The sequence below is a fragment of the Aythya fuligula genome, chromosome 2 (genome assembly GCF_009819795.1).
Source record: "Aythya fuligula isolate bAytFul2 chromosome 2, bAytFul2.pri, whole genome shotgun sequence".
NCBI lineage: Eukaryota > Metazoa > Chordata > Aves > Anseriformes > Anatidae > Aythya > Aythya fuligula.
The window spans coordinates 146,268,111-146,556,468 of record NC_045560.1 but is presented as its reverse complement, the minus strand read 5'-3'; the positions used below and the strand labels follow the sequence as shown (position 1 = coordinate 146,556,468).

Here is a 288,358-nt window from a genome sequence, read left to right as displayed (position 1 = left end):
ATCCCATGCTTTTAACAGAATCATGTTCCAGTTGCTAGTTCCCAAATTCCAGGTCCTCCCATTTCTGCATTCCAGTCCAGTAGCTTCCCTCTGCCCTTTCTTCTACCTTTGCCTTTCTCCTACCTCTCTATCAGATTAAAAATTCCTACGCAAATGCTGATCAGAATAATGACAACTATTTAACATAATCACAGTTTTCTCCCATTTTGTTCTCCAAAACATTAACTTTTTTTTTTTTTTTTTTACTCAGTAAGGATATATATTTAAAAATAGCCTGATGATGACCCATTAAATCATATGATGATGACCCATTAAATCATATGTTTTAAGATTCACAACAAGTTTCACTTAGCCATGTTTTGAACCCGGTAACCTTTGCATCGTAAAATCCTGAGTTCCAGAAGAGCCTTGATTTAAGTTGAAAACATCACAAAAGCCTCCCTTATTTTTCTCATAAACTTATTTTGGTAGTTAAGCCCCAGCACTACTAAACTTGTGTGACTAATTTCACATTTTTCATTACTTTGACTTCAAGTTTTAGCCAAGAATTCCTGTTATGTCTTTTTCTGTTATTTTTAAATAACTTCTTTATAGACAGTACTTTCCCCCAGAAACAGTTCTTAATCAACTCTGATCAATTCACATCCTTCTCTTCTTTTTTTAGTGGTTAAAACCTATGAAGTACTGAAAGTTTTCATTGCAATTAAACTTCTCCAGTCCTCCAATACTGTTTTTTGTCTCCTTCCTCATCTTCTCCAGTTCTGTAGCACTCCTCTCACAATGAAAGAATCAGGTTTGTGTGCTATCTTAGTTTTACATGGGGGATTTCAAACAGCATGATCAAATTCTGGCAGATTAAGCCATAAAAACAGTAACCCATAATGAAAACTGCCAGATAATCTTAACTCTAAACAATACTTTGTCTTACCCAAAATGACCCACTTTCTAAAAGATCTTAAATAATGTATTCCAGAGATACAGTCCCAAACAAATGGAAGCCTTTTATTGTGAGTCTTTTTTAGTATAATGTTTAAAACTGGCTACATGGAAGAATTCTGATCCCTAAAACAGAAAAATCCTTGGCTTAGAGAAAAGTCACATGATATTTTAACAGCTTGGAGCAGTATTGACCAGACATAGCACAAGTGACTATGTGACTTTCTGACTCTTGGTTGGCTCAGAGACATACCCTGTTAATTATTTATTTTTTTGCTCTGCTTTTTCCTAGACCTCTTACTTTTTTTTTTTTTTTTTTTTTTTTTTTTTCTTTCCTGAGCTATGCTGTTTAATTCCCTGGCAAAATAAAATATCACTCATAAGAGGCTGAGTTCCAGAATCACATGCTCCCCTGACCAGGCAATGATTTTTCTACTTGATTTTAAATTTACTCTTGCATAGAACTATCCTACTCAAAATACTCTTAATCCTAAATATAATAAATAACAGTACATTATTTTATTCCTGGATTGAGCTTTGGCATTTCTTGATCTGCATGCATTTTGAACTGTAGCAACACACATCTTTCCGATCACATAATTTTTAAACATGTTTTATTTTACTGTGAGATGTGGTTAAAGGACTCTTGAATCATCTCACTGCTTTTTTCACAGAAAAAATCTGGACACCAGTACATGGGAATTAAAACCTTAATCCATACTTGATTCATAACCTACATTCAAATAGGAGAACAGAACAGAATATTTTTTTCCTTGTTCAAGATACACTTCTTCAATGAAATGTCTCCTGAGTTGCTTTTCAAGTTTTTGTACCCAGAGGTTGAAGAACAGTTCTTGCAAAAAGACTAACCTCTGAGTTGTTGCTAGGATAAGCATCTGCTGGGATCTAACATGTGAATATTTTATGTGCAAGTTAATTTTATTGTTGAACATGTATCTCATGTAATTTGAGTACTTTCAGAAACTTGTTTTCCTTCACATTCTTCACTGGCTCTTTACCTTCAAAACATACTCTTGTAGCATACAGAACACAGTAAGAGCAGAGAAACATAAAGTTCTAACTAGTTCACAAAATGGCCTTATGTCAACCTTGCCTAGCAAGCAGCCCTAAAATGGCAATCAGAGTTCTCAATCTATTTGTAAAAGAAAAAAACACATGACCATTCTACATATATTCTAGTTAGGAATCTCTTAAACTAAACCAGTAATACACCACTGTAAACGGAACCTACAACTTTTTTAAACTGCCAGGAATCAGCCTTGTGATGTGAGATCGAGTTATCTGACCTTTATCTGCCATATCTCAGTTGTCTGGTTCGATCCATTACCTGACACCTTCCAAAAGCCAACATAGAGAAAGGGAATTTATCCCCTAAGATACTACACTGAGATGGAAGAAAAAGTTAAACAACTGTTTTCTAGAGGAGACTGTCTAGTTCCACTTACTGGGTGACTGAAGTTTTTTTACAGCATATTACTTGACTTCTTTGCTATAAATGGAATGTCATTTTTATCCCTTTGCCAATGCTTGAAACCCTAACTCAATCTTATTAGTTATACAATGGCAGTATGTTCACATGTCTTGGATAAAGGTGGCCACTGCACAATTTGGTACAGTTGAGTAAAACCAGAAGAAAACCTTACCGGTGGTCCAGGAGGCCCAAGAGGACCCTTATTAGCTTCTGAACAGGAACAAGCATGAGGAAGGGCAGGGCAATTTTCCTCATCTCTCTAAGGAAAGATCAAGATAGGATGAGATTGATGTCCTTGATTCAGAAGTTAAGAATTTTATGAATCTAAGACATAATACTGCATGGGTGCCTTAAAAGCACCCACTTGATTTAGAAACATACATCACATTAACTACCAGTAGGACAAGTAATTCAAGTACACTTGGGCTTTTTTTTTGAAAACTCTTAACCATCTATTTCATTAAAATAATGTCTCAATAGAAGAAAAAAAGAAAAAAAAAAAAAAAGAGAGAAAAAAAGTAAATTCTACAGTTATTGAAAAAGGTTTCTTACCAAGCCAGGAAGCTCACAGCATTTGTCTCGATTGGCCCATGAGGTAGCACAAACAATGTCAAACATCTGTAACTGCAACTGTTTTAAAACAAGGAGGATTTAAAAGATGACTCTTAGTTTCAAGATCAGTGCAAAACAGAACCATCAGAAAGAAAAGCAACCTTCATTCAAGCACTCAGTCTAGGCAGAGGAAAGGCTACCAAACTTGTTCACAAGTTAGAGCAGCTAGCCACAAATACACTAACTTAAATGGTAAAAGCTTTGTGTTCTAACCAGCTTGTCCAAACTATCAGCCATGATGACGACCAAACTACTCAAGGTTAAATGTTATAGACATTTGTTTGATTAACTCTGCCTCCTTGACTCAATTCCTGGTTTCATCCAATGGTGCTTCTCGGTATTTTTTTTTTCAGCAAAAGAGGCACCAAGAAACAGGCTTAAGAGAGTTTAGCTTCTCAAAATTGAGTAATTTATCTTATCCCATTGGTCTGGTGCTCAGATTTTATCTGGGACAAGGTCTCCTCTAGCCTATTGCATACACTGGAGCTGAGCCACAAATAATATTTATCATCGTCTCCAGTTCTATTTTATTTTAGAATGTGCCCTCTCTTACCCATATTATCCCCAGGCAATAAATGTTTAAGCATGGTGAAAAGCTTTCTCAACACGACAACTTTGGTTAGAAAGAAAAATTCCTACCTCACGTCTGGGAACATGGTTTGGACAAGAATTTAATCTAGAGAACACACATTTGGTAAGAATAACAGCCATGAGGTACTCAGAAACAATATACTAAATAGAACTCAATGGCAAAACCAATTGTCTCCATTACAGCATTGAACTGAACAAAGGGGTCTAGAGAGATGAAGCTTTATGCAGTTTCTATTTCTATTCTTTTTCCATGCCTCATTTATGTGCATACTGAGTAGAGAAGGGAATGGAACAGAACACCCCATTAAATTAACCCCACATGTTAAAAATATTGTGGAATGGGTAGAGATAGAAGAATGATCTCTAGATCTAGAGATAGGAGTTTTGCTCCTATATTCATTTAAGCAATTGCAAATGATTATTTTAAGGGGTATTATGTTAATGCTAGAACAGAGGGAGGAAATTAAAGATTTTCTTAAAACTTCATTGCTTCTAGAGGTATTAAAATGAAATACAAATGTGCACCTTTGGTTTTGCTTCATTTTTTTTCTTACAGAAGTCAATGGTTTTGTTTTAAACAAAGGGATACTTTCATATACATAGATTTTCTCCTTATCTGACAGCTGTTTTGTAGACATACTATACTACAGATACAGACACATCTGAGCTGGCTCCATGTTCAACAACTTGGGCAGCTGAAGTGCAGCATGAAGGCAGCTTTTAGACATTTGGGTTGGCTCCACAAAGTCCTATCCCGAGTCAAATAAACCCGTTTCCCAACCTATGCCAAATACAAGCTGGCTCCATGTAGAGCTTCTTAGATGTCTTGCCACTACACATCTCTGGGCTAGTTCCAGGAGCACTCATTACTTGAGCAGGGTGTCACATGAGCATACTGCCCTGGGACGCAAAATGATGCTGGGCATTTGCATGGTACCACACTTGAGCAAGTAAGATATCCCCAACAAGGAATTTAGAAACACCTCAGCTGGTTGTACAGAAATCAGTTCAGGGTCAGACGTAATTAGTATTGCCATTTTTTCCATGACCCAGTCCATCCCAAGATGTTTTCTTATCCTGTATAATGGAAGGCTGACATTATTGGCTAATTTTATGCAGCCCTACATAGGCGTTTATATGCATTCATATACTGGATTTGACAATCTAGAGATCCATAGTAACAAAACATGTTGGTGTAAAATAAAGACCAAATAGACTTTCTCTGAATTGCTGTATTCACCATCCAAATGTTGAATGAGTCAGTATTCTTATTTTAAAATATTATGTGGGTTGCTCTGACTCAAGCTAAATAACTAAACAAAGCTTTCTTTGCTACTATTAGGCATTTATTCATAAGTCTGTGTATTCATAATGATTTTGCTTTCTAGATATCCAATATTGCAAGCAGAGCCAGTAATTCAGAAAAGTCTGCCCATCCTTATCTAATCAGGCATGGTTTTGCAAAACTTTTCCAACAGCCAACTACATCACATCTTACTTCTTTTGACAGTACACACATGGAGGTAAAAAAAAAAAAAAAAAGTTAAATTTCAATGAAAATTAAATATTAATAAAGACAAAGTTTGTGAATTGTATATAAACAATGTTTTAAACCTTGACTTTTCATTCAGTCTCACTGAAGGAATAAAGATCATTACTTGCTGCTTGTCAGGGACAAGTTTCCCTGCTCTAGCTGTCTGGACTTTCTAACCTGGAGATGCCCTCTTAATAAGGATTGTTAAAAGTGTTATGAACTTTTAGCTTAATCCTCTTTTTATTCTATCTATCTCAGATAAATTTGTGTCCATTCATTAAATTGTAGAACACTGTATGCATTGGTGGGAAAAAATATTGATTTGGGAGATACTCCCTCAAAATTGTTTTGTAAATCCTAGAATCATAAAATATCCTGACTTGGAAGGGACCCACGTGGATCATCGAGTCCAACTCCTGAATCCACACAGGACCACCCAAAAATTCAGACCATGTGTCTGAGAGCGTTGTCCAAACACTTCTTGAACTCCAGCCGGCTCAGTGCTGTGACCACTGCCCTGGGGAGCCTGTCCTAGTGCCCGACCACCTCTGGGTGCAGAACCTTTCCCTAACCCCCAGCCTGACTCTCCCCTGTCCCAGCTCCATGCCGTTCCCTCGGGTCCTGTCGCTGTCCCCAGAGAGCAGAGCTCAGCACCTGCCCCTCCGCTCCCCTCGTGAGGGAGCTGCAGGCCGCCATGAGGCCTCCCCTCAGTCTCCTCTTCTCCAGGCTGAACAATCCAAGTGACTTCAGCCACTCCTCATACACCTTGCCCTCTAGACCCTTCACCAACTTCATAGCCCACATTTGAACACGCTCTAATGGTTTTACTTCCTTCTTCTATTGTGGCACCCAAGACTGCACACAGCACTCTAGGTGAGGCCACATCAGCACACAGTGGAACAGTTACTTCTCGCAACGGGCAAGCTCCTGTGCTAACATACACGTAGTATGTATGTATGTATGTAGTAGTATGTATGTATTTAAGCTGTCTAACAGACAGCCACCTTATCTATATTAAAAGTAATCAATAGGAAGAGGTCAAGTAATTTCTGACTGAAATCTTAAGGGACCTAGCAGAAAGAAAAGACATAACACATTGCACAGGTATGTTATCTTCTAAACTCAGGAATATAACATATAGCATTATAACATTACATATTTCATCTAATGTGTAAGAAAGGACAGATATGCCCCAGAAAATAGTAATAATAATAATAATAATAATAATAATAATAATAATAATAATAATAATAATAACAACTACAACAACAACAAAATCACATGATCACATGTAATTATATATAAACAATTTTTTGAGGTTTATGTTGCATATGACAACTTATTTTGTACAGAATCTGGACTATTTTAATAATCACACCCACTTACCATGATTTTATAAAAGACTTTTTCTATATTTGTTTGGCTTTCTGTATGTCAGCAAAGCTTATGTTGTAGCTTGCAAGGTAGCTTTTATTTACAAAGGTTACCTTTGATAATTACAGAAGTCTGCAGGCCGCCATGAGGCCTCCCCTCAGCCTACTCTGCTCTGGGCTGAGCAAACCAAGGGATTTCAGTGCTCCTCACACATCTTGCCCTCTAGATCATTCACCATCTTTGCCTTCCTTTGGACATTCTCTAACAGTTTTATGTCCTTTTTATATTGTGGAACCCAAATGTGCACAGAGCACTCGATCTGAGGCCACCCCAGCACAGAGCAGAGTGGATCACCTCCCCTGACCAGTTAGGAGCGCTGTGCTTGATACAACCAGGATAGTGCTGGCCCTTGGGGCTGCCAGAGCACGCTGGTGAACTCATATTCAACCTAACAACAACCAGAACTTTTCCACAATGCTTTTCCATGGGGCTGCTCTCTAGCCTCCCATCCCCCAGTCGGGACATATAACCAGGGTTGTCCCATCCCAGGTGCAGAATCCACCACTTGTGCTTGTTAAACATCATGCAGCAGGTGATTGCCGAGCCCTCTAATTTGTCAGGATCTCTCTGCAAGGCTGCCCTATCCTTGAGAGTGTCAACAACTCCTCCCAATTTAGTGTTGTCTGCAAACTGATTTAGTATATGTTTGAGTCCTGTGTCCAGGTCATTTATGAAAACATTAAAGAGAACTGATCCTAAAATAGAGCCCAGGGGAACCCCACTAGCAACAGGACACCAGCCTGATATAACCACATTTACTATTAACCTTCAACCCAAACTTATCAGTCACTTATTCACCTATTGCATTATGGTTTTATCTAGCTCTATGCTGGACATTTTGTCCAGAAGGATACTGTGAGACAGTATCAAAAGCTTTGAAATTCAAGTGATTAAATTGTTTTATTTATTTAAAAACACACTGAAAGCCTTCTGACAATGTTAGACTTTTCCATGTAAGCATGGTCAGAAGCAAATGTCCACAATATTATTCCAAAGTAACATGTTGCCTGTACTTTAAGTAACAAACATCCCTAAAACTAAAATAAAAGCATTTCATGAAAACATAGCTCGTGAAAACGGAAAATTTCTGAGCAATCCAAGAGTTCCAATGGTCATGTAAATTCCCCATTTTCAACAATGGCACGACTGAAATCTAAGGAAGCACAAAGATACAAGTCATACTTCTTTCTCCCTTACAGTCTACTAGTGTTTCATGACATTCAGATCAGGGATTTCTTACCCCAGATTTCTTTCTCCACGGTTAGTAACACCAACTATTTCCTTTCCATTAATTTGTCAAGACATCCCTAGAATCTTACACACTTGCCTTCCACAAAATTATCATTACTCATTACTACCTGTTGTGTGAAGAACCACTATCCTGCCTCCTACCAGCTTTCCTTGATGACCTTTAACTTTTGTAAAATATCAGAAACCACCTCCTTTCATTCAAAACTTGTGACTATTCACACAAATTCTTCTCATTATGAATAAAACGTGCAAAATGGAGACATTAAGGCATGGTATTTGCATGCTTTCTTGACCTGCTTGTAATTTGGTATATGTGGTAAAATTTGATGGCAACTAAACAGTCATGTGGATTAAAGAAGTTATTTTTTCAGCTACACATTTGTTGTCTTATATAAGCTTTACAGTTCATTTGAACAAAACCAAATTTTTCAGTGAGTGGGTAATCTGATTTATCTCTTATAGATTCCTTGGTTCTAACAAAAGACACCATTTCTTTCCACTTCTCTTTACAAAGCCTCCTTTAATTTCAAGTTCTTCTACATTTGCCTTTTTCTGTTTCTATTGGAAAGTGACTACAAAGGTTTCTCTGTGTAATTGTCTTTACAGGCTTGGTATAATTATTATTCGTAAGTTTAAGCCCTAAAGGCTCATTTTTGTACACAGAGATATACTCTGAGGGCTTATTTTTGACTAAACAGAGTATCTCCATATAATAACAAGTAAATACATTTTTGAAACCTCATTCCTATTCAAATCAAGCCCTGAGTTCAAGGTTCACATTCTATGCTAACCTCTTTCTAGGGTCAAAAAAGTTCAGAGAAAACCAGCAAACAATACTGCAAAGCAAAGCCTTTCCAAGATCCTCACCAGACTGGCAAGTCTCCCGCAGCAACTAAATGTACCTTGAAAAACAGAAACAAATCTTCTTAAAGACATCTGAGGCAAAATGACCTACAGGCTGCCATGCAAATTGAATGATCAGTTACTGCTGCTAGGAGAATAATTTCAGAGGAATTAAAGAGTACCTATCTTGGGGAGGATCTTTCTCATTTTCAAATATCTTAATATTTAGATACTGAACTCATTAATGGTTCAATAAGAAAGAGATATACTAAAGCAGATTTTTTTGAGGGCAATCTGCATCAAATCAGTTAAATTATTTAATGAATGGACAGTGTGCATGGGGGCAAAGTGTAAGAAGGAATAGGAGACACGAGGAACAATTATCACTACAAACAAAATCATTCCAGGCAAGTGAGCTATACATTGTATTACTACACTGTGTAATACAGTTTTGAACACACTGTGTTTGTATATGTCTTTGAGAATAACATCTGAACAATGATTTAGTGTATTAAAATATTTTAAATAGATTTTGCTTAAGTTGAGAACTGTTGCAGGTTTTTGCAGAATTTCTGAAATGATGGAGCTTTTCTATTTCAAAGAAAGTTAATTTAAAAATAAACTGCAAAGATCCCAAATGCTTGTTTTTAGGATTTTCAAACTGTTTAAAAGTATTCTTGTTCTACTCACTGGCACAGAGTTGTCTCTTGGTCCTCTTGATCTGACCATTCTTCCCAGCACTTCTATGCCATCAGAACTAATATTCCCTGCTGCATTAATGGTCTTCTCACCCACTTCCTTGCAGTCAATAACTATTTTGGCCGTAGTCTTGCTGATAACAACATGCAACTAAGTAAAAGAAAAGATGCATTAACATACAAAAAAACACATAGGATATATTAATTTGTTGGGCATTTTTTGAAATCAGTTCCTAATTTCATGCTTGCTATCAAAACTGAGACTGATCCACAAAAAATAATGTTGATGGCCTCTAGAGGTCCCTTCCAACCTGAATTACTCTGTGATTCTAATCTGTTTAATCAATATGGCTTATTTCTCTACTTATGGAACATCTGCATAAAAAGTGGCAATTTTCATAATTTACTCAGGGAAAAAATAATTTATTCCTCAAAAAAAGGTCTACATAAGGTTCATATACCACACAGATCTCACAGAACCTTTGATTTGTGTGGTCAGTAATATTTCCTGGGCCTTGTACAATCCTGCTGCATAGCACTGGATTTCACCTTTATAGCTGCTTGTAAAGCCAAAACTAAGCAGCAAAAGTTATTCTGTAAATTATACATTACCACACAGGAAAACCCTTCACAATGAAGTTTTTACACTGAAAAAATATCAAATCACATCGAATGCAGCATAGAAAAGAAGAGTACAGCAACAAAGATTTTTCTTTCTGCCTTGAAATCACTCTGTTGTCCATTGCTGATGCAGCAGAGCCATTCCCAGCAGAAAGGCGTGTATCAACTATCATGATTTTTTTTGTTTGTTTGTTTGTTTGTTTTAAATATTATTTTTATTTTGCTAGGGACAGGCCAGATGAAGAACTGGTAGAAATGCATCATCTGCTCTATATCAGTATCCTGCATGGAGATCAGAGCCCAAGGTGTGTATAAGAAAAGGCCACGAAGAACTCCCGTAGCTGCTTTGTTCTGGGCTCAGCTGGAGTTTTGAATTTGATCTCTTGTGGCTAGGATCATCATTCAAAATGCAGAAAAACATTTAAAAGGAGAATTTGCTATGGCCTCACATGTTTTTCCAAAGCACAACTTAAAACAGTCAGTATTAAACTCCTGTTCTGACCTGCCTTCCCTTTCTTGCTCCTTCAACTAAAAAGGAAGTCTAGAGAAGTTAAGCTCTGTGAATATTATCCCTCAATTCACAGTCTCCTTTCTTCTTTATTTCTTTGTTTGTTTGTTTGTTTAGTTTTTAAGGACATAAATATCAGGAATAAAAGTGAACCAAAGCGCCTTCCACAACAAATATGTGCTACAATCTCAGCATTACCTCATCTGCTTTTGGAAAGAATGTTAAAGGATCTCTTATAGCCAAGATAAGTTCAACATGTCATACTCCTGTCATACTCCCTTAAAATGTGTTTAAAAATAACAACTCTGAAGGATAACTTCTTTGCAGGAGTTTTTCTATGCATTTTAGGTAACATTTCCAATGCAAACTTAAAAAGAAAAAGCCAATTTCATTCTAAATTACTTTTCAAGGCAGTATTTTTAATCAACTCTAAAATAGAGGCATAAAGCATGAGATGAAAATTGGTCACATCAGCTTCATCATGAAAACAAGTATTAGTTTAACGTTAATTCAATATTGCAAAGAGACTTAAGTTTAGTAGATGATTCTGAACATACAAAATATATTTCTTTTTGCAGTGTATGATCATATGAAAGAAGAATTCAAAACACAAAAAGCTCTCATTTAGACTGCCTTTTTTTTCCTATTACCATTACTAACCTTATGAAAACTCCCATAAAATATCTTCCTTATTTCAGGACCTTCAAAAGTCACAGTTTGAAAGTCTCCTTTGTAGTCATAGTTAAAGAAAGTCAGTGTTTTACCACCATCTGTGAGAAAATAAAAATAAGGGCTCTGCGTTAGAGGAAGAAAAGGCCTGATAAATTATTTGAAAAGGTCAAATTTATGTTTAACAAAGAAAACCAGAGTTGTCAGTTGTCGTTTCTAAGACAAGATATCAAAAAATAAAACATATGTTATAGAACTATTTAAGAAAAGGAATTCCGTTTTGCTTAACATTTTGAATTTTGATTATCTTATGAATGAATAAGAAAATCAAAATTTTGTGTGGAAAAATAATCATGTTAATAACAATGGGTTATGTTTTGGTTGAATTCACTATTTTAATTCAAATTTAGAGATAAACATAACCCAAAATGTCTTAATAGCACTTTAATAATTCAAACTCAAATGTCCCTAGCTTAAGAGAAAGGCCAGAAGTACAACTTTGTGGGCCAAGGACATTTACCTAAATTGTCATGTGTGCTAAGTGACTGCAAAAATATTTAATTATCTAGTTAAATCTAAGAGTTGGATTGTTTGCTGAATATAAACGTGTAACTATAAGCTGTTAGACTTGACAATTGATTGGTTCACGATCAATCAAATGTTAGTAAAACATGTTCTTAAGTGATATAGTGATTCAAAAGTAACGAGTTGTCAAAATGCTCTTTCCTGGTTTGACAGGAAGGATAGGTCAATATTTGGGAGTCTACCTCATATGTCTACCTGATCCTACGCTCCCACTAGCTCTCTGTAGGATTTGCACAAGAAACTGAGGCACAGATCCTCAACCTAGATAAATGCCTAATTCTCACCTATGTCAATACGACATAACCAAAAAATTCTAGGAAAGATGGAAGGATCAGTACTAATAAATCATGCTTTAAAGAAAAATTAGCAGCTATAAAGCACAGCTATCACAGTACCTGCATCTTTTCAAAAGTAAATATTGAATCATTCCAAATTATAAATTATATATAGCTGTTTATAGCCATGCAATTCCAATCAAGAAGAAATGAAGAGTCATCAGGAGTTCATTTCTCTAGCTCTAAACCTATTATCCACCAGATTATATTGCCTGTACATACACCCTGCCATCAGTACCACTGTTATATATCAAGACAGATTCTGTTAGAACCAGATTCGGAGCAGTGGAAACTTTAAAGCAAATGAGTAGGAATCAGATCTCATTTACATCCATTTTCAGTAGGTGCAACTCTATGGTTTTCAGTATCATTACTTACAATTTACAGCAGTGTACTCAAAATTTGACTTCAACTCCAAATTAAGCTCAGTTACATTCAACACAAAAAACATCCACCATGACCATGACCTTCAAAATTCAGGTAGTTGTTCTAACAGCAGATTAAAACATTGGCAGTAATAATTCTAGACACAGAATGAACCATTCATATAGTTAAAGAAAAAAATCACAGATAAGATGCTGTCTAAAATACATACTGTCTAAAATAACTCCAACCAGTGGTTCATATTGTTCATTTAAAATCTCCCAAAGAGCAAATGGTTCTTGAGGCGTATCAGGAAGTATGCGAAAGAGAAATGTAATGGTGTAATCAGAAGGGAGACCTTCAGGATGCAAATACCTGTAAAAGAAGCAATGTTTTTTAAACTGAAACAAGCATTAAATCTGGTGATTTAACTCATCAGATGTTCACTTAGTGCATTTTGTATCACTCTACATTTGTGTTTGGAAATCAAGAATGAGAAGCAATATGAGTGTTTGCAAAATCTAACCAACTAGATAACTATCAAAAGAATACTCAGGGAAAATGAGGAATTTATCTTTTCTTTATCTTGAAGTTTAAAAAGTTGCCCTGAACTTTTTTTTAGTAAATTTGGAGATCAAATCAGAGATCAGTTTGAAATAAAGTTGAAATTTATTATATTAAAGGCTTTTAAAACATAGTAGCCATGCGCAAGACCTTCACCATTTTTGGAATTAACAGACAATGAAAACAGAAGTTGCTTGGAAGACCTGTATCAATAGAAGTGTCCTTTGTCATTAAATAATGGATAGAAATTAGGAACAACAGACAATATTTCAGGATGCTTTATAAATTATAGGGAATGCAGTTTATACATTTCAAAACCAAAATATAACACTGTGCAGTCAAAACAGACCATAAATACCAATATACAACCCAGTCTCCTAGAATTATTGTGGAAGATATAGGAAGTTTATGATATAAAAGAAGCATGTTATTTCATTTCCTGAAGCTTGTTATTTAGTACTTCCAATTTAATTTTTCCTTTCATTGTCAAATCCCAAAGTGGGACTATGAAATGTCTGAAATGACTGTCTGTATATTGAAAATGTTCATTAGCCTAATTCCTTAAATCATGGTAAAGGGATTTGAAAGAAGCCTGAAAAGTTTATATAATCCGTATCTTTTCCCAAAATACAATCCTTTTCACATAAAGGTCTTCTGGCACTTTAATATGTAGAGATATGTGTCGTGCTGGAAAAAGAGTTAAATGTGATATGCGATCAATATATTCCACACAATGGTCTATAGATGAACAAAGGTAATATTGCACTGCACACTTTCCAGAGAGAAAAGAGAGAGAGAATTCAACAGGTGTTAAGAGCAACGCCTTAAAGTAAACCCATTCTAAAAAGACATAACGAAACTAAATTCAATAAGCAGGGTGGAGAAAGCATGATGATTGGGAATACAGCATAGGAAAATTAATGAATTAATAAAGAGCATTAATGGCATTGAGTGCACAGATGAGATGAGAAAGAAAAAAAAAAAAAAAAAGTGGTATTCTTCAGACGTACCTGTAGATTGTCAAGAAAAAGGTATTCTGAACCACGAAAGAGACTGAATGCCTAATGAAGCAGTATTGGGCTGAGGTGGCAGCTAGGTAAGAGTATATAAATGCAGCAGATCCGATCAGGAAGAAGCAGAAAAGGAAAAAGAGGTGAGAAATGCTAATCCCTAGAAATTCCACTCCATCTAGACTCAAAAGGAAACTAAACAGGTAGAATAAGACACAGCTCCAAGAAGCATGGCTGTAAATGTGACATAACAGGATAATCACACACAAAGACTAACATGCCTTCAAATACAAAATTAAAAAAACATTTCCCACTGTTGTTCTTTCTTATTTACCTCAGCTAAGAAATCCTTAATCCTGTTACCACTTCCCATGTTTAATCCAGTAGGGCCACTACTTTTCTCTGGTGCCACTTAACACAAACTGGGGAGACTGGACAAGGTGGAATCAAACATAACGTGCACACTGCTCAGAGAAGAAATGGAGATTTTCCCATCACTTCCTCTCTGAGGAACAAATGTACAAGTTCCCTAGGAGGTTTCCTCACTGCCTTCTCCACATCTCTGCCAGTACATAGTCCTTGATGCTGAACTACATCCTGGAAGGTACTGGGAAGTGTTCACACACACTCACTTTAGCATTAAGAGCATAACCTTCTTCTGTATTCAAGGATGGATATAGATTGATTCAGTTGGGGACCTAAAGCAGCTTCCTACTCCAACTCAGACTTCCATTCTTTCTCTTTCTCTCCCTTTCTACTCACTTCAGGTGAAGGTAAACCTTAATAGACTACCAACAGCTTCCAGGATAATTTATAGTGATACCCTTCCTAAAAATAGGCCATTCTGCACTCTGAGACGTCAACCCACTTTCCATAAGTTATGTCTTTCTTTTAAGTCTTTCACAAAGCACTACTGATATATGCATGTGTGGAATTGCTAGGTGCCAAACTTGCACATGCCTGAAATTGGCTCATAGAGGAAACTCCAAAGAGCTAGTGAGTTTACCTACTTTTACCCAAAACTGTTATTTTTGAAGAAAACTGGTTGAGGGCTTGGGACACCAAATGCTCTTTCTATTTATAAGGTAGATATGAACCATCCTCTCTGCTCTTCTAATGTGAAAATACCAACCCTTAAAATGAGTAATTGCCTGCAATGGACAAGCATCTTTGTGTATTTTACAAATATTTACATATAAAGACATACTTGGTAGGTTGGGACACCAGGGCATCCTTGTGCAGTCTGTAGCATGGGTAAACGTTAAATGTGCCAGGTTCCATTGAAACCCCTTCAACACCTGAAAACTCCTTTTCAACCAACCCAAACATTTCCATCATTTTAAATCCTGGAAGGCACCAAAATATACATTCTATTAATTTAAATTAAATTAATACCGCATTACAGGAAAGAAAAAAAAGGACAAAGTCGATTGCATCAGTTTCTTATCACCATCTGTGTAACAGCTGTTAACATAAAGGGAATTTTATTGCCTAATACTGAGAAAATAACGTAATAAAAAATCCATAAATCCAGAACAAAAACAAACACAAAAATAGTGTACCTGCAAAATTGTTGCCATCTTTAGTTACCAGTGGACAGGCTGAAAAAAAAAAAAAAAAAAAGGAGAGACATTTAAGGATATAAGAGATGTTCTATTAGGTCAAAACAATGGTCTACTCAGCTCAATACAATCCCCAACCGTGGCAAAAGGAGATGCTGCTAAGGAAATACATGCAAGTCTGGCCACTTTCCACTCCATTCAGTTTTGCTCCTCAGGATCCACAATGGTGGTATCAAAGTTGTCAAAGGGCATATCTCTGCATGTTCCATATAACATCCCTATCTGTTGTCCATGAATGTTTAATGATTCTACAAACCTGTCTTCAAAACCTCTTGTGGCAACAAATTCACTGCCCACTGTGTAAAAAAGTATTTCTTATATTAGGTTTTAACCAAATGCCCCCTGTTCTTTATCTGTGCATTTCAACCTAACTTCAGCTCCAGCTCAATTCCTTCAGCTGGAATCCTCTGTACTTTTTTGAACTCCTTCATGAGAGACAGACCAGTGGTGCACACAGTCCTTAAGATGTGTGCACTCATTTAGCTGTAAGTCTGGTTTTTATCTCTCTTCTCTTCTGGCAGGTAAGAAAGCACACTAATCTCTCCCAGGAAAGGCAGCTTGGGAAATCAATAAGCCTAGATGCAGGGTGTCAAATACGGCACCCTAGGGCACTTATCTTTGGAGATCACTTTTGGAATACAAGCTTAAAAGACAAATAAATGCTACCATTGAGTATTTGCAACATTCAAAGTTATCCCTACAATTGAAAGTAGAGACTATGGTCATAAACAAAGAATTGCTGGGATACAAGCAACAGTCTTGTGTTCACCGGCTCTGACAATTCCCAGTCCCATGCACAAGGACTCTGTACAATCACAAGTGATTAACATCAGCTATACACTGCCTGCTTCCTGGCTTACACATTTTGGGGGCACACAGCTAAAACCGTGTGAATTATTGACCTCTAACCATTAGGTGTTTTTCCAGAATGTCTTCCCCTTCCTTTTCATACAAAGTCTGAATTGTGGCATTTTCACAGATTTCAGAGTTTGGGCCTCTTCCACTCTTTTCCATAGGCCACAACTCTTCTAGTTTCCATGATAATATAAACATTAACTTTTGGGTCTCCAGTAATAAATTAACTTTGTGATAGGAATAAATATGAATGTAGCTAACTCTGCTCCTACAGATGGTTAAAGCACACAAAATACAAATGCAATTAACTTTTTATGACTAAATTCTGAACCATTAACAATGTTTTGAATGTGAAGAAACTTTCTTACAGCCAGTGGATCTATTCTAGATTTATGGCAAACAACCATTAATTATTTTGAAGTCATAACAATTTCATCTCATTAATCTTCTATGGAAATAGCATTAGAGTTACAATATCTGTATTAACTTATGCTCAAAAGATCTATCTTCAAGAATGCCTCTTAATAAGAAATAGTTACAAAACCCCCCACAGTATTTAGCATTTATTTTAGAAGCAAGTATAAATCAAATGGCTAACTTGCTGATGCAGTTTCACAAACAAAAGTGATCAGCTCATCTTCAATCTTTGTGAAGGCATCAAAGTCATCCACAAAGAAGACATGTCTTCCGCTGGGCTTGCTGCCAATATTAACTAGCTCTGAATAGTCAGCATCGGCTACTCCAATAGCAAAAAAGGTAAAGCCTGTAAAGCAAAAAAAGAACACTCTAGTGAGTCATTTGAGGAGTGGAAATAAAATATGAACACAACTGTATTTGCATTGGCTCTTTTCCTGATTAAATACAATGATGGAAATTTTATTATTACCCTATCACACAAGAAAATGCACGCATGCGATCAAAAAGAAAGGTAACATATTATCTGTGAGGTATTTCTTTTGGCTACTTGTGCTTAATCGGTTAATTAAAATTAATATTCAAGTGGTTTTTCTTGAAGACATATAAGATTACTCAGTTGTTTAAAGTTTCAGCATATGTTTAAATGCTTTTCTAATTTAATGTTGTGCTGTATTACAAGTAAAAATCTCCATGCATTGAGTATATCATAAATACAAAGCACAGACATTAATTTCCTGTAGGTTTTTCACAAATTCTGTTCTGTGCCATATATTAATCAGAATATTGAAGCTACTGCTGTCTCATGAGTGAACACTGAAATGCGTTCTCATTTCATCAACAATTTAACTGCACTGGTCAAATCTGTTCTATGTATTCGACATGAACATATTTTCAAATTTGAGCCTGACTTAAAAGACTTAAATGAATGAAATGAAAGGAAATGGGAATCATATCCTGTATGTTTGATGATCAGCAAACTAACCAAAAGTTTTTTCTACATTTTCCTTCCCATAAAACATAAAGAAAAACCCTGTCTGCCTTAGCCTGAATATTGTTAATGGACATGTATGGCCCAGACCCAAATTTACTAGAGTCAAAGAGTATTTTCTTTAAGTTCGAATGAGGCCCAGGGGCCTTTATTACCTTCTGCAGAGCTTTTAGCATAACAAAACTTTGATTTAATATACTATAACAACAACTTCATGTCTCATCCAACATCAGCATCTCTTCATGCTAGTCTCTATCACAGACACAAGTCAGTACCTGCTCCAACCTAGCTGCAGCCTGAGCGGGCAACATGCACAAAAGGAAATGGGAGGCAGAAAGTTATTTGTCTAGGGTAACTAGGATGACATGTCCCAGTCAGCAACTGAATCTCCATGATACGCCTTTTCCTCTCAAGGTCATTCCAAGTCTAACAGATCCTAAGACAACCGCAAAACTTACCTGACAGTTAAACATGTTTTCATGTTTATTTGTTTAGGGACAGATTCCAGTTTAATGACAAATGCAGAGGTTGTTTTCTTGATTGCTGTTTAAAACAAGTTTTCTATGCTCTACTATTTTGCAACATGTTATTTGCAAAGGCACTGAACTCAACCTCTAACAATGATACAAGCAGGCAATGAAGCTCAACAACTACATCGGATTTCAGTAATCAGTAATATGCCCTGGTACCTTCATAGCTGCCCACATCTAAAGGCAACTTAAAAAGCACAAATCTAATTTCTTCTTAGATCTCCTCCAAAAAGAATGATTGTGGCTTTTTTTTTCCCTGTCCTTAAGTTTCATTCTGTGTGGTGCACTGTGTCCTTAGGGTTTTGATACAAACCTTAGTATCAGTCATTTCTACTTAACCAACTTTACATAACCAATCAAATTCATATAAAAATAAAAAATAAAAAAATCCTACAGGCAATTATTGTAAGATGAGATCAGATTAGAACCAGCAAAAGAACATGCAGAAGAACTTCAAAGGACCTTTTGTATAGAAAACAAAACAGTTCAATTTGCTGGAACCATAAGACTACATTTCATAGACAACAGCACAGTTTCTTAGCATCATGCCCTCTAAATACTTCATTATGGGAACAATTCCATTAACTGCTATATGATTTTAGAACTGTTTCCAAAATGAAAAACAGTAATATTAATCACAAAAATATATCCAGAATCTAAGCATATCCTTATGATATTCTGAGAATCTCAACATTTGCTGTTTTATTTAAACTTGGAAATTATTTGGAAGCAAAAATTAGCCTTTTATTTTGTCTAAACTTATGTAGTTATGTGTAATGGGAAAAAAATGAAAATGAGAATAGTTCTTAAATCTACACATTTTACCATCTAGTTGCATTTCTCTGGAGACTTTGTTCACATCGTCCTGTGATCGCCCATCAGTAATGACAACCAAAACCTTTGGAATGCCCCTTCTCATGCCTGCCTCTCCAGTGAACAAGATTTCTCTCGCATGTTTAATGGCTTTGCCTGAAAAAGAAAAAAATGACAATGTACTTTCACTGTGACATCTATTTGATTTCTGTTGGCTTTTCATACGATGTCAGATATCAATAAAAGGAGAAATCTCCACATACTCTGTCTCAAAAATATCTACCCAGAAGTATGATTTAAGACCTGAAGTATTTATCATGGGACTGAAGAAAGCTGAGGACCTAGCTATAAATGGTTTTCATGAGGAGCTGTTGTGTCCTCAGCAATCTATAAGTTAGTGCATTCAGTGTGTGTCAGAGATTCAGAAGCTTAATTTTGACCTTAACCTTTGAAAATATAATGGCTTCAGCCATCAGTTTCTTTAATCCAGAAGATGAAGTTCAAGAACATGACACGGTTGGAAAAGGGTACTCTGCAGGTTAGAGACAACAAAATAGTCTCTTTCTGCATTGTAGGGCACGTCCAGGTAGCAACTGAAAGTGCCATCGTAGCATTTTCTTGAGAAAATCGAAAACATGTCATTTTGATACTACTGAGATTTGATGCAATGCAACAGCTGCTAGAAATTTCTGTGCAGCCTCAGAATAATAAAACATATGGTTTCCAACTCAGACTTTAACTCTTTCAGTTCTCATCTTTAATTTCCTCGCATCAGAGAGCTATCCTAAGAGATTAATTAAAATGTAACTACCTTCAGTTAACAGACCTCTTCACCCAGCCCAGTCTTAAACATACCACTGAGGTTTAACTGTCCTGGCATTTAACCAACAGACCCTCCACTCTGTCCACTATTTTCCTACACGCTCTGCAAGCTCCCTCCCACCTTCTCCCTCCTCTCACTTTTGCTCTTGCCAAGTTGATTTCAGATTACTCCCCATTTCAACTTCCACAATCCCCAAAGTCACTCACTTCTGCCTAACTCGCTCTCCCGTCCTCCCTCCCTCATTCTTGAACTCACTGTTGGTCAGAGGGGTGAGTGCCCAGCAGTAGGTGGGGAGGGATGTAAACCACAAATTCCAAAGACTTTCTAATGCCAAAGCACCACTTTTCATCTCCAGGCTGGAGATACGACATTCTCACCGTTTTTGCACTGATATCTTGAACTACTTCACAGATGGAATCAAAATGCTGTACAGAGAGCAGCAGGAAGAAAATCTGCATCATAACCATGACCTTTCTCACCTGTTTTTGTATTTCCTCCTTTGTAGGCTATTTTCTGAATCGCCTCAAGAAGAGTCTCTTTCGTTTTGTATGCATTCAATTTAAATTCTGTCCTGGGATCATCACTGAATTGAATTATTGCCACCTGTGCATACAGAAGATGTGTTCATTATTAGAGCACCACCCAGTGCATCAGCAAAAAGTAAGAGATCAGAGCGTTTAAAACAAGGATTTATCTCATAACTTTGCTTTATCCTTAAATTGAAGGCAGAACTTTTTTCTTTTTAAAAAGCTTTCACTAAATAAAATTTAGTTTTACTCTCTGCAGCTTTGGCAGTCACCTAATACTTTCCGGTTTCATTTTGCAGCAAGCAGGATGAGAAAAGTAATACCCACTTTGGCAAAAATACTCCCAATCCAGCCCAAAAGCAAAATCCTAGTTACAGTACACATGTACAGTTACTCACACACACAACTGCAGGGACTTTATTCAGTCTCCATGAATGAATAGCAACTTACAGTTAGGGAGCAACACTGAAGCAAATAATAGAAATATGCAAGAACATATTCTGAAATATTGCCTCTTCCAAACAAAGTGCTATTTGAGTCCAGACAGTGCCCTTCAATATTATATACTGAATCTCTAAAATGCACAAAATGTATTAAACTTCGTAGTCTGTAAGTGGTGTTCACAAGTTGAAAGGAGATACTCACATGCTTAAACTAAGCATGCATGATGCACATAAGCTTCTGAAGCACTGTGAGTGATAAATGAACTAAATTAACCTTTAGTTTTTGTTATCCATGCCATTTTTAGCTTATTTAGGCATAAACATGACCAATTCAGAGGTGACTAAAGTGATACTTAATCTTCATGCTAGCAAAATTCATGTCATGAATTTTACCATATGGAATGTATAAATAAGATACTAAATGAATACCATCATAAGGCAGTTTATATTTTCAAAAGAATTGTGAAATTATGTCAATAACTTTTTTCTGGTGCTAATGTAAACTGCCCTAATGTACATACTCTCCCTGTCCCTCTACATCGATTACCTGTGTTCCATCAGGGCCAATCTTATCCAAGGCTCCAACAGTGCTATACAGAAAGCTAATTATTTTATTGAAATTGTCATCTCCAATACTCCATGACCCATCCACCAGGAACGCGAGGTCAGCTTTGGCTGCTTTGCACACTGGGAAGGAAAAGCAAGTGTTCTAGAATTAGAGCAATACCTCAACTCCTCAGGAAATCTCATAAATTACTTAAGAAAATATTACGGTGATGAAAAGCCCTTTTTAAATGTTAGTTAATGATGCTTTAGCACACAGACCTGCTGGCACTGATTTCAGTGCAGGTGTAGAACCAGCTGAGCTCCACAAGGGGTGAATGATGTGCACTGACAGATCCTATCACAGAATACACTTTCAGGCCCTAACAGTTGTTTAAAATCTGGGTGACCATTTTTGTTTAGGTTGTTAAATAAACTCACACATGCACTTATACAGTCCCAGATTCTTTCCATGACACAGTAAGCAATAGGAGAGAATCTGTACTCCACTATAGAGGCTCCCTGTGGAAACTCCTCTGTAGGGCCTAGTGCTCACCCTTTTATAACTGCAATATTAAGGAGCCATGCAGGTATCCCCCATATAGTTTTATTCCAGCATGTTCTTGTGCAAAATAGTCTGCAGAGCTGTACACATGCCCACACAAGTTGCTCTCTCTTTCCTGGAAACTGGGAAACTCCAACACACTACAGAATCCAAGTCTATTGCTCAGGGTCAGAATCAAACAGTCTCAAAGCAGGGTTGGTTTTAAAACATATTTCATCTTGAAGAAAAACATTCATCTACATCCAGAGACTGGGACAGGAAGATACATACCTGCATTTCTAGTTTTCTGCTGATTACTACTTGGATTAAAAAAAAAAAAGAAAAATGATCCTATGCAGTTCTAAAACACACACACACAAGGTCTTTTTTTTTTCCTGTACTCAGGGATTAAATTCTCAAGTGCTGCAAGCCACTTCAGGCTGATGGATTTGGCCCTCAGTCTCCAACAATAATGCTTCCCTCACAGAAATATTTATGAGACTGTACAAAACACTACACGTTCAGTTGATAAATAAAAGGAAGTCTACATTTAAAGAGGAGAGCCTGAACACAGCCAACAATTTTGTCATTAACTAAAGTAGACGTATTTTTTAAAATCAAGCTGTTTTAGAAGTTTAATTACCCCTAGGATATCTGCTTCAGTTGCAAAACATGTATGGTTTAGGAGTTGTGTAAAAAGAAAATCCCACAGACATTAACCCTCTTTTCTGCAAATTTCAACAATACAATAACCATTGCAGACTTCTGGCTCATTAAGTTTAAGCCAGCTGCCTTAACAGTGCAGTCGCAGCAAATGCATTTTGAAAACTGATCCCCAAAGCTCTAAAAATAGTGTCAGAAGCAGCTAATATTGCATCAACACCTTAAAATTATTATAAACCCCCACAGGCAGCACTTACCCTCTTTTGCAGGAGGGATTGTAGGTGGTGGAGATGTTGTTGAAGGAGAAGTTGGTGGCTGAGTTGGAAATGGTACTTGAGAATAAAAGGAAGAAATATAAAAATGCTTCAAAGAAAATCCCAATATGTTTTATCTATATTGAAGACAGTATTTTCTACTCATCCCCACATTTTAAATTCATGATCTCTAACGAACTAGTTATGCAACTGGAGAAAAATGCAGATGAGTGCATGCATGCAATGTCTTCATCTAATGAGCACCTGAAAAAGGATGGTACTATTATAAAGCAACTAGTGGGTGCATTTCATTCTGAATGATACGATGTGTTGCTGAACTACTACAGGAATTGTCCATTTCTATGTTTCCCAGTGTAGCAGACCATGTGGCGGCACCATTCTTGACACGGTATTCTTAATTCATCTTATAAAAGGTCAGAATCCTTTTCCTTTCTGACCACAACCAATCCTTCATTACAGAAAGTAAGTCTCTACCCACACTGGGAGGAAGAAGAGATTAGTCCTGCAATCCAAAACTTGGAGAGATAGGGCAAGTGCAAGCCAGTGCCTGCAATCCAGAGCAAACCACAGCCTGTCCTGATTAAAATTTTCCTGAATTCTGTGAAAGTCATGTTATGTTTTGCTTATACATGTCTAGTTACGCTTCCAGCTAGAAATGCAGCTCCTAGCACAACTCCACAAGACTGTAGCTTCCTTGTTTGATGCAACTTTTACGAAGACTGCCATAGAGAGTTTCTGAAGAGTGGTTAATCTGTCTCTTCCTTCTCCTAAAAATAAGCTTTGGAATGACAACTCCCCAGAAACCTCATTGACTACATGACCACTGACTGACAGCTTTGCTGCATGCAAAAGTTCTGTTCAGTCTTTTTTAATTCAGCCTTGGCTGAATTCTCAGAGATAACATGCACACATGTTGACTTCCATGTCTATAGCTAAGGAAAAGTTTCCACTTTGGTTCAACAGCATTTTTTTCAAGTTTTGTCAATGCAATTGTCATAAGAAGCAACAGGTGACATAACTTCATTGCTTCTAGTACAACTACTTGGTGTTTGCTATATTTGTATATAAGTGTCCTGGTTTCAGTTAGAACAGAATTTTCTTCCTAGTAGCTGGTGGAATGCTGTGTTTTGGCTCAGGATGAGAAGAGTGCTGATAACACCCCGATGTTCTAATTGTTGCAGAGCAGTGCTTATACCAAGCCAAGGACATCTCAGCCTTTGCTCTGTCCTGCCAACAGGCAGGCTGGGGGTGCAGTAAGAGCTGGGAGGGGACAGACCCAGGACAGGTGACCCAAACTAGCCAAAGGGGTATTCCATACCATCTGACGTCATGCTAAACAATATATAGGGGTGGCTAGCCGGTGGGAGGGGGCCGGACTGCTCGGTTAGGCTGGGCATCGGTCAGTGGGTGGTGAGCAATTGCATTGTGCATCACTTGTTTGTACATATTATTATTAGTAGTACTATTATCACCATTGTATTATCGTTATTGTTATTGTTATTTTCCTGTCTTATTAAACTGTCTTTATCTCAACTCACGGGCTTCACTTTCCATTTCTCTCCCCCGTCCCAGAGAGGGAGGGGGAGGGTGAGCGAACGGCTGCGTGGTGTTTAGCTGCCAGCCGGGTTAAACCACGACAATAAGTCCTTATATAAGTCCTATAAGAAAACATTTATCACTTTACTCTCCAACTCTGTAAGTATGGAGAGGTGAAGTTGGAGAGTAAAGTGATAAATGTTTTCTACCCTGAGAGAAGGGTAACAGCACTGTGGTGCACAGTAATGAAGTATGAGAAGTGGATCACCTAGACTGAAAGCAGGCTTGACGATGATAACATTTGAGTATGTTTATTTCATTCAGTTCATCCCATATTTTCTTTTACAATATTCTGAACTCATGAGAGCAGGGTCCTGCCTTCATAAACAGCTGAAAGGGTTGTGTTTGGTTGGTTGGTTGGTTGGTTTTGTTTGGTTGTTTTTTTGCCTGTCTCATGGTACTGAGAATAATACTAAAAAGATTGCTTTTTCTTCTTTTGATATATATGAGTAGACTGGGTTTCAAAGTCCCATTTAACTGTGTGTTACTCAGACAACACACATGATTTTTTTTTCTAAATGACAAGAACTGCAGCATATAAAACAATCTCTACTTCTGTTTCTGTTTGCTTTGTTTTTCTGTATTTTTCTTTTTCTTTTTATAAAGTCACAGACTTTCTGAGTATCCCCCAGCAGGCCATTTTATGAAAGGATCTAATCCACTGTCCCTGTTTCATTCTCATTAAGAAGTGCAGTGCAGTTGCTGAATGTGACTTCACAAATAATACAAAGCAGCAGAGTAAGAATCCTCTGGAGAAAGCAGCCTTTTGTGCACTTCTGCAGAGGAGTCACATTGTAGCCAAAAAATTAAAATCTCAGCTAAACGAAACTGTGTAGGAACAGCACATTTGTAGGCAAGAAGCGAAAAAAAAAGCAGAAGCAATCAATCATCATTGTTGCTAGCTGAACTCTGATCTGCTTTACTCACATGTTGTCTCCATGATGCTTACAGCAGGGCCCTCTATCTCCTGAAGCTGTGTGTGGACACTGATTCTGTATTCAGTTCCAGGCATTAGCTCAAAGAAACAATGTCTAGGCGTCCCTCCACCAAGATTTACTTCTTGCTTTTTCCCATCTGGAATCAAAAAAGAAATCATTAAAACATAGTTTCCTTTGCTGTTTTATTGAATAGTGCAATGTAAGTCTGAAATTAGAAGGGAACATGACAGCAGATGAAGGACAAGTGGTTGACATAAATCTATAAACCACATGTTGCCTTATTTCTTGAAATTCATCTCTGTGCAGAGGTCCCTGTGACATTCCATCCTTCATATTAAGTAGGAGCTGAAGGATGTGTCAGATATCTGCAGGAAAAGAGATGAATTTCACCCCTTGCACTGAAGCTAATAAAAACACTAACGCTGTCATCAATGGCCTTTGGATCTGGTCCTAAATTATCAGACTCTAATGAGGAATTGTTCCATTATGCAATTCCACAGCATCTTTTGTCTATGCCTCTGGTTCTCAGAGTCTGTAATCTGCTTAGTAATTGCAAAAGAGACTGAACTACATATTGTACTCAAGTTTCCACTAGTAACCATTAAATATGTTGGTTAAGGAATAGGGTTTTATAGGGTTTTCAGATCAATTCCGTTACATTCTGAACTGGAAAACATTTTGACAATGGAAAATGCCTAGATGCTGGAAATAGCTTCAGGCATATTTTAATAATAATAAGAAAACCTTCAGCACAATTCATAATCTTGTAGCAGCAAGAAGTATTACAGTGAAATATACAAGCAACCACTCTCACTTTCTACAGAATATAAACACAAAATGCCAGTCATTCACTGCCAAGTGAAAAAAAAAAAACATCTGATGCTTATCAGGATGCATTAGATTAGTATAAAAATAAATGATCACTGCCTGGATGAGACACATACCCTATCTGACAATCAAAATTCTTCATGATAGATGTTATTAAGAGGCAATTGTTCACACTTCAGCTCATTTTGCTCATATTTAGGCTCTCTTGGCTCAGTTAAAACAATTCTGGCTCAGTTGAAACAGTTCTGGCAGTTATATAGATGAGGAATGAGGTACCAAGAAAACAGAATACTGTCTAGCTCCCAGCTGAGAAGAAAATCTGTGCTCTCTTGAGTCAGCAAAGACCTCTGCTTTCAGAACAGCTTGCCTGTATTTCAGGCCTTCAAATAAACCATATCACCACCTCTTTGCCATAGCACAGCAATGTCATTATTCTTTTGTAATCAAATTAGTAGTACTTTTCCTGATAACTTTGATAGATGCCATTAAATGTTATTAACTACACTTCTCTCAAGTTATCCAAGCTTCTGATTTGTCACCGTTCAAAAGATCATTCATGTCTACTGGGGCTAAGAAAATTACTCTGCACAAACAGTGACGTCTCCATAACTTCTTCTGGCTACACCTTAGAATCACAGTGAAACAGAAGAAAGTGTATTTCACTTTCCATATAGCCTTTGCTAAAAGCACCAAGACACCACGTGTTGCCACATAAAAAACATCTCGTGCTTATCCAGATGAGTAACATTACTGCAATCTGCAATTAACAATCAGCTGCAGGATAACAGACAACTGGACCCTCTTCTGTCTGTGATCATGGTCTGGATTTAATCAGAGCTTTCCCTTTCCTTCTGCCCTCCCCTAATCCTACAGAGTGATCCCTGATGGGCTTATTTACAATCTTAAATGCATTCACTTCAATTTTTATCCATCTTCTGTCCCTTACACCAGTGAAGAGCTCACATAAGCACCTATCTTCTACTGACAGATAAAACTCAAACCAATAAAAAGGTCAAGTTGACATCTATTTGATATAAAAGGACAGAGATGTCCTGAAACTTTCAATGTGTAGATAACTCTTCCTTCTGTCCATCATTTCCAGTCTTCCCAGAGCTAGTCTACAGGTCCAACCAAGTACAATTTCTTAACTCATGCAATTCAGTTCTCTGGGTTGGGCTGAAAATGTACATGAAACGATTTAGTAACTTACCCACAAGTGATTCTAAAACTACTCTGTATGCAGTAGCATGTCTGTGAAGTTGCCACTGAGCACAGAGACTAGTCATGCGGACTTGATATGCATCCAGATCTGTCACACCCAGGTACACTGAAAATTAAGTATTAAAAAAAATAGATTTATTCGTCTAATATGACACACAAGAAAAAGTGACAACAGAATTAGAAAAGTCATTTTTAACAAATAACTTTAATTAAAATAACTTTAAAATAACTTTAAAAAAAATAACTGCTTACAAAAAAGTCATCAATAAAACCAAAAAAGGGAGGAAAAAAAAAGGAGGAAAAAAAAAAGGGGGGGAAAATGTGAATTTTCAGATCTGAATTTTGGAACTTCAGTCAGTGTAGTTAAGACTAAATAACAAATGTTGCTAAAAAGTCAGTCACTACAAATCAGTATAAAAATATTATAAAAGCACTACTTCTGCACTATAAACCACTATAAATATTAGCAGAAATATATACCAATATATATACCAATATAAATATTGGTATAATTAATATAAATATTAATTATATTTTTATATATGGAGTTAGAGAATAAAAAAAAAGAGTGAACAGATTTTCCATTACAGAGGTTTGTATCTATTGTTAAGCAAATGTTCTTCTTTGCTCAGAGGGTGGTGAGGCCCTGGCACAGGCTGCCCAGAGAAGCTGTGGATGCCCCATCCCTGGAGGTGCTCAAGGCCAGGCTGGATGGGGCTTTGGGCAACCTGGGCTGGTGGGAGGTGTCCCTGCCCATGACAGGAGGGTTGGAACTGGATGATCTTCAAGGTCCCTTCCAACACGAGCCATTCTATGATTTTATGAAATGTTTGGCTGGTAAATAGTGTCATCTGGTTTATGATCCCTGTTTTGCTAATATCCAGTAGATTGTAAAGCATGACAAACTTTGATTAAAAAGAGACTTCCATTTCAGGAAAACAATTTGCACATAACTGAAAAACAATTCCATGTGAAATTTTATTCAGGGAGCTGCACAAAGCTACAGTTACAGTGAAAAGCAGCCTGTAGAGATCTGAACAGCATGAAATCATTCTTACAGGTTTTGGCTACGCCTGTTAGGGCATCACTGAAGCCTGTTGAGTATGAAGCAAATACTTTCACACTGTACTCTGTTCCACTGAAGAGATTTAGAATAAGAATGGTATTTATATCATCCCCTACAAAGGTCTCCAACGCAGGACCAGGGACTGCAAAAAATGAAATAAAAAATTAGAAAAGAATTTGCCCATCCACCAAATTAGCAGGAATAAAAATAAATCTTAAGACTTATCCAACATTACATTCAATCCTAAAGTTACTGCTTTTTCTTTTTTCTTTTTTCTTTTTTTTTTCTTTTTTCTTTTCTCTTTTTTCTTTTTAACATGCACAAAGACAGACACTCTGCTCAGAACAGTGTACAGTCCTTGTATGGACAGAAGACCCAAACCACTTGGGAAATTCAGCAGTGGGATTCATTAGGGCAGGGCTAGACACTGGCATCTGTTAAAACTCTTTTGTTCTGCTTCAGTGACTTACTACTGCCCTAAATAGGATGCCAAAGATCTCCTCAGTTTGATGGTGTGCCAGGACCAACAGGGGACAGCAGATGCCAGCCAGCAGAACAGTCCCTAAGGGGTTCTTATACAAAAACATCTTTTAACACTGTGCAAAAATGATAATGAAAATAGAAAAGCATAAGATTGTACCAAAACAGAAGTACAAACAGTTCCCTTCTCACCTCTCCTAGCTGTTCTGGATAGACTTAAGAAACAATAGCATTGTCTTTGGGTGGTATTTTGTCTAGCTGCAAGGTGCTGGTGAGTAGATGCAGCATAGACAAAATGGTCCATGAATAAAAAGGCAATTGTCTGTAAGGCAGGAGTAGGGCAGAAGTAAAAGTCAAGAAACAAAAGCTTTATTTGTGTTGTAAGGAGAAGGAACTCGAAGGAAAGGAGGACCACAGAAGAGAGGTACAGGAAAAGGAAAGGTGGCCTCTGAAATAAATAGGAGTCAGGGTAAAATGACATACAAGGACGGACTGAGAGAGTTGGGTTTGATCAGCCTTAGGAAGGGAAATCTTAGGGAGAATTTTACTGCTGCCTACAACTACGTAATGAGAGGGAGAAGAGAAAACAGAGCCAGACTCTGAGGCAAACAGGAAGATGACAAGAAGAAATAAGCAAAATTTGTAATGTGGGAAATTTTGATTAGATATTAGGAAAAAATTTTACAGTAAGGGCAGTCAAAAATGGAACAGATGCCTAGGGAGGTTTTGAAATCTCCATTTTTGGAGATGTTACAAACTTGATTGTCCAAGGTCCAGTGAAACCTGTTCCAAGCTAGCCCTGTTTTGATCTGGGAGCTGGAAAAGATGATCCCCAGAGATCCCTTCCAACCTGTATCATTCTCTAACTCTGCAAAACTCTCATATTCAAAAACTGAGACATCTAAGTTAATAGCACTTTCAAAGTTGTAACTGCAACTGTTAGATTTAAGTACATAACTCAGCAAAAGATGATGTTATAACATAAAACATTGTACAGTCAAAGACAAACAACATAAAATCAGTTTAAAAACTCACTGTTTATAGGTTTGTAGACAATTCTGTAACCCATTGTTGGTGATGGTGGGGCATCCCAACTAATACGTAATCTGTTGTACCATTCATCTGAGACACGTAAATTTCTGGGAGCAGACAAGGGTACTAAAAAGAAACCACAGTGAGCCTTTACAAGTGTAACACATACAAGCACATGCACAGAACTCAGATGTGTACATGAAAATCATGAGATACTCTCTAATTTATTGGCAAAATTACCAGGAAGAATCAAATCAACATTTGAATCAACCTTTGAATCAAATTTATCCTTGGAATTATGCCAGTGGATTAATGATGATGTATTTAAGAAAATTATATCAATTTACTCTAAGGGCTAATTTCAATCTTTGAAACAAATTCAACAAACAATGAATTTCCAGATTAGTTTCCAACTTTGTCCCTAGTTTTTTGTTTGGTTAGTTTTTGTTTGTTTTGTTGTTTGCTTTTTTTAATATCAGAGATAATTAATTTTCATTTATATAGTTTCTTTAAATCCAAGTGCTTGAAGTTTTTGAAGTATAAATGAACACTTACACTTTCAAATTGAATGATTTACAAGTGATTTACGTGTCTGCAGAAACATCATTTCAATTTAGGCATAAACTATGTAAATTAGGAGAATAATTCAATGAAATTATACTACCATGACTAGCAGTAAGCAATGAGATGTTTTTCTACCAATATACTTAGAGAGGCAACTTAAGTTAGAGCTGAGTAATCTTTTGGTTCTTGTTCAGAACTCTGGAGATAATGCAACTACTTTTATAAAAAGCTCAGCAGTATTTCTAATGACCTTTTGGTCACACAAAAGAACATCTAACAGTACAATGGCTGGCTTGATACTATCCCAGCAGGCACAATTTACATTATTTTCTGTATTAGCTGGGTTATCCTTGGTGGGTTATCTATAAAAGACTTACCAGTTTTATTACTCAATAAGTTTCTGCGTATTCACTGTATTTGAACATAAAATACAATCTGTCAATTAGAAGCAATCCATTGCTTATAAACCGATGAACTGAGGTTAATATAAAGCTCTTGTGTCACATATATCACGCAAAGTAAGCCCACATTTATATTAAAATATATCGTTGCAGTCAAAAATGAAAGGCCAAAAGAATAAGCCTTTCTTCATATGCATCCTGGCCAAAGATCAGCAGAAAGTTTGTACTTACATGTTTTGCCAGGAGCTGAGACACTGACTCCTTCTCCATCTGCATAGATGGGGGTAATTGTGACTTTATATTCTGTATCAGACAGCAGAGGCTGAAGTAGAAGAGTGTTTTGTCTCCCAGGCACCATTACCTGCATTGTCAGAATACCAGAAACAAACCAAGGTTAATGTTTAGGGCCAAAACCTTTTAATATCATACATGTGACACTATTTTTCACTGCTACAGCTGTGGAGCTTGCATTTTCAAATATTTCTGGCACTGTATGGTAAAATAAAACAATGAAATTGTCACCTCTTTTAGCAGATCTACTGATTATACCTGAGCAGAATAAAAAAGAATGTGCCTATGAAACACCCACCACAGCTTTGCATTAAAAGCTCCATAGACCACTGGTGTCATATTCATGATTAGTACTTAAACAATCGTACGGACAAAATAAAGCCTCTTATTTATTTCTTCTTGACATGAAAGTGATTGCCCAAAGCTAAAGCCATTAACAAAGGCTGATTGTTACTTTCTTCCTCTGGGGACAGAAAATCTTCCTTCCCTGTTCTAGAGCAAATTAAGCATTTTAACACAGTGCAAGGTTTCCTCAAAGCAGCTAATCCTGAAAACCTACAATGAATGACTGTATATTGACGGGAGCCACAACAACTAGAATAGTAGAAGTGCCCAAGAAAAGCCTGGAAATCTTTTAATTTGTCAGTAAAATTTTAATCTCAGTGAGCCTCAGAAACCTGAACGGGAGCTACCTGCCACAGGAAGAGGACAGAGTAAAAGGGAAAATACCAGCCTCTATTTCCTGCACCAAACCTGTTTTCTGAATTAGTATTATTGGAAGCAGCAGTCCCAAAGTTCAAACTCTTATTTTGGACCCTCCCTGTCCCATGTCCACCGTGTGAACCTATCACCTGAGCCAGGAACCTCATACATTTGGCAAGGAATTGAAAGACCTCTAATGAGCCATTTTAACTCAAGGGGGAAAAGCAGTCAGTGAGCCTCAAGGAGTTTTGGTGGTTAAAAGAGGATGCATGTGATGATGGCACAACAAAATTTTCTAGAAAAGAAGAAAGCTCTCACCAGATCTAATGCTCCAGGACACATTCAAACTACTTCTAAGTTTGTCAAGTGATGCACAGAAAGACATTAATCTAGTACACCCAGGTGTTGAGACTTGTCAAAGAAGTATTTCATTTGTTTTTCAAAAATGGAAATTATATTAGGACAGGATGATTAGCGCATGACAGATTCCTGTGCTAAACTCCTCTATACACATACTCAAAACACACGTTTCTGAAAACCACCAAGTGTTCAGGTTTTTAAAAGAGGGGATGCAACCATTAAGAAGTCTCTCTTTCCACATCTGCACATCAGTGGTCTTCCAAAGCACAATACGGTTTTCAACAATGAGAAACATTCTTGGCTTTAAGGAAGAAAAAAAAAAAGTGGTCCTTCCAGCATGTACAGCACACCCATTAAAGAACATGTAATTTAGGGCTTAACCCTTCTACAGTGAAAAGTATTCATTTTTTAGTCTTTGATTTTCAGCAAATTGTGTAAAGAATTAAAAAGCTTGTTAATACTTTTATGGAAAGGGAGGAGTAACTGAAATTTAAATGACAGAAACCTGAGCCAAAAAACCTACACATCTACTACACGCTACAGTATATTTAAGACCAAACTCCACAAAACTTTTGGGTTCTGTCTGAGAAATACAGTTAAACTTATGAACAGTACTTTTTTAACATCCGTGTTGCACCTCTCAGGTACTTGAAGCCAAATGACAAATTACCTTTCTTCAGTTTAAAATATTCTTACTTTTAAGCATGATCTTAAGTAGTTCCTTATTCCATACAGTATTTGTACACATGATAGATTTCAGAGATGAAACCCATGGTTAATCTGTTTGCTTGTGACCAAAGCTATCACTTGAGTGTGTACTTAAAATTAAATCATTTGCAGAATTAGAGCTAAGATACCTACCTAATCTTAAGATTTTATGATTTTCTTCAATGAGGTTTTGAGTCAATTCACAGTTTCAATAACCAGAATTTAAACTTCATTCTTGTGGTTTTAATTTCCTTTTAAAATCGTAGTAAGTGCATATTATGATTCTATGATTAAAACAGAGCTATTTATATAATGAATTTGATTTGGCTTTCCAAAGCTGAAATCGTATTTCTAGGATCTAAATTTCAGAAATTTTAGATGAACGGTGCAACTTTGCCACTGTATTATATACTAAGCATTTTTTCCAGTCCAAAAGGAAACTACTGCATTGAGTTCATTTTCAGATTATAGATGAAAGATTGCTAGAAGTATTTTTCTACCAAGTTCGCATAAAAGGTAAATGAAAGCAAATTGAAAAAAGACTGACACATTTTTCTAGAAAAAATAAAAAAGATATTCAATTCATTCATTCTTTCAATATTTTTGATTGATATAGTCTGATAGACTTCAAAAAGAATATCACATCTTTTCATTACAACTGTCCTACAAACAGAAGTGAGTCACACAACAGACACTACTGGAACTCTAATGAAGGAGGCTGATATAGGGAATAGTTTTGCATTCTGAGCTATTGACTTAGAAAGTAACCCTGAACTGTACAATTTAATCTGTTTAATACATCTACACACAGCTATCTCAAAATTCTATAACCTAGTGTTTGTGGAAGCCAAGAGCTGAAATATTAAGATTTCCCCAAGGGGAAAAAAAAAAAGCATATGGCCTCCCAGCATTCTGAGATTATCTCAACAAGTCTAAAATCCTAAAATAATACAGCTATAGCTTAGGGCTTCATTTTTTATTATTTGATATATGCACAAAAGAGTACATGTAATATTCTTCAATCTTTCAGATATTTTCCAAAATCTTGATCACCACAAACATTTTTTTCAGTAAGACAATGTTAATTTTGATCATCACATAGTATTAGAAAAGTAACAAATATTCTTAGGCACTTAGATTAAAAACTGCTGTTGCTGTTTTGGCATATTCAGAGTATGTAAGCAGTATGGAAGGTCTGTATTTGAACTTAAATTTCACTGATTTGGAATAAAATGAGAATGTTAAGAAAGGAACAAAATTGTTGAAGTCAAAAGAATTACTTAAGATTGTCCTGAGCTATAAGGATTGTTAAAACACAATCTGAGGATAGCAAAAAGGCCTAGGAGTTAAAAATACAAACAAAACAGTCAAAAACCTTACACAAATTTAAAAAATACAGGAAGAAGGGGCAGGCAGCAAGTCATTTAACTATGAGTCCTTCAAATGTACATGACTGGGCCTAGATCATGCCTTGGACTGCCTATGGCTGCTGTGCATCAGGTGCTGTTAGGACTGAAACTTTGAAGTTCTATCTTACAGTAATGCCAAACATGAATCATTTACTAGTTGCACCTGGAATGTCATGTAAGGAGAGACCAAGCCTTAGCAATTATTAAGCAATCATTAAACAAACTTTTCAAGCTTATGAAGTCAATTCATAAAAAGCCATACAGACCGTTCTTACAGCTTCCTCGGCACGGTCACCATCCGCAGTGAGATAGGTCACTCTGAACTGCTGAACATTGTAATCTGAAATGTCCCATACCACTCTCAGACTTGAGGTTGTTTCATCATCTATAACAAGGTTTCTGACTCCTGTACGAAAAACTGTTTGAAATAATAATAATAATAATTTAATTAATATTTTATCAATTCTAGTTTTAGATTTAAAATTGTCCTAGTTATCACCAAGTCCATCCTAGGGCAGACCCACTCAGTTCAGTCCTACTTCAGCTGAACCACATAAAAACTCTAACAATTTAATAAAATACCAGTTATCCTATACTGCCATCAATACATATGACCCCATTTGCTTTATTTATATTACTCTGCTTATGAAGCTTTCTAAGAATCAAAAGCTCACTGCAGACAGAATGTTACAGAAGAGAAATGTAGAACTTTTGATCCATAAAAATTAAGTTTTCTAAACTCCCAAGAAGACAAATATAATCTTCAAAGCTAAGCAAAATTCTAAAGAGCATTCATGCTCATATTTATGAGGGAACAGTGAAAAGAGAACTGGATTTTCCAAATTAGTCTCGGTCTCAGCATTGCAATGTAATATTTCTGGAAGCATTCAGAGTCCCTACACCATGTTGGCTCCTTACCCACATGTGGCAGATGCTGGAAGCTGGCTACACACAGCAGGGTGGTGGAGGAAAGCAACAGGGTGTACCTTTCCATGGTGATTTTCCTCACCTGGGGTCTATACCTCAACAAGATCTTCCACAGCAGTGTGCCAACCACACAAACCACAAGGAACTGGGGTTACCAGCCCCTCAGTATTATCACAGCTCTCTGCCCCTATATCTGGGTGTGCTAGGCTGCAGGAAGCCTCAGCTCTTTGCCTGCAGCATTTGAACTGTTGATATTTATTCCATTTACCTGCTATGGTGGGCTTAGGAGTCGTGGTACTGGGAGTAGTCACAGTGGTAGGTATTGTGGTAGTCCCTGCAACTGAAAAACAGTACTCAGCTCACAAACAATTCAACAAGATATGGAAGTCACAGTATTTATCTTGGATTTCTAACCATGACAACGAAAACTATGTGCTCACACCTACGAGCATCCCACACACTTCAGGCCTTTCAGAGATTACAAGGGAACTATTCATTTAACTTACTTTAGGCACATATATTTGCAGGATTAGCACATAGATCTGCAGATAAGGCATAATTATAAACTGTACCATTAAATAAGAATATACATAGTCTACATTTCTGGCTGAGCTTCCATGACTTCCACTTAGACCATTTGTTAAGGTTGTCATATTAACTGAAACAAGGACTTTGTGAGGATGCTACACTAGTGTCCAAGGAAAAACTGACAGTACACTCAGCACTATGCCAGCATCACTTGGATGTACAGTAAGTTCTCGTCTTAAGAGAATATTGAAAATTAAGCTTGTGATTTATAAGAATCAAATATACATGTATTTTTGAATTTACACCTTAAAAATAGATGTTAACTATCCACCAAAAGAGAATGTGCACATGAAATTTTGAAGAAACGTTTCTTCCTCATTGAAAAGGAAAACAGAAATGATCCATATGAGTTTACATCATGCCAACAAGTATCCTAACCTGCACTTCAACAGCAATTTACTGGTACTTTAATAGACTAGATAAGAAAAACAAACTTCTTTCCCCATTAAAGCTCCCTTTGTATGCCAGAAACTAAAAAAAAAAATAATTTTGAATTGGTGCTTTCACATAATCTTATAAAAAGCATTCTTTTACATACACACACAAAAAGATATCCTTCCAGTAAACTCCAAAAATTTAATTTTTTAGAGAAAAATAATGTCAGCAGCCAAGAGCAAGTTATCTTTCATGTCTGACAGTGCCTAATGTAAAGAGAAAAGACATTCTTCTTTTTTTATTAAGTTGAAAACATTTATGCATGAGCTTGATTAATGCTAATTTCCACAAATAGTACAGTACTCCAGAAATAGACTTGAAAAATTAATACACTTTTAGATTCAAGTTTTAGTTTTAGAGATGGGCATGGGAAGCATGAGTTACTTGACAGAGAATGAGAGAGACAAAAATCACATAACAGATTTATCAAATACAAATGATGCATCTATATGCCCATGTCATTCAGTGTGTCACAATAATATTACTGAGCAATCTAACTGAAACTGCTTGCCACTGTTTCAGTTATGACTACAAATTACACTGTATATGATTTACAAGTTTTATCTTTGTTATATTAATTTCACAGGCTACGTGTGTAAACTTTCTGGACCAATATTTTAGCCAAAAGTGAACACAACTCCTGTGAGTGAGTATAAATTACACAAATAAGAAAGAAAAAGACATACTGTAAATTGCAAACATCTTCAATGAAATTCCTGTAAAATAATTACTTTAAAACACTTATTGCCATCCTCCCGCCCACAGTCTAATATATCTTCTAATGGGGAACACTATTCTGAGACTAAATAATGAAATGAAGAATGTCTTTCCAGATCAATTGGTTATTAATACCACTGCTCAGAGAGGGAGCCAAACCATCATTTTGATTCAATGCCATCTACAACATAATATTAAATAAGAATAGCACAAAACACAGTCAGCAAAGCCCTGCTGCTAAACCACCACATTCTTCAGTATTAGAGCTATCCAAAGATGGACTATATTTTAAATATTAGATTTATACTTTAAATTTAAACCACTTAAACATCTCTAAAAATTGTAATCAAGACTTTGCCTTACATGTAGCTCCAAGAACAGCAACAACTTCGCTCTCACTTTCATCATCAAAAACTGCCAGCAAAGAAACTTCATATTCCATGTTGGGCAACAAACCTTCAATAACATAACTGTCTGCATCTCCATTTAAGACAACCTAAATAACAAAGCAAGAATAAAGACAATCAGTTCTACATTTGATTAATCTATATGAAGTGACTGCAGTCAAGGAAAGAAAATAGATTTTCCTTTAAAATAAAAGAAATCTACACTCAGATATGCGCAAATCATTTATTAGGTATGTGGAAATAAAAACACCGTTAAGAAAATTAAAAAAAATATTTTTTATTTCATGGCAGGTTTGATTATTCTAATGTGCAATCTTATACTTTCACCCAGAATTAATAAATTCCTAAAGCTGAACATAAGCATTACCTTTAAAAATCACTACAATTCAAAACATCAGTGAAGGCTATGTAACAGTGTAGATGAACTTCCATTCATATTTCTACCATCCAATAACACTGTTTCTATACTGTATTTATAATCTGAGTTATGATCACACACTTTTGAATGCAACGTGAGGTATACAGATAAATGCACTCTACAAACAATTGCAATAAATGTAAAAGGTTACTACTAACTCCACCAAGCCCTAGTTACCATAAGTTACTACACACCTTCTGCCACATCAGCTCATCTGGGGTAACCACTCATAAGAACAAACATGTTTACCTCTGAGAGTTCAAACAGAGGTTCTTTGCCATTTTTGCTAGGTCTGTTTCATTGTGATTGAACATGGTCAGGGAGCACTCATACAATCATTGTCACTGGCAGATTTGATGACTGTACGCATGAAATGCTGATCTGGGCAGGAAATTGGTGGCAAACAACTGGAAAGCATGATTTATCCTGCTAACAAAGCCGGATCCAGAAAGGGTGTCCACAGTCAAAGAAATCAAATAGATTGTATGCTGTAACAAAAAAACCATTTGCAGCAGACCTGGGGGTGGTAGAAGATGCCTCACTGAGAAGTTGGCTATATGTCATGGTGTTTTAAACAGTAATTTTCTTTATTTTCCTTCTTTCTATCTACAACAATAGCAGAAGATTCACAACATTGTAAATTAACTTTTACAATGTTAACTGTAAGCAGAAGGTATTACTTTGGATTTTTTTTTGTGTTTCATTGATTTTTATTGGAAGGGGTCAAAAGATGGGCAGGAGCCCGAGCAGTAATTTCAGTGAAATGGACAGACTGGTCTGGGGAATAGTTATTAGTTTATGCAGATCAATATTATCATAAAATAATCTGTCTTTGAAGTAACGCTGGCAAGTTTTTAAAGGTGGCCACTGTATAACTGGAATACAAATAAGACTTAAAATGGACATCAAATAATATACATTTGCAGCATAAAGTCTACTACAACAGCTATTAATAGTGAACCACACTTTATTCTTTTCATGGCCACAGATTTCCTGAGTTGACAGATAGGCACGGTCCAGGAAAAAAAAAAGAAAAAAAAAAAGAAAAAAAAAAAAAAGAATACCGTGGGGAAGAGGGACCCATCAAATAACCACAGACTTTTTGAATTCAGATAAAGAAAACAAAAGGAGAAAAATTAGTTGGGCCCATGTCCTCTACAATTATCGAATAATGAAATAGGCAGCCCACACTGTGTACTCTGGCACAGACTTTTTTGGGAAAAATTCAGAAATGAGCTTGAGAGAATCTAGCTTTACTCTAAGCAGGTACAATTAATATCCTCCTTTCCAATTCCCCATAGTCTCTAGTCATGTGTGCCATCATGAAATTTCTATAGTTACCATCCTACATGTAAATTTGGCAAACTTTCTGAAGCATAACTTCTACAACCCACCACCCCCTGCTAATTTGGCCCACAAAGAACAACACACACACAAAAACAACACAAAGCCCTGAACTTTCAAGTGGAGAGGAGAAATAAAAGAAGCAAAAATAGCAACAAACACAGGAGTATAACAGCATGCATTTCCTACTTCTGCCTACAAATAAAAGCTCACTCTTAAATTTATTCTGGCTCTTTCGTACTAACACCTCCCTGAACTCTCCTCGCACGTTAGTAGTGTGAGTGAAGTGAGCTGAGAGGTGTGTAATTCTCAACACCACTCTGTGACCCCACTCAGCTAATTGGCAAGTTGGGTCTTGGGAGAAAGAGAGGGAAAGCATGTTGTTTCTCTGCATGACTGATCACTTAGCTGGGAAAGAAGCTTAAAGAGGCAACAGCCTGGAGGTATTGTGCCATCCTAGGCCTGACCCCATTAGAGAGGTCATGCAAGGAGAACAAGAAAGCAGCTTGGGTATTTTTAATATTTCAACATACAGAAAATATTAGGGCCTCCAGCAGTTCTTAATGAAGGCAACAAACAAGAAGAACCTTAGAAGTTCAAATATTTCTTGATCACTAATTCTCACGCTCTAAGGACGCTGCGGATACCATCTCACAAAAATAAAAATCATATTGCTTAAAGGGGTTCAGTGACAGCTACTCACTGGAACTTAAAAGAGAAATGAAGCAGTTCACCTACTGCAGGAGAATGCTAGGGGATGACCTGTGCCCACTCACTCACCTGTCAGTTCCTTCTTTTCCTTGCTCATTCCTGTAATTTCTTCCAACAGTTTGAAGGACTACCTCTTGTCAGGTGAAAGAATCAACTAAATTTACAGAAAATGCCATATAACCTAATCTGAAAAGACTGCTTTCTGCCTTAATGGATGAAAAAAACAATGCACGAAATCTAGGCAGAGGTAGGAAAGGTCATCTTTCCCCATCATGTTTTCTACCCTGATCAACAGTTTGCAGACATGTCCTCTCTTTGCAATGCTGATACCAACTGAGCAAGATGTATGAAAAAGTATAAAAGACTGAGGAATACAAAAGAAGCAAAAACTGTGAGTGAATAAATAATGGAGGAGAGGAAATGAGAGACTATGAACAAGAAAGATTTGGGAAAGGAAGATAAAGTGTCTGTTGAGAAATACTTGGAAAAATTGGATAAAACAGAAAAAGCCCAATGGCAGCAAAAATAATTTGAAAATTTGAACTGATGAAAATGGCATTATGGAGAAGATGCACAAGGGATTAGAGAAAAAAAATAGAGCGTGGGGAAGAAAAAGAGAAAGAGCCATTATGAGGGAAAAAAGGGGGACAGTCTAATAAATTAACTATATGTAAACTTTTAACTTTCAAACATTTCATAACTAAGGATTCATGGGCAATTTTAATGAGGCCAGATTATTAGACAAATGTGGAGCCTTATGTGAGGATATCACAGCTCTGGCTCAGTTACCATCTTCAAAGCAAAATGAAGAATATGAACATTTGAAAACCAAAGTAGCATCAAACAGCAAAGCTAGTTCTATGCAGTTGGCACATTACAGACTAGACTGATTTTTCACAAAATATGTCTTCTGTTTTCACTTCCTCTTCAAAAAGAAACCAGAATATTGGTTTGATTAAGGTTTAGAGAGCTTTGCAGCAGGGCAGATCTTTCTCATAGTCAACTGGCCATAATTAATTGGCAAAAGTTGAAGCAAAGGTGACCTCAGAATAGAATTCCCTCTTCTATTTCACACCCTCAGAGAATCAAGGCAACTCACCTCTTCAGACTCTCCCCCATCCAAAGGAATCCATGCCAATCTGTAAAACGCAATATCTGAGGATGTGGGCTTCCAGCTGACCCTAAAACTATCTGTTGATGCTTCATCAACTTCCAAATGCTGGGGAGGTGGAACTTTTTCTGCAAAATATTATGCAAAAGAAATATGAAATTCAATTATTCTCTAAAACTTAGATGGCAACAGCAAGGAGACACCACTTTACCTGCAGCTTGTTATAAGGAGTATAACATGGAAGGTGGATAAAAAAGGCACATGAGATTCTTTGCACACGTATTTGGGAAAGTGTTTTTGTGATTGAGGAGGGACATACACACAGTACGAGCTATTTATCTACTCTAACTGTACAGGCCTTGTAATCCTCTCTCCACTGAAGGACCTCCATGCATCCACCGTCAGAAACAGTTTCTATCACTGGTCTTACTTTCCAGTGAAGTAAAAAAGTTTAGAAAGTCTTTCTTGGAAAGCCTTCAAAAGTTAAGACATACATACTTGTGGTAAAGCTGCCAGTAAGTGGTTCAGATTGTCCTTCATCATACAGGGAGAAAATAGCAACTGTATATTCCGTAAGGGATGTCAGACTTGTTAAGGTATGTGTTGAAACACGATCAACTTCCACCTAGAGAAAGCATAATTTGCAGGCGATATTGAACAAACACTATAAATAAAGAAGCAAAGTTGCTTTATATTTTCATGAAATTCTGAAAATTTTCTGGGTAATAATGACACAGAAAGAGAATGTCATATAATTAGTAAATAAATTATGTGGAACTATGAAGAATGATAATTTCAAGGCACCAAAGCTGACAAAATTAATTAAATATCCTAGCTTATGACAAACTAGAGGAAAGCAGAATTCAGCCATAGTAAACCCAACTCGGGAACACAGGAATACAGAACTGTAAGGAAATTTTGGGCTATTGAATCCAGTCTTTTAGTATTTTGGGTAATTTTTGCATAAACCAGCATGTACAACTTTTGTCATGAGAAAAGATGACAGTTTTATATGGTCTCTGTTGAGGAAGCAGTTAACGCGACTTTGCAGTGAATGGATCACTCAAAGCTGTATAAGCTGACAGTTTGTCAGTCCAACTATTCAGTGTCATGGTAGCTCAGCACCACAGGGGAAATGTTACCAGTGCGAAGCTAACAGAAAAAATGCCGCCTGCTCTTTGAACAGACACAAAGGAATAGTTAAGAGGTAGGTAAAAACCTACTGAACATTCACTCACATTATAAATTACATTACCACAAGCCTGAGATGTTCAAAACCATTCTCACAGAATCACAGAATATCCTGACTTGGAAAGGACCCACAAGGATCATCCAGTCTAGCTTCTGGATGCACACAGGACCACCCACAAAATCAAACCATATTTCTGAGACAGAGCATCGTCCAAACGTTTCTTAACTCTGGCAGACTCAGTGCCGTGACCACTGCCCTGGGGAGCCCATCCCAGTGCCCGACCATGTCTGGGTGCAGAACCTTTCCCTAACCCCCAGACTGACCCTCCCCTGTCCCAGCTCCATGCCGTTCCCTCCGGTCCTGTCACTGTCCCCAGAGAGCAGAGCTCAGCGCCTGCCCCTCCGCTCCCCTCGTGAGGGAGCTGCAGGCCGCCATGAGGCCTCCCCTTGGCCTGCTTTGCTCGGGGCTGAACAATCCAGGTGACTTCAGCCACTCCTCATACACCTTGCCCTCTAGACCCTTCACCAACTTCATAGCCCACATTTGAACACGCTCTAATGGTTTTACTTCCTTCTTCTATTGTGGCACCCAAGACTGCACACAGCACTCTAGGTGAGGCCACATCAGCACACAGTGGAACAGTCACTTCCCGCAACGGGCAAGCTCCTGTGCTGACATACATGTAGTGTCTAACAGACAGCCACCTTATCTATATTAAAAGCAATCAATAGGAAGAGGTCAAGTAATTTCTGACTGAAATCTTAAGGGACCTGGCAGAAGGAAAAGACACAACACATTGCACAGGAATGCTATCTTCTAAACTCAGGAATATAGATATTTCTTCTAATATGTTAAAAAGGACAGATATGCCTTAGAAAATAAATAATAATAATAGTAAAAGTAAAACAAAACAAAATCACATGATCACATATAATTATATATAAACTTTTTTTTTTTTTTTTTTTTTTTTTTTGAGGTTTATGTTGCATATGACAACTTATTTTGTATGGAATCTGGACTATTTTAATAATCACACCAACTTACCATGATTTTATAAAAGATTTTTTTCTATATTTGTTTGGATTTCTGTATGTCAGCAAAGCTTTTGTTGTAGCTTGCAAGGTAGATTTATTTACAAAGGTTACATTTGATAATTACAGAAGTCTGTGGAGGTCTGAGATTGGTTAAGGGAAAGAAGGAGCTAATGATTTACCTCATTGGTTTCCGTTCCATCTGTTTTAACATACATGATGCGATAGCCTTTCACATTTTTGGAAGCAGGATCCCATGTTAGTTTAGCACTATTGTGTCCTACATCTGAAAATCTCAAATTCGCTGGGGGACTCAGAGGCACTTGAAAAGGAAAGAGATACAATCATGGGTTTAGCTGTGAATCTTTTCATGCCTTGAAAATAAGCAGCGCATTTCCATTTAAAAACCCAAATGACTGATATTTATATTTAAAAAACCCTTCATCAACGGGGCTACACATGTACTTAAAGACGGGTAATAAGGTTTAGCTCCTTGCTGAAGCAGAACTTTCAGTCTTGGTCAGTGTGTCTCACCTAATACTGAAAAAGAAATAATGCTCCTGCTCATACTAGATATTATAGAAGGAGCTAACTTACACAATAGTTATAATAAATTATAAATTAGTGTTTGTATTTGTAAATTAATGTAATTCAACTAGATCTGTACCTCATACTTGTTTTTGATTTGTTTTTTTTCCATAAGTATTCTATCAAAAAGATTTCCTGACAGGAATACTTTGGCAAAACATTTTCTGAATATAAAAGTCCCTGACATAAGGGAAAGTTTGTCCAAAAGTATAACTATTTCAGAAGTTGAATTTTTTATTTTTACTGTTTTATCTCTGCTTAACCTTTCCCTTTTCTTACAGAAAGGAATTATTCTCTGTGTAAAGGCCACATTTGACTGAAGCTGCTTCCTAACAGCAACCCCAGTTAAAGACATATTTATATACTACACAATCCTTGACTGCCATGAGCTGGAGGAAAGTTAGGTCATGCAAAAGTTGCAGATTGCTTCCACTTTTCTATCACCCAAGAGGAAGCAATTTGTGCTATCTCTGTTACTCTGAGCAGTAGGTTCTGTGTTACCCCAACATCTGCTTATTTTCTCCAAGTTGTGAAACTTATCTCTCTCCATCTTGCCTTCATGCACACACTCCTCACCAATCCACATGGACAGAAAAATATCAACACTTCAGAAGTTGTTTCCCTCACACAAGAGCATATGGGAGGAAAAAAAAAAAAAAAGAAAGAAAGAAAGAAAGAAAGAAAGAAAGAAAGAAAGAAAGAAAGAAAGAAAGAAAGAAAGAAAGAAAGAAGAAAAAAAAAGATAAAAACGATATATGGGTTCTTTATTCAGATCATATAGTGACTCAGAATCTGCAAGCAAATGCCTAACCAGATTAGGAACAGTCAAGTCAATTTGGCTATGAGGAAAGAGAAGATGAGAACAGATTGGAATTATACTAAATGGCTTTGCCACACTTTCTGGCATGCGATATATTCCTCTGAGTCAAGTAAAGGGAGTATCACGTGCTGGCTTTCCTTTCTACTTTCCGTCAGTCGTGGAATTCACTTCATTTCACCAACCTGGCCATACCACAAAATGCTTCAGTCTCAGCTCTTTCCTTTTGGAACATAATCTCCTGACAACATTGCTCATGACCAGACAGGCAGCCTTGCTGCCAAAGTTATATGATATTTACAGTGAGACTTGGGTAAATCCTGCCCCCTCCTCCTCCCTCCCCCCCAAATGCTAACTCAGAATGGGCTCATTGATCATGTCACGTCGTGGTACAAGACAGGTTTCACTAGAGTGATTAAGATGACTGTGTGTGTAGCATAATTTTTAATAAATACAGACTATCTGATGCTACATGTAATGCTACTGCAAATTAGGCAGATCCCTCTCCAGGCAGATGCATGGTACAGGAAGAAATACTAGGCAGCCTGTTCTTTAGTTGAAAGATAGAAATAATCACATTGAAAGAAAAATAAAAATAATTTAAAAAAATTAAATCTGAATCCAGACAGGGAAGACATTACTGAACACTGACTGTGTGTGACGGGTATGCTCACCAAGAGCTTTCTCTCCTCCCAGACTGCCCCAATGCCTGATCAATCAAAGCCTCTTAGAAGAGGCTTATTTGAATAGCTGGATACAGAAGGTTAGAATTAATCCTCTTTCTTATTACAGTGCTAAAGACTAGTCAGAGTGAGTTGGCTGCACTGTCACTTTAAAAATAGATGAAGGTTGCAGGGTTAGTTTTCTTTTTATTATTCTGGTCTGGTAATAGCAATGATGCTGGTCTGACTAACATATGTTACTAGCTTCTGCAATCAAACACTGAGGTCATGATTCCTCAGCTTGTGCCAATGTATCTGGAATTTGCATGTGATCTTCCATCCAATGTGTTAGCAAGGTTTAGAGCTGTGCAACCTCCAAGATCATATGACATGAAGTGAATTCAGGCTGGCACAGTCATAAACTACATAAACTACTAGGAAAAATGAAAAACAGATATTGACCAAAAGGAGGGGGAAAAAAAATTAAAAAAGGAATGAGAGACACACAATAGGAGAGAGAATGACACAGAGAGAAAAGTCAAAGACTTGATTCTCCAAGTGTTAAGAATCTTCCACACTTTTAAAGTCCACAAACATTCCCAAGTTGCATTAATTGCCTGTCTGTGCTTGTCTGTCTTGAACTGTTCAATAGCACTTGTAGAACTTCTCCTACCAGTACTCACTTTACAGGTCATTGCTCTGGCCCTTCTATTTCTTAGCGCTCACATGCCTGAACTTTTCTCACCTATTAAATGTAAGCCACTTTCACACTGGCCCACTCAAGCCAGGAGCACAAAACAAGGGGAAGCATTCACTCCGCTGCTGGAAGCAGTAGAGGTATCACTGAATGCAGTGCCAGAAATATCCCTGCAGCACAATTGCTTATTTTCAATTCCTTTGTCTTCCAAATTGCTGAGGCTATTTAGAGAGCCGACATACAGTGCTGTGTACAGTTAGTAAAGGACAGAATTTAGCTGGCCAAACTCTTGCTGCTTATTAAAAACACATCATCTATCATGAATGCACAGGCGCTTTCCAACCCCTCGTTTACCAGATGTTAAGCAGTGGGGGTTGGACAGAAATCTTCCCTTGCTTCTTTTCCATCTGTCCTGACTCCTACTGAGCCAGAGGAATGAACTTCTCCATCTGAGCAGACTTTCCCCCACACACACCTGGTACGCTGGCTATAGGAGACTAAACAGCAGTCTCAGTTTAGTTCTACATTGTGACCTTCATTCACCTTCAGCACGTTCAAAAAACTACCACTAGTTCCACTGAAATCAACGGGGATACCCATAGTATTGCTACTGACAAGAGAAAAGAGTTCAAATCAGATTTTAAAAGGAGATGTCTTTTCTAATATGTGCAAAGACTGTTGTGAAGTTCTGTTAATACTGAAGTGAATATAGGTACATGCTACCCACGTGTAGTTTCTTGTCCTGTAAGGGGATCACTAGCTTCTTCTCCAAACATGGCATAAACTGTGACTGTATATTCTGTATTTGGCAATAGCCCATCCAGTTCAAGTTCTGTGGAAGCCTCCCCAATTTTTATCTAGAAACACCAAGAATAAAAAAGACACATTATTTCTCAATTAGCTCATGATGGGGAAGAATACTAATTACACACTTGGAATTAAACTTGTGATCAAATACTTTGCTGAGCATTTTTCTGATATTGTGCTTGATCTTGTCCCAAGATTTGGGGATTTTGCACAATTATGAAAAGAACAAAATTGTCAAAAGGCCAAAAGCCAGCTCGCAGGTAAGAAAACTTTGAAGGTAACTAGTCACATTAGCAATGACATAAGAGACCTCTCTAGAAGGTGCATCTCCTGTGCCCTTTCCATTCCCAGCTACATCTTCTTTCATCTTCAGTCTTTTACAGGAGAAATTCATTTCTATGCACAGCAAGGCTCAGTTTTTCTGCTTGCTAATTCAGGCGTGTATCACTTTTCATTTCCACCTCTTCAATGAGAACCACAGCAACAGGAACTGACTTATTTACTGGAAAAAAAAGTCCTTCTTCAGGGTTCAGCTCAGATCTACAGATTCAGCTAGGTTTCAGGGAGAGACTTATTTAGCAGAGAACACAAGTCTATGCGAGCTTTTGGTAGCTTCCTACACTCTTTCACACACAAGTATGCATGCCCTAGCATGCTTTTAAATGTTCTTGCTTGAACAGAGATGCTATACATAATCTGAATTATACATATAGAAACTTGAACTTAAAAACTTTTTAAATCCTGCCCCAAAAGTTTCACTGGAACCATGCTAGAAACTATTTTTAGTCTACTGCTTTTAGTATTTTACTTACAGTAGAAGACTGCAGTTTACCTAGTCCCATTTTTTTTTCTAAAGATATTTATTAAAAACACTTTTGATGGAAGGCATTATTTTTAAATTAAAAAAAAAAAAAAAGTAAAAGTTGAACAGAATTAGAACAGAATTAGAATATTTCCTAATTTGATTTACTTTCAAAGGTCCTGGGGAGTACAAAGGCTTAACTTAAAGTTCTTGTGATATCACACTTAGGAAGTAATTTAGATGTTTTGGGCTTTTTATGAGTGTTTGCTTTATATGATGACACAGTATCACCTCTTACCATTTCAAAAGAGTCACTTTAATTCAGCTGAAATTGTTGCATTTTTTGACAATGACATATAAAAATAATCAACTGGTACTTGCCCTCTGTTCTTAAAGTCTAACATGAAATACTTAAGACAGTCATGGAAAAAAAAAAAAGTATTTGTTGATAAAGTTGAATGTTAAAGGCCAACTACTATTTTATTCTTTAAATAATTATTTCTTTAATACTTGTTTTGCAAATGAAAGCTCAGTACATCACCTCCTTTTCATCTGCAGCCAATCCTTCTGTCAGAGGAGCGTACAGGATCATGTAACCTGTGGCACCCGCTACTCCATTCCACTTAGCTCTCATGCTGCTGTGCGACACATCGTACAACTGCAGATCTGATGCCATTGGCAAGGCAACTACAGTAGAAAAAAGAGAGAGGCACTTCAGTCGTCTCACATGAATAACCAGCTATTTTACAAGCCGTTTATTTTACTGCAGGAAACACAAAGGAAAATAGCTATCTCCAGGCATGGAAGTGCTGTTTGTGTGACACAACTATGAAGAGCTGGTTAATACACAAAAGACTGCAGAATTACAGAAACGAGGAAATTATGATCTAACCATGCCAGGTTATGCCAGGGCAAAGTTTGTCCCTACAAAGCATTGCAGCTCTTTGTCTTAATAGCTTTGAACTTTTCAGGTGGGAGGATTTCAGTTCTTTAAGCAGCAAATCGCTCTGTTCAATCCCACCCTCCCTTCTCCCTGATCTGCACAAAGATAACCACTTGCTATTGAAGAATGGGCAAGGTTGCTACATGGAACAAGTCCCCAGAGGTAGCTTTTTTACAGCAATAATTGCCAAGCCTGTGTGTGGGAAGGACAGCCTTGATGTAGGACATCATGGAGGAAACCCTGAATAAGTAGATTACACACAGCAAAATATTTTGACTACAAGCTGTTGTGTTTAGAACCTTGAGTGTCCAAACTGACTCCTGGGCCTCTGTCAGTGGGATTATGCAAATACAAGCAAGATCACCTATCGCAAATCACAGTGGATGCTAATGTGACTATATAAGCAAATGTGCCCTTCTTCATTGTGGTGGCAAATTTTAATCTGTCAGTATCTCACATAAAGGCAAGAATTTAAGCTACATTTTTCCATAGTTCTCCACTGGGATGGTAAAACAAACAAACAAACAAACAAAAACTTTTAAACTGCCCATATTTTATCATCTGGAGTGATTGATACTTGCACATGTCAGGCTGTCACTTCTAACACACAATCAGATCAGTACTCTGTGCTGCATGACCTTGGGGTGTGATCTGAGCAGATCTCACAAAGTCATCAGGGCTGGGCTCAGTCAGGACTTGACTAGGTGACTTCAAAGGAACACCAGGTGCAATAGGAAATGATCCCATTGGCGCAGTACGCGTCTCTCTTCTCTCTGCCTCAATAAATTAAACCATTCCCAGCACTGTGTCATGGGCTAAAACACAGCTGGAGATGACATTTTGGGAGACTAAGACAAAAATACAGGCTCAAATAATTTTATATGATCCTATTTTATTTTCGTATTGGAAAGATTAGCTTGACAGAGAATCAAAGAATTGTTGAGGATGGAAGGCACCTTGAGATCACCGAGTATTATTTTTGCTGTTCAGTTAGGATCAGCTACAGCAAGTTGATGAGGATCACGTCCAGTAGGGTTTTAGATACCTCTACAGATGCAGACTCCAGTCTCTTAGGACAACTCACTCCAGTGTTTGACCATGACAGTAAAAAAGTGCTTTCTTTTGTTTAGATTTTATTTTATTTTTAATTTGTGCCCATTTACTTTTGTCTTGTCAGTGGGCACTACTGAAAAGAGTCTGGCTTCCTCTTCTTCATTCCTTCCCATCAGGGATTTTAGCACATTTATAAGATCCACCGGAGCCTTCTATTCTCCAAGCTGAACAGCCATAGCTGTCTCTCCTCTTATGAAAGATGCTCCAATCACTAATTACCTTTGTGGTACTTCACTGGACTCCAGTAAATCCATGTCTCTCATGTACTGGGGAGTCCAGCAGTGGATGTAGCATTTCACATGTGGCCTCACCAGTGCTGAGCTGAGGGGAAGGATCACCTGGCTGGCAATGCTTTTCCTACTGTAGCTTCAGAGGTGGCTGACCTTCTTTGCTGTGAGGGTGTGTTGCTGGTTCATGTTCACATTGTTGTTTACCAAGGTCCTCAGGTCCTTCACTGCTGAGCTGTTTTCCAGGCAGCTGGCCACTAGCATGTACCAGTGGCTGGGTTTATGCTTCCCCAGGGGCAGGACTTTGCACTTCCTTTCTTGAACTTTCTGAGGTCAAAATTGAATCTCCTTTCATAATTCCATGCTGACTACTACCTTCCTGTCCTTCATGCATTTGAACAGGGTTTCAAGAATTAGTTACTCCATTATTTTCTCAGGCATTGAGATGAGGATGACCAGCCTGTAGTTCCATGGATCCCCTTCACAAAGAAATAACATTCACTTTCTTCCAGTCTTCAGGAACCTCTCCCAGTCACCATGACCTTTCAAAGATAATCAAGAGAGTCTTCACAATGACGTAAACCAGCTCCCTTAGCACTTACAGGTGCAACCCATCAGGTCTTGTGTCTAGTTTGCTTAAGTGCTACCTAATCCTGGTCCTCCTCTGGTGAGGGTAGGTATTCTTTGCTCCAGACTTTCTCACTGATCTCAAGAGCCTGGGACTCATGAAGGCCATTTTTACTGATAAAGACTGCATCAGAGAAGGTATCAAATGCCTTTGCTTTTACCATGTCGTTTGTCACCAGGTTCCCTGTCCCCTTCAGGAGTTAGATGATGTTTTCCTCAGTGTTTCTTTTGTTGTTCATGCACCTGCAGAGTCCTTTGCTGTTGCTCTTCACATCCTTTGCCAGATTAAGATCCAAATTGGCCTTGGCTTTCCTAAACCTATCCTACAAGATCAGACAGCAACTCTGTACTTTTCCTGGGTCACCTGCCCCTGCTTCTACCACTTCCTTTTTATGTCAGAGTTCAGTTAGGAGTTCCTTGCTTACCCATGCAGGTATCCTGCCACCTTTGTTTGATTTCCTACTTGTCAGGATGGACTGTTCTTGAGCTTGGAGGAGGTGATCCTTGAGTATCAAGCAGCTTTTCTAGACCCCTCTTCTCACCAGGGCCATAATATTTGGATTCTTCTCAGCAGATCTCTGAAGAAGTTGAACACTGCTCCTGAAATCCAGAGCAGTGACCCTGCTTTTTGCTCTCCCAACTCTTCTTAGAATCCTGAACTCCACCATTTCACAGTCACTGCAGCCAAGGCTGCCTGTGACTTTAATATCCCTGATCAGTTCTTCCTAGTTTGCAAATATCAGCTTCAACAGAACACCTTCTGTTGGCTCCTCAATCATCTGAGTCAGAAGGTCAATGCACTCTACAAATCTTTTAGATTGCTTGAGCCCTGCTGTTTTTCTGCCAACAGACGTCAGCTATTGATATATTTCATAGTGACTTTCTGGCTCCTAATTTTAACATCAGCCTTATTCTTTATTTCCCTTCCTAATATGTGTAATGTTTACTACAGAAAATAACTGTATTTTGTATACAAATATATAATTTCTATTCCTATGATCTATAACAGCACTTAGTTTGAGGTACTAACATGGTTTTCCTTACAGAACCCCAAACTGCAAATGCATTCATTCTAAAAATATCCCACGTCATCATCTGACAGGTAGAAAATCAACTGAATCATTGAAAAAGCAACTTACAGAAGTTACTTTGAAATACTTGGCACTGGTGGGAATCACATGCAGGTAATTTCTGGTCCCACCTAATACTCTACTTATTAGATCATCTTCAACCACAAACCTTATTTATAAAGCTTGGCTCTCCAGCCAAAACTGAGGAGTGTTCTAATTTAGCATTCAATACAACTGACTTCAAAGTTCAGCCCAGAGATAAATAAAACTTATCTCGGCATTTAAAAATCTGCAGAGCATTTGGGCTTAGGAATTTGGCCCAGAATTAATTCAAACAGGAATAATTTAAGACAAATGCATTAAAAGAAGCTGATGTTTAAACAGTGTGATTAAATGCAGAAAATAAATTTCCTAAGAAACATGGTTAGGATACTCACGTGTAGTTTCAGTTCCACGAAGGCCCTCGCTAGCAGCATTTGAGTATATAGCAAATACAGCTATCTGGTATTCAGTTAAAGACATCAGGTTTTTCAGAACTGTTGTCGACACAGTTCCATCCACCACAACCTGTTTAGAAGAAAGTTCAGCTAAATATGCATATGGCAAACTAACAATATTGATATCTAATCATTAAATCTCTCTTTCAAGTGGTTTTTAAACTAGAATCTAAGAATCAGTGTGCTAGATTTCAATTCTAGCACATTTGGATTTGCTTCTGCTACCTTTATGTAACAGTAAGGCAACTGGAAAAAAAAAAAAAAAAAAAAAAAAAAAAAAAGCAAGTATGTACATAATTCAAACGTTTAGCTGATATATAAGTAGCTATTCAGAATACAGGAACCATTCAAATAAAGTGCTTGCAATGCAGTTTAACTCTGTGTATTGGTCACTTTTTAATATTATTACTACACCCTCATAAGTATTCCTTTGGGACTATATATGTAAATACTGTACTACAAATTGACATTACTGCATATCCATGCTAAATGCAATGTTTCTAGTGCAAAAAGAAATAAAATATATCTTTAATAAAATCCTTTTGCTCTTTTGCATTTCCATTCACTTTCCATTCACCAGCCAAAGCCAAAAGCTTGTTCTACTGCATTTTTTGCACATCTCCAAAATGCCTGTAAGTCCTATGCAAATAAATACCTTGTCATTTTAAGCGATCAGTTGTAGACATCCCAAAATATACATCCATATTTTCTTCCTTTTATGTATCTCTCTTCTTAGAACCAAAAATTTGTTTTACCATCAGTTCCTACCTCTTCTGTTCTTGTAAACATAATGGCACAGGGGAAGTTGATAGATTTGTTTCAAGTAACCATATGTGTAAGCAAAAATGCAGGCACTTAACTGAAGGTACAACTCACACCATTCCCCAAAAGTACTCCCATGTTTATAGCACATTTACTTTAAATTGCACGACAGATAAGCAGCCTGGCCACTACCTAACATTCCACTGCATCTTATGTGTCCATATCTCTTTTTTACAGTGTGCTTCATGTTCACACAGGCTATTTTGTGGTAGATTTAAGTAAGACCAGGGATTTTCTGTCTGGTTAGTTCTTCCTGCTGTATTATAAACTTCTGGGAAGCTTGTACTCGTATTACCTCTTCTGGTTGCCCTCCTCGAGTGGGATAGTACACAACTCTGTATTTTTCCACTTTGCCTGGTGCATGGGTCCAGCTAACACGGAATCCTCTAGCTGTTACCTCAGATGTGACCAAATCCGTAGGAGCCCCAAGCGAAGCAACAATTGTTCCTAGGTTAGAAACAACATAGTTTATTTTTTTTTTATTCCTCTCTGCAAAATATATATTTTTTTGTTTTCTTGTATTTGTTGAAGCTCCAAAGATCTCTCCTCATCAGCAAATCTAATGCCAATCAGAAAATCTACTGCCCGTTCATATCATTAATTCTCAGTGGAAACAAAGAACTAACAATATGAATGAATACTGCACATAGAGTTTTCACTGGGACTAAGCCTCCCTGGTCTTGCATAAACCTTATATCAAAGAGACAAAAATACAAAACTAAACCTTCCTTCCCTTCCTCCCATCACTCTTTCAAGCCCATTCTCTTCCTTTTTTTTTTTTTTTTTTTTTTTTTAAGGTTGTCTTCTTGCCAGTCATGAAAAACATGCAAGTTTTAATCTCTTGTGTTCCTTTGCACCTTTGCAAGTTGGAAACTGATATGCTGCCTGTCAGCAGATTGAAGAGATGTACTAAATAGCCATCTTCTCTGGCAATCATTCCCTTCCACAAAGATGCCTCATCTCTGTATGTTTTTTCCATCCTTTCCCTCTCAATTTCCCCATTTAGTTTTTATTCTCCCCGCAAGACACTGTTAATATTTTGTATTTATTCCAGTTTTCAGGTAAATTAAAGAATGAAAAATGCAGTGAAACCTGACTAATATACATTTTTCACTGCACAGGTAGGAATATGTGTGAAAGACAACTTTCCTTACTGGTATATATTACAAGCATATTGAAAAGTCACTCAGCATTTCTGTGATATTACAGAATCACAAACGAAGCAATATGAACAAACTTCAGTGAAGCCATTCAGAAAGAATTTCCTCTGGTATGACTCTTTCTCTGACAAATTGCAGTATTTTATCAAAGATATTTCTTTAGTTCAGAAAAACAAAAGATTATTGTAGTCAGAGAAGTTCTTTTTTATATAAGAACAGTGTTCTCCACCACCAACTTTTCTTATGCTCTGAAATATATTTTAGAAATGTGTTAAAGAATAAAGAGGAAAAAATATATATCATCAGGAAGGGACAAAGCAATCTTAAAAGTTGAAAATTTTGAAAACTTATGAGACAATAAAAACAGTGAGTTAGGAGATGGAAAGCATAGCACAGACATAACAATTCCATGTGCAGCTGTTAAAGTAATTCATCCCCAAATCTGTGTGTTATGATTTTTTTCCCCTTACCCACTACTTGGAAATAGATATAGCAGAATGAACATGTGTAAATATATATATGTGTGTATATATATATTTGTATTACAAAAAATCATAATATTTACCACTATCAAAGACAAAGAGCAAAAGTTCAAAGCTATAAATGCCAGAAGCCAGCTTGGAACTGCAGGTATTCAGAATAGGATTTTGAGCTATAAATTCATACTAAATTATGTTAGCTTTCCTTTCTTATTCACCTTTGATTTCCTTTTCCTGTTCCTCTACTCGTGAGCACACTGTTCTAGTAAGACCTTCAACAATAGTGTGCATGAAGTTGAAGTCAGCAACGTTGTAGACATGTGTGCTGTCAGGTTCAGAGGCAATCTCTTTGAGTTCATTTATGTCTGCATTCTTCACACCTTTCATTAGAAAAAATAAAATAAAATATTTGCAACAATAACAACAACAGAAAAGCTCGCATGCACAGGCACTCATAAAAAGTGATTTTTTTTTTTCCAATTTCTTTAATGACCAACTATAAATACAGCTCTGTCATTAAGATATTACTTCAAGAAGTAAATTTCTGCCAGTGTACACTATTTTTTCAGCTGTCTCTTGATAATGTAGCATGCATGTATCATGCTAAATTCATGTTATAGTTTCATGTATTGGTAAACATATTAAAGGTTTAAAATAATGATTATACTTACGGCATGCAGATAAAAAAAAAAATAACAATTAATGCACCGGGTAACAGATACAAATATACCAGAGTTTAATGGGACACTATATGTGGATATGGCAGAATACCCACCAATAGCGAACAGCTCAATGCCAGCATCTCGTAGGTTTTTAGCAGGAGGGATAACATCATCCTGGGACTTCCCATCGGTGATCAATATGCCAATTTTAGATACACCAGGCCTCGCACCTGCTTCAGGCTTAAAGCTGTTTTCCAAAATGTAAGTTAATGCAAGACCTAAAAATGGAAACATTTTAAAAGGGAAAAACATCCATTATTTTTTTGGATATCACAGTGTTTATATTTCCACTCAATTTAAAAACCCTGAGAAACCTTTTAATAAAGAATGATTATGGAAAGAGAGCTTATTTAATAAAGAATATATTCCAACAAGCAAACTAAACAGCCGTGGTGACATTTCATTTTTAGCAGCCTTTTGATCAAGCAATGTATTTTAAATGGGCAATGGAAGCCTAAATTGACCTTCCAATGAATTTGTCATTTTTCCTTTTTGCATTCCTCCAATCATACGAGAGTCTCTCTATCCTTTGTCCCACTGCAATCACTTCTACCAAAATAAGGGCTGTTGAAGAAGAGAAGGATAATCTTTCAGATCCTTTCTCCCCTTTTCTTCCCTACCAAATAAAAAAGGCAAAAATTTACTTAAGGGCATGCTTGGGTATTTGAATATGTCATTCTCCTGGCAAGACAGCCAGTGTTACTAATAACTACTTTGATGATAGTGGAGTTGCACTGAGGCTGTATTTTTCCCAGGGTAACGGGTATCCTCCATTTATCTATCACTGAGTATCTTCTTGGGTTTTAATGCTCTAACTACCAAAAGGTCAATGGAAATCTAAAAGCCCCAGGTGATCATTTGAACAGTTACTATTGCCAGTTGTCAGATATTAGAACAGCATTCTTTCCTTCCCCAGAATAAAGCTTTGTGCAAGAACAATACGAATGGATTTTGCATGTTTTCCTAACAGGTTAAAGATTTTACTTCAAGCACAGAGTCCACGTACACTTTGCTTTATGATTAGACTGTCCTGACTAGAAAGATTCCCAGTGAAGCCGATGAGACAAACACTTCAGAAAGACTTCACAGACATCAGACAAAGCCATTAGCAAGCTGCAAAATAAACATGCCTTTTAGCCTTCACAAGAAGATACAAAACTTCTTAGTTTGTGCAGCAAGATGTGTTTTTTAACAGAAGGCTAAAATTTAAACATATACTGTGCTATACTGTACCTGTTAACGTATTCCCTCCTTTATATGGTAGATTGCGGACCGCATCCAACACCGCATCTTTTGTGCCGTAGGCATTCAAATGCCATTCAATGCGAGGATCACCACTGTACTGGGCAAGACCTAATATACCAGAAAATAAAGTACTCCATTAGACAACAAAGAATTTTTTTTCTGAGTGTCTGTACTTTACATACTTGGTTACTAACAGCTTCCTACTGTAACAGGAAAACTGTCCTGCTTGATGCCAAAAAACCTGCATTACGTTGTTCTTAGTGGCAGCTCCTCCATTTATTTTCAAAGCCTTCCTTTCAAGTGCTAAACTAAGTAAATGAGAAGGATCACGCAACGTTTTCAGAGGTTAGTAAGATTCCAGAAAAAAAATGTTTTTTTGAAAAAGAACATTTTTATTTAATATGTTTTAGAACAGACTAAAATGTAAGTAGCAGAACAGAAATGTAACATTTGAGCCAGTTAAAACCACCAGAAGTCATCCACTGGCACGTTCTTCCTTTCAAAATTAAACTGTAAGGATTTGATCTAATGCTGATTGAAGTCAGTATGGCTTTTTCCACTTTTTTTTTTTTTCCACTGACATCACATTAGAGTTTGCTTAAGCAGAGTACTACAGTAAACTGTGAAGAATACCTTCATTAAAGTTGGAAATATTCTAGCAGTATTACTCCTATTGATACAAGTGGGAGTTCTAGTTGTTTGCTATTAGTGAGAAAAATTAGGACGAATCTTGCACAAACAAGCAGCATTAAGCTGTTAATGATCTTGAAACCATAACATTTTTTACATTGCTGCAGAAGTACTAAGAAAAACCATGATACCTTACCTACTCTTGTTTTCTCAGATCCCACATTGAAAGCAGAAACCAGATTTTCCAGGAACAGTCGAACGAGTCTGAAATTGAATCGGCCGATACTCCAGGAACCATCTACTAGAATCACAATATCTGCAATAGCTGGAGTTTTGCATGTAAACAGGCTTCCTGTAAATCATTAAAATGAAAACATAATCTTTAATTCAACAATAAAATTGCAACTAAATAAATTTAAAACTTCTTCCTCCCAGTAAGCTTAATACCTAAAGCTTTCTTCCAAGGGCAAAGTGAAAAATAAACAAAATCCCTGAATATATTTGTCCCAAATCTGGTAATAGAACACTTTGGTCATTATCTACTTTGATTTTATTTTTTTTTTAGGTTATTCAAAATTACTTTTGGGAGACCCACAAAAAAAAATCTAAAAATATGATTCTTCAGAAAGAATAAGTTAACCATCATATAATGCAACCAAACCAGTAGTTCATTTTCACTATCAAGATGACTAATTCTATATATGGTATAAAATTCATGACCTTTAGGTGTAGACAACACAAAGAGTAAAACTGAAAGTCGATTAAGTATGCTGTATTAAACCTAAGTAGGATGCACTCAATAGAGCAAAGGTAAAATATAGAGATTCAAATTCACAATCTCTATGTTAACTAGCACCATATAAAGACTGAGTCAAGTGCCTCTCTTCTAAATGTATGAAAAAGAAGCAAACAAAAATAAACGAACAATAAGAAATTAACAGAAAAGATCTGATGAGAATCACCGGAGATGCTTCAGGGTTTAGCTTACTAATGAAGAAATCAGAGGAAATGGGTGCAGAGTTCAGACACAAATTGCAATATAAGCCAACAAGAAGGCTTTCAGGGAAACAAATTCCTAATACATTGAGAAGTCTAAGAAAATGTTCCATGTTCAGTTAGGGAAAATGACTGGAAGGCAGGGAAGTGGAAGGTATACCATGGAAGAGTGTAAGGAAAGGTTTCCATAACCTCAAATAGAATAGCCACCACCCAGAGGAGTGACTGTAACAGTAAGGTAGTGTATGGAGGGAAAATGAATGATGTTATGCAGGTACACCAAGCAAGAACCTGTGTTTGAACTCTAAAAATAGCAAACCACCTGCAAGACTGACTACAGAATAAGGATGGAAGCAGAAAAGTCAAAACAAAGCATGTTAGTGGAAAAGGTCTCATGCATGACAAACCATTTAGGCAGGAAAAACATGTCCCTGAACACAGAAAAAGAAACCAAGGCTGATTAGTGAGGTAAGCTGCATCTCAACTTCCATCATCAGTCTCTTCAGGGTCCACTACATAAATTAGCTGACTAAGGCTATTAACATCAAGGGTGATATACTGACAGCAATGACCAACAGAGTAAAGAATTCTTAGAAACAAACTGATCTTGAGCACAGATGCTCAACAAATAGATTTGTTGAGAATTATCAATAAGGTGTCCAGTTGTTTGCTCCTTTTGAGGGAATAAACCACATGGTTAGCAACTCAAAACTTTAACATCAAATTATAGTGACAATCTTATAATTAAAAATGAAATGATAATCTCACAGACAAAAACAATCTGATGTGCAGAAGGACTTAAAAATTATTAGATTCTTACTGTAGTGTAAATCCACTGACCAGGAAACCCAATCCATAAATTTACAGTTAATATCTTACACATGTGCTAAAAATGTCTTGAAAAGAGACAGGAACATTTCCTACGTGCAGTTAGCAGTGTAGAATGAGTTCTAAACACATGACAAAAATTCCACTTACAGAGATGCCAAAACAAATATTTTATTTTAGTTTTTACAGTACAAGACAACGCTATTTGAATTGGCAACACATTGTAAAATGTAAACACTGGGGAACATTTAGTAAGCATCACAAAAATCTTAAATTGGAGGATAAATCCAAAGGAGGTCCAAATCTTTCTATCATTGAACTTAATAGGAAAAAATCCATTGATTTCAACAGGAATGAGATCTGCCTTTTTGTGATTTAATAGGAACTTACTGGTCATGGCAAAATCCATGTTTTAATTATCTTTGCCAAATAAACTTCCTGCTAATCAGCCCTCATCACTTGCAGCATTTGTCTTCATTAAGCATAAAGTTCAATCATGCCATTCTCACACTGGCCATGACTAGCTTCTTAAGCTTCAAAATAGCTATTGGCAAAGTTAAGCGCTGCTCAACACCAGCAAGGATGACAGAACTGGACCCCTGATTCACATCCAAGCAGCTGCGCTGTAGCACAGATGTACCTTTTCAGTATGATCCTGGTAGTTTAATCATATAGCCCAATGAGGAAAACAGGATTTGCATGGCTGTATTTCCCTTCAAAACTAATAAAGTCTTAGGCTTACTACGAAACCCGGTTAGTACCCTAGGTCATACTCTTTTCATACCAACAGGTTTTGCCTATAGGGCTTCTTTAATGCTGTAGGTATATCTTTGTGAATAAACGTTTTTATTGGTTTTAGTAAACCCATTCAGTGCAGCAAAGGCCGAAGAATAAAGAAAACAGTAACAGCATTCCTTTCAATACTTTATTTCCATGTCATCAGATCAGTGCAAATAGCATCATTCAATTATTTTGGTTAAAATAGCGTGTGTGGTTTAATCCAAGACTGTACTGCAATGCCACAGAATGTGAGAATATGATTCTTTCTTCGTAGATAGCAGATACTTGTTGAATCTTTTCTGCATAAAACTTTTAGGTTTTGTTACTTCTGTACACCCACTATTTGCTTATGTTTTCTCCTTGTTGTACTTAATAGAATTGTAGAAAGGTCCCTAAAATGGAATAAACAACAGTGAGATATTAAATAGAATAACATGCTGTATAGAAATCTTTAAAACCTGCTAGGAACACAAACACCATATATCATCCTGGTTTATAAAGTTATTCTAAAAGGCACAGTGTGTAGCAGCTAATTTACACACCCCACTGAGAAGAGCCGGTTTCCATTAACAGCTCCAGCAAAAGTCTTTTTCAATAATCTCTTCAGACCACCATACAGAGTCACGGATTCCTATGGTGCTGGAGGATAATTATGAACTTTTCAAATATCTAAACAAAACTTTAATGGTTAGTTTTCTCAAAGACATTTCTTGGATGAGGATGACAACATATAATTTCATATGAAAATGCTTCCAGAACTTTAGCCCACTACAAACTTCAACACTGTGAGCAGGTTGTGCATATTTTCCTTTCACTCATTTATTAAGAAAATAGTGGCGAGAGAGAAGGCACCGCTTTCCTCTGATGTACAGAATACTCACCAGCTCCAAGAGTAGGGCAGCAGGGAGGTAACCTGTTGCCTGATTTTGTAAAATGTTTCCTATGATTCAGCATCATTCTACTTCTAATTCAAGTGCTGCATTCCACAACAAACAGTAACAGAGGCTGTGATTTTTGGATTACAGAAAATGACAGAAACACAAACATTGTAAAGTCAAGCAAGCTCCATATTTTACAGCAGCAACTGTCTTCACTGCATCTGCCTGCCATGGGTGGAGGAGTTTCTTGGGGAGAAAATAATAAATTCATGATCCTTCCATAACAAATTTACAGTCTTCCTAGTGTCACTTGGCAAAAGGAATTTGCCATTCTGTCAGGCAGTTCACTGAGGAGGAAGGAGCTCGGTCTGCTCATTTCCTCATGAATGAAGGGAAGACATTTAATGTACTTAGAATTTCTCCTCTGAAGACACCAATTATGAGGCTCACAGCAAAGTATTAGGAGAAGGTATTCACACAAAACCTGCTTCAGTAATGCCAACAGCCTTACCTTCATCAGAAAACATGGATCTTGCTGCCTTTATTTCAAGGAAATCTTTCAAAGAATAATTAGCAGTGAAGGAATTTTGCATCTACCAAATGAAGTTTCCTGCCTTTGATCTCTCCAGGCTCCAGACGTTAGAGATGATTCACTTGCCTGCATCTCCAACGTGCAAGTGCTTATTGAACTACCAAGACTCATGTCAGAATTTGGCTGCCAGCGAGGCCAATGATGGCAATGCTGAGAAAATGATCCAGCTTGATCCTCCTGAGATAGAGGGAGAGTTACTGGAGCATGCAAAATGTGACCCCTGAGACAACCCGTTGAAGGAAATGGAGAACAGAGTCAGGGCTGGGAGGGGCTCTGGCAGCAGTGAGGATGCAGGGAACAAAGCAGGGTCTGCAAGCTTCTGAAAACACTGGCACTACCTCTCTGAGGCTCCGTTTTCAACCTAATGTTATTCCCTTCTTCACACATGCACTCAGTGAGTGAGATAGCAATGTCAAAAAAAGAAGCCTAAATAAAAAATAATACAAGCCTTACTAAGAAACAGATAGAAAAAGTATGATTTTTAGACTGGAGTAGTGGCTCTTTGACTCTTAATACTACTAATCCTTGAAAGTTCTTTGAAAGGCAAAGGAAGAAGCAGCAAATACAGGCACTGCTACACAGGAGGACTCCATGCCTTAGAAGAACCTGTTCAGTTTGCATCCAGCTATGATACATTTTGCAGAAATACATTTGATATTTTTCCTCCCTTTGGTCCGAAACTCCGTTCGCATTTTCAAGAGCCAAAACACACACTTCGGCTAGGACAAGTGAAGACTATAATTCTTACTGAGTCTGCAATAAGTCGTTTCCTTTCTCGCTCCCTGTCACAGTGGAAAAGGCAAATAATGTTAAGGAAGATGGTTCAAGTGGAGGTCAGTAATAATACAAAATGAATGGGAGACTCCTTCACGGAGTAACAAAGCACAAAAGGCAAGACACTTGACAAAAGTGAATGGAAAATAGCTCAGTAGTGTCCGACAGCACCACAGCTGAGCAGCAGCACCACTGAGGACAAGGGCAATATAATTCCACAGCAGCAAAATGTTACTTCTATTTTTAAAAAGGGTTAAAAAATAGAGGGACGTGGAGCAGTGTTCAGCTCCAAAATGCAGCAACTCACCAGTTCACGCTTCTGACACTGATATTATTGCACTGTGCTGGTGATATCATCATTGCACTTAGACCTCAGTTTAACACATCCCATATGTCAGGCTAAGGACCAGACAAATGCATACAGCACAAATGCTTCTCTTTGAACTGGATCCAAACATAGCTTGAATCTGAAGAGCTCAAATGCTGGAACATCATTAGGTTGAAAGAGCAGCCCAATGAGGTCAGAAGCTCATCCCTGCTCCCTTAAAACTAAAATAAAAATCAACGCACAAAATAAAAAAAAAAAAGCAGCCAGCCCTTTCCCATGCACCTTGCTCTGTTCCAGAAAATGACTCTTGCCCAATTGGCAGCCCTACAAATTTCTTATTTTGGAGAGCTTGAATCTTAAGGTCTGTTGTGTCTAATCATGTTTGGAATATTTTCTTTTCATTTGACTCTTAATGCTGCAGTTCAATACCTGATTAACAGCAATTTGCTTCTTTCAAGAAGTATGCAGCCATAAATACATGTCATTATTTCAAGTATACCTTTTGAAAATAAAGTGACAAAAATAATTAGCAGTAGCTGATAAAAAAATAAAAATAAAAATTAATTTGTCTACATTAAATAGCAAAAAATCTCAACTGTGAGAAAAGGAAGCATAAAGCCCTTTTCTATGCACCTTTCCATGCCCACTGCATGACAGCTGGACGTCTGCAGCAGCAAGCCCTATCTTACAGAAATTACCAGAGCTTTCTCCCTACACAGCATTGTAGAACTTTCTTCCTATACCCCAATGTTTTAATTTACTTGAGAGGCAGAATAAATGTGGAGAGAGGCAGATAACTATGAAACAAAGTGCCACTTCTGACTGATAGCACTGACGTACCTATGTTTCCAGCAGCTTGCCAACCAAACTCTATTTGTGTGTCTTGATAGAAAAATGAGTTAAGAAATCACCCTGTCTTTTAACTGAGAGTGCAATACATTTGTATTTCTCTTCCAATAGGCAACATGACAACAGAGAACAAAACACAGTGCTGAAATCTTTCCTGAAACTGAAGGTAAACGTGGCAAGACATTATGACCATAAAGCCATAATGATTTACAATGGAGATGTTCCACAGGCCCTCCTATGAAGCACATGAAGCTAAAGACACTCGTCTGCAGATTACAGTGATAATTCCCCACTTCTCTTTGCTCTCAGTCCTGCATCTGTGAGCATTAATGTTTTAAATGAAACAGCTGTCTCAAAGTCTAAATGACTTTTCAAGGCAGAGAATTACATATTTTTATTACTGTGGTCATACTTATCCACTACTCCTGTGTCACAAATACTCCATCATTTGAGTTATTTTTCCCTTTGGTTTAGTGAAGGGTGAAATCCTTGAGACCATTTTCTCTGGCTATATCTGGAAGGCAGTGAATCAGGGGACTGCGGACAAAACCGGTGCTCAGAAATCCTGAAGGTTAATTAAGCTGTAAGTCCAAATCCCTCTAAACCATGATAAAGAGCTGGTCTGTATCTGAGCTTGTAACTAAGATACAGCTTTAACGTATCAGGTAAAATGACAGAAAAGAGCCTGCCTGAGAGAACAAACTGCAGCTCTACGAAGGTCATTAACCCAGAACTCACTTTACAGCCCAGCTCTGTAAAGCCAGGTGCACAGTGTGTTGTGGCCAGCTTGTTCCAGGAGAAAAAAAAAAAGGGATGGTGAAGTAGAGTTACAGTACAGAAGACTTTCAAATTCAAGTCCCTGTATTACCCTCAAGCATTTCTTGAAATGGTATTAACATAACCCATGTCTATGTTTGTATAAATAAATATGTGGGATCTTCAGAAGCGTCACTGCCCTGTCAAATGTAACAATTCCTCCTTTGCCTATTTTACAAAGTTGTCTGAGTGAACACCCTATGCACAGAAACCACAGGCACCCAGAACCACAGTGTGGGGAGGTGGGAAGGGATCTCCTGTGAGGTCAGATTTGGTGTCTCCAAAGATGGAGACCCCACAATCCCTCTTGAGCAACCAGAGTTTGACCACCATCACAGTATAAATGTGCTTTCTTAGATTTTAATTTAGAGTTATTTCAGTTTCTGTGCACTGTTTCTTGTCTTTCCAATGAGTATTTTTACACAATGAGTATTTTTACACATTTTTACATCCCCCTGAACTGCCTTCTCTCCAGCCTGAAAAGTCCCAGCTCTCAGCCTCTTCTCACCAGAAACATGCTCCAAGCACTTTTTAATTGTTTCAATTAAAAAATGAACTTTGGTTCTCTTTGCAGGATTCCCACCCATAAATCCATGCCTTTCTTGTCCATCTCAGCACTGGACCCAACAGTCTTACCCAGGGCAGGATTTTGTAGTGCCTTTTACTGAGCTGCATGAGGTTCCTGCTGGCTTATTTCTATGGCCTGAGGGCACTCAGGACGGAGCCCAACCATGCTGGTAGATCAAGTACTCCTCCCATTTTTCATCATCTACGAACTTGTGGAGGTACCCTGGGGTACATCACTAGTGACTGGCCTCCACCTGGCCATCATGCAGGCAGAGATCACAACTTGCAGGGCTTGGCAGTTCAGGCAGTTTTCCATCTACCACACACCTCCCTCACACCTCATCAGTTTGTCTGTGAAGATGGTATGGAAGGCAGACCTTGCTGAAGTCAAAGTAAACAGCATCCACTCCTCCCCTTCATTCACCAAATTAGTCACGTCATTGAAGAAGGCTATCAGCTTGGTAAGGCATGATTTCACCTTCATAAATCCATGCTGATTACTCTTAATCACCTTCTTGTCCTTTATACTTTGGAAATGGTGCCCAGGAGAATTTGCATCATCACTTTTCCATGAATCAGGGTGATGCTGCCTGGCCAGTAGTTCCCTTGCCCTTCTGGAGGACAGGAGTGACATTTACTCTCTTCCAGGTGTCAGAAACCTTCCCCCAGTTGCCACAACCCTTCAGAGATAATTGAAAGTGGACTTGCAATGAGATTGGCCAGCTCCTTTACTCCTGGGGGCATCTCATCATATCCCATGAACTTCTGTCTGTCAGTGTTGTTTAAATGTTCCCAAACTTGATTCTCCTCCACCAAAGATAAGTCGTTCTCACTCCAGACTCTAATGATTACATTGCATATGGTATTTTTTGAAAACATTGTCCAGAAACAACCTAAACCATCAAAATCTGTAAGACTGAATTTAAAATTTATGCTAAAAAAAAAAAAAAAAAAGAGACAATTATTTTAATTCATTCAGTCAAATCAGTGGTTGATACCCAAAGTATGCAACTGCTATGGGAGCTATCAAAACCAGAGTGTCTGAACCATCACAAGGTACAGATTATGCTTAGACATCTGGGTTTGTTTTCAGTTTGGCCATTAGCTTGTTAGTCATAATCAAAATGAAACTGCTGACCCTAACCTAAAACCATGTACTTAAGTACACACACACACACTTACATCACCCTGGTGCCTGAAGAGCAGGCTGAGGGCAACCATATAAAATGCATATTATTTATTAAAATAGTTCAGGGGAGCTCAATAGAGGATCTTTTCCAATGTTTCCAAGCAATAATTGTTCAATATTCAATAAATAATTGGTCAGTTGTTCTTGCTCATTTTTTTTTCTCAATAAATAATAATCATTGCATCACAGAGATATAATTACAAGCTATTAGGTCAGCTTTAGGGTTTCCCTCCCCCCATCTGTTTTCCATTCCCAGATTAATAAAACAGTAACAGTTGCAAGGCTGGCAAAGGACCTGTGATTTAGCTGAGACAAAACATGAGCTTCTGAGTGTCATTCTCCTTTTTTTTTTTTTAAGATATCGCCAAGCATAACTGCCCCACCAAAGTCATAAAAATATCTCAACCAACCTCTAACAGATACATCATTATTGCTTCCAAGTGATGTGTTATTACTACTTCTGAAGAGAACAAAGAAACACTAAACATTACGAAACTCAAGGCAGAAACATCTGCCACAGTTTGACACCACCTGCCTGCCCCCAAGGTATGGAGCTAAATTTCCATGCCGAGTGCGAAAGGTGTTGGGGGCAGGGAGAGAAGAGACGAGATACGGGTGATATTTCACAGGCCACAGCCAGACTTTCTGAAGGAGTTACCATCCCTGTGCTCACAACTTGCAGCTTTCCTCCCTTCATCATTCTTTTTAGATCAGTGCAAAAGACAAGCAAGTTTAACATGTATTTTCAGTGCTACATAAACAAACAAAAACCCTCCTGAGGCTAACATTTACACCTAAAACAGCTGTTTGCACCACTGTGTAGACCTGCTGACTTCTTGGATGCAAGGAAGCAGAATATGCTCAAGCACTGGTCCCTGGAGGACTCCAGGAGAGCAAGGTGAGAATACCATGGCTCAATTCACTGGGGAATAATGAGCCAAACACACACACAAAGCCCAGCAGCTGGATGAGGAAAAAGGACTCCCTCATTTTAGCAGGAAGACGAGTACAATCAGCACAGATAACCAGACAGGCGAGATGGGTGAGGAGAAAGGTCTCCTGCCTCTCGACATCTCCTCGTAAGGGGGTGTCGAGAGGCAGGAGACCTTTTCTCCATTAACACTAGTGACAGGACCCGCGGGAACGGGGTTAAGCTGAGGCAGGGGAAATTTAGGCTGGACGTCAGGAGGGGGTTCTTCACAGAGAGGGTGGTTGCACACTGGAACAGGCTCCCCAGGGAAGTGGTCACTGCACCGAGCCTGTCTGAATTTAAGAAGAGATTGGACTGTGCACTTAGGCACATGGTCTGAACTTTTGAGTAGACCTGTGCGGTGTCAAGAGTTGGACTTGATGATCCTTAAGGGTCCCTTCCAACTCAGGATATTCTATGATTCTATGATTCTATGATCTTTGAGGGGGAAAACAAGGACTAATAAATTCTGTTTCAGCTCCTAACCAGCACCTTTAAAACCAAGGGGCACGGCTCTGCTGTAACACCAAGGCTCACTGAGCACAGGGCACCAGGCAAAGGGTGCTGACACACAGACAGGCCAGAATCAGAGTCCTGCATCACCGGATCGAGAAGGAACACGGAGACCCTCTGATTACACAGTGAGGGTGGCAGTGACCCTGAACTCATCTCTCCTGCTTCACGTTGATCACCAGCGTTGGTATCAGATGAATGAGACAGGCTGTGAAACAAGACTCCCCTCTCAAAGTGGTAAGGAACAGCCTTGAAAGGGAACTTGTACAGCAAACAGCTCAAAAGAAAAAGACTTGGCACCTCCTTGTTGTATTCAAGACAAGGCCATTTCAAGGATCACAGTCCCTGAAAACAGATACCGAAATGTTATCCTTAATCTCCTGTCTTGTTGTCCAGAGCACAGAGCGATGCAGCTTGTTCGTTAGGGTACTCAATGCAACTGGAACGTAAATCCACGATACAGGAATCTGTTGGTGAATGTCTCAGTCCCTTAGGATTGCAGCTTTCTTACAAGTCTTCATCTTGCACTTCAGCACTTGTTAAAGAAGCAGAAGGTGCTGATGCAGTCTGCTACTGCCTCTCCAAACCTTTATTTTTATTTTTTTTGGCTCTCCCTTCCAAGATTGCCACACAACATTAAAAAAAAACATCCGGAGTTTCAACACGTTACTATGTAGCTTCAGTTTCAAAGACCAGGTAGTGTCTTTTATCAAAGACAATCATCACTCATGATATACAGAGATATTTACCTAGTATATACAGAGTCATGAGCAAGCCTACAGACTTCAAATTGTGGCATTATGAGAATTCATGCTGCCACAGGATGAACTGTTAAGGAGTGTCTCAGCTTAGTAGTAACACAAGTATTTCAGTAATGAAACATGTCAACACAGCCCCGAACCTGGCTGAAGGTAGCAGTCTCTTGCTGCCAGCACAATCCAACCGTGCCAGCACACTCTGTGGATTGGAGGGATGCTCAACAGCTAATGACCTGAAGAGATGAAAAGCAGCCTGAGAAGAGAAGGAAAGCCAAAGCTTCAATTATCAGTCACTCAAGCATGGGAATTGCAGTCTCCTGCTTCAGGTAAGAATTGATTGCACAAAGAAGCCAATGCCCTGAGGAAAGCTACCAAAGAAAGAAAGAGCCCAGATGGGAGGGTGTTCGGTTGGTAATGATTCAGACTTGCCTAGAAATATGTGATTTCCTGTGCTGAGATATGAGGATGCACGTCTTGTAATTCAAGGGTTATGAACCTGAACACCCTGATACTACGAACTAGATCATTTTACGACGAAAACAAAACTTACTTTAGGTCCAAGATAGGATGTGTCTCTTTTTCTACTCCGACAGAATGGAAAGAGAATTATAAGGTGTGTTGGTTTTTTGTTTATGACCGTGTATATGAACTTAATGCACTGACAGAAGAAGAGCAGCAAAGCTAAGACGAGGAGCCAGGAGGTAAGTGGGATCCCTGCATATGAATGGAGGCTGACCTTACCTGCTAACACCAAGCATTTACTTTACTGAACAATGCAAGAGTTTGCCTGACATACACAAATTAAGGAATATATCCAGCAATCTCTGTATTAATACACAATTTCAAAGCAGGCTAAGGTAAATAAATGAAATAATTCACAATTTTACAGATGTCGTGTAAATAGACAAAGCAGTTACAAAATATGAGAGACCCTGTTAAATCAACCCTCCCCCCCCCCACACACACACACATATTTCTCTTTCTCTCTGATCCTCTCTTTCCTTATCTCACTTCAATCAGGGATTCCTTCTGCCATGGTCAAAGTGCATTTCTCAGAGTGAACCCTTTCCCAGTTCCAGCCTTTACAGCTACTTTTGGGTCTTCACTTTCCATCTTTCTTTCCCTCAAGAACATAATTCTCTTATGCAGATGATTGCAACACATTTACAAGTAAACTAATGGCTATTTACCCCTCATAGAAATAAATGCTGCAAGGTGTCATCTCTCAAACTCATCTGCATATTTTTCCTCCTTGACACAACGAACAACAAAAACTGCCCTCTTCCATAACCTTGCTTCTCAAGTGGCCAGCAGAAGCCTACACTATAAGAAATATAATTCTTGCAGACATCTAAGATGCAGAAATAGCAGAGTTCACCTAGCTTGATTGAACCCAGTTCCAGCCCCCTGCCCTGGGCAGGGACACCTCCCACCAGCCCAGGTTGCCCAAAGCCCCATCCAGCCTGGCCTTGAACACCTCTAGGGATGGGGCATCCACAGCTTCTCTGGGCAGCCTGTGCCAGTGCCTCACCGCTCTCAGAGTAAAGAATTTCTTCCTAATATCTAATCTAAATCTACGCTCTTTCATTTAAAACTATTTCCCCTTGTCCTATCCCTACACTCCCTGACGAAGAGTCCCTCCCCAGCTTTCCTGTAGGCCCCCTTTAGGTACTGGAAGGCCGCTGTAAGGTCTCCCTGGAGCCTTCTCTTCTCCAGGCTGAACAATCCCAACTCCCTCAGCCTGTCTTCATAGGAGAGGTGCTCCAGCCCCTCGATCATCCTTGTGGCCCTCCTCTGGACTCAATCCAACATTCCCATGTCCTTCTTGTGCTGGGGGCTCCAGAGCTGAACACAGCACTCCAGGTGGGGTCTCAAGAGAGCAGAGCAAAGGAGGAGAAACCCCTCCCTCGCCCTGCTGGCAATGTTGTTTTTGATGCATCCCAGGATACAGTTGGATTTCTGAGCTGCAAGCGCACATTGCTGGCTCATGTTGAGCTTCTCATCAACCAACACCCCCAGGTCCTTCTCCTCAGGGCTGCTCTCAATGTCCATCTCAGTACTGATATTTCCTATCAGGTTTTCCAGTAGTGGGAGGCAGGAAGCAAGAGTCTGCTGAAGAATTGTGGCCAGGTCTATAAAAGCATTGCTATTGAAAAAGGAAATCCAAGTTGCAAGTAGTCAAAGGATAAAAAAGCTTAGCTATGTCCTCCAGAGATATTCATAGGACGAACTCTTGGAATAAACACTGATCATCCAAAGCACAGTGAGCTAAACTTTCCAGAAGGTAAAAGGGAGTTTATTCAAGAGTTTCCCTGCAAGAGAGTCCTTCTGGATGTCCTCCAGTGACTCAGAAGGAGTTCCAAGTGTACAAAGCTCTTCATGGTGGCTCATAGGTTTACAGACTATCATGGAAACTGAAAGGATGACTCTCATCAAATTCCACCTGGCTTGGATGGGATATCCTAAATTCAAAGGTCAAAGAAAGCAGCGTTATATTCTGGTAAGTCTTCAACTCCTGTTTTTAACCAGGTATTTGCATCATCAAGTTGAGGAAGAAGCCATCTCTTGCATAGTAGAAGTAGAACACAATCACTGTCTAAAGCAGCCACCATGCTTTGCCCACCTAGCAAGGATGGGGACTGCAGATAGAGCTGCTGGGCAGGTTCTAAGTGGAGTCTGGAGCAGAGATCTTTTAGCACTACTTCAGGATGGTGATCTGACCAGCAGTGAAGTCACTCACACACCAAGGTTCAAGCGAGAGTCTTATTGGCAAAGACCAGATGGGCAGGTGCTGTTTCCATTAGTAGGAGCTGAGATGAATGCATCATGGATCCTCCACTTGAGCTAAGGTTCAGTAGAAAAAAGCCTTAGATATTATCCAACTGTAAAAGTGAGAAAGATCAAAATGGGATTATAATATTGTTCCTGTGGCTGAGCAGTCTCAGAGTACTGAGAAGAGTGTGGTGAGGGAAGCACAATTAAAAATGCCTGTCAACGTTTTGTGGTGCTCCAAAATGTTCTAAGAGTATGGCAGCATGATCCAAGCACTTCCCAGTCTTCTCAAGGGATGCATGGGGATCTGAGGTCATCCCCCTAAAGGCACATGGATAATAGATTCATTTTTATGTTGATATTACCTTTAATTGAGCAGCAAATGTTACAAGCAGGTGTACACCACACACACAAAACCTATTCACAATCAGGTCAGCCAAGGGACTTCATCTTACTGCATGCAAGACGGTGCTGAAAAGTAATTTTTCTACTAAATTACTAAAATATTCCACTAGTTGCTAACCACAAAACTCAAAAGTAAACTGAAAAAAAAAAAAAAAAAAGAAAAAGAAAAAAAAAGAAAAAAGGCAGTCCTGAAGAAACTATAACAGCCTACACAAAACATGTGTACCCAGTTTGAAGGCAGCTAAATGGCAGCAAACACGCACCATGCTTCATACACAACAAGGTGATGCATCCACATTCCCCCTACAGATGCTGCAAAGGTGAAATGTTCAAGTCTCAGTATGATGTGTACACATCCTTTAGGGACGTGCAGGCTGTAGCCTTATATTTAGACAAATGCAATCACTAATTCTAAACTTTACTTTATTCTTCAATGCAAACTTTAATTTACACATGGCCAAAAATGAACCCTATCATGCTGAAGTACTACACAGCGTTTAAAGAACTTTTCATATATCCCACGTAGGAAATGCATCCATCTACATGTTGCAATATCTAAGAAACTAATGCTAAAGACTAACAGCCAGGGCCATATATACACTTTGTATTGGGGGATATAGCAGACATCGTTGAGCTAGCTAGTTCTGAGCAGGCTAGCACATATACCAGTGTTGTGGATGATACAACTGCACCGCTGTCAGCTTTGTTGTAAATTTGGCTGCATCTAGTTCAAGCAACCCTTCAATATTATACTGCACTCCACTGGAACAACAATAATAATAATAGTTAACTAGAAACTTTGATCAAAAACTCATGGCTTATGAAATACTAATCACAGAACTATGAAAAGCTACAAGATACCTCTCTGGCGATCTTGGGCTTTACCTACTGTGCAAGCTCAGGCCAAAGTAGTTCAGCATTTGCCTCTTGTACAATTCCAACACAGCCTCAGAAACTAAACATTAATTACAGGGGTATCTTGCTGGTACCTTCCATGATCAGCAACATATTTTTATAACTCGTGCTTATATCATAGCATGGTCTAGATATTGGAGTAGGCATTCAAAAACAGGAAAACATGGTCTCCCAGCATAGTTCTGGGTCTGCTAACACCTCTCACATAAAAAGGAGGTCACCACCCACATGGTATAGCTTAAAAAAAAACAACAAAAAAAACTCTAAAAAATCATATTTTTCTCTATTGCTCTGATTGCAGTTGGCCACATGTCTTAAAATTGGATGAATATATTTTGGGATATGGAAATAAAAACTGAAAATGAAACGGTAAATAGGTCAAAACAGGTTAAACTAGGATGAGAGGTTGTATTTTACATTTAAAGAAAATTCCATTAGAGCATTAATCCTGGAATCACAGAGAAAGGCAAACCTCTCACAGGCTGTAAGACTGCAGAGAATGAAAAAATAAAAAAAAAAAAAAAAAAAAAAAATAAAGAAAAAAAAAAAAAAACAACAAAGAGAAGCAAAGGGGCAGGAAAGAGAAGACAGAAAAGAAGTAATCCACATTAAAAACCACAGACAAGAAACAGCCCACGAACAATAGTTTTATTGTGCAATGAAGAAATGGAATTCCCTTTCTTCCATCTGCTGTGGTCATTTTGGAGTATTAATTTACCCTTATACAATAAATCCATATTTTTTGCCATCTTGGTTCAGGCTTCTCATCCAGTTCCAGGGAGAGAAATATAATGCATTCACGAAAACACAAGTGAACCTACAGTGTATTAGGTTATGTGCTTGCCTTCACACATGAAGGAGCGCAGACCTACAATGCCAGTTGGAAGAACCTGAATAACACCCTTACAGGGTTATTCCCACATCCATCACAGAAGAGCCATCAGCCCATGGTCCTGGGGTGAAACCCATAATGATGACCAAAGGAAAGGCTTTTCAGAGCACCCTTCAGACTGATGGGGTTACTGCCTAGGAGGTAATGAGACCTATGAGATGCAGGAAATAGTATTTGGGGATTGTCTAAGTCTTAGCATGATAGGTTTAGGGGAGGAACCAAAGAGAGGGAAAAAGAGGGATCAAGGTAATTTGGGAAGGAACTACCACGAGAAAATAAAAAGATAAAGTGATAAAAAGGGTCTCTTCCACATATGCAGGTAGCTGGTTAGTACACTTGCCTAGTCAAGCCCTGTGCCACAGGCTGTCCCATCTTCTCATTAAACTCCTTTTGTAATTAATTTTCTAGGTGAGGAGCGCTCTATTCTGTGTGCACGGCTGTAGGTGTAAATGCCAGCAACCAAAGTCAGGCACACGAAATTGGGTGACTTATGGTCTGTGATGCCAGCAAGTGGAACAAGTGAGATCTAGATGCCAACAAATGCAGCGGGCATGGCAGGCCACAAGCTCTCGTGCATCCATGGTGCCAGTAACAGAAGAAGCAAGGGTGCTTCTTCTAGCTGTCAGCAGGCTAAGAGGCTCAGAAGCCATGCACCAAAGCAGCCCTAAGCCTGGGCCAGATATCTGTGTGTCCGTATGAGACAACTGGAGGAGCTGGCTACCAGAGGGACTAGGAAGTCCAGGTCTAGAGAGATTTTGGCCTGGAGGTCAACTGAGACCCAGCTGCCTGGGCGTGTGTCTGTCTGCTGACGCAAATGGAGATCCAGGGGTCAGTTACCAGAGGGATCACATTTCCCACCAACAGGCTTTCATCCTGATCAGCCAGAGAGGTGAAGAAGCCACTGATGTTTTTGTCAGTGTGAACCCTGTCTGCTTTTGCTCATGCTGACCTGTGTGGCCGGACATGTATTTATGCATTTTACTGTACTTATCAGGACTACTTGCTCAGCTTTGCTGCTGGTTGGATGTGGGGACATGGAGCTACAGCAACCCTGCTTGGCTATATTGGGCTGCTGGATCCCATGAGCCCTAACAGGACACAAGAATATCTCACAATGAAAGTGGGAGAGAGAAGTACTTTCCAGTAAACCTTACTTTTAGCCTCAGATTGCAGAAGCAGACTAGCGTGCAAGACTGAGAAGCTGCTAAAGACTATATAAGAGGAACAGAACGGCACTGGGGAAATATACCCACACAAAACAGTTACGATCTCTTTCTTCTGGCTTGTCATAATGCAAAAGCTGAAGTGCCCTCTGGAAAGCTCAGGGAAACACTGTTAACATGGCCAATTAATTACAGGTTACACAAAGACAGTTAATGAGTTCTGTAACCTCAGAGTTCAGTAAGCAATAAAAAAAAATAGAAAAGTGTCATAACTAAACCCAACATTTGCAGCAACGCTAGCCAGGATGAAGTGAGTAAAACTTGGAAACAGCCAATGGAGCAGCGGAAGTTCAGAAGGTATTCATTCCTGTGGCTTCGTCAAATACCTCATGGCACTAATTTCACACTGTCTAGTAATACTTACTGAAGCATCCGACATTAACTAAGACAAGTTAATAAATTAGATGATGAGTCTTTTCTACCAAGAAGCATGTTAATATACTTCTCTGTGGACTTTTTCCAACACTCTTTAACACTCAATAGCTACAGAGTGAATGTCAAGGCTCACCTGCATCAGAGGTGATAGAGGTACTGGAAGAAGAAAGCAAATCAGAGTATTTTTCAAGTTTACTGCTCCTCTTATTTCTATCACTATCCAAAGACCAGCGTGACCCCACTGCAAAAGCTATTATAAGACAAACATCAGATACATATGCCGTGATATTTTGAGGAATGATATGCCTTTTGCATTGTCTGATAATGTGCACAGCAGTGGAAGAAGGAAAAAAAATATTATAGAGAAAACAGGGAAAGGGTTGAGGCAAGTGGTTGTTTTAATATTTGGGGTTGTGTTTCCCACTAAGTTTTTTACTATTATTATTTTGATTGGCAATAAATTAAGTAATTTTTTCACAAGTCAAGTGTATTTTGTCTGCAATAGTACTTGGTAAACAATCTCCCTGTCTTTATCTCAACCCATGAGCTTTTTCATTCCTGTTCTTCCTATTTTCTCCCCATCTTCGTGGAGAGGGGAGCGATCAGGCACGTAGGTTGGAGTTTGGCTGCTAGCCTAGGCTAACCCATGGCAACTCACAAATAACCCCCCCAAATGAAGTTTGCAAACAAAAAATAAAATTGGCCCTCACTGCTCTGTTGTTTTCAATGAAATGGTTGGCTAAAAACATTTCAGACACACTGAAACAATCTAAAAAGAAAGGATATAGTCGTAGACTTGCCACAGGGTATAGTCAAAACTCTGATTCTCCCTTCCCGAAAGGGATTTGATTAGAGAATCACTCGCAGAAGCTCTTTGAGAAACTGTAAAACATCTGAGAAGGCAAAGAATGTATTAACTCCTTTCACTGTACAGAAAGGAGCTTTGTACATGAGGGAATTGAGTACTTGAACCTTGGCACCTCTCCAAATATCAGTGCATGCTGAATGAAGCTGAGTCTGTGAACTTTATCTCAACAGAGAGAAAGAGAAAAGGCTTCTGACATGATTGAGTGTAGAGCAGTGATAAATCACCGTGCTGAAAACTGACAGGTTCTGAAAAATATAGAAAGAAGATTCAACACTTGAAAGTGGTTGTTCAGAAGAGCTAGAGGAGGTTTCTGGAAATCAAATATGAAGTTAACATTTGATGTATGAGTGCTAGACATTAAAGGTGAATTAATTTGGCACAATAACATTACTGAATATACACAGGAGGTTTATTTGAGATAAGAGCACAGTACTTAGAGCAGGAAAAAAAAGGAGTCAATCTTTTCAAACTACTTGAACGGGCAGTACACAACAGATGGAAAATTTAATCTGGGTTACTAAAGCTGCTGGAAAAATCAATAATGAGCCACACAAGACACTGACAATTTCATAAACTGAATACAAGCTCGTTTAGAAACGCACAAAAAAGGTAGATTTGGGAGGTTAGGAGAAGATGCCCACACCTCCCAGAGCTAAATAGAGCCTCAAGCAGTTGCTAATCAAATAGGGGACAGCACTGCAGAACCAGTCCTCCAAACCACAGAAGAAAAGAAGAATGAGAAACCATCTGGAATCATTAATACAGATATCCATCTTGCATTTTTGAGTGAAGAACTGGTTTCTGTGAGTAGAAGGCTTACGGTGAAATCTTTGTTCCACTGAAATTGAAAGTGAGATCTGTTTTATATTGTGTGATCATGAAGAGAGTTATTAGCTAAGTATTTCTAAATGACAAATTTCAATGATGATGTGCCTTTCATGCCTTTCAGGAAAATTAACAGGATATGTAGAGATCAGACAGTAAGAGCTATTGTAACGCATACCCTGGACCTGCCATTATTGGCAGCATCCACATGCTTTTTCCATATATTTTAACAAATTTATTACTGCACCTTAATAGTTGCAGTATTATTGACAGAGTCCACATGCTTTTTCCATAAATTTTAACAAGTTTATTACTGTGTCTTAATAGCTTTGCCCCAAAACATGCAGTTGAAATTATCTAGCCTACTAAAATGCCAAATTGGTCTAATATTCACACTGGAGAATTTGCCAGACAGTTCTCCACATGGAGAAGACAGACTGATGACCTTCGCCTTTGTAAGGCTTGCAAAGACACTCCAGCCTCTTATATAATGATCCCTCTGTAAGATTTGAGGCAGATGTTCACAGAAGACACCTTCTTACTTCAAAACTTGGCATAAATACTTGCAGAAATGGTTAAATAAGCTTTTGCCATCCGTTCAGTCAAGCAAAAATAGAAGCCATAGCCATTTCCTGACAATACCAGTCCAGACAATGATTGCTTTCAAATTTGTGGGTAAAGATTGCTCCATTTTCAGATAATATATTATACTACCCATTTATTTCATTGTGTATTAACTCCTAAAGTCTCACCAACTTGATCAAGGATATAGTACAGCCATAGAATGTATCAGAGTTGCTATTAAATCCATCAAATTTAGCCATAACACTAAATTGTTATGAAACCAATTAACTGCTGGCCTGAATTCATTTGGTCATACTCAGATCGTTTCCTGTCAAACATCTGCAGAGGATCAAGTTATTTTTCATGGTTTTACCATAAAATTTTGCTGTTATTTCTTTACTCCATTTATTTCACAGACTCTTCCTGATTAACTTTTTTCATTCATTGATCCAATTTCAGTTTGAGGTAAAACAGTCTTTACACATTAAACTAGTAAAGTTTTGATACCATTTCTCTTTATGTATCAATTTTGAATCCACTTCTATTCCAGCTATGCATTTTTTGCTGATGCTGTTATTTCTGCACAACTTTTTTTTTGCTTGGACTTTCACCCTACTCCCACTGAAGTCACTCAGTTGGAATCTCCATCACTTTGAATAATCATTATACTGTGCAAAGGGAAGAAATATGCAATAGCTAGACAGTAGGAAAAAAAAGAAGTCTAAGAAGTCTTATTACTTTACATTTCAGTATAGCTGGATTGGGAATGGGTTTAAACAAAAGCAAGAGTTCATACAAATTAGCATAGGCTTGGGGTTTTTCTTCGTCTATTTTGCTTAATGAGAAATTTTTAAATGTTGCATTTCTTTCAAACATATAGCCCATTTTTCTAGTAAAAGATGTTACAGTAAATATAAATTTTCACAAATGATAGATGAAAGTCTATTTTGCTCTGATACAATTAAAGAGGTTTAGATGAGTAAGAAGTTGGAGGGGGTGGAGGAGAGTTAAAGACTTTGCAAGTAAACAAGAATCCTGAAGAGGAAGAGGCTGCAGATCCAGTCTCCTCTTGCCAACTGCATTTTTGCCCCTACTGCATGAAAAAATCATAAATCCTCTCCCACAGTCTGGCAGACACTTTCCTCTGTCTGCATTTAATCAAGATTTTCCTATTACAGGCCCATTTTTCCCTCCTTCAACTTTTATCACTTGTCCTTCGGTAAGAAAACAAATCATATTTTCCTTCTTTGCTTCTCTCATTTCTTCCATCTCGATCTTGTTCTAGACAAGAAAAAAAGATCGCTACCCTATCATACACTTGCAGGTATAACTTTCTTCTTCTATACTAAATGCCAATTAACATTTTATCCAATGCGCCCAATGTCATAAACTTAAAGGTACTTTGGCTCGAAAAAATGCTGCATGGAAACAAACTTGTATATTGTAAATAAATTCAACATGGCACAAATACATGTGGTAAGAAGACAATAATCGCTCAAGTGAAAAAAAAATTGCATGGACTTCATGAAGTTTTGGATGAGGTCTCTGATACTTTGTTACCAGGACACAGAACAAAAAGGGACTGGAGAAATGGGAGCCTCAAAACCATCCAATCTATTCAGAGAGAATAAGGTCATATCAAGCTTTTCTCTGTGCTTGTTCTGTACATCATAAATAACTGCTGAAGGGAATAATTACTGTTGGGTTTACTTCATAAAGAAGATGCTATTTGAATTTTAGAGAAATGGGAAACAAACATATTAAGCTCAAAATACTATTGCCCATTTCAGATGAGCTTCTTCTGACAAGCAATATTGCATTTCACCAGAAGATTGGCTCCTTGCAACTGGACAAAGCAGACTCTTTTTTCCCTTTCAAAATATTCCAAATGCTTTCATCATATATAAAAACCCATATTAGGACAGAGGTATCAAGTTATCACAAGCGTAATTGTAAAACTATACCACTTTGACTTTAGGTGAGAGTTAATACTGCAAGTCTGTCTTGCAGGCAAGACAACATGAAATCATTTTTTTTTTCCTGTATACATCTGAATACATACATATATATATATATATATATATATATATATATATATATATATATAAATAACATGATTTATATAAGATTTTCATACATTATGATTATTTAACTGTATTTAAATATACACCCCCACACACAGAGATACATATAAATATGCATACACAGACTAGGATTTTTTTTTTTTTTTACTACTCAAAGTGCACCCAGTGGAGAACTACAGGCAGTACGGTGTTTTTTGCCTTTTTTTTTTTTTAATGCAGGTTCAAAACCTGCTTTTATGCTATTCATAGTGGTATTTAGTGCTTACTGTATAAAGTGATAAAACAGAACACAGAACTAAAAGCAACCCCTCTGTTGTAGCAACTCTCCAATATTCCTGAAAATACTGATTCTTCCCTTCTGTTTAACTTAATCCTGGGAAACAGATTTAAAGTAATCATTTAAATAAAATCTATACAGTGGCCAAGTTAAATAAAGAAACTGATATCTATCAGAATATCACACAAGTCCTATGTGGTATGATCTGACCTTCTGGAGCTGGTTTACTCGCGTTTGTTTTTTCTGGATCCTTCACCTTGGATTTACTTGTTTCTTTTCTTCTCTCTATATCTTTAACTAGAAAAGTAAGGGGAAAAATAAATCAGTCAAACCAGAAACAGTGCAGACAGAAGCGTGTAATTTTGCTCTTCCAGATAGAGAAGTTTCATGCATATCTTGCAATATGCTTAGGTGACAAGTGAGTGTTACTGGGTTTTCTTTCCCTCCCTTTGGGTTTATTATTTTTACAAGTCTGCCCCCATCCCCATCATCATTAAAGTTCTGAAAAGTGACTCTCCTCACTCAGGAGACTCCAACTACAGTGACATCAGCATCTAAACCCACAAAGACAAGAGCCAGTACTGGAAATACAGCCCAGAAAGCTGGCAAAGCTAGCTGGGGAAAGTCCAGTACTGCAGAGTTCCACTGCAAGTCGTCCAGCACAAAAGCACATAAGCCAGCTGTTACATTATCCTCTTTAAAGAACCCGCTTAAATCCCATGCCCAAATCTGTGCTCAGGGCACCAAATATTCCCATGAAAGCAAAGTTGCTCCAAAGCTCAGACTTCAACAGTTCCTTCTCCTGCAAGTGGGTGGAATGCCTCACTTATTATGTCCCAGGTTTCTCATAACAGCCTAGCAGAACCCAGCTTGATTAGCAATTCCTGATATTATAATAGTAGCCAGTATCTACTCCATCATGGTCTGAAAGATTCTGGCAGAACCACTGCTAAAGTCACATACTAGAAAAAAAAAATATCAGAATTTCTTTAGAATGGTAATTGGTTTCAACACCCCACCTATCTACAATGGCCAAGAAGAACTTGAAAAAATAATAATAAAATAATATATTTCACAGAAGATAGAATTATACTCCAATTAAAATCTTTAGTTTATGTAGCCCAGACTTGTGACCAACATTCTTTCAAGTAGACACTGAATCCTAGCCCAGATGAGAGTCTCTCCATGCTACATCCCTCACAAAACACTGTGAGAGGGTGAAAGGTTATCTGTCTCTTGAAACATACAACATCAAAAGGACAATACACATATTCTGTTTTGCATAAGTGAAACCAAAGCCAAATGAATTTCATTGATTTACCCTACTGTACATGGAGTATCTGGAACAGCATTCTCTCAAGTCCCAACCCAAAATATAATTACTTGACCATCTTAAGGTCTTATGAAGACAACAAACCATCACCAAACCTCTCCCTGTGGAAAGCCTCTTGCAGAATTTACAGCCTTCACACTCCAGGTATAGAAATAAGGATACTGGTGAAAAAAAGTAACTGAGGTTTTTACTCCTTTCCAAACTAACATACTGTGTGTAGCTGTACCTCACCTCTGTCTTTTGGGAATGGTTGTGAAACTGATTCAGAAGTAAGTTAAGTCTGCAAGCTTATTGAGGAATCAGCTTTTACCACAGCACATCTTGGATATCAGTTGTGCTACAGAAAAAGCCATGACGACATCAGGTCTTACTCAGAGGCCTGAGTTTAATCCTTACATAAACAAGTCTCCAACTAAAATAAAAAAAGAAGTAAATTTGGCAGAGTACTACTAGGCCAGAAAGGATGCCATTGCTTAGCAACTAAGAGCATTCCTTTGAATAAAGGCTAAGAGCAGCCACCACTAAGGAGATGCCAGTGGCCTCCTTTAATGCTAGTGCTGGGGAGGGACAAATCTCCAGAGAAATGGTTCAAAAGTTTGGAAATGCTCACAGGAGACAGGCCAGTCACATGCTGATAGAGAGTTTTGTTTTGGGGAAAGCCCTTTCTAATTGTCAAAATCCTAACCACATAAGAAAAACAAACAGGAAGACACCAGTTTTACCCACTCATTTACACAGTGAACTTAACTACATCTTCATGGCTGGATCCTAAAGGAAGAAATTCCCCAGTGCCCTTTGTTAATTATGTACTATATATAATAGCTTACAAGCAGTGACAGAATAAAAGAGAACCCCTGACTATATAAAAGGAATACTCTTTTAAAAATAAAATCTTATGGTAGACTTGAGAAGAATGCTTTGTGCGTCAATTACAACACAACAGCATTAAAAACACACTTCCAGTGCACTAGAACGCAGCATTTTCTCCAAGCTTTGGACTTGTTTGACCTTTTATCATCTCGACAATCAGTGACTACTTGTCAGAGAAAGGGGAGAGAAAACATGGAATAGAGGATCAGAGAAAGGAAGTCTTTGTACACATGTTGTACCTGGTTTTATTCATGCAAGGCATCAGATGGTCAAAGAAACTCCAGTCTCACTGAGTGCTACATGTTTTCTTTGGCAGCAAGGGAAGAGAGTACTGAGTAGAACACAACCCCCACGTTGTTAATTCAAGCTGCCAGCTCTGCTTTTCCTTTTTCTAGGAATAGAGCTAGTTTAAAAAGCAACCACACCTAATATTATAGAACTTGGTACAACTTTCTGTGGGCTGCTCTTTAATGCTAAAGTAATCTGCGGTTTTGTGGGTTTCCTAACTGGGATGGTACTTAAAATCGTCAACACACAGTTGCAGTGACAAAAAGCTGGGAAGACATCTGTCTTCATTGGCCAAGTTGACACCATACTTAACAGAGCTGTTTAAAATGCAAATCATGGAAACTCAAGTGTTTTACCTGTGAATTTCTTGTAATACCACCTTTTCACTATGATACACATACTAAAAATACATATAGGTCAGATGAGACTCTTAGGCATAATCTGTAAACATATTTGACAGCTGAAGACCAGTAAGGATTTGGCCTTTCATAGTATCATGGAACAAGCAACTAACAGCCACTTGGCACAGCTATAAGAATCTTTGAATAAAAACAGTTGAATGAAAGGAAGAAAACTTTTTAATGCATCAGAACATAGCACTTCCCTTCTTATTTTTGCTCACTGAAGTTTCTCTTCCATGAGATACTGGCAAATTTCATACAGGAATAGGAAAGACAGGAATCCCAAACAAATAAAAACAAAAATAGCCCAAAGTAAGAATCTCCTGTGCAATTGCAACTGGATTAATCGAGACTTCCAGCTGCATCAGGTAAAAATCTGTGACTCTGATCAGCCTTACATCACAGAAGAAACTGGTTTTCTATTATCTGCCTTTATATCAGAGCTTGCTACGGTTTCATAAGTTACACTGAATAGCTGATATACTCTGCACATCAGGTATAGAAGATACCTACTTCTGAACTGGCCTTGGGCTGGCTTACTCTCCTTGTCATCACTGAATGCAATGATCTGCAGGGCATAGCTTTGGTCTGGAATAAGACCTTGAATAATTGCTTTGGTAGCAGTGTTTTGAAGAATTAGTTGATTGGTTTTTCCACCTGTAACAGAAAAGACAAAAAAAAGACACATACATAATTTTGCTTTTATTGCAGTAAGGTAAATGGAATGACTTAGAACTACCTCGAGCTCTACAAAGACCCAAGTGTCTTCCATTACCACTTTTGGAAATATCCAGACAGCCAGGCCAGAGAACATCCCAGAAAAGCAAGAAGTCAGGCAGCCTGACCAAAGACAGAGGCCAGATTTTTTGATATAAACACTCTAAAATTAATCAATTTGACCTTGTACCTGGGTCCCACAGAATATCCAACATACCCAGCATAACTATTCAGACGGAAATCAATATTTATCAATAAGAGGAAACAGCTTATGGAAAGCACAAAACCAACTCATAAAGCAGAGAAATACTGCTTATAACAAAAAGTACAGACTAAAGATTAGTGATAAAATAACAAGCCACGTTGAAAGGAACCGCTCAATGTCTCTCAGAATCACCAAATGGTCAAGGTTGGAAGGGACCTCTGGGTGTTTTTTTATTCGACCCCCCTGCTCAAGCAGGACCACTTACAGCCACTTGCCAAGGACCATGTCCAGACAGCTTTTAAATGTCTAAAGAGATGAGGCTCCATAATCCTTATGGACAATTTGTGCCAGTGTTTGGTCACCCTCACAGAAAGTGTTTCCTAATGGAACACCTCCTGTGTTACAGTTTGTGCCTTTTGTCTCTTGTCTTGGCACTGGGCACCACTGAACAGAGCCTTGGCTTTGCCTTTTCCTCCCTCCCTGCAGGTATTTATACACATGGATAAGATCCTCCCTGAGCCTTCTATGCTAAACAGTCCCAGCTCTCTCAGCCTGTCCTCAGGCTCCAGTCCCTTCATCATCCTTGCAGCCCTTGGCTGACTCTCTCCAGCAGCTCTGTATCTCCAGTCTACCTTCCTGCTCAAAGCTGGCCTAGTTAGAACAGGTCACTCAAGACCATGTCCAAAAGAGTTCTGAATATCCCCAAGGGTGAAGATTCCCCAACTTTCACATGGTTGCCTGTCCTGATATCTGACAAGCCTCATGGTAGAGGAAACCACCAATGTTTCTCAATATGTGACTGGAATTCACATGCTCCAGTTTGTATCTATTGTCTGTCACTGTTGCTACCCACCTCTGAGAAGAGTATGTTGTCTTCTTTTCTATGTTGTCCCTTTAGACAGCGGTAGAACCTACCCTGAGATTTCTCTTCTTAAAACCTAAACAAACCCGATTCTCTTCGTATAACCGTGTGCTCCAAGCTTCTATCTTGGCAGTCCTCCACTGGCCTATTCTGGTACCTCAATGTCTTTCTGGTAACACAGAACCCAAATTAGGACATAGTACAAACAAGTGCCAGTCGAGCAGGCACCAAACACAGGGAATGAAAAACTCTGAATCAGGTGGCTATGTTTTTGTTGGTATAACTTGTTTTATCATTGTACTTCTTTACTGCATGAGCATCCTTGCCTGCTGGGACCCCAGATCCTTTCTACAGAAGATGGCTTACTACTCTGAGCAGAAACACGGTTATGCTTGCTCTGTTTCCAGCCCATGTTTCCCAGTGTAACAAAAGAACTTTATAACTCTTTTATTTACAAGAGAATATCTGATAGTGTTGATAGTTTTTCCTCCTGGCTTGAGCAACTCACAACATTGAGCAGGTGATCAACTACATGGATGAAGGAAAGAGAAAGCACGGCAACCACGCTGACAGAGCAGTTTAAGAAGCATCAGAAGACATCATTTAAGCAAGCAAGTCAGGAGATGGAGAACTCACTGTACAGTGGAATTATAGGCTTGTTACAAAAGAGACAGAAAGGCTGATCGGTCCCTTAAATGAAAGGCAGAATTAATTCAACAGGCAAAGGGAGCATAACACACAGACCTGAGAGCTTTTGATCTATGAGATGAAACAAGAAACATGAACTGAAACAGATTAAATATGGACACAGTATTTCATAATAGAGAGGAATGGAGTTTGGGGCAAGAAAAAAATCTTTAGACACCCAAACCGAAACCCAAAACTTTTCCAGGTAAGTAAACCATAAGTAGTGTTAGCCAACTTCCTTTACAGTATGCAATGTACCAAAGACATATATTGAAAACTAAGTCAATTGCACATTTGCCATACCCCATACATTTAATTATCTATATACAAGACAAGTGTATGGAAACTGTACGAGTGTATGGACTGCACAAGTGTAAGGTCTGAAGTAACAAGATGGATCCAAAGAGCTTCCAGCAGTATAAATGCCATGCAGCATTTCATTGCGTACCTCCTTGCACACCACTGCTACTCTAGGCCCCAGGAAAGTACTTAACCAGCTGTTGAAAAGCCCCATGCTTCAAATGACAAGGATTTACCTGAGCTTCATGTCATGAGCTGCCTGTTCCCACAGATCTACTTTCAAGCTCTTGAAACTGCTGAAAATACTTTTCTCTCCTGCCCACCCACGTTGCCTGCTGCTCAGCCCATTAGAAGTTAGTGCCAGCAGTCTGAGTACAAGGTGAGAGGTGCTGTGTTCCTGTTCCTTGTGGAAGCCCCCCCACCATGGGCAGACAAGTGCCCCAGAAGTCCCTCTCCTGTTCCCAGTTTCTCAGTCTGCTTCTTTTCACTTCTGAGGGCTGCCTTTTTGTAAAGCATCATCCCTCACATGCTCCTTGACACCCTGTGACTGGTTAGGAGGGCAAGCCACCCTTCTGGTTTGCCCAAAAGTACTGCAGGTACCTCCCACTAAACACACAGGGCCACTGTTCTGTTTTGACTGGCCTCTTAAGGCAGGGAGCTGTCAAGTGTGGTACATCATACCCCATGGACTTGCACACTGCTCTGTCGTTGGCTGCCAGTTCTGGCCTCATCATTCAAAATTGTTTGTTTTGTTTATTTATTTATTTATTTTCTGAAACCTTATTGATCTTTTCTGGAGAGCTCACTATGAGAGAAGACACAAGGAGATCCACCTCAAATCTTTGACTGGAACAGTGTTCCTGTGTTCTCCCTTGAATACTTTCCTAGGCTTCCTTACATCCCACTGGAAGAAAGGTCAAGACAGATGGTCAGTGACAATTCCCAAGGACGACGTATGAAGCTTATCCAATATCCACCTCCTTCTACTTTAAGCCCCATGCCTAGGACAATCCTGTGGCAAGTCCAATTTCTCTCTTTTGTTGACCAGTCAACACTCTTATCCACAGGCTGCTCACAATTCCTTGGTTCTGAAGGGTGACTTTAGCCTCAGGAAAGCTTCCTGGCCCCAGGTCTAGAAGACAACAGTCATTTCACCTTCCAAGAGAACATACAGGCTTTTGGTTTACCTGAACTTGGAGTGACAAGCAGCTTATATCCAGTGAATTGCCCTTTGGGGGCTTTCCAAGAGATCTGTACACTGTCAGGAGTGACTACATTATATCTTAGTCTTGTTGGTGGGGACACTGCAAGTGGGGAGAGAAAACAACATTTTAAACTCAAATAAAAGGCAATCATCAATTTTAAACAAACATTAAAATAAACATATAGGAAGACAACACACATTTTTAATGATAAAGGATGCAAGTTATTCAAAATGTCACATACATCAGTTTATTAGTTTGTAAAATGACAACCCCAGGTGCACTACTTCCCTCAGACATACCTTTTATCTCTTTACAAAAAGATACTAACAACCTAACAGCAGAGGACAAAGACAAACAGGGTTAGATGTTAAGATTCTAGTTTAGCAGGCAAAGCTGGAAATACAAATGCTCTTTGTTAATACAGGGGAATTAAAATTGCTCTCCTTGCTTATGCTGACAATGTGTGTTACCTAGCCTCCCTTACTTCTCATTACTGTGGGTGTTTCCCCACATTTAAAGTAACTTGGGGCCAAATTTTCAAAGCCTTGTGAAGATGCAGTAACCAAGAGGAAAAATAGACATGCACAGAGCAGAGGGAACATCAGCTGCCCAATTTGCAAACCTAGCCTCAGGGATGCCCACTTTCCCAGCTGCAAGCACTGCTTTGGTCTCATCAAGACCAGGACATGTGCACAGGCTGGGCAAGATTTAGGCAGGAGGCAATCTGGAGGCAGTCAGTAAGTTTGACCTCTACTTATCTTGTGCCATCAACTAGGTTTCAAACAGAAGCAGCAGGTGAGATGAATAAAAGCATGAAATGAAGAAAGATGTGACTTTTCAGGGAAGTAACACACAGAGGAACAAAAGGTAACAACCCTAGGTTGTTACTGCAAGCTCAGCAATGCTGTGCCCATGTACATTAACTGGCAAATTCCCCTAGACTATACCCTAGATGGCATTTTTCTTCTGCCCCAGGGAGCCACTTCCCCCTTCACAGCAAACAACTGAAGCACTGCTGCTGGTTGTGCAGCCTGTGGGATCCAAGACTGTCAAATAATGGGAATCTTTATATGTTTCAGTAGGTTTTGGCCCACACAGAACTAACTGACCTAGAGAGAAAGGCAGCCAAGGAAGTTATCCAGAGGCTGAGAAATAAAAAGAGTTAAAAGAAAAAAGCTTAGCACAGTACTCCATTGACCTTAAACCCTCCTTTTCCCACTACCTTCACAGCCCACTGAAATTCTTCCTTAATTTTTAAGTCCCTTGATGCCTCTGCCACTACCAGCCTTAAGGTTTCTCTTGGTATGTCCAAGAAAGAAGGGAAGTTATCTGAAGAGGGTGAGAGGAGTGGCAATTTCTTTGCTCCAGGGCCCAATGTAGTTGATTAGGCCCATGCCCATGTTTTCTTGGTCTACTACATATTATAAGTCAATAGCACTCATGGCATTTCTGAGATTTAAGGATTACAGCATATGGAGCATCTGAGCCTAGAGGCAGAACGTGCTATCCAGGAGTCTCTGGCCTCTCCATTTGCCCTGCTACAGTCAATGCAGCTCTGGCAACAGCAGCAGCCAAAGACCTGTCCTTGATTGATTACTTTTTCCTACTTGTTTCTTTTTCCGAGAGTTTGCTGAAGAAAGAAGCAAAGAGGCAAGCTGTATTTTTTTTTTTTTTGACATTTGAAGGTGTTTTTAATGCCATCTAACATTAAAAATATTTTGAGGCTTAGAAGTAAAGTTTAATAGAAGAGATTTATTCCCTGTATGCAGCCTATCAATCCCCAAGGGACAGAAAAAGAGAGGATACAAGCACCAAGAAAGCTTAGCAACACCTCTATGCTCTCAAAGACTTGAGAGAACAAGCTCAGGAGAGAGGCAAAGGGGTGAAGAGAGCAGGTGGCACACCAATTTCACATACTCAGCATGGTTCTGGTTTTCAGCACTGGGCACATATCCAAACAGTGCATCTCCCCGTTTGCTGGGCACAATCCTGTCAGATCGAGCCTTCACCCTGCCTGTCACCTCCCTCAAGTTCAGAAGATGAGAGGCTGTAAGTAAGAGCATGTGCAGGAATCGTTGCAAATCCAAGATCAGTTCTTTGAAAATTTGGCCCCTGTACTGCAAAAATATTTCCCTGGGCAGGCTTCTGCAAGAGCATTCAGCATGCTATAATTGTAATAAAATGACAGAGACTATGGCAAAAAGTTTTGAAAGCCAAGCAGACTGTAGTTATGGATTACAGCTTTTAATTCATTCTCAAGATTCAATCCGTCTTTGAGCTACACATAAATCATCATGACTTGGTGCTGAATGAACAAGAGTGACAAATCATACCTAGAGGTTTGCAAAATATGCACTTCCTATCGTTATTTATTTTGTCTAAGAATGAGCAAATAAGCTTTTTACGCTTGCATACTGTCATTGTTCAAAATGCTACACATTTCACTGGGATTAAGTGGTAAATTTGTACAGGGATTAAGAGGCAGAACTGAGAGCTATCGTAACCAAAAAAACATGGACTGACAAAAAAAAAAAAAAAAAAAAAATCACATCTTAAAATTTCAGAGTTTTTCTCTGCCATCTTCCTCCTTCCCCTGTCACTCCATCTGACTTCAAACTTAATTTATGAAAGCATTTTCTAACAAAGAAGCATAGTCCTGGCCTAATCACCATCACCAACTAGGTAAATTTCGGGAGCCCCTAAAAAACAATCACAGATCTTACAAGCAAAGAAGGACACAGTCACCAGAAGTTGTTCTGTTTACTACAGTTATAATGTGAAAAACTAGAAAAGTTGTGCCAGAATAGTCTTTACATAACTAGTCAATCTTCACTGGGTACTTTTTGCATCAAAAGTGACAGCACAGGGGAATGGACATTCCCACACAGCAATTAACCATAAGGAAAAACAGAATTTTTCATCAGACAGATACTCAACTGTGTCTTAGTTGTGCAAAGACTAATGCTCTGGCATAGAAAAGTACATATAATAACTAAGGAAGTTAAAAATCTAACACTTGAACAGACAAAGTATTGATGGGAATTACTACACATTCACCAACCTGAAGAGGGTATCTTTATTTCTTTGGACCTTTTTTGGCTGTGGAACAAAATCTCACTTCTTGCAGAAAGGGAAAAAAATTAATCCAAGCTGAGTCAGTTAACTGATAAAAATCAGTAGCTAAAGCTTGTTAAGTGGTTCTACAGGAATGCAAAAGTGAATGGCCATCAGCAACATTAGAGCAGTCACCCAAAAGAACAGTAAAGACAACTTCAAGGCTTCGGTTTGTGGAACCAGATAGATCAGCACTCCAAATACATTATTCTCACGGACAAATGGGGAAAGAGTGTTTCGAACTGTTTGGTGTTTTAATGGAAAGGAAAAATACTGATAAACTGTATACCTGCAGCTGTCTCAAAGGCATCCAATACTCTAAAATTGGATATTAACTAAACCTTGTGGCTTCCAATGTACTTTTGTCTTAAGAAAAGAACTGAACAAGTTAATATGCATTGCAATTACATTAGTAACACATGGAAAGTATTGCTACACGAGGACAAGTTTCCATCTTTAAATATAGAAGGAAAATACTTAAAAATAAGTCGCTTTATGAACAAATGGAAATTTCTACAGTAGTTTTCTTGCCCAGCACTTTTTTGTGTGCTATGTAGGAACTGAAGTAGATGAAAACCGGATTTTTTTTTTTTTGCTGTTGTTTAAGTGACATTATGTTGGATAAGGAATAAGCAGCAGTGAGGAAAGAATAACTGTTGTTGAGTAAAAACTGAATGGTGTTTTGGTCTATAAGACATTCGAGCAATAAACAAGATAAAACCACGTAGCTCGGCGCAGATAACTCCTCGGTTGAAAGAAATCAGTTGTAGCTTCAGGCATGTTCACTTCAGTCTCCCAAACATTTTCTCCTTTCCAAGAAGTCACATTGCACACCTTTAACTGAGCATCTTTGCCAAAGGAAGGAAACACAAGCTGGAACTAAATCCAGCTCTTCCTACACCTCGACAGAGTGTACAACTTCGTAAAACAGACAAACTTTGTTAGTGCTGTATAAAATTGTAGACAGTTGGCCAGCCGCATGAAGAGTTTACTGCAAGGGGTGGCAACCTTATGAAAGTATTTGAGAAGCATCTTACTAATTCAAGTGTAGCAAGAGATATTTTTATTCTGTGAAAAGAGATTAGACTTCACATCACCTCTTTCAGTAACAGCACAGTCACGTTAGGCCAAGGCAACAGTCCACTTAGCTTAGTATCTAGCTGCTGACAGCATGCAGTAGCTGATGCTTGCTGAAAGAGTGTAAGAACAAGGGAAGTATTGTTCTTTATTCAGCAAGTACACCAACTCTAGCTTGCTGCTGGTGTGTTGACTGTGGAAAAACTCTCTCTGACCTTCTTCTCATTGTATTAATAGTTTGAGAGTTTTCTCCCTTACAAATGACAGATTAAATCAAAGCTTAAAAAAAAAAAAAAAAGTAGGGGGGAAGAGTACACTTTTCCAAGTGCATGGAATTGCATACAACTGTGGATGAACCTCTCTCCCCAGTCCTGCTGTGCAAATCTTAACCATATGTAGTAGGACTGAACTGCACAGACAGGGGACTGACCATATGCTTTGCTTTATTGGCTCATTAAGTCACAAACATTCTGGCCCTCGTTTCTGACCAGAACTGATGTGTTGAACATTGGGAACACGTATTTCTTCGTTCACCTCACATCACCCACAGTAAGTATTGCTGCTAACTTGTGTCCCTAAGTTCTGGGAGAGCCTTGTGAAACACTTGCAGATGCCCAAACGTCCAAGCCAAGATGCTTCCCCAGCACTTGAGTGCCACGCGGACTGGACAGCACGGCTGCTCGCTTTTACAAGTCAGAAAGCCTCACGTTGACACCAGTCTGAATGTGCTCATGAATAATGCATTACACAAGAGCCTTTAGAAGAGCCCCAGGATCACATTCTGCTCCCAGTTATGCCTAGGCAACCTCATATCAAAGGGATTAAATAAACATAATGTTGAGAAAAATGTCCTTCTTCAGGAATCATAAAAACTTGCTGGCATTTTTCCTCCCTCCTTCCCCAAGCAGTATGATAAATTTCCTCGAGAATCATACCACTGTCCATCTGATCCAGCAAGTATGTAAGCTTAACAATCTCAGCAGGATTTTTTAATATCCACAAAGGAGATTAAAAGAAAAAAAAAACCTGCAGAAGTAGTCTGTGACATTTACCAGTACTGTGTAATACTGTATGATCTAAGTGTTACATGAGCTACTGTTCCAACAAAGAAAAAACAGTATATTCCATACAAGCTTAATACCAAGGCTGGTACTTCAAACTTCCTTGATTACATAGGGGGCAATCACAGCAATTTCTAATCAGTACTTTCAGGTAAATAAAAGTAAAAAATGTCCTGTAAAATTCATTTTGAGACACCTGAACTTGCAAAAAGAATGATTTATGCTATTTTAAATACATGGTTCAAAAAGCACACATGAGCATGTAGTTCTTCGCTCCCAGAAATCAACAACAAAACTGCATCATTTCAGTAATACTGGGTCAGCAACCTAGTATGAGGAAAGTAACAGTTGCATTTGGAATAAGTCTATTTCTGCACATCAGAGTGATCTAGTGAAAAACTCCATCTTCTTACTTAGCACGTACCTTGGCCCTGGGCGTCACTGATTGAGTAAGCTGCAACAGCTAAAAATGCCAAGAGGACGCAGCTCTGTACCTCATACCAACAAGGCATCTTTTTTCCCTTGATGAACAGAGTATCAGCGAGCCTGAAAACACACAGAACAGAAATATTTATTAAATTTGTAAATCTAAAGTAAACACTTTTCATTAAAGTGTGAGCAAAATCTGGATTCCATTGGAAAAAAAAAAAAAAAAAAAAACTACTAGGAGTTTGCCATGGACATCAGTGGAGCTAAGATTTCATCCTGGAAGCAGTTTATAAACAAACCATATTTTAGTTGAGAGGGACAAAGAAGCACGTTCAAGGCTCTGAACAGTTCTAGAAATTGGTCCCATGTAACCAGAAGAGTATTAATTATTGCATAGCATACATTAGCATTGGAAGTAGAGTTTGCTATGCATAACAAGGCAAAATGGGTATCTCTACAGAATCCAGCATTGCAAACACCTTACCAAGGCACCTGTGGTAGAGAATTCTGAATCTCTAGATAAAGTAGGACTTTAACTGCTATCTACTTTATATCTAGAAAGAATCCAAAAAGGGATATTAAGTCATTTATTTCATGACTCTGCAATTAAAATTAAATGAGAAGTGTCCTGTATGCCTACCATAAAACATCAAATATGCATACTTCATCTCCCCAGTGAACTCATTCACTGGTCAGTTCAACTGAGCAATTTTGCACATCAGCTGTCAAAAAAGGCAAAATTTGTTCTGAGGAAATGCAAGTCCTCCTCTCAACATCCTCTGTTTCCTATTTTTATCTTATTGAGCTTATTCTGAGCTCTCTGTTGTACTATCTGGCACAGTGACTGAAGCAAACAAGTCAAAGGCATACAGGGTATCAGCTAAGTACTAATTTTATCTGTGGGCAATTCCATGGTCAAAAACATCTAACTTAATCCATTAGAAGCATCAGAACTTCAGAGTGCAGCACTGTATGAACACTGAAGGCAGTTCTAGGTGAGCTGACAGGGTTACCAGAAGCAACTCAGGTGCCAAAGTTCAAGTTCCAGGTGGGGTAGTTTATCTGCCCAAGATACTAGGTTAAAAACAGTACAAAATTCTTTATCTGGACTTGGCTATTAATATTGGCCAGTAGAGTTACTCAACGTACATAGAAGCACCTCTCAAGACTCATCATCTTCATGACATCATGCTTTTAAATGTTTACCTATCACTCAACTTTACTGCACTAGTTTTGGTCAATTTTCTGGGCTAGGAAGAAGAATTTTTGCTGCCCTCTCCTGTTAGTATTTTACTGGAGAATTAATTTTGTTAAAGACAGCATTTGAAGGTTTACATATTTCTGCTTTGCAAGTCCCTCCCCTTTACCTTCCATGTCATTTTCTCTAATATCCACAGGATACCACCACTTAATTTACCTTTCCTGTTTTCAGTGTCTTCTGAGGAAGGCGTAATGCAAATGGTCCAGCCACTATCTAATAATACAAAAGGCAGACTGACGTACCTCATTGAACAGATGAGAGGATAACCCTACATCTCCTTCTCTCTTGTAAAAGGTATTTACAATTTGCCATAGTTATCCCAGTCCTTGGTGTTTCTAATGTCACAAACCCCAATCACGGATATTTAATATTCCACCTCAAAATATACAGGTGGCTTCATCATTTGAGGTTCTATCCCCACAGAAAGTTACCTAAGTTTCAGTTAAATTATCAACAAGTTTCACTCTACTCAGATACACATTTTGAATCCACCTCTTACAGCATGGATCTCTCAAGACAGAGAGAGATATCTAACAACAAAACCATGCATCCAAAACTGAGGTATAGCTATGCCCAGATCTTAGGGTGCATCCTCCAGATAGAATTCAAAAACCCAAGCCAAGTGCCCAGGCTTTCTAATACACAAACATAAGGAGTTGAGCACCCAAGGACTGGATCCAGATGAGCCAGCATCAGCAGGCAGTTGCCTAGTGACAGGCAACAGGGAAAACAAAGAAAGCTAAGTCCTGAACAGCATCCCTTGTGCAACTTCGTGTATCAAAGTTTCTCCTCACCTCAGGAATACAACCTGAAGCATTGTCCTCTTCAAAGGACAATACGCGACTCATTCTTCACTTCAGTCACCACTAGGTGTGAGTTTCTTTCCATATAATAACCCAGATATTAAAATAGCCACTCACAGTGGTCGCTCAGCTCCCCGTTTGCTAGTTTTGATATAAACCCTCCTCCCAGATAAGGGCTATAAATACTAACTGACACGCAATGCTGTGTAGGAACACTCTCACCCGCTCATTTTAGAGAACAGCAATCACACGAAGAAGGTATGATTTATTGACAGAAACATAACTGATACAGGATAAAACACAGCCTAGGCACAAGCTGACTTCTGCAAAGACCAGCACCTCAGGGTTTGCTCCAGGAGGAAAGGCACACAGAGGCAACCACGAGTCTGCAGCCACCTTGTGGCTGACACCATCAGGGAATCAGAAAAGCCACCCCATTCCCCCTGCTTTTTATGTATTTCTCCACTATTTGGTGGAACAGCTCTCCAACTGAATATCTCTGGCAGCAGAGACCCAGCTCCAGGCTCCCCTTCCACACCAAGAGCCCAGCCGATGAGCCGACCCCTGCTGCTCCACAGGCACTCGCTGCTGTGGTGGCCTCGTCTCCTGTCCCAGAAAGGGGAAGGTTTACACACTGTAGGCTGCCCGCAGCATCCACACAAGCCACCTTCTCCTGGGGGAAGGACCTGCCTTTGAGGCACCCCAAACTTGTTATATGGCCACCCTGCTCCAGGCAAGACTTGCCAGAGGAGCGCCGTGTTTCTGGGTGCCAGTTAAACTCAACCAAGGAGCAGAGCCCAAGAGGCTCAGCCGAGGAACAGATCTCGAGGACCAAGGAGCTCAGCCCTGAGGAAACCTACCCAAAGCTGCAGCGCCTTCACACACCTGGCCAGCTGTAACATCTCCCACTGCAGTGCTTAGAGCCACCCTGCCACAACGCAGCCTCAGTGAGGCACCAAAGGATTTATAACCCATATCGTGGTGGCTTATTAGGGTGCAGTGTGACCCAAGTTTCTCAGATCGACTTCCCACAGGGAGGAGTGGGAGCAGCCCCAGGGCAGCAGAGGGCTCTCGGGGGGCACCCCGCTTCTCACAGCACCCTCAGCAGTGCCCGTTTTAAGGCGACATTTCCCCTTTTCTGTTCAAAAAGGGGGGCAGTTGTCCCCACCGAGTTGGGGAGGGGGGACGGGACCCCCAGGGGACCCGGGCGAAGTCCCCTCAGCGCCCACCGGGACGGGGGAACCGGGGGGAAGAGACCTCCCTGGGGCCGCTGAGGGAGGATGTGCCCAGCCGGACCCTCAACTTTAAGTGCGTTTTCTTTTAATAAATTCTAATTATCCTTAAAATACGGCTTCTGCAGTTTTTAAGGAGCTTCCCCTCAGGCTCGACACTTCTGTCCCCTGCACCCAACAGCCTCGCCCGCTCCCTGCGGCTCCGCTCCGGTCCCCACCGCCCTTCCCCGGGGCTGTCCCCACAGGTGGCTGCGGGACACCCCCCACCCTGTGCCCGGTGAAGCTGTTCTGGGCTCAGAGCCCCCCGGGGCCTCGGAGCCAGCCCCTGCCCGCCTCTCCCCATCCCTCCCGGGGCAGCACCGACCTGGGCGGGCAGCGGCGGGCGGCCGGGGCTGGGGCTGGGGGTGCTGCTGCGCCGCGCCGCTCCCCTCCGGCTGCTCTTCCCCTCGCAGCGCCGCATCCGACGAGGAGGGAGGGCAGGGAGAGGAGGCGGGCAGTTACAGAGCTGAAGGTGGAAAGAAGGGGGGAAAAGAGGCGAGCACCGGGCCCGCCGGCCAGCCCCCGCCCCCGGGCCCCTGCGCTGCGGCGGGAGGGTGCGGCCAGGTGCGGGAGGGGCCGGGCTGCGCCTCGCCTCACGGCACCCCGCTTCTCCCCTCACAGCACCCCGGTTCTCTGGCGTACCCCACTTCTCCTGTCAGCATCATGACCCTCTAGTGCAGCCCACTTCTCCTGTTAGCACCCCGCTTCTCCTGTCAGCACCCCAGTTCTCCTGGTGCACCCTGCTTTTCTGGTGCACTTTGGTTCTCCTGGTGCACCCCAGTTCACCTACCAGCACCCCACTTCTCCTGTAAGCACCCCGCTTCTCTGGGGCACACCAGTTCTGTCAGCACCCCACTTCTTCTGTCATCACCCCGCTTCTCTGGAGCACCCCCCCGCTTCTCCTGTCAGCACCCCCTTTCTCCTGTCAGCACCCCACTTCTCTGCCGCACCCCCATTCTTCTGACAGCACCCTGGTGCACCCCACTTCTCTGGTGCACCCCCCTTCTCCTGGTCCTGCTCCCTCTTAACTCCCTCTCCTCCTCCCACAGTTGCTTGTTCGCTTCGTTATCAATGATTTAGAAGGTGCCTGCCCCACAGTGTGGCTAGGAATGCTATTCCCCCAGTGCTGGTTATTGCACTGATGGATGATTAATCAGGGAAATATTTATAATAAAGTGTTCCAGTGCTTGTCTGGCTTGGCATAAACCTTGATTAAAAGCGCTGTAGTACACGTGTGCATTTTTGCCATCTATGTAGACACAGCAATGGGGAAGAGGAACTGCAGAACCTGCATTCATACACAAATTTGGTTTACCTCACAGTATACCCTACTGAATTTACAATTAAGGCTACTACTCATGAAGTTTGTAAGTCCCTAGAATTTAAGAGGAGAATGAAAATACTCATTTCAATGTGCCTGATCATCTGTATAAAATTACAAATGAAATCACTGAAGGACTGCAGCTAAGAAACAAGAGGCAGAAGTGAAAAGAGAGATGTGCATTGCTTTGTTCACATAAGTAGGACTCCTTTTGAAGTAAGGGGAACACCGTAAGTCTCAGGGAGGCGACTGTGTCTAAACTCCATAAAGCAGGACCATCTGTGGCTGGGTAGGGTTCCCAGTCCTGCAGACTCTTGTCCAAAGTCACCTTGCACAGACATCTTTCTATGGAAACTACAGAAGTGTGTAAGCTTTAAAGATACTTTAAGTCCTGTTGTTTCGTATAGCAAATGTTAAAAAGCATTCCTAGATGTTGTTCTGCGATACTGCCAGGTGTGTGCAATGGCTAATGCTTTGTACCAGCCAAGAAGAGAGTAGCTTACAGGGCAATGATTCCTCTGAAGCCATAAAATGTTCAGCTCATTGATGCTAAATGTGACACATTTTATACCTTTTCAGTCCCTAATTTATGTACTTAGCTAAATAATAGTCATCAGAAGACAAGGACGTAGATGGATAAGTCTGTTTGCAATACCCTTGAAGACTTTGTAAAAGCAGGGAGATAAATCAGCCTAATCCATGACTGCGTGCTGGCTCGTGTATTTCAGGGCATGACAAGGAACAGCCTGCCAAAGGGAGAGTCTGGCTCCCTCTCTGTCTTTTTTTTTTTTTTTTTTTTTTTTCCTTCCATGTATTTGTACTGTAGTATGCAAAGTGCATGAGCACCATCCTGTGGCTCCATCTAGCCAGGGAGCTACACTGAAAAGTCCTAGATTTCACTGACCAGCAAGTAGATTCTGAACACACTGCAGCCTTCACATGAATTAATAATCTAATTTTGACTCAGCAATTTGCATCAGGAACTAAATTAATATTTTACATTTTTGCAAAGTATGTGCTTTCAAGGGTAACTCTGCTGATTTTTCTTGTATCAGTTTAATTTTCCTGATTTACAATATTATTTTTTACACCACTTGTTCACCTTGTAGAGTATATCCTGCTTGTTACCATTGAGCTTTACTCAGCTTGCTCTGGAAAGCACCATAGAACTCCTTGCACAATTATAAGGAAGAGCTCATGTTTTTCAAAAGTTAAAGCTAAACATTAAAGTATAATACTTCTTTGAAAGAGCTCATATATGCTGCACATCTGGAAATATATTAAGAAATACAGTAAGATCACAGTGGTGACTTTTGCGCAATATTAATGTGCAAATGATTTACCTATATTTCCTTCTTGTCTTCTTTTTGGAAAAAAAAAAAAAAAAAAAAAAAGTTTCAGAAGAAATTTACTACCCATGGCTCGGTGCCATGGATTTACTTTTCACTGTTTTGACTTGGCCAAGCCTTTGTGATTTCAAAAAGAGCAACAAGAATTAATAGCTGCTGTGTTTTAAAAGTATACAAACCAACAAGAGAATGACCATCCTTTGCTAGGCTAGTATAGATTCCACAAAATTTATATCAGTAGGATTACTTGGGAATTATATTGAAAACACAGCTGGAAACAATTCCACTAATCCAACTCAAGTGCAAAAAAGATCATAATTAACACAGACTGGTGAGCTCAGAGTGAACTGGACTGAGTAATTGTACAAGTGAACCAAGTAATGAATCACTGTCAGCAGAATTTGTGGGATCTAAACAGAAACCAATATAATAGATATCTTTGGTGGCTGCAGGGAAGAATTACTTTAATTAATGATCCTCTGTTTTTTATAATATATTCTGCCTTTTAGGATTTACTTAGAATGTTTCTCTGATTTTTTTTCCAGTATAGCAATGAATGCAATATTCATTGCAGTGCTTTCTTTTTTTCTTTCTTTTTTTTTTTTTTTCCACAAGACTTTCAGAAAATGAGAATGTCAAGTTTCAAGGACATTTTAAAATTGCAAATAATTGAAGCCTGATTAGGTCTTGTATTCTTTTATTACAATGACATTGTAAAAGGTGAGTAGTGTTTTTACCTCCTAAACTCATCTATCTTACAAAGAAATGTTCATTCTTAGATGTCCTCTCCCCTCCATTAACCAAAAACTCATCACACTCTGTGTTGACTATAGAACATGTATTTTTGTGACTAGAGCCATTCTCTAGGTCTAACAAAAATTCCTAGAGTTTTGTTTTTCTGTTAATAGGACGAAAGAACACAAAGACAGAGATAATACTGGAAGTAAAGCACAGTTGAATTTTCCTTTAAATTTTGGCAGTTCTAACTAAATAAGGTGGTACATACAATGCTCTTTGGAAGGTGCTTTTGCCAAGATCAGTCTGTCAACACTTGAAATAATTAAGTGATTTATGGAATCATATGCTGAGAGATCTGAAAAGGACTCAGGACTGTATTCTTCCCAAATTAAAAAAAAAAAAAAAAAAAAAGAAAAAAGAAAAAGTAATAAAAAATGTAATTGTGATACACTATCTTACCATATTAGCCATGCTTGCTTCCTCAAGTTTCTTGTCTTTAGTAGCTGAGACAATTTCATCACTATTTTGTGATATAAATATGCAGTGAAATGACTTCTGAAAAGGCTAGCTCTGTTTTGTGAAATATTTTTTCTATTGACTGTTTTTACACAACAGCTGTTTCTCTGCTATCAACCTCACAAATGTGGCATTTTACAGCTCTGTTTTCAGGCAGAAACTATCACAGAAGTCCAGCTTTCCTTCATTATTGGTTGGCACATCTGATGAGTCATTTTCATTTCCTTGATATTTTTTAGAAGATTTCAGTGCTGTCAGCACTTTGGTGAGCTTCTAGGTTTATTCATCTGAAGTTTATTACACATAATGAGGTAAGTGAAAGGGATATGTAGGAAGTCTGATGACATGGCCATTAAAGTGTAACTTTTCAAGTGTACGGTGGTCCTGTTCCTCCAAATCTGCAAGAAAGGGAGCAAAGCTGGGAAGAAATGAGTACAGAGGTACAGAAAAATAAAAATACTTTTCAGTCATACATTTTTCTGTCTGTCTCTCAGTATGAGGATTCCAGAAAGTAATGGGAAGCATGAAGAGTTTAGTGTTTGGTTATGTTAGTTTTTTATTCTGCATCAAATCAGATCTTTTTTGTTTTATACAGTGAGATTCATCTGTCCTGGGTTACACTTCAACATCTGAGCCAGGTTGCCTGGCCAGTGCTGAGGAACAGCCACATTACCTGTATTAGCCTGGAGATGCGGCCAGGAGCTAAGCTCCCTGAAAAGTGCAGCTTGTGCAGATCCATTCTGGAAAGGAGCTCAGCCACACATTACAGTCTCTGAGCAACAGAGGGGCTGAGTTCTGCCTGTTGAGAAACTAGAGTCCCACCTGCTAATTCCCGCACCCATAGCTTCCTCACAGCAACAGAGAACAGGAGAAGTGACATTATCCTCTCTGACGTACGTATGTGCTCACACAACGGCAGTCCGCTGTACCTCACTGAATAGGGAGGGTTCATGTGTGTTCGTTCTCCTTCAGAGCACAAGGAGAAGGATGTTTGAAGGAAGAGTTTCCCAGTGTCCTGCTGAGCAATGCTCTGGACCCGTGAACATTACACAGGATCACACAATCCTTGCAGCTGGAAGATCCTGAGATCATCTAGTCCAACCACGGTCAGCTAGAGCAGGTTGACCAGGGCTATATCAAGTTGAGTTTTGAGTACCTCTAAGAATGGAGACTTTATAGCATCTCTGAGCAACCTATTTCAGTGTTTAATCACTGACATAGGTTGTTTTTTGTTTTGTTTCTTTCTTTTTTTTTTTTTTTTTTTTTTTAAGTGTTTACTTGTGTTGAGGTAGAATTTGCTGGCTCATGGTCAGCTTGGTGCCTAACAGGACCCCTGGCAAAGCTACTTTCCACACACTTGACCACCAGCACAAGCTGGTGCCTGAGTTTATTCCTCCCCAGAGGCAGGACTTTGTGCCTCCCTTTGCTGAATTTCATGAAGTTCCTGTTTGGCCATTTCTCCAGCCTGTCAAGGTCCCTCTGAATGGCAACACAGCCCTCTGGTATACCAACTATTTCTCCCTGTTGTGTATCTTCTGCAAACTTCAAGATGCGCTCTCCACAGCAAACCAGTTCATTAATAAAGATTTTAAACAGATTAGCTCCAATACCAGCCCCTGGGGTACATCACTAGTGGCTGGCCTCCACCCAGACTTCATGCTGCTGTTCACAACCCTCTGAGCCCAGCAGTCCAGCCAGTTTCAATTCACATCCCTGTCCACATATCTAGCCCATACTTCATCAATGTGTCTACAAGGACATTACAGGAGATGTGTCAGAAGCACAGCTAAAGTAAAAGTAACCATCATTGCAGCCAAAATGCAAGATCCATAATCACTGCTCCCATCTGCTCCTGGGCTGCATGCTGAGACTTGATCATCAACCAGCCTGAGATGGGCAGATCCTGGGATGCTGCCAGCACTGAGGCAGGGGCATGCAGAGGGAAGAAGACAGAGCGGACTTTGTGGTCCTTGGATCTACCACCAGCTGGAAATAAAGCACAAGTATGGCTGGCAAAGGCAAGCATGGATTTCTTTCCACTGGGCAATGCTGCGGTGCAGATTAAGTTGCAGCCCACCAGCAGCACAATCTGGCACAGCAAGCGAGGGGTTCACCGTGTCTTAATGAATAAGCAGAAGACCTACAGATTCTGGCTGTCTGTGCCAAAAGTAATTTTCTTTGGAATGAAATCCAGGCTGGAATGGATATTTAAGCCCAGTAGGAGCTGGAAGCAATACCATTGTGGTCTCTGTAATATATACCTTGAGTTATGAATACAGGAGATGTCTGCAACAAGAATTCCTTTCCAAATGGCATGCATCATAAGCTATTACCTGAAAGAAGCAGAGCTTCTCGTCTATGCCCTGCTGAGCTCTTGCCTGAGTTCCTACCCAGTGTTCAGCCGAATGCTACAATTACACCTCTGCAGGCTGGTTCCGTCTGCTGTAAGCACTTCTCTGGTACACGCATCCACAAGAGTAAAATTCTTAACAAGAGCCAGATTTGTTAAATGCTGCTGATTTTGGTTTTCCATCTTGCTTATTAATTAATTTATTAACGATGATTAGTTGATATATTAGTATAATTGGTTATTATTAACATCAATAATTTTAATTCATTTGAAACTACGAGTTTTCTCTTTTTTTAATTTGCAATTTTTAGAAAAAACAAAAACAAAAACAAAAACCTCTGTTCATAAGACTCCAAAAAATAATTACTGAGTTGTCTCCTAGAATAATATCACGTGATAGCACACTGTTATGTTTTGCAGCTAAGCAAACACCCGAACAAAACTCTCCTTTAAGGCAGAAGTTTATGTTGCTCACAAATTTTATTCACCAAAAATTTTGTTCCATTGTAAACCATTGTCTCTGTTTTTTTCTGCTGCTTCTGTTTTGAGGGATTTAAAGTGTATGAAAAAAGAATCAGAATTGAGTGCTTTGTTCCTCTACACATATTTAAGAATTACAACTGGAATATTCAAGAACAAACTTGGTTTTCCCATATTTATTTAAGCGAATGCTAAACATAAAAAGTTAGCTTTCCACAAATAAAATATTGAATTGACCTTAACAGAAATTTTATGAAAGCACAGTGCTACTGTTCTGTAGTTGCTAAAGAAAAAGCCATTAGACTTTAAAAAAAAAAAAAATGTAGCCTGTGTTTCAGAGTAATTTTATGGAAAATGGAGGAAACCAAGAGAAATATTAATAGTTTAACTTGTTTAATAGTTTAACTTGTTGAAAACAGCTCAGTGAAATTGCCCCCACTCAAATACTCACTGAAGAGATTCAGTATGCCTTCCACTTTTATATGTCAGGGGCATTTAAGCAGCTGAAATAACTGTCGGTTAATTAGTCTAATAAATGTCAACACTCAATATCTGTATACTGGAAATCTCACTTTAGCAGGTATGAAGAGGTGACAGTTTCAACTTTTTTTTTTTTTTTTTTTTTTTTTCCAGTCATGAAGCAGTAACAGATGGGGGCAGTCTTGGACAAAAATCTCTTTTGTGCATTTACAAACCTCTATCTTGCTAGCTTCTGAGCATCCAAATTCAGGCACTGTGTCTGTTAAAAGAGACCACTTCAACAGCCTCCGTTTTTGATCTTAGTGGTGAAGACCTGTATCACTCAGCTTCAGAGCAAAAGGGCTCCACTCAGCCGAAGGCAATTCGTAGAATGCTTCCCCTCACAGGAAAAGGTTTCTATTTAAAAAAAAAAAAAAAAAAAAAAAAAAAAAAAAAAATTAAAATAAAACCATTGCACAACTTTTCAGGCCTAAGCATCATCTGATCACTGGAAATTTAGTCTTGCGTACACAGAGCCCTGTTTAACAGCAGCTGCTGAACCCAACCCTCAGCTCCCTCTGGAAGCAGCAGAGATTTCCACACTCTTGACAAGATCTAAGAAGGAAGATGCAGGACAGATTCCTCCCCGTCTGGAAGGTGGCACCACGCGACAGGCTCAGGGTTACTGCCAGCATCGCTGAGAGGTGCCTGCACCCTTCAGCTGCTGTCAGTGAGCTCTCCTAAGGCTGCCGTAACCATTTGTTGTCTCAAGATTTGTGGAGAATTGCTCGGATAAAGACAAGAATTAGGCACAGTTTGGGTTCTGCCCTGCACGTGCTAGCAGAACTAATTCTCTGTGTTGTGTGTGCACTCAGGAAGTGTTTGGACACTGCCCATTGAACACGATCTAAGGGCCTTAAATATGAAACCAAAAATAAGAGGAAACTACACAGGAGGAAAGCAAGCTTCTGTTACTTGCCTTAAACAAATAGCCAGGAGTAATTGTGCTCCAAAGCAATTGATCTGATGGCTTAAAGAATCACAGGGTATTGTGACAAAGATTGTGAAAGCTGAAAAAAAAAAAAAAAAAAAAAAAAAGGAGAGGCAGTAGTTTCCTACCACAAAAAAGCAGATAACATCTTGAAAGATTTGGGGTTAACCTTTTTTTTTTTTTTTTTTTTTTTTTTTTTTTTTTTTTTTTTCCCTCACTTTGAATGCTCAGAGGTCATATTTTGTGCACTCGTGCAAGTTTTGCAGCATCTGGATCTTTCACTAGATAAGCTGAACATCACCTCAGTCCACGTACTACACAAAAACAAGGTGTAAATAGGACATTCAGCCACACTCCACAAATCTTGCAACTTCATTTTTCACTACTCACTCATTTACTCATTTAACTGCAGTGACTGATGTTTCATGTCAGGCTTTTTGACAAAGTACTGTAATCAGCATGTGATCTTGGTGGTTTGTTTTTCTTTTTTCTTTTTTCTTTTTTCTTTCCTGTTTTCTTTAGATCATCCATTGGGGTCTGGTTGCAACCTTTAATTTACTGATGGCATCCTTCATAAATACTGGTTTAACCATTCTTGTAATATTGGCGCTGCTCACAGTAATATTCTTTATCTTAGAGTTCACAGAAAAAAAGCTTGTCCCTGTCCTGTTTAAATTAACACTGTGCTTAAGGTAAGACAGTTTGCAACAGGGCTAGCAGGAAAATAAAGCCTTGAAGAGCACAAGGTTTCTTAAAGTGTGATTGTCAGAGGCACTATTTGAATAGCAAAAGTTCTTCACAAGCACAAACAAAACCTCTGTCCCAAGGCTTGCAGACTTGGAACATTGGCCACTAATCAAGTATTTTCCCTCATTCAGGCAAAATTCAGTCCTTTCTACAACAGTCAAGCATTTTGTAGAAATTTATCATGTCTCAAGGTTGCAACATATTTCTGTGTATCACAGAAATATGAACAGAGAAAAAAACAGAGCTTTAACCTAGAGCAGATTTGCTTTTTAAAATAATTCTTTGCCTTCAAATCAGCCCAGGCCGTCTCCTACAGCTCTGGCAGGATCACAGATTTCTCCTTGCCCTGTTCCCACTGTACCCCATAACACACACACAGGATGCTCTGCAGGACTGCTGTGTGCAGTTTGGCTGCTGCTGTTCCATGCAACATGGTGCAAGATACAACACAGGGCGATGGTGCTGGAACAAGTCTCCAACTCATCTCTGCCACCCAACGCAGAAACAGGAGAAGAAAGAACAGGCTATGTTGTTCTGCTGTCTTTGAGGAAGAATTTTGGGGAAAAAAATGCTTCTTAATGTCCTAGCTGTTGTACCTGGAGCCTAAGCCCTGCTTCAGGCCACTGTGAACTTCAGAGTGTTGATGATGATAATAATAATAGTTCCGCACACATAAGGAGTTACTGCTGTTTGGAACATCTGCCGTGTTAAATATTTGAAAGGTTTGGCTCGGACAATCAGTTCTTAAATGTGCTCTGAATGTTTTGAGCATACAACGTCTGCAATGACAGCAAGCATTTCAGTCCTTGTAGTAACAAACCATGTGTTTGTATTGCTTCTGCACATGCTGGTTTGTTAGAGCTAATATTAGTGTGTGTAAGAGACTGAGGAGTCAGCAGCTTAATTAAATCAAGATTCATCACGATCTTACTCTATCCTGTTCAATTCTTTTTCCCGATGCCAGGCAGGTGAATAACTTCCCTCCTTGTCTCCCATCCCAGACAGGTAATGTTTAAAAATGACCGGTCCCAACCTCTGAGAGAGAGTCAGCCTGGTCTTTGACTGACATCAGTCTTTTGATAGTTCTCCCTCTCATCCTCACTGCCCTCCTCTACTGACAGCCTGGAAAGCCTGGCTGGGAAGCTCAACAGGAGGACAGTTTTGTGTCTTTCACCTCTGAGCCTTCCCCGGTGAAATAATTCTGCAGAGATCCACCTAAGCTCCGCAAACCATCAGAGCCTACAAATGGGACTTGAACCTGTGTAATGATAAAAGCAATTCAGTTAGAATTTGACAGTATTCTGCTAAATTCAAGAGCAAAACTCATTGGTAAGGAAGAGGGAGGATAGGATCAGATCATTTCAAAGGGAGCCATAAGCACCTTTGAAATTCAGTAAGCTTCAGGCTCGGCTCCTACAGACAGCAGCTCTCTCCAGCACTTCCCCACTGGTTCATACAGAGCTGTCTGCATGTCTGTCAATTTGCTGTTTCTGTACTGTGTTGGAAAAAGAGGCATTTTGTTACTGAAATCAACTGTGAATCATAAAGGTGCAATTCACAGAATCATGTTCTGCCCTTCCATGTGGTCTAAAGCTCATTTTCTTCGCATTTTTTTCATTGTATCTGATGATAGTTTAAAAACTTGGGTAGTTAGTACCTGCATCCCCCCCTTCAGAAGAGGACAAAAAAAAAAAAAAAAAAGTGAAGGACAGCTTGCTTTGTTTCTTTGTTTCTCCAGTGTCCCACATTTTTCCTATACTTTATCTTAAAAAAAAAAAAAAATCCACCTGTGGCCTTTTGCCATGTGCAGAAAGTATCACAACCATAAGGCAGGGCAGATAAATTCAGATTACCAAGTACATGCTGTTCTTTTTCAAAAGCTTTCCTCATAAAACTTATGAAATATTTCATGGTATATACAATTTTCTGAATTAAGGGGCAAATGAACACCACAAGTGTGCAGTGCAGTGCTTCATCTTTGGGTTCACAATATTAGGTCGTAGCCTCGTGTGCCACATTTAAGGTAATATTTGAAAATAAGGGTTTGAACGAGGATGGTGATTTAATGATGTTTTTGTGCATCAGTGGAACAGCAAAATTCTGTATTGGTAATAGGTGCAATGAGCACTAATTTTCTTTTTCGTCATCCTTTTTGCTAGAGTGATTTAGAGAACCACCGTAGTCAAACCTGTGCTTCCCACATTGAATAATATTTCTTAGTAAGTCTGCATTCAGTGGGCAAGTCCAGTTCAGATGTACAAAGCAATTTCCTAAGTATTTGCCTCTTATCTTTCTGCCAGTAACTGGTCAGATTATAATTTTGCTTCTGCTTTTATATTTGTGCCATTTTTGTACAGTTCATGCAATTCTCTCTGATTTTCAGCTGGGTAAATAAAGGAGAACCTCACCACAAATATTTATATTTGCTATTGTCATTTGCGTAACTGCATTCTCAAAGAGTTTTCAACGCTGTTTGTTAAACTGCCCCTGATTTTCTTCCAAGCAGGGCTCGGCTCTGCCACTTGCTCTAGAGGGAGCCTCTGGCTTGAGAAGATGGGAGGCAGGGGAGGGAGAGGAGCTCTGAGGGCTGCAAAGCTGCAGAGGCTGCAGGTTGATCCGCCTGACAGGTATCTGGCAAAGCGGGACCAGAGCCTGCCAAAACTGAACATATGGGCTTGCAAAGAACAACTTTATGGCTAGAGAAGATTCAAAACTCATAAAGAGTAATATTTTTCCACAGCCATGGGTTGCAGCTGATGGGGGGACCTGCTGTCCCTCTGCATGACAGGAGGCTTGAGGCCTTGCTCCTGCCTGGAGTCCGTGGGATAAAGGGTGCTCCAGTGGGCCAGGGGCTGGATGAGGACTTGGCAGAGCAAATTCCAGCTCTGCTCCTCTGCAGGCCTCCTGGCTTTTGGTATCCAGGCTGCCCACATGGGATTTAACCTTCCAGGGGTTTGGGAGCTCGCCCAGAGACACTCGGAGAGCGGCAGATGTGGGAGTGAGGGACCTGCGGGCCGGCTGCTGGTTGTAAAACCCACTGACCGTGAAGATCTCTGAGTGATCTAGTGGGACATATACAGGGCAATAGGTAGCTACAGGTGAAACCTTAAATGCTGGTGGCCCTCTTAACACCTATGTGGGTCATCAAGTAATTTTAATGGATTTATTTTTATTTTATTTATTTATTTTTTTAATGTCAGCACTTAAATTGTCCATAAATTTCACTTTGACTTCTTCATTTGTTTTTGGTCACTGTCTCTGTCCTCCTTGTGTTACAGAGGGGGAGCAGAAGCCCCCCATGTACCAAGGACTGAGGTGCCAAACCCTGAGATATTTGACTACTGGTGTCACATGGGACATGGCAGGGAGATCCATCACCGGCACATATGGGACAAGTATAAATGCTTCAGGACATGTGGGAGCCACAACACCTGCCATAATTGCAAGCAGTGGAACAAAACTCAGGTTTAACTGCTTGTATCCACCTGTGCTTCCTCTGCTCTCCTCTGCTGCAGCCGCAGTAGCTGCCACTTTCTTTGATAAGTCTCGGTTCCCTGATGGCAGTAGGTTGCCGCCCTGCTGGGACTCAGTGGGTGAAATGAGCACTTTTCAGGACAGATTAAAAACAGTACCACCCAAAAAGCAGGAAGAGTCTGCTGGAGCATGCAGAGAGTGATTATGTATGATCGTTTGTGTATACAGATTACAGCTCAGCTGACAAATGGCTCTGGTCTCCTTGATAGGCAATTCAGAGAGAAAACTGTTCTTGGGTGAGAGGCCACTTTGCAGCTTGACAAAAGGCATGAGGAGAGGAAAAGAAGGCCCATTACACGGGAGATTTAATAATAGTACATCATTACAGTCAGTTCTGTATGATACAGTTATGCAATGATTTCTCAGAGAACTGGCTAGATGGCCAGGAAGTCCTTTCCCATAAGCAACACTAATTGAATATGCAGCTGGATAACTCCAGCAAAATGACCAACAATAAGATGGTTGAATTAGCTGATATTATGAGGTGTTTTTTAGGGCTGTGATTCAGTTGTCCACACCTCGTTGTCTTGCACTGTATTTAAGTCATCCTTATGGACTTAATCTCCAGATGTGATTTGGAGGGGCATGGCTTTCCCCATAGGTCCTCTCTGCCCCATAAGAGCATCTTATATACCCGAAAGCATCTTCAGTGTCACTCAATATTTAAATGTATGCAACTGCACTGAGCCCCTAGATTCTAATTCCAATGAGATAAGCAGTAGATGCCATCACTCCACTGCAATGCTTTTTTTAGATTATCTGCAGATGGAGGGAAAGAGCCCTGCATTAAACCACATGCCAAAGGTCATCTTTGCAATTACAAGTCTATTGTTAGGAGTTAATCATGATAGCTGCTGGAAAAGAGGTATCATCAAGTAGCCTTTAAAATGTGGACAATTTGCCCCTAATTATATGATTTTTGTTCCTGTATTATGTTGCTTCCTGAAGCTCTGCACATTAAGACAACATTGCCTGTTTTTTTGGTTTATATACTTCATTGCTTGGTTTTGTGTGTGGCTTGTTTTTGTTTTTGTTTTCAAAAGAAATAGCAATCAGTGAGAGTTAAGATGTTTTCTGTGTCTTCATCTCCCAGATACAATTTTTGACTGAACCAGAAGAGAACAATTTTTTCTGTAACTATGAGGTCAAGAGGATTTGTATCTAAATGGTCTCTGGAAGGGAATACTGATGCTGCTATAGAAAGGCAAATCAATAACCCTTGGAAAATAACCTCTTAGGAGAATGAACAATAATACAATCATTCGGATACATGCACAGCAGGTAATGAAACATTTTTAGAAAGTGTAAGGCAGATTTCATAATCAAAATTGAATATTTAAGAGGGTAACTCAGTATGCTTTTCTAAAGGCTTCTTTTAAGTGTATTTTGCAGTGGCTGATTTGTCTGCTGGACTGTAATGGAAAATGAATTATTGAATTTTTTAAATATTCAAGAGGATCTTGTGGATTCTGGAAAAAACAAACAAAGCACACACACATCCCAGTCCCCAGTAACAAAAGTGTGTGTTAAGTTATCTTCAAAAAGCAGCTGAGCTAAAAATGCCTATAAAACAAAACAGGCAACAGGAAAATGTAACATCAAGATCTTAAATACTTTCATGTTTCTTCCTTTCCAAGTTAGCCCACAAAATCCAATAGGTTCCATGTGCAATATTTAAAAGAGTTTCAAGAAAATCTTATCTTGTTTCCAGAAATACTTTGCCGGTAAAGCAAGGATTTTGAGAACACAAGTTAAATGGATTCCTGATCCCGCAAACTGCCAAGCACTTCTTCCAATGGAATCACTTAATCTTTCCCAGGCTTTGCTCAACATCATGCTTAATTAAACTTTTGCTAATAAACATGAAGGGCTCAATTTAGCTCCATAGCTAGACTCCATTGACAGAGCCGTTGTTCAGTCAAGCCCACTTATCTGCTTGTGTATTTATTTTCAGTTGATATATGCAGTGTTTGCACATATATAACTATGTGTATGTATTTTTTAAAGAAATCTAAGCTTTAGGAAAATAAAAAAACTTTACTTACTTCACAGTATAAATGAAAATTGCTTTTATAAGGAGATATTTTGTCTCGGGTAGCTTTTTTTTTAGGCCTGAATGTTCTTAAATGCAAATGCATTAATTACAACTTTATTGAAAAAAAAAAATAGGGTTAAGAATGTAAATTGTAAATTTAGCCATAAAATACTGTATTTTTCTGCCCTGTGATGCTGTTAAGGTACATGACAGGGCAGTGGCACCACACCTGTCTGATGACTGCTCTTCTGAGTAAGATATTCCCTTCGCTTTTAATTTAAAACCAGCAACAATAATTTTAAAACACGCTAACTTGATGCTATGCAAAAGACACGGCTTATATGCACTACATATTTTCCAGCTACAATCTAGTAATGGGCACCATATTACAGCTTTTGCTCAGTTAAAATTTTCTGAGGTAGACTCAATAAAGGTTTCCCAACAACGTGTATGTAAGAACTATTATCCTATGAGTTATTCATGGGTACAATTGGGGAAGTCTCATTTCTGCTAATTGCAAATTCCACTGGAAAAGTAAGGAGGAAAAAGAAGCATTTACTAATTGGAAAAGCATGGAAAATATGGAGAAAAATGTATTTTACTGTTTAATGCAAGATACTGTGAAACCTGAATAGGAAAACGTAAGTTCTAACAATTAAATTCTTCAGTCATCCACTGTTTGCGATTAGGACAGGAGTTTATGTGGCTGGAAGCCCAGTTCTGGCTGTGAGGCCGTTCTCTAGCTGGGATGTGGTAACCACCCATAGCTCAGCTGCAAAGGAGCTTCTCAGAGGAAGGTAGCAAAGGGGCTGTGTTAGCTCGTCCAGGGGATGAGTAAGAGTGAGAAAGAAAGTAGGACCATCAGCACTATTAGCGCCAACAGCACCATCAAGAACCAACTTTTTAAGCTGGGACAGGAAGCAGCACCATTTGAACCATGTGGCAAAAGGACTGGAGGAAAAGGAAAGAAAATTAAACGCGTCCATCCAGCAGCGGTAGCAGCAAAGCAGCTGGGTGGACGCAGATTGTCCTTCACACCGCTGGCACGTTTGAATTTGAAGACGTGTAAATTCAGAAAAGAAGTGGCAATTGCTGTCTGACAAGGCAATTCAAAAGGCCAGAGGCAGCTCTGTAACTTCAGCAAGAGCTACAGTGGTGTGGGATGGGAGCCCTCGGTGTTCAGGACATCATTTCTCTGTAGGAGGCAATACAACAATTTGTTCTATCTCACGTTTGTCTGTTTCTAATAAATGCTCCTGAAGCCAAGTGTTTAATTCTGTAAGTCTGTGCTTAGGCAACTTGACTTCCAGCACTACTGAAAATGCACGGCCCCCATGGACGAGTGTACAGGTATCTAACTGCAAAGCAACATTCTTCTAGAGGACATTCAGTTTGACAGCTATAGCTATTCCCTTCTGAATGTTTTCAAATTTTACTAGGAATTATGAATATAAAGACTAAGTACACATGAAACCACATCTGTGTTAAGTTCATTGTATCGAGTCCTATGAACATTGGTGTTCATAGATAGTTTCTTGTGTTAATGGCTCAGTTGAAAGACATGTATGTAAATGTTTATTTCTGTACAACTTCCTAGAGAAATCTAATGGTTTAAAATCACTCAGCTTCCCTGTAACATCAATGATATTTTTATCTGCTCTGTGTGTACACAAAAGGAATTATTCCATTGACAGTTACTTTTTCACAAGTGACAAGTACAAAATACCACCTCACTCAGCAGATAAAGAAAGAAAGAAAGAAAGAAAGAAAGAAAGAAAGAAAGAAAGAAAGAAAGAAAGAAAGAAAGAAAGAAAGAAAGAAAGAAAGAAAAGAGGTGATTTATGTAAATCTTTAATGGCTGTTTTATAGTAAAAGGTTAGAAGTTCTCTCACTGTTCGAAGAGTGTTGTGGTCTAGCCTTACTTATTCATGTGACATACACATGTTTTTTCACTTACACAAGTGGTTTAGCTTTAATTATACACTGAGAAGAAAATAATTGTAATGGCAACAATTGATTTCTCACTCTGTCTTTGATTAGGCAAATATTTTGGCAAACCATATTACCTCAGTTTTCCCTCTCTCTAAATTTAGAAGAATACTAATTTAGCACAATTATCTTTAGAAATTAGTTTTATCTGAAATTACTAGAGCATTACCCCGTAAGCTGATCATCCTGTCTTCATCCACAGGGAAAAGGAAACCTCCATGCGCACGTCAGTGCAGCTGAAGAAAGCAGTCAGTCACTCATTCCTCTTTCCTAATCCTCCATTTACTCTCTCTGGCTACGTCTGTATCCATGAATCATAGAATCATAGAAAATCTTAGAATCATTTAGGTTGGAAAAGACCTTTAGGATCATCCAGTCCAACCTTTAACCTAGCACTGCCAAGTCCACCATTAAACCATGGAAGATTGGTACAGGGACCACCATCAGGTTGATACAGGGATCCTTCTCTGGTCCTAAGGCCAAAGGGCACAACACAGCCAGCCTCTATGCATGAATTCTGATCTGGAGCTCTGTTATTCTCTGCCTACACACCAGCAACTTTCTCAGAGGTGCTAACCATTAAATCAGTAGTTGTGGGACTGCCTTTGACACATCCCTAGCACTCTGCAGCTATTAGTGAGGATTTAACCACAAAAGGAAGAAAATACCAAGAGAAACACTCCTACTAGATGACTTCTTCCTCCCAAACCTTATGAATGTCATCTCACAAGAGACGGTAGAATGACAGATCCACTGGTATTGCAGATGCTGCTATGACACCACTATATTTTTTCAATGCTGACTATTTTATTTTCTGCTTCTCTCGAGACCTACACAGCAGACAATTGCAGTCAGGTACAGCTGAAGTGGGTTGATGCATGACTTCAGGAGTCCGATGCCTTCAAGGGCACTGGCAGTGGGATGTAGAGTTCAATAGTATACACATGGCATTTAATCTAGATAACCAAAATTATGCATCTTGTAGCAAATAAGACAGAAGAAAAATAGGAGAAATATGGCATTGAGTTAATGCTCCAATTAGTTTAAATGCTACTTGAACTTAATTAACTATTATATTGCTTGAAGATGTTCCATAAATGAATTGCAAATGTACATATGCAGAGGAGTGGCACTAATCTATGTTATTAAAAGATTTATGAAAGGATCTCACAAGACTTTCTGGTTTCTTGCTTCAGTCCACACTTGATATTCTTGATCATGCCTTGAAATTCCTTACTTTTGCGAACAGACTTACATTTCCCCTGGTCCCTCGCAGGGAGTCTGCTTCTCTATTATATTCAAAATCCTGTGCCCTCTGAAGTGCATGAGAGTTTGACACTGGCTCCTGGGGGATGTCTCACAGGGCGTGTAATCACTGTGTGCAGACAAATTGCAATTTAATTGGAAATGATACATTTCACAACTTGTTAAATTCGCATCCTTTTTTACAAAATACGAAATTTCATTGCACAGATCATTTGAACACCTTTGTCATATTGAAGGGGGAAAGAATTAATTAAATCCTGGATTGCCAATCAAGTTGAGAAGACAAGATGGAAATCCCCATAAAACAATAGGCAAGTAATGGTGCTCAAATTGTGATAGAGACTAATGGGTCTTGCAAATGAAAATGCCATATCCAATCTGTAATATAATGATGTGCACAGATTTCTCCCTGCCCCCATTCCCACTCTTTTTACTCAAGTCTAAAGTGCACTCTGTAATGCATTATTAAGCTAAATTCTGACCCAGTTTCTTAATTATCTGTAAGCTACAGGGAACTTGTAGCAGAATATTAACTAAGGCAAGAGATGTAAGACAGGAGAATCCACAATGGTATTAGAGAGAATCATTAACATTTTGGTAAGAAAATCCTTCACATTTTAATATTTAACCTAATCTAACACATAGAATTTATATTTTAAAGAATTTATACTGGCCAGGCCACCAAAACAACCCTGGCAAATAAGAAAAGAAAGCAGTAGTTGGGGAAGCATTCCTGGATCCACAAAACCAAAAACCTGTAGCATACTGACACATTTCTGGAACAGCAGGATTTCCCCCATCTATTCTTAGTGGGTACCCTCGACAGTTGTTACCATCTCATGTAACGTTATGTGCTGCACTATTTATTTTAGATGAACTGTATAAAATCATCTGATGAGGCTTATACAATGTGTGCAGTTTTGGGGGTACAACAAGGAAAAACAACTGTTGTACTACATGACAGCTTGAAACAATCTTCCAAACATGTTTGTGCCTAGAGGATGTTAGTATCGAGTTAGTGGTTTCAGTCTTATACCTTCCTGCAAGGGTACATATTAGAGGAATAGAAGTTTTCTTGGTTAAAAATCAACCATGGCTATACTGTATCAGAATGAATGAATACCTGGACTTCTACCTACAAATCTGCAGGCATATATAATTATGAATATTTATTGTATCTCTGACGAAATCTGTATAAGTGTTTAAGCGACTGAAAAACATACTGCAAGAGCAATATATTTAGTGAGAACAGCTTTTAATATAAAATATTTTTCAAAATTATTTGAGGGAAAAATATTTTCCCCCCCCCCAAAGACAAAGGATTTTTGGTATGCTCATAGAGAAGGTCAAGCTTTAATTGTAAAATTTAGACAGCAGAGAAAGACTGCAAGGTATACTTACAATTCTATGGACAGGGATGTATATATTCAGTTCAAAGATCAAAGAATGTCCATGAAGTCCAATCACCATAGGATTAAGAAGTTACCAGCTCAGAATAATATAGTATTTTATATATATATATATTTTTAAAGATTTGTTTCATAAATTCATCAACAAAGAAATCTTACCATTTGAAAAAGAGTAAGGAGTCAGTTAAATACATTTTTTTATTAGTAATAGTGTCAAATGCAACTTATGTGGCAAGTCTGTAGTTTGCAAAACATTTGATGATTTGAAAGTGCTAATGAGCTTAATGCACATTCGAGTACATTGCTTCAATTTGAAGTGTACTTCCTCTACTGGAGCGCTTGGATGTATCATTGCTAATGCTAACACTGCAAATTTCCCACCTCAACCCGCTAAATATTATTCTCCTTCTAGGAATAAAGGTGTCCAGAAATTCTTCAAAGTGACAAACAATGAGACCGAGACACCTTTCCTTCACACGTAAGAAAACAAAGAAAGAAAGAAAGAAATCAACACTTTATACTTCAGTACCTACATCTGTGCTTAGGCATTTAAACAAATTGCCTGATTTTCAAAGGGCAGATTGTTTTACTTTGTCAAAGTAGCACATGCTTTTTGCACTTGCACGGTTTTGTATTTTTCTTTTAGAATACTCATTGTGCTCTATCAGGCCTGAACATCCACGCCACGGTATCCTCTACAGAAAATGAACTTATTTGTTTCACAGAGATGCATTCACAGTTCCTTTGTGTCTGACTGCAATAAAGCCAGCGTCTAGTCCCCTTTCCCTGACTGGAGGATGTTTACCCACGTAAATAAGTCACGTAAACCGCCTGTGACATCCTGACCCCACAGTGTGTGTGATTCTTTCATCTCCTGAAGTGTTTTGATCCAGTGGTGGACTGCGAGGAAATCTGCACGGCTGCTTAGGTGGGAAACCGCTCTGACGGATGCAGCCGTGGCTGGAGAGATGACCTAAGGGCCTCTACCTCGTCTTCATCAAGCAAAGCGAAGTCCTCAGTGAAAATATGCTGGTATCTATTGCTCACTTCTCAGCATAATAACCAGTGCTATTATTGTTAAATGAAAGAGAACCCCCCTCCCCCAAAAGCAAAATCATTTCTTTCGACACAGCAAGTTTTGTCTCCTCGTGTCATGCTGCTTCTTGGTTGCCACTGTTTCTCTCACAGAAATGTCCAGGAAGAGATCTTTTCTTCTCAGGACTCTATTTCTTCCATCACTTCCATGACAATCGTTCGCGGGCCGGTCAGGATGAGATTGCTCACTGTCCTGTAATCCACGTGGAGAACGTTGAGGCCATTGACAGAAACGACGAATTGGCAAACCTGGGGAGAAAGACAAGCAGCAAAAGTTATGCATTAGACTTTTTGTGTCAGGTTACCTACAAAGACATCAACTCCCAGGCATGCAAAACCTCCAGAACTCTTCGTGCTGTCTCATTCAGTGCTCTTAAGAAAGATAAAGTCCTTAGAATTAACTTGGCAAGATAATTTTTCTTTTTCTTTTTTTTTTTTCTTTTTCTTTTTTTTTTTTTTTTTTAACTTTTAAATATCACTACAGCTTTGAAACCTGTGGCATTTTGAAGTTCTACATCAGTATTTTTTCTTACAACACCATATCATAGTGTGCCTTGCAAACACTATGGGACAAGACAGCTCTGGCCATTGCAAACAGGTCGTTATTCCATCTGAAATGGTTTAGACAGTTCTTGATAGCCACAGTAAAAATGTGCATCATGTTTCCAGGCAGAGCCTGGATGATGATCTCACTAGATTCAGTGCCAGAACCTCCACCAGTGCACAATGAACCCAAAGGATCCAAATTCTAGGAAATAATACCATGGAAAATAAAATGCCACTGTCATTTTCAGGAGATATTCCAACGTAAACTTAGCTCATTATACTTCTTCTATGTATGAATGTTTTTTGGTTTTCTTTGGAAAGTATGGATCATTAATTAATTTCAAATATGCTAATATTTTGTTTCTAAATATCATAAAAAATTCTAATGTTGAAAGTTTTGTATCATCAGAGGTTATTCTCTGTCCAAAAAGTCTTGATAGAAATATTTGGACCAACTCCATCGTTCATTTTAGTGGTGCCCAGTGCCGGGACAAGAGGCAATGGGCACAAACTGGCACACAGGAGGCTCCCCCTGAATACCAGAAGCATTTCTGTGCTGTGTGGGTGACAGAGCCCTGACACAGGTTGCCCAGAGAGGCTGTGGGGTCTCCTTCTAGGAGATCTTCAAAAGCCACCTGGACGTGGTCCTGGGCACCCTGCTCTGGGTGTCCCTGCTTGAGCTGGGGTGGGACCAGATGGTCTCAAGAAGGCCCTTCCTACCTCAACCATTCTGTGATTCAGCATCTTAAAAAAGTTAGGAAAAGTCAGAGCAAAATGTCACATCAGCATTGTAAAGACCTGACAAGGAAAAAAAGATATCAACATTTATTCCTCGAAAACATTAAGCCTTCTCTGGCTGTAATCATATTATAGTATTTGTTAAAAATGTCAGAAATGTGTTGTGTCTAGATCTGTTTTTAATGATAAAAATATGGAGCCTAAAGCAACAGTTTCAATGTGTTTCTGATGTTTCAATGAAAAGAATGCATTCCCTAGAAGGTTATCTTCCTCATAACTGATCTCGAGTCTGTATAAACGAAGCTCTGAAGAGCATACCACTATAGAAATTCTCTAACTTTATGTTTTTACCTTTTATCTTTATGCAGAAACACAACACAGAGATGTTTGCAGCAGAGGTGGGAAACAGCTCTGCTGCCTTACATTGCTGCCTCTAGATCGGGTTTTCTCACAAGCCCAACCATTCAACTTCTGTGCGTCAGCGACCTTCCCTCCCAAGTAAAAGAGGGATTCAGTGTGGTGAAACCCAACTCGTACTTGTGCAAAATGTACAGAATGCAGCTATCAATGTTCCATTTAAGGAAAATTACAGAGGAAGCAAAGCCAATCCAAAAATAAAACATTTCATCAGAAATGCTACTGATGTTTTTAATCTCTGCTCCTTTGGGCCTACGCACAGGAACAGCAGCAGCCCCTAAGGGGATGGCAAACTTCTCTTCTACCTTACCCCTTCAAGAACTGCTGTGCAGGGCTTGAGGTCCTGGAAGTCTGCCTTAGTGGTTGGTGGTCTCAAGTACGGCAATCAGCTCTTGGCCATGTCCATAGCAGCACAGCTCTATCTTTCCTGTGCCTTCATACGCTATTTCAACTGCACACAGCACCGTACAGCTTTTGCATGCAGACAAAGCTTCCTGAATGTTAAGGCTTTTGATGAAGAGGTAGCCCATCATCCTCTTCAGAGTGCCCCCATTAGCATTTAAGAGATATGTTTAGTTTAAAATGCAAATTTTTGCAGTATCTATAGGTCTCTCAACTCCCAGTGGTATTTCCTAATGCTTTCTAGGGCTTTCCAAGATTGTATCAAGTTTTACTGAATTATAGCTTTGGCTCCAGAAGAATATTTGAGTTGATTTAAAACAGACCTGCAGAAATAGCATTGTCTCTTCTGGCTTAATGCAATTTTTGGAAGTTGAATGGCTGACGTTTGTTTTGCTGCTGCCTGTTCTCAGACTTCTCGAGTTACTGGAATCCCGATGCATGGGACTCGTCTTTGGCCAGGGACAGGCACGCAGGCGTGTGATGGAGAAATCTGCATGCTGGATCGTGAGAGGGGCTCTCGGGGACCCCAAGGAATGTCCCTGGCAGAAGAACAGACCTTCCAGACTGGCCAGCCACTTGCACCAAGGGTACAACTGTATATGTGGATGGGCACCACAGCAGCCAACAGCAAGCCAGATGCCAAAGAGCAAGCATCTCATGCCAAAGACCAGAGCTGACACATCTGCATTCCCAAGGTGTTTGTTTCAGTGTATGCTCCTGACAGTAGAATGGCAGCAGTGTGTAGGGGCTGAGAACGGTCCTCTTCATACCATCCTCTGCACTGGATCCAACTGGCACTTTAGTTTCACCATTTTCAATGGATAGGATCAGATGAAAAAAACTCCACCCAAGCCAGGTGAGAAATGGAGAGAGGCAGCCAAGGCATAGAAGAAAGAACATCTGCTCTAAAACTACATGAAAAGAGCTGTAAGGAACAGGAGAGAGATGACAACAACACGCCAGCACTTCGGCTACCACGAATCCTGCCCCAAAGAAGCCAGCACAGTGCACTACTCTCTTGATGGTGCCACAAAAGGAGTGTGAGAGAGACAGAACCCACAAACCAGCCCAGCTGAGTATGTCAACCCTCTTATTATCTCAGGAATTTTCTTAAGGCAGCTGGTTTACAAAATGTCAATGATTTAATGCTGCATTTATAAAAACACATTTCAAAAAGCTCTAAGTGTTCGGCTTATAACTACAGCTGCTAAGGGCTTTGTAACTATAAACATGCACAATTTCTCTGTAGCTTTCCACACATCAGTAACTATAATAGATAATAAACCAAAGTTAAAAGAGTCTCGAAGAGCCTTTTATTGCTCATTTCCTCATAGCTCTCCAAGGAGCCTGACAGGAGATAACCATCCATTTTTATCCCTCAAACTTCAAGAAATGACAAAGCCCAGAAGAAATTCCAACCATTTTGTTGGGCAGGATGTAGTGATATAAAAAAACACGTAAACAGTAACAGTTAAATTAAGTAACTCTGAAATGAAAATACTTAAATACTTTTAAAAAATTATGTTAATAAACATTTATTGTTAACTATTTCTGCTTTACATTGTTGTTAACTATTTCTCCTTCCCACCCTGACAGACAACAGCCCACAGAAGTATGGATAGGAGGAAAGGTATGTGTGCCTCCATATTTCTGTGGGTTTTCACTGGCTTGTACAGAAGATTTAACCAAATCCAGGTGTTCCCAGGAAAAGAAAAACTTCAGCTTTGGACTTCAATTTGACCAGAAAGGATCTGGAAACCTTCTGCTTAAAGAAGTCAGCAAAGATGTGTCATGCCATTCCACATCAAACTGAAGGTGGTGAGAAGAGGAATTATAATTATTGTTACCACAGTGTTTCATGGCCAGAATGAGGAGTCTGCTCGACTGGGGGCTGCACAATCCTTCCCCCATGGATGGTTAGCTCCATGACAAGCCTGGGCGGCCAGCTCATGCTTGGTCTTGCCAAGGCAAGGTGAGAAGAACTGTGAGATGCTCCAGGGGGATATCGGAGACCTGACAGCACAGCTTGGACAATAGTAACAGGCATGAGCATGGAATTACACAAGTTAAGACAAATTATTTAATAAATAAATTATTAAATTAAAATATTTAATAAACAAATTTTGCAATAAAAACATCGCATAGCCGTCAGTAATTCTTACCTAGCTGCCTGCCTTAGGGTTAATATTTATTTAACAAATATTTAATTTTTAATTTATATTGAATTTATATTTATAAATGTTACTGGAATATTATGTTAGGATAGGCTGTTAGGCTAGATCCCAGATATTCAGAGGCTGTGGTATAGGCTTCAGTCCTTGTGGAGCCAGGCCTTGACTTCTGGGCCTTTTACAATTGAATACTTTTTAAAATCCTTACAGAAATGATTTACTGTTCGAGGTACCCTTTTTAGAGGGCACTGTGAAAGATAACCAGGAACTAGAAATTCCCACTGCTGTGTTTGGCTTAAGTGAAAATTGCAAAGTTCTTGTGAAAAGTCCTAAAAAGAACATTTAAATGTAGAGATGCAGTGAGTGTGACTGCAAATCACTGGTGGGGCTGCAGGCAGCAACCACACGAAGCCCACAGATAGCATATCTCACAGCAGTCAGATAAGACCGTGATTACACAGTCACATTAACTGGACATCAGTCTAAAAGGAAAGCACAGCACAAAGGGTTTGGCTCAGAGGATCCACACTCTTGGGTGCTGCCCCATGAACACCAGATTGTGCAGTGACGCCTTAAAGGTGGTGGCAAAGCTGCTGTTTTTCAGCAGCACTGGTATTTACCCCCTCATCCAAGCAGTGAGGGGACAATGCAGGGTCTAAGACTGCATTTTAGGAAAGCCCTTCAAGCACACGTGTTTCCCCATTTCCTTGGGAAGCAAGGGGCAATGTCTAAGGGCTGCCATACACCGACAGCTGCCCTGGCACCAGGCGGCCTGCTCATTTTCATCGCAGGTGTGACTGGGCCTGTACGTGTGGCAACCACACAAACAGAAACCTTCACACGGCCGAAACTCTTCATACAGAGAGAAGAGAGAAACCCGGCTCTGATCTCAGGCTCCAGAGCAGCCAGGATTTTGCCCTGGGCCCTGCCCAGGCCTGGCACAGACCCCTCGCAGATCCCTTCAGGACCAAGGTGCTCCAGAAGGGATCAGCGCCTTGCACAGAAACATGGAGCTCCTGGGCAAGCTGTGTGCTAGTCAGGGACAGACCTGGCCCTCTGCTCTGCTCACAAGCACATGGATTTCCATATCGGATAGCTTAGGACATGTTCACTTGATTTTTTTTTTATGATCCGAGGTGACACCAAAGCTACACAGATCATTTTTCCTTTGAGATGAACCATTCCCAAAACACATGGAAAATTGTTGGGTTTTTGTTATTGTTGTTGCTTGGTGTTATTTATATATATATATATATATTTATATGTATAAATAAATATTAATATATATATATTTATATATATAAATATATTTTTATATATATAATTTATTTTTGTATATATATATATTTTTTGAAACCTTACCAGCGTCAAATAGAAATTCTGAATTCAGGCAAAGATGGGAGTCATTTTCAAGCCTGCAAAATTCTCAAGCAATTTTCCTAAGAACTAAAATAAAAGCTTCTAAGTATAACTCCTTTCAGACCTGCCGAAAGAAAAGTGTATTTTGACAATTTTACAGAATAAAATTTACAATGTAACTATTAAAAAAAATATTCCAATGTAGGTGGTTTTGCTTTTCTTCTTGCTAAAGAAAATTAAAATCATATCCATTAAAGAAACAGCCAGCTTCAATTTCTTTTATAGAGATATCCTCAATAATTACAACTAAATGTTCTTTTTCATGTGCTGCTAATCCTACAGGGGCAAGGATCAGCTGGCTCGTTAGAGTAGCTCAAGCTTCTGATTGTTTCATGATGGTGTTCTGCAGCTCACTGTGATCTTCCAGAAGAAAAATTCTTCAGGTGTAATTTTGAAAACCATGCATTTCCTATGTGTAATCTGCAGGAGTGTGTTGGGTCTGTCTGAGCTGGAGTCACCTTTTCCCTACAGCAGCCTACACAGTGCTGTACTCTGCACTCGTAGCTGGAACAGCACTGATATCACTCCAGTGTTGTGTCTATTGCTGCATAGTGCTGGCACAGCATCAGGACTCCTTCCAAGCCCCCAAGAGCCAGCAGGCTGGGGGTGGGCAAGTGATGGGGAGGGGACATTGCTGGGGCAGCTGACCTAAACCAACCAAAGGGATATTCCATAACACCTGATGTCACACTCAGCAATAAAAGGGGGGGGCTCTCGTGGGGAAGGGGGCTGTTCCTCCTGAACAACCACTACGCGTTTGGGGCCCTGCTTCCCAGGACGTGGCCGAACACCGCTCACTGATGGGAAGTAGAGAATAATTTTTCCTCTCTCTGTGCTTCCGCGCGGACTGATTGCTTCTTTTGTCTCTGTTTTTTTCCTCCCATTCCCTTTCCCTTTAATTAAACCTTTCTTATCTCAAACCTCGAGTTCTCTGTGTTGTATTTTCTCCCCCTTCCTCTTTGAGGAGAGGGGGAGTGAGAGAGCGGTTGTGGTGGAGCTCGGCTGCCCACCTGAGTAAAACCACCACAAGGAGAGAGCTGCAAGATCCTCGCTTCATTTAAACCTCAGGCCATGCTGTCAGTATGTAGCCCTCATTACAGGCACCTGTGCAAACTGTGGCTGAAGCACAAAGGTTTTGCAATTAGCACTGACCTGAGTGCGGCAGGCCCACCAAGCCAGGCTCTTCACACTTGTCAACTGCTTTTAAAAGCTCTGGGCCCAATTCTAAGACAGAAACCTTCCTGGTTGATTCCTGTGGTATGTCCACAGCTACAGCCTGTGAATATTATTAATCTGCTGAAGCTAAGAAGGAAAAAGCAAAGCAAAAAAAATAAAAATATATATGTATATAAACATATATATATATATATATTCTTTCCCATCACTTGTTTAAAAAGGCAATGCATCTGCTTTGGCTTTTCTTGTTTTGCTGGCAGATTTCAGCGGAAGAGGACTTCAGCGCTACAAACATCTGAAATTCAGCTTTCCAGCCTTCAGCAAGGAGGAAGGGGACCTCCAGGCTTCCAACATTTTAAAGGAAGAGCTATGCTTGAAATGCGGTTTCCCTCCCTCACACTGCCCTTGCTCCTCCGGGACTCCAGGAACTTGTGCTCCCATCCCTGCCTCCTGCGCACGCCGGAGCTCCCGAGCAAACAGATGGAAAAGATGGAAATCGAGACGTGCTTTTCAAAATCAGATTTTAGTATGAAATATGAAGGAGTTGCGAAATGAGGGAAAGTAAACACTCCCATCTAAGGCCATAATTTTTTTTTGTCACAGAGGAACGAGAACTGTTCCACTTCTTACTGCAGTTGCCATTAAAAAAGCAGCTACTTACAAGCAGCAACCATGAAGGCTTGCCCTGTCGGTTGTTACACGGCCGAAATAACCCCCCTGAGCTAATTACCACATTATCACCTCCTGGCTCACATGCCAGGAGCCAGGGTTTAGTACACAAAACATTTGGTAACACTACCAGAGGAAAAGGTTTCCTTTCCTTAGGGATTAGAGACCTAATCTTACTTTTAGAAGAAACATGGGGGGGGGGAAAAGGGTTGTTTATTAGAGGCTGGACTGTCCAAAGACTCCACATCCCGATACACCAAACCTCCTCCAGAGCAAGGGGAGGAGGACACGGCGTGAAGCCTGTGCTCCCCAGGGCGCTCCCATCCCTGCTGCAGCCCATCCTTCGTGCTGCCTTGGGAGCACTGAGCCAAAACAAGGCACCGCTATGTTTTAAGCTGGTGCCAGCAAAAATAAATAAGCAAAAGGACTTGTCTCCAGGCAAAATAAGTTCCCTGATATGCCTGACACGGCTGGAGGAAGGAGGCAATAGATGCATATCTGGCTGGAGGCAGACGGAAGGAGGGGGGTGACACCAAGATGAAGACGGGATCCTCTGTGGGTGCACTTAGATCTGCATTTAGATCAAAGTGCACACTGCAGAGTGGGTTTCCAGATAGCTGAAAGTGCCAGTGAAATCAATGGCAAGATGGATATTGGGTCAGGAGGAACAGCCCCAGGCAAATCTGAGGGTGCAGAAGTGGAGGAGAAGGAGGAAAGTGGAGCAGAAGGTGGAGGAGATAGGGTGTGGGGATGAACTTTTCTTACAGCCTCACACGCACAGCCTGCGTTTGTGCTGCTACACGGGCTCTGCTTTTTGAATAAGCAACCCACAGCCACAAAGCCCAGGAATCGCCGTGCTCAGCAAACAGCCCAGGCCACAGAGATGCTGAACTTGCTGCCACAGAAGAGCCCGGGAATACGACTAACATCCTGAATAAAAGCAAACACAGGCGGCACTGAAGTATTTGCTCCCACTCGTGTGATCTTTCCACTGTCACAGTAGAATGAGGAAAAGAGATGGAAATCAGAGGTCCTAAATTTCTTTTCTTTTATTTTTTCTTTCTTTTTTTTTTTTTTTTTTTTTAACTGCATGGCACTGGAAGGTTAAAGAATCAGGCAGGGTCCTTTTCAGCAGAGCTGAGGTTACAGCACGGAACAGAATAAATTGCAGCTGCGTGTTCAGCTCTGTAAATATCTCTGGCGAATGTGTAATTGGCTGTGGAGTGGGGTGGGAGTAGGCAAGTCTCCAGGTCTTGCATAAACACAGGATTTTCTCTCCAGAGGGATGCATTTCTTGTTCAATCTTTACACCAGTGTTAAGCTGGCTTTCTGTCCCAGCACTGGGTGAGAAACCAGCTACTAGCAGAGTGTGGTATGGTGCATGGCAAAGAAAACCGACCACATTTATAGCTCTGCAAACATAACCATGTAATTTCATGTAATTCTGACTCTGCATCTTGATCTGTGGCTGCAGTCTGGTATGGATGGTTTGGGCAAAGCTTCACTACAGGCTACCTAAGTAGGAATTTCTCTAGTGAGAAGTTTACAGAAAGCACAACTTTTTAATATATTTTTTAAGGGTCTGCATTTTTTATAGTATTCCCAACTCACACGAAAAAATCAGAAATTAAACAACATTAATATAAAAACTAATTCAGACATATATTAATTAGTTTTTCATTGACATCATTAGATGTCAATGAGTCTCATCACTGGTTCAGGTGGCCTTTCCCTCCCTCCATCTCCACCGATGGAAACGAGAGGAATTTTAATCTTTTTTTTTTCACTGGGAATAGAATGAAACCACTGCTGGACAAATTTCTCAGATACAGCACAGAAAATAGAGGGTGAAAACAGCTCAGGAGAACAACTCTTGTTTGAGAGCAGGCAGCTTTTAATCTCCATGCAAGTCTCAGCCCCGCAGAGCCAAGTTTTGCTAGCTGAGGCAGTGTGTGCCCCAACAGGGCAAGGTCTCGCCAAGGGAATTGCCCACGCAGGTAAATTAAAGCTACCTGTAGATACCTGCAGGGCAATAAAAGGAAAGGCCTGACACCCTGAAAAGTAAATATTCCACAAATCAGGTACAAGGGAACAGGGAGATACAGGTCTCTACTTCTGGTGGCCCTACCTGGGCAGCGGTGTTATGTGACTGACCCCACCTGAGCCTGAGCAGGAGATGCCCATGGGTGAAGCCGAGCTGGCCTGAGCCACAGCAGCAAAACAGACCAGTGGCTGCATGCTTAACTTTACAAGTATTTTTATTATACGGTGTAAGCTGATACCTACCACGGAACAACCATAGAAATGTGAAATAACTCAGACTGCTGAAGGTGGCTCTGGGTGAAACGCTGCACTGGTAGCAGGATGGGAGGTCTTAACTGAGACATAGCTTCTTTTTATGCTTTGCTTGACCTTTCCGTGTCCTTTTTTTTTTTTTCACAATATCTCTACACCTATCCTAGAGGTATAGCAGAGGTGAACTATAGAGCTAGAAGACAAACACACATCATGAATTAAGAACTTTAAAATTTTGTCAATTTAGTTGCAAGGTCAGATGTAGTTAGGCTAAACTAGCTGCGTGTCATTAGTTCAGGTCCCTTAATTACTTAAACAGCAATAATCCCTATTCCAGCCTGGACCAGGGAGAGGTAAGGGCAGCCAGAGCTGTGCAGGGCTTCCTGAGCACCCTGCACTATCAGGAGCGCAAGGAGCACGAGCGGTCTGCGCCGCTGGAGACAAACAGCTGCTCTCTGTTTTCACAGACAACAGTGCGATTGTTTCGCCATGTGTTTGACTAGCTAAACAGAGCTCTGGCTTCAACGCAACATGTTTCCCCGATCAGTCGCTTGGAGCAGGAAAGGAAGCCAGCTTACGTCCCGAAGAGCAACAAGAAAGCGTGGCTAGGAGTGTGGGGAAGGCGCCCGCGTCCCCCAGAGCACTCAGGGCCATGGCCAAAGTGCTGTCATTGAAGCACCACCTGAGGACCCATTCAAGGCTTCAAGGGAAACGGGTATTGCCACTAAAGCTCATAAAACAAAGTGCGTTTTCATTTTCAGTCCATAGCAAGAGCACTTCAAAATTTGTGATTTTTTTTTCATATTTTAGCCGCTGCATAAATCCAGTAGTGGGTTAAGTTTTTCGGATGGGACTACCCTTCGGAGAGCTTTGGCTACCTAGGAGTGACCTGCAAGAGCCTAAGAAAGCTCGAGCAAGGGTAAGATCACAGCTGTTCTGGCTGGCACTAAGTCTCGCCATTAAAGAGGCTATAGACCCTGCTGGAATTTGGAAGCTGTATCAAAACACAAGCCCAGCACTGTTTCACAGTGCAGCTGAAACCAAGGCTGCTTTCTCTCCTTCTGAATGCGTACAGCTGTAAGACTTCAGAAACAATCGAGAAAGCCCTTTCGTAAGCACAGGGCATTCAGATATCTGGTTCATCCCGCCATAAAACCCTACTTACTCAAAAAGGGGTTTTCAACGTACTTTTTATTAAAATAATTTGGCTAATTTTAAAAAATCCACTGACCTCCAATTATGAACATGCAGGCTTTTTTTTTCTGCATTGTTTCTGCTGTTGATGAAAAGGAGCCAATGCACAAACACAAGTACAGTAGGCCACTTGTTGCCCAACAGCATTTTAAGTGGCCAACCTATAGACAAGGTCAATTCTCATGGTAATTCCACCCTTAGGAGGGCAGAAGGAAGAGCTCTGAGATATCACGAAACTTTCTACATTTGCATAAGATTTCAGCTGTTGGAAAGAAAAAGAATCGTATTTTATTGCCCAGTAAAACTCTCCCACTGTGTTAAAAGAGTCTTTAGAAAAAAAAAAAACACACAGAGTTACTGGAAATATAATACCATTTCACGACATCTGTAGGCCAAAATTCAGATCTAGGGTAAGCCAGTGCTAAAACTGTATTCTAAAAGTTTACAGAAAGAAAAGGTAATTCGCTGTTAAAGGTGAATTTTGTACTCAGAAAGCTAAACCAACTCCTTCTTTTGTATTTTACACAGGAATTCCCACCACCTTAATTCTTTCAGTAGACTAACAGTTTCTCCATAATGACTAACATGGTTCCTGTTCTTCAAAACCTTAAACAACTGCAGGGGGAAAGAAGCAAAGCAAACCAAGGAAATGAGCAGAAAAAATGGAGTTCCACCAAGACAAGTAGGAGTGCAGGTTGCAATTTTGACATGTCTGAAGACTGCAGGAGCTTTATCATGGCTTTAAAAGAACCTGAATGTTGTATCTGAAGTCTAATGATATATTAGCAGAAATCAAAGTAAAGCAGAGGAGAATTTTGGTAAAGACTATAAGAGGCTAGAATGCGGTAGCAGAGCAAAATGAAAGCCTTTAGCTAGCCCCAGAACAGTTATGACATGTGCAGCAATGGCAGGATTGTGTATCATAAAGAAAGTATTAATGCAAACACAAATTCATCACCAAAAGGAGGAGGATGGCTTAGAAAGAGAGCAATTGGAGGAACTGAATTTTGAAACTCATGGAGCTGTGCAGGTTCACCACTGCTGCACAGAAGTCTCCCTATCTTATCTGTAAATTTTGGCTCTGAGACTGGGAAACCTAGACCATACGCTCTTAATCACAGCCCCAGGGAACAAAAGGAGACTTTAACAGACCTGGAGGGTTTTTCATTTGTACTGGTACCATAATGGATCTAATAATCAGATTTTTCTACTGTTGCAGATTTGCTGGCATTGTCCATGTGTCTGATCCCATGTACAAGAATATCTCTGGATTCTGGCAGGAAGATGGTTGATGCAGTTGTACAGAGGATTTGTGACAGCATAAAGAAGAGAATCCAAACCCAGTTTGTCTTCAATGTGGCCACCATGGGGCAGGTTCAACCTGCAGGACAGTGTCAGGGTGTCTCTAAAATAGTCTCCTGCCTCTCTGAGAAGTATACAAGTTACACGGCTCCCACCACAGAAGAGGAATAAAACACCAAATAGCTGGTGCAGTGAAGGGGCAGAAGAGAGACTGATTAGCAGCTCACCAAATCCTGCACTGAGATTCCCAATGACAAGGGAAAAGGGGGATTGCTGAGAAAACCTCTCATGATTTCAATCAACCTAAAGACATTGCGCTAACGCAAAGGATGATCAGGGCCATAAGGACTCTGTTGTTGCACTTGTAGCATTCTGCAGTGAAAGCAAAGGAAAGATTTGCCAAACCCTGTCTCCTTTTGGCAACCAGACAAAGTTCTGGCAGTGACACACAGTGCAGCTCCCCAAATCACATTTTCCTTCATTAAGAGAAGCCCTGAGCTTGGTGAGAGGGCTGAATTCACAAAACTCTCAGACAGAAGGAGATGTGCGAGATACAGCCTGCTGCCCAGTACTCATTTTAAAAAAAGATTTTGCTGCTCCTGAAATGCTCTGTCCAGCATTTAACTGCAATTAATGGTACTCAAAGGCATTCACTTTGTGCAAATGAATCCCAAGATCCACGATGGCTCAATTAGACCTCTTGAGTCCCACGCCATTTCCATGAACACACACTGCAGTGCTCAGATGTACTCCTCAGGAAGAGAACTGTGTTACTATCATATTTTTTCAAGGTAATAATCATGGTATAGTTCAATTACCAAGGTTTTAGGGTACGTCCAACCTACTTAAAAGAGGTCATAAAAACCTCAGGAACTGCTCATTTAGGTTCATGAAACGCACCCACAGGAGATGGGAACTTTAGGACAACTACAGATGCATCACCTCAGCTAAGCAGCTAACTCCTTGAGCAAATAAATGATGACCGCAGACCAAAATGAGAAGGAAGGCACAGAGGAGGCAAATCCAAGCACAGATTCATGCTTTGATCAGGAAAGCATGCTGTTAAACAGTTGTCAAGGACAACCAGCCACCAACCCATTTTTCACATCAATGGCAGAGTTGAGTATTCAAATATTTGATCTCTTCCAACTTCTGTTGAATCATCACATTACTAACACAGCTGTCTCAATATACTTTTCTTTAGTCTTTTAGAATAGTTTTTTGCCAAAGACTAGGAGGAAAGAAAAGCACCTAAAATGTTGACTGTTATGTTCTTACCTTGTTCTTACCATGTCCCAACTAATGGGACAAACCACTCCTCTTGAGCATGACTCCTGAGATATACGAGGCTACTGGGTACCATCCTCTCTCCCTCTCTGTGTTCAATATTGGCATATAAAATCTGAGGTTTACAGCTGCATAAAGTGAACACCGAGACTACAGCCTGTTCAAATTTTCTTTGGTTTCACAAAACGGGAGTAGATTTTAAAGTAAAATATAAATCGGATTCTTTAAAATTAGATTTCTCTGGAGTCAAAGTTAGGTGCTTGAATACAACTACCACATTTCCATGGAGGAGAATGGACCTTTATTTTATAGTTTATAACTAAATACAATCAAAAATATAGGCACTCACTTAGGGAGACATGTTTGAAACATATATACATCTATTTTCAAGCACCACACTAGTGGCATTCATCACATGCACATTTAGCTCTGCTGCTTCTCTATTTATGGACAAGCTATGAAAGCAGTTTGTCAGCAACTTTTTTTGAGTGTTCACATTACTAAATACACTCATTCTGAATTCACTCTAATGTAATTATCAAATTCAGCAGCTAGCTGATAACATGGCTAAAGGAAAATACCAACCTGCCTCAGTGTTTTCATGCTGTAATTGAAAACAGATGGCAACTCATGTAATTTATGCTTTTCTACAATCAGTAACATGTTGGGATAAGATAAGAATTCTAAGACTGAATTGCATCTGCTTCAACAACACCATATGCTAGTGCACAGTATAAATATTTATCCAGGCCTACTTCATCTTCTCATTTAAAGCTCAGTCAGATGAGATAATAAAAGTACCCTTTCGATACCTTCAACTAGCACCGAAGCATCTGCCCAGTGCTTTAACGGGTTAGAGTCCCAGCACCAAACACCAAAGTATCTTCCCTTTCCTACACTTCATCAAGAGGTTTAAACGGCAGCATGTTCATTGCACCTTATTTGTATAAGTCCCTATCTTCAAGCTCCCACTAGGCTGCCATCAGGAATTATAATTTTCTCACTTGTGATGTCCACGATCCACTTTTCCCACTATTCTGTAGAACATTGGAGATTGGCCACAGCCATAAATTTTTTTTTTTTTTTTTTTTTTTTTTTTTTTTTCCCAGGGGGAATAAATGTTCTTTGAGGGTTTTCAGACTGGTTATCTTAAACAGCAATCACCAGGTTTGAGGTCAGATTGGCAAGGACCAGGGGTTTTGCATTTCTCTGCAGCATGGGGTACTACATTCAACCTCCCAAGAATTTCACAGTTCAAATTTCTTGCTATTGCAGGAATTGAAAACAGTGGCAATCCCTCTGATACCACATAGTTTTGACTCCCTCCTCCCTCCCCAAAGGCTGGCACCTTACTACATGCAGCTTTTAGTTCTTTACGTCACAGGCTTATAATATCTTGTGATTGTGGCTGTATTTGGACTCTGTGGACTGATCAGATAGTGCCTATCTGAGTGTGTACTGGAATTGATGGCCTCGACAGACCCTGACAACAATTATTTACCACGAAACAGTGGCTACTCAATAGTGGATGAGATTTGGCTCTTACCCTGCTAGTGAGTTCACTTGAATTCACTTCTGCAAAGGTTAGAGCTGGTCACTGGTTTCTCCAGCCAAAAGGAAGAACAGATAATCAGCAAAATTAGCTATTAATTTATCTCCTCCCTAGGCCTCACACCAAGCTTGGTCTGCGACATTTGTCACGCTCTGCTGCAGTGATGTCACACTATATAATAACGTGTAAGGTCTAACTAGTTTAAAGTCAAGTCGTGGAACTTTGCAAAAACACTTTTACCTTAAAAGCAGAAATCAATGTACAGAATAAAACACTGAAGAAGGGGGACAAGATCTTTCCTGACAACAACTGGCAGTATTTAGTGGTGCCATTTGCAGAGGCCTGAATTTTGCAGCCAGTCAGTCTGGAATATTAAAGCACCCTCAGAACTTCTAAACCCTGCTGTTCCTGTCTTCCCTTCTCAGTCTGCTGACGACAGCAGACAGCAAAACAGAGCTACAAATAACTTGGACGTACGCATCACAACACTGGCTCCTTTCATAGCCCTGTGTCGCCTCCAGCTTCTGCTTGTTAATGCGCTTACAGCCGTAACGATCCTCCAACGCTGCCACAGGCGACTGCGCTTCAGCGAACCAGGTCTAAAAATACTTTAATAAAGCTAATTGACAACATACTTATTAAATTATTTGTTCAGCTACAAACCTGGAACCCCAAGCTGTAAAGGGTAATCCCATTTACCAGGCCCAGAGGAGGAATCGAGACTTAAAACCACAAAGACAATACTCTCTTGCACCTCTTCAGCAGACTGAGCTAATAATTTTAATAGAATTAAATTGTCTTCAAATTACCCCAGAGGAAGATGTTACTGTAATGAGGTGGGGCGTGCTGCCATGCCAGAGGTGGGTATGCATTTTGGAGACCTGGGCATCCCAGTCACTCCACGCTGTGGTGACCACACAACCACTGAATGTGGTCAAGTGCTCCATGGCAAGCTCATTGAAGTTTCTCCTGAGGCTTTCCATTCACGGAGCTTTGAAGAAGGCCGGGAACCCAGCCAAGTTCAAACTGAAAACGAGACACCACAGAGTACTTCAGGTAGATTGATCCTGTAACATTTACTGCTTTATGTAATATACAGTGGGGTTTTAACTACACAAAGTGAGATCCTACAGTGAGACGGTAGGAAGCAGTCCTCTTGCAACATTTTGTCCAGCATAATGCAAAGACGGGAATATAATGCTCTCAAAGAGAGATAAGTGCAAAATCACAAGCTTTACAAATACAGACACTTCCAGAACTGATTACACTGGATACATCTCCTTGGGAGGAAAAACCCTGCTGATACTGCCAAGAACTTTTCTACAAACTGCAACGCCAAGCCTTGGCTCTTCTTCAAATTCTTGCCCTTTCATCATAGCCAACTTTCCTTGTTAGCGCTCTTTTGGTGTAGCACTCCGAGCAGCACTGGCAGACAAAAGCCTCCTACACCAGGCCACCAGAAGTTACCGCACCGCGGTCTATTTTCAAAATGCTCCACCTGCAGCTTCTACAGGGGGGAAGGCTTATTTTCAAGGAGCTGTCATGGCAAAGCCTGTCATACGATTCCTTGAAATCTGCCAGATTGAAGAGTGCTGTAAACAGATGGATTAAGTGACATAGATTTTTAAAAAATTCAAATACTGCACTAGAATTTACATACCTATTGCCATGGGAACACCTCAACACACACACAAAAAAACTTATTTTCAAAGGAAAGTGGCATATCTTCACCAGGGGCTAAACGTGCTCAGCATTTCTGAAAACGGGGCACCGATTTTGGTGTCAACACATCTTTGGTGTAACACATGGCCATAATGTTTCATGCACAATTCTGTTCTGAAAAGGGGTTTTGTGTAAGGATAGGACCTTTGCAAACAATCAAATCCATCCTTTGTGCAAATTCAGGGCAATATATCCCAGTTTTACTGGCTGAAATACCATTTACTCCCACTAGGACAAGGGAGTCTGACATTCTTATGTTGTGAGTGGATCAGATAAACGCGCGTAACCCCATCAGAGGACGTGAGTGTACCAAGAGCAGGAATGGAAGACACAAGGACACGGTTTGGTACACAAAACCAGTTTCAGAGGTGCAATACAAAAACAAAATAAACAGGCTTAACTCAAATGTCTTACTGCATAGTTGTCAACACAAAGGCAAAAGTAAAAACAAAACCAAAGCCCACTATATTCAGCTCTAAGCTTCGAAGTTCAGAAGTGAAAACTCTAAGATTATATATGACGCTACAGTGTTATTTTTACAAGTCAAGTTTCAGAATAGATCTACTCTACTGCTGGCTGCTAAATTCTGAGAGAAGAAGATAGTGCAAGGTACTAAACTCCCAGTTTCAGAATCTAGAATGTACACATGCATAAATTCACTATTTTTAAATTTCAGTCCTGTATATTTTAGGCAGGATTACTTTACAGAAACAATATTCTTCCTATAAAAATTATAAATGCATATTATATTATATTATATTGATGTATTGTATAAAACATAGAAAGAAATCCAGTTCCCTCTGGAATGGAGCTGTTTGCCAGCAGGATGTGTCAGGTGCTGCCTGTACCAACAGGCTCTGCAGCCTTCTAGGGCTTTGGCTGCCCTTCCTCAAGGGAAGTAAATGTTTCAAAGACAGAATGTTCTTGCTAGTTTCATAAAAAATCAGCAGCCACAGGGGAGAAACTCCTATTGTATATTCACTAAAGACGGAGCCATGGCATATCCACCAGCACCGTGCAATGGGCGGGACAGGTGGCATATGCTGGGTGGGTGAGAATCCATCGGTGAGCATACTGGGAATGGCAGACAGATTATAGAAAGCAGGATAAAATTAATAAATGAATGAATTAATATATTAATGGGAAACTGGGCTGCTCATGGAATACACCTGAAACCTTCACTTGTGTTGTTATGGTACAAGAAAACAGGACATAAGCTGCTCATTTGCATCTGGCTCAATCTGGACACTGGAATAGGTGCAGCAGCTAGTTTCCTTTTCTTGCTTTTATACGCTCTTAGCATAATGCTTTGCTTTTATTTTTCTTACTCTAAAAGAGAGTGACTAATTCACAGATATATACAGGACATGATCCAAAACAGCAGGTAAGTCAATGGGCCCTGCATTAGCAGTACAAGAGCCTTCAGGTGGAAATTGTATTTATTTATTTTTAAATCGTGTATGAAGGCATTTCAACTCTTTATGAAACATGAGTGTCACACATTCTTCTTTCCAAAACGTCTTGAATTTTAACTGCTTTACAGTGACCAATGGGTTACACTAATTTCATTGTGAATAGGTATGCCTGGCTTCATTTTCATATATAGGCAAAGTGCAGAACCTGCATACAGACCATTCTGCAATAAATTACAAATAAATTGCAGAATAAACTGAAGGTGGAAGGCTAGAATGTGTGCAGACTTGGAAAGAAGTGGAAATAACAATAACAAAATAATCATGAAAGTAACTTGGAAAGAAGAGCTTAGTTTTGCATGGGAAAGGGACTCGAAGACTTCCCATCCCTGGAATTGTTCAAGGCCAGGCTGGATGGGGCTTTGGGCAACCTGGTCCGGTGGGAGGTGTCCCTGCCCATGGCATAGGGTTGGAACTGGGTGATCTTTAAGGTCCCTTCCAACCCAAACCACTCTTTGATTCTATGGAGAACCTCTAGGACAGAAGACAAGAAACATAAAGAGGACAAAAGGCAACTGAAATCAGTGATTAGAAATGCCTGAAACTGAAAGACATTCAGCCCAGGAAAGAAGAGCACCTCTCACTACCCAACTACAGGCAGCCCAAGACCTTCAATTAGAAGCCCAGACATCCCAGTATAGCTTCCCAGTTTGACCACGCACCTTCATGCCAGCTGCAGCTGCTGGCCCACTGGGATCCACAGCCTGGATGTGGCAGGGCTTGCTGCCCCGTACCACGAAGCCCCAGCCAACCGCGTCACCGACGATCTTGAAGGAGAAAAGAAGGAGGTGAGCACTGGCACCAAGACACATCTAAATGGTTCAGGAAAACTATTTTTTTAATTTTAACACATAGTAATGAACTCTGTGTGATAATATTTTATCAAAGCCTGTGTACAGGCTGCTGTATCACATGTGGGAAAGGCGCTATGTATTTTGGTTTCAATTAATTTTTTGTTGAACTAGGAGGTTGCAAAAAAGCAAGGCTTTCAATGACTAGGTTCAAAACTCTTTTTAGAAAGGCTTCCTCTAATACTGAATCAAAATTTCTGTCCCATCATAGTCTAAGAAAAAGTATGCCTGAGTAGAAAACTTCAGTCTGGGTAGATAATCCATGCCTACAGCAAACACAGTACCAGGAGCACAAAGTTTAGATGAGCTTGTATAATAAAAATATTACTGGCTTTATGTAATTTCACACCCTATTTCAGTCAGCAGTACTACGCTGGCAGAAAGACAGGATAAACAAGTGCAGAATCAGACCTGAAATGTGTGGAAGTACTGATAACGGACTTCAGGATTTTAAAGTACAACCCTTAACAAATGCAAATAAGCTCTAATTATCCCTTCAGAAAATGTCTGTTTGGATTACCTTATGCATGCAACACATAGAAATAGAGAAAAATACCAGAGACATACCGTAAAAGTTTTTCTGACATATGGGGCTCCAGGCATCAAAAGCTCATCGGCAGTCACCGGTCTCTTTAATACTGTAGGGGTACATAAAGGAATATTCAATATAAGCATTCCTCTGGAGTTTTTCCTAATAAATGAGACAAAATGTTGGAATACGGTATCTTTTTGGTCCCAAATCCCATATAGTCTTTCAAGTCTTGTTTGAAAGTAGCAGAAGAGCCAAAGAAAAGACTGCAGAGTAACTCTGAGCACCAACGATGAGACCTTCAGAAAAATGGGGTGTTAAGCTAACAGACTTCAATGTCTGCAATTGGCATCCCCTAAACACTACCACGAACTTCAGAAATGGCTGTTCCTGTGTCCAATGCAAGTGGCCAACCTCCCTGGCAGGAAGCAGCTTTTCTTGCAGGTTCCCTCTGCACATTGTGTGCTTTCAGCTATTTCATCTGACTCAGTTTGGAATCCCAGAATTCAGTAAGAAGAAAATTCTGAAGAAAGGTTATATTACGTACAGGAAAGCTTGGTAACCTTTCCTCCATTTCCCAACCCAAGAAGTGAGTCTTTGTCATTTCTGAATCCCCACCTCTTCCACCATTTATTTTATTTTATTTTATTTTGCTTGGAGATGGGAGCTGATTTTCCCTGCAAGAAGGCAGGGAATGTTGGCGTAGTCATGCAACATTGCTGCTGTTTGGTTCAGGTATTATCCCAACAAAGAGGTTTCTGCAATTGTAAGCACAGATATCTAATGCCCTCATATCCAGAGGTTCCCTGCTACTTTTCTGTATTATGAATTAATTTTCCCCTGAACAAAGTAAATGCAATGTTCTGTCAAATCAGATTGATACCATTCTGCATACTGTGTTTTTCTGTCTGTCAATGCTTTACAATACAGAGGGCAATGTAAAGCTGTATGTTCTTCACTACTTTTACCTGCTTCACCTTTCAAATTATGACTGCTTTTCCTTTAGTGATAAATGATTTTCATGATGTCTGCCTTTTAAGTCACAGGTGGAATACAAAATTTCTCCCAGATGGTATTCTGAAACATTCATGAATTTCTTAATGACACTCCTGGGAGCGGAAAGAATTCTAGCACACAAACCAATAAGTATTTTTTTTCTTTCCCTTGGATTTTGACAAGCAGTCATTTAGCCAGAGTTACACTTTTCAGAGCATGCCCATTCAACTTAAAAAACCTGGATCATTATGCTCAGTCAACAAATGAGAATCAGATAAACCATGTACACAGGACTCCGTTGCATGCCACCGTTCATTATACCCTCAGAAATTTTGTTTGATGACTTTTTTCCTACATGACTGGTCAAGTCATGACCTGTTTGTTTTAAAAGTCCTTGCCTGTAACAGAACTCAGCTGACAAGATGCCTGTCTCCTGTTTATTACCACAAAATTCAGCAACGTGCTGTGGTTCTGGATAGCAGGAAACTATTGGTGAAAAAATCGCTTTATAGTCCAGCAGAGGTTTAAGAATTCCTCCATAACATTTACATCTGACAGCCTTATGTTAATCTCTGCAAGGTGGTGTGTGGATCTGTAGCTGTGCTACGGGAGAAATTACCCTAGGGGAAGTTGTGTTTAAAAAAAACAACAATAATTTATGGGAGGGCAACATCAGCCTATCCTTTTTCTTCCAGTGTTGTGTAATCAGCTGCATTAAAATAAACTTGTTCTCACTACTCATGGGTTGACACTTCATATATAATCAGAATCATAAATGAATGGAATACCTGGCATACTTCAGATAACGCACACATTTATGGACAGCACATGAATGCTGGTTTATCTGTCCCAGAAAATTTTCCAGGATGCAATTATGGTGTACTGGGGCCAGGGGCTCACCACACCAAACCTATCAGAGTGTCTCTAGGTAGTATACCTAAGACATATTTTGCCAAGATACGATGCTGTGGCACTTTTTATAGAGGGGCAAACACGGGAAGGTGACATTGAGCACCCAGCAGCAGCTTACTCTGAGTGTGCAATGACCAAGAGCACTGAGAGCACTCCCAAAAAATGAACAGCAGGTCCGGTGTATGGGGTTATGCTTCTGGTCATGCAACCACCCTCAGTCCTTCAGATGATTATAATTTAGACCCTCGTCCTCAGTTCCCAGCAGAGCCTAAAGAAAGGGAAGGAAATGTGCTAACAGCAGAAAGAGCATGTCCCTGTAACTACACCTGTGTTTCTGATGGCCACTCTGCACAACGGGGATGAAATGCACTTACTCATCTCCAGAGAGAATTGTCAGCGTTTTGAACAAGTCTCACATAGTGCTTGACGCACTCTCTAGCAGTCACTTGAAATGCCAGCATCCCTTTGAAGGAGAAGCTGACAGTCATCCACTGAAGCCTTCCGCAGATGTACAGTGCTGCCCACACCATCAGCAGGGACGCAGCAGCGAGCTCCTTGCAGTATGCTGATGTCTGTGCAAGATCACTGCTTTCCCACCTCCCTTTAGCAGGCTGGTGCAGGGCAAAGCAACCCCCTCGCATACCTTGCACAATGCTATAGGTTTCCCCTCCTCCAAACGAGCAAGAATCCCAAAAACGACCTCCTGCCCATCAGTTGTACACACCCCTCTACCCAGAGCAGAACTGGGAATTTGTACTAAATCCAAAATAATAAGGAGCACAAAGGGCAACATGGACTTTGAACTTCAGGGATTTTTCTGAGGGAAATAGAGAGGCTGAAACAACATCCATCCCAGTCTGTTTTCCCCTCCACAGATGTACAATAAGAAACAATTTTAACCAAGCTGTGGAAGAATGGGTGTGTTTAACCTTCCGGCATGGGATAGGAAATCCTTTCAAAAGGAAAATAAGCTTCACCACTGCTTTTACCTTCTCAAACAAACCAGTGCAAGACCTAAACAAACGAAAACATTGAAATGGTCTTTGAGAGGCTCAAACAATGCTTCCTCTGGTTTTGGATGCTGCTGTTTTCTGAGCTGTGCTATTTCACAGTGGCCACTGGACAGTTAAACCCTCCCATGACTTACGCTGAAGGAATGTCTCGAGGAGGAGGCTTGTATCGGCCCAGGGCTTGGCAGTGCAGAGGCGAAGCTGAGTCTCTGACTGCATGTCCTCCTCAGAGATAAATTGCAGCTCCAACCACAATTATAGGCTTGGTGCAGAGATTATGGGAGGCAGACGTCTGGCTTGCATTCAGCAGGACTTCAGGCTGGGTGATGCTAAAAGTTCCCCCCCGGCCTTAAAATACCACGGTGCTGTGAATTTTTAATCTATCCTTGAAAAGATAAACCTAGACGTGACGATAGGCATTCCTCATATCTCCTTGTCCCCAGACAAATGCCTGCTCCTGTCACCTGTGCATCAGAAGTGATGCTGGTGCTTACCAGATTTGGGGTTGCAGAGCACGGGGGGGCTGCTGCTGAGCGTTGGGCTGCTGCTGAAGTACCCGCTGCTGCCACAGCTGCTCATGCTGCTCCTCCGCACCGCCGACACGATCTTTATCTCCTTGGTGGGACTCACTGCACGCCCCGAGAAAACACAGGGAGAAAGGGAACCGGTGTCCATTATTAAATGCATTTCTCCAGGTTCTTTAAGACACGAAGCCATGCTTTCACCTTCCTAAGGGGTAAGCATGTTGTACACAAAAGGGTCACTGCGTGAGTATAACACCACAGCTAACACAACAGCTGAACTGCTCCCATAGCGGGATTTTCTAGGAGGCATTTCAGTACAGAGAAATAAGCTTTCCTACTTCCCATTTATTCTTTCATTTCCTGCTTGATAGCACTGTATAGCAAACACTGCAGGATCCCTTCCCCTCATTTTTCTCAAAACCAGCATAGAGTATATGGCAAATTACTCTGGGTTTAGGGGGATTTAAATCCATTCTGTTGGATCGTGGACACTAATTTTTGACCAGCAAGCGAGCTGTTATTTATACAGGAGCAAAAACTACCACAGAGAGCTAAAGATTTGGTAAACTGAGTGAAAGCACAATCCCTGTGAACAGGGATATGCAATACCCTGCTCTGTTTTTTTTCAGATAAACACTGAAATCCCTCTAACAAAAAGGATGCTAAGGATATTTAGCATCCCATGGAGTCACTCTACAGACAGCAGTAGAGTTGATGAGTCACCTGAGAGAAAACTGGTGTGTTTTCTGTTGTCATGGTTCTGCTTGCGCAGGCAAAAGGGGCTGTCGTGGCTTTCTGGCATCAGGCGAGACTTCTCAGTGAGCAGCTCCATCAGCCGCCGCCGCCGGCGGAAATTCATTCTGCACTGGTAGAGCAAGTTGCTGTCCATAAAATGGTGCTTGTTGGACACTGGAAAAAGAAACGGATAGATGTGATTGCTTGGTGGGACTGAAATCTGAGTGTACCTATCTGCCACATGTGCCCTCCCACCAGGAACACTCGCACCTCTTTCCTCCCAGATGCAGACTCAGAAATGGGGCAAGGTGGCTTCACACGGGTGGCTTCAACATGAATGCTTTTATAGGGTCGGTAACACAGGAGGAACCTCAGCAGCCACAGCTGCAAGGCATCTTTCAGAGCACCTTGATTAATGGCAAGCACTCCTTTTTGTCGAGTGGAAGTGGAAGCACTCCAACACTCTGTGACAGGCCGCGCGACGCCCCTCTGGGTGCACGCTGTGTGCCATGCGGAGCTGTGCTCACCAGACTCACATCCCTCCTTCCCCTAAGCCTTGTGCCTCGATCTCAGGTGGCCCCGAGAAGCTGGCCGCCCTGCCTGCCTCCGTCAGAGCCATGGGGCAGCAGAAAAGGGAGACCTGTGCGTTTCCTCTGTCTTATCCACCACAGACACGGTGTCCCAGCCACTTCCTGCATCCCGCTTCCTCTCCTTTGCACGCATATACGCAAAGTTTGGGAACAGGCACCTGGCCAAAAATCATTTCTAACATAACCAGCAGAAGTCTTAATTACAACCTGTTTGGACTCTGAGAGCAGATCCCAGGTTGCTGGGGGACTGAGCGTGCCCACCGACTGCAGCCTGGCCGCAGGATCTGCGTGGCCGCTGTTGCTGCTTCTCAGTGGTGATGTAAAATGCAGCAGTTGGCCCGAGCTCTGTGCCAGGTCCCTGAAGAGCTCTGACTCCTGCAGGGCTGGACTGCAGAAAGCTCTCCTGAGCAGCCCCTGCGTTAGCACTGCAGGATCCTAAATAGCTGCAGGAGACGTTTTGGCTGTGGTCTCCCTGTCCTCACTCAGCTCTGATCACGTTCCACAGAAATGACTTCCCGCAGCTGATCGTTCCCGTGAAGGATCTACCTCCTGGATTTACCCCGTTTAGAAATTGCATTTCTTCCCAGATTGGCTCCCGAGGACTGGCGGGCTGGATGTATTTACAAGTAATGCATAAACAACACCACGGATACGCGCTCAGACAGCAGCCAAGCCTGACGCTTGGCAAACATGACAGGGACTCGGCCTCAGCCTCTGCTGCAGGCGCTGCACCAGGGCCTCGCTCTCAGCTCTGCCCAGCACCTGTGGTCCAAAAGCAGCAGAACCCAGGGTGCTGTGCCCAATCTACAGCCCTCAACATGCTCTTTGATCTCATCCCTTCTTTCAAACCCCTCAACAGGCTCCTTCTTCCTCTCACCCCTTCTGAATACCTTAGGAGGAGTTTGTAGCAGGAGCCTTGTGTGATAGCCTTGCAAAAAAGGCTGGATTTAAGCATGCACTTCCTCTGTCTTTTGACACCAGTGAGGAAGGAATAACCTCAAAGAGCCCAGACATCTCCTGCAGCAGCTTCTGGTCTCAGAGACCATGTTCATGCCAGGGAGGTGAAGTGACTTACACTTACTTCCTTAGAAGAGGCCAGCCTAGCCGTGATGCTCAGGGCTCAGCCCTCCACACGGGCACAGAAGCTGCCATATGGGGTCAGACTGTGAGTCCCTCTTGCAGAGGAGCCTAGAGAAGCCTGTCTCTTGCTTGCCTGGGCCACTGCCAGAGATGGGACACTGCACAGATGGACCTTCTGCCTTTGGGACACAGGGAATAATCAGGGCACAGGAGCTTCATGAACTGCATGTGCCTGTGCACCCTCCACGAGCCACATGGCTTTGCTAAGTCCCATTTAGCACCGCAAGCAATTCATCCCTGTGTCCTGACACCTTCATTACTGGAGGCACACGCTGCTGCTGCGCTCATCGCTTCGGACATATATAGCATACGGTGCTATTAAGCAGCACTCGCTAACGATCACTATTTTTGAAGAACGGAAATCGAGGAGGAGAGATCTGGAGCCTTGCCTACATCCACAAAAGGATTTGCTGTCTGAGACAGAATTAATACGTTGGTGTTCCCAGCCATCACTCTCGTTTTCAGACCACTGCCACAAGTAAAAGTATTCTAATAATAGAATACCACAGGATTATAGAATAACCTGATACAAATAAAAACTAATTTTAAATGAATAAATAAATAAATATACTTTTTTTTTTTTTTGTGATGACATCTTAAAAGAGTTCACTGAAACTTAAAAAGAAAAGCACCACTTAGTCAGCATGCTACTGGGGTTCATAATCTTAAATGAAAGGGGACTCCTCAAATACTCACCTTGAAGCAGAATTACTAAATGTTTGCCATATAAGAAATATCAGCATGGTTTCTGATTCAATTTAAATATTGTGACACCGCAGCTCTTAAGAAAAACAATTCTGTTCTGTTTGTGCCTTTAACTGAAGTGCCCTGACAGCCTTCAGAAATTATGATAATCAGAGATCAACACATGCTTGATTTGCAGACACCATAAAGCACTCAAATTCTGGACTAATTCTTGACCATGAAACCACAGAATATAACCTCTTTATACCATGATACTGCAGCATTTTAGAATAACAATATTTGTTTTGACTAAATATTGTAACATTACATGCTTGCAATAGTGAAACTTAGGTCTTATATTGAAGTAACTATTTTACTCCATGGAAGGGTGAATTTTTACGCAATAAATGAAGACAAGTGTAAAAGATAAGAACAATTACTGTATGTTGTAGAGTATTTGTACGTGGTTTGCGTGATGAATGGCTTGTAGCCCCAATGCTTATAAGAAGTAGCATTAATGCAGAATTCGGAGTGCTCAATGATTTTCATAGTTCTTCATTTCTCCTGATAGTTCACATTTTATGTGGGAATGTTAGAACAACATTCACAGTTTGAGCAAATAATGTATTTGTAGCATCATGTAAGTTTATGCATATTCCTTAATTAAAAGGTAATACTTATGTGCAGTTAAGGAGAGGCTTAAAAAACAAACAGGCATACGTAGCTCAAACTGCCTCATTGTACGTACATCATCAAATGAAATATCTCACCAAACTTATTGGTGTGACCCATGGTCTTTTTGTTTGTTTGTTTGTTTGAATCATCAGCTTTCTGACTTATTCATGATGTAGGATGAAATGTCAAAATGTCCATGCTGGGACTCTGGGAGTGCATCTGGCATGTTGTGGAAAAAGGGATATCCAGACTACAGATGAGAAGAGGTTGAGGAGGGGGAGACAGGCACCAGTGCAGTCTGTCTCTGACACACTCCTCAGATGGAGATGTCCCTGAGGAAAGCAACTGACACAAGGCACAAGTATGTGACTACTGGACATCAAGCACACACAGAAGTTGGTGTTGTCACACTCTGTGCACGACAGCCGAGAGGTAGCAGAGCAGGCAGTGGTGTTCATTTACCTGCTTCAACAGCCAGCATTTTGCTGAAATCAGCAGAGAAAAGTGGGAGTGAAAACATTTCCAAAGCTGACAGCAGAAAGCTCAGAGGGTTGCACAGACTTGCTCAGGAGGGATTTCTTTAAAGGTAATTCAGAGGTTGTTACCTCGAGTGTTGACTCAGAGCTGCAGCAGATAAACTTGTCGTGGCTGACAAGGCTCGTGCTCCAGGTTCCTGTGCCCCTCGTGGAAGCTGCTCCCTCCAGATGGGGACTGACTGAACTACTTACTCCTCAGTTACCTCACTGCCCTTCACAATGCAGCACAGAAAAGCAAACCCGCACCCATTTCGGTTTCTCTTAAAGTGTCAGGCTGCGGCTGGCAAGTATCAGGACCTGTTTCTATACATGATGAGGGTGATGTTGTAAAGAGGAAGGTGGGGTGATTTTATGGGTTTTTCATTCCAGTTTAATTCACCAGTGCTCATGTGGCAACATGTTCATGTTACGATGTGCACTTTATGAAACAGGGAGAAACTGTACCAAAGAGCACACGGTGGCTGGCAAGCTCCAAAATCATAAAAATGCACAAGGAAAGTTCTGGTCCAAGAGGGAAAGGCATGAACATTAACTCCAGGTCATGGATGTCAAGTTTGCAGGTACAGTCACAACCCACCAGTCTGATCTCCCACATACACAGGGCACAAAATTTCCCCCAGAAGCAGAACTAAAAAATTACCTTCTAATCTCACAAAAATACAGTTTGCTTTTACTCTGAAGCAGCCTGTAATGTCCGCTTTACTCTTCCCCTCACGAGTTGTCCCAATTACTTTCCCTGCCAGGCAATAAAGGCTTAACTTAAGGTTGAATGTGTTTAGCTTCTAATCTGTGGACTTTATAACACCTTTGTTGGAAAGTTACATAAGGTCTTGTCAGAAACCTTTGTATAGAAGTCTGTGAAGTTATGGAGCCGACTCTCAAACATATCTTTGATCAGCTGAATAAATAATACACCATAAATTCAGGCTTATTCTTCACACTTCCTCCAGTTCTCCTCAGAGCTTCTTTATCCTTCCTAAAATCTGGATCTCAGAACATGCTCATCGTTATAGCCTCGCTCCCCTTCTCTTACTTACAGTTGTCCTTTTGTACACCTCAGCCTACAGTAATAGTTACTACAACCATACTGTGCTAACACCATAAGCTGGGAACCATTTGTGTAGGTGCCTTGGGTGTCCTTCTTCCCCTGCACAGCATTGCATCATACCAACCAACAGGGCTGGTATTCCCATTTCCTAGGTGTGCTACACTCTATTCAGTTATACGAAAACATACCTCTTTTTGGATACCGACCGACAACAACAGGTTAATTTATACAGTCCAATTATTTGTTTACTGCCTCATTTATCCATAGAGTTTGAAAACTTCGTCAGCAAAGCTTTTTCGTCAGCAAAGCTTTTAGATGATCATTCCATATTTGCTTTACTGTTAAGAAGAGAAAACTCGGTCTATTTATTTTGGCATTTCCCAGACTGTGAACACCTAATGTTGCAGCTTTGGCAGTTCTTGCGCCTGGCTGCTTCACAGTTTCTGTCCAAATGTATGAAATATAAACTGCAATGTCCACACAAATCTTCTTTCAGCTTCCGATTCTGCCATAAAATCCTGGGAACTGCACAGGGCTCAAACAGCCTTTTCTTCTGCAAGGAGACTGATGCACAGCAGAGATAAAAATATTAGCTTTACATTGATTTCATGCAACTGAGGAGGCTTTAGAAAGTACAAAAGCCTATTTTAATAAATGGTGTGACTCATGCCTTAAAAATCGAGCCATTTTCATAACTGGCTCTTTCCCCAAATCCCTCCCACAACCTCAGTTCCCCGTGATTTTTAGGGCTGATAATCTGTGCACATCTCCAGCGTGGTGATTAGTGTTTTCTACCAGCCGAACGCTACAGATCCCCGCAGACACTGGGCAGTGATGTACCCCAGCTGATCTGCATGTCCCCAGAAACATGAAGCCATCATTCGCCGAGCCCGTGGTTATCTATGGCATGGCTGCTTTGTGTCAGGGAGCGGTGCGAAGGAGACAGAAGTTCCCTGAGGAGCCGATGAGCAGTTCTCCTGAAGACAGCAGAAGACAAGATCAAGTGTGTGCTTGTTTGTTTGGGTAAGTGTGTGCGTGTGCTGTGGTTAAGAGGTGAGGTTAGAAAAGCATTAGCAAAGTACACAGAATTCTCAGTGCTGCTGTCAGGTCTTTTCCTACTTGAAGACCCAAGCAGCACTGAACCCTTTCCAGCTGCACACAGCACATTTCCAAGCCCTTCAGTGTAAGACAGCGATCCCAGTTTATCCTTAAGTAGACTATATCTTCATACTGAGGTACTTTGCTCTGTCAAAATAGAGTTAAGCCCAGCCCGAAGCTGCGGGTCCCTTCTGGACCTTCCCCACTACTGGCTGCAGAGGTCTGCCCCTTCCCATAGCACGTCTCAGAAGACCATACCAGTTTTGACCTCTGAAGTGACAGGAATTTACCTCAAAAGAGTTGACATTGTACTGAAAACAAGTAGAGGGTGATGAGAAACTCCTTCAGTGCTATGTGAAGCCCTCAGACCAGCTGTGGGGAGGGACGGGGGCTGCTGGTTGCCCTGAGGGAGGGCATGGCCAGGCCGGCAGGGCTCTGCCGCTCCTCCTGGCATGGCCTCAGCTCCAGCCCCGCGGCCTTTGCTCCCTCACTCCCCTCTCCTAAGCAGAACTGGTGTTTAGAAGGGAAGGAAATAAAAAAAAAAAAAAAAAAAAAAAAAAAAAAAAAACACTGCAAAACAACAGTTCCTTAAAAAAAAAATAACTTCTCTGCATGGATAGCACACAGCTTGCTGCGCTGAGGAGATCAGCACCTCGGGCTGTTTGCCAGCTTGGTTTCTGCCTCTTGCCAGAAAAGCAGTGGAAGTGCGCGGCCACTTTGGCTCGCGTGGGGCTTGGACAAGCCTGTGGGCTTGGAGGAGAAGGTGAGCTGCTCGTCCTGCAGAGCTTCTTGCTTTCAGCATGTCCTCGCCCCCGCTCAGCGCTGCCACCCCGGTCACACAGCACTACCACTCCTGCCCCACCACTCCTGCTCTCCTGCCCTTCACCAGCACACGTGCAGCCTAGGGAGAATAAATGACACTTTAATCTGCACTGGACAATGCTTTTCCCACTCCTCTCAAAGGCTTCCTGTTTTTCTAAAGCTAATCTGGCTTCTGCAAATGCATTTTCATAATGGCACCTATTCAGATTAGTTTCCTTTTACACATTGATGAATTCCACCTGCTTGGGGCTCCCTCCCGTCAAGGCAGAGGGACTACAATGCCCAGTGAGCAGAGAGCCTTCCATCTCTGCCTCCTTGCACCATATAAACATGACACTTGCATTTCCACCTTTTATGAATGCGTATGTGCTGCGTAGACCGCAGATAAGCCCACCTGTGAATGCACTCACCCTGCATTTTAAACTCTTGGCACAGCAGCTGTACTATGTGGGATTGTTTTCACATTTGGATTACGAGGAGTTCGCTGGGAGCAGACAATGGATCTAAGTTTGAACTGCTCCGGTTTCCACTGAGCTTCTTGTATAAAACTGTAAGGCAGATCCTGACACTGAAATAAGAAATCCAGAGAGCTGTTCCAGCTCATTCCAGCAAAGGGCAAAGCCAGTCAGCATGTCCTACAAGTGACAAGTGTCCAGAAAAACACTGGGATAGAGAGAACCATGTCTCCTGAGCTATTGCAATGAAATGCAGTATATATGTGTAGTGAAAAAACAGTCTAGACAACTTTTATTCTGCCTTCAAAGCATAAGGATTACAATACACAGGTGTCAAAAGTTCCTCGGGAAATGAAATACACTGAGTCTCCTGCTCCTATTAAAGCAGTGTGTTCTGCTCAGTGCATTAGCATTTCATTTTCACTGCCTTAAAATAGGTATGCAGAAAAATGTTTCTAAATACACTTTGTCTTTCCAGTAGGTTTGCAATCTATTTGCAGTCTATTTTCAAATACACACTCCTTATTCTAGAATGAAAAGCCAGTGTTGAATCACACTCATTTCAGCAGCCTTTTCAGTTTGTATATGAGGATTTATCATCTTTAATTTAGCAAGTTTACAGAACACAGCCAACTGCTTTTCTCTGCTTCCAAATAAAGTATGGAAAGTACAGTCTGTGGCAAGGGAAGCAGAAGATGAAAAGGCCCATCTGGGTATCTTTTTTATGTTGCAGCTGTTAAAAACTGAAACCCATTCTCTGACAGAAAAATAGAATTCGGTAGTTAATATGAAAAGGCATGTTCATGTGTTATTTCCCTAATGTATAGACATGTGTGGCTCTTTCCAAAATAAGTAAATAAATAAAATAAATAAATTCCTGCTTTAGACAAAGACAATTACAAGGAGAGCACGATGAAGAGCTGACAGAATAGGAAGCTGGAATATTATACAGTCTTGTGTAAATTTCTTGCTCTCTTACTTTTCTACTGAGGTGAAATCATGAAAAACATGCAAAGTTGTCTGCAGGTTTAGCATAAGCAGCTGAATTACTGTAGGTGAGGTTGCTGTCCATATTCATGGGGACTACCACGGAAAGACTGCCACACAAAAAAAAGCCTCAGTGACACTGCCTGGCATCATCGCAGGAGGAACCTGGTTAATAATAGAAACAAAGTTATGCTGGAGGACTTTGAGGACTAACTAGAGGCTTGTGTTTTACTGAAATAAATCAAGGCACCACCTGTAAAAGTAAAATCTTTTACAGTTTTTAGTACTATAGAATGGCCTATGGGACTATATAGACTGAATGCTTTTTGGACTATACAGAATGAATACTTCAATATCTCCAACAGCTGATATGCTCCAGGTTATTGTTATATTAACAATATAAATGATATAAAAATCTGTGTGTTAACTTTGGAGGAGGAAATCTACGACCACTTCAGTCAAGGATTTAGGGGATGCTTCAATGGCCCTTGTAAATTGCTCACCAAAGTTAGTGTTCCCAAGAAAAGGGTTTCCAAAGAGATATCTCAAATTAAGGAAGAAGTCAATATTTCACATAAATGGCAAATTTTCACTCATGAAAGAAGAAATGTCAACTAATCATAAGGAATTGAGTATATAAAGTAAATTTAACACCTCATTACAATTTACAGAAATTTTAGGTGAGAAAGGAACACTTTTCAATAAAAGCAAAAGAAATAAATACATCGTTAGTTATCTAATCTAATTCCACAATCTAAAGAACTTTCAATTGCATCGTATGTCTCGTTTAAAATTAAATGCAGTGATCATCCTGTTCAGGGCAATTCTGCTTCATACAGGTATGCAGTCTTTGCAGAGAAGAGGGAAAGTTAAGTACATGTTTTAGGACTTCTCTGCAGAGACAGGGAGATAGCATGTGTCAATATTTACTGTTCTCATTAAGTCACTACAAAATGTTTGTTTTCATCTCTGGAAGTAATTTGCACAGTGGAGTTGTGCTGATAAAGGATTGATGCTTGAGAGGTGGCAAGCACCTGCTTCTGTGCTGAGCAGAACATGCGCATGCCTTGGGCTCACCAGGTCTAGCCAAGAGCAATTAGCTCAATTAAACTTTTTTAAGCTGAAAGATATTGTAACTGGAGGTTTGGGTAGAGGGGAAGGAGGAAGGACACAGATCATGTCAGGGACATCCTAACACATGTTTTCTATCATTATAAAATCCTAGCACTAATCAGATGTTTCAAGCAAGGTATCTGCTAGCCAGTCACTTGCCAGAGAGATTTTCCCACCCCTCAGTCATTCAGGAAAACAAAGTCCATGTCATTTTCGACACCCATCACAGATGTTCCTCTGCTGGTCTAGGGCTAGGAAGCTTCATCTGGAGCCGCTGTTGACTCATGCAGCAGGTGGGGAGCAGCGGGCAGCGATGTGAAGCACCCCTCGCTGAATCATGCTGCAATCTCTGTCTGGGGAAGGTGCTGGGCAGATGTCAGATCCAGCATGTCAGAGAGGAAATAACACAAAGCACATGTGCTCAAGAGCAAGAAGCAGCTTGGAAAATAGCAACAGTGAAAGAGACAGAATGTGACTTGGCACAAGAGGACGACTGCTGCTGCTCCGCCACGCACCTCTCGCAGGCACACACTGCGCTGCGTGCCCTGCAGGACAAGCACTCTGTATCTGCACACCACAAAATGCTGAAAAGGATTTCAAAATGTGTGGTGGCTGCCACAGAGGAAATGCAAATGCTCATCTTGAGAAGATGCTGAGAATGGATAAGTTACTCTTACTGGTATTAACCAGATTTTTAAAATGGGAAGTGTTTATCCCTCGATTTTCCAGACCTTAAACTTTTCTGCAAGACGTGCAGATGTGTCTTCATCCCCCAGATTCTGTACCCAGACAGTCCTGGAAGGAGGATGAGAGGACTTAATGTGTCAGTGGTTCTCTGCTGCTGGGGCTGTAGGTGCAGGGTAGGTGCTGCAGGAGATGCCATAACCAACTAGCATGTGCCAAAAACGATGCCAGAAAGAGCCCTGTGCATACTCTCATTCCTCCTTGGATATCTCGGTATCTCTGATTTCCAGACTGAGCAAGGGCTGTGCCTGTGTGTGGCTGCTCATGCTGTCCTCTGTCTACCCCTAGCCCACCCTCACTTTGGTCTGATCTACCCCAGTGCTGGCAGACAGCTTTCTTCACCTCTTGCTGCATGTGAATTTTGACCACAGTAGTTAATCTGTCCCACTCTTTCCCTAGGAAGAAAAACTAGGAAAGATCTGGTCTCCATGGAGGAAATTCTTACCTGTTAATTCTACAAAGCTCTGTGTATCTCACTGTACTAGAAATGGGCTTTCACACAGCTGAGAAACGTGTTCCGTGCCCCTTTTGTCCTTGCTGTTCTTGAACGCACATAGCCCTGTTTATAATTCCTCCCACAGTCATCATTCCTATATTCTGGCAAAGCCCATCAGCGTTCACAATGTAGAATAATAACTACTGGCAATTACCCTGCCAATGCAAGCCATGAAGAAATGCGCAGTGCACAATACACTGCTACCTATAATGGTTTTATTCCACGGTACCTGGGGGCACCAGCCCCTAGGAAAGGACATCTGGCTCCTGTTTGTGAGAACAGCGGTTTGTGGGTTATGGTTTGTATGCGCCCGTGGAATTTCTGAAGGAAGCAATTCAGAACTTAAGCACATTTCATCATTTTCATTTATGGCAGGGGAAATATGCATAGTTATACATGCCCGAAGAGATCAGGAGGATTATTTTTAAACTGAAACCTTTGATGTTTTTACAGCATTTACACAATTCCTCTTAAACCAATGTTTTCCTTTTTAAAATTAGCATCAGTGTTTGTTTCCTGTGTGAAACCTGGTTTGTGTCTGACCAATTAAAGTGAAGACAAATGTGACAGGAAACTGTTTTGAATACAGTACCTCAGCTGCAAAATATAACTTTTCTGAGTAATTGAAATGAAAGTCAGTATCAGTAAAAATAAATCGCGCAATTCGGTTGTGGCTGGAAAATTACTACTGAGACTGGCAACTTGATACAACTATTTCTATTACTTTCTATTGCATTAGGTAAGGCAATAAATACTTAATAAGAATAGTAGAGCAAGGTTTATTTTATTCCACATTGTGCATATCAAACAATACTGCTAGCAAAAGATTGCCTTTAGGGCAGGAAAATATTTCATTCTCTATGCCTGTTCGGTCGAGAGCCTTTCTGCTGGTTCTGCCAACAAGGATGCCAATTAGTGTCAAGTAACATTTTGGTACTGCTGATGCAATGCACAACAAAGGGAACATAGTATGGGGAAATGGACTTGCTGTACTAAGAGATCAAAAATACCACTTTTATTCTGGTAATTGGACCTAGGATTCAGTGAGAGGGAGAACAAGAGAACGCTACTCCTGCTATTTTATGGCTTACATCCCCAGTTTGGTACTGGAAAGTCTCATTTCAAGGTCGCCTGTTAGAGGAAGGTGACATTGTATAAACCTTCAAAACGCACAGATCGTAGCCAGATGCTCAGGTGAATCCCTCACCAGCTGTGTTAATTCAGCTTGCTCCGTCTCCAGTATTCCTAATGCCACCTAGACAAATTGCTTCTGTGCAATCCAGAGGAGAATGAAATCTGTTCAGAAGCGTGCACGAAGCATGTTCACTGGCAGAGATAAATGTCAGGGACATTATTCAGTTTTATTGTACTTCCAGCTTCCCCAGCGGGTCCCACTGATCTGCCTCTGCCCATATAAAAGCAGAATGAGGAAGATGATGGTACCTCAGAGAAAAGGCCACTTCACTCAGCAGTCAGTTCTCAGAATCCCTTTTTGTGGTCACTTCATGAGTTTCAGATCTAACAGAGTGTTTTGCATGTGATGCTGACATCCAAAGAGGATGGGCAGGGGATAAAACTGGCCAGAGCAACCCCAAATGGTAAGCAGGGACAGCATTGCTCAGGAACACTTCCAGAAACCCTGCTTGACAGGGGCAAAACGACTTCCCTGACAATGGCACTGCTGATCATTTGCCATAGTTTAATGAGAACAGTGTTTGATCTGCAATGATCAAACCTGACTTTCTTAGCTTTGCAGAGATTTCAATAGAAAAGTAAATCCAGCTTCACACCATGTATTAAGTTGTGACTATCTTCTCTGCAAAAATGCCAACATCAGCATAAACCTGTCTTTTTTTTTTTCTTTTTTTTTTTTAAAGGGAAGTTTACCATGTGTATAGTACACAGAAGATGCTCAGGTAAAAATAGGAATTAGATCACTGCTGCTATAAAGAGGAGGAGTGGAATATCTTCCCTTCGTCAAGCCCCAAGCAGTTGGCACCCTATAAATCATAGGAAGCACAGGGGTAATTATAGAACTGGAAGCTGATTACTGTAAACATTCAGAAGTAGCTCCTAGTGAGTGGAAACTAAACATAATGCGAGCATGATCACAACCATGGAGGAACCATGCAGGTCACTATGCCCCCAGTTTTTTCTCTATTCCTAAAGACTGGGTTATCTCACAAAGCAACAAGCAAGAGAGTCAATCTAGCACCTTGTAGATTAACAGCCTGTTAATACTGTGAATGTTGTTCTCTGTCAGAATTAGTGTTGATTTGACAACACTCTGATCACAAGGATCTGATTACTTTCCTGCTTGCATTGAGCAACACTGCCAGCAGCTTCTGCCAGTAGGTTCTGCCACCTTCAAGCACCTCGTTTGTCACGCTTACAGGCGCTGCTGCTGCCTTTGTGATGGAAAACACCCAGCCAAAGAAGTTCAACCTGCACTGAGAATAGATGATGTCAGCACATGAATTTTTATGTCTTAATGTGGGTTTTAATGCAGGGGTGTTCATTTTGGCACTCTTGGGGCCACAGAGAGAAAAAACTGTCTCCTCCACCCTTAATACAGGGATCTTCTTAGTGAAGGTTCAGCCACAGAGAGCTGGGCCATGACAAAGTGTCAGATTCCTGCCTCAGAGGAGTCAAACCTCCAGGAGCAACACCACAACACTTGAGCTGAAAGCAATACCCTCCTTCTTACCCAAACATACCAGAGTGATTACACAACAGGACCAGGAGGGAAGCTTGTTTTCTGACATCAGATTGTGCTCTGCTCCTGTCCTCAAATACTGTATCTTCTTGAGATACGAGTAGGAAGATACACAGAAGGTGCCATTTTTCCTCAGAGAATGTAGCTTATTTGTGCTTCGAAGCCCTATCTGATCCTTACAAAGCTATTTACCTCAATTATAATTACTGCTGATAAAAAGTTCTACAAGTTAATTACCCCAAACATAAGAACGTTGTTTTTCATCCATATCCTTACACAGTCATTATACAATCCCAAATTCTAGTTTTTGTCTCTATGTGAGGCAGAATTTTCAGAACTCAGACAAGTTTTGAAAAAGCCACCCTTTTGTTAAACAGCTCCTACCTAAAGTTATCAAGAATTTGGACATACAATGCCTAGAAAGACAACATAACTTTACCTGAAGAAGGCACCACAAAAAGCATATCTGTTGCTACCCAGCAGTAAGTGTCTCACCATGCTGTATAATCCCATGCTCCAAAAGTCTGCGGCCAAGCTGCTCAGCTTCGGTCCTTGTCGTGGCCTCTCCTTCCTGGATGAGCCAGTCAATGAACTCTGATGCCACAAAGGTCCGCTCATACTTGACTCCTTCCTCTTCCCTGGCTTGCAGAAGAGTATTTTCAGAACTCATCAACCTGGTAGGGAAAAAAAAAAAAAATATATATATAGGGAAAATGATGCTTCAAAAAAACAACTCTACATCTGTTCTGGCAAGTCTCACTGATACCAAGCAAACAGATGTGAACCTAACTTATTAAATCTTCTCTCAAGCTATCAATCTAAACTTACTAGGGGAATTACAGCAGCTCAGTCAATAAATGTAGGCTTTATATACCTGTATGAAGTTAAAGCTTTCTCCTGTTCCCTAAAAGAAAACAAGGTTTTTTAGCTTTGCATTTCCCATATTTAGTTATTTAGCTTCCCTAAAAGTTAATGTATAATTGACCTCAAAATAAAATCAGCCTAAAAGCGCCAGGTTATAGTTAGTGTGTTCAAAAATTCCTAATTAATTTTTACAGTCAGCAGGACTATGCCCCCAAGTCATTTAGATGGTTTTGAAAACTCTCCCTGTAAGGTTTAAAACAGCTGCAGAAAAATTCAAGGGGAAGGAAAAAAAGGCAGTTCTGTGGTCTGGATGGTGGGTAAATATTTGGCTCCCACCACTCCGCGATGCAGCTGCAGCCAGTGAAATCGTACACCTGGACACATTTTGACATTGGAGATCATCTCTATCTCAGTTTGCCCTGACACAAGAGTTAAGAACATTCGGAGGTGTCTCCAAATCTCTGCACAATTGGCATATGTGCAACTTAAAAACACTAGGAAAATTCTTCTCCATTCAAGGAGCCTAAACAAATGATGCAATATAAAAACAAAAGGAAACAAAAAAAGCCTCAGTATTTTGTTAATGCAAGAATGACGTTGACATTTTGGAGGAGAAGAAATGAGAACCACTCTTTTTTAATACAGAACCGCACTTTTTTGTTGGGAGACTGAGAAACACAGCCTCTTTATTCATTAATTTCATTATTATTTGTAATTATTTACTATAGGCTAAAGGTAAGATTTTCAGAATAACAGTTGAAGAATGGCTTGTTTGAGTTTTTTCCCTTTAAGACTGTAAGTCTCCTGCCTCAGCAGCTATTGGGAAATTAAAGGCACAACTGGACCACAACATAAAAATTCCAAAAGCTTTGAATCTTTCCCCTTCTTGTCAGAAAATTGAATTTCAAATAAACCCATACAAAGGTGATCTCTTTCTTAAACTGCCAGTATGTCCAGAATTGATGGAGATCATGGAAAGTGCAATAAATATATAACATCACCTCCTTTGGGGGCTTCTGAATTCTGAAGTCGGGCATCAGCAATAGAGAACACAGAAGTTTCATTTGAAATTCCAGTGAAGAGGTTTGACGGGACCTGCTCCTTGTTATTTCACCTGAAGGATTTATTCTAGTGACTTTAATGAGAGCTAACCAGAAGCCAGGGCTGACTGGATCTGACTCCAGGCAGCAGATCATCAAACCAGTCAAAGGCTGCTCTGCCATGGCTGCAGCTGAGTGGCAGCTATAACGAACTGCTCCTGTCCGTGTTGGTGTGCCATTACCAACACCTCTGAGCTGAGTAAGGATGAAGAAAGTCAAAATTAGCTGAATTCAGGGATGGGGCCAAAAGCAAGAACGTGTATCATGGGGGACAAGATACCCTTGCAAAGGTTTTATGCTTTTTCATATTTTGATTTCCCTACGTGTGCATGAAGGTTTAGCTCTCTGTCCCACATTAACCACATCTGATTTGGAGAGAGCTCCAAGAGACCACCTTTATATGTCTCTCGTTCACCAAGCTTTTTCCCCTTAAGAAATAAAAAGCAAACCAAGAACTCGTGTCTTTTATACCATCTGCTGCATGGTTACCCAGAACTGGTTACCCAGGCTCTGCGGGCACCAAATAAAAAATCCTGAGGATTGTGTTAATTGTTCTTTGATGAGCTTATAATTAGTTGACCAGCTCACTGAAGCACCAGATAGAGAGGTCCTTGAAAAAGTGATGCTAATCATTACATTTCTACAGCCACAAAAGAAATCTGGAAAAATATCAAGTGGAAAAACACTCAGCTTGACATTTCACACCCTTCTGCATGTGCCCAGAATAGCACTGCAAAGGATTTGGACTTGTGAACAAACACACACAGCAAATTGACAGTTTTACAAACCCAGAAACAGCAATCCACTGCTAACTGAAGTAAATCACTGTAACGCCGCTGCTGTCAACAAAAGTGTACCAATTTCCACCAGCCAAAACCTGGCCTGTCATTAGCCAAAATTGGAAACTGCCTCTCACTCTTCCATTTTCTGTGTGTTTCAAAAAACACGAGACCATTAATGTCAAAACCTGTTATTTGCTACAACTTGTGTTATCCCACATCAAAGGAACGTATTTAGCCAAACACAAAACATTTCAGAAGATTTTTTTTTTACTTTGTTTTATCTAAATAACTGCACCAAAGGATTAATTGAAATTAACCACTGCTGAGGTAAAATGAAAGTGGTTCAAAGGAAGCAGTCTCAAAATTATCTGAATGATTTCCTGAAATTAAAACCAGAAAATCACACTTTTCACTGTGAAATCTAATTGAAAGTTGAAGTTGAAGTCAATGTCATGAGATGACTCGTAGCTCCTAAAACTGACTGCACCAGAAACACAACAATCCTGCATGCCTGACCTAAACCTATGAGAACTGCAAACATAATAAAAATACGGTGCCTGCACAACTTGAATTTTAAAAAAAAAAAAAAAAAGAAAAAAGAAAAGAAAAAAAGAAACCCAACTATGAAAGGTCTGTGTTGGATTTATGTCAGACTTGCAGGGAGGGTTTTGTTGAACAGGAAACATGCTTATCTTATCCAATCTCTTTGGTCAGTCCTGCAGAGTATGAAAACTGATACCATCCCTGGGTCTAGTGAACTGTTCCAGAACTTTCAGGATGAATTAAAGAAGTAGGGAATCCATCAGGTTTCATCTCTAGTTATAAACCTGAAACTCAAAGCACGTTCACAGGAAGGATTACCAAAGTTTGCACTGATGTGCAGGGTATCTGAGCTGATTGATGATTTTCAGTGCAAATAAAGGGAGGAGACAGAGACTGATTTTAAATCTGCTAATCAGGCATGTTCAACCACCAAAGACATTCACGATAGGTGAGGGAGGTAGTGCCACAGGGAGGAGAGTACAGGGTACAAGGAGCCCTGTGGTCATGCAGAAGGGGGACAGGGAAAGGTTGCTCCTCAGCTTGGGGACAGTCCTGATGGCCCATGGGCACCTACCCCTCTCTGCTGTCTGAATGCTGGAAACTTGCCTAATGCATCCCCTCCTCTGTCCATGCAGCAGGCTGCTGAGCCTCCTAAATCATTTTGCTCCTTTTACCCATCAAGGGCAAAAATCTGCATGAAAGGTGTTGGATAATGTCTGCAGTGTTTGGCAAGGACAAACTACTCCAGCTCCTGAATGTAACCGTACTGCAGCCCTGATGTGATGGGCGGGGAAGGGCAGGAAATAGTATTACAATGCTCGTCTTAAACAAGCAAATCCTAGTGAAGACCAGCTACACCTAAAAAAAATAAGACTGAAAACAAGTAAACCCAAACAGCCAAGGTATGCAGTCTTATCTTCTGTGAATACAAAATATTTCCAACGATGCATGGAGAATTTTTACTAGCTTTGACTGTCACAGACCGGTTTTGAAATGCCATGTATTTTTAAGCTACACTATATTTAGCACTTGGGGCTGGTTCTAAAAGTTTCTGAACCCGTTAGATACGTTGCCTAGGAGCAACCACCTCATGAGGATGAGTTATATTTAGATATAGGTGCTGCTTTGGGTATTAACTCCTTTCCCTTTATAAGCACCATTCTGCTGGTGTAGTGTAGGGCGAACTGGACACTAGAGCTTGGTTTGGGGATGGTTCTCCAAGCAGAGAAATGGGGATGGAAGCAGACACGCTGGCAGACAGAGCTTTTCCTACCATGGCTCATTTCATGCAGGAGACTGTTATCAGCCTCACCAAGAAAAAAAAATAAAATGATTTTGCTCACAGAAGCTAAAAACTGAAAACAAGATTGCAGTCTAGACACACCAATCAACTTCCTATAGCATGGGCTATGCCTGAGGGCAGTCTGTGTTAGAGACTAAAGGAGCAAATGCTCTGCTTCATAAAGCACAGGAGATTTCGGAGATGGGCAGTCCAACTATCTTTCCCAGTGTATCCAGTGAAGGATTTTGCCCAGTGGCATATTTTCTCGTGTTTTACCCGATTTATTTTTACTTTAATTAGTCACAGCCACAGAAATGAGCAACCTGATTTAGTGGGAGGTGTCCCTGCCCATGGCAGGGGGGTGGAACTGGGTGATCTTTAAGGTCCCTTCCAACCCGAACCATGCTGTGATTCTGTGACCCTAAATTTTACACGGCAGGTGCAACAAAAGGAGTGGCATTTACAGTTGTATTTTTTATATTTCAGATTAACTGCTGTTTCAGCAAATTGCGCTTTGAAGCCTCCTAACCTTGAAGACTGCATTTATCACCAGCTTTTTAACCTGGCTTTGTCCTGACACCTGGTACAGAGTTCAAGTGAAGACACCACAACCCTGGTTTGGGTTAAGCTGTAGAGCTGGCGAGTTGTTCCAAAGGCGCTTCCAACAACACACCCCGTCCCCTGGCAGCACTGAGCAGAGCAGTTGGCAGCCTTCCCTTGTTTTGCTGATCTTTTGCATCTGCCCTCTTGTGCAGGGGAAGCAAAAGGGATAGGCAATGGCACAGCATTTCGGGAAAACCCTGGGACACACCAGCAATAAGGGGCTGTTCAACAGGGGGTCATGACTGTGTTTTTAGCCTTCAGCTTAACATCTTCCTCTGTGCAGTTGCTGATTTATCACAGGAGGGAAACTAAATGACTCCAGCCAGAGGACTCAACGTCTCTCACCAAGAGGGAGTGTGGGCAGGATTGAGCCCAGAGCAATACTTGAAGCTTTTTGGTAAATAACACACCACAACTTTTGTGTTACTTTGCAGCACAAGCCAACATGCATTTTGTTCACTCTGCTTGAAAGTGCCACGTTACAATCCCTACATCCTGAATAAAATGTCATTAATTATAGATCGGGAAGTACGGTTAAGCTGCCTAGTTATTTGACGGAAGTAATCCAGTGGGATATTCAGTATCTCAGCACAATCATTAATTTCAAATCTTAATTAGATGTTCTTGGCTGGGGTTTATTTTTGCAACTGCTTTTAGTATAAGCTCTGATGCAGAAGCTTTGCAGACTGGAACAGTGAAGATTAATTTCACTCATTATTTAAAATCATAAGTCCTGGTGAAGCTGTAGAGATGGAGTTACAAGAAATATGTAGCCACTTGTTCAGTACATTTTGATGTACTAAGGTTTTGGGTCTTGGGATTACAATTTTAGATGACCAATCATCCGGCTGTGGCTCTTTTCTATAAAACAGAGTGAAAGGACTAAAATTTACATTGGGTTCTCACACAGGATGTGTTTACAAACCACAGACAACATAACATAACAAATGCAATTTTGTTTTAAACAAAGCCATAGAATCATAGAAACACAGAATCATTTAGGTTGGAAAAGACCTCTAAGATCATCTTTACCTACCTTTAAACCTAGCACTGCCAAGTCCACCATTAAACCATGTCACTAACCACTACATCTACATTTGAACACCTCCAGGAATGGTGACTCAACTATTTCCCTGGGCAGCCCGTTCCAATGCTCCACAACCATTTCAGTGAAAAAATAAATCCTAATATCCAACCTAAACCTCCCCTGGTGCAACATAAGGCCATTTCCTCATCCTATCACTTAGTGCTTGGGAGAAGAGACTGATCCCCATCTCCCTATAGCCTCCCTAAAGGTCATTGTCGAGTGCAATAAGGTCTCCCCTGAACCTCTCTTTCTCTAAGCTAAAAGACCCCAGCTTCCCGAGATGTTCCTCATAAGATTTGTTGTCTAGAACCTTCACCATCTTCATTGCCCTTCTCTGGACTCTCTTGAGCACCTCGATGTCCTTCCTGTAGTGAGGGACCCAAAACTGAACACAGTACTCGAAGTGCGGCCTCACCAGAGCCAAGTACAAGAGGACAATCACTTCCCTGGTCCTGTTGGCCAAAGTATTTCTGATATAAGTCAGGATGCTGTTGGCCTTCCTGGCCACCTGAGCACACTGCTGGCTCATATTCAGCTGGCTATCGACCAATACCCCCAGGTTTCTTTCTGCTGGGCAGCTTTCCACCCTGTAGCACTGCTTGGGGTTGTTGTACCCCAAGTTCAGGACCAGCACGTACCCTCGTTGAACCTCCTACAGTTGGCCTCAGCCCAAAATGCTGCAAGTCAACATGGTAGGAAAGAACAAGGGAAATGGGAAAGAGAGAAGGGTTACAAAGTCAAGACACAGGATTATGCAGGCCCATTACTGCTTGATTTGAAAGTCTCTGACTATTCAAATGGATGAACAAGTATCATTTGCCTCCCATGGTACTATTATTGACAGATGATGGATGCTGAATGCAACGTACTTTTCATAGAGCCTTTGTCCTCTCATGAACACCTTCACCTCATTATCCAGCGGAAATGTCCCATCATCTTTTCTGAAGCGGTAGAAGAGTTTGACATCCTTGAATTCTTTATGCTCGTCACAAACTGAAATGTAAAGCGAAAAAAAAAATCTTCATAGGGATGCTAAAGGGCTGAGAATCCATTTAGCAGGTATCACCGGTGAACTACAAAGCAAGCATGAGTGAAGCCTAGCCTCCTGTATTTCTTAGCATACAGCCACACACAGTTCTAATAAATGATAAAAGACTGAAGAAAACTTTCAGACAGGTAACAAAATTTCTAGCTGAGAGGGACTGGTGTTCATCAGTTTCATGACTATTTCTAGGAATAGCAAAAAAAGCATCCTTCTGTTAGATACCTGGAAAACCTTTTGATGTAAACAGTTTGTTTAAAAAGATACCAGTGCAGAGCAACCAGTGATTTAAGGATTGGCAAACTTTCAATTGGCAAACCTAATGTTACTTGTATCATTTAAACAATGCTGTAGGAAAGCTGAGTCTCACTGCAGGAACAGTCAAAATCAAAGGCTTCTGCCCACTTAAAATTGTCTCAATCTCTCTGCCATGCCAGCTAGCAAATAGGAGGTACAACAGGAGCACACTGAGAAAAAATAAATAAGAATTTATAAGAGACCAGCTGATGACAGGTTCCTACAAATGGCAGAAGAGAGCTGCAGCAAGGGCATAAATTAATGGGAAAGCAACCCCAAGCAATGGGCTGTAGCAGAGCTGTCAGCCCACCCACATGGGCTCACGTACAGCAGGAGCTAGTACTGCTTGCACTTGATGCTGGTATTGAATGGATGCTCTGGGCTTCCTGCAGAACCTGATTAAACCTACCTGACTTTGCCCTCTCTCACTTCACTAACGATTTCATTAACTTCAAGCATAATGCATGAAAATTTTCAATAGACACCTGCTTTATGTGTAATAGATACGCACACACACGTATATACTTTGTATGAAAGTTACAGTGTGCTGTTGGATTCTGAGGTAGAAAACATTTAAAGGTTGTTAAAGTTTTAAACAAGCACTCAGAAATAAAATATCTATTGCTCAATTAAATTAAGTCACTCAGGCATCCATGCAACTCTTCACTGACATTTTCTCAATAGAGGATTAAGTAGTCAGATTTGAATACCCTGTAATTACTTTATTCTTTAACTATCTACCGTGAGTCCCAGTTTCCATAACAACCCAGAATTTTAATTTAATACCCAAGCAGAAGCTGTAGAAGAGGCACGCGTTCAGAAAGTGCATTTCTTCCGTTAATTAAGGTGTTGTGAATGCACTGCTGATAGCAGCAGTATCCCTGCACACACAATGACCCTTGCATAAAGTCAACAGTCATCTGTTAGCAGCTGCTTTATTTCCTATTAAAAAAGAAACAAATTGTACATTTAGTGCTTTTGAAATAGGCAATGATACTTCAAATAAGGGACTTGAATATTCTTTGTTTTTGTGCTTTCCAGCCTCTTTGTACACTAAAAGGCAACTAAATGCTACCACTGATTTGGTAGCCTCCTTTTCATAAGTGTGAATTGTTATTCAAGACGCTAAATGGAACAGGTCTCAAACAGACAACGAGTTTAGGAGAAAATTAATCAGGGCACAGTCGGACATCTAACTTTCTTGCAGCTGTAGCAGCACAAATGTTTGTGCAGCTGGTGCGAGGAACAGAGCTGGAGAACAAATCCCTGCAAGAAAGACAACCTTTTTTTTTTTTTTTTTTTTTTTTGCTGGCTTATTTTTCAAATGGGATTTTCAGCTGAAAGAGGAGGACAGGGCTGTGAAGAGGAGAGCAGGGAAGGGGGAGCAGCAGACAGCGCCTGATGGTAGCAGCAGAGGGGGCAGGATCCAGCTGAGGATGCCAGGGAGGCAGGGAAGCATCAGCATGGTCTGCAGGGACTTCCCTCCTGTGCCAAAATGGGGAACACAACTCTATATCCTGACTGCCTCTCCATGTCCCTGGGGAAACAGAGGGACTTGTGGAGCAGCACCCTTCAAGCCAAATACCCCATTTCTGGCAAGGAAAGGACCCTACCTGTCCTATTCCTGAGTGGAGAAACAGGAGTGGGATTTCTCTTTGACTTACAACAGCTTTAGCTTAGAAGTGATATTGCACTTACCATGATGGATAATGCTGTGATCCAGTAACTTCTGGACAAGTTTAATTGCTGTCTCTCGGTCTGAGGCCTCCTTATGGTCAATCAGCCAGTCAATCAGCTCTTTGGCAACAAAGCAGTTGGGATACGTCTTGAGGTGGTGCCGCCGGTCCTTAATGACCTTCTCTTCGTGCAATCGGAGCCTGTGGGTCAAAAATCACCCTATGAATCCGCTGCTCAAAGAACCTCTGCTACCAGCAAAACTGGGAAAAGAGCTGAGCCAGTGCGCCCAAGCCTGGCTCACCCTGCAGCTGTTGGACACAAGGGGCAAAGAGCCTTCCACCCATGCTGGCAACCCCCACAAACCGATTGGTACCATTTCAAACCCCACCCTTGGGAAAACTGGCTTTCTGTCCAGTGGAAAAGACCAAAAAAAGAAGAACTGCAGAGCATATGAAGCACATTAAAAGGCTTCCTGTCTGTCAATTAAACTGTCAATAATTTGGAATTAATTTTCCCATGTTGCTGCTAATTTGTTCCATGTCACTCTTTTGTTTTTCACTACCACCGCCATAGACTTTTTTAAACCTCATGCGTTTTTTTAGATGCAGTATCTTCATCAATTGGGTAACTCCATTTTGCCTCCAGCTGCAAAAGTACAGCATTTATGATTTAAAATTCAGTCGCACAGCTGTTTCAACGTAATGTTATCTAGCACAAAAAAGTTGCCCCCTACTCTAAAGAAAAGGAAACCTATTCCTCACTCTGCAAACTCTTGGTAAATGTAATCTGCAAAATTCCCTCATCATAATGCAAGCAAGGAGGCTAGCTGATTTTGAGACACTTAGGTCAGAATGCAAAATCCTGGCTAGGTTAGTAAAGGCCTTTGGGTTTCGCATCTTTGTTTTTAGTCATTTTTTTCCAAACAAATATAATGAGTAACATCTGTGTCAATAAATTAATGGATAGTTGGTTTTTTTTGAAGTTGTTTAGCTTTCTGCTTTCTTGTTTATTTCTTTTTGGTTTTCATTAATAAATTCATTCATCCCATTTTTGCAGTGCCAGGTATGTACACAGCAGCTAGGAAGAAAACATTGAAGCCACAACTCTTGGGCTCCTACCATAAGCAAAAATATTGCCGTTCATTTCCAAGTGCCCTGGGTCCTACCATGTAAATACTCTCACTGACTTCAATGAAGTTCTGAGTGATGCTGCAATAACTGTAGGAGCAACAACTCTATTTTCTTTATGGCACAGCAGGGTGTTAACCAGGGCCACGGGAAACACAGAGTAGGAGTCCAGCCATGAGACCAATTGGCCTCTCAATGTGACTCCAGTGTGAAACAATTATTTCTCTTTAGAATCAAAGAAAGGGAGAAGAGTTGGCTGAAACTGGTGAAGACAGTGTTATTAGGGCAGTAGACAAACTTCTACCTAAAAATAGCAGCAAAGCAATGTTTTCGTTTTGCAGTGTTCAGCCTTGAACTACACTGGAATGTCCAATCCGTGATATGAATTCAAAGCCAGCTTCTGGAAGCATTAAAAAACGAATACTTTTTTTATTAAAAACATTAATAAATCAGATTAGTATTCTGGAAAGAAATACTGGTAAATATCACATGCATTGTGAAAATCTCTGAGCTAAAATATCTTTGCTTAAAGCATATTTTCCAGATGTGCTCTAGCAGCTGTTGCCATACTTCGAAAGAAAAGCCCACACAGCTCTAATTATAGAACATGCAATTATCAGTATTTCTGACTGTGCTTTACTTTCAAAACATATTTCGGGTTTTGCTAATGTTCATCAAGTCTTATGCTGCACAATGCTCTAGAAGAACAAAGATATGGAAAGGGCATATAATACATAGGTAGACAGCTCAACCCACCTCTCAGTCAAGTCTTACTGAATGGTGTTCATCTGATACAAAAGGGAACCCCGGTTCTATGAAATCCTTTGTACAAGCTCCATGCTGGGGTGTGCCAAGAGGGGTATGGTATTCTGTAAACAGGCCAGGAGCCAAGAGCACCAAAACCGAGTACTTGTGTCTTAAATTCTGGCTGAAGGCTTCCCTGCACTTGGTAGTCTCACGTATTTTAAGTTCTTTGTCCTGTCAAAAGATATGGGGTCCTTCTACAGCCTTCTTTCTTACTCAGAGCATTATAGGGTTTCTCTCAATAACCTTTTGCTTATATTCATGTAACTCGTAGAAATTTCATTATCTTAACTGTCTCCACCCACTGGCTAAAGTGGATCCAAATTTGCTAAGAGGTTACAAAGTCATCAAGTCAAACAGAACATTATCACATAAAAGCTTCAAAAAAAAAAAAAAGAAAAAAATCTTTATGTACAATTTCCAAATGAAAGTGGGAACTTACTCTGCAGTGTATAGCCATCGTGTGCATACTGAATTATTTCCAGCTAATTTATTTGAAATAAAGAACAAAAAGAGAATTTGTTTTTTCTCCCCTGTGGTGTATGCTCTCCTCTCCGTCAGGCTCCCTCACCTCTACGAATCTGCTAAAAATCAGATTTTATGGAGGCGAAGTAGCTTAATAAACTGAAATTGTGCCTACAATTTATGCAGTACATAAATCAAAAGTTTAGGCCAGAACTCTAAAAACGTGGCGGTGTTCAGCCATATTTATCAGGAGCCAAATCAAATGGGATAAAAAGGGGAGAAAATGTAACAGAACGCGATTATACACTGGAACCAAGGATCAAGTGAAGTGGTAAATTCTTTATCCCTTGGCATCTGGGAATGGGCTTTTCATCAAAAGACCTCAATGTTTTCCCTGAAAGTAATGTTACTCACTTTCCATCAGCTAGTCCGCGTTATGACTGGAATAGATATCCCTTGACACTAGGCACATTTCTCTCGCTACAAGATGTTTCTCACAAGAGCTGCTCAGGAAAATCAGCTCCCTTACCAAACCTGAGCAGTCGGAGGGGAGAAGAGGCAGAAGAAAAAGGGTGAACAACAAAGGGCTGGGGGGAAACCTTGATTCAGCAACCCCTTGGACTGGAGTTGAACTCTAGAAAGCAATCTTGTGTACACCAGCACATCATCCATATGTCATTCCCTACATTATTCAAGGTAAAATGCTGAATTTTGCACTTGGGACCATGGTCTCTGCTACCTGCGGGATACGATGTGAGAACTAAAGCACCTGAGCCATTCTCTGTGAACTGGAACAGGCACGCACAACCCTTTAATATTTCCACCTTGATATCTCTGGCTCATATTTGTTCTTACAACAAACAGAGGCAGTCTGTATTTGCATGTGTGCATGCCAGAACAGTTTTCTTGGGGCCTTGTCTAAACAGGAGTTGGTGCTAATGAATAATATGTGGGGACTCTTGCCCCAGATAAAAGTGCCTTCCTCCTGTGGAGTGTGGAAAGGGCTAACCCAGAGCACTGTGCCCCTGTTTCGCAGCGAATGTGCTCAGGGCTAGTCAGGAACAACGTTACTTGGTGAGAAGCCATTAGGCATTTTCTTTACCGACTGTCAGAAAATCATGAAAATGGAAAAATCAAATTTTTTGCTTAAGGAACAAAGAATCAGGACCTCATTTGGGAAGAAACTGCTCTCACAGCTATATGGAATTTGTGTTTTGTTTTCCTCTAGGGAAAATAATGCTTTTTAAAGTCTGTTGCATCTTTCTCCGAACCAATGGGTAAGGATTTCGCAAAGGCAGTGACTGCACAAGAGTCTGAATTTGCTTTTAAAACCCACAGAAGGCCAATGTGCTGGCTAAAGACAGCACTGATGTCACCGACTGGACCACAGCTCAGATCTTTCACCCAGCTACTTCCCTCTGTTCAGTCTAGTAGTGTGTGCTTGGCTAACATCTGCCTTGCAGAACACCATCCAGTCCTGATTTCTACGCATGAACAGACAAAAAGCCTACTGCTCTTCTTGGTGGTTTTCTGAATAATTCATCTGCCATTCCCTGGTACATCCTATACTGTCCCTATATTTATTGTAGCAAAGCTCAGTAAAAATGGGTAGGGAGTAGTTTGGATCCTGACACTTAATGGGAAGCATGGTATGAAGAGGAGGCTCAGGGTAGACCTCATTGCTCTCTACAACTGCCTGAAAGGAAGGTGTGGGGAGCTGGGGGTCGGCCTCTTCTCACAGGTAACCAGTGATAGCACTAGAGGGAATGGCCCCAAGTTGTGCCAGGGGAGGTTCAGGTTGGAAATGAGGAGACATTTCTGCTCAGAAAGAGCAGTCAGGCACTGGGACGGGTTGCCCAGGGAGGTGGTGGAGTCACCGTCCCTGGGGGTGTTCAAGGAGAGGTTGGATGTGGTGCTTGGGGACATGGTTTACTGGTGACATTGGTGGTAGGGGATGGTTGGACCAGGTGACCTTGGAGGGCTTTTCCAACCTTAATGACACTATGAGTCTATGATTCTATACGGCTTTGACATTTTGCTCTGCTCATTTACTTTTAATCAGTAAGAAGCAATCACACACATACATATGCACACACATTCAATCATGCACACCTATATGCATACATACATCATATATATATGTTTGCACATATATTTGTGTGTATATATACCTCATACGTATCACAGAACACATAATTGTAGAACTACTCTTTTTTTAATGAAAGAATACCAGTGAAGAGACCACTTAAAATGGCTATTCTTCGCAGAATTTACTAATTACCGAACAATGTACACTGATGCTCTAATTAGCCATGGCATGAGGCACGTCCTGCTGCAGCCACGGCTGATGAGTCCCAGCACGCTGGCACAGTGCAGCTGCAGGACGCCCTGCTCCAGCCCAGGCAGTTGGCTGCAGTGACCGTGTCCGTACAGCCCAGCCCCGGCCCTGGCAGCCAGGACGTGTTCCACTTCTGCAGCTTTACCACCTCCAGGCGAACTCTGAGCTGAGCCACATCAGATCCCTTGGAAATTAATGGTGATGCACAGAAGGGAAAAGCACGGAAGGTGGTTTCTGCCATCTTCAAGCTCATTCACCGGTTTCATATGTCTGGAATTTCTGTCAAAGGAGATTTACTTATTTCCAAGCAAAGCAAGTCACAGCATCCTCTGGACTAAGTGGATAGAAAAAAAACATCTTGCCAAAGATGAGGATATTTGATGACAGTTCACGATGTTTCCACACCTCTTCTCAGATGACATCAGAAGTGCTGCACCAGTAAGTCGAATATCTCTTTTCTATTGAAAACAGAGCAGTTTTATATCCTCACAGAGGTCACAACCTTTGCTTTTTTTCTAAAGGAGTTTTCTCCATGTGTTTGCATGACCTGTCTACAGCATGAGGTGGGTCCTTACCAAAAGATGGCATTAGGAGCCAAATTCCCTCTGGAAGTTAACACACAGGACAGCTGCAGGCTCAGTTCATTACAGACTAAGTGAGCATATGGCAATGTTTGCGCACATATACACACATAGGAAAATATAGAACGACGTGAAATACTTAAGAATTGTAATTCCCTTCACATTAAACTTCTGCCTTTTCACCGCCAGCATTAAAAAAAAAAAAAAAAAAAGTAGGTCAGTGATGATATAAACTTTGTACACAGAGGCAATCACGAAGGTACTGTGCAAATGTGAAGTGTGTTGCTGGGACAAGCATTTCCAGATGGGCTTGCCAAGTCTCAGCTGAAGTGTCAGCAGTTCACTGCTGCTTGTTCCTCTTTCTATTTATGCTTCAGCTCTGCAATCGCTGAGTTCTGTTACTTGATATTCACAGGAGCTAAAACACCCTTTACAACACGGGGTCATACTGGAAATAGGATGGAGATATTTCTGATTTGGTGTCTGTGGTGGAGAAGAAACTCTACCATCTGAAATAGGGCTCGAAAGGGTGTCTTCACAGCATCTCCGGTTATCAGTTCTCATCACTGTGTCTATCTCTGTTTCTTTTTGCCCACAGCCATGCCGTCAACATGAGGAGATGCCAGAGCACTGAGCCAGATGGAGAGATTGCAGTCAAACCGCCTCTTGGCACATGGAGGAAAGCCCAAAGCTTCCAAAGAAATGACGATCCCACAGTGCTTCTGTGACTTCCAATAAGATAGCGGGGATGCCTCTTTTATGTCCTTGTTTATAAATTTGGAGGGTAATGAGGTCACTGAGCATGCCCAGGGAAGTCCTGAATACTCATAATGCCCTACTGACTTGGCCAGGGGTCAAAGCAAGCTCTGGAGAGCAGACCCAAGCATGGCGTAGGGTCTAGGATGAAATCAAAATGACATCTCTTGGAGAGACTCTTTCCACTCACAAATTCAATCCAGAAATTCAGACCCATAGCCTCTGTGGTGATTACTCCAGACTGTGTGTCGAGGAAATGTGATCCGTGTGTTTGCATTGATCTGTCACAAAAGTACAGACTGCTTACAAAACCAAAGTTGCATTCTTAAGACTCAAAGGTGCAATTATCTGAGCTTGTATCTGGTCTTCATTTAAAAACAGCACATCATAACATTGTCGATCTGTTTAAACAGTGAATGCAAACAGGATCTTTAGACAACATTTACGTCAAGTTTTGGAATGTCTACGTAGGCATTTTTCTACGGTTTGACTCTGTAAGGGAAAGGAATGTGTGCAGAGGACTGCTGATGCCCTCCACTCTTGTCTTCGTGCTGTGATATACCCATGCCTGACGGTAGTCCAACAGTATCACCAGATCTGAACAAGATTTCGTCTCCTCTCTTCAGAGAAGCAGGGAAAGTCAGCATTTCACAAGACTACAGTACATGACACTATCCCCTCTGTCCACATGAAGCTGTAAAGCTGCTAATCTCCCTGTCTGCCAAGTCAGCCACTTTCATTTCACTTTTAATTAAAATGTACATACAAACATGACTAATACTTCTAACTGCCCATGCACTTTAACCTCCAGTGCTTCTGCCTCACTGGAAAGCATAAATCTGGGCTTTGCAAAGAAGAAAACATGAACTGCAGGCAAGTTCTTATTTCACCTGCCCCAGTCATAAGGAAAGTGGAAGTCTGCCCACTCCACCCCAGCTGGGGTGGAAGCTCTCAAAACTCAGGAGCTCACACTTCTCCTCCTCCACAAGCAGGTCAAATATAGTTGTGTGAATCACAGAATCACAGAATTGCTTAGGTTGGAAAGGACTTTAAGATCATCAAGTCCAACCACCACCTAACACCACCAATCCCACCACTAAGCCATGTCCCTAATCTGTGTGTCAGTGCTATGTGGATCCCCAAAGAACCAGCCCACTGCAGTTTCAAAGTGCAGACCAGGAACCCCAGGACAGCTGTTTTGTTACAGACATCCCTTGACTGGATTAACACAGTAACCAAAAGCCTAACAACTCTCCTGGACTTTTGCCAAAAATCACTCTCAATGAAGTATTTCACAGGCAGAACAGAGGAAGAAACAGTGTAGGACTCCTGGAAGGTCAGTTAAAAAAAAAAAAAAAATACTGAAATCTGTCAGAGAATGTGGACTTGTTATCTCAGTAGCATGGCCAGCAGAAGCAAATGTTCCTCTGAAATGCTGACTAGGGCAAATATGGGTTAAAAAGCCTAAGCCCTACAGCTATTACTGCTGTCACTGCCACTTGGAAACCTGGAGAGACTGACAGGAGAATGAGGATCAGGATGTGGGACTGCAGGGCTGTGGCACTGGAGTCAGTAGGAGAGGCTGCAGCAGGGACACGAGGGATCTGGGTGCCAGAAAGCGTGGCTGGGCCATAACCTCTCTCTTGGAAGCACGTTGTGTCCTAAGGGCTAAGGAACCAAAAAAAAAACAACAGGCTGACATCCCTTAAGCACCAAGGCTGAGGTCTCTTTTACATTTACCACAGGGCAAAGCTGAGTGTGACTGTGTGCAGGAGGTTTCAGAGCTCCTTAGGAACAAACTAGGCCTTCCTACCGCCCATCTCCCACTGCCCTAGGGAACAGCAGACCTGTAACACCCTCAAAGCCCTGCAGCACTGCACAGGCCTGCACTGCAGCCAGACATATTGCTATCTGACGACTTAACCCAAGAAATCCATGGGAGAACTGAAATTAGGTTTATCTCAGGTGCAGCTGTGGTACTTCTCCCACCCTGTCAGAGTGACAAATAGTTTTGCCAAGATGTTTTACTGCTTTGGGTACCCACGATCCCAAAGTCCTTGCAGGCCCAGCTGCTCTCAGCCTGAGCACCACAGATCTGCAGGTGGTACAGTGGCACAGCGATGGCTCCCCTAAATTTTACCCTCCTCAGAGGGGCACCATCTGTTTGCACCCCTCCCAGCAGTTACCAGCAACCCCCCGAAAGCAAATAAAAGATTTTTTGCCTTCATCATTAATAATGCTGCAGTGAGATCTCAATTGCTTTTAGCAATTTTTCTTCCCTCTCTACACAAAACTGCAACTAGCAGCTGGCGAGGTATCCAATTACTGGGCTGTGTAAGCATGAACGTCAGTAAGCATAAATAGCCAGTACCTGACAGGTAATAAAATGAGTAATAAACTACTTAGTGCTGTGTATCACTGATAGCAATCAGAATGTTATATTCGGGCTATGATTCAAGACTTTTTATTCACTTCCAAGAAATATGAAGTAGGTTCATCTTAAAATTATTATAGAAGCAATACTCTTTCACTATGTTGTATGAAAAACTTCCCACTTTGTCTCTTCGTGTTCTAAATGAATAGCCTCCTTTTTCATGTTTGGTGTAACAAGGCTTTATTTTTATTTTGAAGGAAGCTGTGAAAGCACTAACTGAAAAAATACTGAATAGAAGAGGCACTCTATACCAAAATGCTTTAAATAAAAATAATCTTACCTCATTTTGCTACTGATTCATGCTTTTTTTACCTCCTATGTCTGGCAATTCTGAAATACTGCAATATATAGGTTGCAGCCCTGACACAAGACATGATTTGGGTGATTTTCTTCCACTGTCACCCAGAAGTCTGTTGAAATCCGGTGGTTGACCACTAAATTATAAAATAAAGCTGCAAATGGTGCAAATTTTTAAACACAAGAAGTGTTTACATTCATTTGAGTGGATCACCCAAAAGTGGTTAAAAATGCAACTGGATGACCTTCATGGTGCAAGAAATTAAGATGCAGGTACAGGTAAGACTATAAAATGCAAGGTCATGAACTAACAGCAAAAAGTTCAGCTAAAACTGTCAACTTGGAAGCTGAAGGCAAGACAGAATAAGAATCAGTTGAGTATGCAGTAGATGAACTACCACCAAATACAAGCTATCGATGCCCTAAGACCATGCAAAAAACAAAGGCATTCATAGGTTGTAGTAACTGAGACGTTTCCAGGAATAATGGGAAGCTGTTCCTGTCACCATACATGTACGTGATACTGCAAGAAACCATCTAAGCACTGTGTATCATTTGTGTCATCCTCATTTAAGAATGATAAGTCCAAAGAGACAGTGAAGCAGCGCTGTGCTGGTATGAGAAAAGATGAACAAGTCTCAGAAGCTGGAAAAAAAAAAACACACTGGCCTGGGAGTCTAGCCTTACCTAAACAAAGAGTAAGAGGAACATAACTGTGCCTCTAATCTTTCAGGTCAGTTAAAAGCCAAGGGCTTAACTGATGTTGAGGGATGCTAAGATTAAAACTAGACAAAGTTTTTGAGCAAGATTTTCAGTTTGTTACTTGACGCAAGAACTCACCTAACTTTTAGAGAAGTGTGATAAATACATTAAAGGCTTCTGTATTGTAGCAGTCTGCAGAAGACCTTCCTGCATTTTATAATTACAGGACTTACCCTGATTTCTGTAAACAACCTTAGGAACACTATGGGTAGAATGAATATCAGAGGCTAGCTTTCGAATGCACTATACCAGGGTTCACCGACTTTTCAAAGCCCTCTTTCAACTGAAAAAAATAAAAATACAAATAAAATCTTGCCTTGTTTAAATTAAGCAGAAGTGATTATGCAGACAGAAACCATCTTAAAAGGGCTCGCTAACATTTTTATTAGTTTCCAGGAGATACAAGGGTATACCATCATAGAGGTCTGGCTTTCACATAAGAAAGGGCATGTGGTTTTGCTTAATGGGCTGATAGATGCAATTAGCCTTGTAGCACATTAATTTCGAAGTGTGTAATGTGAAGTGTGTATGCAGGAGGGTCCAAGAGTATTTGTGCATCAGGGAAGTATCTGTGAGACAGTGGGGGAGACAGGCTCTATCGACACCAAGCCCTGTAAGGTAACTGCAAAGTCAGATGTTAATAAGGCATCACGTCGTCTTAATTCCATTCTTGATAATGCACAATGATGTGAATGCAGTGTTATTCAATAGACTAAGGAATCCATATACGTGAATGTAAAGCACAGGAAGTTATGGCTCAATATGAGGGGGCACTTCTTTACTGAGAGGTGACAGAGCACTGGGACAGGCTGTCCAGAGAGCGTGTGGGGTCTTCTTCTCTGGAGATATCCCAAACCGGCCTGGATGCCATCCTGCACAATGTGCTCTAGGTGACCCTGCTCGGCAGGGGGGTCAGACCTCTTCAGAGGTCCCTGCCAACCTTGGCCATTCTGTGATTCTGTGAAATGCATATTTTGAGGTATGTAATCACACTTGACTCACAAAAAATGTTCTTTGTTGTTCTTAAAGAATAAACAGGTTATGTTTGAGGGTTTTGCTTGGGAGCTTCCCCACAAATCTGTGACACCTGCCGTTCTTCATCCGCTTGCCAAAGCACACGAGCTGTCGGTATGACAAGAAGCGTCCACATCTGTGAACATGTTTTCTTGTTTTTGGAGCACAATACTACTTGGTTTTCATTTTTACTGTGCAAATATACACCGGTCCTTATGTGGCTGACTGGAGGGCAGCTATTAAACTGGCCCATCACTAGTTTATAGTCAGCACCAAACTCATTGCATGTTTTCCAACAACATCTGAGGGAAATCCTACAAGCTTAGTGACAAACAGCTGTTTAAAAAAATGGTGTCTGCTGTGAGAAAATCCCATCAGTTGGCCAGCAGCACATATACAGGCCAGGGGTCAGGTCTGCACCCTTGCTCAATCAAAGCACAGAAGCCAGGAGGAACAGCCACGGCAGAGGATCACTCTGCCAGCCCAAACCTACATTTGGATAAAGTCTCTACATGTCTGTACACTGTTGGCTTTCCTGTCTCCACATACAACACCCACTTGTCCCACTGAGACCCAAATCTTTTCTAGTTTGCAGGAACTTCCCAGCGCTCATCTGAGATCTCGAGAAGCTACCACAAACTGCCTGCCTGTACAGTCATTCTCACCCGGCTCTATTTAAGTCTGGAATTTGTCTCATTTTATATAGTGGCATATGATGTTTTATTTTAATTTATTTACTGAAATAATATAAAGTATGCAATTATTAACATAAATAAATCAAAACGTGACAGAAGCCTAAGTAGACTCATGTTACAGCCTTTTTCAGTTCCCTTAAGTTGTCATGTTTGCTTAAGAAAAACATTGCTTTAAGTGTAAAATATAAGCCAGTATGACCTTCACTGCCAGCTGGAGGCAACAAAGCAGTATAATCCTAATTAACATTCTGCTCATTTATATATGCTCTTCTTAAAGAGAAACCTGTAACATCCACTAAGGCTCAACAGGAAGTGACAAATGAAGAAGAAGAAATTAATCTCCTTCTCCAGAGAAAAATGAAAAATGTTTCGGAAAACTATCGATTGCTCCAGAGTACATTAAATTAGTTCCAAATGCATCTCTGCCAAATGGCAACAATGGTTTTACTCAACAATTCGGCAATATAACATTACTGCATCTATTTTTTTAAACAGAGAAATGATCACCCTCTGCCACAAATGTTTTAATTATAAAAAAAGATCCTATCTGCTTTAAATCCATTACATTGTATAGGCCATACAGACATGTAACGTGAACAATTATGTTACAGGAATTTAAGTGGATTAGTCAATGGCGTGCAGTTACTCATCCTTAAATTCTGGCACGCTAATGAAGAACTTCATTGCTAAGGAAAATGTATCAATAAAAACACATTTAAAGACTAATTATATTCAAAGGATTTCACTTTTACAAAAATCCCGGGAATGGTTTCTTTGGTTGAGCTCAGCGGTTTTCTACATCTGATATATGATATGAAAAGATACACAGCTGCTGCATAACCATTCCACGAACAGTTCCTTCTGTCAGTCTGCTATCAAGGAACTTGTCGTGTTTGATTAAGCCTTGTTAAATGTTCACAAGTAGACGAGCTTTGAAAAGATAAATATTACAGAAGCATTTTTCCCTTGTTCTTAAAATGAAATGAATTTTTTTCCTTTAAAATAATAAATAAATAAGGAGCCCAGAGAAGTCCTGCTTGCTCCACTGAACGTCCTGCTCCCATTGCTGGACCATGTGTTTACCACTTCTCATTCTAGGCAAAATTATCTCTTCACACATGCAGAAAGCTCAGTGAACAGGTATTTATGCGCTCTGACAGTAAATTCAAGCCGTGACTTATTATTGCTTTAATAGCTCAGAATGTGCATCCTGATCCTTATTCACCACATCACAGCACTGGCTTTACATACAAGATCAGCCATAGCCGAATGCTGGTAGGATTAGATTACAACAATATGGTCATGTTTATAGAATCACAGCATTGTTAGGGTTGGAAAAGCCCTCCAATATCATCTGGTCCAACCATCTCCCTACCACCAATGTCACCCACTAACCCATGTCCCCAAGCACCACGTCCAGCCTCTTCTTGAACACCCCCAGGGACGGGGACTCCACCACCTCCCTGGGAAACCCGTCCCAGTGCCTGACTGCTCTTTCTGAGCAGAAATGTCTCCTCATTTTCAAGACTCTGGGTCAGGCCTGAATGTGAATCCAGAAGACATGCTGATCGTTCAGGACAGGCTTCACATGGGCAACATGAGAAGAGCAGGCAAGAGGCCAAGGCCTGCACTGTGCCTTCATGCAGACTTAGGTATTCGCCTCTCATCAGCATAAATGGTCCAGTGCTGTGTGTTACTCCTAAAACCAGTTTGTTTATTCATGAAAAGCACTGGCATCTCCTGTCCTGAAGAAAGGCCAGATCTGCGGGGAGCCAGGGTATGGTCCCTACTCAGATTGTAGGCACAACCACAGCAGGGCAGGTAGGCCACGGGCACCTCTCACCACAGCCACCCCAACACAAGGAGGCCTGCCAACAAGCCTGCCATGGTTTAGTCCTTTCCTCATCCTGGCTATTAAAGCACACCACAAACACTGCCAATTAGGTCTTCATTTGACTGTAATTACAATGGGCTTTCTGAATGCAGAATAATACAGGATTTTGGTCCACATGTACGTAGACTATATATGAACGTAGACTCATATATGAGCATATATGAACTGCTGAAACTGCAGAAGGTTTGTGGGCACTGAAAACATGAAATCACTGATCAGGTGGCCAACACCCCTCTGGGTGGGGGTTCCACAGGTCTATCATTTTCTGAGGTGAAATAATGATTTTTTCCCTGGAAAGATGTGCTGTGTACAGCCTTCAGACTGCAACGAAATGTCACAATACCAGTCCACTGGATGTCTTCCCCAGCCACTATATGTTTAAGGAAATTTTTCTTTCCATATTTATTGTGTTTCTCCTGAACAGTTTACGCAATCCCCTTTTCTTCCTCCTTTGCTCCAGCAATGTGTTTCCCCAGAGTACTGCTGTTCCTGGCCTCGTACAAACTCAGATGTTCCATATTCATCAGAAAAGGAAGCAACATGAAGCACAAACATATTTCATGAGAAATTATGTAGAATACACTGTTTCAGCTGGTGTTGATTTACAGATTTAACAAAAGAGAAAAAAATCATATGCAGTTCTTAATATATTAGTTTGGAGCAGCTCTAGCCCCTCTGCAGCCAAACAGAGTGAATGCAAGCAATTATCTTGCAAACACCACTGTCTGATTCATTAGAGTAGGCCCACAGGATAGCATTTGGAAAAACCACTACTTTATAGAAAGCCAAAATAACTGGATTTCCCCCCATTACGAAATATTTTGAAGGATCCAGGCCTTGCAGCATTGTGATAAAGCAAAACAGTAAAACAGTACAAAGAGAAAACATCACATCTCATTGCTTTGTGCATGTTTAATGTAATTATTAAAAAAAATAATAATAAAATCAGGATAATGATAGTGCACATGACTGATCTATTAGTATACCCTTCACCACATCTGTAAGGGCAAAGGAATACATCTCTTTACCTTCCAAACAGATTATCAGATGAGACATGCCTCTCCAAGGGAAGAAAGTGTTAATAGCTCTAGTACCCTCCCTCCTTCCCTTACAGTGATTGTAATTCTATTTTCCACATGCAAAGCTGGAGCCATGGGACTGTGGAAAGATTGGGATCTATTTATGCACACAAATAAACAGCCGAATTGGGCACTTTGCACCACGTCTATGTGAGATGATCTGAGAGCACTCTAACTACTTGTCTCATCACCATGCAGGCAGTGAGAAAGGAGAAGCAGGTGGTTTGCCCTGGCATTACTGTTCCACTCGTAATGCCAACATGACATAGCCAGAGTGATTTCTGGCACTGAAGTGATCGACCAGCCTTCCAGCATGCATTACTCTGTACACAACCCCCATTCTTTTCTCTATTCTCATCCTTTGAGCACTGATATAAAACCTGAGTACAGCCTAAGTACATGTATTTTGTTTCTAATCCTAGTTTCTAACCCCGAGTTCTTCATATATTCTTCGTATTCACTTCAGAAAGCTCTCTTGGCAGTGACGTGAGTTGCAATGTTGGCCCCTCATTAATCTCACGTGATCTGAGGAAAAAGTTCTGGTCTGACTTAAGACAGCGTGGTCAATGGAACCACGTTCTCACCTTCACATTCATCATTAAAATCCAGTTTTGGAAATCAACAGATTTCAAAGGTTCTTGGCAATTCATTTGGAAATAGGTATATTTCTAGTCCTTAAATTTTCCTGAAAAGCTGGACACAGGGAAAGAAGTGGTACTGTCAACCACCACAGCTGTTGTACAAACCAACCTAGCTGATGTTGCACTGAAGAAGGTTAGGAATTATTCTCACAAGCCCTCCCACCAGCACAACTGAGTGGATAATGACCACTGGTTATCAGCCAGTAACAAAACCTTGATAGTATCAGTCACCACAGTTAAAATTGTATGACATGACACCATGTCTTCACAAAATAGAGAATAATTCAGGTTGGAAGGGAGGTCTGGAGGTCATCTGGTCCAACCTTCATTCAAAGCAAGTCAGGTTAGTATGTAAGTTACATATGTGTAAATCTTAGGTCAAGTCATAAGTTGAGTCAAGACTTGAATATCTCTAAAAATGGAGACTCCAGAGCTTCTCCAGGCCCCTATTCCATTTTTTGACTTATCCTCATGGTGATTATTTTTTTCCAGTTGTCTAATTAGACATTCCCATGCAAACTGGGCTCACTGCCTCTTGTCCTATCCCTGTGCACCTTGAGGTGGACTCTCCCTGTCTTTCCTACATTCATTCATTTACATAGGTAAATATATAATAATTCTCCAAATTGTACAATTTCTTTTGGAATTTGTGCATCATAACAGTACTTTTAGCTTCTTCACAACAATCTTGCTCTGTTTCCGCTGACCGAGCACCAAAATAGCAATTTAAGCAAGGAATTACACATTCCACATCCTACTAAAAATAGATTAATTTCAGCTAGAGGAAAGTATAAGTTAATTACCTCCTGAGCATCAGGAAACAATCAACAGCTTTCTATTATATCACTGTGATTTCTAAGCTATACAATTTTACACTTCTGCAGAAAAGGATGTGTGATTATCAAGAGAAGGATCTTTTCTGCAAGAAAGGAAAGGAAATTGTTCTCCTGCAGACAATCAACACTATAAATAATGCTTTGCTAGTATCTTTTCAGAAGTCATTTCCTTTATTTGCGATCCTAACGTTGAGTGATGTGTTGGCCACGTGCTGTCAGATTCTCTTCTCAAAGTGGATCTGCGTAATTGTTGGACTCTCTTTCCTCAGACAAGCTCTCACAACGGCAGCTTCCTGTGAATATTCTCGCAGCACTCATTTGAATTAAATTAAAAATCATTGTTTTTATGAACCATGTTGTAATTATGCCTCAAGTTTGGTTTGCCTGCTACATCAGAGCTGAGAACGGTTTGTGAAAACACAAAGGAATACGCAGGCCTGCTGTAAGCAGCCCCAGTGCTTTGAAGACACGGGTAACAATGTGAAGACCAACAGATCTGACAGAGGAAGGCTTCTTTTAACTGCTGCCAATAAACGCATTTGGCCCAATATGCAAGAAAGTGGTGCAAACACAGAGCCAGCAGATTGTACAACAATTCAGCTGAAAAATAATGGGAACATTATGGCAATATACCAGTTTTGGCAGTAGCTCTTAGCAAGAGAAGTGGTGAAATAAACACACAGAAAACCCAACGACTCAAGGTGAAAGACCTCTGTGCTAGATGGCAGCTGTGCTACTGAGGATGGGAGAATCTCCCCAAGCCAAGTAGATTTTATAAGATCCATAAAAGATAAATATGATAATGTGAGTCCTGCTTACAAGCAGAAGAACTTTGGTCTCTGCAGATTTCTCCTGCAATGCACCTCTAGGACAGCTACAACTCTCCCCCAGAAAGTTCAAATTCTCTTCCGAGTTCTCCTTCCCTATTATCTTATACCTCAAGGCTTGTTCTGTGCTCTGCCCTCGACAAACATTGTCTTGTCTGGCTCTTATCTGGCTGGAATGCCCTTGGAAAGATAATTTCCTCAGCTCTTCATCTCAATCACATTGCCCATTTCCCTGATTCCTTGCACTGCCTCCTCCTCCTCTTCTGTCACATCAGACATTATATTACTGTGCTTATCTTCACTTTCAAGCTTCCACCTTTGCTATCACCATCTCTCAGGCACTGTTGGCTTTTGCTCTCACTGGCCATCTAGCTCCAGCTTTGCCACTACGTTTTAAACCTTCAACCAAGCAGCTTTGTGCCTGTTGCCTCAATACACTCTCACCCAACCATCCACAGAGCTATCTGGATGTAGTCCCACAAATCCTGCCCAGCATTGCTGTCATCTCCACCAAAAACCTTGACAACTAAGCAGGTGGTGTGCCGAAGCTGCAGTTCTGTCACAATGACCAGCACTGATTCAAAACAATCATGTTGTCTTCTGGGCCTGTATTCATTTGCTATCTCTTTGTTTTACACTTGGACTATAGAGAATTTGGGAGCAAGGCCATCTTTCCATCTGCTGCATAGTGCCTTGCAATGCTCTGGGATGTGATCTTGGGGATCCCCGCTATAAAAGGGTTCTTTATTCTTTGTACTACTGAAAACCAGCAGCATGACTTTGGGCAGCCCACTGATGAGACAGGCCAAAAGGTACATTGTCCATCCAACCAGCAGCATATCATGCCCAGGGGATGTCTGTCAGCTGCAGGCTTATGTATAAAGTATGTGGATCAGGTATGAAATCTCTCATGTCCAACAAAAGTTATGACAAAATAGCTAGAGAACCTGAGACTACACAGTCTTGAAGTATATTAAGTTTTAATTGTAAGAGGGGGTCTACTACCAGGGACTGCACAGTTGTTGTTTTTCTTTTGTCAGTATAAAGATAGGAAAATACAGTCCCACTGTGATTTCAGGTACATCTCCAGGTTCTTTTGGAAATGAAAGCTCTGTGCAGCCTCTCAGGTTGGTGGGATGTAAGCTCACCCTGCCCCATAACCCACAGGAGTGTCCCATGGGCTCCCAGTCCTACCAGAGCAGCATCCCAGCTCTGGGCACAGAACTGAAGCTATACTCTAACAGGCAGATGGATCCATCCAACATCTCCGCCACCAGAAGGAGAAGGCCTTATTCCCCTTTTTTCTTCCTCTTTACTCTTTCTTTCTCCTCCATTTATCATCATTGTACAGTCCCAATCTCCCCCTTGTGCTGGCTCTGGCCCTCTCTGTGAATCATTTCAACTCACTAACCAGGCAGGAAACAATCTTTGCTCCTTGTTCAGTCACTTTTCTGCCAAGCCATTAAGTTAAATGCACTCAGGGAGAGGTTTGATGAGTTCTGGAGATGGCACAAGGTAAATAGAAGACAGATAGCTGGGGAACAAAAGACAAAGAGGGTGAAAAGGGTCCCCTGGTCTGACACAGCTGTATCATGGTGCAACCCCATGAGAAGTCTATTGGACTGTGGGGTCTTTGGAGCTCCTCACCCCTGGCCACAGGCCAGCTTTCTCTTTGCACTGTCATTGGCATTAGCGTGACACCACTGTAACCTGGCTGAGCTCCCCAGACTGCTCACCATGGAGTGAGATAAGCACTAAAGCAGGTCCACCAGCAAAGCAGAAGCACAGCTCCCCTGCCCTTTTCTGCTGCAGCAGCCAGACACACCAGCAAATGCTGCTGTAGGATCCACAGCATGACTGATAGCCCCTGGTGCTCTATGTAAGCCATAAAGCTCTCCTCTGCCTGCAAATCCCTGTGCCATAGCTGTGATACCCCATGTAATCACCCACACTGCTGCAAGGAAATGAAGAATTACAGCCTCACTATGCAAAAACCAGCTTCCACGTTTACTTTGAATTAGCAAGCACAATCAGGCATATTTTTTAATTATTTGTAAATGCACCTTTGAGATCTGAATGCACTTACTGGATTGAGGCACTCATAAGAAACAAACGATGAAGACTGTAAAATTACAGGGCTGGTAATTAAGATGGAGGTTGCACTCTGCAGCAGCACTGTCAGAGGTAGCACTGTGGTGTGCTGGCCATATAAACTGCACTGCCCAAATTTCAAAACGTATGAAATGCACATATCAGTGTTTGCCCCTATTCGTGCACTACACACTGACAGGAACACAGAAGGAAAAGTAAAAACCTTGAACAAGAAATAAACAGGTAGTTGCTGGGCCTACCCTGTAACACATGCATCAGGCTTTAAACCCAACCTTATTTTTACAGTCTTCTATTGGAGTTGGGAGTTTGAGGTGGGAATCAAGCAAATATCTGACCCACATTGTGTGTAGGAAAATTAGGCACTGAGAGGGTGGCCAAGCAAACCAGCAGCAGCTGCTGCCCTGTGCCACACGTCCCTGACCAGGCATTTCTGTCTGTCTCCCTCACGGGCACCGGCCTGACCACAGGCTGGGTCTGTTAAGAGAGTTAAACTTTTCTCCCCTGGCTTCAGCTGATGCAGTTCCCTGAACTTCTGATCCCGTGAATGCCAGCGAGAAGTGCAAGGGAAGCGATAAGAGTAAGGCAGCAGCAGCCTGCAGTTGGATCTGCTGTATCAGAAAACCACAGCCTTAAACCGTAGCAGGGTGAAACGGTGTAAGTCTGTTCCTCAGCCCGTACTTCTCCAGAAAGGGCTTTTTTGTGGTCATGTGGTAAATCGGTTTGTAAAACTGACCCAACTGAAATATCACCCATCAGAAAGCCCTGCTGATCACTGCCTTGGTGCAGGCCACCCTGTGGTGTTGGTTCAGAGATGCTTAAGCCAAAGGAAGGGAAGCACCAAGCAGGGAACCAGCAGGCAGAAAGAAATAAGATAGTGGGGACCCCTGCTTTCGTTGGCAATACCAGCTTGAAATTTTAGCCTTCATTATTTGCCTCTCTCCACACCTGTAGCTGCAGAGCTGTACCATGAAGCAGGGCCTAGCTAAGGAATGAAAAAATAGATGTCAGCAGTAGGAGAGATGAGATTACTGCTGCCTGAGGAGGCTCCTCTGACCTCACAGGTTTCGCCAGAGCCCGAGTGAGCCTGTGGGTTATCTTGTCCCTTTCTTTCAGCTCCCATGCAACTTATTCTCTCTACGCATCAGCATTTTCCAAAAATGAAGGAGCATAGCTGTACATTGTTATCACAGAATCACAGAACTGTAGGGGTTGGAAGGGACCTCCAGAGATCATTGGGTCCAACCCCCCTGCCAGAGCAGGTTCCCTAGAGAAGGCTGCCCAGGTAGGCGTCCTGATGGGCCTTGAATATCTCCAGAGAAGGAGACTCCACAACCTCCCTGGGCAGCCTGTCCCAGTGCTCTGTCACCCTCACCGTGAAGAAGCTCTTTCGCATGTTGGTGTGGAGCTTCCTGTGATCCATTTTGTGGCCATTGCCCCTAAATACACTTCCACTATATGTTATATTATACTTCCACTCCCAGTGTAGAGCACTCTCCTGGCAGTGCAGGTTTAAATATTCTAGCTTTCTTTAACCCAAAACTCACTGTTATTCTTCCTGCTGCAAGGAACAAAGGCATATTCACAATGCAGTCATTTCTCCTTAAGGCCACAAGAAAAATGTAAGGCAAAGGTCAAATCCCCAAACCATTACAAAAAAAAAAAAAAAAAAAAAAAAAGTTGATATTTACAAAACTGATTAAGAATTCCTTCTCAGCTGTCCTTCTGCTGGCTGGCTGAGGCAAACTGCCTTCATAAAACTGTCTCACCATTATCTTTGCGGTACTAATAGTCTTAGGCAAACCACTGTAAGTAAGGATCCTTGTGACATTTTGCCTGAACAGGTTTAAGCTGTATTTAAATCCAATGGTTTACACATCAAAATTATTTAAAATATGTGGTTTACATGTCCTGCTCTTGGTTAAAGAAGAAAAACAATAGGCCGTGGCTACCATGAAGTGTGTGCTTCACCCAGTGAATGCCCATGGTTCTGCTGAGATCTCCAGCTTTGTAGCTCCTGTCATTATTTTAGCACCTCAGTGCAGTTTCTCTTGAGATTGTTTCTGTACTTTGTTTTCTGTGGCATTTTTATGGAGAGTATTCTTCTTTCAAGCCCAGGTACAAATACCAAACCTGCTTATTTCTCATTTTTTTCTTATGACAACTTTCATTCCCTTTGCCAGTTCTTCATCAGTTTAACCTCTCCCCACAAAAGTTTGAGTATTCAAGCCCTGTATTCAAGCCTTGCCTTCAACACAAAAAAAATTATCTTCTAGTCAGCAGAAGTGCTCATGCAAACATGTGATGCCAGGAAGAAGGAGGCAAAAAGAGCTAACCACAATACAAGGGTTACAAATATTAAAAAAAAAAAAAAAAAAAAAAAAAAGTGGCAAGAAGGGTCTAGCTTTTTAGAAGGGACTATCCATTTCTCAGAGCAGACCCTAACCTTTTGGTACCACCCAGGCCAGTGCCTGGATGCTTGGCTATGGGGATACAGAAGCCAATGCCAGGATCTCAGCTGGACTGTGAAGAAGGTAACTTGTGCTGCTGTGACAGCACCCTTCAAGTTCTTTAATTTTACATCAAAGAAGGCACGGAAATTCAAAAATGCTTACAATTCAGAAAGTACTGGCAGCTACAGATAAAAGAAATACCTCTCAGTTAACTCAAGATGCACAGGTTGCTGCCTGCTTCTTGTCCAATTCTCCATGAGGGAAAGCTGGCTGACCTCCCTCCTGGCTTCAGCCTGGGCTCTCACCCAGCAGTGGGACTTTGGAGGGGGAAAAGAGTATGTCCTTTCCTGAACACCATGCCCAGAGCTCCCTGCCATCCCATCCCAGCACACACTGTGTAACCTCTGCATCCCCAGAGATTATTTTTCTCTGCACTTTGGGAATGTCACTCGTGGGTTCCATGTCTGCTGCAAGAAACTGCCAACCAGCTGTGGCCAAGATTTGTGTCGCAAGGGCTTTATCTTTCCTCTGAGCACACAGTGCCTGCCCCTGCAGGGACTTGATAAATAGTTTGAATTCCTAGGCGCTATCACTACACAAATAGTAAATAATAACACCAAGCGATAGGAGCATTTCTCTGTCACGTTGCCAGCCTATGGCCACTGCCCCCACAGGAGCAGGGGTTGTGTAGTAAGTGCAGGATACGGCAAAGCCAGGTTGCCTGGGGCATATTAATCCTGCCCTCCCTGCATCAATATCAGAGCAGTTTCCTTCACCTGTTCATAGGCAGCTCCTCTAATCTAAAATAAATAAAACCCGCTCTTGCACATGGTTCAAATACAGTACCCTTGGCTTGCCTGCTGATCTCTGCTAACCTGAGACAAAAGTTAATGATTCACTCCCCCTGGAATGGAATACATCAAATATACAGCAGCAGCCACTCTTACAACATCCGCCTTACTGTGGACATAGAGCAAGAGATCGCTGTTTGCACATGCATCGTTAACTGCTTTAACTCTGAGCTGTGCTCCAGGAGAGCTGCTGACTGGAGTGGCTCAATTAGCAACAGAGCTTAAGGGAAAGACCTGAGCAAACGGAAGCCTTACGTCTGGATTTCCAGAAATGCTGAATAACCAAAAATTTTACTGGAGAATACGAGAAATGGAGATTCCTGGCACTTGAACCATATGCATATATATATATATCATATATGTAGATATATATACATACATATATAAGCATGCACACATGCTTGATTAAAATTCCTTATATTCCTTATATATATATTATATATATATTATATTATATCTTATATTCCTTATATATATACATATATACATATATATATACATATATATATATATATATTACCATATATATATATATATATATGGGAATATATATTCCCATATATATATGGGAATATATATGTATATATATAAGGAATATAAGGAATATATGGGGAGATATATATATATATATATATATATATATATATATGGGGCCTGATATCATCAAAATTAGCACAAATGGGCAACATTTCAAAGACATGAGAAGGTGCTTCAGGTATCAAAGATTCTAGAAAAAAAAAAAAAAAAAACATATCCATTTGAAAAATATCATGCTGTTTAAAAAATTACAATTAATTTACATTAGGCAAAATGCATAATTAAAAGTGTTGTGATAGCACAGAGATAGCAGGAAACTTCTTGGTGTCAAAGCACTTAATTTCACGACCTTCCTGACCTTCTCTTTGAAACCTTTTCTTTCAGCGTATTGCTCTGGTGGAATTTCACAGAGAAGACTGCCAATTTTTTGCTTGCTTGATTTTTGGAAAACAAATTAATGAAGGTGAAATTATTTGGGCAGAAAGCTTTGAAGCACTTCATTCCACAAAGATCTGATGATATAACCTCCTGTGTCCTATCTGCCCTCAAGTCAGCAGACATGAGCCTTCTCGAGTGAGACAAATGAGAAATATTTTGTTAGGGTTAGTTTTGAGGCCAATCATTAAGCTCTTTGCTAATGGAAATGCAGCTACTGGTGGAGAGCTAAGGTAGCTGCAGGAACATGGTGCAGGTGGGAGAAAAGCACATACAACATTGGATTGGCTTAGGCAGATCACAGAATCTAATCTTAATGAATTCTGTCTAAAAATACCGTATAAGTTTGTTTAATATCTGAAGACTGGTCTGGACCTGACTGCAGAGGAAGTGACCTCTAGGCAATTCTGCATCTTAAATCCTCACGTTCCTTTTAGTGCACAAGACCACACAGTTGCAGATGTGCATCACTACGATGTTGATATACATGTAGTTTCAAGCACAGTGACAGCACTAAACAAATTGTGTAGCTATATGATTAATACTGATATGATTAACTTCTGTGTTATAGCAATACATTAAAGGCATGGTTCTCTTGACTGCATTTCTCTTACTGCTATGCACCATGGGTGTTTTGCATCTTGGAATGCCAATGAACTTTTGAACCCTTCTGCAGTGAAAAAGGTTGACTATTTACTGCTCAGAATAAGAAAAAAATTTATGGACCTGTAGGCGCTATCATACTGGAGAAGTTAATGACTGTGAAAGTCATGCACTCCGATTTATTAAGAAGTTTTCTTAAAGCGATAATATTCCTGAAGTGGGACCCTTGGAACACCAGTGAAAACTGGTTCTGGCTTTTCTCAGCTTCAAAACCTACAGCTCTTCACCACATAAAACCTCTTCTGTAAAATGGAAGTCCTATACAAATTCTGATAATAAGGCAAACAAGTTTCTGTTAAACCGTTATCTTACATTTTGTCTTTCCAGGAAGAATGTAAGAAGAAAAGATTTTAAAGCATACTGAGTATACTGTACACTTCCCTAACCAAAAGCAAAGGAGATGAGAAACTATAAGTCTTACTTGCAGGAAGTCATTGGCTCTTTTTAAAAGTTTCCTAATTATTTACTAAAGCACTTAACAGAAGTGTGAATTGGGAAAGGTGTTGCTTCTCATACAGGCTGGTATCCAAAAATCTGCAGAGAAGAAACATTAAATGTCATTGAAGATAAACCTACTTCTGAGACCTGCATCATACATCCAATGGCAATTTCTGGTATACATAAATAATTAAATAAATAAATAGAAATAAAAAACAAGTGCCCTTTTAATAGTGCTGTTTGGTCAACCGAAGCCTGAAGACGCCCTGGATGACTAGGCACATTTTCTGTGAGAAACGAGGGACTCTTGGAAGACATAACAGATTTCAGTGACAATCTGGCATCGAGAAGCAATTAGCAGATGAGTGAGATATCAGATAACCATGACTTGTAAGACAGGCAGCCAGCAAGTATATCAAAACATGCCTGTTGAAACTGCTCTTGGTTGCCAGCTGTAACCAAGTTTATGCTCAAACTCCAACAGTGAGACTTCAATCCTTCCGCCGACCAGTGCCGGAGTGGGCACAGCGTGTTGCCTTCTGCTGGGAGGGAAATGAACGGGGAATTGCCCTGCTTCAGATAAAATTCCTCCTGACTTCAGTAGTGCCGCTGTACATCCCAGCTGTTACACACCTGTGACCAGTCAAAGTACCAGGGCTGTGACACTTCCCTTAGTGCACACCCATCGGGAATCTCCAGGGCGTTCACTCCCTGGGGTTGCACTTGGGCAGGTGTCTGAAGGCAAGGACTCAGTGGGGTGGAGGCTTCCAAGCCCCATGCTCCTCCTGAGCACAAGTTTCTGCAGAGTAGAGGTCCTTACGGGTCACTTGTAACCTCTGGAGGACATCTTCATCACAGCCATCCTCTAAAGGACGAGATCACCACTGAATAGCTGAAGGGTTTTCGAAAACACAGCATAATATGGACACAATAGCACAGCAGAATAGGGACAAAAACTTATTTGGGTCTGTGGAAGCTCCCAGAGGGTCCCTTCTGAAGTGCCACACTGCTGAGATCAGGGAGTCTTCAGCTTTGTTTCACAGCCATCTGTCCAACAATTAAAAGGCCTGCCAAGAGCCAAGCTTCAGAAGTCCTTGCTTTTAAAAATATGTTCCCATTAACGAAAAGGAAGAGCTGGTTAGGTATTTGCTTAGCCAGATACTGCCTTTAGAGGCAGAGGACCCTGCTAGATATTAGAATTTATCGTATTAGCTAACACGGAGCTCTGAGTCCAGCTTATTTTCCCATAAAAAATGCCACCAGGATTTACACCACAGCCTCATCTCCCACAAACAGCTAATGACCAAAGCTGGTGCATGAAAGCCTCATGCCAGCACCAGGCACTGCTACGATGCCTCCAGCCCATGCTGCATGAAGAGATCCCAGCCAGGGGGGCACAGACACACAGCAAACAGGCCACGGGAATGGGGCAGCACACGAGGCCGGGGCAATAGGAACGTTGTAGGGAATTTTAATCAAGCAGCCACCCTAAGCATCCAGGTTTAGACACATGCTGTTTGGTCTACTACAAGAGAGCTTTCAATACTGATATTTTCTTGGTTTTGTGTAAGCAACACCGTGCTCGCAGTCTCATCTTACACTTTTCCTCCCAAGCTGTGTTCATCTTGCAGCACGGACACTTGCCCGCGTGCACTTTCACCCAAATGCACACGCAATCACCTGTCCCCCCGCATCACTCCCGCTCAGGGCTTAGCGAGCACGTGCAAGCATCACTAAGAATAGAGCACAGTACGTTTCCTTGAGTGCATGGGCGTGTTGGTTTTCTAGCATCTGTTTGTCTGCCCCAGAGGCTTCTGAGATAGCTGGTCTTTGATCCTGAAAACCTCCCATGGTTTCATTTGCCATTAACAATTATAGCCTTATTTTGGACAGAAAAAGGGGAATTTTAAGACATGGTCAGCTAAGACTTGCATAGTAGCCAGTTTTCTCTTATATTTTGCAGCTTTTATTGTCTGGAAAACTGAAGAAAACCAACCCTTTGTACAGAACATCCCAACAGAGGAACAGAACCAGAATTAGGGGAAGAGAGATGATGTAGGGTGCATCCTACAGCTCGGTCCTTCCAGAATGGGAGATCCTGCTCCTTCTCCACCACCTCCTCTCCTTCCTCCTGGCTCCCCATGCCCACCACCTATCTTCTGTGGATGTTGGCAGCCATCAGATCAGCAAACTAGCCTGCCTGCCAGGTGGCCACATCAGATCCTCCCCTGGAAAGGTGTGAGAAGTATGCAAGCTGGCGGTGTGTGGGAGGTGGCACTGCAGAGCCAGGAGTGGGCAGCAGGAAGAGGGAAAGGGGGAGAGCAGATCTCCCCTTTTGGCAGCAGTGTGTGGGATGAGCTGCTCACGAAACCACAGTCCAAGGAGACTTCCTACGTATTTTTGAAGGAATGGCCACAGGTAACTTCATGGGTCGGGGAATAATTGTGTCTGTCGATTATCCTGCCCAAAAATAGCCCCATGTTTTATTACTTTAATAAATACAGTGACAAATGACATCCCTGATTGTGATGCTAATGAGCTGATTGTAGGAGCCAGATTTGTTGCAGTTCCTCAGTCTGCTCCTTAGGGGAAGATTGCAAAGCTTCTGCTTTTATATTTAACTACAAGAAACACAGAAAGACTTAAACTGACCTTACTAGCAGGTTTTTTGTATTAAAACTGAACAGTCAGCATTTAATGAGATAAACTAGAAACAGTGGGATTCTTACCAGGCACTTTGACAAACAACTCAGCACTAAGTCCACCCTGCAGAGCCAGCATGCCGATACATCCTTTCACCCAAGGTTTCATTTCAAGCTACTTTGATGAAAAATCGGAAGCTTGGAGGAGGCTCTGGTGTGTACTGGAGCCAGACCACAAAGATGCTTACTGCCTGACCACGGGTATCACTGGTGTGTACCACAAGGTGCCTGTGGTGCTTTCCATGGAGATGCCACCAGTAACAACATCAGTGTCTGCACTAGGAGCAAGGATGGCATCTTCCAAATCAAGCAGCGTTTCTATCGTTTTGCAGTGTTTGTCTGGCACCCGAGCAAAACATTTAAAGGAAAGTAAAGCAAAAGCTACTGATAAAATATGTTTACAATCTCTTTCTAGTGACACACACAGCACACGATAACAACAGGCTTTTTCCTCCTGAATCACAAGACGCTGCACCAGCGAACCGAACGGCTGAACATCTCTTTTCCCCTCCGTAGTGCACGGGTACAGATGGCACACTAAACACACCACAGAAATTACAAATTAACTGAGTCAGGCATTTCTGTTAACAGTTTCCGTGCTGCGCACAGCTCCGGGCGTGCAGCACCGAGCGCTGCTGCCGGCGGTGCCGGCGGGGATCCCCTTGCACCCTCTGGGGTGCAGGGCAGCAGGGGAGCAGGGAGCAGCTCTGTGGGGCATGGGTGTTATGGGACCACCAGAGACAAGCAGGGGTGGTGTGGGACCACTGGAGAAATGCAGGAGTGGTGTAGGACCACTGCAGAGGTGCAGGGATAGTGCGGGACCACCGGAGAAATGCAGGGATGGTGCGGGACCACCGCAGAGGGACAGGGACGGTGCGGGACCACCGGAGAAACACAGGGGTGATGCGGAACCACCGCAGAAGTGCAGCGGCAGCATTTGACTCGTGATTTGGGTTTTCCTCCCTCCCCACTCCCCATTTCTCCCAGGCTGGGCTGCCGGCAGAAGGTGACCCCGAGGTGGGGGTGTCCAGCAGCAGCCCCCCGAGCCCCTCCGCTGACAGGGCGGCCCCCGGGATCCTGCAGGCAGCAGGGCAGGTGCTGGGCTGCCGGACCTCCCCCGTCTCCCCCCTTTTGGGGACGCCCCCCCCGGCACCGGGGAAGGGGACAGGGCGCCTCTTACCGCAGCTGCTCGCCGGTGAGCAGGACCTCGGCCATGTGCTCCAGCTCCGCCGCTTTCTGCTGCATGCTGCTCATGCCCTCCTCCATCGCCGCCGGCCTAAGGGCACAGCACCCGGGCTTCAGCGCCGGGTCCCCGCAGCCCCCAGCCCCCTGTCCCCACCTGCAGGGGACAGGCAGGTCGCCGTCTCGCCTGGCTCCCCCCCCGGCAGTCCCTACACACACACACACACACACACACCCCCAGCCCGCCCCGCTTTCCGTGTTATTGTGTCACGGGCGGGGAGAGAAAACGCAAAGGCAGCAGCGTCCCCCCCCGGCTGTCACACGGCGGGGGAGCCGCGGCTTCGTCCCCACGGCAAAGGGGACGGGCCCAGGGGGCTGCCAGCACACCCACGGGGAGCCCCCGAGCCCGGTTTGGCCCCTCAGGGGGCGATGCAGCCCCCCAGGATTAGCCCCATGTGGGTTGCTGACAGGACTTCCCCCCCCCCCTCCTGCTCGCCTCACCTCTTTGTCCCTCGGGCGGCGGAGGGGGAAAAGCCCTGAGGGGGCTGAGGAGAATTTGCTGTCAGAATTCAGTCCCGGCGGTGGGAAGGCAAGTGGCAGGTCGTGAGCACCGCCGGTCAACATTTCTGAGAGAAAAATAAATAAATGAAGCACGCCGGGATGGACCAAAGTCCTGGATCGCTCGCTGCCTGCACGCCTTCACACACTGCGTGTGCGTGGAAAAATTGCATGTGTTCGCATTACTGTTATCATTTCAAGACCATGACTACAGTTTCAGAACCAAAAATTAGGAGGGAACCAAATGGACCTGGTACAAATCAGGCTGGAAACAAAGAGGAGGAGGTGGCTCTATGCGCAGCCCCCAGGAGACTGGTAGCATTTATTAGCAAAGGAGGCTCCGGGTATACAAGAACAGACTTGGAGTCAAGGAAAAAATGGACAAGTACTTGGAAAAGAAATGTACAGAGGGTTAGTAAGCAGACAGCAGCCACATCCAGCTCAGGAAATTCTCTGTGCTAAAAATAATTGAAAGCTAGGCAAAGTTTCATGTATGCTTTTTCTGCTGTTCCCTAACAACTGCTAAAGCCACCTGTGAGATGAGCACTGGACCAGATGGACCTTTGGTTCAACCCCGTGTTGTCATTTCAGTGAATGTGTTATCATCTCTGAAAGACCCCAGTGATCTGTGGATGGCAAAGGGAGCAAACCTGAATCTGCCTTTGTGTCATCTGTGGGATGGGCCAGGGAGGAAGGACACCTTGGGGTTTTAAGCACTACAGCTTGAACTTGCCTCCTGTGACTTCAGAAGACATCAGTTTAATCTGAATACTTGCAAATTCTCCCTAACTCTGCTCAATCTAAAACATATAAAGTACACATTCACAGAGCTGGAAACAAAAGGGAATTGAAACAACCATCTCATCTGACCTTATCTTTAAGAAAAAGAATTTGCAGAGTAATTTTTATCAAGCACTTGATCACATGACTGAGGCGAAGAAATTTCAAGAGAATGCTATTGTACATTGCAGACCATTTCTATGTATGCCCTCGGCTCCATCAGCTGGGTTTGGCTGATTGAGCCGTTCTCCACCTCTAAAAGGGGGAAATGCCACCTGCTCTGCTCTGCCTGCTCATCCTTGCCTGGTGCCTTTGGCTAATTTTCACACTTTTAGGACCTCTGCTGCAGTTCAATTCACTAAACAGGCAGCAAAGTCACAGAAAGTGGATTGCTCCTTCTGAGCTAGCGAGCAGAGCTGTGCTGTGGGATCCCAAGAGTGCTGGAGGTGACACACGGACAGGGTAGGCCTGGGCTGCTGGGAGCAGGAACAAAAGAGGAGGAAGAAGGAGAGGAAGAAGCGGAAGGATCTGACCTTAGGCAGTGACAAGCTACCAGCTTGATTCAGGGTGCGTGTGGAACTGCAGCCTGAAATGTGTATCTCTCCTTGCATTTCGGATTATTCTTGCAGGTCAGTGCAATTTCCTGTACTGAATTATTTAATGGTTATACACTACCACATTTGCCTTTGCGCGCTGATGTCCCCTTCGTAATTTGTTCCACATGTTCACACTGAGACTTCTTACAGCTACAGTCTGCTTAAGAATAAGGGATTAGGCATCAGTCACCCCAAATCTGATGTCACTCCAAAACGGCTGACTAACATAAACCCAAAGAGTCATGGTTCAGTCAAGGGCCAGTAATAAGCTACATAAAATAACCCATTTGTGTGTTTGTAGCTTGTATGTTCTTAGTGTACAGACTGCTATAGAAACATAAGATTAGCAAAAGATTAAACTGTCTCGAGCCTCCCTCCCAGGACAGAATGGCCACCAAACAACAGCATGCACTGAGTCTGACATCCTGGCAGCAAAGGTGCTGAGCAGGGGAAAGAGACATCCCTCTGAGGGAACCTCCGGGAACCAGGTTGATTTTTATGTTTTATTTTCTTAATAAACATGGGAACAATTTCAGGAGTTGCTGTTTATTTTAGATATGAATGCATACTTGAATTTTACCTCAGCACGGCTGGAATTAAGTGATGTTAAGGTAGCAAGCTAACATTGAGGCGTTCCTCACCCAGGAGCATGGCAAAGCTTTGAGCTGGAGCCCTGGGACATTTTAAAAGTCACCCTCCACAATATCAAGGGTAACAAGACCTGCATAGGTCTGGTGGAGAGTAGGCACCACACACATCAGGGGAAACTCAGGTGTCTTCCAGTGACGTGAGGCTCTCTGGAAGGCAGCACGGTCCTAGGCTGCACAAGGAGATGATGGCTTTCTGCAGGACACGATGTAGAACAGGGACTTTGTATCCGAGTCCTGATTTTAGAAAGTATCCTAGTCATTTGTATCAACTTTCTTATCTCATTGAGTAAATGTACAAATGGTGAAACATAAATGTTTACAGAGCGAAATAAGAATATTGCATACAGAACACTGTTTAAAGAATATTGCATCTGTGACCTAACTTTTGACCTGATAAATTAATCTGAGATTCGATAAACTAATTCTTTAGTCCCACTAATTATTTTTCTGCAAGTTTAATTTAAAGCGAGACCTTCACATTAAAAATTTACCAATATTCATATACACACTTCTTATGCCTGCTCTAGCATTGTTTGCATAAGATTGTTTGTCTTTTCCTTGCTGGGATGAGTAGAGCTTTTGAAACAGGAAAATAACAGACAAATCATTAAGGCATTGATTATCTCATGCAAAAGATACTAAACCATTTCAAGGAGAAAAGGCATTAGCAGGTGAGCTGTTTGATTGGTTTACAGTTTGTTGTTTTTTTCTTCCTGACATCTTTTGTGTAAGAGCCAGCATTATGTAAACCTCAAATTGAAAAATACTTGGTTCTTCTCTTACTGAGGAAGACGTACAAAATCGGGTTTTGCCCTTTAAGTAGACCTTTTAATTAAGTAGCTCTTGCAACACTCCTGGAAAATGAGTGTGGGGGCTTTTTTCTATATTCCCATGCTTATTTGCAAAGAGAAGTCACTTGTCTTTGTGTTTCAATTGGTTAACTTCCTTAGTACCAGGGGCCTGGCAAGGGAAACCAGAGGAACTACCAGGTATTGTCCAGCCTGCCCTCCTCTTTTCATGGTACGTACAATAGTATTTCCCATTCTTGGCAGTGCATAGATTACATTCAGTGCTGTTCATTTGCTGCTCCAAGTTCGAACAATTTAACTTGTCTGCTAGAAACTGGTCAGAAGAATCAGTGCTTGTGTGATTCAAAGGGCTGAATGCATCTGGCCAAGCTAATTTTAGTCTTGTGATAAACCACAGGAAAAGTTAGTAAGTTTTCAGGAAAAAAAAAAAAAAAAAAAAAAAGGCATGTTGTAAACTTCTCTTTTTCTAATATAACATCCAAGTTCCTGCAAAATCCACCATGGTGAGATAACAGGAGGGTTGTATCACAATCCATCTAACATTTCCGCACTAGAGTGAGGCTTGTATCTGTTCAGATTCTTACATTTCATGTGTCACTGACTGTGCAATTGTTATAATAACAAGCTGAAGTGCACAGAAAAAGGCATTCTGATCCTGAGATATGCAGAGATGATCTGTAAGGGGTTTTCCAAGCCTGTCCTTGCTCAGTTTTTTAATTTTGTGTTAAATGTGCAAGTACTGACTGGGCCAAAGACAGTGAGACCCCAGTGCAGGCTGATGGCTAAAACACTGCCATGAGATGGATGCACATTCTAGTGCTTGCTCCTGTCAACAGAGAAATATTTTATGCAAATGAACAGCTTTGAGAAAAGGAAAGAAAGAAAGAGAGAAATCTATGTCAGGCCTGCAGACTCGATAACTCTGTTGATAATACACTTTGCTAAACTAGCTTTTTTTTTTGTTACCCAATGTGTAGTTGTTTTCTACACTCTCAGTGATGCCATTTGTTTGTTTTTTTTTTTTTTTTTTTTTTTACACTAGAGTCCTTCTATGTATCTGTTAGACCTGGAATTGTTTCCATTTTCTCTTATTTTGCATGTTTAGTAGTTTTGTAACAATTTCTAATTTTCAGCTAATTTTCTAATTTTCAGAATATTCCCCTGTCAAAAAGCACCCGTAAAACTGGTGGAAATCTAAAATCTTTGAAGATTTCATATGCATTTCCTTTAGTTCTTGTATTGTTTTTGTTTTGCTCTCTCTTATTTTATTCTGCATTTATCTGACAGTAATTGTGAACTCATTCAGCCTGCACTTTGCCTATGTCACATGTGTAGCCCAGGCTGTAGTACAAAACTTTTTCAGTATCCAGGTTATTGCACGGGCTGGGGGTGTGACTCAGCTGGCAAGTGCGCCTAACAGCTGAGAAGAAGCTTGTTTCTAAACCACATCCCAGGCATGAAGACAACACCTACTAGCTAAATGGTAAGAGACACCTTCTTAAGCTGTCTCCCAGCTATATCTGTGCTGGTGTGCTCTGATATCTGGCTGCAAGATCAATAAGGTTTGCCTAAACCACCGTGGCCTGAACTGACAGTTTGACTCTGCACTGTAACCACCCTTGAACCCAGGCACTTTGTTTTTTTCTCCCTTGAGAGGCAACACCTAAGGGCTGAGATCCAGTCTACGACATTGCTCCTTACTAGACCTTTTCTACCTTTTTCTGTTTCTCAGCCCCAGTTGCTGTTGGCTAACTGTTGCCATCCCCGGGGTGCCCATGATGGAGCACACGCTGCTGTAGGCAGCCTGGCTCCTCCCTGCCTGAGGGAGAGCACTGCAGGGATTAGGGGAGGTGGTGGCTGCAAGCAGGCGGCGTGCACCCATCTGTAGAGGTATTTTTCTGGTGGCTGGGACAGATGCAGACAGGCCGATGGGCTGCCAAACAGCTGCTGCTACGAGGTAGGCTCCTACCCCCCTCGGAGTGGTGAGGCATTTAATAAAGACAAGCACTCTTTGTCGAGCAGTACTCCACAGAGCAGAGGTTTCAGCGCCGTCTCCATCGTTAACCACATCACATCCTGCCGTTAGGTAAGGCTGTGCAGCACGCAGACAGCCTGGTGCTGGGGAGCGTCCGCCAGTGAAGCTCTTCCTCGGGTTGGTGGGCCTCAGGCACAGGCACAGCACACTGCCCTCATGCCACCACCACCACAAGATGTCCAAAACGCTACAAAACCGTGGTGGCCCTCGCCTCTTGTGGGCTGGTCACCACCAGCAGCTATTCTGGCAGGCCTAAATCTGTTCTCTCGATGTCTGCGAAATAAACCGTTTCCAGTAGGTATGTGTATAATCACTCTGCCACCCAGTGGTCCTTTCAGGAAATTAACTGCGAAAATGCCACCCAAGTAATCGTGAATTGATGCTCGACAAAGGAAAAGGACTGTTACATGAAGCTAATAGCAATTGTAAAAGGGAAAAATCTTTAGACAATACAATATTTGCATAGGATTGCAAACACAAATGCCCTTGACTCCATCATTTATTTCTTTCCAGGGTGAACTGGAGAGAAATAACTACCCAATGTAGTCAAAATAAAAAAAACTAAAGCCAGTAAAATACTAGATAAGTTAATATTCTTTTGCAATTGTGCCTTGCAAGTAAGTGTTTGTCCTGTGTTCTCAAAGTATTTACTGATCTCTTGGAGTGCTGACGCAATGAGATAAACTCACTAGAGCATGCCTCTAAAATAAATCAGGTACTGCATTGTACTGAGATATTTCAAAATGACCAGATATGACCAGTCCTTTATTGCATTAAAAAGAAGGCACTTAAGGTGCTACAGAGCACCAGAAACGTTTACAAAGAAAAAGTTTTGCTGCAGCTCTGCATCAGGGAAACAGTACCAAAGGAACTGGTGGAAGGAGAACAAACAGACACAGCTGTGGTGAAGCAGAACCATGCCAAGGTTTTCTCATAAGAACAAATTTTGGGCCTATTGAAATACAGGACCTGTTGACAATATTGCTAAAGCTGAGCTGTAGTAGGAGCATTGTCCTGCTCTCAACATCTCAGCAGGAAAAAAAAAAAAAAAAAAAAAAAAAAAAAGGCAAAAAGCATCAGAAAATCAGTCTGTAGTTGTTATGCCTGGAACAAAAACTTCACCAAGCTATGTTCAACTAGGAAAGTGGTGTGAAACAAGAAAAAAAGATAGGAAATAGGTGTGGAAAGGAATGGGGAGGAGGGATAGTAAGAGCATAAGTGGGACTTGAAGAAAAGAGGGGAAGAGAATCAGGCAGGGAGGAGAAGAAGCTGGAAGAAAGACAGTAGCAACAGAGCCAGGCTGAGACAGGAGGTGAGAAATACATTTCTTTATTTCCTTTGATAATTCTGTCATTCAAATCAATCTGGGGGGAAGATTCATCTAGCCCTCCAAGGAGGGCTTGAAGGTCAGTATCTCAGCTCAAGCCTCACACAGCATCTCATCTCAAGCAGTTCAAGAGGAGACCAGCCTCATTATCCACTTACCAATTTCCTGAGGAAATGCAGTCGTGTTAGGTAAGGTCCATGCCAAAAGTGGTCACACAGCTTCCGACACCTAGATGGGAGAAGATGAGATGACAAGGATCCCTCCTCACTTTACAGGCACTGAAATTATTTTCTGAGTCAAGAGTTATTGCAGATCTGGGAGGCCAACACATCTGATGAACAAAAACAGAGTTACTTCTGTTGGCCCAGTTACAGCTTACCCCATGATGCCAAATTGTTCAGTATCTCAAGACACTGGCATCCCTTGTGATACATTCAGTGCTAATCGTTACTCACAGAGCTGTAAGAAAATTCCAGTTACTCATTGGCACAGTGATTAAAATGGAAAAAAAAATAGCCCCATGACAATCTCTAGCATTTTGCAGCAGAAGAAAAAAAATGCAGATAGTTCAAATTTTGCGAATAAAATATTTATTGCAGAGATGTCCGCAGGGTTTTTTGTTTGCTTGTTTGTTTGGTTTTTGCAGTTTCTTGTCAAGCAGTCAAGCAGATGGCTTGGGACTAACAAGGACTAGGGACTAGATGGTCTCCTAAATATTTTGGGGCACAGGATGGGAAGAGAATAGCCTGCTCCAGAAAGAAAGCTGAAAATGACAGAATTGGTAGTTTTTGGAAGGCTACTCCCTGAAGTTTAATTATTCAACATGTATGAGGGTGATGCTAAAATACCATTATGGTCCTTGAGGCCACTGAGGATGAGGAGTGCTCCAGCAGGTGCTGCAGCTCACTGCCAACATATTCAGTGGACCATCAGAGGCAGATAGACCACATGGACGGTGATGTTAGAGAGTTGGGATTATCGTATGAAACAGCCACATGTTGCGTACAACATTGTAAGGTAGATGAGAACCAAGGTTACATTGGATTAAATTCCAAGAATGCTTCCAAGTAATGAAACAAGATGTTAACAAACTTCTCAGCCTTTGATTTTTGAATTTCCATCCTGCCGTTTTTCACTGCTATTTTCCTGTGTCGATGTGCTTCTCTTGCATACTCTTCCATGAATGGAATATTGGATGCATCTTCCTGATTTATTTATTTATTATTAGTTTGCATAATACACTGTATTTCACCTGACTATGTTTTTTACATTATTTGATATTCCTTTTTAATTTTAGACTCATACAGATGTAGCGGACCTGTTGTCTGCAGAAATTTTGCTGGGATATACCTGTAATGCTCAGCCCTAGCAGTGTCACAAAAACTAATAACACGTTAAGTGCAAAAAGCCACTTTCTGAGATTACTACTATGCAGATAGCAGTTAATCAAGAAGCAAAGCAATATAATAACTTGCCAGATGACAGAGAATTATGTTTATAATGTCACTATTACTAGGGTCTCCAGACTGAAATTTAGCCATAAAACACTCTATACAGTATTTAAAACAAAACAAAACAAAAAACTAACAAACAAAAAACATTTAATTCCATTTATCCATTATACTTTAAGTGTTATTGCTTGCAGCAACTTTTCTGTTTATGAATGCCAAATAAAGAGGTATACTGACCTCCTAGATACCAGTGATAACACTGTTCCAAATAATTCTAGAGGTGAGTTCATTATGTGATTAAATTCAAAGGGTACACGATAAAAGGATTGCTCTTAATTTTGCCAACAAGCAGTTGACCCTGAACAACAATTTTTGCAGTGGCAGATGTTCTCTGAAGATCTAGCCAGAAAATATAGATGAAGCAAAAGGCTTTCATGGTGTACTTACACAGTAAATGACATGTACTCTTGATTTAAACTCTGTCTCTATAATTAATATGTTCATGAAAAAATCCATCCTGTTCTTTCATGCCGATGTTAGCAGAAATCACAGCACCTTGCCACCCCTTGCACCGGTGTTTACACTGTGAGGATGCTCTCTGTAACTATGAATGTCCTTGCTAGCTGGCTGAGACTGAGGAGAAGCTGTGAATGCTGGTTGGGTACCAACCTGCCCAGGTTTACCCCACCTTACCATGAATGACATCAGTGTGGCATGACTGACCCTCTTTGTTTGCAATTATATAGGGCTACGCTGGCCTGGTGAAGAAATAGGATAGCAAGGAAAGAGGTGTGTGAGCGCTAGCTGTCTTGTAAGCATGGGGTATATGGGTTTTATGCTTGTTGCAGCTATGCACAGTGAACCTCTCAAACTGATTTTCTAAATGTATCAATGGTGTTCACTCCCCAGGTATTTCCGCATGTGCTCTCTGGCTTTCTGCTTGGCTGTTTATTCTGCAGTGTTTCCAGCACAGAATCAATTTTATGGCAGTGAGATACTCCAGGCCATGGTGTGGTTTACACAAATATTTAGGTTCGATTACATCTGTTTGTTCTCTCCTAATTTGAATGTAACTGTTTTGCATCTCCCTGGTGGCTTGTTAAGATGGATGAGAAAGTGCTTCTCTGAGTTAGCAATGAGCTACCTGGTTTCTCTACTAATTGGCTGAAATTTTCCGCTAGAGTCTTGGACTTCTCTCTTGCTTCATGATGCTTTGCTGGCTGACACCATCTATGACTGTTTTAGTGGGAGTTGATAATAGACATTAATCAATGCTACAACATAGTACATGCAAGTCACTGCAATTTTAGCTATTTATTAATTAAAAAGGAAAAAAATGAAAAAAAAAAAAAGGAGTAAAAGTAACTCAATAACCAACTACAATGGAGAGAGAAGAGTGGTTCAAGGGGTCTGAGTTTATTTAGGGTCCCAAGTTATAGCTAAAAACAGAATCTCGTGGTTAGTAGGGACAAGCATCACAAAAATCAGCCTTTGTGAATTTGTCCAACTCTTTTGTGAATCACACTCATTTTGACCTTCATAACATCCCACAAGTTCCACGATGTGTTCTATAGAAAGGTCTTTTTGCCTATTATCCATAACTTGTTCATTTCAGTGGTATTCCCCAGTTCTTACATTTGAGACAGAATAGATAGATTTTTTTTTCATTCATTCTCATTTGCATTCTTAATTGCTTATACATGTCTTGTATCTCCTTTCTCTATATTTGTCAAGCTGAACTGATCTAATCAATTTAATCTCTTTTTCTGCGAAAACCTGTCTGTACCTCTGATGTACTAGGAGGCTCTTTTCTTTATCTCCTGCAGTGGCTTACAGAAGACATGCTTTATTCAAGATAGGTGTGCACCATGGATTTATACAATGGCACAATTATATTTTGTGTGGTTTTCTTTGTTTGCTTGCTTTTCTTATTTTCCTAAGAAGGAGATCTCGTGCACTCACTGTAAATGGTTATTCTCCCAGTGTCTCAAGGAAGTTTATGACAGATGCTGAAATGGCATTCAGGGGTCTCCAGTCACACCTACAGATCCAGCACCCACGACCACCTTCTGTGTTGAAACATGATGGACGCATCCACTGACAGATATTTCAAACAATGAGAAACTGTTGCTTAATGGGCAAAAATGTAACATGCACACTAATTTAAAATATTGCAGATGGCATTTCAACCGAAGAAATAAATCCTTGATTTAAGTTTTGTGAGGCTTGAATAAAGCAGTACCTCTCGTGGAGTAATTCCTAGCAACTGTAATTCTGAATTGTGTAATTATCATCAGGCTGATAATTTGTTATGGTATTCAACTTCAGCACTGTGCCAGCTTTTCCAGTGCTGGCTGTTATCCTATCATCACAGCTACCTATGTTGTACTTTGAAGGTCACTCAGAAGTTTCTACTGTGTGCATCTTTCTTTGACATTTAAACACCACATTAATATGTTGCCCAATTTTCTCACACATTTTATTGTAGTTTCCAAGTTCCCAAGAAATCACACCTGGGATGCCATCCTCCCGATGCAGTGCCTGATAGTCTGACACTGGTGATGTGTAGTGTTATAGCAGATGTCATGTTGTCTCACAGTTCATTGTTTTATATCTTAGTTGTGGAGCTTTGGAGTTATTTGAACTTATTTTCTTCGCTTTGTCACAGCTGTCCTTGATTTATTTTGCTGTTCACATCCTTGACGTTTCAGCCCTGGGAAACATTATACAGTGCCAAGAACTTCAAAGGCAAGACTGTAATAATCTTCAACAATCCATTTAATGTTTTGCTAACTTCAGTCAATGCTAGTCAACCAGATTCTGTTAACACTAATTTCCATTAACATTACTCAGTTGAAAAAGTACACCAAAGCTAATGTTGCTTGGTACTTGACTTACAGGCAGGACACATTCCTGCCTCCCCTCCCCAACCCAGCTGAGGATGCAGGATGTTCAGCTCTTCAGTTCTACTTCTCTCTTACACTGAGACCTGTCACAAGAGGTGTACCTCTTGGCTGTAGACACACAGCAGTTACTTAAAGTCTCAGCTGTGCACTGTGGAGGACTGGTGTGAACTGGTGATCAGTAAAGTAAAGGTAGTGATGATAGGTGAATTAATAGCTTCTTCAACTCTTCCATTCTGCTACAGGTGAGTCTCACCTCTGCTTGTAATATCATAGAATCATAAAATCATTAAGGTTGGGAAAGACCTTCAAGATCATCTGGTCATATTTTACATGCTCCTGAACCTTGACAATTTCAGCTCACCATAGCACCTCAAACTGAAAACAGCACTCATTGAAGCTGCAGCAACTCCAGAGCAAGTAAATAATCCCACAGGACTGTTATAAAATAATTTCAGGATCCTACCAAACTCCCTTAGCATAACATGCATTTTCTTATAAATTGACAGCAACATTGACTATTCAGTGTCTCCTCATTCTCTCTGCAATCCACATTCATTAACTGATTTGTCTTTGTTTCAAGAAATTAACTTCAGGAGTTCAAAACTCCATAAATTTGTATGTAAGATTCAGTTCCTTGATTTCTCTTGAATCTTTTATTATTATTATTATTATTATTATTATTATTATTATTATTATTATTATTATTATTATTATTATTATTTTATTTCACAGAGTGAAAAGTGAAAAGAAGAAGAAATGAGCATGCAAGTTAATTGAAAAAAGTTACACAAATTAAGGTAAAAATTAAAACCAACTTAACTGAGCAGCTATTTAAGCAGTAACTGTGTGAGCATTTACTTCATAGAACAGTGATTTTCTGGTTTAGCTTAGAGGTGTGTAAGAACAGACTTATATTGAAGCAAGATATAATAGGGGAGATTTAGATTAGAGGTTTGGAGGAAATTCTTCACTATGAGGGTGGAGAGGCACCAGAGCAGGCTGCCCAGAGAGGTTGTGGATGCCCCATCCCTGGAGGTGCTCAAGGCCAGGTTGGATGAGACCCTGAGCAACCTGATCTAGTGGGTGGCGTCCCTGCCCATGGCAGGGGGGTTGAAACTGGTCTTTGAGGTTCCTTCCAACCCAAGCCATGCTGTGATTCTGTGATTCTATGAAACTGAATTAAGACTGTACACATAACAGCTTGCACCTATCATCACTCAAGCACGGGACCTTCTGAAGGCGGACAGCGTCCAACTCTGTCATGTGTAACAGTCATCACTATGTGCCAGCTGGGTTCCCAACCCATTGGCTCTGTCCCATTGTCCAGGTCATTTGGTTCAGGCTTATTCTGAGTACAGTGAGGCTACACAGACAGAAGCATGAGTACAAAGGAGTACAAAGGAGTACAATTTCCAGCTGGATATGAGGGGGCACTTCTTCACTGGGAGGGTGACAAAGCACTGGAACAGGCTGCCCAGTGAGGCTGGGGAGTCTCCTTCTCTGGAGATATCCCAAACCCACCTGGATGCCATCCTGCACAACGTGCTCCAGGTGACCCTGCTCAGCAGGGGGGTTGGACCAGAAGATCTTCAGAGGTCCCTGCCAACCTCGGCCATTCTGTGGTTCCGTAAAGCAGTCAGTTAGCTAATGGACACAGTGCCAGAGGGGGGAGGCACACTGCCAGGGCATTAACATGCCCTGCAGTAACACCTCACTCAGCACAGAAGAACCAGGTGGTCCTGGGTGAGGTGGAGATGTGTCAGCCTCTGCTGCTCCACAGAGAGTTCCCAGTGTTGGTGAACAGCTGTCTCCTGACCTTTATTTTTCTTACACTTTAGGGTTTTCCTTCGTGCCACAGCATGAAACCCAGCTGGAGCTCAAATTGCAAGGGTTACACGAGCTGACCTTGGGTTGCCATGGTCTTCCCTGAGGGACAACTTGGCCACGGGAGAACTGGGTGCTTGCCCTCAGCAAACTTCCAGACCCCACAGCATGCGGGAAGGAGCACGAGTGGGTGACAGCAAGCCATGGGGCAGGATCGAGCATTCCCTCTGACACTGTGCCAAAATAGGACATTTTATGCATTTTTATGACATTTTATAGGCACAGAGAGAGAGATTTTACCTCAACCACTCAGTTATTGGGTGGGTTGAGTGACTTCCCTTCAGACCCGCCCGCCCCACCGATCGCTCCGGACGCGCCTCAACGACAACCACAGCATCAACCACCCAGCGGGCTCAGGGCGCCGGCTGCTTCCCGCCTCCCGCCGCTGCGAGAGAACGAGTGCGGGCGGGCGCAGCCGGCGCCATGCGGAGCCGGGCGGAGGTGGAGGCCACGCTGCGCAGCGCCAAGCTGAGCCCCGCAGAGCTGCTGCCGGCCGCGCAGTGCCTCAGCTTCGGGCCGGGGACAGCCGGCCCCGGGGAGTGCTGCCTGCTGCAGCTGGAGCCCGGCCTCTGCGCCCAGCTGGAGGCCGGAGCCAGGTACCGCATCCCCCTGAGGCGAGTGGGGTTGGGGGGATGGGAGGGAAGGGGGGGAGGTGAGCTAAGTTGGGCCCCCGGTGCGGTCAGGGTGGCTGAGTTAATGACAGAAAATTTAGGCAGCATTTGCTTTTTTTTTTTTTTTTTTTTTTTTTTTTGTTGTTGTTGTTGTTGTTGTTGGGGAGTGCTTGCTTCTTTTGTTTTCTTTCCGCGTAGAAAAAAGTAGGTTTTAGGGAAGAAACGCTGCTGAGATTTTATCTGGAACAGGGAAGGGATTCCTGGCAGACGGCTAGAAATTTGGAAATCCTTAAAAGAGTCCTGCTGACTTCCCAGGTCCTCCTGCTGGAGCTTGAGGTGACAGAGCAGCTACCAGCCCCACAACCAGGCCAGCGAGGGAAGTTTTGGCGCATGCTGGGGTGGTTTTGTGACAGCCTCAACCTCGGCACCAACACCAGCGAATCAAGTTTTTGAGCCAGTTTTAAAATTTCTTCATCTATCAACTGCAGTACTAACGATACAATAAAAAATGTTTTAGGTGATGCAACGTTAGAGCTCCCCCTAAAGAAAAAGGTCCTCAGAGATGCCCGTCAGTGAGGCTGTTGGTGCTGGGTGGAAGATGGCTGGGGTGTGCCTGCGGTTGGGGGACCACTCGGGGCATCGCTGGGCTCTGGTCACACATCCAAGCTTTGGGAATCAAAATTAGCAATTCACTTAACTTGAAAGTGAGCGCTTAGCTCCCCCAGACTACACTGAATTGTGGTCCTGCTTTGGTATTATCATGCCCTCACTAAGAATCTCATTGTAGTCAAGTATGAGCTGAAGAAAGGGATTTGCCTTGATTCTTTATCTGGAAATTTTATAGAAGTCTTTTTTTAAAATTATTTTTTTAATTATTTTTTTTACTATTATTTTTCTTGTGTGTTTCCTGCTTGGAATCAGTTGCAAGAAAATATGTATGTTTGTCTGAGGGATATCTGAAGGATACAAACAATTTCTGATTGCTTCTTGTTTCACAATGGGCTAATTTCTGTCCTCAATAAGGAGCAGCTCAAGCTATAATCTGTTTTCCGAGGTTAGTGAGCTGGTTCAGGCATTAAGCATTGCTAACTCAGTGATTTGGGGGATTTGTGTGAATAGGCAGGTGAGGAGGTTAGGCTGTGGTCTGCATAAAAGCGTTGAATACCTGTCTTTCAGAGTGGGAAAACTCAAAAAAGGAGAGGTAATGACAGTGTTAAGATATTTTAGATAAATTGACAATTATAACTTTACATTTTGGTACACTGTGACTGCTGCTACCAAATAGAACTGTAGTTTATAATGTCTTTACCAATGTTTAAATATAAAGAAAAAAAATCACGTGTTTAATAGGTGTTCATCCAGAAATAGAGGTAAAAATACATCTTTATTTTTGTGCTTTTTTTTTTCAGCCTGGTAATCCGTGGTGAAAAAGATGAACAAGCAGTGTTGTGCAGCAAAGATAAAACTTACGACATGAAAATAGCAGATACCTCAAATATGCTGCTGTTTATTCCTGGTTGTAAAATTCCAGAAGAGCTGAATGCAGATGAAGCATCTGGCAGTGTTATTCATTCACAAGTATGGCTTTCTGGTTTGTTTGTTGTTGTTTTTTTGTTGTTGTTGTTGTTTTTTTCTTTAATTCTCTAAACCCATATTCTCCATATTTTTTTGTATTTTATACAGGAGGCTTATGTGAAACCCTGGGTGGGATTCAGTTACCTAAACATAGACTTGCAATGCCTCTTTAGATGCTTTGTGGTCTAGCTACGAGCTGCCATTCCAGAATGACATGGATCTCCTGTACGTTCTTTGTATATCCACCAGTCTCAGGAGAATGTCTTCAAAAACACGCTTTATACACAGGGGGCATGCTATACCTTCAGGTGTCCAAATTGGCTCTAGGGCCCTTGTTTAGGCAACCAAATTTTATCTATAATATATGATAATTATTGTTTCTAAGAAGGTCAAACTTCGGTGTATTTTGAGTGTATAGTAATTACTTGTGATAGATATTTAAAAGTTATTAAAATTTTTCAAAGAATAATTAAAAGTTTTCAAAGAATATCTGATTTCTTAGTGTTAGCAGCTCTTCTTAAAATAGGCTGTTTGTAAACTGATTCTTATGAATGCTTTCCCCAAAAGGCAAATTATACCGTGTCACGCTTGAATATTATTTTTTAAGTACAGAAATATATTCAAAGGTTACTCTTTTTCAACTAGCATCTGGAAAGATTTGGTGGAGTGGATGATTTTGGAGTTCTGAGTTTAGAGGAGCAGAGAACAATGAATTCTCTAAAGTGTAGTTAATAAAATTCTGCCAAAAAAATAGTTAGGAAAACATTGTTACTAGTTCATTACTTGCTTTAATAGACATAATGACATCACTGAAGAGTAATCCTGCTTGTCCTTGGGTGAATGTAATAATCAAAACATCACCATTTCTTCTGTGAAGTCAGTGTTATTTCAAAGTCTTTTGCTGTTGTATTTTTAATGGTGAGCTCTTTACCAAATAAATAAATAATCTGATAAAGCATTCAGATTACTCTGAAGGTAAAGATTTATTAGATAGTGTTGTTGAATCAATTACACCCGAGCTTGTTGCTGGGTACTTTACATCTGGGTGTTGAATCAGAGTAAGAAATAGAGGTGTTCTGTTAGTTGTATGAAAGTGCAGCCTCCTGTCTCATTAATGTCTGTTTTACTTGAGCTTAATGATAGGATGAGTCATTAAGATAATAATAAAAAAAAAAAAAAAAAGGAAGTAGATCCCAAAATGGGAAGAATAAGGGAAGATGGAAACAGGAGGGGTTTTACGGCAGTAATTTAACTTAGCATTAAGGGGAAATATTGACAAGGATTGTGCACGAATATATCCCATTATGACAGCCTATCATTTACATGCAGAGATGAGCTGGTCCATTTGTCATATGCACTACAAATATTTTTTATCATACAACTGTGGACTTCTATTCTTTGCTTCTGGTGGTAATTTTCTAAAGGAAAATATTATGGTGATGTTTCATTCACTTGTTAGTAGATTCTTTTTCTCAGCGACTAGATTAAAACGTTTTGATGATAATGTTTGGGTGAGCTCCTTTGAATCCAAGTGGTACATTAAAATGTCCCTGTGTTTTCCTGTAGATTGCTGGCTTCTCCAATAACTACTGGGAGTTGCGGAGATGTCGGCCTAAACTGAAGAAGCTGAGGAAGCTTCTGATGGAAGATCCATATGAAGGACCAGATAGTGGGAAAGATCAGACTTCAACAGTGTCACATGTAAGTCACTTTCTTGAAGTCAGTCATGGGCAAATAAAAGTAAAGAAACATTGTTAACTAGAAAAACAGCTTTGATGTTTCACAGTGCTGCTTTGAGTTAAGTTTTTAAGCCTACAAGTTGGTAATTATTAGCACTTCCACTGACTCGCAGGTAAGCTATCAGCTTTTCAGTAAGAAGAGGAAAAGGAAGGACACTGGAAGAGACTGGCAATTTCCCTTGTTATGTGGAGAGTTTCTTGAATACATTCTTCTGAACCTTCTCAAAACTCAGAGAGACTTATAGGGCTGCTGAGGTGTAATATATAGCTTTTCCTTCTCTGGGGCTTCATGTGTGACATGCCTTGTCTGACCTAAGTATGAGGTCCAGGATGTCACACACAAGTCATTGGCCAGTCAGTAGTTTATGATGACAAGAAGCAACAGGGAGTAGCAGAAAATAACAAAGATGTTAAAAGGCAGAGAATGAGACTGATGCTAAAAAAAAAAAGGAAAACAACTAAATTTTTTTCTTGCTCCTCTTTTATGTTTCCAGGAAATCCAATTTAAGATCGAACTAATGGAGATACCCACACCACTGTGTGCATGCACACAAACAGATGGTAGCTTCGATGCATTTTACACTGAGGGTTGACTGAAGCTGATGTTAATAAACCATCTGTTTGTGCTTGAATGTACAAACACAAGTGTTACTTTTCTCCTTTAGAAATGGTGCTTCTCTTGATTTGTGGACTAATTCCTGAGCAGTTACAGAATTGCTCCTCCAGCATTGCCTTCTTGACCTTTCATTTCCCCACCAACTCTGTTCTAGGAAGGGATGTCAGAAGGGAAAATGATTAAATTATCAATATTTGTAATTTCTAGACAAAGGCTAGCAACACAAAAAGACGTTATATGCAACAATGTGTATTGGTAATATTAAATGAATACCATAAAAACACATCACTGTCTTTCTGAACACTAGTGCTCAGTTTGAAAACTGATCTGCATTTGTTCTGAAGGAGAATTTTTCATATATCAGCTTACTGGAGAGTAACTGGATGTATCAGATAAATGTAGAAAAATTTCATCTATGCCGTTGATGGAGCTGTAAATGAGTCAAAGTTCTGTATGGGACTGCTTCTGACTGGAATCCCAAAGAATCATCTAGTAAAGATTTCCATTCTGGTGTTTGCTTACACTTAGTGTTTTCCATCTGTTGGCAACAAATAAGCCACCTTTAATTTGTCTGAAAACAAATTGTTCAGTTTTAGTGGTTTAATGTGAACTTCTTATGGCTTTCAGTTGTTTGTACTGTGTCATACATGGAGAACTGTGGAGCCACTGGTTGTGGAGCCAAGGAACTGGTAGCATTGTAAGGAGGTACTGTAAGGAAGCCTGGCACACGGTGATGTGATTTAGCAAACTACATGAAAACTTAGAAACAAGCTAATACACAGCTTGCTCAGGATGCACCAAATCAAAAGCCTGGATTTTACAGTGAAGTAGCAAGCCGTACTCAAATGGTTGCATGTGTCTGAGTTAATGTATTTAATGTGTGCCCTAACCTTATCTGGAAATGGCTGTAATGGCCGTGATCCTAACCTAGTCCCTTTTTTTGCAAGAGTGATGCAGCTGATAAAAGCATCCTAGCTGAGAGCAGTGATTTCTTAAAAAGGCTGAGATAACGACTGGTAGAGCGCTAGCCTGGCCTAAGTGGACCAGAACCAAAGAACTGTGCAGGGTGTTAACTGAATGGCAGTTTTGAACTCAAACACCCATACTGATCTGGGGATATATTTGCCCTGAAGTGCTGTCAGTATTTATTTAAGTACTGCTTAACAGAGTAATCCCTTGCTGCAGTACTGATGTAAGTTCAGTGCTGCATAGCTTAATGGTGCTTCAACATGCTGTCTAATAGGAATGGCATAGCAAGAAGAGGAGACCCTTCTGTATTAAATTCTTTCCTAACGTACAGGGTATGTGCCAAACTTAGTGTTGGTTTGTTTTATGTGTGTTCCGGTAGCAAGTACAAATTCCAAATTTTGTTTTTCTGATAGGAAATGTTCTTAGGCTATAATTAATAAAATTATAATATTAATAAAAGTAAAAAATAAAAAAGACTGTCAGGTGAATAAAGGCAATAATTAAGCCCTGTTTCCTATGGGCTTATGCCTGGTGTTCTTTCCCTTTACTTTACTCCTCACAATACCTTCTGTTCCTCCCACATCTCGTAAATCTTTACCGGTATCCAGAGTGCTCTCCCATTTCACCAAGTAACTGGTTTCCAAGAAGCTGCGTGTGCTGCGGCTGCTTCTGTGCTACATCTGCTAATTGGCTGGCAGACATCAAAACACAACACACAACTCCTGAGGTCACACTGGGGGCTTCTCCCCAGTGGAGGTACTGAGTTCTGACCTCCAAAGGTGACGAGAGATTTTGAGTCTCTAAACTTGTTTGAATATCACAGATTAAAATGTGATTTAATGAAGACAGAACACATTCCATTTTCATTCTTGCTGTGTTGCTTTACTTCTGATACCTACTTAAGCTAGTTTGACATCCTGGGAATACTTACACGTGGCACAAAGGCTTCCCTGTAGTTAGGCTGTTTTTTATATTGAGTAACTCATTGAGGAACTGTTGGAAGTGACAGGAAAAGTGTCAGAGAGTGGTAAGCCTTAGAAAATGCAGTTTTGGAAAATTGATTTATTTTTTTTTTACCCAGTCTTTTATTATTTTGTATAATGCATTTATCCAAAGATGGAGTAAGGATAACCTGTTCTATCCTTTTTTTCCTTGTTGCAGTATACAACAGAAGATTTGTTAAGCGTGGTTCAAGCAAGTGAAGAAGAAATAATGCACCAGTTGGAGGTTTTAGATGCCTGTAAAATTGAAGGTATTTGTCTCTAAACAATATTCTTTACTTATGAGGAAATAACCCTGCTTTTTCCCCAAAAATATCTTCTTTCTCTAATAAGATAGATCTTTTCATTCCATATCCTTGTTTTTCTGCAAGTTAGTTCAAGGTCCTAAAATCTGCTTCCATATTTCCTATACCCTCTGCTGCTGTGAAAGTGATTAAAAAGGTAAAAGCGGGCAGGCATCAACCAGTCTGGCTCTTCCTCGGTGTTTAATCCAGCAGGCAACCAAGCACCGCACAGCTGTTTGATAACTCGGCCCAGCAGTGGAGTAGGGGAAGTAAGTGGGGGGAATGAAGAAGTGAAACTTGTGGCTTGAGATAAGGACCTCTGAACAGAAACAAAAGGGCTGCAGAGTACACAAAGCAGGTTGCACAGTGCAGCTGCTCACCACCCACTGACCAATGACCATCCAGTCTGAAAGTACTGGCAGCCCCCAGACCCACTGCCCCCAGCTTTACTGCTGAGTGTGACATCAGGTGGTGTGGGATGTCCCTTTGGGCATTTGGGGCCAGCTGTCCTGGCTGTGTCCCCTCCAGCTCCTGGGGCACCCCCAGCCCCTTGCTGGCAGGGCAGCACAAGGAGCTGGGGAGTGCTGCTCTGCAACAACTGAAACAGTGGTGTGTTATCAGCATTGTTCTTATCCTATATCCAAAACACAGCTCCATACCAGCAAGAAAATAAACTCTGTCCCAGCTGAAACCAGGATACGAGTGTAGTTCCTACTTTGATTCTACAGGCACTGTGATCAGTTTCCCACCCCTAGCATGAATATCTTTTGGGTGGTTGCCCCCTTCATGGATGAATGTGTACAGCTTTCTGTACATCTAGAGGCAAAAATAGTTGTTCCCTAGGTATACTCAGCCCTTTGACAGTCCTTTCTTCCTCCCAAACATGGCTAATTTCAGAAATCTCCCTGCTGTGTAAGGCAAGGGTGGAGGAGCAGGTGACTTACTTTGGGACAGCTCTTACTCGTCCTGTACTTGGCCAAGTCCAAACCTTCACCTCTATGCCAGGTGAGAACAGTCCTAGAGTCAGTGGGTCATGGTATGGGGTGGAACTGAGCTTTGGAATTTTAAGGTCCAAACCCCCAGTTTGGAACACGGACAACTTGCAGCAGGTTGCTCAGGAACTCATCTGTTTGAGTTTTGAGCATTTCCAAGGACAGAGATGACACAATCTCTCACTCCAAGCTGTTCTGGGCTTTGACTGTCTGCAAGGTGAATTTTTTTTCCTAGTACCCAGCTAGGATTTCTGTTATCAAAACTCGTGCTTGTTGCATTCAGTCTCACCCCTGAGCACTGCTTGGAAGCCTTCTGCTCTGTCTTCTCTATAGCGTCCCATTAGGAAGTTGAGGACAATCTCATGGATAACTTTGTCATTATTACCGCACAGCGCTGTTGTACCAGGTCTGTGCTTTGTCTCCTCTGGTTTTCTGTGCTCTTGGTTGGACCCGAGCTGACGCTTCAAAGAACCAGCGCAGTCAGTTCTGTTCATACAATTCTGAGCCTGAATAATTATTTTTTCCAGCTCTGATCCATTTCAGGGTGGGATTGGTGTTGTTGTATCTGTGGCAGTTAATCTATACAAACAGCTACAAAAAATGAGTTCTTTTTACTGCTCCTTTACATTTAATCTTACTTTTCTGTTCTTCCTCTTAGACTGATCCTGAAAAGGTCGGAATGCTCTGTAGTTTGTAAAGGTGTGACCTAAACATCCTGCCTCCTGTAAAGTATCATCAGGGAAACAGAGCTAAGGTGTTAATGTTTCCTTCTCTCTCTCTCTTTTTTTTTTTTTTTTTTTTTTTTCTATTTGGAAGGCTTTTGGAGAGTTTTAGAATTTGACTATGAGATGAAACTCTTGAATCATGTGACTCAGCTGATAGACTCCGAATCCTGGTCTTTAAGTAAGGTTCCTTTACGTACATGTCTTGAGGAGCTTGGACCTCTGGAGCCCACGTAAGCAATTACTTTTAGTCCTTAAAATTGTGTATAATCATTATTACTGAAATCACTATTAATTATTTATTAGAATTACATGTTTATAACTCTGGTTTCCAGTTACCAGGGTGTTAATGATAAACTTTCTTTGGCTCTAAAATACATAAGGGCATTAATAGTTCTCTGCTGTATCTACCCAGGAAAACGTTACTGTTAGCATTTTTGGAGGCATAGATTAGTTCCAAACCCATTGTCTAGTTAGTTTGCTGATTGAAGTAAGCCGCAACCATGATCTGTCTCCTTGTTTCTTTTAAATATGTTTTTGTGATGTTGTATTTCTAGTGTAATACTAAATTCAGTTCGTAAGAGCTGACTTTTAGGCTGACATCAAAAGTCATGAAATAATTTAGGGTTACCATTTAAACCAAATCTCAGGTTTACAGTAGGGAGTGTTCTTATGTTTATTTGGCTTGCAAAAAAAAAAAAAAAAGCTTTTGGTGTTACATCTGCAGTTAGGTTATAATGTCCCATCCTCCATTCTCCTTGTTTTTTACTGTAATTGTTCACAACTTCTTGGTAACTGTTCTTACTATGTCCTAATGAAACTGGTTAGGCAAACTCAGAAGAACAGTTCAAAGTGTGTTCACAGATATTTTTGAAACTGTATTGGTTTTGATATGAATAGGAAATGGTAACATACAAAGGCAAATGCAAGTTTTAAAGCTTTTTTTTTTTTTTCCATGCAGAGAGATGATAGAACATATCCTTTTAAGCTATGGAAGGAAATACACTGATGATGGTAAGGTTAAGAAATCGCGTGTGTTTTAATTTTAAAAATAAAATAGTTACTCTTTAGTAACTGAAGATTTTGCGAGGATGGCCCAAATATTAATTTGCTACAGTGCCAGTAAAAGGAGAAGGCGAACAGTGAACCAAAAAAAAAAAAATAAAAACAGTAAAATTGTTAAGAGAAATATCATAGGAAAATGGACTGTTGAACTGTATGAGACACTAGAGAAAACTTAGGAACTAACAGAGGTACCTAAAGAGATATATTAGGTGTCTACAAGCAATACTTTTCGTGACTGAAAACAGATTGCTTGCAAAATTTAGGTGGAATTTCTCTTATATTCTGTCTAAAGATTCCATTGAGAATTTATATTCCATTTTATATTTATAAACCAATTTATATTCCACTAGGAGGTCTTGGATGTCCTGTGTTTTAAGCAATTGGTTGTGCTGTTGTGAACAGTCCATAGAATGTGAATTTGGCTTGCCTGAAGCAGACACTTAGACTTAGTCCCCTGAACTGCACAGCAAGATCCATTGATTGTACTGCCTACATCTCCACTGCTTGTCTCACATACGTAACAGTTCAGTGTCTTCACCTAAATTCTTCCCTGTAGCTGTTTTCATCTCACCTTTGACTGAACTGAAGTACACAGGGGAGCAGTTGTAGTGATACAGATTCCTTTTTTTTTTTTTTTTTAGTATATTAAGGCACGTTGCACAAAGAATAGTTTTGAATTACAGGGAGTGCAGATGACTGAAAAGGTGGAACATAGTGTTCATGCCTGATGTTCAGAGAATTTTAGCCAATAAAATTAAAATAGATTCTCTTCATTCCCTTTGTCATACCATAATATAAAGATGATTAAGGAAATAAGTTTTGTTTAATTGTTCAAGTACTGGCAGCAAACACTAATACAAGCCAGTAGGAATGAAAACTGTAGGAGAAAGTGTCCCTGTGGAGAAGGGAAAGATGATGATGGTGGGGGGAGGTCATAAATACAGTGAGTGATATGAATGAATGCAGCAGCCAGACAGTGCTGCACACACACACAGTGATCTGCATAATTTGTTCTCAATAATGGGAAGACAACAATCATTTTTCTGAAGTAATACAGAGTCAGGTTACTCCCCCAGAAAAATAAAAACAGAATAGCTGGTTTGTAGAAGACTGTAGAACAGAATGGATATTTGAGGCTGTTCTCTGTTCTGTTATCAAAAAGCAAGAACCCACCATACTGTGTCTTTTGTTTCTCAGCAGGGGAGGTTTATTTTGAAATGCGTGAAGATAAAATATGCAGAGCCATAGCACAAATGCTTTTGCAAAATGCAGTTAAATTCAATCTGGCCGAGTTTCAAGAAGTCTGGCAACAAAGTGTCCCTGAGGGGATGACAACAAGGCTTGATCAGCTTAAGGTAAAAACATAAGGGTGGAGTCTTCCATGAGTAGGCACAGCCAAGTGTCACATCTAGATTTTATCAATTGACAGGGACTGGTTGTATTATTTCTGCCAGCTTGTCAGTATTACTTCTGACATCCTCTGTGAGTGTCAATAGTGTGGAATCACGGTGATTCAGGCTTCTGTAAGTCTAACATGTTTCGCTATTTGAAGAGAAGTTGCAGCTGTGCAGTTACTACTGGTAAATGTAACTAAAGCAGAACCTGTTGCAGACTAGACTCTAGTGATGGCCTCTACGGTGGCAAGCACTAGGAAAACCTTTTGCTGAAAGGAGGTGGGGAGGTGTCAGAATTAGATGGATTTCCTTGCCCTTCTTGTCATAAGGGAAATGAGAAATATTGCCAATAAAACAGCACCATTATGGTATTTTTTCACATTGCTGCTGTCAGTGCAGTTCTAGAAGACTTTAGAGATGCAGAGGGCAACTTGTTATGGATTGTTGCTAAAACAAATAAATTAAATTGTTTTGATTTAATTAACACTTTCTCTCTGGTGCTGATCTACAGGGCTTGGCTCTTGTGGATAAAACCTCAAGACCAGAGACCATCTTCTTGCTAAAAGTAGAAGACTTACCTGAAGATAATCAGGAAAGATTCAACAGCTTATTCAGCGTACGGGAAAAGTGGACAGAAGAGGATATAACCCCTTATATACAGTAAGGATTCATTAAAATCCGATTGCACTAAAAAAAAGTGAGGTAGAATTATTACGATATAAATAGTGTTAATATTCTTCCCTTTTTGCATGGCTGATTTCTTATCAGCTATGACTACCTTAAGTACTTTGTTTTGTTTTAAACTACTACAAGTTTTATATGAATAAAATTCCCTCTCCTGGGAACTGGTAGCTATATTTGTTGGATTTTAACTTTTTAATCTTACCAAATTTAAACAGGAGATAATTCTGACCGACTTGATTGAGACAAAATTAACTTAAAGGATAAGTATCCTGAAATTTATAGTTAGTCTCCATATTTACAAGTGAAGATCTACAGAGCAGGAGAGCTTTGTATACTGCATCCTTTGCTCTTTTGTCATCAACTACAATACTATCTAGAAGGCCCAGTCAGGATACACGTGAGCAGACGTAGATGATAAACCAGATTTAACTGTGTTAATTCTTTAGGAGGATCTCTAAATTTAGTCTGACTTTAATAACTAGTTCAAAAACTGTTTTGCTAGATTGCAAGCCTTCTAGAGAACAGCAGTAATAAACAAAAAAAAAAGAACTACCAAATCCAATTCCTTGTTTCTCAAGTAAATCGTGTTTCTTCCTGCTGATTAAATTTCACAGTTCTAAACTTTAGATAAGCATTGTGACAGTTACTCCTGTGCTTTTTTTTTTCTTCAATACCCTAGTCCAGCTTGTTCCTATATTTACAAGCATTTCATTGAATCATTGTGTGTGAGAACACCTCTAATATCAATACCATCTGCTTTATTTCCTTTGTAGAGACTTATGTTCAGAGAAGCAGACAGTTGGTGCGCTTCTGACAAAATACGCTCGCTCCTCAATGCAGAATGGTGTTAAAGTTTATAATTCCAGAAGACCCATCTCATAACAAACACTGTTTTAAAAACTGAGACTTCTGAGTGGAGTAACAACGCTGTTTCATCCTGCCTTCGGGGGAAGGAGTTGTCAGCAAATGTTATGTGGCATTCTTGAGTTGAAGCAGCTGAGTTTCTGTAAAAAGTTCTGTTTTCTGCACAGCTATGTAGAATGTGAAGGAACTTGCCTCTCCTAAAGCATAGTGTCTGCAGCCCATTCCTACTTTACTTCTCCCACCTTCTTTTTCCTTTACGTTATAGTTATGGCAGGAGCTACTTTTTGAGTGTACTTCATATGTCTATCCATAAACCAAAGACTATCATTAAAAATTGAAACCTTATTAATAATAATTGAATTAATTGAATTTTATCACATAGATTTCAACAGCAAAACAGAATGCTTAATCTTTTGTCCATTACTGAGCGTTCTTAAACATGCAGATTTTGTTGCTGTGTTGACATTTTGTGTACTACGTGCCTTGACAAGCTCAGGAATGAATTATTCCTGACTGAGGCTACGCTGGTCATTCTTTTGGAAACTTGTTCTTTTGTAGTCATACCTTTGTGAATAAGATTGGCACAAACCCTTGACATTTTAACACTTGGCAAAATTGCCTTTTAAATATTACAAAGAAAATACCGCATAACAATCAGGTTTGTAAAATCAAGTTTGAAGATGTAAGAGAATTGTTTTGTGAAGTTTCTATAAACTGCTGTTGGAATGTAGCTGATCTAAAATTATTTTTTTACAGAATACTACCTTTGCTTTAAAAAGAACTTGTAAATCTTTGTAATAGAACTTTTTAAAATTTTGATAGGGAAAGTAACTGCACATAACAATTGTGCCTTGAAAACATAATGTTTTGAATATTCCTTTGTTTGGAACGATGAAACAGAAATCTGCTATGATATTTGCCATAAAATAGAGTGCCTGAAATTGAAGTTTCTTGATTATTAAAAAAAAAAAAAAAAAAAAAAAAAGTTTGCATTAGTCAGTGAACCAGTTTAGTATTAAATATTTTTCAAATATTTTTAACTATTGTGGTGTTTTTTTTCACACAAAAAATTTTCTGCATCAAAATCAGATGTAAGGTATAAAAAAATTCTTGGAATATATAGCTTACTAAATGTATGGTGAGCAGTGGAGGGGGAAAGAAGCTAAAAAGTATAAATGCTAACATGGATTTTGCATTCTTGGGATTTTGTTACAGATAAAAAAAACAAAAAAGCTGAATAAAAAAACTACTTGATTGATTCCCTGTGTTTCGCATTTCTGTAGTGTACGTGTGTGCTGTTGGCCCAGCTGCACAGAGACTCAGCTGGGCTTGCTTCCTGGAAGAATTGCCTTGTTCACTATTTGGTTTCAATGATGTGGTACTTTCTGTTAACAGCACCAGAAGATTCCTTCTCAGAGTTGAACAGAAATATGAACTTGAAAGCTTTTGAAATAACTTCAGTTGCATCACTTAAGTTGTTTAGTTGAAACACACAAGACAATTAGTAGGTTCATAATCTGTGATACAACAGTATATATTTACAATTGATCTTGTCTGTGAAATTTATAAGATTAGAGGTATTACATGAGTAGTGCTGTATCATAATACTTAGGGTAATGATTCAGTTTTATATAAATTGGTTTTCCATGTGAGATTCACAATGAGTTGATGCTTTCTGAATTTCAAGAACTCCTACTAAAGAAAGGTGAAAAGAATAACCTAAATAAAATAGCTTCTTTGATATAAGAGCTTACTTCAACATAAAATAAATGATGCAAAACTTGCTTACAATAGAACAAATGTAGGTTATGGAGAAGTTTCATGGTGTGTCCAAATAATTCTAACTAAAAGCCCTCCACAGTACCAACTGGAGCATGAAGGAAGACAGTGCCAGGAAATCTTTTTTTTTTGCTCTGTGGCAAGTCTGCAAGTTTTCAGCAGCATTGTTATTATCTTAAACTGGTTTGTTTGTTTGTTTTGATTCAAAAGCAAGGACTGCAGTGCTTTATTATCTTCCTGTTAGTGTTTGTTGGGTATACCACTGAGTCTGGTTTAACTTAAGTTCACCTTAAATAAATTAAGTGCAGCTATACTTTGTGCATTTCAAGTAGATTTAGATTTCTGTCAAGCGTTGGAATTTCCCTAGTGAAAGCACAAATAGGGGGAGGTTTTAGCAAGCAGCCAGAGTGTTTGGAGGGTGATGCTGCTGTTTTTGTGCGGCTGGAGCTGTGACCCCGGGGAGGTTTGGCAGTGGCAGCTGGCACCTTACTGCCCCACAGCGCTGCCTCACAAAGCTCCCAGCCAGCATCACCTGGCTGTGGATTTACAAGAGAGGAGCCAGACAACAGCTAAAGGCTCAATTTCTGTTGCAGCACACCCCACGCTGCGAGTCGGAGCCAAAAACAAGCCCCATTCTTGCTGAGGTGATGACTGCAGCGTGACGAGCCCTGTGGTGGGCAGCAGGGCGGGAAAGCTACGAACGGGCGCCGCCATCTTGCGGGGCAGGGCGAGCCGCTGCGCATGCGCTCGCCTCAGCCTCGGGGCTGCTGAGGGGTGAGGGGCAGTGCGCATGCGCTTTAGGCCATGCCGCGACCCCCCCTTACCCCTCTGGGGTTATTTCTCGGCTTTTGTTCTCTTCATTTTTATTATTTTTCTCCTTCAATAATGTCCGTTTCCTGCAGGCGCGGCGGCGCCGCTTCGGGAAAACGAGCCGCTTTTGCGCTCGCGGAGGGAGCCGGCCGTGACCTTTCAACCGGCGGGGGTTAAAGGCTGCCGACAAAATGGCGGCGGCTGCTGAGGCGGGGAGCGGCGGGGCGCGGCGGCGGCGCTGCTGAGGGGGCTCCGCCTGCAGCCCCTCGGCTCCCTCTCGGCTTGCAGCCCCCCCTCGGCCGTGTTCTCTCCACAGAAAGGTCCCCGGGTCCCGGCTCAGCTCCGTCCTTCTCGTGGGAAGCAAGCAAGCGGCGCCCCCGGAGCGGTACTGGTGTGCGAGGGGTGCGTGTGCCGCCTGCGGGAGGCTCTGCGGGCAGGCTGGATGCCGCTCGGGGGGTAACCGCGCTGCGGGGGCCGGCCGAAGATGCTCGACTCCGGAGGCGCCGATCCGCTGCGGAGATGAGCCCTGAGGAGCGGCGGGAGGCGACGAGACGAAGGGCCCATCGAGCGGGGATGGTGCTGCTGGTGGTCTGACAGCAGTGTGCGTCTGGTGCTGCTCTTCAGGATGAATAGGAAGAAAGGAGACAAAGGATTCGAGAGCCCGAGACCGTATAAATTATAAGTATCCGGTTTTAAAAAATTGTTGTACTTGAGATCAGCGTGCGTTTTGAAGCAGTCCTCAGGGTGCTTGTCCACCTGAAAAGGTTGGAGCTCTGGCTTACAGCGTAGCTTGCTCTCAGAAAACGCGTATTGTGGGGTTATGTCCTACTGCGTGATCTTGTAGCCAAAGAATCTGTAAGCCCCCGGTCTCACCATACAGACATACTGAACTTCTGCTCTTCAGAGCTTAGAGATCCTTCCACGCAGCATCAGTACTACAGATCATGCCGTCAAATTTCATTCTTCCTGCTGTGTCAAGCTGTAATAGTCTTGCAGGCCTTTTCCATATACGAACACACGTACATTTATAAATAAAAGCAAACATCTGTGCCAAGCAAATTACTATGTTTACACTGTTGTTATTTGGTTTGCAACCTAGCTGTAAAGAAATTGGTTGCAGATTTCAGAGGATCTTTGCCTGTATTTTATAAAGGAATCATGAAGTTATTAAATCTGCAACAGGAACGTATTTTTAAATAGAATTACTGATGTTAGTGTATACACTTTAATGTGTATGTAGGCAATTTGAATCCATCATTGGATGCTGGCTTGTCTCATTTTCTTGTAGGATTTTTTTATTAAGCTTTGTTAGTGGAAGCCAAGTCGTTTTTTAATACATAGAGTACTTGAGTATGTTCATCTAATGTGTGACATGGCGTAAAAGTTGCGTTACAAGGTTATATCGTGAGTCAGTACTCTGAAGTCCTGTGAAGATACCATCTAGTACAGAAAAAAAATTAGCAATAACTTCCCAAGTTTTAAAAAAAGTTGGAATTACTATTTTATCTCTCATTTGTAAAATCAGTTTTATTTACCAGTGGTTCTAAAACACAATTCAAAACACAATTCACAACTTAAGTAAATGCATTTGACTTGTTTAAAATACTATCTTGATTAATATATTACCTTTATTTAAAATATTATCTTTTATACTAATAGTAAAAATGCACGCTTTTTTTTTTTTTTAATGTATAGTACCCACTTATATGAATTATGTATGAGAAGCAGCTTCCCAGATAGATGTTCCACACATCTCTGATCGCAAATGTTACGGCTGCATGCCACTTCCACTGCTGAGCATCACTGAAGTGTTAGAACTTGATTCCAAACCATTAGTAATACCATATTTTTGCATACTGCTATGTGATGTTCAAAAGCCGTGCTGTTATCTTCTTCTGTTATTAGTAATGTTCGTTCTTACACTACACTTTGATTTTATTGTAATTCTTCTGACTTTGCGTGTTACTTATATTCATTATTTGTTTTGGACCACTTATGTGAGAGACCTAGGCCATCGTTAATTCTCCTTTTACAAGTATATGCTCTACGTGGAATAGAATGTATCTATACATGCATATATACCATAAGATCTCCTGTTTTTATAAATGGGTTGAAAGATTATTTAAAATACTTGTAATTATGCAAAACCTTACTTATTTACTTTTTTTTTTTTTCTTCCAGCACGACTCACCAGGTAGTTTGTATCAACAACATAAATTTTCAGAGAAAATCTGTTGTAGTAAGTATTGTTTTTAATAAAATACAGAAGTAGAAATGGAAAGTCTGGATTTTCTTCATGATTTTAGAGAGAACAACTGCACACATAAGCTGATAATGTTCTTCGGCTTCTTTATGTTTTACGCTTTCTCAACTGGTGCTTTTTGTAAGTCTGTCATTCCTAGAGGTGCCTAAGATTGGATGCCTTGTAATAGTGAATACTTTAACTTCTGTGAGGAAGGGTCTTGAGTTGCTGAGGCTTTTTGTGAATTTAGGCGTATGACTACATAAATTCTGCCTAGGTTTTAAGAGTTGTTGTCTCATACTTAGATGCCAAAACCTAAAACATGGTGATGGAAAAAAAGGATGGTAGTAACTTGAAATCTAGGCAGTAGAGGCAAATAATTTCCCGTAAAGTAAGTATTTTGAAGTTCTATTTTTTTTTAATTATTTCACAACTGGGGAAATTCACCTGTTAAATTATATGAAAAAATATTTTTAGACATCTACAAGTGAAAGACAATTTCATTTTTAAATATAGCATTAGCTTTTACCTGCGATTTTTCTCTGAAAACGCATTAGGTTTTTAATATCTTTACATTGTGAACTGATAAAGTCTTTATAGAAGGTTTTGATTTATGTTTTCATAGGGTTATGTGGAACTGACAATATTTCCCACGGTTGCAAACCTGAATAGAATCAAACTAAACAGTAAACAGTGCCGCATTTACAGAGTAAGAGTCAATGACTTAGAAGCAGCTTTCATCTATAACGATCCAACGCTGGAGGTTTGTCACCATGAGTCAAAGCAGTAAGTGATGTATTTAAAACTTTGCAGATGGAGTGTTTTCTCTTGTTGTGAAGCATGACCTATTTTATACTGGCTAGTTTTACCTGGTGATTTCCTGATAACAACATAAGTTTCTATCAAAACTTCTGTTAGTGTGACTTATTTTGGGGGAAGTTTTTTGACTATAATTTTGACTCTTAAGTTATTCTTTAGAATTTCTTTCTCTAATGTTTCTTTGTATGGTTTTGTCAAGTATCAGATTTTTAAAATTTTTTTTTAAGTACTTTATGGGAAAGAAGTGGTAGGAATCCACTAGTAGTCTCTCGGTGCTTTATGAAATTGTCTTTTTTTTTTTTTTCCCCATGGCAAGAGAATATCTTTGGCTGAAATGTTTTTATCTTTGATAGATTTCAGATATAAGCTTCATCTATGGACATCTTATGTGCTTATTTATTTAAAGAGAAAATGGTGACATTATTGTGCCAATAACATCTGTTCATACTCTTGTAGAGAATGTTTTACAGTGGTGTGAGAACATTCATACGAGAGTTGCGTGTGATAGGACTGTCTTTTTTTTTTTCTAACTTCAGCACAGTTGGTTAGGTTGTGGCAGTATAATATTCTTTAGTCAAAAGCTACTATATTCTGATAAAAAATCACAATTTTTGCAGGAAAAAATTATCATGTGCAATGTCAGATTTGGATGGTCTTTCCCATCTTTAAACCAGTGAATATGGGATCAAAGTTCATGGAAATATTTCCCAATTCCCTAACGAGTTTTTCTAAACATTGTTTCTGATGTTACTAAATATCTCCAAGTAATTTTGCATAGCGTTAGTTTATTGCTTTCAAACAAACAATATGAATAAGGCAAATCATGCAACCGTATCAGGTTAATTACTGGATTACTAAATTAAGAAGCTTATTACTATCCATCAGACATTTCTTGTGTACCGTGGTGTCCCCAGAGTGATTGCTCTGAGAGATCTGCTGGCCAAGAAGATAGAGAAAGCTCAGTGAGCAGCTTCAGAGGTGATACCACCTTCATTAACTCACATGTCTGATGAAGACAGATCTGAGCTAGCTAACCTACAGTTCTGCTGCTTGGATTTTTGCAAACAGTGATGTTCTCAAACTATGTAGCTATACTTATGTATCTATATATGTATCTAAACTTATGTATCTATAAGAGGGTTGTCTACTCATTGCCTTAATGACTAGAGCCTTTGAGATGTTTCTCATCCCGTCTTATTTTTCAGGTTAAGCCTGATTTTTAAATCTTCTGAAAACTAGAGTACTAGGAGAACTTCTGTTCTTAAGTTCTTGGGGTTCAAGTGCTATTTTCTCGTAGAACTGTAAAATATCTTGAGTTGGAAGGGACCCACGAGGATTATCAAGTCCAGCTTCTGGCTCTGCACAGATCACCTGAAAATCAAACCAAGTTTTATACCAAGTTACCCATCTTTGGACTAGAACTGCTTACATCTGACACTATTCCTTTATTCATTGTATATGCAAGAGTTTCAGAAATTCAGTTTGCTAATATAATGTTGACTTACATAAGACACTGAACTAGATCTCAGTTCTGAAATTTTGTCCTGATGCTGAAGCACTTGAGTCTATTAAGTAGCTCTTGTCAGTTTTGTGACTTGATTTTGTTGTTGCTGGTTGTATTATTAAGTCAGAAATTTAAAATCTTCATCAGGCAAAGCAGGGAAGATTCTAATTGTTCTGAACAGCTAGAAGGTAGACATCAAAAGTTTAAAATAACCTCGGTCAAACATTCTTTATTAGTATCATAGATTAGGGTCTAAGTCCTAAAATGTTATCAGAATTATAACTTGAAAATTTGAAAGAAGTTTCAAATTTTCTCACTATCTGATATTGAAGAGCAAATTTAAAAACATAGTTTTCCACTTGTTTTGAGGAAATTGTATGGGAAGAAACTGATAAAAATCTGATTCTTTTGTTATTCAGTAAGAGAACATAATGGCTAAATGTGTTCACAAAGTTAATTAAGTCTTTATTGAAACTTACGTTCGTGTTTTCACTTTTTTGATTGGCTCAGTTGGGTGAAGTTTGCAGAAGCATTAAAGGACTTTCATTTGAAGCACTCCATTTTGTTAAGTAAGGGGCTGGGGGCGATAACCAGTGAATCCTGAATGACATACTAGGACAAGGCATGCAAAGTGAAACACTCACAAAGGGTGAGAGCAGCCCGTGGTTTTCACTGGTGCAGGTTTTTACATTGCCATAAGAACTTGCAGAAAGACTCTATTAAATAACTCCAGTGTTATTCATAGATTTGAAAGACAGAGGTCACCAAATGTTCTTCACAAACAGCTAGTATGCATCTTGGCAACCTGTTCATTTAAAATCAGTAGATTTAAAACTTTACTTTCCTGTGATGTGTAGCAAATAAAAATTAGTTTAACTGTTAAGGTTTTATGTCCAAATACTTTCTAGTTTTTAATGATGCTTTTGGTTTGTTAGATGCTGATTTCTAGAAGAAAAATATAAACTATGTAGAAGAAGTTCTTACTTTAATGTTCTTACCTTAATTGTCAAAGATAAAGTATTTTGAAGAAGTCTTGCTCCCCTAATTAGCAACAGAATTCAATTAAAAATGAAAAATTCTGTATTTTAAGCCACTGTAATTATTTCTATGGGAAGACTTGCTCCAGCATCTGTGACTTGAGATGTTATGCTCACTGATACGAGGTGAAGGTCAAGTGAAGTGGTTAAATGTTTGTTGTTTATGGTGTACAAATTTAGGCATGCAAGAACTTTAAGAGGGTTGAGAAAGTCAAGATTAAAGAGAGCTTTATCTATGAAATACAGTTAAAGCCAGCTGAAATTGTTTCTGACTCATTATGAAGAAATTCTCTGCTGTTTTTGTGTGACATTTTCTGTCAGATCAGTTTTGTGTTCTAGATCTGGAATCCAACTTTTTTTTTCAGTTTAAGGTATATTGTTATACTCTGTTATCTCCTTCTGCAAAAGTTATTGACATGCTTTCTGTCACTGTATAGTGTTGGTGTAGTAGAAGGTGGGACATTTTTTTTAATCTTTTATGTTGTCACTTCTGCTGGGTAACAAAAACTTATTAAAAAGATAATTAGAAGTTAGTAAATTTTGTAGAAAATGTTAGAAAACTTCAATGAGTACATTAAGTATATTTTCAGCTTTGATGCCATTGCTAGTTTGTCCATGGGTCCCAAAACATCATTCAGGTAACATCTGAAAGCCTTTTAAGTGTTATGTGTCAGTCTTCAATCTTGTAATTTCTTCCCGAGTCGTCAGGACATCACAGCTTTTGATGTTGTTATAGATGGATGAGCTTAAGATGGTCAGTTCCGGCCTGACTGAACAGAGTCTGGATGGGTATAAAACACTTGGTATAGTTTTTCCTTGTGTACACAAGGTGGCAGAGAATCCCGTTTAGCTCATACATTTAAGGAGGAGTTGGAAATCTTGCAGAGACTGCTTCCAGCCTGCAAACAGTGTTAGAGCATGTCTGCATGGGTCTCTTCTTAGGGCTGTTGCTGTAGTGTGACACATCTCTTGTCCTCTTCTTCCCTCTTTCCCTTGTAAATTTTCGCTCTCTTGACTCTGTCAATATAAGGAAACCATGGTAAGCTGTACATTTGTGCAGCATAACGTTACATAGCGTTGCTGCCACTAGTAGGAGGGATGCTATAAAACATTAATGTGGAGGTATTTGGAATCGATGAGTAGCTTTAAAAAAAAAATCTCTACAAGATCACTCCTTTCCAGTCAGTCAACTAGCATGCACTTGGGCTGTAACTAACAGGCTTTTGTGTCAATTCTGATAATAAAATGCGTCTCTACCAGGAAAAAACATGAATGCATATTAGTTTTTCATTGTTGATCTGTGCTTACAACTAGGAAAACTTACGTTTATTTCTTGGACTGTAACTTTTGGCTTGTGCTCTGTTTTTGTTAAAATGGCCACATGCGGTTTGTTGAGAATAGTTTTACCTATGAAAAGATTAATTCGTGGTACTGAGTCTTTAATGGATTCCTTTTACAATGAATCACCCCTTTGAACTGGAACACTTCACGAAAATAGAAATATCAGAGTAGACCATTTCCCATTAAATGTTAAGCCCTGTGGAGTCTACCTTTTGTGTCATAAAATCATAACCTTTTCCTGTCTATGAACCCATTGATGTTTAAAATATAACCACAAGTTCATCACAAGACTTAAACTTGGAAAAAATTCTTACAGATATATTAGAAAAGGAGTCCCGTAGAACCAGTTTACATTGAAATGAAAAACTTTGAGACTGGAGAATCTAACAGAAATGTTACTGATGTTTTCTGTTGCTAGTTCTTTTTAATTGCTAAGATAGTTTTCAGTCATACAGTGTTTTTAAAGACTTTTTTTCCAATGATAATTGTTTGCCTTCCTAGGATGCTGTTAAAAGTCAGCTTAAAGCCGCATCGCTTGGGGTGGTTCTGATGTCCCTGCCAGTCTCCTGTGCCTCAGCATGAGGACTCCTCTGAGCCCTCAGTATATCAAATCAGGGAGCTAGACCAACCCAAAGTGGACTGCCAAAAATGACTTTTTTTTTCCCCGTTTAGCACTTCGAGTTGCATCACTTCAGGGTCAGATGAACTGTAGTATCCTTAATGAGGGGGGGAACAGGAATGAGTGGCAAAGATGGGGAGACAGAGCGTCAGCTTGAGTTTCATCTGGTTTGAATTGTTCTAGAACCATACTCAAAGCTACAGCAAGTTCAACCTTGTGTTTTTAGAACTTGTTGGTGTTACATTGTCTTATACCCTATCTTTAGGTGCACTTCAGCTATGAAAAAAGAAATCATGGCTATGTATTAAAACTTGGGATTTGGGTGTTTCTCTGTTAGCATGCTCCCATTTACTATTAATGTCCTATTTTCAGCAGCTTCCAAGCAAAGTAGACAAGTTTAGTGTTCCTGACATTCCCAGTCCTGGTAGTGGTGCCAGGGAATGTGTGCGCTATGATTGCCAAAGATCAAGAATTGCATGAAAATATGTTCTCAATATATTTCAGTACTTAGCTACATTTTTCAGATGGGGAAGGCTGGGAATATAAGCATGGCATTTGACTTACCTAGCCTTGCAGGATGATCCTGGCTTAGTTAATTACCCCTTATTCTTCCAAGTAAGGTAACATAATTTGGGTTGAACGCTGTTCTCTCTGTGGGTGGTGAACAGAGAGTGGTTAGATGAAAGAAAGTAAAATCCTGAAATGAGATCATGTCTGCTCTGCGTGGACTTCAGATTCCATGGAAGGATGGAGCCCACAGCCACAAGTTAATTCACTCCATTGTGGTGCAGCAGTGCCGCAGATAGCGTTACACTTGATTGTAGCTCTGCCCTCGCAGTTGCTGTTTTCTCCTGTGGTACACAGCTAAATGCTCAGGATTCTTCTGAAAGGAAAGGTGATGAGTAACTGAAACACTTTCTCCTGGGGTAGAAATCAAATTTTTGAAGAACTGTTTACTAGAGGATTGGAGTTAAGATAGATGTCATGCCCATGTTTTATGGAGTTTAAAAATCCATTCTGAAAAACTATGAAAGCGCTTGCATAAAGATAAAAAAGCGAGGTTATTTCTGAGCTTGATGGTGAATCTTCCAGTATCTGAATGTAATAATACTGAATAATAATAAGATAGCATTCTGTTTTTATCAGCTGCAGCAGTGGACACATGCATTTTCCTGCTCATTTCAATAGAAAACAGTTCGAAGTCACAACATAGGTAATGGTATTACTTTGGAATGAGATGTGCAGTCATTTAAGAGCGAATAGTCACTTAACGAGCTGCATCCTGACTACAGAAGTTTGTGTCTGCATCCTAAATAAATGAATGACTGTAACTTCTTAAAAATTGTTTCTGGGGGCTAAAAGGTGCTTTTCCTTTTACCCCCTTCTCCTTTAAAAACAGAACAAAATACTTAGTTAAACATGCACCGTGAAATTGCGTATAGAAATCATATCACTTTAAAAGTTGTGGGGTTTTCTGTAGCTCAGCGTATACTTTAAGAATTAAATGGCTATTTCTGACAGGAGGAACCTCAACTATTTTTCCAATGCCTATGCTGCCGCAGTCAGTGCTGTGGACCCAGATGCTGGAAACGGCGAACTCTGCATTAAGGTTCCCTCGGAGTTGTGGAAACATGTTGACGGTAAAGTAAAGAGACCATACAGCGAAAGCTGAACTTTAAGATGCCACAGAACTGTTAGCTATGAGTTTCCATAGAAGGATAGTAGATTTAAATAAATAGAAATAGCATTACATTATTTTATGAGATGGTGATTACTGTTTTCTTTTTCCTCATACATCTTTCCATCTGAAGGCTGAAAAATACCTTCATGCTTCTTGGTAGTATGGAGAAATAGTTGCAACACCCTTTACAAACAAACTGGGGTGGTCATGAGCTCAAAAGTATACATCGGGATGTGGGTATAATGGAGTAAATTGGGTGCTAAATTATAACCATTTAAAGCTGCTTACAATATACACGAGTCAGCAAAGAAAATAATTTACAAGGATCTGTCTGCTTACATGTTGTTTATAAAGCTGTATTACTTTTTCCCATCTCACTTTCAAGAATGGTTCTTTTAAGATTGATTCCATAGTGACAAGGAATCAACTTTATAACCTGGAATACGGGAACAACTGTTCTAATAAGTCACTCTCCAATTAGTTTTTTGTATTCATTTTCTGTTGTGGTTTTTATCTATTTCTCCTGTTGATTTGTGGGAATATGGAGGAAAAATCAACTGTCACGAAGCTGCATCGTGCAGTGTTGTCAGTTATATCTTACCAGGAAAGACACTTTTGTTACTTTAGTTTATGTTTAAGTTCCTGTTGTGTCACTTGCAAGCCTAGAAGGGAAAAATATTCAAACAGGTTTATTTTTTCTTTCCCAAGCTTGAATGTCAAAATATGGTGAGACTTGTTGGCTAAATTTCACCATATGCTTGAATTTCTTTTCTTGCCAATCTATTCATAGGTAAGATTTCTGTGGAACTAAAATAAAGCAAGGACACTTCAGTTACAGGAAAAGCTTTAACAATACTGAGAAGTTTTAAGAAACTGCAAATGGCAATAACATGTCTTTTAAGAATGTGCCTGTTACGTGCAGTTTTTGTAAAGAATTATTTCAGCAAGGTACAAATGAGATCATGCTAAGGGTGTAATAAGTGTATAAAGATTCTTCATTATCCAGGAATAGGGAGATTAAGTGTAACTCCAATTGCTGTTTTTATCAAGTAATACAAATTCTCATAAATTCAAATTGTGTAAGCTAAGCCTAAGAGGTCTCAGTTTTGTAAGGTTGTCTTTTGTGCTCTGTAAAGTGAACCTGTACGCCCATGAGAATGAAGTAAACACATCATCTCGAAAGACCAATAGTCTAAAACTGAATCATTATTCTAAAGTAACTTTCATGAAAGTTATATATTTAATCTCATTTCTGTCTTGGTGCTACAGAGTTAAAAGTCCTAAAGGTGCATATAAATTTTTCTCTGGACCAGCCAAAAGGAGGTCTTCATTTTGTGGTACCTAACATGGAGGGCAGCATGGCAGAAAGAGGTGCTCATGTCTTTTCGTGTGGTTATCAAAATTCTACAAGGTAAGAACACAGAATGCTAGACTATATTTCCTATTTAATCTCAAAGCGTAGAAAATAGAGTTTCCCTGAGTTCTTGTAATGTTGAACGTTCAAAAACTTAATTTGTTCTTGAAGGGAGTTCACCAGTGTGAAAAGGCATCTAATGATTAGTAGTAATTAGGATTTCTAGTCATTATAGCTCAGCAGGAGGTAGTGGCAAGGAAATTTGCAGTGCTCTGTAAAGTTAGTAATACTGCCATGTAGTGGGAGTATGTCAGCATTCACAGTGTTTGAGGATGTAGTTTGGAACCTGAGAGAAACATTATCTGTGCAATAGAAACATAATTGTTAACCATTTTTCCCCCATCCTGATTTCCCTAGGTTTTGGTTTCCTTGTGTGGATTCATATTCTGAGCTGTGTACCTGGAAACTTGAGTATACTGTGGATGCTGCAATGGTGGCTGTTTCAAACGGAGATTTGGTGGAAACTGTATATACCCACGATATGAGAAAGAAGACTTTTCATTACATGCTGGCTATTCCAACTGCAGCTTCTAACATCTCCTTGGCCATAGGACCTTTTGAAATACTTGTTGATCCATACATGCATGAGGTAATTGTCTTCAGTGAGGTCTCCTTGTTTTGTAAAGAGCTAGTTACTATTTTTATGTTGATACCTGTGCATATTGATCAAATACAGGTATGTCTAGATACTGTCTCTGTTCATACAGTTACATAGTAAAACTTGTCTAGCAATGCCTGTATTTAAATTTTTCCAAAGTAAAGCCTTTGAATGAATAATTCCACTTATTCCTGAATTCATGGGGCTGATTTAGTTGACGTTGATAACAACATACATCTCAAAATAGGTTTAAATCCATCCTGTTGACAGTAGATGAAAATTAATTCTACACAGTTAAATAGTCTTCTGAACTGAGTTGGACACAAGGTTTTCATTCGTACCAGATCATTGCCATAATGCTGAAGTCCAGTGACTGAAATTTACAGCTGTAGTTTCAGATTGGGTAGGGATGGACTTGGTAAGTTACCAGGCTGGCATAAAGACTCCCCTTTTGAAAGCATAATAGGAAAATATTCGGAAATAGTTATGCTTTATTTGATCCAAAGGCAAACATTAGATTTTTGTCGTCAGTCGTGGCATTCTGTTAAATTTTACTGGTGGGAAATGCTCATTTGTGACAGATAATAGCTGTTTAAAAACAAAAAAAAATCAGTCATCACATCAATTATCACAGCTTGAAAATACTGTTGTCTGATTTGTGGCAGCTGTATTTTTTTGTTACATAAATATCAAGTTCATTATGAACATATTCATCAATCCCATACCAAATTTTTTCCTTTGTAGGTGACTCACTTTTGCTTACCACAACTACTCCCATTGCTCAAACATACCACATCATACCTTCATGAGGTATTTGAATTTTACGAGGAGATTCTTACCTGCCGCTATCCGTACTCCTGCTTCAAGACTGTTTTTATTGATGAAGCATATGTTGAAGTAGCTGCATATGCATCCATGAGTATTTTCAGGTTAGTATTTGAGAAAATTACACTTTCTAAATCCACAAGCTTAGAAACTGTAGGTCCAAGACTGTTGAGAAATATTTGGTGCTCTTTTTGTTTTTATAGCTTGAGTTTTGGGCTCCCTAGTTTGAAAAAGCTGGATTTTGTTGACATTACAGGCTTTTAACACCATTTCCAATTACATGTATTACAAGGATGTTGGATTTGAATCTTAAATTGGCAGAGATTTTCTTTCTGAATTCCATGCATGAAATATTTGAGATTGACCTAAGTGCAGACGTTTGATAATGTTCTGTTTTCCTTCAGCTGAGAGAAGGTACTGTGAACCATAAAGAGTTTCACCAGCTCAATTACTTTGACTCTACAGAAAAAGTTGTGTATATGCATGCAAATAGCAAGAGCTCTGTCTAGATAAAGGTTATTAAATAAGGATCTTAGTATGTCCTTGGAAAGCTAGTCAAAGAATTATTTGTTTTGGCTCTTAAAATAAGGTCTTTGTTTTGCTGTAGTTGTTTTGTTTTTTTTTTTTTTGTTTCTGAGCTTGTGCTTATATTGTGTTACTCTTTTTATGGCGGTCCAGCACAAATCTCTTGCACAGCGCAATGATTATAGATGAAACTCCACTGACGAGGAGATGCTTAGCGCAGGCCCTGGCCCAGCAGTTTTTTGGATGTTTTATATCCAGAATGTCCTGGTAAGTACTTTACTTTTGTACTCTCTAGAAAATGGGGAAAAATTAGGAAACTAAACTTTTAATTTGCATGTTGTATTTTAGCAGAATAAGTGAAAAAGTAGCTGTAGAATAAAAGGAAGAGCAATAAAGCCAGCTTAATAAATGAAAATCCAAGAGGATGTGGGGTTTTCGTTGTGTGTTTTTTTTTTTTTTTTTTAAATTATTATTATTTGAAAGGGGAATATGAGATATAGGTTCAAAAGACTGTAGTGGTTGAACTTGTCTTCTCTTAGAGGTTGTTGTTACTGACTGTCATAGTGTGCTATGCCACCTGTAAATTTATAGAGGAGACTCTTTTGTATCATCAGTGAATTTCTCAGATGCTCTAGATGAAGAAATGTAACCTGTATAGGAAGTACTTGTTGGGCAGAGAAGTAATAAATAATGGAGAAGCACAGGAGAGGGGAATACAGATGTAGTGCCAAAGGGACAAATTCACTGGGTTGGTAAACTCCCTGTAACTCCATCCCTCAGAAGGTCGCCCACAGTTGTCTCATGTAATTCTGATCAGTATTTATTTTGAAGTCTTTTGCATACACTTTATATTTCAGGCACAAGGGGCTTACTACTTTTTTGTGGTAAAAGCGTATGTTCCAGAGTATTCTTGGCTTCTTAAAAATAAAAAAATAAAGTTAATTGATGCTTATACTAGTAGAATTTCTCTTGCTCTGATGCTTATTACTGGTAATAAGCATCATACATTACCATGTAACCATGGTTAAGACAGTTTTGTCTCTTGACTCCATTTTGTGTCCTTCTGTTCACCTTCCTCATCAAATGAACTACCTGTCATTTTTAAGCTTCATTTTCTAGCTCATGTTCATGTTCTGTTTTTTCCCCTGTTTTTCTCTCCTTTAAAGAGGTATTTAAAGAGGTAATTAAATGAGTGTCCACCAAATTGTGAGATACGTACTTTGTCCACTTGCTCTCCGCATGTTCTCCATTGCATTGATATGGTTATCAAGAAATTAAGATAGTCATGCTAATCGTGTAGATTAACAATTGTTTTACTTTAGTATCTATCCACTTCTACCATTTAATTGTTTCTATTTCAGCTGAAATACTTTGCTTTTATGTTTTAATCTGGGCTTCTGTGGTACAAGTTCAGTTTTCACTGGCTCTTCAGTTTTATCGGTCCCAACCAGATGCCAAGTTACATAAATTGGTTCACAGCTCATCAGATCTCTATTGACTTAGAGAAGTTATATAACTTGATGAAACTTGTGGCTTTTTTGAGCTGGTCAAAAATGCCATCCCTTACAAAATGCCTTCTGAAGTGCCATAATTCCTGCTGCTTTCTTATTATAGGTCAGATGAATGGGTGCTGAAGGGAATCTCTGGTTATATTTATGGCCTTTGGATGAAAAAAACCTTTGGTGTTAATGAATATCGCCATTGGATTAAACAGGTAATAACAGTAGCATTTTCTAAATCTTTTCACATCAAAGATGCATTATGAAAATAGAATGTAACATAGTTTTGCGTTACAATCTAAAGAAATTGTAACAAAACTTAGAGCTAAAATATTTTCACTACTTGCTGCAAGGAGAAACACCAAGCATATTAACCAAAATATGTTTCCATGACTGGCTTACCAATAATAATTTTCATTGTCTCTCTCTGCAGTTAGTTTTCCTATTTTTCTTTTGATTTTTGCTCAAAGACAGAAAAGGTCAAAAGGAAGAGTACTTCTTTTTTAGCACTCACAGTAGAATATGGGATTCATGAGGAGGTCTGTTTGGTGAATTAATGTTGCTATACTGTGATGGCCTTTTCCTATACCTCAGAAGGGCTCTGGTGTTAGCTTGGAGTAGTAGTGGATCAGGTATCTTTTTAGCCTTGTTTAAGTCCTAGCTTTATAATAAGCTTTTGATGTCCATGGTGACATTTTCTTATTTCCATTAAGATTTTTGTTTTCCATTGAGAGTCACCTATCTTGAAAAAGAAAGTTCTGTCTATAGCTTACATTTCTAAATGTAATGCTGTGAGACAGGGACTCATTAGCCATAACGGCAGTGAGTCCCCATTCTTTGTCAGTGACACTCATTCGTAGAAAGATTTTCCTCCTCTTATCATATTTTCTTACTGTCCCTCTTTTCCAAATTGGAGTCCTAGCCCCATGGGCTTCATTTATGTCCCTTCCTCACACAGGAACCCCATAAGCCATCCTTATCTAAGACATTTATCCCAGCCCTGCGTTGTGCTATAGAGAACAACAGAACTGGATGTCTTAAAGTCCAGTGCTGCATGTTGGTGTGTTTCTGAGTATAAGTTGCTCACGTTCTTTCCCTGTGGGTTAAGTGCTTCCATGGAGAACTGAGAGGTGCTGCTGTCATAAGGGTGCCAGTTGATACAAATCAATACATGCCAAAATGTCAGCACTTGGGAACTCTTTGCCTAACATCGGGTTGCAGTCAGACACTCTCCCTGTGCTAAAACCGACCCGATTCGATCCAAAAGCCATGCTGACTGTTGGATGATAGCGAGCCCACGCAAACATCCTGCCTTGAAGTGTGCTTGTTAACATGGGCACAGCAGCACACAAATTCAGACACAGAGCCTGCTTCTGTCTGCCTTGGATGTACTTCAGGGTGAGGTGAGCTTTTATACATTGCAGTCTACTGCGCTGGTATAGCCAGTATTACTTTGCACTGCACGTAAGTGGTGAACACTTCCATCAGTCAGAGGAAACTTACTCAGTGAGCAATAATATTCTTTAGGTATGTTATAGTTAAATATTGTTGTGTGTTGACCCCCTATCCAGACCCAGAACAAGTACATGTATTAATTGCTAATTTCTACTATTTTGTTATTGCTTGCCATGCTGAGGAAGATCTCTGATTTTAAAATACTACTTTGCATTTGTAAAAAAAAAAAAAAAAAAAAAAAAAAAGTTTCTTTATGAGGTATGGCTTGAACAATGAAGTTACAAGCTTTCATGTTTTCAACTAATTTCTCTACTTTCCAAAATTATTCTCACTTACGTATGTTGTACTTTTTAGGAGTTAGATCAAATAGTGGCGTACGAACTGAAGACTGGTGGAGTTCTGCTGCATCCAATATTCGGAGGAGGAAAAGAGAAAGACAAGTATGTTTATTTAAGCAGCAAGTCATTACAGGGTATGTTTTTATGGGGCCGTTAATATATGCCTTGGGTGTGTTGTGCGGCATAAGGCCAAAGGCTGAAGAACTGCAGCTGCCCAAGGCATCTATTACCAGTCTCATAAAGTACATCTTGAGTATATTGGGTCACTGTTGTTTTATTTTTCTTTCACTTTAAATCCTGAAGGGAATAAAATACAATGAATGTTTTTAATACTGTTATGAAACTACTTTTTAGTAAGAGGATGAGAGTGAAGATGGAGCCAGAATTTTGGCCTGAGCTATTTATAGAGTAGTTAGTAATCTTTAGGCTGCTTAAGGTATTATCAGTTTTCTTCTTTTTTGCTGTTTTTGTGTCCACTGTCAGTTACTACCTCAGTTACTACCTTAAAATCTTGCATGAAAATTGTCTTATCAATTGGGGGGGGGAAATATTAGATCAGTTGTCCATGAAGCACCACTGATAACTGTGAACAGTCTGAGTTGGTGTTTTCATTAGTAACTGTAGCTTCAGTAGTGCTAGCTTAGGAACCTTCTCCTTACCTGTTCTGTGCTACTCCTGCACTACCCACTCAATAGCATTGGTCAAAATTGGAAATTTTGGAGATTGGAAAGCAGATCAGTAAGTTGGTCCAGGTGTCAGTGACACATTTTTGTCGTGTTTTCCTTATCTTGGATAAGTTAATCTAGTTATGACACAGCCTTACAAAAAGGTGCTCTTTGGAAACTCATGAGCAGCATGTGCAAAACAAATGGAGAATGTGTAGATGGAGTGCCAGAATACATCAACTTAAGTTCTTACTGCAGCAGAAGCCCCCGTTAGGAAAATCTGACCTAAATTTTTTGCAGCAGTGGTTCTCTTGCTTTTGGGTACAAATCCTGTTGTGTTTTTTCTTTCCATTCAAAATGAAAACTCTGGATTTAAGATTGAACCAAGTATACAGATAACCCACTTAAATATGAATAACGATCTGGTTTAGGGAGAAGAAGAAAGAAGGAAATGTTCTTTCAAATCAGGAATAGGTGTTGGCCAGTTTCCCAGCCAGGTGAATCCTCAACAACTGCTCATGACAGATCTTGATTTAGTTCACTGCCCTATTTCAAAGCAGTGAAGCAGACAAGTACCTAGGTGGCCTTGTTGCATATACCACTGAAAACTAAGTCACAGCTAATGGCATCAATTTTAGGCATATTGGTCATGATGTCCTTTTTTTCTTTCTTAAGGAAAATGTGGGGTAATGAGTTAGGTCTTGGCAGACTTTTTAATTGGCAGAGTTACAACTTGGCAGCGTATTCCCTCACAGAGAAACTAAATCTAGGCTAATGGGATCAGAATAAACTAGGGAAAAGGCTACATTAATATAAATGTACTATAAGAAAAGTTACTTTGTAAGTGTTAATTTTAGTATTTAATTGTATTTAATTGGAACCAAATAATTGACCAATTCCTGTTCTAATCCCCTTAAATTTATGTTTCCTCTGTGTGATGTATCATGGTTAGAAATTGTCTTCCCATGTGTATCTTGCTGCTTCTCTCTATTATGGCTTGATAATTGTAACATCACTTAAATATAAATTACAACTTGCTGTTTCTTATAGATTGCAAAGTCTCCTTGCACTTAAATTAAGTATGTGTTCCTGCCTCTGGGAAATGATTCGTATTTAGGGAGGAAATTTTCATAATGGTGATGTCTAGAGCATTTTTCTTCAACACATATTTTGCATTTCTTTGTTCTGATTGTTATGATAATGTTTCCTGCCAAACATATTTACATTATAGCAGTCCCAATTCGTAATTATATAAAGATAAACTAGATTGGACAATAATCTCATTTTCACCTGAATTAGAATATGGAAAGGAATCATTGGAAAAAACTTTTCAGGTAAATTAATTTTTGTACAAAACAGGTATCACAAATTCTGTTTATATATGTACTGCAATACAAACACTGCTCTCCAGAACTTTGGTGGCTTTGTTTGTTTGTTTGTTTGTTTTTGAGAAAAAAGTCCCAAAGCCTGGGAAAATGAAGGAACGGAAACTGCAGGTTAACTGCTGTATGGCATTGAAGCTTCGAAGTGAAGTGTTGTGCTTGTTACCTCTTCATTTGGTGTTCTTGCATTTTTGGTTGTCTTCAGTCTTTGACTGTGATGGTACCACCCTGCTGTAAAAAAAATAAAAGCCTCAAGAAGTGTATAAAGATGCATTTCAAGTGGAAGAAGCAGATTGACAGGTTTGCACTGAATGACTGGACTGTGCTCAAGAGCACAAGGGTTATAAATTTCCATGGAAGAGCTACTAGCTCGCTTGTCACTTTGAGAAAGGTCCTAGGCCCATATTGCTAATTTGAATTCTTATTTGTTGCCAATCCAGTAACAGCTTTAAAAGTCTAATGGTTAAAGAAAAATACAAAGGGAAGAAAAGTATTTAAACTGAATAAACTACAAAACGCAACTCTCAAATGCAATCGAACTGGTCTGTTTTAATCTGCAGTTAAATAATGTGCCGAAATCAATCAACGCTTAGTGAATTTAAGAAGGCCAAGAATGTGGTCCTGGCTCAGTTATAATTTTTAAGAAAAGAATTTTACCAAAGTCAATCAAGTGTATAATTTGAAGCTGGATACAAAGTTTTATACTGAGACCAAATTATTATATAATGTCTGAGCCACAACCTCAGTTCCATTCTTGCATTTCAATTTCATGGCTGCTAACCCTTCTTTACCCTAGAATACAGAAGTGTCCAAAATTGCAGGACAATTTTGATAAGGGAGACTTCAATAATTGCTAACCAAAAAGAAACAGCAAGTAGTAATGTTAACTTTGTTCTTATCCATATAGTGAGTGTACCTGATATTCATACAGATGTTCACGAGTAAAGTAAAGGGAATCTCCAAGTAAATAAAAGGGTTGGAAAAAAAGGCTAAGGTGTTACGGCTGTCTTGGTCCATGCTATCTTCTGAAACCTTAACAGTTGCAGACAAGAATCCAGATACTGATCTTCTCTGTTGTTAGAAAGCTTCCTACTGCCATACGCCTTACAAGTGCATGGAAAGGCTCGTCAAAAATACATTTTTAATAGGTCTATGAACTTCCTGGAAGATCTGTCTTTTTCTCAGGTAGCTGAGCATACCTACTCAGGTAGGTATGAAAGATCAGGATTACACCTCTTGTCTTTGATAGTTAAAATTCACAAATTATTTAATTCTGTCTTGCGATGTCTCCTAAAGTCTTTGGACAAATCTCTTGCCTTGTCCATCTTAAAATGGTTCCTTTAGGTAATCTATAAGTGAGAATCCTTGGAAAATCCCATTTTGAACCCTGGAGTTTTAAGTGGCTGGCATTTGCTACAGCACAATGCCTAATTTGTCATTTACCAACCAGCATAAAATAAGTCTGGATTTCTGTTTCTTAAGAAGTTGGCCCGGCATGGTGTGGGTCCATTTTTTTTTTTTAAGGTATTTGTTATTAGTTCATGAGAAAAAAAAACTCAAGTGTGAAGAAGAAAAGAAAAACTACAAGAAAAAAAAAAAAAAAAAGCAAAACTCAATACTGTTTTCCACAGCCTTGGTTCATCACTAAAATAAACTCAGAATTATCTTCTCAAATAATTGAAAAAGGGCAAAAACATCTTACTTTTCTAGGGAGATGCAATATTAAAGTTACTTTTCTACTTTGAAACTGAGCTAAAGTTTGGAAAGTTCTTGTTCTGAAGTGTGAAACTTTTACTTTATAGTGCATCAAAATTAGGTCATTTGGTGCTTTACTGCTGTACAGCCACTAAGGGTATCCAGAAATCAGTCCTGCTTTGAAAAGTTTCAGGGTGTCAGTGGCTGTCTTCTGATATGGAATGAAATTAGACTGTTTTAAGTATTTTGCTTATAGACACAAAGGGTATGTATGAAGGAGCACCACAGGAAGTTACGGAAATAGTGTGGCAGTGGTAGCACGATGCTCTGCATAGTCTGCCTTGGTATGATAGCTAATTTAGAAGGCATCTATTTGCCAAACTATTGAAAGCATAAAGTTGCTAACTAAAATTAAATGTGATGACTCAGGGCAATTGATCCTGAAAGTCTTTTTTGAATCTTAAAGCTCCTACTGTATTTAATTGCAAAAGTTATTTGCTTAAATGTAAAATATTAACTATGTACAAGCACTTGAAAGTGGAAGTGGAACAGGGAGAATGCAATTTGAGTAATTTCCAAAGTCAAGTCATAGATTCCCTGCTCTGTTTTTCAGTGCTACCAGTATTTTGAGAAGTTACTGTGCAGCGTGTATTACCTGTCATTATTCTCTATACAGTACTTGCTGTATTCCAGCTACATGCACCCCAGTAACCTTTCTTGTGCAGTCATTTCAAGTGTCAGAATTTACATCTTTAAAGCAGTAGAAGAGATCTTAACGTTGGTGTGCCTGTAATCTTAGTTGTTAAGTTATATTTTAGTTTTCATTCCTTAAAATGAAAAAAACAAAGTTGTTTTTTATTTTTCAGCCCTGCGTCACATTTGCACTTTTCTATCAAGCACCCTCATACACTCTCCTGGGAGTATTACACTATGTTCCAGTGTAAAGCACATCTTGTTATGAGACTGATTGAGAACAGGATCAGCATGGAGTTCATGTTACAGGTAGGTAATTAAATGTTTATGAGGAGTATAGATAACTTGTCTTCGTTTGCAATTTCTATTCATAAAATAAAGTTAAGAAAGCAAATCAGCTTTTCATAGGATTCCATTTATATTTTAAGTAGTAATTTAAGCAGCATGGAACTAACATAAAATGTTGATCATTGTGTTAGGATAAGGTAAGCTATTATTCTTAATCATAACTAGTAATATTAGGGTATTTCATTGCTTTGGGTAAATGACTGGTTATTAACACTGAGAACCCGTTTAACTAGTAGTTTTGCTACGGTAACTAGTGTCACCATAAGCTAATGTAGTCAGATATTAATGATGAAAGTAAAGAGAATCTTGCTTCTGTTCTTTCCACTGCATAACATTTTCAGTGCTAGAGGGAGCATAGATCTTTGTATTAGAAGAAACAGTTGAATTGAAGATTGTCATTTTATTTTGAAATATTAAACTTCTGCAGAATTGTAGTTTCTTTAAATGTTTTGTGACATGCCTTAAAAAGATAGGGTGTTATGAAGAAGCACCAAACTAGATACTAGGTGATACTTCTTCCTTTCAGCATCTGATTCCTGTTTTTTAAAGATAACAAGTATGTGGATGTGCTAAAACTTCTTATAAGCAGCTGTTATCAGGTTGAAAATACAGCAGATTTAAACCTTTCCTTGGATAAATTTTAATTATTCTTTACATTATTTTTTTTGAGAAAAGGGATACTAGGAAGTTTAACAGAGAACCTCATGACTTCTGTTTCTAAAAAGCAGATTTACTTAGTGATCTGTTTTGCTATAGATAATTATTAAAAGCTTATGGACTTATAATGGACATTGTGTAAGACTATGGTAAGGAAGTGTGTGAAGTGTTGGCTTAAGTTATAAAAGAAAAAAAAAAAAGGTATACTTGTCACTCCTAAAAAGTTGGTTATTTGAGAAAGCTCAGGTAAAAAGAAGTGATTTAAAAGTACCTTGCTAATTTGGTAAATGAAGGTCACATGTGCTTGCAGTAACTAACTTCATAAATTGCCTGGTTTTTGAAGTGTAGTCCATTAGAGATGGGTAGAACTAGAAAATGGCTGCCAAAAATTGTTTTGGTACACTTCATGTTCATTTCTATTTGTGAAAAAGCTGCCTAAATTGTACCTGCAGCAATTATGAGCAAAGATGACATTTTTAGTTTATTTTTGTTAAAACACCCTTCATGTAACGAAGCTGGGGGTTCATCTCTTTTCTCAGCATCATGGATAGTTTGCCTCAAGTAAAGATGCATTCATGTCTGCAAATCACAGTTTCTGATATGGACAAGCAAATAATTTTCTGAAATATTTTTATTTTGAAAAACTTTTTTTGAAGTCAGTTACCAAGGAATGAGTTTTATTGGCCTTTAGTTACAATTCAATTGCAACTAATCAGGAAAGAAAGGCTTATTTTGTATGTTGAAGAGCTTAATGAAAGAAATTACTTTTTATCATTTTAGGTTTTCAACAAGTTGTTGAGTCTGGCCAGCACTGCTTCATCTCAGAAGTTCCAGTCACACATGTGGAGTCAGATGTTGGTTTCCACATCTGGGTTTTTGAAATCTATCTCAAATGTCTCTGGCAAAGACATCCAACCTTTAATAAAGCAGTGGGTGTATCCTTTTTATTCTTGGTTTGGATTGTTAATATGGAGAATGAATTTGTTTTTTAATTGGCACTACAAAAGGAATGTGAAGAAAGATATTTCATATCTTTGCTTTAAACATTTAAGTACATTATTCTTTGAATTAGAAATAGATCTGAGTCACAGGTTCATAGTCGTTTTATAGTCATTTAGAGTTTGCTAGCTCTTTTGGGTGTTCTTTACCAGAAGGAATTGCTGCGATTTTAAGTATTATTTTGAAGGAAGCACAAAAACTCTGGTGGAATTCAAGGCCAAATTACACTAAAGGAATTCCAGAGGACACTGCCCATAGAAATATGCTGAAGTCTGACATGGAAAATGCTATAGTCTGGTGCATTTTTAGATGTGATTTCCAGTAAATCACCATGGAATGCGTAACCTAAAGCACGGATTGATGGTTTAAAATAAACTAGTATTTAACAGCTTGGTAGCTTGTGTTGGTGTTAGACCTTCAGGTCTAACTCAAATAAAAATCTGAGTGTTGATGCTTCAAATTGCAGTGATGTTAATCAAGAAATAGGGTTTATTGTTTTGGATTGATGTGAAGGTAAACTTAAATTTGCTTCATTTAACAGGTTTAATTGGCACTTCTAATTAAAGTGACTGCAGGTTAAAACAATACAGGACTGTAGCAAAGCCATACCTGACTTATAACGGAAAGCAAAAATAGATATTTATATGTAGAGTGTTTGAATTGACTTTTGCCATGCATCACATTCATGAATCTATCTAACTAAAAAAATCAATGTATGATTTTTATAGAATAATAGGAGAAGTTAGTATTATATCTAAAAGTGTACATACAGTGTGAATATCCATTATGCTAGCTTCCGTACTTAACTGTGCAAAGCACTTGCAGAAAATAGGTATTTTATCTGTATACATTCACGTTCTACCAATTTTACCATTACTATCTGAGTTGGGTGAGTCTTAGATTTCCACCTTGTAAGCCCTCAGCTGCTGTTTGCATTGTTTGGGAGGATATCTTACTACTGCTAACTAATCACTGTCTTAGCTCTGCTTACTGCTTGCTGTGTTGTTGCTGAGTTCCAACTTTCTGGCAAGGAAACCACTAAAATGCCTTAAGTTGTACCCAATGGCAATGTCACGGACCTTTATGAAGGCAACCACCATGAACAGAACCAGTCTGTCTGAGCTATCTATTTAGCAAAATGCATGTATTTGGGAAGAAAAGTTAATGTGTGATAGGAAACCTCCTTGAAACAGAACAGGTTTCTTTCCTTGCTTTTGCCATATGTCATCAGGCACTTGTTGGGAGCATGCCCTAGCCTAAAACACTTCTTCCTAGTGTTGTAGTTTTATTATAAACAAACTGTAGTAATGGCTGTCAAAATAATAATGAATGGCGAAGCTATTCAATGAACAGTTTACCTGAAATTATTGCCTGTAATAAAATTTGGAATGAGATAACTATTTTTTATTGGTCACATTGTGTAGCTTCATATATATGTGACCTATTCTGTATACATCTGAAAAACACGTGCAATGACCCATTTTTGAAAAACTGCAATAAAATAATTAAGTGCAACACAGGTAGAAAACAGAAGATCACTACATTTTCCTCTTAATTTGGTTTAATTGATTAAAACAAGTCATATTGAAATTACTAAACATTTACTCAGTAACTTTCTCTGAGAGCACCTCAGGGACATTGGAATGGGGGGAGGTCCAGTGTAGTTTTTCATGATGAATTTTTTCTTCCTGGATAATTTTCACTGTACTTTTTTTTTTTTTTTCCTGTGTGTACATGAATGTACATTAAAGAACCGTTTAAAGAAAAAAAATGGAAATGCTTATGAAGGAACATGTTTCCATTTCCTGTTTTCTTGGGATAGGAGATTTTAGAGTTAAAAAAGCATAAAGCAAGTGTAAAAAGTAAATGAAAACCTTGGGAGTTATATTTGTTTATAGTTACTGCATTGTGCCGCAGAATTCCTATACTGCTTTTTAGAGATCAGAGTGGAGTGGTCAAATTTTACGGCAGCTTTGCATTTAATAGAAAACGGAATGTTTTGGAATTGGAAATAAAACAAGACTACACATCTCCTGGGACTCAGAAATATGTGGTGAGGTCAATTTTCCATATTTTACCTATACATCTAAGTGTGATATGAACATTAATAAACATTATTTTTAACATTAATAACAATCTTTTGAACTTTAAGGGTCCTCTTAAAGTAACAGTGCAAGAACTTGATGGGTCATTTAACCATACATTGCAGATTGAAGAAAACAGTCTTAAGCATGATATACCTTGCCATTCTAAAAGCAGAAGGTAAGAAATACATAAACTGTAAACATTTTTACTGTGGATACATGAAAATGTGTAGGGCATTGATAATAAATAGTTGCTTTTTAAATTTTATAACTACATTTTGTTGATTCTACTGAATAAGATTTACTTGTGATGTAAGGGGAGAGAATAGAATTTACTGCTTTTTGTGAACAGCAAGAAACCTTATGTTTTATATGCAGTTCTGAATAAAGGTCTTAAATTTTGTAAAAAGTTTTATAGAGAACTTGTTTGTAAAGGAGAACAAGTTCAATGAAGCCCTTTGCTTCATCAAATTTTTCAAAAAGCCCTCGAATGGGATTTCTCTCCAAGGGGTAGACAGGGAAGAGAAGTATCTCTTCTCTCAAGAGAAGTATCATTTGTATCAATCCTTGATAGTGAGGATATATGGATAAAGCACATACATAGTTTTCCTTTTCTGTTAGAGTCCCCAGTGGATTATTTTCTGAACTAATGTACAGCTTAACTTATTTTTTTTTTTTTACCTGTTAAGAATTTTTTTTTTTGGTGTGGTAAAATACACAGTACTCTAGCAAACTTAATCTCCATTTTTAAGCATATCTTAGCTAGTATGGTAATCTCTAAATACTAACTTTATTTACTATTTTTTCTATATAGAAATAAGAAAAAAAAGATTCCACTGATGAATGGAGAGGAGGTGGACATGGACCTTTCTGCTATGGAGTAAGTTAGATAGCTGAAGTTTCTCAGTGTGACACTGAGCCATATCACCCTTATCTGAAGCATGTTGTTTGAAGAATTTGACAGTAAAGTTGGACTTCATTATATGACTGGCAGATTTCAAGACAAAAGTCAGTGTTTTTTGTTGAACCTTGATGAAGACCATTTAACTTAACTCCATAACTTCTTTATCTCAGTGCTCTTTGGTTAATTTTAAAGGAATCTTTTTAGATTACAAATGAATGCTGAAATGCTTCATATCAAAAAGAATATATTTGGGGTAGACAGGACATTAATTTCAGAGGAACTCTTTAGCTCTATGGAAGCAAACTCTTGCACAGAGTAAATATGCATTTTACCCTCCTTGAGCTGGAGCTGGTGTTTCTCTCAGGAAGGTGTTTGTAGGTGTTGGTGCTTTGTTTGCTTGCTGATGAAAGTAAATTATCTTTTCTTGAAAACTAAACGGTGTCTCATTGTAGAAGGATAGTTTGCTCATCTCCTTTAAAGTGCTGGAGATTACTAGTAAATAAAACCTTATCTAAAAATGCCCAGAAATAATTTTATAGAGGGGATATAGTCATTGAGCAGGTCACTGTTATAATTTCTATATTAACAGACATGAATAAATGATTTTTAGATTGTTTTTAGGAGCATTTAGCATCTAGCTCCTATTTGTGCTTCCTGTTCCCATGAATGACTTGTACTGTAATGGTGCTGTCTGAATACTAAGTATAAAACACTTGTGCAGAATACAACTGAATACAAAGAATGCAAGAAAATTCTTCTTTGGGACTAAAACTTTAACCCTGCTTGATGATACTTTTGCTTTTATGATTGTTTGTCCTGACAGTTGTCTGCAATTGCATGGTTACCCTTGTCAGCTTTCAACACAATAGCATGTTTGTGTTTGTAAAGTACTTTCATGTCTGTTGATGAAAGCCTTACGCAAAGCTTTAGGTGGTTACCATGGGTTTTTGATTTTTTTTTTTTCTGGTAGTCTTCAAGTGTAGAAGGTGATAAAGTGTGCTGCTCAGCCACGACAGTACCTGAGGAAGAAGATTTAAGTACACTGAGATTATACAATAGTTTACCATGAACTCACACCTGTTGTTTAAAAATAGTGAAACTACTGCATTTACTGACATATTTAAGTTTTGGACAGATTGCCCTGGAGGGCTGTAGAGTTGCCATCCTAGGAGTGGGAGACTGGATCAGGTGACTTTCAAAAGTCACTTCTAACTTAAATTCATGTATGGTTCTTGGACTCTAAATAATTCAAACATAACTCATAACAAGTCAGAACATCTTTTTGATTTCTAGAGTCTTGAAATGCTGTAAACTATTAATGTTTCTCGTGTCTGTCTTAGTGCTGATTCCCCTTTGCTCTGGATAAGAATAGACCCTGATATGTCAGTACTGAGGAAGGTAGAATTTGAACAGTCTGATTTCATGTGGCAGTATCAGCTTCGATATGAGCGAGACGTGGTTGCACAAGAAGAAGCCATTCTGGCATTGGAAAAGTTCCCCACGCCAGCATCACGGCTTGCACTCACTGATATACTAGAACAGGAACAGTGCTTCTACCGAGTGAGAATGCTGGCCTGCTTCTGCCTTGCAAAGGTGAGGTTGTGTGGATGGGAATAAGGAAAGAAATGTGCTAGACATTGTAAACATTTGAAAATGGGTCAAAACTCACCACAGTTCTTAAATTGGCTTGATATTTAGCCTCTTAAAAGGGTTTGCCAAGTATTTTTAACTTGACTGATTTGAAATGAAAGCTGTATTATTTTAGTCTGTAAATGGAGACTGCAGAAGGCTTTCATAATTGTCAAAATTGAGATGTCAGACATGAAAACCACAAGGGATTTTTCCAGATTTCATTAAGTGGCAGAAATAAAAGACTTTTGTTCATTTTTTTTCTGAGCCAAAATTCTTTTTTTTTTTTTTTTTTTATTTTACTGGGAAGTTCCTTGGCTTCTCTGAGAAATTTGAAGTTTCAAAATTCATCTATCTGTCTAATGCAAATTCAGATTACTGCTGTATGTTGTTTCAAGTTGAATAGGGGCACAAAGTAAACAAAAGTTGGTCTGCAATTAAATATTTATAAAGCCAGGTCGTTGCCATTAAAAAAGGAAGATATTTCTTGTTTAGACACAAAATTAGTATTAAGAATTAAACATAGAGATCCCTGTAAAACACTTGGATGGAAACACAAAAGAGTAAGAAATTTTGAAAAGGTATGTTACTAACATGCTTTGCATAAAGGCATGCTACTGACAGTTTGTAGAGGTTGAATTGCTGGTATATAGCTTCCTCTCTGCTGGGTACCTGTTAAGAGTAATTCAGTACCTGTACAGAAATAAACCCTTTGGGAATATTTTAAAAATCAAAATCCAAGAAATGCTTGTGATGGTGTATTTTAATATTATGAAACACTGATAAATAGTGCTGCCAGTGTATGTACTAGGAGCAATACTGCTGCTACCTGACTTAACGTATGTCATAATGAATTTATTTGGAATAATTAAAAGTTTAGGTGCCTTCCACCGGTCAATAATAAAAGAGCAGCTGTTAACAATGCTGAAATGTTTTCTTTCTTTGAATTCACAGGCAGTTGGGCTACAGATAATCATAGCTATTTTTTTCAGTTGTATTTTTATGAAATTGTATGCAAAAAATGGAATCTAGAGATAAGATGGTTGACTCAGAAAATAATCCTAAATCTATGTGAACACTACAGTTGTGTTATTAAATCAATGTGAAGGGGTGTGGAAGGACATGGTTGTAGATATGTTTACCCATGCTACGTAGGAGAAAAGTGTAAAATATTCTGTTAGTGGTTCCAACGTCAGGCTGTTAGTAAGAATCACTTCCTATTAACTCAGTTTAATTTTCACAGCTTGTAAATATTCAAGATTTGTAGTCTTTATTGGAAAAAGTCAAGTCCTCCATGTTTTGTTAGTGGGAGGGTTATTTTGTGTTAATTTGCAACTTCTGGCTGGATAGTGGTTATTTAGGTGAAACGTTCTTGGTGTACTAACATGGATACAGAAAAAGTGATAGTGTAATAAATTCAGTTTTATGATCTCATTTTCTAATGTACGACTTGTAAAACAGCACTTCAGTCAGGTGTCCATGTAAAATATTAAATCCTCATTGATGTATAGATGCATGTGTGCATGTGCAAATACACGCATAGACCACTGAGAAGTTCATGGCAAATGACCCTGCAGAGAAAGGAGAAAATAATAAAGTTAAGATATTAAGTCCTGGGAGCATACAGGCTGATTTTCAGTCTATAGGTTTGGGTCTACTGCAGTGCCAGTGATGTTCTGTAAGGTTTAAAAAACAAATGGGAAAAAAAAAAACTCAAAACAATGAGGAGTTTTGTAGCTCTGCGTTATAGTTATATTTTAGGTCAAATAAGTTGCTAGTTCTTATGATATACTGAATTGATAGATGCAGCAATAGAGTATACCTTTTTAAGCAATATTAATGCAAGACAGGCTTCCTGCTACATAAATTTCACATTTTCAATTCTAAGTTCTTCTTCATGGTTTCTGAGTAGCCTTTAGAATTAAACTTCCTTTGTAGGAAAATTTGTTATGTATATTACACAAGAAGCTATACCTGCATCTGTAGTTAAAAGACTTCTGTTACTGCAAGTCTAGTCTGCCTGCACTATTTTTTTCCCTTTAACTTTCCTTTGAAGGCTGACTTAAAAGGAAAATGTCTTTCAATAACGAAGCCCACATCTTACATAAAAGAGAAGGTGAAATTAATTGCTGCCCATCTTTAAGTAGCCTCTAGCTTTTCTTTCTCTTACTGCATATGTAATAGTCTTTGGAATAAGGTAAACTAATTTAAAAGGAGATAATCACATTCATTTTCATTCATGTGAAAATGGTATTTTCTTTAGTTTGTGGAAGGTCTGTAACACTGGAAAACCCTAAATTTTAGTGTGTGTTGGCCCCATTTGTTAAAAAGCACTCAGATATTCTTCTCTGCACGCTTGCATTGTTCCATACAACAAATATATAGAATCCCCAGGGTGCTAGAAAGGCAGAAAGACAGTTTTGTCCTTGTAGAACCTTGCTTCCTTACACCAAAACAGATCATAGCAATAGATTTGTCACCCTGCAGTCTTGCCGTGAATTAAGGTTATTTGAAGAATATTCTATTCTTCGTTCTATGAAGATTAAAGCTGAGAGATGGCTGACTTGCCTTTCGTTTTAGGGGTGGTCTTTTAGGCTTAGGGTGGCTGAGACCTAGTTAAAGTCTAGGCTGAGGTTACTGGCAGGGTAAATTTGGGAAGTTGGTATTGTAAAAGCTTCTTCCATCACTGGCTTCTGTAGAGTCAGAAAACTTGGCTTAATAAAAACAGAGTATTTGCCTAAAATATAAAAGAGAAAATAATTAAGAACAGAAGCTTATCATGGAAAGGTAATTAGTTGCTGACATCTTCCAAGTGAAACAATTTTACAAAAACTTACCTTTAATGTAGACAAGATGTATTGGGGATGGCAGGGAAAACTTAGATAATGTATTACGTTGTTGAAAATAGGTACACGTTTGAAGGGCAGTATATTTTTGGCAATTGTTTTATTATGGGAAATGTGTATTTCTTTACAGCCAACCCGAACTTACAGTGGTGATGTTAATGTGACTTGCCTTTTCTCCTAATTATATAGATTGCAAATTCCATGGTAAGTACATGGACAGGACCACCAGCCATGAAGTCACTTTTTACCCGAATGTTTTGCTGTAAGACTTGTCCAAACATTGTGAAGACCAACAACTTCATGAACTTTCAAAGCTACTTCCTGCAAAAGGTAAAATTTATTTTTCTGATGAACTTTTTAAATTAAATGTCAAAATACAGAAATGTTCCTACAGATGACAACTGTAAGAATGTGAATAGCACAGTCCCATTTTACCCAGTCATTACAAACCCCAAATAACTAGTTCTTTCTTACTTGGTATCTGTTCGTTTCATCTTTGTCAAAAAACACTTAACAAAACTTAGCAATTTTTTTCTGAGTAGCTGAAGTTAAATTAGCAATTCCTTCAGGAGAGTGGAGTACATATAATAATTAGTTGTATATATTTGTGAGCTCGTTCTTGCATACAATTTATTGCACAATAACAAAGCTAATCATTTTTAGGTGAATTGATCAACTGTTTTCACTATTGGCATTTGTTTCATACTACAAATAAAATCTCATAAAGCTTATCTTAAATTAGTTGGCCTTTTAGCTGAAGGCTCTAAGGCTCTACATAATCCTTCTTGCCCTCTCCTTTCCATTAGTTGTCAACATCAAGTGCAAGTGTTGCTGCAGTTTGCTTTTTTTTTTTTTTTTTTTTTTTTTTTTTACTGGGACCTGTAGTTGTTAGTTGTACAGTGAGTAGCATTTAAAATAAGTGTCAGTGGTTTTCTCTCAAGGTTTACTTTGTAATTATTGGATGATTGAGTTACAGACCTCATATTTCTGATTATGGAGACAACCTAAATTTTATTTCTCTGTCCAAAACTGTTTCATCCTCCTCCCCACCATGTTTGTGCTTGGATTGCCTTCTGTGTTGTTCTGCTCCTTGTCTCATTCTTCATTCTTTACCACTAAATCTTAGGCTTTTCTCCCGAAGACATCTAATCCCATGTCCCAAATTTATAGTTCAAGGGTGCCTAGAGACCTACTTAGATATTTCTTTTAGAATGAGCTAGTGAGACTAATATCTATCTGGCTAATAATTCTTTAGATTCCACTGACTGTTTTGGGTGTATACCTCTTGATGGTAATGGAAGCTTAGACATCAGGTTCACATGTAAACACTCAAATGAGGTGTCAGACTCAGAATGAATTCCACTGTCATTTTCTCTGCTTCACTGTTTTCCAATTCTTACCTTTTAGACAGTGCCTTGAATTGAGTCATTTCTTCCATATACAGCTTTTTCTGTCTGCTATAACTAATTATCGAGCAATAATTGCATTGATTTTGATCTGAAGACTGTGTGCAGCATGTTATAACTTTTTCAAAACATATTAAAATAAAACTTTTTAGAGATTTGGTATTGCAAAAGTAATTGCTTGTTTTAAGGGTGTAGTTCTTTTCAGGGCATGACTGTCATTTCATTAACATAAGAATGATGTTAATTTTATTACACAGACTATGCCTGTTGCCATGGCCCTTCTGAGAGATGTTCACAACCTCTGTCCTAAGGAGGTTTTGATGTTTATTTTGGATTTGATCAAGTATAACGATAACAGAAAGAATAAGGTAAAGAATGTGTTTATTTTAATCTCTTTAATCTCTTTTTTTGTTGAAAATAGTCTTAAAGTTAATATAATATATGATGTGTTATGCCACTAGTGTAAATACCTAGCAAGGAGAGTTGATAAAAGCTGATCTGCTAACTAAACAGTAAATGTTACAGAAGATTCTCTAGCTGACATTTGTAGTGACGTTTCTTGGATGTTTTTCTTGGAGGAAGCACTGTGCTTGTTGACTTAACTTAAGGACCTGCCTGTCTTCATTTGCATACATAGATCTATTTTTGAGAGAATGTGCTTGAAGGTTAACACTTTCTGAATAAATGTAGCATGCAAAGTTAAGCACTTGTTTCCACTTTGAGAAGATTGTCTGAAAGAGCAAGGAAATTATCTTGGTTTTTACGATATATGAGACTCTGGGTTCTGAATAACAGCTCTGGCTTACAGAACTGAATGGTATTCCTGTAGTCAGATTACAGCTGAAACCAAATGTAAAGTTTTTCATCAGTAAACTGAAGCACTTGAATTGGAAATGGCACCTGAAGTTCCTTCCAACACGGAGCACCTCTGAAGGATGGTTATGGGACCTCTAAGATTCTGAGATGATACAAGATTCCACTTCCCCAGCTTTAGAAGAAGTCCACATCTGCTAGAATCCTAACATAATCCTCCAAATTAAGTACTCAAAGTTCAGTGGAACAAATCTGAGTTCTCCTAAATCTCATTTTCTAGTATGTAGAAACGCTAACAAGACACTTGTTGAAAAGTACTAAAATAAGGGGATGATAGAATGTGAAGTGGTAAAGAGATAACGTACACACCAGTTTTCACAGGATGTGCTGAGTTGTACTGACATCTCTCCACCACTGAAGGAGAGATCCCGCTTTGCTTTTCTACATTTCACTTGTGAACATGTGTTTGATACCTTCTGTGAGATCTAGCACTTCTTGGGTTTGTTTAGGTTAAATTAACTAACATGCCACCCAGTACTTTTTTCTGCTTTTATAGTTGTATTTCTCTACTTTTTGCTATGTAGTAATTTGACATGACCAAAAAGTGCTACAGTTAGCACAAGGGAAGGGGTGAAACTGTGTGCCTACAAAAAAGGAGCAAATAAAGAAGCAAGATTTTCCTTACTATATAGCGGAGAGGCATTAGTTTACCTGAGAAGCACTTGAAGTGGCTATCTAGATGAAACCTCTGATTTTTCAGAGGAGTAAAGCACCCATTAACCTTGGTAACCTTGCAACGGAATATAGAAAGGGACATGTAATTTTAGAGCTCACACTAGGAAATAATGGCTTTTATTTTACAAATCTGGAAAATTTTCAGTACCTGATATTTTTTTATTTTTTTTTTTTTTTTGGAAACCAGTGTATTACTATTGATATGCTCTTATTTCAGAGTGAAAATTAATGGCTGATAGAATATCTGCTTGCTCAAGCGCTCTCAAATCTATATTCAAAACACATTTATTCAACTGTTTTTGCTTTCTTACAGTTTGTTTTATGGTTTCCGTTTAAACATCTTGTTGTATAACAGTGCTTCAACATTACTTGCTGTATAACAATATATACTGTTACGTTGCTTGTGTTTTAATGCTGTTTTTATCTAGTTTTCAGACAACTACTACCGTGCTGAACTGATTGATGCCCTGGCCAACTCTGTGACTCCTGCAGTCAGCGTGAACAATGAAGTCCGAACACTGGATAACTTAAATCCCGACGTTCGACTTATTCTTGAGGAAATTACACGTTTCCTAAACATGGAGAAGCTTCTTCCCAGCTACAGGCATACCATTACAGTCAGGTGTGATTTAGTAATTGTTGTATGTACAAAAAGAGAAGACATGTTAACACTATTTTTGTGTTTATAGTTCTGTAGTTACTGAGATTTTAGCTTACCTCCTTTAGTCTTACATGGCAAATTCCTTCTAATTTCCAAAAGTTGGTAGTGTGAGTTTGTCTTAATTGTTCAGTTTATGAAAGGTTGACAAAAGGTAGTGTAACAATTTCTGTAGAGTACACAACACTAATCTAAACTGTTTTCTGTGGAAAATAAGTGCAGTTCTACAAATCAAACTGAATTTGGTACAGCAGAGAATCGTTTCAGTGTTCTGCCTAATTCAGAATTAATGAGTGCTACGTGTTAATACTATGAAAATAATTGTAACATGGTAATTAGGTTAATTTTATTCTAGAAAAATGACAAGACTAGTTGATTCTGAAGGAGATAACTGTGTCCTTTGTGCCTGGCATTTTGGAAGCCTCATATAAATTTCTTTTTACCCCATCTAGCTGCTTAAAAGCTATTCGGGTGCTTCAGAAAAATGGTCACGTCCCAAGCGATCCTGCGCTCTTCAAGTCATATGCAGAGTATGGACACTTTGTAGATGTCCGAATAGCAGCATTGGAGGCTGTTGTTGACTACACAAAAGGTACTTTGCATCTATTTTGACCCTTTGTAACACTTGTGATATAGTAGAAAAAGTGAAATAATTACCTCGTTAATATTATATTGAAGCATTGTCTACCAGAAGAGCTTGTGTGGTGACAAATGTATTGATAAGAGAAGCTGTGATTGCTATTAATGTTTTGTCCTAGAGCGTGCAAGTTTTATGAAGGTGTGGTGAGCGTTGTTTCTCAGTGTTCTGTAAAACTGAATCAGATATCTGGAGTTTTGAAATAACGAGTAGACAGCAAGATAAGTAGTGATAAGGGGTGCTGGTGATTTCTTTAAACGCCTTATTTTCAGTGATTTCTATTCAGTGAGTTCAGCCATAATGGCTAGTCAAAGCTCTAGGTTTTGATTTGCCGTCTTACTAATCACTTTTTTTTTTTTTTGCCTTTTTTCATGCATCTTATAGCTATAAGTTTTGCAGACCTAGTTTATTTTAGTGCTTATTGGTTGATTCTGCTTTGCCATTCCTTATACACAGCCTGTGTTTGTGAGACTTCTGTTCCTTAACATTTTCTTTATCTTAGCTGACTGCTGCAGTTCCTTGGAAAAAAAAAATAATACAGGGTGGCTTTCTTAAATGATATTTAAATTTGAAATTCAATCCTGACAGTTTTTCTAGGGAGAACTGGAAATTAATGATTCGCATTTACAAAATTAATATATTCCTAGATAATCTGTTCCTTTACTTGAATGAGTCTTTCTCTGTTCAATGGATTTGTGACAGTTCTTGTGTTTGAAGGGTTATTCCTATCAAAGGAGCTGCATCCTTTAATCGTTTCTCTGTGAGAAGCTTGGTGATTCCAGATTTCTAATTATTCCTTGTCAAATTTCATGTTTTCATTTTCAGGACAGTAGCTTTTCCCTTGCTTTTCTGCATGAGTTGTTGTTTCCACTTTTTATAAGAAGCTTATTGCTTGTCTTTCTGCTGTCATTGTGTCCAAAGACATCTCAAACTAGGTGCGTAATGGAGGGTTTTAATTCAATTTCAGTGAGTATATCTGAGAGAATTCAGACCTATCCTTACACACTGAAACCAAAACAAGTGGTAACTTCAAGGCATCACCCTCGGGCTCAGTTCTCTTTCTTGTAATTCAGCAGGCATTCTGGATCCATAACCCACTGCAAATGTACTGTTTTGTAACCCTGTGAGTGATTACCCAGCTAGAATTCATAACTCTGCTGATACTGGGCATATCTCTTTCTGTTCTGGTGCTTACTTTGTTTTCCTCCCTTCATAGAGTGTTAGTGGAAAGATTTGCTGGAGAATGGAAAGCTTACTCATCAGCCAGCTTCCTTTAGGATAATCTCAATAATTCATCCCACCCTTTGGAAAGACAAACTGATGGAAATAATGTTTTCTCATTAAATTCTCGACCTTTTATGGGTGTTGCTTACACCTAATGATTGACTTGGGTAAGAAAGTGTTAGTATTGCAAAGTAATATGTTACATCTTTAAAAAAGACCTCCTCAGATGAGTTGCTGTGTAAGCAAGGTAGGGTATGTTGCTCAAAATGCTCTATAGATACAGGAAGGGAAAACTTGAGTGGTAAAAAGTAGAAGAAAGATTACTTGAAGAAATCAGTGATTGAGCTACATATATATTATGATTGAGCTCTCTGTCAGGTCTGGAAGTGATGGGTTAGAGTATTACTGTACCGAGCTGCCTTGCCAACAGCTTTTTCTCTGACAAGGGAGTATCAGACACAAATATGTATCTGCTGTAAAGTCAACACAACTCACAACGCAGCCTCCCATGTTATTTAGCCATCCGTGTCACTTCTCAAATACAGCCTTCCAGCACTTAACACACCAGCTCCTGTTCCTGCTGTAAGACTGGTGGCTTATGTTGTAGGGGTAAATCTGAAAGCTCAGTGTGCTAACTTCAGCTAACCATATAGAAGTCAGAAGTGCTTGTCTTGCAGGGCCCTAAGTCTCTGGCTTTGGAAGAAGAAATGATTGGTCATCTGTTGCCAAGAGGTCTGATTCTCCTTGTTCCCGGTTACCTGGTTTCCAGTTCATATTGGATGTAAAACAGCAGCTATCAAATGCCTGATGCTTGTGCCAATGCTGGCTTTTTAACAGTTCTTGTAAAGGAAGCTGACTGCTTTTTGTTATTTCCATAAAAAGGAAAGTCTGTGTTTTCTGGGGCAGTGTGGAACTCCCATGTTTTTCTATCAACTCTCAGGGCAGGAATAGTGCTGCCTTTTTTTAAGTTACTTTAAAAGAAATCATTTCACCGTGGAACAGAATAAGTTGTTTTCTTTGCTGTTAATAGTAGGCTTTTTTTGAGACACTCTAACTCTAAAATGCTTGAGGCAGCATATAAGGACTTGGACAGTTGATCTAAACTGGCTTGAAGTGAAGAGGAATTATCAACTTTTTAAAGGTAGCTTTTGGTAGTTATGTCTGCTAGATGTTGTGTATACAACAAAGCAGTTGCATATTTGAGGAGATAAAAACAAACTTGTAAGTATCCCGACCTACCTAATTGCATGAATGAAAATTCAGTCTTAGAGATGCTCTGTTGTAACTGAGAGCTGAATACAATCTCTTGTAATTTGAAAAAATGTCAAGAGGATTTTTACTTCAAAAAACAATCACTTTTATGGCTAGCAGAAATATGAAGACCTACACATCATTCTTCAGGCTAGTAAGATCTATTCTGCTAAAGGTCAGGGTTAATTTGTCATTGTTCCCCAAAATGTCACGTTGCTATACAAATTTGAAGAGATGATAAAAAGCATTAGTAGCAAAGCTTTGGAAGTCCTGCAGGGCTGCTTTACTCTACCAGGTAAATGGCAGGGAAGAATTACTTTATTTCAAGCACAAATAAGGTTAGGAAACAACAAAAAACTTATTTAACCACAAAAATATGATGTTTCTTGGTTCTGTTATCCAGTACTATCAGCCTAAAGGATTCATCTCCCAATTTGCTCATTCTCTAATCACAAACCATTTTAAAATCCATTTTGTTAGCAGTTAAAATTATTTAATCTTGCTTACTATTATGATTTAATTTATTCACACATGCATAACTATGCAGCAAAAACTCAGAACAATATTATTTTTCTTCCATACAAAACAACTTCGTTATGCACTGTTCTCTCTGCCTTCTGTCTGAAGCAAGGTAGCTGCCAGGAAAGGCGCTGTGCACAGAGCATAGGCAGTCACTGATACCTTGAAAGCATGTCCTAGGCAGAACTTTTTAAAGATTTCTCAGATTTTTAAGGCAAATCTGTAATTGTTCTGGTCTATGCAGGTACAAATTTGCTCTGGCATCATTCCGATTTGACCTATGCTGTGTACCTGTGGTCTGAATGGGGCAGAACGTGAGCTAGTGAGCCCCTTTTAGAGGCAGAGGATGTCAGCCTGGTGCAGTGCCTCACCATGTAACCATTTCTGATGTGGCTGGATTGCAGGAAGTGCAGAGCTAATTTTCAATCTGCCTGCAAAAACCTATGTTCAACAAAACAGACTGTTTAAATTTTCAACTAATTAGATGATTTTGTCCTTGCGTCAAGCAGCATTTTCTAGAAGCATGTGCTGATAAGACTCAAAATATATTTTAATTACAAAGTATACTGACTTAAAAAAAAAAAAAAAAAAAAAAAACAACTAAGGAAGACTACTGAGATGAGTACGCTTACAGTTTTGTGCAAGACCACTGGTCTTCCTCTTTCTGTTTTATAGTTAATGGTCTGTCACTCATTCTTGTGTAAAAGAACTGTCTATTCTCAATTCCCTATGAAAAATGTAATATAGATTCTTGAAGGGGGGTTATTTGGATGTATTGATACCGCGTACTTCCTAAAACAAAGCAGGTAATTTTCTCAGTGACTTTTGTAGTCAGTGCTCATAGGCAAGCTATGTGCTAATAATCATGTTGGTAGTTACTGAACAACTCAGGCATGAAGTTCATGTTTCTATTTTGGTGTAAAGTAAAATAATGTGAACTTCCTTATGTTTTGAATTTGCACTATAATTAACGAAATTCCTCCTCAGTAGCAGTCATTCAAGCTCTTCATGTGCTAATTGAGGAAGCCGTGTTCATCTTGATCAACCTTTCCAGTTTGTGAATAATTATACCGGTTTTGTTATTTTATTCTTTGCAGTTGATAGGAGCTATGAAGAACTACAGTGGCTGCTCACAATGGTTCAGAATGATCCTGTACCCTACATAAGGTTAGTGAGCAAATAAAGAACCAGTTAGTTTTTACTGACTGCTACGTAAATTCTTGGCCTGGGCTTGGTAGAATCGATCAAATGCTTAGCTGATTAATACTTCTACACAACTGTTTTTCTCCTTGTTGCTCCTAAGTTGAAATGTGTTGTGATTTTTCAGCAGTTCACATCTCAAGAGTTAATATACTTGCTTCTTAATCTCCGTTATTTTTATGTTCTGCACCTTTAAATGTCTGAAGTTGGAGATCATTTCCTACTCACAAATGATGTATACAAGTCTCATGTTGAGTATGGCACAAACAGATTGTATGATATTTATTGAAGACAAAGGTTGAGACCTAACACACATGATACTTTGCCAGCAAAGAATGTAAAGCAATTGTTAGACTGTAGGTGGGGTGAAAGGATAATACATGAAAGTGCAGTGTAATTTCTAGTATTGCCTGCTTCAACTTTGTTTTCACCAGTGAGCGATCGGGTAAAAAAGCTCATAGTTGCAAGTTTGTCCTCTCTTTTTTTTTTTTTTTTTTCCTGCCATTCTTTCTAATGAAAGTAGGTACAGTTAGAAGTCACCAAGGGAGGTGTAGCCTCATACTAGGTAGGAGGTATCATTTCATTTGAGTCTCTTTAAGGAAGAGTTTGTTTACATTTTGGATAAAGTGTTATATGTAAGCCTCTTCTGAAAAGAAGAAGAAAAAAGGAAAAGGTAATTTTCTTGTCCCAGATGTGTAAAACTACAAGGAGAAAGCTTTCTATACAAAGAAAATACTTACAATAAGCAATGGAACACACAATTATTCTCATTCATAAAATGTTTTCAAGTCCAAGTTTAAATAAAGAAAGTGGAAAAATGCATCTGCTTACGGCTCAATGCATAAATATTGTAAGCAAACATGGTAAGTGTGGAATTTTTATACACCAGTGTAACTTAAGAGGTGACAGTGTTCCTTTCCAGACGGATGTGCACGTCACTAGTTTTGTTCCTGTCATTTTGTATCAGTCATAAACATGTTAAATTATTTTAAAATTCTTTGATGTCAGTTTGTAAGCTTATTTGCCAGGCTAGCTCTTTCTTTGTAATTACCAAGTCAGCGTGCAAAAAAGATTGCTGTTAAACCAAAGAGCATAATACAGCCTACAGTTTTGTATCTAACTGTTCAGAAATAAAAATCATTTCTAATAATACACACTACAAATAATCATTGTTGTGCTTTACTTTTTAATCTTTAAATTATATTACTGGTGGTGAATCTGTGTCTGTACATACTGTGTATTTGAAAAGTAGAGTTCTGTAAGAACATTGCAAATTGAGTAGACTTCTTATTCTTAGTCTACTCATTTGGATTTAATAAAAAAATATATCGTTTATTTTTTAGGCATAAGATTCTGGATATGCTGACTAAGAATCCGCCTTTTACCAAGAACATGGAGTCCCCTTTATGTAATGAAGCTTTGGTAGATCAGCTTTGGAAACTGATGAATTCAGGTTGGTTTTTATGTTTTCTATATTGTAGGATTGCTAGGACTTGAAAACTCAGTCTCTGAAGTTCTCTTTCAAATATCTACTGAACTTGCCTAGTGATGTACTAGTGGACTCCTTGTTTTTTGTTATTACTTCCTTTACTCCTGTAGTGCGCTTTGATACACTTTGGCATAAAATCCTTCTTTGACTCAGCTGTTCACATCAGACATTTTCCCAAATGATACTGTATGTTACCTTTTCCTTTACAGTTTGCTCTAAATTAGGCAGTCTCTCTTTGTCCTCTTTTATCCAACTCTGAGAATATGAGAGGATAACATTTGTGTAGACAAACTTCTAAAACTCTCCAGTAAATTATTTTAAACCTAAGGCTTAATTTGCCTTGTATGATTAAGAAAGATCCTAATGAGAGGAGGGTTTGCATCTTTACCATTGACCTGTTTTTCATTACTGAAGCAGTTTTATCCAGTCCTAACAAACTGCCCTTTAACATCTGGCACATTTCTGCAGATTACATGTAAACGTTTATATAGGTTTTTTAGGTCATTGAAAGCTGTCTGTTTTCTGTGTATCATTATTTTTAGTGTTTGAAAGTTTACAGCAACACTCCAGGGGCTGAAGCTGGGAGACTACTAGTAGTTCAGTTTTGCAGGATTTGCCAAGTGTCAGGCACAGAAAATAAACAATTTTGATGTTCCCATCAGAGAGTTTGTTTCTGCTTTTTCTTGAGAGAAGAGTGTGTGCAGTGTTACTCACAACCATTACTTCTTCTTGCAAGTAACAAATAGGGTATACATTCTTATTATGATTCATGGGGCTTTAAAGACTTAAATTTCTATGTATCAAGATGACATAATGTTTCAATTTATTTTCTGTAAGGCATAACCTTAGCATTCCAGGGTGCCCAGAAAGACATTTGTTAATGTGAGACAAGTTAGTAGCCAGGTTTAAAGCTGCATGATTCTAGAATCATGAGTTGCTTTCATTTCAAATAATCAAATAATAGAAAATACTCCGATATATTTTTTTTTTTTCTTTTGTGTTACTCTACATTAAATAGATAATGCTTACAGTTTGCAGTGACTGCAGAGAAATCCAGCAACCAGTTGTATTTGAGCTTTTTTGCTGGAAAAGAGGAGAGAGATTGAGTGAGAATTCATCATATTTTAAAAAGCTTTAGTTTAAAGCATTGAGTAAATTATTTATTAAAATGCTGTGATAGATTTGAAATTAATATTTGTGAACGTGTCATTCTCTGGAGAGTATTCTAGTGTTAGAGATGTCCAGATCACTTTCTTATATCATATCTTATATCACTTTCTCCCAGCTGTTCATGAAATTTATCAGAGTAGCTTGTAACTGGGTAAGTGTAGGTACATCTAAACTTAGACAAAATGCAATTTAGTCCCCTGAAACTTAGTACATACAGGGACAGATCTTAAAATTTTATTTTGTGCTGTCTTGCACGGCCCCATTAACATGGCAGTTGGCACATCTGTGTCTTGTTTACCAGATACAGCCCTATTCCTGCTGTGGAACAATATGTCCAATAAACTTGCAATCAGTCAAGAGCTGGGCCGAGTTAACATCAGAATCGCTATATTTGCAGCGTTGCACCAGATGTTAGATGTCTTGCTGTTGTGAATGGTGCCAAACACGCTTTGACTATTTGCGTATGAAGATACAAAAGCAATACAGAGTTTGTAGTGAAAAATAAAATCAACGAAGCGGTGCTTTTTGTGCTATGCGTCTACAGCTCGAATGCAAATTAAAGTATTTGAGTACCCAGTGAAGTACATGACACAGTAGTCAGTAGACATCAAAAAGCCCATTTATGCATCGCTGGTTTGTGCTGTCCATCAGGGTGGTTTCCAGAGGTTATAGATCTTAGTCATACTTAAGACTCCTACTGAATTACATAAAGTAAATAAGCAATTGTGACCAAATCCACTGATGTGGGAAGCCAGTTTGGTAAGAAAATGTTCTGTTTTACTTGTCCAATACTAAAACCTAAAGAGAAACTTTAAAAAATAAAAGCATTTTATTTTTTCTTATGTTATTATAACTCGTAGTTTTCCAGTTAAGTATTGTACAGTCTGTAATTTAAAGCTTTTTAATTTAAAGCAGGATCTAGCAGGTGAGTTTGAGTAGATAAAAAGGAGGCTGGAGTAATGAGGGAAGTTGTCTTAGGCACAGCAGATATGTGCATACTTTGATGGATGCAGATTGGCTAAAACCATCTTTTTTGTGGAGTAGGGAAGATTGTACCTCTGTATTAACAGTAATCTCTTTGGGATTTTAGGAACTTCACATGACTGGAGATTACGATGCGGAGCGGTCGACCTCTATTTCACACTTTTTGGCCTCAGCAGACCTTCGTGCTTACCGTTACCAGAGCTTGGACTTGTTCTTAATCTGAAGGAAAAGAAGGCTGTGCTTAATCCAACGATTATCCCTGAATCAGTGGCAAATAATCAGGAACCTGTGAATAGTACTAACAATCATGGACAGTCAGTAGGATTTCAGAACACCGTAAGCACAACCCATCTGCGCACATCCCATTCAGCTGGCTTGGAGGCCTTGCATTGGTTACCTGTTTCATCTTGTATCGTGTTAGAGCTGCTCATGATTTATCTAAGCTGTGTTTCCACCTTGTTACTTTTATTCCTTCCACTTGAAAAGCTGACACATACATTCCACATACCTCTTCTGACTTTTTTTAAACCGTTTTGCATAGAAGCTTTTGACTTTTTTTTTTTCCTACTCTTATCATTTGTATTCCTTAAAAAACTTTATTTTTCCTGTATTTTTTATGAGACATGAAGTGCTTCACAGAAATGTTTGATGCTGTTAAGAAATTCTCTTTAATTAGACTAAGAACATTGCTTAAAGGCAAGATATGCCATTTTCCCAAACAAAACCTTTTATCAGTAATTCCATTACATCTTAAAATGCATAGATGAACTTCTGTAATCAACTTTGAGAAATGAAAGTTGAAAGTTCAATGTCTTCACTGAACACTTCCATCTGATTTCGTAGTACTATGCTCTGAAGGATTTGTAACAACTTCTGAAAAGTTGCATGTTCAGTTTGATATCTTCCAGGCTTCTGAGGCTTCAGCCCTAACACGCAATCCATTGTGTAGTTAGAAAATGGATCTGACAAGCTATTCAAGTCATACATTTCTTCAGAATAGCTGCCACTGCTGCAGAACTAAGTCTTTTTGCTGGGCAAAGTTAATTATGAGGCAAAAAGCTCAACGTATATGGAAATAATAAGTTATTTCCTTAACAGATTGAAAAACTATTTAACTGAAACTGCTTAGGAGTATATCCCGAAAGAGGATGTGAACATGTGATTAGCATGTTTGAAAACTACTTGTTCCGCCCTTCTGAATGGGATTTTTTACTGTTACTATTTCAATCCCATAGATAACTTCTGAATTGCTTTTATTTCAGAGAGATACCGAGTGCAAATTATCACAGTACCTTGCAGGCTGTTACCAGTAGGGGGAGAAAATGATGGTGGAGTCATACCCGTAGAGCTACCCTACATATCCGCAGAACGTGTAGTAAATCCTTATTTGTTACACACAGACATCAGAATTAAATAACAGGAGACATTTTGTTGCCAGATTTTTAGGCTGCAATTCAGTGGACATCCAAAATTTCTTTAGCAGTCTGTCTTAATCAAAAATATCCTCTCAACTCTTCTTTTTCCTATACTGTCCTCTCCCTCTTGCTAGTACAGTTGTTGCTACATAATGAGTTGGATCAGGGGAGGATCTGGTTGAAAAATAGGATTTTATGAACAGATATTTCCTGCTGAATCAGTTTCCTAGTTAGTTCATCATGCAGTTATACGAATGCTTGTGGTGGCCCAGGACAGAAACTTGAGAAAGGGGAAGAGGCTGCTTCTGTTAGCAGCAGCTCTGCCTACGGCATTAGTATAAGCCTCGATGCACACTTCATCCTTTGTGTCTTCTCCTCGGCCTCATCTCCATTCTCCTACGACTTACTTTGCTTAGGTGATCTTTTTCACTGTAACACACCGAAAATTCAGGGAATCGAGTTTCCTCATAGAAAAACAAACCAGAAATACAAAACAAAGGCACTCTCTTGCATCAGCCAAAGCTTAAATCAAAAGCGTTTCACAGCAGCAGTGTGTTGGGTTAAATAATAAGGATTAAAAGAGGGAAATGCATATTTGAGGTTAAAAGAAGAATAAACAGGTGATAGAATGCATCAGGCTAACTAGATTCTTTAAAGCAGTATATTCTGAGAGCACAAGCGACCTATAATCAGTCTAATAGACTGCTTTGATGCTGAACGTGCTAGGGATGGTGAGAGTCACCCACTTTATAAAATTTCAGTTGCTCAGGGCAAGAATTTGTGGGGTTGGAATACCCTTTGTGTAATAGGGGAAGAGCAGTTGCAGTTGGGCATCATGTGCTCTTTAGAGACCATGATAAGGTTTTTATCTAGGTTTTAGTGCTTAATAATGGTTGCTGCTATGGGCACTTAATTTTCCATCTCTATTTTGCGTATTAGACTTGTTGGAACACCTGTCTCCTGTTTTAATGACTACTTGTGTAACTTACTAGACTCTCCTGCTATTTTTATATTCCTCTGATCCTGTTTGTGTTGTTAATCTAAGCAGTAATGTACAAAACAGTTTAACTCTCTTATAAATATTGCTGTGATATCAAAAATAATACCAGGCTATAATCGCTCATTCTGACTTGTATTCAACAAAGAAAGCATTGGCATTTAAAGCTAATTAAAAGAAGATTTAGCTAAATCCCATGCATAGATCAGAGGCTATCACAGTTTTTCAAGAGATTTGGAATGAGGAGAGTCTGAGAGGCACAGATTTATAGAAAGGCTATTCAGAGGCAGCAAATGTTGTTGCACACCAACAGTACCATGATTGTGAGAAGGGACAGAAAAGATGCCAATGCTAGATATGCAGAGGGAGCAGGAATAGAAGTAAAGAGAAACCATGTTTGTAGGAGAGGTTGGCACAAATCCATGCAGGGTTTTAGAAAATACTTCTTGCCAGAACTACAGGGAAAACTTTGTTCAAATCACCCACTTACTCAGAAGTGTTTTCAGCTATCAGGGCTCTTTTAGGCTGAAACATGGCTCTTGCTATCTTCTAATTTTGATCTTTTAATGCTGCTTCAGGAGGATGATCATCTTATTAAGGAAACAGCATCCAGCATTTCTGGTCATCAGCAGGGGGTGAAGAGGAAGGCTGATATGCCACTCGGGTCTCCATTGGAGCCAGGGCAAATACTAGAGAAGAATGAAGACAGTAAAGTCAAACTCAGAATCAGAGTAAGAAATGGAAATTCAACTTGCACAATATGCAGAGTATTCGGAATAACAGCAATGGCTTCTGCTGACTTTCCTTAAAGCTGTGTTCAAACAAAAGACATGTTGTGTATGTGTGTACAGTAGTTGTTACGCTTACTTTGGCAAAATCATTTCCCATCAGATTCTTTATTGGCTGGCAGGAACTGAAGTTGACAGTTAATGTTCTTGTTCACACAGCTTCACGGTAAATTAGAAGGGTAGACATTGACGCCTTTTAATTTCATTGAATTTTTATTCCTTAGCAGTGGTAGATATCACTTCTTTCCCTCTCACCCCCAGTTTACTTCAAAAAAAAAAAAAAAAAAAAAAAAAGAAAATTTTATGAAGTGATGTTCCTAAGAATTAATTATTAGCATCTGCTTATTTTTTTTTCCTGATACCATAGTTCTCAAACTCTCAAGAAGAGGAGGAGATTGATATGGACACGGTTCATGACAGTCAAGCCTTTATTTACCATCATTTGAATATGTTGGAGAGACCGTCAACACCAGGTATGAATAAATTTATTGGCAAATGATAATAGGAATTTTTCGACTGTTTTGGTTGTTGGTAAGAGTTAAATGTGAGCTGAATTCAAGGAAATACGTAAAGGGTGCACAAGAACATTCTTTAGCTTTCAGTGTATTTATAGGTAATTATGTACATGTGTGTTTTCATGCATATCTAAGTCAGGTAAGTATTTGTCAGGCTTATAACAATGAAAAGCTAAGGAATTAATAAAATAAAAAAGTGAAACAGAACCTCAAATGCTTGGGTGAAATTTATTTTGCAGAAGGTATGATTTTTAAGAAGAATGATTTTGAGGATTATCTTAAAAAAAAAAAAAAAAAAAAAAAAACAAGACATCAGGTAAAAAAATCTTATGACTTGTAGCTTAACATCAGTAGTTTGAAAGAAATTTGCAAGCCTCAAAGATACTTAGAAGGGCTCTTTAAAGCTGAAAATACAGTTTCATTTCTGAACCTTGTTGTTATTCCTACCTCTCTTTGTCATAAAATATTTGACAAAATTACTGCTCAAAAAATAATGTTTCTTAGAAACCTTAAGGCAGACCTTTATAAATTAAATTAATTTAATATTTATGTATTGTGTATATAAGCAATTTAATTAAACCTTCATTAATGAACTTCCACCTTGTTTTCTTACCTGTCCCAGCAAAGAAATGTAGTAGTTAGTCTTGGTTTCTGAAAACCTTTTGACTATGTTTTTAACTTCAGTTCCCAGATGTACTGGATGTAAGCTGAGGTAGTGTGACCGTGGAACAAACCTTTTGCAACATCTTGGGTGCACACCAAAAATGAGGTGTTAAGATTTTCAGATTGCAGTCCCCGCAGGGTGTAAAAGCTAAGTGTTTGGCCCCAGAAGTTGGATTCAGGGTACTCTACCCTCTCGCTTGTTTTTCTGTTTTTATCCAGTGGTTGCCTAATGTCCAACACAAAAAACCTTAACAGCAGGATCTGGAACATCGGTTTCCTAGGGTCTGAGCACTAGGTCCTTAGCTATGCTGACAAGTGACCTCATCTGCTTTCCCTGTGACCTGAGTGTTCCTGGCAGTTCGTGGCCCCGTTGAAGAGGAGGGCTGGTGGTGGTTCTGCTCCGAGTATCCTGCTGAGCCTGGTGCCTAGGGTGCTGGCCAGGGATGTGGAAGCTGTAGGTTCATACTCCCATAGGGCCTAGAACTTCGATTTTACTTCCTTGGCAGATGCTGTAGCCACTAAGGTTTGTTTTTTTCTGAATAAAAGGTAACTGCTGTCATTGCTCAGCTAACAAATTAAGTTCATATGGGGACACAAAACACAGGGAGGTCTGCTGTCTGGATTCCAGATGGCCTTTAGTTGATATGTGCCTGTCCAGCCAGCTCCACCAGGATGGATTTGCTGTTAGGTATGGAGAATAGAAAAACTCACAACTTTTTCCCTAAATCATAGCCATCCCAGCAGATTAAAGGAGAAGGGGGCAAATGGGTTGCTCTCAAGAATTTAGGAGCTTAATTTTACAGAACCTTTACTTTAAACCTCTCAGAGCTGCTTTGAATTTTGTCCTTGGTGTTACGGACAGCCGTCACATTTTCTGTTACGGCAAAGAATGACACATCCAGGGCATGCAAGTGTGAAGCTGATCCACTGAGGATTAGTATTTATAACTCTTACTTGATATTTTGCAACAAATTTCTTTACTAGACTTACACACTCTACGGGATATAAAGTCATAAGCAAAACTCAGCCAAATACGTCACAAATAGGACTTACGGGACCCTCTGTCAGCCAGCTCTGTGCTCGGGAATGCTCTGTGCTGTAATTCAGAATGGGTGAAGTCTGATCAGGAGGGGAGTAATGGCCAGTTGACTGCTGCATTTGTAGATCTACAGCAGGCAGAAAAGCCACGAGTGTCACCGAAGTGCTGAGCCACCTTGTCACCTCTGCCGGTTAGGCCTTCAGGACACTGGAATTCATTCTCTTTCCTAGCTATCAAATGAGACAAATGTTGTTTTTTCCACAGAATTCATTTGAAGCAATAAGCCTTTGAAAAGTATTACTTTAAAACATTTCAGATTAATTTCATTTTCTTTGGTTTGTGCACTTAGAAGCAGTTCCACTTCAGATACTCCTTGCTTCTAAAATTTCACCTGTTTCTTATTCGTGGCATTTTTCTTAGAAGCAGAGATGTATGAATTTCAGGCTGAGTAAATAAAGGCAGTTCAGTGTTTAGGAAATAGCATACTCCTGAGGAAAAAATGTCAAACAGATGGAAGAAAATAAAAGCATACCTAAATAAGATAGAACACTTGTCTGCGAACAGTTTTACAGGGGGATCGCAGATATTGTTTCCTGAGGACCCTCGGATTGTTTGCAGACGTGACAGAGGATGGATGCACTTCAGTGAGTGATTATGGTGAAACAGATCGGTACAGGTTCTGAAATGTTCCCAGAATCTGGTTACTAAATCTGTGAGATCTTGTATCTGCCCCGATTCTGTGACTTTTACTTGGAAAGCAGCGAGCTCTTGGTCCATACTTAGTTTTCCTCTCACAGCTGTGGGTTATGTCCCCACATGTCACATGAAGTGTTAGGTCATCAGCCAAGCACAGCCTGTGAACCACAGCTGCAAGGAGGAAGTTCGTGTTGGCTCTAAGCGCTGCTCTATCTGCGTATTCTGTTTTTTACACTCCCTGTGCCCCTCTCCCTCCCGAATGCTAATTTGGATTTGTTCAAGTTGATACAACCCCTGTAAAGCCAGGAAAATATTGTTTTCCTTTAAAAGCATTTTCTCTGTGGGCTTCTTCTCATGGATATGAAAGGTTAGGGGTTGGACATGCTGCAAGGGTGGTTAAAAAAAGCCTTGCAGTACAAGTCTTTCAGGATCACAGGTTTCAGTACAGTTTACAGCACCTTTGTTCATATAGAAAATGGTTTTAATCCTACTAAAGCATCCTGCCTACGATAATAGAATTGTGGACTCTGATAGTTAGATGGGATTCGAAGTATTTTGCAAGAAGTTACTAAAACAAAACAGCATTCTTCAGGCAATTCACGATTGAAGTTGTTTTGATTATTGTCTATGTACCAGAACCATGCTAGCCACTTTTGAACCTCTAAAACTTTGTAAGGTCATGTTTCTAAAATGAAAACAGATTCTTATTTGCTACTAAGTCATCAAAAATAGTAGCAATATGCCCTACTCTGTCTTAAGATCAAAAGAATTTTAAGATTAGGTTTCATGTATGCAGTAGGTTTAACGTCTTATTGCAGGCTGTAAGGTGACTCATGCATTGTTGACTTCCGTGAAATTAGATTAAGATGATACAGTTCTTTATTTACTTTAGTATTTCACTCCTCTCGCAGCATTTCACTCATCTCCAAGTGCAGTGCTACTTGCAAATGCTGTGAGTACAGTAGTAAATAAGCGATGTTCTCTTCATGCGCTGGCAGCCCTTTTTCTGATTGCATTCAGCAGCAGCGTGGTTTGAGAACACATCCTGAGCATTCAGAGCTCAGATCAGAAAAACGCTTTGACCATTCTTTTAATTCATTCAGTGCTTTTACAGAATAATCACACTTGAAATTTCCACTCTCTTTACCATGTAAATATACGTAAAACTCTGAAGATGTAGGCCATAGTCATGCACATTGTTTGGATTGTGGTCTTTCTGTCTGAAGCTTCAGGAAATAATGGCTTAGGTGGATTTAATTTTTCCTGGAATGATTTGAATAGAGCAAATTTTGCTGTAAAGTATAGAGGGAAACTACTTCAGTGACAACCTGCTGTTGTAAGTATATAGTCTAAATGTAGGAGCCTGTGGTGCACATCACCACGTGTCCAATAGAGTAGTTAATAGGAATTCAGTCTAACCAGTAGAAATATTTCAGTCCTCTGCAGCTCAGCTAAGTTATCCAAATTAGCTACATGTATACCTGTACCTCAAAATTCAACCACTGGTCAGTGGCTTCCTGTCAAAAAGAAGTTACTGAACATCAGACTTACAGACAAATAAGTAAATAAACTTTGCTTCTTGGATAAAAGGACAACGCTGACAATGATAGATTTTTGCTTTACTCTTCAGGGAGAAAAAAGCAGTTATAACTGTGTTGTTAGAATATCCTTTACTAACATGAATATTATCAAACACTTACATTTTAGCTAATAAAGTCAACGTAACTGCTTCCAGTCTGGTAACTTACCAGTTTTGAGGTTCTCTAGCTAATTTTGCCTCACTGAAACAACTGTGATTAATTTTGTGCTTCATAAGGAAGGGTGTTTTCAAGGGCTTTATCCTAAAACCCATGAAAGCAGCTTTAATACAAACAAGCCCTGTAAGATAAAGTGACAACATAAATGAGAATTGCATCAGTGTGTGGCTGCAGTGTGTCAGCTACATTATTTCATTAAAAAAACGTAATGTTGGAGCTGTGACTTTCTGAGAAAATAACTGGCCACTCTCAAACCCAGAAGATGGGTAAGGCTGCCAGCTAAATACTCAAGTGAACTACCTAAGAGCTGTTAGAGGCACAAAGTATTCTGAATTTACTTACTGATAGAAATGTAGTTTTTCTCTTGTAAGTTTTCTAGGATGCTAGACTAAATATGGTAAAAATATCACCAGAGTTGAGCTATTTTTAAGGACAAATAGTTAAGCTGTTTTATTAAGGACAAATAACTTTTTTTTTTTTTTTTTTTTTTTAAGTCAAATGAGGAAATTAATAAAACAATTACCAGTTTCAAAAGTATTTTAGTTAAATCACTGGCTTGTCTTTATAATACTTCAGTAGAGTCTATAGTTTTGGTACATGCATAAGAAGGAATGATGTCTGCTTATAAATCCAATTAAAAATTCTATGAAGTCAAATGAATCTGTAAATTTGAACTAGTTAATTTTTTTTTACCTTGGAACCAATTTAATCAGTCATGTTTAGCACAAGCTCAGATTTTTTTTTAGCTAAGTCAAACCTTCTCAATCTCAAACTCTTTAAGTTTTACAGTATGGCCACTAAAAGAACACTCGACTAGACAAAGTTGGTAACTTTTTTCAGAGATGCACGATTTGAAAATTCTGCTTCTTAAGACAAAATGACAAAACACTTGCAGCCTGGAAGCTTGGGATATTTACACTCGGTGATTGCTGTGTGCCCTTCATTGATGATTCAAGGGATGCATAAACACAACATTAAATTAAAACACTGTGTGTCAGATGTTTCCAGGGCAATACTAAACAAGGAAAGTAGAAATGAGGAAAAACAAAATACTTGTCAAAACAGTTTTCAAGATCTTTTCAGCATTTTCAGTCTTAGCTCTTTAGAAAAAATACTTGCCAGAGCTGCAGCCCAACTGCTAGTCAAAGGGAGTGCGTGATTTTTCTCATTAGCAAGCTTTCTTTGGGTTCTGGGAGAGACTTATTAAGTGCTAGCATGCTCATGTTGATGTCACCTTCTTCCCAAAGGTGGTCAGTGTCAGGTTGTGGAACACCAGCCTGTCCTCAGCCAGAACACTGGACCCAGGGGCCTTACCCTTTGCTGTGATTTGTGAAGTTCTTTTTTTCCTCTGTGACATTTGAATAAATCAGGGTGTCAAGGGGGGGCATTTTTAACAAGTGTCAATTTGGAAAAGTCGTATTTAAGCCAGCGGTTTTAAATAGATTGTAAATGCAAAGAAACAGAGACTGTAAGTCTGTGGTGTCCCACCCTCTTCACAGAAATGCAGAAGTATAGGAGAGAACTTCTGGAAGATCTAAAGAAAGCTTGTTAGCATGTTAAAGTCTCAAGTTACATTTTACCAAACTGTACAGGTTCAATACAAAATAATCTAGCTAAAAAACTCTACATAACAATATTGTTCACTGTTTGTGCACCGATGATCCTTAAATTAAAAAACAGAAACAACAACAAAAAAAAAAAACCTTGCTCTAACATAAGTGATGAACAGGATGTTGTAATTATCTGACTGCAATTTTTATTCATGACAGAAAACATCACTTAAAGCCTATCAAGATCTAAAACCCTTTCGTTCTAAAACTAAACCATGAGATGGGTGTTTTTATATTCTGTTCTCCCTCGTGGTATCTCCAGCATTTGTGTAGTTCCATGTGACAAGGTGTATACAAAGTTTATGGTCATTCCCCCAGGGGATAGTAATCCTGTCTGGTTTGAAGCAACTGCCCAGCCCAGCTCGCTGGAACACCGAGAAGCCAATAATTACATTGGAATATGCACAGCCAAAACAGAAGGAGATCCAAATGGACAGACACATGGATGTGCGTTTCCTTCCAAGAAATGCTACTAACCACTTCAGAAGTGAGCTCGTGGGCTTGCCCTCTCCTTATTGTGCCTTTCTATTATTTGAGAAACCCGGGTTCCCATCCCGCTGCCTGTGCCAGGAGGAAGTGGGCTCCCTGCAGGAAGAGGGAACGCTTTGTGCCTCCTTGCAGCGGTCTCCCCCCTGTTGATAGGAGAATGGTATTAATGCCCTTTAAAGCAACTCCTCCTCAGCTTTGTTTTCCTACTTTGGCAGGTTCCTAGCATGGGCTTTGAATAGATATTTAATTTAAAAGAAATCAAAAAAAAAAAAAAGTGTTCTGCAAGTTTAAAGGTAGTTTCATTACAGAGTGAGTTTGACAGGTACACATCTGTGAAATGTTTTTTTTCGAGCTTTTTACAGGTCTTTTTACAGGTCTCTCCATTTTACAGAGTTCAGTAGTCTGCATACATCCATTCTGCATACACCCATACATCTGGGGCTGATGAATTTGATTCCTGATTTCAAAGCACTCTTTAATAAAAAAAAAGGAGGAGGATGTTTTCTGGGTAGCTCATGTTTTTCAATTAAAAAAAAAAAAAGGCAAGCACAACAGATTTTGGTCCTTAGTGATCTCTGAAGAAAATGTATGTGTACTAACTACTGGCTCAGGAAAAGCAGATTTCTGTAACAACACTTTGTTACTGGCATTTGTACCGTATTACCAATGCTGATTGCTTCCTTCAGTGTCAGTAGCCCTCAAGTCACAGTTGGATCAGATTTCCCTCCTTTCTGAAGGATCTCCTGCCTTTTTCAGTTTCCAGGTGTTCATCACCACCTCTTCAGTCCCGTTGTCTTAAAGGGCTGTTGTATATTTGCTCACTCAAGATAATATTTTACGTAAGGGCTTTAAATACAGATTTTTTATAACCTAGCTGAAATAAGTTATGAAATGATAATGCAGGCTGTTTCTTAGCAGAGCTGGTAGTGCTATAAACAGCAGAAGGTTTGCACAAGTATGAGCACATGTCAGGAGGGTTTGTTTGCATCCTTGTGTCCACTGGCAGTTGGCACTAGAGCTGCTGCTGTATCAGAGGGACAGGGTTAGGTACAGGTAGGAGCTCGTTAACAGAAATATAATTAGAAATAATAGTTAAATTATGAAGCAAACTTTTTGCATCAATACAGTATGTTTGCATTGTTGAGAATTGCTCCAGGTAGCAAGCAAAAAAGTGCTGTAATGCAGTTACTACAAGCAAGCAAAAAGCAGTTACTACAGCAAGCAAAAGTTTGAATTTGTGTGCATACCTCGTATCTGCCATAATACCCTTCAAAAAGTAAAGGCAGTGCAAGTTCTAGCAATAAATCGTTGCATCAATAACATGCACTTACTGCATCATTCTTATGAATGCAAAATTACAGCTGTCTAAAAAATATTTCCATATAAGAGATTTAGGTCTATAGGAAACTTGTAACCTAGTCTGACCTCCATAACATGAGCAGAATTGTATATAAAAATAAACAAAATGTCAGTGATTATCCTTACAGCATAAAATCTGTCATATTTCTATTTTGAATTTTAAATGCTGCTCACAGATGTAGATTTTTTTCCACCTCTATTCAAAAAACACACAGCTGTACTGTGTAAAAACTTCCCCGTGTGTGTACTTGATTGAATCCATTCTTAATCTTTGGATAAAGCTAGGAAGATTGCATGGAAATCTTTCTCAATGCTTGCCATAATACAGTGAATTGGCTCTTCAGACTTCCAGGATTAAAGTATTACCACAGAAGAATCATTCTTGCTCTTAAAGTAAGATATTAAAAAAAAAAAAAAAAGCACTGGAAAAAAAATGTGTTTGCAAATATACAGGGAAAAGGCAATTATAAAGTATATAATAATTACCTGTTATTGACCTGGGATGTTTTCTCTGAAAACTGGAGGGGACAAAAAGAAAAAAAAAATACTCAAGGGAAGAAAATCTACTTCTGTGAAAGTTTTAAAGGAGTAATATCCTTCAAAAGTCTGATGGTGCTTTCAGGCATACCGAGTAGTTAAAGCATGTACTTTCAATGTGAATGATTTGATTCAAATTCTACCTAAAGGAATTCAAGCCTTCCCACCCTCCAAGTGTTTCCCCTCATTAACTATATTATTCTTATATTATTTCGCCTTAGTTCCTACTCTTGAAGCTATTGCAGTTTGTGTGAAATAACGAAATACCAAATATTCTGAAGAGAGAATGAGGAAGTGGCTCAAAAAATGAGAAGCCAAGGATCAATTTTTTTTCTACTCCAGTTCAGATATTGAGTTTACTTAACATATAAGTAGTTCTAGTGTATTTGTGAAATACACACTAATAGAGTTGGTGTAATTGTCTTTGTTGGAATAATTGTTTAAGAACAAAAGTTCATATAATCTTTAAAATAGGTGAAAGTGATTGTAAGATGCAATTCTGAAATATCAATTAATTTATTTTGATGTTCAGTGTCAAAACTGTTCATATGTTCTTGCTGGGAGCTTTAGTTCCTGACTAAAAGTTCACACCCCAAAACTGCTCTTCAATGTATGTCAGCGTGTACTTTATGTGGTAGTTTTCATGAACAGTTAGATTTTAATTGCTCACGGTATTGTGACCTCCTTACTGTGTTTAAAATGTTATTTCTGGAAGCCAATGTAGCTTGCCATTGCTTAGCTCTTTGCAATTCCTAACGATCTGGGATACGTTTGTAGTTCTGAGGCAGGAAGGAGTTACCTCTACAGAGCTGTCAGTACTACAGGAGCATTAATGGCACGTTCAGAACCTTCTCTGAAAAAGCAGGAAACCAATGGCATCAGTATAGTAATGGACTCTGTTTGCACACTGAAATGATAAAGTAGGTCTAACAATTCAGAAAGTGCTGTAAGTTAAATATTTGTTAATCCTATTTTATTAATTTCTTTTAGGTAAAGAACAGTCTTCAGGAGAGGTGAACATGCACCCTGTCTCAGCAGCTCCACTCTCTGTGTTTAGTAAGGAATCAAACTCCTCCAAACATAGTGATCATCATCACCATCACCACCACGAGCACAAGAAAAAGAAGAAGAAACACAAGCATAAGCATAAGCATAAACATAAACATGACAATAAAGAAAAGGAAAAGGATCCCTTTGCTTTCTCCAACAGTCCAGCCAGTGCACGATCAATCCGCTCCCCGTCGCTTTCAGACTGATACCGGTGGCTTCTCTGGAGTTCAACTTGCAATATTCTCTGAATACTTAGAAGGATGTATATAACTATAGCTTCTATCTTTTTTTATGGAAGTAGGAATATGTGCGTTGCCTCAGCAATTCAGAAGCTCTGCCACCACCCTCGTTTGAAGCCTTCTATTTGCATATGCAGTTGTTGAAATAATCTGATTCAAAAAATATGTTTTATGATTCTGAGTCATTTTGTATTTCACTGTTCTCCACACCTCCCACTCTTTTTTCCATTTTAAACAAAGAAAACAGCCCTTTATGTAAGGGCCCCATGTCCACTGGCAACCCCCTGCACATCATGCTGACCATGTGTACTGCCAGAATCAATTATGTTTTAATCCTTTGAAGAATGTTATGAGGCAGAGTATGTTTTAAACAGAAGCCAATTGCCAGACCTTTGGTGAAGTGCTGTTTCCAGACTAGTATTGTATAACCAAGCATAGACCTCCTGAGAAGACAAGGTTTTTCTGTAGTCTTCAACTGAGTTGTTTCTTGCTTTAACCATTGCGATGTAACGCCACAATTTTAAGAACATTACACAGAACATTTGCCTTTTTCAGATACTAAAACACTTGAAAAAAAAGTCTGAGCTGCTTTTAAGCTGCAGGTATTTATTATGGACATGACCATTTGAATATAATGACGTTCTGCAATTATGTTTTTGTAATTTTAGCAAAATGCTTAATGCATGTTTTGTCCTGTAATCAGGCTTTTAAAAATCCAATAAAGTGTGCAAATTATTTTGACAAAGGCAGATTTTTTTTCTTCAAGCTCGACATTGGAATATGCTTTTGAAAGATGTCTTTGTTAAAATGAAAGAAATATTTTTGAAAGCTTAAGAATTAAAAGATTAAAGTATATATATTTCGTCCTGCTGACAGATGTTTTCTTGGAAGTATTCTATACTTCAGGGATTCACAAGATTCATGGATTCACAAGAACAACACGTTATTGGGTTAACCTAGGTCTGGGACTTTAAATGATGGATACATTCAGATCTCTTCAGCTGTGTTTTATGCAGTGTGCTATTCACACTCAGCAAATGTTTTATTTAAAAGCTACAAGTTTTTAGAAGTTCTGGTAATAGAGATAAATCATCTCTGCCTCTTTTTATGTGTGTTCTTTCTTTGTTTATAGAGGCAGGGGTTTTGCTTCCATGTACCAGTTGACTGCTGTTGTCCAGGGTTCATACCACATTTGGTTTCTACAAGATGGTTGGTTTGGGGTTAAGTATTTTCTCTAGAATTTCTCCCAAATTCCTGTGAGAGACTGATTCTCCTTTTAGGGCAAAAGAGAGAGCTCGACAGGGACCCGTGAAGATTTTTTTTTAAAGCCATATTCTGTTTCATGAAAGTTAATAAATGCTTTTATATTGTATACTTGCTGTTGAATCGTGTAGTTCTTGTAATAAGTTCTCTGTACAACTGTTGACAGATGCATTTTGTAATGCACATACACTGATTACTTAGACAAACACCGTATCCCTTTAGTACTGTGAGAATCATTTTGGTCATTGCTGTATTCAGAGCAGGCGTTGAAGTGTGTTGGGGCTGGATTCGGGCATGGTGAAGCTGGGCAGCATCACAACCTTTCTCCATGCATGATTTGGCCGTTTGCTACCCTGCAAGTAGCCCTTCACCTCTGGAGCAGCCCACCTTGGCGTCACTTGTGTCCTCCGTAGCCTGCCAAGGCTGCACACCCCTGCGATCTCAATGAAGTAAATGCAACAGGGAAAACACCAAGCATGGGTAAGACAAGGGACCAAGCCTGTTCTGGGCAGGCCAACAATGCACAGTTCAGCTTACCGCCTCCCCCCGGCCTGAGAGCTGTTATGTTAGCATCGTGAATTGTGAATCGCAGGGAGAGCTTCAGGAGGCCATAGGAATAGCTCAATGGAAATATTTTTAGATGTTTTTTTTCCCTTGGCTAAGGAGTGAGGTAACAGTGCCAAAGGTGTTTGTGGGAGACCTGGGCTAATAAGCAATGAAAGCTGGCATTGTTTGGCAGAGCGAAGGCAGATGCGTTTATGTTTTAGAAATGAGGTCATGGATAATTTAGGTTGATGTTTCTACTTTCGGAGGCATGGATTTACACTCCTATGCTGTGGGGCAATGTATTGTTTAGTGATACAGGCACAGAACTGAGACAGAGCTGCAGTAATTCTCGCGTCATTTATTTGGCTGAGGGATTCGAAGTGAATTATTTCATACGGTAAGGAAATGTGGTGAAGACACAGTTACCAGAAAATTAGAGGGGGAAAAAAATAAAGAGACTTTTTTCCAGTACGGTTTATGAGGTTATGTCATGCTGCTGGTTCAGCTTATCCATTGATGTGTTTGATGGGATACAAAATAGGTTTGAATTCAGGGTGTTGTGCTCGGTGGACAGGCGTGCTTGCCTGCTGGTAGGCACAGTTGGAGGTCAGGACAGTTCGGCAGGTGGCACAGGTCGCCCTGCACCAGCACATTAAAATGAATTCAGCAGGGGTGAATGTGAAATAGCGTGCAATTGGAGACTATTGCAAAAAAAAAAAAAAACAAATCTTACCTGATGATTAACAGGATTTTATGTAAAACATGGCAATAATTATTCCATCAAGTGCCAATGATTTTGAGCAGCACTTCTGAAGAAACAGGTGGGCAAATTCCCCCAAACGGAACCAACAGGTAGCACTGTGTATAAGAAGAAAATAAAGGGAACTGAATAATGGTCTAGAGAATAAAATAAGTCTGAGGAAGGAACTCTCCTGTCTAATACCTAAAAGACTGCTTAAAAAAGAAGAAGAAAAAAATGTACCTGCTGTTCTTGGTATTTCCTCTGGGAAGGAAAGGATTAGCTTTATTTGTAAGAAAAGGAATTTTTGCAGAATGATGAAGTTAAGATGGAAAATAAACACACACCTCATGGTGAAGTGAAACTCTTCTTGTAGGCTTTTAAGACGTAAATTGGCAAGTATCTGTTGGGGATGTTTAGGGGATGCTTTGCCTTGCCACAGTGCAGGCCTTTGGATTAAGATACCTTGTTACAGTTTGTCTTGATGGTTTCTTACATCTCCCATTTTTCAGACAATGAAATTTTTAATGTGAATTCGTTTTTGTTCACTATAAGCATAATACACAAGTGTAAGGTAAAGATGTAACATGAAAATACCTATATGCTGTTTTAACATAGACTTTACATTTGCATTTGTGTTTTTTGTTTGGTTTTATTAGCATAACTATAAAATGTTCACAAAATGACTGCTGCATTTCTTAGATTTGTAGAAATGCTCAAATATCTGATTAGGATATAACTTCTGTCCTTGGTGTCTAAGTAAGCATTCATTTCAGCTCTGCTTGGTCTTGTCACTCTGTCCTGATGCTGTGGAGGAAGGACAGCAGTGTACAACTCCGAGCTGTTGGGTGAGCTGGCACTGCCTTTCCATCATAAATTGTGCCGTCCCATAATGTACTCAGCCTGACCTCAGGGCTTGTGTCAATGGTAGCAGCATATCCTTACACTGCCTAGCTTTTTAGGATATAAAAGCTATTTCATTTTACTTGATTTTGTATTCATAGAGATCTGATCATTTGTGTAAATTTTAATCTAAGGAAATTTAAGGCATGCCTATTTTAATTTCCTTAAGGCAGTTTATTCACAGAAAATTAAGATTTTTAACACAGTGTCAGTATTGCATAAGGGTCCTTAAAATATACAAGGTAAATATAAATGTTTTTGAATGAGATTTAATCACTTTATATATTTATAACTTACATTAATATAAATATGTTCGTAAAATATTTATGTATTTATTTCCTGATTTTATGATGTGAAATGGCAATAATAATATACAAGTGTTTTCATACGCATTAAGCCATAGCAGCTAATCCATAAAGTCTGTTATTCCATAATCATCTGATATCCTGAATGCAGTTTCGCTAAATGCATTTCTAAGGTTTTCTTTTATTACTGTTTTATTTTGTGTGGATAAATGTGCAATGTTAGTGACCTTTGCTGATGCAGATGAGATGGGATTTCATTAGGACTTCGCATTTTACTGAAACATACTTAATCTCATATGGTGCTTAGGAAGAAAAAACAGTATTTTTGTGGTAAACATCATAAAATGGCAGCATGAAATTTAAGTGCACTTAGCAAGATTTTTTTTTTTTTTCCCACTTCTAAGTAGAAGTGCAGCTGTGTGGGGTAGTTTGGGCTTGCTGCTGCGGGGAGCAGGGCTTCCTGCCCCAGCTCCTGGCCCCATAATCTCACCTTGGACTCACTGGGCTCTTCAGTGGCTTGACTCTACTCACCTATGGACAAAATAAGGCTGATTTTGGCTGCATCCGTAGCTCCTGGGGCTGAGGATGGAGAGGGGAGCGTGAAGAGCGAGCCAAACAAACCCCTCTTGGCACCGCCGCTCCCGGTTTGGCTCGGCTCCTTCCTGCAGCTCCACTCAGGGGAAACGAAACGAGGCTGGATTCGAGCGCTGACATCTGCTCCTCGCTGGGACTCCGAATTCTGCTGTGGCTAGGTTTTGCGGGGGGGGGTTGAACCAGATTCATTTCGAAAGTTTTGGAACGGTGAAGTGAAATGAACTTCTGTGACTGGAGGTTATTTATTTTCTATGCTGGGTTAAAAATAAAAAAGGAACGGTCTCAAGAGTCAGGGTCAAGAGCAACTCCCTTCAAAAATGACTCCAGAGGGTGACTTCAGGTCAAGGCGATTTTTTTTTAATTATTATTTTTGTTCTGCCTTATTTTTATCCCCTGAATTGAATTGCAGAAGGGGTTTAATAAAGTATTTCATTCTGAAAATGTCCTTTTCGTTTCCTAAAGGTTCCTATTTCTTATAAATGTATAAAATGTATTGTGGAAAAAAATATATATTTGATAAATGAAAACATATCCCTCATATGTCCCCCAGAGAAAGTATGTCCCCAAGCTTGAGGGCACCACAGAATTGAAAGCGTGTTTCAAGACCCGATCAACTCTTCCCCTTTTTTTTTTTAAAAAAAAAAAAAAAACTTACTTCAGGAAAAACCCTCTTTTGGATGTTATCTGTTCCTCACCTTTCCAGGAAAAGGAGGGACGGTGACTCACGGCTTTGAGGCAGCGTGGAGCCGTGTGAGTGAGCCTCTGTTTGGGGCCATGCCGGGGCGGCCGTGCCAAGGCTGCCGGCCCAGCGGGACACCACAAGGTGCTCACCAGCTGCACTGCATCCAGAAGCACTTGGGGACCTTTTTTTACCGACTACCATAAGGTGCTGCTCAGCTTCTGGTTGCTTATTTTGCTAAATCTTCAAGCTTTTAACCGCATTAAGCTTTGGCACTGTCAACAGGCCTTTTGGTGGCTCCTCTCCCATCCAGGAGGCTAATGGAAGCCTGCGTGGGAAGGAGGTGTTTTTAGCAGTTTTGGAAATATTTGAGTACAGCTTTTCAAATTGGTACGGCAGCCATGAACCTTCATAACAGTGTGCTATTGTCTTGCTAGTTTTAGTTGGTTTATTCCTAATTTTTCTGTACAAAATAAAAATGGACACAGGGAAGAAGAAAGGGGAGGGGTGGAGATTGCTACCACAGTGAAGTGAGGCTTGGGGAGATCAAAGCTCTCGTGTCAGTTCGGTCGCTCACCTTCCTAATGCTGTTCCTACTGTTCTGAGGTATTTGGGGTTTGCCCATGGGGCTGCTGAAGGCTTCACTTGTTTCCCTTAATTTATTTATCTTCAGTTCTTCTTCCAATTTGTTGAGGTAGTGGACACCTGAGAGTTGTCCAAGCTTCAGGAGGAGCAGATCACTCAGACACCCACCAAAGCTGCTTTGGAATAGGATGATATCCTGGCATTGGAGTGCCCTGTTTCAGTTTTCCATCCTCTTTTTCCAGCTATGTGGCCAGCAGGCTACTAACAGCTTATTGTCCTTCTGGAGGATCAGGCAGAGATGATCCCCATCCCCTATGGTCAGTGCAAACATGCTTCTTGTCTTCCTGCATTTGGAGCAGTGTGTGTAGAAAAAGTTTCTGTCTCAAAAGCTTTTATCAAAGGACACGATCATTTTAGAATGCTGGGATTCATGTGTTTGTTATTGAGCACTTGACTGGTTTCAAAATACTGAGCACTTTCCATTGTTTTAATAGTCAGATTTTTAAAAACATAAATTTGTTTTTACAGCATGGAAAAACTTCCATGTGCTTAATAAAGCACTCAGTGCTTACAATACAGGATAAGACAGAGGAAGAGAGAGAACAAAGCTTTTTTGTAGGTCTCTTAATTGAAGAGAGAGAAGTAATGTTGGAGGACTGGTAAAGGACTTCAAGAAATCAGTTGTTGACTACTGCCATGATGTAGATGATGCGAAAACCTAAATGAAACTATGGAGAGAATAGTTGAAAACACTACTCTTATTTTTCAGTTAAAGCTCAACAATTTCATTGGAGAAAAAAAAAATAAATGAGGAAAAGACACTGATAACGTGTATAACATAACAGCTTAATTTTGACCATTCTTCCTTGAGTGTTGTATTCATCAGTGATGAGAGCAAGGGCTTTGTGTCCTTTGCGGAATTGAGCAGCTTCTTGTGACTGAATGCCTGTCAACCATCTGAAACTAACAGCTCAGATTTTCTCTTTTATTTTTCCTTTGATTGTTTATGCTATTAAAAATAGAGAAAGCTTGTAAATATGTCATTTAAAATTGTTTTTTAAAAAAATTAAATATATACTTTGAATCTGATTTACCTGTTCTATAGCTACATGTGTAATATGTACTTATGCTGAACAGAAGTATGACCAGGAATTGGCCTTAGTGTACAAAGCATTTATGTTTTTAATCAATATTTACCTCTGGTAGTGGTTCCTGAGCCAAACCAGTGACTCCTGTCTGTCACCAGTGGGAGCAGATGCCACCAGGCCACGCAGAGCCCCTTCCACCTTCCCCTGTGCTAAGTGCTGGTTTTTGTCATTCATCTGCCTTCCCCCTGCTGCCATATGTCAGAGGCTGCACCCGAGGATGGCAGGAAGATTTGGTCTTTCCTGCTTGGATGATCCTGTGCCCCTGACAAGCTTCCTGCAACAACCTCTGACACATCCCTGTCTGCTGGGGACAAAGAGGGAAGCTGCACATCTTCAGGCTTTTTGTTTTGTTTTGTTTTATCTATTCAAAGTAAGGCTTAGTTGGTATAAGACATCCATAATGTTATTACTGTTCAGAGAAGCCCCAGGTGGTGAGTTATTGCATGTTTGCTACCTAACTGGGGGTTTGATGACATCCATTGGAGGGAGATGACCATCCCAGTTTTGGGGATCCCATTATCATTCAGGCTGGGGATATTTCTTCATCTACAGAGTCCCTCTCTGTCAAAGCATAATCCCTCTCATCCTTCACATTATCGCTCAAGTCCTCCATCCTTCCCTGCCCTTTTGGTAGGCATGCTAAAGTATACCAGAGACACCTGAGCTCACCCAAGCAGTAGTTGTAACTCCTGAGGCTTTTTCTCCTGCCCCTCCTCATGCATCATGTCTCCCATCCAATGCTGATGCATCAGGCACATCTGCGGTATAGGTGTGCTGCTCAGGACGTCGTGTGTGCCTGCTCATGCTGTAAAAGCACCTTGCCAGGCTGGGGAAGGGGCAAGGAGCAGAAGATGAGTGGTTTTGTTGCTCTTGCAAGCTGAATTCACTGCACGGACAAGGACCACCACACACCCCATCAGTTTTCAGGCTCCTTCTCCCCAGACCCCTTCCCTCTTCCTTCCCCACAATTTTCTTTCTCTACTGTATTATTTTATTTTCTTCAGCTTCAAACACAGCCTGCTGAGGATGTCAAGGCTTTAAAGCCCATTGAGATCAAAAGCAGAACTCGAAGATGGATGTATTTTTCTGCAGAAGGTATCAGTACACACCACTAGATGGTCTTTCATGCTCCGTAGATCATTACAGAGACAGTTAAAATCGTGCACGTGTGCCACAGCAGTCTGCTAAGTAGCTGCTGTCTACTCCCACCGTTTATTGTTTTACTTTTTCAGAGGTTTTGACTTTCCCTGTGTGTTTTTTATTGCCTGGATTGATGCTGTTCTGCCCTTGGTTGTTTGGAACACCTCTGAAATTTTGGACTGATCGGAGAGGGTGGACCTGAGCAGTGACAACCCTTCAGTTTGACCAAAGCTGAAGCAGCGATTCACCTCTGCTCAGAGCCTGCTTCCAGCACCATGTTTCCAGGCAGGCCTGGCTGGGCAGCATTTTGAACCTAGAGGAAAGCAGGCAGGATTGTTCAGGATTGAATATATAAGTATTTTTTTTTTCCTTTTTAAAAGTCCAGCCTTCTGTTAAGCATAGTAAGCATGTAGAGTTGAACCTGGTAATGCATTATGTCTGAGACAGAGACTAGATTTTTTAATTAAAATTTGTTTTGAATAATTGCAGAACTTTACATATATATGTGTGTGTATATGTAAAGTATATAGAGATTGCATATATTATACATAAATATGTAAAGCATATATATATATTATGCATTACATAAACATAAATTGACTTTATATGACAATGATCATGTTCTTCTGAGCTAATAACGCTCATATTAAGGCTTGAATCTGAAAGATAGCAAAACCTCAGTAAGACATATGGAAATGAGAGGCCCCGTTGTGAGCTAATGACCTCTGAGAATGAACGAACATGTCAGCACCGTAAAATGAGATACACTTATTAGCTTTTTACAATGGATGCTTGTATACGATACACATCAGCGTACTGTGAAGTGGCTTGTTATGATAAGACCATAATATAGAACTTTTCTGTTGAAATGGTTCTCTCTCCCTACTTCTTGGGAAATATTTGTTCAAATAAATATGTGGGTTAGTGAGGCAACAGATAGTTATTTGTCTCTCAAGTGTGAGTAATGTAATATGAACAAGCATTAATGACCTAACTCCTTAATTCAACAGGAGATCCTTATTTTTCTTACACGCTAGCTTATTTCTTAATATTTTGGAATCATTTGCTCAGTGTGTGTTGTGTGTTCCCAAGGGAGCTGAACACAAGCTACAAGCTTTTGGATAACTTTCAGTTCTGTTCAACTTTATCATCTCTTGGACTCTCTCTTGGACTTCTTCATCTCAGTGGCTGGCAACTACATCTATCTACTCCCAGAATCATCCTCTAACATCTGCCTGAAATAATGTCAAGACTTGCAATTTTTGGTGGATGTTAGAGGTAGAATTGCCCAAACTGTCCATGTGGTTTAGAAGTTTTTGCCCAATTTCCAGAAGTCTTAAACATGGCGAAATCTAAGCCCTGTGAACTACCAGGTGACTTACCACTTTGATCAATGGCAGAAGGTCACAAAATCACTGCCTGCAGGGCAGAGGCAGCTGAAGGGAATGGGTGCTTGGGCCTCAGCTGCTCTGTCGTGAAATGTGGTGGTTTAGATTGACGCCTGATGAAGGTGAGTCAAAAGTGAAATGGAAAGTTAAGCAAGCCTGGGGAGTGAGGAAACTAAATCCATGAATAAAGAACTGGAACAAGTAACTGCAACAGAAAGTAGAAATCAAAGGATGGTCTGAGAGGGAACGGCAGCAAGTTAGAGAAGCTGAGCATTGAGGGACAATGGGCAAAAATGACTGGACAAAATCCCTTTGAGTCACAGAAGTTGAGTTATAACTGGAGATTCAGGAGATGCAATGCTCCTTGGCACCAGGTTACATAGCCATTTGCTAAAATGCTTGACATTCCCTCTAAGTATCAGTTACCAAGAAGATGGCAATCTGCAACCCCTGTTAGCTGCCAGTCTCGTACCTGGTCTGAGCAAGGTATGTTCCAACGCTGGTGTTGAACCATGAAAGAGGCAACGTGTCATGTCACTGACACAGAGTAGAAATTGCTCTTCCAATAATTCAATATATATTTTTTTAAGTATTCTCTTTGGAGAATATGATTAATGTTGCAAATACAAGCGGACAAAAGACCAGCTGGGCAACTTTACTCAGCCCCTTGGCATCAAAGTATGATGAGATGATCTGAGAGCAGTGTCTTGAGTGGGGCAGGAGGCTGCAGGGGGAATGCAGTCATGCTCAGCTGAATTGTGTTCTGGAGAGCTGTATCCTTTTTCCGTGTCTTCATAGACAGAATTATTATGGGATTCTGCCAGGTCATTTCAGCTATAATTTTCAGAAAAGGTCACTTTCAACTTCCCTGTTCAGTGCTCAGCTGGAGGCACACAGTTCTGATTCACAGAACCAGGGAGTCTTGATGGCTCTGGCTGGAGATAACAGCGGTCTGCACTTCAGAAAGCCAGCACAGCTCATCTATGGTAGTGCCTGTTACAGAATGTATTAGTATCAAATACTGCCATGTCTTCTAAATCTGGGATTCTCGAAGTCTTAAGGAAAGATCTTGAAATTAGTAGAAATAGTTTGTTAGTATCTCTGTCTCATCTGAAAATGGTAATAGTGCTGCCTTTACCTCAAAGGAGTAAAGTGACAACATTTTGGAAACTGCTTGGACACTACTGCAAAGGTACTATGTGGACACTACTGCAAAGAAATCACTTGAGACAGCCCAGAGAAGAGTTTTGAAAGGTGTTCCATAAATAGTCAGGAGTTCATATTCAGTGACCATGCTGGGTCACTTCTCTGGGTTGTTGGTGTCACTGGTAGCATCTAAAAGGTTCATCTCATCTTGCAGCCACAAGGTGCAACTGTGCAGCACACAAGCAGCAAGGCTGTGGTATCATCCCCCTTCTCCTCAGCACCTTTGCTTTCAAAAACTAAGGTGGCTGAAAAGCAAGCTGGTTCAAAATTTCTGATCTGGAACATCTCTGGCTTGGTCTGCAGTGTGGTGCTGATGTGGGAAGGCAGATGGACCAAGGGGATGGTAAGATCTAGTAGATCTACTTTGCTGTGGACAATGTAATTTGAAACAAGGGTGTAGAGCAGCAGGACCTGTGCAGAAAGCACCTGAAGAATAAACCAGACACATTGGAGTCAGAGCAGTGGAGCCATGCATGTGTCTTTCCGGAGTACAAACTCCAGATGAAGATCCGCCCTGGCTTGAGTGACATGGAGTGCATTTTGAGTGATGTGTTTCTATTGGGTTTACATTGCAAGGGTGCTGCAGGGGTGGCCTTTGTGAGAAGAGCCCAGCAGCTGCCCCATGTCAGATAAGGGCTGGTTTCAGCTGGCTCCACAGGGACCCACTGCTGCCCAGAGCCGAGTCAACAACTGATTTGTTTCTCACTGCTTTAGCTTGTTAGTAATAGGTAATAATTTTTATTAATCTCCCTATGATGAGTCTGTTTTGCCCATGACGATAATAGTTGAGTGATTTCCCTGTCCTTATCTCAACCCTGAGCCCTATTCATCATATTTTCTCCCCCTTTCCTTTTGAGGAGGGGGAGTGAGAGAGTGCTTGTGGTGGAGCTTGGCTGCCCACCTGAGTAAAACCAAGTCGATGTCTTCTGCAGCACAGACCTGATTATTGCTGTTTTGATCAAGCTCTGCAGCAAACACCCAACCAGCCAGGAGCTTCTTCCACAGGGAAGAGAGGGCAGGGTGCTGTCCCTCAGCCGAGCTGCAAGCTCCCTTCGGCCTTGTGCAGCTTGTTGAACACCACGTGTCTTCTCCACATTTGATTGCTGTGTGACCTTGACGAGCTGTGTGACCGTGACAAGTGACCTTGGAGCTGGGATGAAATATAATTCACAACAGTGGCTACTTGCCATCCCTTGTTATATCTGCCTGCCTCAAGGTCGTTGCAAAACATTAGATGGACTTCTGGTGAAAATAATTGGTTTTCTCTTTGGACATCTTTCCAAATTTAGCACATCCTCTCTGAAGCTTAGCACAGCCTTTTCTGGAGCCACATCAAACTCCAGTGTTCAGAGTTTAGTGTTAATGCCTGTTGGAGATGATGTTGTAACAGTTTGAAGCCCCTGTCACATTTTGAGTGATGGTCTTGTTTTCTGGAAAGCTCCAAGCACCTTGGAGATGTCAAGTTTTGGAATCACATGCTGACTTTAATGCAGGAATGTTCCCCATGGGTCCTGTTGTTTTATCCAGAAATCCAAACCTTTGTATACAACTGTTTGCTGTTATTTCCAGCCTAGAGGACTGCCTCAAATTCCCCCTGTCCTGAGTTTGGTGTCACCAAAAACAGCTCTCATCTCTTTGCAGCTAATCAGATAGAAGGGTTGGACATTAGGAGATCATCTGAGTCCGAAGACATTAAAGGAACCCTGGATTTATTGGCTCTGGATCTGAAGGTTTATAAAGTGGCTTTATATATTTTATTTGTTTTACTGGAGAGACTGAATCCCTCTCTGACACAATGAGCCATCCCGTGTCTGCTTCTCTCCATTCTGTGCAGTTCGTGTTCCCCAGGGATGGGAGGAGTTCCTACTATGAAATATAAACACACACAAAAAAAAAACAAAACAATTTTTGGTTGTCACATGGAAAATAGCAATTAGCACTTAAACAGTGAATTTTAAAAGCCTTTATATCTATTAACCCTCTTATTCTTGTCTCACAGGTGAGGAAATTGATTTGGCTTGAAAGCCCTGGGCAACCCTTCAACTGAAACACAGAATTTCTGTGTGTAATGGATAGGGCATGAGACTGGGAGCCAGAAAGCACCAGGTTGCAGAGTGACTTCTCAAGCATTTGAAGTGGATACAGGTTAGCTGAGGGAACCTCTTGGTTCTGTTGTGACGTGTGAACTCGGCCATCACATTGCTGTACCTTCGGTTCCAAAATATTTCAGTAGAAGCAAACCCCATGTACCACTCACATCCAGGCTGCTTTGTGATAAAACACGGAGCTTAGGATCCAGTGTCAGGTGAAGGAAGGAACTCTTTTCCTGAATGAAGAGCCCAGCTGTGCCTGCCTGCTGTGCCTGTTGTTAATGTTATTCCTGATGAGGCCTGTTTACTTACTTTCACCATGACTGTCCGGAAATCCCATGGCAAGGAGCGTCAGAACATTTGCCAAATCACTACTTCACCCATCAAGCTGATTGTTTCATGTTCTTCGGTCTGGTTCACATTAAGGGCTTTCTCCATCGCTGTCCTTGCTCTTTTGGGGTATATTGATTACTTGTGGTGTATTTTATAACAAACGGGCTTTTTTGAGGGATTACTCTCCCCGCTCCTCTCACTGGGCCTGTGGTGTGTTAGTAAATACAGGACTAATCTCTTCTGCTTCAAACACGGGCTTTCTGAGGCAATTCATCAGAAGGAATCAAAAGCAAACTCCTCCTATGCTTAATTGCTATTGTGATGCCTTTTGCAAAGCACGTGCAGAAGGTACAGCCCGCCAACAAAACCAAGGGGAGGTATGGAAGCAGAGGGAGGCCCTTGCTGCTCAAGGGCCCACTGGCTGTTTGAGGGGAAAGCCTGGCAGGCTGGCACTGCTGAGCCCTAAGAACCCATAGCCAGGGCCCAAGGCCTCTCCAGGGGCTCCCTCAGAGCTGGGAGGAGGAAGAGGTCGGGCTGATCAAGGCAGGCTGTCTGCAGTCCCCATAAAACCCTGCCACGGACACAGGGGGCCTTTCACAGCCGGGATGTGGAAACCTGGTGAGCTCTCTGGCCTGATTGAGCACTTTGGCCTTGCTTCCAGCTCTAGGTGAATAGCAAAGGCATAAGGGATTGGAGAGTGAAGGCTGTTGCTTTGCAAGAGAGAGACAACACCTTCCTGCAGCCCTTTACAAGTCATATTCTTACTTATTTACTTGCACCCTTCCAAACTGATCCAGTTGCTTTTACCTATTGGGAAAGAATGAGCTGAATTAATAGAGTTAATAGAATTAAACTTCTGGAGAGTTTGTGCTTCAATGCACTTTAAAAATGTTTTATTTTTGCTATGCATGAGTTGAGTTTACGCATAAAATGTTTTTGTTGTTGTTGTTGTTGTTTTGTTTTGTTTTGGTATGGTTTTATTTTTTCTGAGTGTGTTACAGATGACTTGAGAAGGAGACATGATGGGATTATGCTCTCCAAACCCATTAGGATGCAGGAAGACAAATTATCTTTTAAAATTTGTTTTGTGCTTAATTTTACTTTTGAAATTCATATCGATACACTGGAAGATGTATGAGGACCAACAGTTCAAAGGCAAAATTCTACTTCTGTACTAATTAAATGTATTCTGAAGGTGCTGTGAGCACTTTGTGAAGGTAAAATGTGATTTTTGCACTAAGGTATATGCTAAAGAGTATAAAACTAATGGAAATGACCATCAATGGGGCAGAAGGCAGAAACAGGAAGTGGAAGATGGACTGCTGTTGTCAGCATTTAATTTGGGTTAATAAAAGGCACAGGAGGCTGGGGCTGGAGGAATTTTCACCTTTTCAGCCAAAAGAGTTGGTAGGAGTATCAACACTGTACTAGGTGTAACAGACCTGAAGAAATGGAGTTACTGAACCTTAGAGATGAACCAAGAAATCTAATCAGAAATTAGGCTGTGATGGAGAGCTTTTTGCAGTTTTTCTGAGTCAACTCAACAGCTGTTTGTTAATGAAGTCTGACATATGCTCATTTCATATCGTGATCCATAACAGCAAATTCCAAATGGAAAGGAGATGCTAAACTGAACACAGCATGGCAAGTTGTGGTGGTGTCAGAGTTTTATGTGCTCTTCTGGCTATGAGGATATGTTGTAGAAGGTGTTATATCAATTTAAAATGGAAATGCTCAAAGCCCTGATGAAAGTTTTGATATTTGAAGCATGGAGGGAGGTTCTGCTCTGTGCAGACGCCAAAAAAATGAGAGGGAGGAGCTGACACCACCTTACCTGGAGTGGAGCTTTCATCAGTTGAGAAGAAATCAGCTAGGAGATCTGAGAGAAAAAATGCATCTCTGGTAACAGGAAAGTACCTGCATTGCTCAGACCTTCTGCAGGGACTCCTTGCCATGCTGTCCTGTTCCCTGGTGTGCCTGTCATGAAAGAAGCTGAGAGCTGTCAAGAAACAGTGCCAAGAAATGAGAAACAACGTGTTACCCAGAGAGGTTGTGGAGTCTCCTTCTCTGGAGATATTCAAGTATATCTCCTTATCTGGAGATACTATCTAGAAATGCTATCCTGTGCTACGTGCTCCAGGTGATCTTGTTGTGCAGGGGGCTTGGACCAGATGATCTCCAGAGGTCCCTGCCAACCTCAGCCATTCTGTGGTTCTGTGATAGGGGGAAATAAGGGTGTTGAGTTCTCACCTGCCCAGAGCCTCTTCCTTGATATCTCACAAGTCCGTCTTGCCCATTTCAACTTCACCAGGCCCCATCCTGTGCACATGGACTGTAAAACTGAAGCTTTGACCCCTTTTCTTCAAGGAAAAGCTCTCTTTTCTCCATATCCTGCTCCAGACTC

At 39.9% G+C, this 288,358-nt stretch overlaps 4 protein-coding genes across 10 annotated transcripts in view; 2 read left to right on the top strand and 2 right to left on the bottom strand.

Moving 5' to 3' along the window:
* Window positions 1–95,859, bottom strand: part of COL14A1 (collagen type XIV alpha 1 chain) — a 124,868-nt gene extending 29,009 nt beyond the window's left edge. For 3 of the 5 annotated variants that reach the window (XM_032181212.1, XM_032181214.1, XM_032181216.1), the window contains exons 1-36: window positions 95,722–95,859; window positions 92,057–92,178; window positions 86,363–86,479; window positions 82,918–83,061; window positions 79,723–79,809; window positions 57,671–57,826; window positions 56,833–56,952; window positions 55,653–55,817; window positions 55,096–55,257; window positions 53,534–53,685; window positions 52,357–52,486; window positions 48,481–48,626; window positions 47,058–47,187; window positions 43,749–43,888; window positions 41,842–41,968; window positions 41,332–41,471; window positions 37,716–37,848; window positions 35,881–35,952; window positions 34,952–35,103; window positions 31,447–31,576; window positions 30,254–30,376; window positions 28,731–28,880; window positions 27,662–27,778; window positions 25,613–25,759; window positions 23,072–23,146; window positions 21,612–21,751; window positions 20,574–20,697; window positions 19,284–19,427; window positions 17,122–17,286; window positions 15,609–15,647; window positions 15,254–15,392; window positions 12,705–12,847; window positions 11,181–11,290; window positions 9,384–9,542; window positions 2,981–3,058; window positions 2,601–2,687 (exon numbers count right to left, since the gene is read on the bottom strand). In XM_032181212.1, coding sequence (XP_032037103.1) covers window positions 2,601–2,687; window positions 2,981–3,058; window positions 9,384–9,542; window positions 11,181–11,290; window positions 12,705–12,847; window positions 15,254–15,392; window positions 15,609–15,647; window positions 17,122–17,286; window positions 19,284–19,427; window positions 20,574–20,697; window positions 21,612–21,751; window positions 23,072–23,146; window positions 25,613–25,759; window positions 27,662–27,778; window positions 28,731–28,880; window positions 30,254–30,376; window positions 31,447–31,576; window positions 34,952–35,103; window positions 35,881–35,952; window positions 37,716–37,848; window positions 41,332–41,471; window positions 41,842–41,968; window positions 43,749–43,888; window positions 47,058–47,187; window positions 48,481–48,626; window positions 52,357–52,486; window positions 53,534–53,685; window positions 55,096–55,257; window positions 55,653–55,817; window positions 56,833–56,952; window positions 57,671–57,826; window positions 79,723–79,809; window positions 82,918–83,061; window positions 86,363–86,479; window positions 92,057–92,144 — 4,431 coding nt within the window. In that variant the 5' untranslated portion in view covers window positions 92,145–92,178; window positions 95,722–95,859. The remainder of the gene's footprint in view (window positions 1–2,600; window positions 2,688–2,980; window positions 3,059–9,383; window positions 9,543–11,180; window positions 11,291–12,704; window positions 12,848–15,253; window positions 15,393–15,608; window positions 15,648–17,121; window positions 17,287–19,283; window positions 19,428–20,573; window positions 20,698–21,611; window positions 21,752–23,071; window positions 23,147–25,612; window positions 25,760–27,661; window positions 27,779–28,730; window positions 28,881–30,253; window positions 30,377–31,446; window positions 31,577–34,951; window positions 35,104–35,880; window positions 35,953–37,715; window positions 37,849–41,331; window positions 41,472–41,841; window positions 41,969–43,748; window positions 43,889–47,057; window positions 47,188–48,480; window positions 48,627–52,356; window positions 52,487–53,533; window positions 53,686–55,095; window positions 55,258–55,652; window positions 55,818–56,832; window positions 56,953–57,670; window positions 57,827–79,722; window positions 79,810–82,917; window positions 83,062–86,362; window positions 86,480–92,056; window positions 92,179–95,721) is intronic. The other 2 variants (XM_032181213.1, XM_032181215.1) reach the window with 1 other exon arrangement.
* An 18,592-nt stretch (window positions 95,860–114,451) lies between these two features.
* Window positions 114,452–196,871, bottom strand: DEPTOR (DEP domain containing MTOR interacting protein). Of its 2 annotated transcripts, XM_032183299.1 has the most exons (11): window positions 196,809–196,871; window positions 190,397–190,521; window positions 189,894–189,989; window positions 161,997–162,175; window positions 159,829–159,952; window positions 153,194–153,372; window positions 139,583–139,768; window positions 138,830–138,964; window positions 135,456–135,526; window positions 134,700–134,804; window positions 114,452–115,924 (listed from the first exon to the last, which is right to left on the bottom strand). In XM_032183299.1, the coding sequence occupies exons 3-11, from the start codon at window positions 189,977–189,979 to the stop codon at window positions 115,796–115,798; spliced, it is 1,194 nt and encodes a 397-aa protein (XP_032039190.1). In that variant the 5' UTR covers window positions 189,980–189,989; window positions 190,397–190,521; window positions 196,809–196,871; the 3' UTR covers window positions 114,452–115,795. The 2 variants fall into 2 exon arrangements, with proteins under 2 accessions (XP_032039190.1, XP_032039189.1); XM_032183298.1 differs by lacking the exons at window positions 190,397–190,521; window positions 196,809–196,871 and having other exon boundaries at window positions 189,894–190,040.
* Window positions 196,872–203,292: 6,421 nt separating this feature from the next.
* DSCC1 (DNA replication and sister chromatid cohesion 1) lies at window positions 203,293–215,752 on the top strand. Its single transcript, XM_032183050.1, has 9 exons — window positions 203,293–203,487; window positions 204,912–205,080; window positions 206,644–206,778; window positions 209,563–209,653; window positions 211,495–211,633; window positions 212,362–212,414; window positions 213,663–213,820; window positions 214,371–214,519; window positions 215,317–215,752. The coding sequence occupies exons 1-9, from the start codon at window positions 203,315–203,317 to the stop codon at window positions 215,423–215,425; spliced, it is 1,176 nt and encodes a 391-aa protein (XP_032038941.1). The 5' UTR covers window positions 203,293–203,314; the 3' UTR covers window positions 215,426–215,752.
* A 2,458-nt stretch (window positions 215,753–218,210) lies between these two features.
* On the top strand, window positions 218,211–273,776 carry TAF2 (TATA-box binding protein associated factor 2). Of its 2 annotated transcripts, XM_032181052.1 has the most exons (26): window positions 218,211–218,674; window positions 220,181–220,235; window positions 220,864–221,024; window positions 227,080–227,198; window positions 228,509–228,650; window positions 229,011–229,242; window positions 229,996–230,180; window positions 230,755–230,868; window positions 232,216–232,315; window positions 233,910–233,995; window positions 238,502–238,637; window positions 240,114–240,268; window positions 242,271–242,385; window positions 242,485–242,594; window positions 243,231–243,296; window positions 244,661–244,913; window positions 247,985–248,125; window positions 249,459–249,569; window positions 251,178–251,371; window positions 251,860–251,999; window positions 256,136–256,205; window positions 257,582–257,691; window positions 259,988–260,217; window positions 262,872–263,024; window positions 263,449–263,554; window positions 272,737–273,776. In XM_032181052.1, exons 1-26 carry the CDS (start codon window positions 218,622–218,624, stop codon window positions 273,000–273,002), a joined length of 3,603 nt encoding a protein of 1,200 aa, XP_032036943.1. In that variant the 5' UTR covers window positions 218,211–218,621; the 3' UTR covers window positions 273,003–273,776. The 2 variants fall into 2 exon arrangements, with proteins under 2 accessions (XP_032036943.1, XP_032036944.1); XM_032181053.1 differs by lacking the exon at window positions 262,872–263,024.
* Window positions 273,777–288,358: the final 14,582 nt, after the last annotated feature.

Bases quoted from the DNA above. Each gene is read 5' to 3' on its own strand.
- DEPTOR (XM_032183299.1), bottom strand. From the start codon at position 189,979: ATGGAGGAGGGCATGAGCAGCATGCAGCAGAAAGCGGCGGAGCTGGAG. The intron at 153,373-159,828 runs GTACGTTGCATT...TTTCCCTACCAG, and splicing joins GGACAAAGGCTCTATGAAAA to GTTGATGAGTTCTGAAAATA. The intron at 115,925-134,699 runs GTGCGTGGTCAA...CTTTCTCCCCAG, and splicing joins CAGCTGCAGCTGGCATGAAG to GTTTGCCAATTCGTCGTTTC.
- TAF2 (XM_032181052.1), top strand. From the start codon at position 218,622: ATGAATAGGAAGAAAGGAGACAAAGGATTCGAGAGCCCGAGACCGTAT. The intron at 230,181-230,754 runs GTTAGTATTTGA...ATGGCGGTCCAG, and splicing joins GCATCCATGAGTATTTTCAG to CACAAATCTCTTGCACAGCG. The intron at 263,025-263,448 runs GTAAGAAATGGA...CTGATACCATAG, and splicing joins AAGTCAAACTCAGAATCAGA to TTCTCAAACTCTCAAGAAGA.
- DSCC1 (XM_032183050.1), top strand. From the start codon at position 203,315: ATGCGGAGCCGGGCGGAGGTGGAGGCCACGCTGCGCAGCGCCAAGCTG. The intron at 203,488-204,911 runs GTACCGCATCCC...TTTTTTTTTCAG, and splicing joins CAGCTGGAGGCCGGAGCCAG to CCTGGTAATCCGTGGTGAAA. The intron at 214,520-215,316 runs GTAAGGATTCAT...TTTCCTTTGTAG, and splicing joins GATATAACCCCTTATATACA to AGACTTATGTTCAGAGAAGC.